This window comes from Chiloscyllium plagiosum, unplaced genomic scaffold (genome assembly GCF_037043375.1).
Source record: "Chiloscyllium plagiosum isolate Xiang-an unplaced genomic scaffold, Cpla_swu_hap1 HiC_scaffold_6, whole genome shotgun sequence".
NCBI lineage: Eukaryota > Metazoa > Chordata > Chondrichthyes > Orectolobiformes > Hemiscylliidae > Chiloscyllium > Chiloscyllium plagiosum.
The window spans coordinates 105,803,677-106,050,980 of record NW_028270144.1 but is presented as its reverse complement, the minus strand read 5'-3'; the positions used below and the strand labels follow the sequence as shown (position 1 = coordinate 106,050,980).

Genomic DNA, 247,304 nt, shown 5'->3' with positions numbered 1-247,304 from the left:
TTTGATGATGTTAGCTGCTTTCCAAGGCAGCAGGAAGTGTAGACAGAGTCAATGAAAGTAAGGCTGGTTTTCATGATGGACTGGGCTGGGCTCACAAATCCATAATTTCTTGTGGTCTTGAGCAGTGCAGTTGCCATTCAAAGCTGTGACACATCTGGATAGGATGCTTTCTATGGTGCATTTTAAAAATTGGTAAGAGTCATTGTGGACATGCTGAATTTCCTTAGCCTTTTGAGGAAATAGTGATGTTGGTGTGCTTTCTTGACTGTCATGTTGATGTGGCTGGACCAGGATAGATCATTGGTGATACTTACTCCAATGAATTTGAAGCTCTTGACCACTTACACCTCAGCACCATTGCTACAGAAGGGGCATGTCCTCCACACTGTTCCCTGAAGTCGATGACATTGATGGAGAGATTGTTGCCTTTACAGCAGGTCACTAAACTCTATCTCGTTCCTCTCCTCTGTCTTGTTGTTGTTTAAGATCCAGCCCACCACAGCGGTCTTATTGGCAAACTTGTAAATGGAGTTATAGCAGAATGTGGCCACACAGTCATGAGTATGGTAAAGGACTGAATACGCAGCCTGTGGGGCAATGGTGCTGAGGATTATTGTAGACCAGAAATGTCATTGTAACTGCAGGCATCTATGTTCAACTGGAGGATCTGTGTCTTCACTGTAGGCAGCTGATTCGTAAGATGTGATCTAACCATCTGTAAAGGGTATATAGACTGGCCGTTAGGCTCAGAGGCCCAATAATCCCCAGCGATAGAAATGCATTAGCTGCTCCAGTATATGTAAAGACGAGAAGCTTTTTTTATTGCATACATTCAGATAGCAAACTTTACAGTCTTACATAATCAATTCCTTTTGTCAGTACTTTATTTCTGAGTAAGGAATCAATGAATGCATCCCACCTGAACTCTCAGCTCCTGACCTATGAAACTAATTAGATAGAGAAAAATGGTTTGTGTTGGCAGAATGGGAGTTCCATGTTAAGGATTTCTTCTTCTGCGCAAGCTCCATCAGTGACAGAGCCAAACTGGTGTGGCTTCAGTGGATAGATTTCCATTAGATTTGTAGCAATAAATTGAGTTGAAATACCAATAAACTTTTAATGAGTCTTTACAACATTTTACTGTGTTGCCATAACCTATTGAAAAAGGCTTTGACTAAATAAAGTATCTCGCTGTGTAGCTGATAGACTTCACAAGCCTCCATCAATCAGAAAGGAAGAATAGCTCTCATCTTAGGGTGCAAGAGTGGATGTTTTTGGAAAACATCTTTCTCTCCCGGGTAAGCCTGCTCCTACTTCAGAAGAATATTCCATGTTCATCATGATTTCTCCAGCTGAATGAAGCTCTAGTTAGAGTGACTAAAACAATTTTGAACCTGTACTGCACATAACTAGTAGAATTTGATGTAACCATGTCATCTCAATTAGTGCATGATGTTAAATGGAGCCTGTATGGACAGTATTGCAGCAAGTCTCCTTTCCATATGGTTTCGCAGTCTGTACTTCTGTAACTTTATCCAAGTCTTGCAAACAAATGGCAACATTTGCTTTTCAGTTTCGGTTATGTAGCCCAACCCTTTCCTTTCTTCAGTCTTTGTTGATTGATCTACTAATTCACTTTTTCTGGGAGTTGGTTATGTGGGTTAAAGATCTCCTGTAATTCAGAGGGCACAGGGCTGCGCTAAGTCGCTAGAGTTCTCGAGGTACAGGGTGGTTGCTGCTGCTTACTCACAGGAGTTGCCGTCAGGGATGGAAGCAAGCTCCTCCAGTCCAGTCACATGACTGATGTTGGGAAAGGAGGGGAGGAGAGGGATGATGGCTCACTGCTTAGCACTGCTGCCTCACAGTGCCAGGGAGCTAAGTTCAATTCCACCCTTGAGTGACTGTCTGTACGGATTTTGCATATTCTCCTAGTGTCTGTGTGGGTTGGAGCTGTACTCCTACAGGAAGGTGAGGATGTGATTAAACTGCCAGTTGGTTACTTTTTGAAGAAGATCAACATCCACCTGAGGAAATACTCCACGATCAAAAAGGAACGATTCAGCTTGGTACTAGCCTTACAACATTTTAATGTCATGGACAATGTGTTGGAGACGGTTGTGTACACTGATCACAACCTGCTTACATTCTTAGAATTCTTTAAAGACAAGAATATGAGACTATTTCATTGGAGTCTTATGTTACAGACTTTTAACTTAAAAATCATACATGTTGCGGGTTGTAAGAATATAATCACAGATACATTATCATAGATTTAACTGATAGAGTTTGGATGAGATTTGTCTTTATTTAATGTTATACATATACAGGTATATGGGAAAATGTTAAGGTGAACTTATATTAAAGTTATCTATATGTTAGGGTAATGTGTTTAAAAGTAGGGAGAAAAAAGAAGCCATCTTTTCATTATGATGCTTTATTTTTTTCTTAAGGGGGGCAGTGTTATGAAGATGTTGGTGTACCGTACCTTTAAGAGAGCGAAGGACTTGGCAAGTACATCGAGTGCTGGAGAATTTATAAAGTAACATTTGATTCAGAGCTAACAGCATTCACTGAGTTGCTATGAGACAAAAACATAAATTTGAATTCGGCCAATCAGTTTAAATTATACCCCGAAAATATATCAAACTCCAAACCAATTTGAATTGAGTATATTGACGAACTTAAAAGCCAATAACACATTCCGATGCTTTGGGGGTATAAGACTGGGGAAAATGGAACATTTGAGAGGAGGACTGCCAAGCCCAGCATATAAAAAGACTGCTTGAAAAATAGCTCTCTTAAAAGTACCTTTTCGATCAGTAACCTGTGACACAGAAATTCCTAAGAAGAAGACAAGAAGACACAGGAAAATCTGATTGGAGCACGAAAGCTGCCTGGTTTTGAGATAAGAAGTGTGGTTTTGTAAATCTTAATTGGGAGTTTTATTTGACTAGTATTACAGAAGGGAAGGTGAAAGATAGGTTAGAGGAAGAAATTGTAAATAGTGGTTAGTTAACTATTCTCTGTTATACTTTTAGAAATAAAGTTGTTAATTTTTACTTTAAATAGCTCTTGGCCACTTAGATTTTTACAGATTACTGCACGTTGTTTCTGTGTTGTTGGTTTTACCCAGTGTTGTAACAACGGTTCACATCCTGACTATAACCTCCAGACCATAGCTGTGGCACTGTGATTCTTATCACCAGACACTCCTTTGTCTCTCCTTACTCTTCAGAGCATCTCTTCTTGTTCCAACCCTCTCATTTTAAACCTTTGCTCTGCACAAAGCAATATTACCGCAACATAAATATTTTCTTCTCAAGACATCTTCCGCTCTTCTCTCCCTCATGAGTGACTTCCAACTTTTGAGGTTCCAAACCTCATCTCAATTCACCCCTGTCTCTCACATCTGAGCTTCTATATTCCCTGAATCTCTTCGACCATAATAAAACCCATATTACCTGGCCTCACTCTCCCCATCAGCTCATTCACAGAAATGGCCATCAACTCTTTGTTTTACTCTTCAATATCCTGTTTTCCTCTGGGGGCAAAAATATCACTCCTGAATTAATGCAGTCTAGCCTTTGGCTGTCTATTCACCATGATATTTCTATGCCTACTGATCTGATTCACACGTTACCACTACCTTTCACTCACTAGTCTCCAATAAAACAATTTCTTTTTTCCTGCCTATATCCTCCATAAAGTCTAAATCTTCATGCCCTTAAGTTAAAAAAAAGGATGCTGAATTCAATGGATATATTGATTGACTGGCTTGGCCATTCATTGTGAAGTCTGGCAGGATCATATAATAGCAATTTGTAGTTAGTGTAATAAAACAACCCAAGATGCTGCACATAATATAACAAAGCAAAGCTGGGCACCAACTCAGCCAAGGCAACAGTAGGATCGATGTCTCAAAGCTCAGCCAAAGAGGTAGGCTATAGGAAAAGTCCCAACGGAAGGAAGAAAAGCCACAGGAGGTGAAGTTCAAGGAGAGATTAAGATATAGTCATCTGAAATTACAGCCAGCAATGTTGGACTGATGAAAGTCAGAATGGAGAGCACGTCAGCATTATAGCCAACTCCGATCATGGCTCGCCTGGACAATTCTGCTTTCTGGGAGAAAAACAAAAGATGTCTTTAAGAGGAGAGTTACATTCTCTAATCCCTTGCCTTGTAATAGTGGCCAGTCCTTTCTCCTTTTTACTTCTGCATTTGCCAGCCAACAATCTTTTGCCCATTCAGCAAATTGACAGAAATCTGTGGCCTATTAAACTGAATTTGTGCACCTAATTGAAATCAGCCAACATAGCCCAAACTGGAGGTTGCTTTGTGGCTCAAAGAAACCTCTATCTATTGAATCATTATGGAACCCTAGGAATTAACCCATCAAGGACCACTTCAGCAGGTAAGCTGCTCACTGGTGACAATTACCCACAGATATCATAAAATAACCATGAAAATTACATTCACCAGGCTTTGGCTATATCTGCCACAGCAAAATGGCCTCTTTAACCTTTACTATCACAATCTGGGAGTACATGAATGGTCAATACTAAAATTCTGGAAGAGGGGAAATAAGGTTTTGCAGTAAAGTTGTGGAAGAATTACATGCAGGTACCAAATATTCCTAATTAAGTTTGCGTTGTGCTAAATCTGTCAAGGGAGCAGCTTAATTGCTGACTCTTGATAGCCAGGTAAATGGCTGTGATGTTAAAATGTTAACATTGTCAGGTAACGTTCGTCTTGTGACTGAGATAATGGAAACAATAACTGAATATTGAAAATTGGATTGATCTAAGAGTCAAATGCTAAGTTTTTTTTAGGCCAAAGGTTATTTGTCGATTTCACCTCGAGTAAGAGTTTTGGAGGAGTTAACATAAGCATTTGATTTGGGCCTCAGTGAAACCCCAAAAAATAACTATTGTGATTAAATGAAGTATAAACTAACAGTCTGATATGACTAATTCAGAAGCAAAGTTTCTCTCTCCACAGATGCTGCCAGATATGCTGAGTTTCTCCAGCACTTTCTATTTCAATTCATTCCAGGCTCCTTAGTGTTTCAACATGATACCAGAAGCTGCTTAAAACTACACCACCTCACATTTTCAAGTTTAATTTGACATAGGTACCCTGTTATTACAAACATGTCTGCCAAAACAATCTGCAACATTTTTGCAAACTGTCAACCATGTGCAAATGCTTATGTTATAGTCATTAAGGTTTTTATTTGAATAGATCTGTTATAAAAAAGACTAAAATAAAGCAAAAAAACTATAGGTGCTGAACATCTGAAACAAAAACAGAAATAGCTGGAGAAACTCTGCTCCCCCCCAGCAGAATTTGTGGGAAGAAAGCAGACTCAATGTTTCAAGTTTGGTGACTCTTTATCCATTGGAAATGTAGAGTGCTTATCATAACTACCATTTAGTGGAAGATGTAGTTAGCACATATCAATCACAGTAAAATAAACAAACATAGCAATTATTTAAAGTTTGCCATCACATCAAAACTTCTTCTGTACAGAATTCCTGAATAGGGCATGAGGGGGCCAGACACACGCTTCATGCAATGACTAATATTGCCAAGCTGGAAAGGTGTCTGCACCTCATTAAAGGAGCCATGAAGCAGCTCAGGTATTTCTAACGGTAGAATAATTACCATCTCCTAAAAGCACTCGTGATCATAGCTTCGAAGCTTATCATGAAAAAGCATCCAGAAAATAGACAAACCCACCCAACATATAAATTCAGGAAGAGGGTATCATGAGGGAGGAGAGAGAGATGCACCTTTTTGGTTCTTGCTTATAATATTGAATGGTGCATTTTCCTCCTAAATTATTAGTTTGATTAAATTATAGCACAAATTTAAACTTCGTTATTTTCTTAGCAACACAACTAACTCATTCAGTCTAGACGTGAGATATGTGCAGACCTACATATCTCAAATGGTTATTCATCTATGCCCATTTCTGTCTAATTTAATCCTGCAACTATTTTGACACGATTGTCTTGCTCATCCCAGATGAAGGAAGATTATTGCTTGTTAAATGATTTGTTAATGCCTCAACTTGTCTTGTTAATGTTCAGTTTCCTATTTTACGAAACAAGCTAGTTATGAAAACACAACAGGGAGGTCAGAATAGGTGACTTTAGCTCGTTGCCTGCTGTGAAGAACCTCAATGGTACTCAGTACCAAACTGCAACTCAGGGCATATTCCCTGGGCACCAACCACATACATTCCACACCCATGAACCTTGACATTGGCATTGCCAGCCCCTGACAACTCTCATGGTCCATCTCCATTGCACTTGCAGGAGGCTCAGGAAGCATACACTCACAACAGAATGCGCATCAGCAACTAATATTAAAAGAGCTGTTGCAAGGAAACTTTGTGCTCAGGAACAGACCCAAAGCTCACATATCAGACCAAGCTGCACCTCAGGGCTGCTCTCTTAATGTTCATTCACTTATCAGTTATCTGCATGCTCGCACTATACCTACTTTGCTCTGTCTATTAATATGTTGGCATTTCAACCGGAGTCAAAAGCTATCAGTCCTGCCAGAATGACTTGCTATTTTATCCCAGACACACAGATTGTTATAGTGTTAGTAGTGACCTGTCCGAGTGGGTGATGGTGCACCATACCGTACACTGAAGCGTCATTCCAGCACCTACAGCATCTGTCATCTGCTTGTGCGGCAAACACACTGCAAGTGTATTCATAGCCATGTGGGTCAGTTCAGTCAAGGAGAGGCCGCTATGTCAGAGAGTCCTGGTACCTTCTGTCAGAGGCACAGCCTGTGCAGTCTCAGAGCTTGGCCACAATCAGTCATTCGATTGGGACACCCACGGTCAGTGCATCTGTCGGACTACAGACCATAGTGAGGTCAACAATGAATCCATCACAAGCTGTCAGGGGAATTCTACAAATACAGCACTCAGGGGGCTGGCCAGTCTGGTCTAGAGGCTGCTTGCTGAAAATAGTCACAGCTCTGGAGTGAATACAGTCCTGGGGGGATCCACCTGTCAGTCATTCAGGAGGGCACAAACTTGGCCTGAATGGGCAGCAGGGGTATCACTGCCAAAAGGGTGGGTGAAAACAGAGGCATTTGAGGAGGTGGGGACAGGGCCAATGTCAGGGATGGAGGGGGTATGTGGAATAGCATCGGAGGACATGATGGACCATGGAAGAGGTTTAGTGGCAGGGACCACTAATAAGAGGAGCAGGGTGGGCATCATTAAGGTGTAATACTGGCATTCAGATGCAGGGAGGACAGTGGAGGAAAATACAATGTGGTAACTGTATACATGAGGTGTGGGGTGGGTATGCGTGGAGAAGATGGGTTGAAATGGTTTCAAATTAAATTTAACTGGGGCTTGCAAATGGCTGCTTCATGTATTTGTTGCAATAATATCCCAGCATCCAGTTGATGTGGATCCCACACTTTCTCCAATTAAAATGATTCTGACTCCATCCACTCTGGTATAGTGCCTGTTGCTGGTGTGAGGTAAAAGGAGAAATGAAGTTTTGGGGTGGGGGGAACCTGGTGACCAGGCGGGGTCCAGTCCAGTGCTAATGGTGTTCACCAGGAGCTGTGGCCCCTGCCATCATTTTCCGTTCTCTCCATACAAATTGCCACTAGAAAACAATAGGCACAATAACCAGGGCAGGAGGAGTCAGTGCCACTTTGACAGGCAAAAGTGGAGCATCCATATCTGCTGGATGCTGGGACATTACTGGAACAAATACATGAAGCAGCCAGTTGCAAATCCCAGTTACATTTAATTTGAATTCATTGTTCATTTGCTATGCATAAAGAGTGAAGGTGCTAAGGGAGCAGATCCTGGTTAAAGGGAATTTGCTCCATGTTATTAGTACTTGCAAGTTGAACTTTAATTATTTCACTGATGGTGAAGTTAGTAGCATTGATTTAAAAACTGGTCAAAGACAAACCATTACTTATGCACCTTCCAAGGATGGGAGTCAGGCACCATCCCTTCTTCATCTGTCATATCAGTTTAGCAATTGTCTGTTCTGAATGCAATGCAAGGATGATTGATTGATGTGGGTCTGGGATGGAAAGGGGATTGGAGCATGACACTTTTTTTGCTATAATGTGCAGGTCACTCTGCCAGCATGGCACCTTCACTAAATTGCTGCACAGACTGAGATTGAAGCTGAACAAACATTGGAGACACACCCATCATCATAAGGTGCAGCATTTCTCACCGTCTGGAGCAGTTATGTGCAGCTCGCATCTGGAGGGTGTACCACCCCTGACTTTTCTGAGAGCTAAAATCCCTTTATTCTCACATGCCTGACATGGGTAATTTCCAGCAGCTGTTGGGATATTACTCCCCGTGGCTGCTTTCCTAAGGCAGTGAAAGCCGACATGGGTGAATCAGGACCGGTGGCAGGTCCAGGGTCACCAAAGCAGCCGTGCCTCATGGAGAATGTGGTACACCCACCTCAGTCACCTGTTGCTGATGCATGGCCCCTGAGGATACTTTGGCTCTGCAGGAGGCTGAGGGCTTTTTGATCCCAACCCCACTTCCTGTGGACGAGCAAGGGGCAGTATTGATACATCCACAGAAAGCATCATAGAAGTCTGCTGGTTGCTGGAGTGTGATCCAAGGACTGCAAGAGTGGGAGGCTATCCTTTCCTGATGGCTGCATTGAAGGTGGATCACAGGAACGACAATCTGCTTCTAGGGATCGATGGGTAACCTGTGTGAGATTTTTCAATGATGCACCCAGAAGTGCATTAGGGCAGTGACTAATGGTATCAGTGCAAAATCACACTGGTTCAAACTGATGAGATCAGTACTGCTGCCTGGGTAGTAGGATCTCGGAACTCGATTCCCCTAGGGGCAGGGTGCCATCAGCTGCACGTGTCACTGACAGTGCATATAACAACACTATGGCCTACACCAACAGTAAAGTTTGATTAATGTCCAAGTGACTCTCCATGTATCAGGGCTGTGGTAGTGCAAATGATGCGGCTGTTAAACATGTGATTCCATTGTTTGGCCCAGAGCCTCCAATTTAGTCTGGACAGAGTGTGCTGCATCACCTTGCTGTTCTGTGCACCATTAGAGCAGGCAATGAGGTAATGTGATAAATTCTGAGGAACTTGGGATATGGGGGCAGTCTTCTGAAGAGGAGGATGAACACACTGGGGAAGAGGAAGCTATCCTTGCCCATGAACCAAATTGAGCGACTACAAGCCAGATAGGACCTACTAGATATGGTGTTCCAATAGGAGTAGGGTACAGCAGTCAATTATTTAGTGGTGAAATATGATTTACATTAAGGGAGTAAACTTCGATTGGTTTTGATGGTGTTCCCTTTTGCTGTCTGTAAATAAAAGCTCATATTTGGATTTGTTCCAATGCTTGTCTATAGGTGAAGTTCCCTTGCTGGTCAATGGAACGCTGCAGGCCTATGGAGGACAGAGATGTGGTAACTTAAGAGTCCAAACTGGATGCAGCTACAGATGGGTAAAGTGTGTGCCTGGTGGTTTAATGGTGTTGAGGGTAAGAGAATGGGTTTTTATGTCAAAGAATGTTAGCCACAGTGACTAACTGCCATCTGCAGCATGACTGCTGTGCTATTACATTGCCAATGAGTGCCAATGCTGAACTGCCAATACTTATCCAGACACCTGTTATGAAGGTGTAGAGGTGTATTGTACTGTTAAGAGACTTGAAGGACTTAGCAAGCACACAGAGTGCTGGAATTTACAATGTAACATTTGGTCCAGCAACTAGCAGTACCTGGGTTGCTACGAGACAAAAACAAATTCAAATGCAGCCATCAGTTTAAATTATGGCCTGAGATACTAAACTCCAATCAAGGTCAAATTTAGTATTTTGACAATATTAAAACCAATGAAATGATCCGATGGTTTGGGATATAAAAGCGAAAAACAAATTGAACAGCTGGAGAACTGCCAAGCCACCAACATATGCAGACTGCCTGGAGAATAGCTCTCATAAAAGGTACCTTTATCTATCAATGACCTGGGAAACAGAAACCCTAAGAAGATGACTGAGGAAGATATAAAGAGAAGACTCAACAGCTGGCTCGTTTTGAAATTTGAAGTTTTTGGCAAATCTTAATCGGGGGTTTTATCAGACCAGTATTGTAGAAGGGAAAGTAAAAGATAGGTTAGAGAAAGGAATTGTAAATACTTGTTAGTTAATATTCTATGTTAGACTTAATGAATAAAGTTCCTAGTTTAAAAAAAAAATTAAATAGTGGCATTTGGGACAGTTCTTGGCTTCTCGAATTTTAATGGATTACAGCATGGGTTATATCATTTCTGTGTTGCAGGTTTAAATTAGCAGGAGGGATTTACCATGCATCATCACGCCTCTCAAAGTTGGTCTTTGGGTGGGTATCTGCTAGGTGGCAAATTGTTGGGAAATGGCTCATGATAAGATGGAACTGGCATCAGATGTGTGGGATGCCACAGGGGTGGGACAGGTAGTTAACGAGGTGAGTTTGGCAAGACATGAGAACACTCTCTAGGCTTCATAGCGAAACACCCTCCAAAAAACTATGAATTGTGCACTTGGTGCTCCTTTCTCTAGGGTGACTGCCTATCATTATTCATGCAATCTCTATCTCCTGCTGTCATTGAATGTTTCAGTAGTAACCTATGACATTGCATTGGGGATAGACCTGCAGAGTATTTCAAGCTGTCCTATTATTTCAAATTTTCATCAATGAGTTTTATTTCCAATGTCAAACACTGTCAATCTATTAAACACAGTGCAACATCGTACATATTGTGAATCAGACTGAAATGTGAATATTTCAGATAAAATGCAAAAAGAATTAAAGCTTGCATAAAGTTTCAAATTTTTATTTAACATTTGTACATAATAAATACAAATTTTAACAGCCAATACACTGCAGAAAACATTTTGCACATTTGCTTTCTCTGCTTGAAGTACTGACAACTGTACAATGTATAATATGGAAAATAAGCCTAATGTGTAGACAACTAAAAGGGAACATAGTTTGAAACCACTTGGTTCTTAATTTAGAGCAAAAATGCAATTTCAAAACACATGAGAAAAATATAAAATGGAGGCAAACTTTCAAATAATTCATAGGAAAATGAAGTAAGGGATATCAATGAAGGAAGGGGGTATCAATGAAGTTTGGATGAGTTGGCAACAGCAATATTATCAGGCTATAAAAATATGGTCTGTAAACATCATAAAAGTAAACAAAAGAACTTCAGAATACAAAAGAATTTAAAATAGGGTGATACAATACAAGAGTGCAGTTCTAGAGAAACAATAACCTTTCTTTGTTGTAAAACTTTACACTTTTATGTTTCTGGTTTGATTTCATTCCCATTACAATGACTACTTGTGCTTTCTTCCTGTAAATTCCATTAAAATGTCTCATGTTTCATAAAGGCTACAGTTTTTTTGGCTTGGTGATTAAACTCAGCCACTGAATATTATAACGCATGTTTGGACTGTAGGTCTTCACCAGGATTTGAATCTACAGCTCAAGAGGTATGTAGCAGGTAGTGTCACACCACCACACCACCAAAATGATGGAAGTCAGGATCGGTTGTTGGCAGTATATGTACATCCACTGTGTTCTGGAGCTACAAAACACAACTAAAACATGTGGCATCTAGTTCAAAAGGTTCTCAACAACAGTAGCTTCAAATAAGCCAAATGTATACACAGTCACATATTTCACAACCATTCTAGTTTTAAGCTTAACCTCTTTGAGCCAAACATTTAAAATATAGACATTTATGGGTACAGTATCTTTAAATGACCACCTATAAGAAATTTTCTGCAGGTAGTATACTATTTAGTGAGGGTTTTACAGAATTACTCAAAGAATGTGCACAGTTATTGTTTATACTAACCATTATTTGATCAGTGACTTGCTATGACTTTACTTAGTCTATACTAAAATGATTGAGAAACCAGATCCATATCTTTGAGGTGCTAATTTCTAAACTATTATACAGCTTCCAGAAGTTGTGCGATAGCAGCCTTAAAAATAATTACCAAGGTTTTATATAATCAAACATCAATGAAGGATCAAATCACACAGGAATAGTTGAGTTATTAACTCATTGTAAAAAGCTGCAGCACCCTCTCTCCCCAAAACAACTGTTTTTAATTAGGGGATCAGTGAAATTATTAACTTATATATTGGAAGGCTTCAACACTGTTTGCAACTTTAATAAACTGGTGTTTCCTAACTGTGGATAATCAATTAGAACATTGGACAATTAATATTTTGGAGTACTGTTACTTGTTCTCATTTACAATCCTTCCCAGCAGGGTGGACTGAACAAAGATCAGATTTCTCCAGTTGTATTTCTGTGTCTTCCCCTTCTTGGCAAACAGGAGATGTACCTTCCATGTCATGATGAAACAAAAGCACAAGATCTGACAAGATGGCTAAATGACCCAAGGCAGTGTATAGCAGTATTGATCAATGTGAAGGTCACCACACGGGTGAAATCAGAACATGCCCTAAATTAGTTACATAAACAGATGAATTTTCCAGATGAGGCATTGCGTAAGGACTCTACTGGAGTTTAATGTTTGCAATCACAAATCAATTTAAGATGATCAAACTGCTGCATATAAAATCTATGCTACCTTCAAAGCTTTCAAATGAAGCTTTTTTTCCGCTTAATTAACCATGACAAGCATTTAGAAATACTAACACATACCTGATGCAAGCATACAAATTGCACATACTATTTTCACAGACTCACTTTAAGCAGAAATTCTGATTCAGTCTTAATCCTCGATCAACTTGTGTAGTCAGTAAGACTGAACTTTAACAACAGTCAATAATACCTGCCCCTTTTTGATATTTCACAATTTTGTTCTACTACTTTCTTTGCTTTCCTGCTTTGATACAATTTTTTAGCAGGAAAGACACAACCCATCAGTAATGAATTTCTCCAAAGCTATCACCATCAATTTGCTTTGGTTAGCAGGAAGCATAACATAGCAAATATTTCTGAAATGATTCAATTATCACCATTGAAATGAATTGCGAATTTATCAGTGGGGTTTTAGCCAGAATCAGACATGTTTTGAGGTGGTGAAAAAGGGAATGGAGTTTAGTCTTTTAAATGGGAGTTCCCTGCTTGCAACAACAGGTCTGTCCTATAGATTTTAGCATTCAATGTTTCAATCACATATGCAATGATCACATGTAACATGAAACCTCTACATGTTGTATTTCTAAGCAAAGTGATATGATTGATTGTATTTCAGCATAATGTACGCTTTATTATGTTTATCTCAATGTATGCATTTAAATGTACCACAGAAATTAATCTGCATAAAAGGAAAACAAAATGGAATGGCTGCTAAATCAAAGCTTGGAGTTTATGCAATGATTAAAAGGGTAATTAAACTGAATTCCCATTAATTTATTGTTAAAATGATATAAACCCAGCTTGAAATTGGGAAAGTGAGATTTCTAGATTTGAAGAAAGAGAGAGTTGAATATCAAGATGGATCAGAAGTTTCGTTTTCATGCCTACATTACTGGGAAAAGGTTAATACAAAGCTCAGTAGAATTGCAGTGTCTGAACATATTGGTTTTGCTTTTGTCTTAATGGAACAAGTCAGTTGTGAGAAGGTGCAGGACTCAAAAGTTGATTCCCAATGGAGGTAATTTGAGGTTCTCCATAAGTTCTTACTATAAAAGGTACAGGAACCAAATGTTACAATTGAATTTAAAACCACAATTGCTAACCTTAATTTCTCTTCTGGCAGTATTGGTATGCAAGGGTTCACCGGCAAATCAAACTCTTATTGTGAAAGGCAAAAGTTTAAGAGAGAAAAGATCGTTTGAAAAGTGGCAGTTAACAGATTTGAGGTCTTTTGTCTCAAACTGAATCATTCAAGAATCGACTATGAAAAGTTAATCTTTGAATTACATCACCTCTGCTACTTTGTTACTTGAATCTAACAGTTGTATGAAAATACTTGGCAGTTATTAATTTAGTGTTTAGTTTCCAACAATTGACATGCTATCTTAGCTTCTAATCCTGTTTTCCAGTTTACTAAACTTTAGTACATTCAACACAGTGTAAATCTGAAACCCAGACTGTGAAATAAAATTTGAAGTGAGCATAAAGTTCAGAAGTTTGAAGTGTGCTCTAGCAAAATGCAATATAAACAGACATTCGTATTATCAGTGGAGATATGTTTCCTATGTTTTTAAACTTCAAGCCTGCCAATCCTATTTAAATATGGTAATTAAATATTTAATTTATTCACCCAAGAAAGTCAAATGGCTTACTGCAGTCATGAAATTGTGTTACTCAGCAATCAATAATGCCTCCCAGCGTAATACTGTCATATATTCAGGGAAGTATAATGTCAATTTTTTGGACGAAAAAATAATCAGGCTGGCGAGAATTAACTAACATATTATACCTAAGTTAAAAAGTTGTGATTTTAAGGATTTGTTTTAAACTAAGAAGAAAGACAACACATACTCAAGGAGAAAACCTCTTAGTTGAAAAGCATTCATTGCTCTACACCTTCACCGAAAATATCTTCATAAAGTTTTCCACTTTAACATGTCCACAATGTATTTTCTTTCTTGACTAGAAATATTGCATAAATATTAGTCATACACAACCATGGAAAACTATGACTCTTTGAGTTAAGATAGAGGCATTTATTTTTATTCATTCCCTCATTTGTCTGATTCTTTCTTTGCACTGGAGCTACTGAGAGGAACCAGCCCCTCTTAAAAAAAAATTTCACTGCTTACTCAAGCTTTTCCCCTCAATGCTTCTAGCCCATTCACACTACTGCACATTACAGCTGAATACATGTATACAGACTGGATTAATACTAAAGGGAGATATGTCTTACAAGTAGTTCAACTTTATGGCGACAGTAATGTGCTAATGAATGTACAATATAAATTGTAAGAACACAAACTGTGCCTTTAAAAAAAAACTTTACTTCTATCTACATTCCTCAGCATCAAACAACGATGAATGATTGGTATCTGGCACTACAGGCACTGGTGCAGAAATCTAAAGCTATGTATTGGAACTGTACCAGTGAATCATATGTTTCTTTTCCAAAACTGTGCCCTGCACAGCACAATAGGCATATAATTACAGAAGTACCAGACTCTGCAGCACTGGGGACAGATGAAGCAATGTGTTAAATGTCTTTTAAAGAGAGGATTGAAACAAGACTGGACCAGTTAAAATTTAGATTGGTCAAGCAGTATTCCTCGCGTTGAACTTAAAAAAAACACAAAAAACGGCCAGTTTAATTCACCAGAAATATAAAGTGGTGGCTATAAAGGCACATGATATTTGTAAATCAAAGAAGGAACGACAATTTTATTCAGGACCCACACTTCATAACTGCCTTTTTTCCCATTGCCATCCACTGCTCTTTAATTGTAGATTCCATTGCACTGGTGGTGGAGAACTTAAAGGAATCTGAAACAGAAAATGCTGAATAATCCAGTCTCAAGTCTAATTGCACAATGGTGATTTGTTGCTACACCAAAGTTATTTCGACTTCCTCTGTTTTTTCTGTTTTTCGGCGATGGTGCTGGGTAGGTGGAGGAGGAGCAGCCCGTACCTGCAACAAGAGAAATTTCTTCAGCATGTCACGAAATGAATTCTTTGTTTTACTGTTAAGGTGAATTCTCCATATGGCTAATATCTTAAGTTATCAGTTAATGTGTGATGCAGTCTTATAGTGTCCCTTTGACTAATTTGGTAATGGAATCAGGTTTGATCAAATCCCAGAACTTTGTTCAAATAGCATCAGAACCACACATATAAATGATGCTCTGGGGCAGACATAAAATACATTTCATGGGTTACTGCTACTAAGACAGTTATTAGTCATCCAACAATTACAATACTATATTTTTAAAGAGTTAGAAATGTATCTATTCCATCTTTCAATCAGCGCAAAATCTTCCGCCTCACCTGTGCTTCCACTGTGTTCTGTCAAATATAACTAACATGTGTCCCAGATATATCAACTCTTCTTCACATACATTTGTTAGCCCTGCCCAACTAAAATCAATGTGAACAGGGAAATGCAGATCACATAAGCCTTTCCAATTTCTATTTTAGTTATTTTATTTAACCCGTTCAGACATGTTATGATAAACCTCTGGAGCAGGTGGGACTTCAACTTGGATAGGGACATTGCACCTCAAAAGTCCTCAGATTTCTGTTCAATAGTTAGCGTTACATGGCAAATCTGGAACTGTTCTGATTAAAGAGTGCCAAAACTTTGACAGAGCATCTATCTTAAACTGCCCATTAACTCAATAAACAGGCCCTTCAGCCCATGATGTTGCTCCACATATGACACCAAATGAATCCCTTCCGCCTGCTCTTGATCCATATCCCTCCATTCCTTGAATATTCATGTGCTTATCTAAAAGTCCCTGACATACCACAATTGTATATGCCTCCACCACCACCCCTGGCAGCGTATTCCAGACTCCTACCACTGTGTAAAAAAGAAACTTGCCCCTCACATTTCCTTTGTACTTTCCCCCTCTCACCTTAACTGCATGCCGTCTAATATTAGACATTTCAATTCTGGGAAAGATTCTAACTGTCAACCCTATCTATGCATCTCATAATTTTATAGACTTCCACCAGTCTACTCAGTCTTCACTACTACAAGGAAAACCCGAATTTTTCTAGCCTCTCCTTATAACTCCTATCCTCTAATCCTGGTAAACCCCTTTGGAACCCTCTCCAAAGCCTCTATATCCTTTCTGTAATAGAGCGACAAGAATTTAACACAATGGCTAAACACACCATGTGCTATAGTACTCAACAGTTAAACATCAGATTTGATCCTGTTCTCTATAGTGTAAACTCCTGACTTTGGAGCTAAACTCAGATCCCCAAATAGTCTGAACTAACTCGTAAATACCTGAAGGCTTCTTTCTGTATTTTACACAGTAAAAATTACATTGCCACCTGTTAACAAATTACATGGGTTTCTTCAGTCACGTTGGTCTCCATCAAAGGCTTGACAATAAGTCTTTAATTATTCATGAACAAAAACAGAAATTTCTGGAAAAGCTCAGCAGGTCTGGCAGCATCTGTGAAGAGGAATCAGAGCGAATGTTTCGGGTCCACTGACCCTTCCTCAGAACAAAATCAGCCTGGCCAATTATGTTGCCTCTTGATAAATTTGGACATGGAGGACATTAAATTTATTTCTCTTGCTACAGCTTTACTGAATCAAATCTATATGAATGTGAATTGTACAGTACGGTTTAGGGACTGGGATCATTCTTGACCACCACATTATTGGCTTTGGGACTAGAAAAAAACATTTCCATCCCAGTCATGTCAAGTTGAAACCAGAATTTCCTCATTATTTGCTCTGGTACTTTTCAAGTATGAATGAATTATATAGGTTTAGTAATTTCCATTAGTGAAATAAGACTTCCCAGCCCGTAAATTAATTCCAGAAAATCTTATAGGGAGTGAATTCTTGCTCTTGATGGTTAATAACTTCTACTTCCTCAATGAAATGGAGGTCAATACATGGTGCGCTGCTTAACAGAGAAAATTTTTGATTATGTAAGATATACAATGTTTCCAGTGGTGGTCTTTCTTCGAATGGGGGTGGGAGTTGCTTGATCATTCACTTAACTTCTAATTAGATTCCACCAGGTCTGTACATTTGATTTTCTGCTGGTTGTAATCAATGCCTTGCTAATCACTCTGACTTGTCTGATAATACAGTTAAACTTACTTCGGTGTCTCAGTTGAAAGTAATTATATGTTCATTGACATTGATGTGTGTCTAATCCAGACAGTGTGACTGGCTCTTTGATTTCCCTAGGGCACATCATGGTTAGATCAGATACCTTAATGTCTTTGACAGGTTGGGCATATTGACTAAAAATGATCAATTTATTTGCATTGGATGAATATCTACTTTATAAGCAGAATACTAATCTCACATGTGAGGCTTTTACTACATCACAGTAGAGGCAGGGATTTCTTTCCCTCCAACATGCTGTGTTTCAATAATTGTAATGACGTTGGAAATGTCTGTATCATTGCTTTTACCCACATTTGAGGATTGCTCTGTTTTCCATTTGAACATCTGATTGTCTCACCAGTTGTGTTGTCTCGTTTTACACCATTATTACATTTTAATGGTTTAAAATGAAACAACACAACTGGTGAGATAATCAGATGCTCAAATGTAAAACAGAGCAATCCTCAAAGGTGAGCAAAAGCAATGATAATTACATTTCAATGTAATAATTCTGATAGAAAGCAATCAGCTATTGCAACAATACAGTTTCTGATTAATTCTCCTTTTAAATCTCTGTCGACACATTCCTCAATTACCCTGCAAAAATCATTGATAAAATTGATTCACCTGACTGCCGAATTCCTCTATTCTGGCTGTTTCCAAAATCGTAATTGCTCTGACATTGAAGTAACTAACAAAGGCTTTTAAAACATCAAGTTTGTCTGATTCCTTTTAAGTACATCACCTCTATCTCTTAAACAGAGCAAGTATCAACTTATTATGCTGCATATTGGTTGCCTAATCTTAATGCATATATATACAGTAGCTACAAAAGCAGGTCAGAGGCTCAGAATATTGCAGCATGTAGCTCACCTTATGATTCCCGAATGTCAACCCACCATCTACAAGTTAGAAATGTGTTGGAATATTCCACACTGTCTAGATGAGTGCAGCTCCAACAATACTCAAGGAATTTGATTAGCACCCCATCCACAAACATTTAGTCCCTCCACTACAGATGCAAGTAGCAGTGTGTATCATATACAAAATGCATGCCAAAAATTCACCAAAGCTCCTCAGACATCACCTTTAAACCACTCAAGCATTACCATCTAGAAGGACAATGGCAGCAGACATATGGGAACACCACCATCTGTAAGATCAACTCCAGTCCAGAAGTTTAATATATAACCTGAATAATGTGGTTCCCAACACTGATCCTATGGAACTCCACTAGTCACTGACTACCATCTACACAGTCTTCTGCCAGTTAGCCAATCCTCTATCCATTAGGAGAAAGTGAGGACTGCAGATGCTGGAGATCAGAGGGGAAAAATGTGTTGCTGGAAAAGCGCAGCAGGTCAGGCAGCATCCAATGAGCAGGAGAATCGATGTTTCGCATAAGCCTTTCTCCAGGAATGAGGAGGTGTGCCAAGCAGGCTAAGATAAAAGTAGGGAGGAGGGACTTGGGGGAGGGGCATTGGGATTGATATAGGCGGAAGGAGGTTAAGGTGAGAGTGATAGGCCGGAGAGGGGGTGTGGTCGGAGGTCAGGAAGATGATCGCAGGTCAAGAAGGCGGTGCTGAGTCTGAGGGTTGGGACTGTGATAAGGTGGGGGAGGGGAAATGAGAAAGCTGGAGAAATCTGCATTCATCCTAACCCTCCAACCACAAGGGATGAATGCAGATTTCTCCAGCGTTCTCATTTCCCCTCCCCCCACCTTATCTCAGTCCCAACCCTCGGACTCAGCACCGCCTTCTTGACCTGCGATCTTCTTCCCGACCTCTCCGCCCCCACCCCCTCTCCGGCCTATCACCCTCACCTTAGCCTCCTTCCACTTATCGCATTCCCAACGCCCTTCCCCCAAGTCCCTCCTCCCTACCTTTTATCTTAGCCTGCTTGGCACACCCTCCTCATTCCTGAAGAAGGGCTTATGCCCGAAATGTTGATTCCCCTGCTCCGTGGATGCTGCCTGACCTACTGCGCTTTTCCAGCAACACATTTTCAGCTCAATCCTCTACCCATGCCAGCAACTTGCCTCTAACAAATGGTCTGTTATTTTGTTTAGCATCCTCTTGTGTCGCACCTCATCAAAACCCTTCTAGAATCCAACAGATCAGGTTCACTGGCTCTCTGTTGTCTAACTTGCTTGTAACCACTTCAAAGATAACAGATTTGTCAGGCATGACCCCCTCCTTGATGAAACTGTGCTGACTGAGCCCTATTTTATCATTCACTTCCAAGAACTCTGCCATGTCATCCTTAATAATGGGCTCTAAAATCTTACCTAACCACCCTCCAGTTTCCTGCTTCCCTCCCTTCTTAAACAGGGATATTACATTAGCCATTTTCCAGTTCTCTGGGGACCCTCCCTGACTCCAGTGATTCCCAAAAGATCACCAATAATGCCTCTACAATCTCCTCAGCTATGTCCTTCAGAACCAGGGCAGCATGGTGGCTCAGTGATTAGCACTGCTGCCTCACAGTGCCAGGGACCCAGGTTCAATTCTCACCTTGGGCAACTGTTTGTGTGGAGTTTGCACATTCCCCCAGTGTCTGCGTGGGTTTCCTCCGGGTGCTCCAGTTTCCACCCACAATCCAAAGCTGTGCAGGTTAGGTGCATTGGCCATACTAAATTGCCCACAGTGTTAGGTACGTTAGTCAGAGGATTAATGACCTCTCAACTCCTATACTCAATACTCTGACCAATAAAAGAAAGCATACCAAACGCCTTCTTCACTATCCTATCTACCTGCGACTCCACTTTCAAGGAGCTATGAACCTGCACTCCAAGCTCTCTTTGTTCAGCAACACTCCCTAGGACCTTACCATTAAGTGTATAAATCCTGCTAAGATTTGCTTTCCCAAAATGTAGCAGCTCGCATTTATCTGAATTAAACTCCATCTGCCACTTCTCAGCCCATTAGCCCATCTGGTCCAGATCCTGTTGTAATCTGAGGTAACCCTCTTCGCTGTCCACTACACCTCCAATTTTGGTGTCATCTACAAATTCACTAACTACACCTCTTATGCTTGCATCCAAATCATTTATGTAAATGACAAAAAGTATAGGACCCAGCACTGATCCTTGTGGCACTCCACTGGTCACAGGCCTCCAGTCTGAAAAACAACCCTCCCCTACCACCCTCTGTCTTCTACCTTTGAGCCAGTCCTGTATCCAAATGGCTAGTTCGCCTTGTATTCCATGAGATCCAACCTTGCTAATCAGTCTCCCATGGGGAACCTTGTTGAACGCCTTACTGAAGTCCATATAGATCACATCTACTGCTCTGCTCTCAATCTTCTTTGTTACTTCTTAAAAAAACTCAACTCTGGACAGGTCCTCCCTCATGTCTCTGTAGTTACTTTTACTCAATTGTAATACCGTTACATCTGATTCCAGCTTCTCTCTCTCTCAAATTGCAGGGTGAATTCTTTCATATTGTGGTCACTGCCATCTAGGGATTCCTTCACCTTAAGTTCCCTAATTAAGTCTGCATCATCACACATCAAATCTAGAATTGCTTGCTCCATAATGGGGTCTACCAGAAATAGCTCCAAAAGGCCATCGTGTAGCCATTCCATGGATTCAGTTTCTTGAGATCTGCTACCACCCGATTTTCCCAGTCTACCTGCAAGTTGAAGTACCCCATGATTATTGCAAAAGTGCCTTTCTTACATGTCTTTTTGATCTCCTGATTTATTTTCTTCTCACATCCCGACTACTGCTTGGCTGCTACACAACACCCATCAGGATCGTTTTTCTTTGCGGTTCTTAACTTTACCCATTCAGATTCCACACCTTTCGATTCTATATCACTTGTTATTGATTTAATTTCATGTCATACTGACAAAGCAACCCCACTCCCTCTGTCCATATGCCTATCCTTTCGACATTTAGTTCCCAGCCCTGAGCCCCTTACAGCCATGTCTCTGTGATACCCACTTCGTAGTTGCCAATTTCAAATCTGCACTACAAGTTCATTTACTTTGTGTGTACTGCATGCATTTAAATACAAAACTCTCAGTCCTGTGTTGATTACCCAACTTCTGGATGTCAGCAAACGCAGCCTTTGTTTCTCCTGTGTTAGGAAGTTGAAGGCATGTACTGTACCCTTAAGAGACTGAATGCTGTTCTGAACTGAGAGCTTACAAGCACCTGTATATATGACTAGATGGCAGTCCCAGAGTGTACTGGAAAATTGAAAATACGTAACATTTAGCTGTGGAACGAATATTCGAGTTTCGGTTGCTGTTTTGACAACAATTTGAATTTAATAAGTTTAAATTCAGTTTATTAATGACTTGGATGAGGGGATTGAAGGATGGGTCAGCAAGTTTGAAGACGACAAAGGTTGGAGGTGTCATTGACAGTATCGAGGGCTGTTGGAGGCTGCAGCGGGACATTGACAGGATGCAGAGATGGGCTGAGAGGTGGCAGATGGAGTTCAACCTGGATAAATGCGAGGTGATGCATTTTGGAAGGTCGAATTTGAAAGCTGAGTGCAGGATTAAGGATAGGATTCTTGGCAGTGTGGAGGAACAGAGGGATTTTGGTGTGCAGGTACATAGATCCCTTAAAATGGCCATCCAAGTGGACAGGGTTGTTAAGAAAGCATATGGTGTTTTGGCTTTCATTAACAGGGAAATTGAGTTTAAGAGTCATGAGATCTTGTTGCAGCTCTATAAAACTTTGGTTAGACCGCACTTGGAATACTGCATCCAGTTCTGGTCGCCCTATTATAGGAAAGATGCGAATGCTTTGGAGAGGGTTCAGAGGAGGTTTACCAGGATGCTGCCTGGACTGGAGGGCTTATCTTATGAAGAGAGGTTGACTGAGCTCAGACTTTTTTCATTGGAGAAAAGGAGGAGGAGAGGGGACCTAATTGAGGTATACAAGATAATGAGAGGCATAGATAGAGTCGATAGCCAGAGACTATTTCCCAGGGCAGAAATGACTAACACGAGGAGTCATAGATTTAAGCTGGTTGGAGGAAAGTATAGAGGGGATGTCAGAGGCGGGTTCTTTACACAGAGAGTTGTGAGAGCATGGAATGCGTTGCCAGCAGCAATTGTGGAAGCAAGGTCATTGGGGACATTTAAGAGACTACTAACATGCATATGGTCACAGAAATTTGAGGGTGCATATATGAGAATCAGTGGTCGGCATAACATCATGGGCTGAAGGGCCTGTTCTGTGCTGTACTGTTCTATGTTCTAAATACTATCCCAGGATACCAAAACCCAATTGAGTTTGAATTTATTGTTTTGTCAACATAGAACCAATGAGACGATCCGATTTTGGGGGTATTAAAATGCAGACATTTTGAAAATTGGAGAGAGAGCCAAAATTGAGAGAGACCCAAGAAATTAAGAAACACTCTCTATCAAAGGTATCCTTTCATTGAAACATATTCAAAGTAAAAGGGAAAGACGACGACCCAGGGAATTCTGCACACGGAAGAGTGAAGTCACAGAAGATGACAGCGGTTGTGTGCTTTTGAAATTAAGTTGATGTAATTTTAATACGTGTCTAATTGGAATAGCATATTGTCATAGAGTTGGAGGCAGGTAATAAGCAGTTGAGAGAAAGGGGGGCTTGGAGTTGTGAATAGTTGTTATTTAATATTCACTTTTAGAGTTCAAAATAAATTGATACTATTTTCTTTAAATAGTGGAATTTGGGAATTATCTGCCACTCATAATTTAACAGATTATGATGAGAGGTGAGCTTTCCTGGGTGTTTGGTTTAATTAACAGAAGGGTTCACTGCCATATTAAAACAACTAGGACATTATTCTATCACAATCCTGTGACAAACAACATGGTCCTTCTTCACCCTTGCTATTTGCATGAATAAGTAACCTACCAGGATGCCAAATTGAACTGGACTTCGTTCCAACTGGTCAAGTTTCTCCTCCCGTTACGTACAGTCAGTTGTAGAGGGAGAGGATTTAAATGTTTCTTGATTGGCTAACTCAAATTTCCTAATAGTTTTCCAATTATAAAGACTGTAAGTGTACAGTTAAGGGACTAAGCACAAGGTCATTATCAGCTGAATTAGTTATGATGACTCTTGGTCAACCTGGTGAGTTTGATGGATTACTTCATTTTTGATGACGTCCTCCTGTCAACTCAAAATTAAGAAGCTTGTTTTTATATTTTTTGATTCCTCATCTAGCCTGTTCATTTCCCATGAAAGAGCAGCATCGGAGCCTAGTTCACTTGGAGTTTCCTGTTCAATTTCCGTCAGACTATTTGATGCATGGAGAATAAGTGTGGAATGAAAGTGGTGAGCAACATATTCTGCCGCTCCAGTATTTTTTAAAGAGGCAGCTTTGGTGTACTTGTAGTATCACTAGACATAGAACATAGTTCCAACCCCGCCATTCAATTCATGCACTCAATTAGAAACCTGGGAACTGAAATATTCCACACTCACTGGTTTTTCATTGTTTATGCTAGAAGTAAAATCTTCAAAATAATAACTCGAATAATATGGTATGTTTTGTCAAACCAGATTTCCTTTTCACAAATCCATATTGACTCCATTTAATTTCACCATTTTTTTCTAAATATCTAGTTATCACATCATTTATAATAGATGGCTAAATTTTCTGTACAGTGTGCATCAATGTATGCCAATTTGATTTTTGCTACATGGTTGCAGACATTAAACATCAGTCTGTCTGAAATTTCCATTTATAGATAATGGCACCAAACTATTATGGAGCTAGTTATTTAGATTAGATTACTTAGTGTGGAAACAGGCCCTTCAGCCCAACAAGTCCACACCGCCCCGCCGAAGCGCAACCCACCCATACCCCTACATTTACCCCTTACCTAACACTACGGGCAATTTAGCATGGCCAATTCACCTGACCTGCACATCTTTGGACTGTGGGAGGAAACCGGAGCACCCGGAGGAAACCCATGCAGACACAGGGAGAATGTGCAAACTCCACACAGAATGTGCAATCTCCAATTCTTGCACATTTTTCCATTTGACTTCGATAATTAGTAGCTTTAATGTGCCAATTTTTTTTCCATTGTCTTTTTGGAGGATAACTTTTCATTCTTAGAAACTGGTGTCATCAATTACATGCTGAAGGTAAATCGTTTAATCACTTTTAAGCACCGTGTAAATGCCAAAGACGCATGTTGAAACTATAAATCCAGCAATTTGCAGCAGGAGGCTAACAAGTGGGTATAACGTAATTATATTTCAAACAATATTGATCCAGAAGTGCCAAAAAGGCGGCATGTTGGCTCAGTGGTTAGCACTGCTGCCTCTCAGTGCCAGGGACCCTGTTCGATTCCAACCTCGGGCGACTGTCTGTGTGGAGTTTGCACATTATCCCAGTGTCTGCTTGGGTTTCCTCCGAGTGCTCCGGTTTCCTCCCACAGTCCAAAGATGTGCAGGTGAGGTGAATTGGTCATGCTAAATTGCCCATAGAGTTAGTTGCATTGGCCAGGGGTAAATGTGAGGTGGGGGGGTTACTCTTCGGAGGGTTGGTGTGGACTAGTTGGACCGAAGGGCCTGTTTCCATAGGGTAGGGAATCTAATCTCATTTAATCTAAATGGTTGACCCATCTCTGCATCCACTGGAGGTCTCCAGCATCGTGGATGCCAGTCTTCGGCCAATTCGATTCGCTGCTTGTGATATCAAGAAACAGCTCAAGGCAATGGATATTGCAAAAATTACAGGCCTACACAACATTCCAACAATAGCAGTGAAGACGGGTGTTCTAGAGTTTGCTGCACTCCAAGCCAAGCTGTTCCAGTACAGCTACATTTACCTGATAATGTGAAAAATTACATAAGAATGCCTTGTGAACAAAGGCAGGACAAATCTGACCTGGCCAATTGTTACTCCATTAGTCAACTTTCAATCATCAATAAAATGATGGAGAGTGCCATCAATAGGGCAGCACAGTGGCTAGCACTGCAGCCTCACAGCGCCAGGGACCCAGGTTCGATTCCAGCTTCAGCCAACTGTCTGTGTGGAGTTTGCACATTCTCTCCGTGCCTGCGTGGGTTTCCTCCGGGTGCTCCGGTTTCCTCCCATAGCCTAAAGATGTGTATGTCAGGTGGATTGGCCATGCTAAATTGCCCATAGTGTTAGGTGCATTACACAGAGGGAAATGGGTCTGGGTGGGTTACTCTTCAGAGGGTTGGTATGGACTTGTTGGGCCGAAGGGCCTGTTTCCACACTGTAGGGAATTTAATCTAATCAAATCAACACTGCTATCAATTAGCACATGCTTAACAATAATCTTCTCACTAACACTCAGGTTGGGTTCCGCCAACCTTGGTTCAAATGTGGATAATAAGCTGAATTCGAGAATTAAATGCTCCTAACATCATTCTAACATATTGTGTTTGACGTGTGGCACCAAAGAATCAGAACAAATCTAGAGTCAATGGGAATCAGAGGAATCTCTCCACTGGTTGAAGTCATATCTGGCACAAAGGAAAACAGTTATGGTTGTTGGATATCAACCATCTCATCTTCAGAACATCTCTGTAGGAGATTTGCAATAATGTATCCTAGGCCCAACTATCTTCAGCTGCTTCATCGTCCCATTTGAAGCTCAGAAGTTGAGATATTTCCTGATGATTGCACGAGTTTCAACAATTTGTGACTTCCCAGATATTGACGCAATCCATGTCCATATGCTGTAAGACCTGGATAATATGTAGGTTAACAATGAAAAGTGGAAAGTAATACTTGTGCCACATAAAGTGCCAGGCAATGGCCATCTCCAACAAGAGAGAATCTAACCATCATCCCTTCACATTCAATGTCTTACCATCACTCAATCCCCCATTGTCAACATACTTAGGATTACCATTAAGCTGACACTGAACTTTACCATCCTTATAAATGCAGTGGCTACAAGAGCTCATCAAAAGCTAGAGCACAGCAGCTTTGAACTGTCCTTCTGACTCCCCAAATCCTGTCCACTATCTAGAAGGTCAAAGTCAGGAGTGTGATTGAATACTTCCCTCTTGCCTGTGAAGGGCAGTTCCAACAACACTCAAGAAGCTTGACACTATCCAGGACAAGCAGCCCACTTGATTGGCATCACATGCACAAACATCCACTCCCTCAAGCACCGACAGTCAGTAGCAACACTGTACAATCTACATATTGCACTGCAGAAACTGACCAAGAACCTTCGACAGCATCTTCCAAAGCACTGGGCATTGCCACCCTGAAAGACCAGGGCAGCAGATACATGGGGACACTACCATACTCAATTTCCCCTTCAAACCACTCATCATCCAGACTTGAGTTACACGAAGTACTTGAAACATGTCTGTCTCCAAAGACTTAACAAGACATCCTTACCATGTGATCTCTAACATAATGATGTCACTTGCATTCTAATCCTTCAAACTTCATTTTACACTTTGTCACAGCTTGTGTATTTTATATTGGTACTTAAGTTATCTTTCGTGTCCCCAGGGTTGGATGGATAAAAATACATCAGTTGGAGTTCACATGCTTGAGATAACACATGCTGGTACATATATTTACAGTTGTCAAATAAGATGGTTTAATGTTCCACAGCGAACAAAACACACTAGCCCTAGGTACACCTGAAGAATGGTCACTGAACAGACATGCACACTTACAGAACTGTACATCAGTACCAGCTAATGTCTTTAAAAGTCACCTGTAGGTTGAAACAGAACCACTCTACAGCTTCATTACAATGTTAGTTGCAACACTTTATGACTGAAAAGCATTATGCAGAACATACCGGTCGGATTTTCCCAATTGATGTTTCTGGTGTGTATCTCTGTGGCTGTTGATTAGTGGATGCTTCCAAAAGTAAGCTTTCATGATCTGAAAATTGAATCCAAGAAGTACACTCTGATACAATGTCATCATAAGCACAGATGTTCATGACAGCTACAAGTGTTTTTGATTATTGGTTAGGCCAGTTTTAGAATAGTGTGCGCAATTCTGGTCTCCCTCCTATCGGAAAGACGTCATGAAACTTGAAAGGGTTCAGAAAAGATTTACAAGGACGTTGCCAGTGTTGGAAGATTTGAGATATAGAGGAAGGCTGAATAAGCTGGGGCTGTTTTGTCTGGAGTGTAAGTCATGAGGGGCATGGATAGGGTAAACAGATAAGGTCTTTTCCCTGGGGTGGGGGATTCCAGAAATAGAGGGGCATACATTTAGGGTGAGAGGGGAAGAATTTAAAAGGGATCTAAGGGGCAACTTTTTCACACAGGGGGTGGAACGTGTATAGAACGAGCTGCCAGAGGATGTGGAGGAGGCTGATACATTTACAGCATTTAAAAGACATCTGAATGGGTATATGAATAGGAAGTATTTAGAGGGATATGGGCCAAGTTCTGGCAAATGGAACTAGATTAGATTAGGCTATCTGGTCGGCATGGATGAGTTGGACCAAAGGGTCTGTTTCCGTGCTGTACATCTCTATGACTTTAAGTGTATCTTGCATTGACAGATTAAAATAACAGCTTTGGACTCCATTTGTACCCATTTTAATTCCAAGTAGAACTCAAAATATTGTCCCAGATCTTTCAATCATGATCAGAAAGCTCAATTCTGTTCCTAATCACACAAAGACATATACCAAAACCACAGAGAATGTTGGAGAAATTCAGCAGGTCTGGCAGCACCTTTAGAGAGGAGACAGAATTAATGTTTTGAGTTTGGTACATCTCTTCTTCAGAACTTTCTGAAGTTATACTGGACTCAAAACGTGAACAGTTTCTCTTTCTACAGACCTAGTGGGTTTCCAGAATTCTCTGTTTATTGTAGATTTCTAGCATCTGCGATATTATTTTATTAAAGAAATATACCAATTATCGTGGAGGAATTCTACTTGTGAACTTCTGAGCCATGAGACTTCCCAGCCAGAACAGTGTAGTCCATGCCAAAGATCCACAAAATCAGCAATGAAGTGAACTGGCACTGAAACTATATACCTTTTAAGTACATTAGGTATTGTATTTCAAGATTTAAAGGTCCTCCAGCCACTGTTGACAAGTGCTGAAAGAACACAAGTGTGTAAGTGGCAGGTGGAATTAGGGGGATGGTAGGAAGGAGTTAGGGTGAAGAGAAAGTGGGTGCATTAAGCTGAGGAGGGGAGGGTCAGATGGATACAAAGTCAGTTCAGGTTGGTACAGACAGTTCAGGAGGGGGGAGTTGAATCTGAGGTGGGAGTAGTGGATTTTATTAGGGGGTGCGGCCTCAGCTCGGATGCATGGGATGGGTGTCTATGGGGAATGTCAGTACACGAATGACTGGGAAGTCAGTTTCATAGTTAGCCAGATGTTAGAGCAGGTGTTGAATACTAACTATTCTTAGTGAACTATTCAGTAAGTCAGTTGGAATCATTCAAAATCTTCTACTTTAATTAACAGTTGGGGACCTTTTTTGGAGGGTTCTAGATAATGGGTAATTGCCCACTGAAAATTTCAACTGCTCCAGGTAAATCCCACATTGTCAGCACGTTTGGACTGTCACATGGTCCTGAACATGTCTTGGAAGTTCTGGGCAATTATACTTGTAGAACAGGTACATGATTATCACCAGAGAGCTGGATTTTAGAGACTCTGTCAACATGTTGGAAGATCTGATGGGGGGAATGGAGCAGGCTTGTAAAATACTGTGTGACCTTCCAACTGACTTCTTGTCTATTCTCAATGCGTCATTCACCCTGAGAGACACCTATTGAGACACTCATGTAGCCAACTAATGACCACTTAAATGCCTCATTTAACCTCTGTAGCTACTCTATCCAGAGCAGGTGGAAGCGCATGCTAAGTGGGTTGCCCAGCAGCTTGTACTGTGCATGTCAGCACCAGGTATGGGGGTGATATCCTTTTGAGTCCCAGTACAAATCAGAGGAATTGATCCCAGACTGTCACTCTCCACCTTTAAACCTTCACTCCTGGCCTCGTAAGCCTGTCCAATCCAACATTCTTGCTGTGCCTCGAGGCCACATCCTGACAATATTTAGCTCGAAGTTTGGCCTGATAACCACCTCTTTTTCAGGGACTGAACGTAGTTGCAGCAGTTGCCATAACATAAGCTTGCATTGCCTGGGTAAGACAGTCAGGTTAGCTGGTAGCTTTCCAGTGCAGAACTTATCCATACTCAGGTTAGCAGTTTCAACTACAGAAAAGCAAAACAGCCTCCAGTGTGAAATGGCTGCAAGGCAGCTGGCTTTCTGGTACTCAGGCTTCCAATTGATATTTTGAGAGGAAATGGCGCCTGAAAAAAATCTAACTCATAAGCTATGGTGATCCTGTGTGTAAATAGTTAATAAAATCAGTTATTATAACACATAACTCAGATGCTCTGGTACAGGGGTTTGGTTAGCTCAGCTGGTTAGATGGCTGGTTTGTGGTGCAGTGCGATGCCAACAGTGTGGGTTCAACTCCTGCACTGGCTGAGGTTTCCATGAAGGACTCTCCTCAACCATTCCCCTCATCTGAGGGTTGGTGACCCTCAAGGTTAAATCAATACTAGTCAGTTCTCTCTAATAAAGCGAGCATAACTTTATGGTTTAGTAGGACTATGGTGATTTTACCTTACGTTGTGGCAGAGTGTCCATACTTTACCTGTTACTGAAGGTGATCTGGGGAAGGATTGTGATCCTGTCTTGTCTGGACTGCTGAAAGGGCTGGAAGGTGGCTGATCATACAATGGTAATGAAGGAAGACTGGCCTGTGGTCTTGAGGATGGAGATACCTGCTTAAAAATAATTGAGGGGGGCTGATAATTCCTCATATTATTATGCATATCAGTCCAAACATTTTTGTAATGAATGTCTTTGTTTATTCCCCTGCCTTAATAAATTTATTAATCCAGATAAAGTTTCTATTGTAAGTTGTTTTCACCAACAAGAGCCTGCAATTTCATCATATCCTCAAGGACAGCACAAAAAGCAATAACTTATATATATTTACACAAGTTAATGAAAACCAGAATTTGATTCTGATAATTGTAAATACTATACTGATGCTGAAAGATTCACGGGCAAGCTGTGTCATGGTCAACTTATTTTGTAAATGCATAACTTACCTGTGAAATTGATCATCAGTCATCCTGTAAAAACAGAAAATAGGAGTAGGAAGCCATTCGGCCCTTTGAACTGCTGCCTCATTCAACATAATAATGATTGATCATCTAACTCAGTACCCTTTCGCCGCATTTTCCCCATTCCCTTTGATCCCTTTAATTTCAAAAACCATATCTAACTCCTCCTTGAAAACATTCAATGTTTGGCCTCAACCACTTTCTGTGGCAGAGAACTCCACAAGTTCACTATTGTCTGGATGAAGAAATTTCTCCTCATCTCAGTCATAAATGGCCTACCCCATATCCTTAAACTGTGATCACTGGTTCTGGAAACTCCAGAAATTGTGAACACTTGCTCTATTTATTTTGTCTAATCCTGTTAGAATTAACTAGGTTTCTATGTGATTCCCCCTCATTCTTCTAAACTCCAGTGAATATAATCCTAACTGATGTAGTCTCTCCTAACTCTGTCAGTCCTACCATCCAAGCAATCAGTCTGGTAAACCTTCACTGGACTCCCTCTATAGCCAGAAAATACTTCCTCAGATAAGGAGACTAAAACTGAACACAATACTCCAGATGTGGTCTCACCAAGTCCCTGTACAATTGCAGCAAGACATCCCTCCTCCTTTATTTGAATCCTTTTGCTATGAAGGCCAGCTATACCATTTACATTTATTGTATATACTTCCTGCTGCCTCAGGAAATTCGCCAACATAATCAAAGACCCTTCCCATCTGGTTGTACACTTTTCCACACTCTTCTAATCAGGCATAGAGGCCTGGTGGTCTACAGTTTCTTAAATGACGAAGATACAAAAGGTTGAAAACACATACCAAAAGATTCAAGAACAGCTACTTCCCTGCTGTTCTTAAGAATGGTTTTGTCATGTTAGAGTTGATCTTTCTCTGTAGCTGTAACATGATATTCTGCATTCTGTTCCATTACTCTGATGTACTTATGTAAGGTATGATTTATCTGGTTAGCAAAACAATACTCTTCACTGTATCTCAGTACTTGTGACGATAATAAATCAAACCAAAATTGCCTTCCTCACTGACTTCTGCATTTGAATGCCTACTTTCAACAACTGCTGTGCAAGAATATTCAGATCTTGTTTCATCTCCCTTTTTCCCAATCTATTGCCGTTCAGATAATGATTTGCCTTCCTGTGTTTATTACCAAAGTGGATAACCTCTCATTTATCCATGCTATATTTCATCTGCTATGCATTTTCCCACTCACTCAACTTGTCCAAATCACACTGAGGCATATCTGCACCCTCCACAGTTCACCTGCCCACCCAACTTTGTGACATTGGAAACTTGGAGATATTATATATTATTTTGATGAAGGAACTAGATATATGAAGAATAGCTGGGGTCTATGCACTGATCTCTGCATTACCCCACTAGTCACTGCCTGCTAGTTGGAAAACAACACATACTATTCAAAGCTTTTATGTTTTTAAATAACCTCTTGATGGATAAGTAAATTTATAAATTTTCTGGAAATAAGACTATGAGTAGTCATGACAAATGATAACACAAAAGGCTTGAGTATCGCTGAAAAAAGAAACATTTTGTTATAGGTTTTGGAATTTTGTGCACAGTTCCGGTCGCCACACTACCAAAAGGATGTGAAGGCTTTAGAGGTGGTACAGAAAAGATTTACCAGGAAATTCCTATTTTGGACAGTATTTGCTCGGAGGAGAGATTCGGCAAACTTTGTTTTCATGTGAATGTCGGAGGTCGAGGACGTGACTTGGTAGGAGTCACAAAATTATGAGAGGCATGGATTGAATGGATGGTCAGTCTTTTTCCCAGGGTAGAAATGTCAATTTCTAGTGGACATTAACTTAAGTTAAAAAGGGGGCAAGTTTAAAGGAGATGAGAGAAGCAAGTTTTTTTTTAAACACAGAGGATGGTAATTACCTGGAATGTGCTGCCAAAGGAGGTGGTAGAAACAGATACAATAGCAACATTTAAGAAGCATCTTGACAGATACATGAATAAGTGAGGAATAGAGGGATATGGACTGCATAGAGGCAAAATATATTTAGTTTAGAAAGGCATCATGCATTGACATAGGCTTGGTGGGTCAAAGGGCCTGTTCCTGTGCTGTACTGTTCTTCTGTCTTGTGCTCATCAGGATAATTCACAAAAAATATCAAAGTAGAGGGGAAACAATGTTTATACTGCATTAGAGACGCATGCTGATTGTTTGGTAAGTAAACTTTGATTGGTATGGCAATGCCATGGACAATGCACCAGTTTATGAACAGTAACAGTCAGGCTACAAATTTGAAATCATGCATATTCACTCTTATTAGTCAAGACACTGCTGTGAGAAATGAACCAGTGAATGGCTGTCATCTATTTTGCTGTATTGAAATAGGTGCATTGCATGTTCTTTTGTTTGCAAAGAACAGAGCCCTATGTTTTAATAGTTTCCAGTAAAGTGCTACACTGCGAGCCAGATTCTCAATCCTAAATTGTAAGCATAATTGTATGCACACTCAGAATTATATAGCAAATGTTGGACATTTGAAAGTTGTCAGTAGATTACATAGACTGAGTCAGAATTTTGCTTGTTGTGAACAAGCATATGCTGTTTGATATGACTGATATATGGTTTACAAACCTAGAATCACACCAGCACTGAAATTCTTGTACACATCACTCATGTGTGTGATGGACAGAACATCCTTTTGACTTAATGGCACCATGCTTTTGATGGTGAACGACAATCGTATTGCTCCTGCACAGCAGCATAAAACAGTATTTTTCAGATCGAAAAGCGACAGTCTTAGGTCTGTTCAAGAGATTCACACAAGAAATGCTTTGATCAGGGTAGTCATTATCCTGCAGGATGGCTTTCAGGTGCCCTATTACAACAACAAGTTTGCACAATGAACACATTGTTCAGGTTGTATTTAGGAGGTTGCCAAAAAGGCCAAACTTATTGGACATGAAGAATTCCAATGTATATATTTAAGAGTAAAAATATTTTCTCCAAGGGAATGCCTGTATCAGCATCCACTTGCACAATCTGCACTCTCAACGTATAAAAAAGTTGCTTTCTGTTTAGTTTGGTATTCCTTTCAATTGTCTTGAAAGCTTCAACAAAATGTCTTTTTACAGCAATAGAAATACCTTTGTTAGATTGTATCCCAGTATTCTTTATTTGAACAGAAGAACAATGTAAAGAGGGAAAATGTATGAACAGAGATAATTTAGAAACAAAGACAAATGCAGATAAAGACCCATGTCAAAAAGCTGGCACATATCAAGAAAAATGGGAGGTTGCTAAGAGACTGCTTGTGAAAATGCCTGCATTGCACTCAAGCTGCTCATTTAAAATATCATAGAGAGCGCTTGTGGAAGGCCAAAAGGTTAGAAATAGGGTAAAAAAATCTCAATCTGTCACCTCAGGAAATGCACAAATATGCATTCAGATGCAGCTCAACCTAGCCACAACTGCCAAGACTACTTCAGTCTTCCACACTGATTGCTAAAACCTTGATATTTTTGTCCAGCATTGCATGAAATACCTTTTGTTGTATTTTCTTTACCCTTTAATTCAAAAAGCACTGCTAAATGTGTGATAAATATATTTAACTTGCTCTCTTCAATTAACTCAGGTATTTCTTAAAACACGCTAATTTTATCTTGACTATGAATTTTAAGTTTTCCCATAAATGGTGCTCACTCTTTCCAAACAGAGGCGTTCCATGACTGTTGGCCAGATAATTTGTGCATCTAAACAGGATGGAAACAAAACCTTCGAGCCACTGCTGTCAACTCCCAAACTTCTTTCAAGAATTAAAGTTGGATGCGTTCAGGACTCAACAGTTAATTCACCTGAATTTCTGCTAATTACCCTCCTGTTCACAATAAACTTCTGTTCTGCACTTCTCTAACCTCTTCTCTTAGTACAGCTCACTTCCACGATAAATAGCTGAAAACTGACAAAGGTGAAACATCATTGATTTGAAATATAAACTTCCTCTCTGTAGGTGATGCTTGATCACTTGAAACTTTCCAGCATTTTCTGTTTTACAGTATTTTGCTTTTCTGCCGAAGCTAAGAGATTTGTCAAATGTGTTTAATGTTATGAAAGGTTTACAGTGAATGTATAAAGAGATGTTTTTAATGGCTGAAGGGTCAACACCAAAGGAGACAGAGGAATGCAGTTTCTGATAGTCTGTGGATACAATGGCCTTTGAAGGGCGATTTCATAAATATTTTAAGGAGATAAAAAAATTCTTGAACTGTGGGCAAAAGCAACGCAGTAGGACTAACCGGATTACTCTGCAAATGAATCAGCAGACTCAATGGGCTAAAGTCTGTTTTATCTTTCTATATTTTTCATTATTTTGAGGCCTGTGATGCATATAATTATACGATTTTCTTCATTACTTTTCAACACTATTCATATAAAGTCCATTTTTATGCAATTGGCGAAGGTTTAATGCTGTAGTGAAATCCTTTTGAAATACTGCCACCTACCCTCCCGTTTCCCCCTCCATATCCTTTTGAAGGTGTTGTAACCAGGATTAGCAAGGATGCAGACTTGTCAAATGGAACTATGAACTACAGATGAGTAAAGAGATTTAGTGGTTTGAGCATAGAAATTATCGAAAATAATTATGTAAACATTCTAATGGAATGTTGGCCTTTACTTCAACAGGGGGTGAAGTACAAAGAGATGTTATGTTATGTCGCAGCTGGATTAGTGCTTTCAGCTCTGGGCACTACAGCTCAGGAAGGAAATGCTGACCTAGGAAGGGTGGAATGTAGATTCACTAGAATGATATCAGAATTAAGAGGGTCAAATTAGGAGGACAGATTACATAGACTAGACTTACATCCCTTGGAGTATAGAAGATAAAAGAGTGATCAAATAAAAATGGTTATGATGAAAGAACTTGATAACATAGAATCTAATTTTCTCTGGTGGTAGGATCCAGAACAAGGTGGCAACATTGAAATGAAAACTAGGCCCTTAAGTGGTAATGTCAGAAAGTATTCACATCAGGTAGTAAAAGCCTAAAAATCCCTCCCTTGTTGACACTAGGTTAATTGAGAGTTTCAAAACTGAGATTGCTTGATCTTCAGGCAAGGATAGTATGGGTTACAAAATTAAAACAGATACAGATGATATAGATCAGCTGTGATCGAACTAAATGCCCTCCTCCCCTTCCTATTTTCCTATCTATTATATTATTAGATTCCTCCATATAATTACTAATACTTAACCCGACAATTTTACTTTAAATGCTTTACACCTTGACAGACCAACTATTTAATTTGGAGTTTCAATTATTTGGACTCATTCTTTTATACAGCTTTCTCAATGTTTTGGCACCACTGCACCTTCTATAGAAATATCAGAGTCAATACTTCAGTCTTTCCTTTCTTCTCCCCTCTTAAAAAATATTCTCCTCACTTTTTAACCCCTCCCCCTGTTTAGCCGTGTGCATCTATTCCAATAGATGTGTTGAATTTGATTTTCTCCAGCAGTAAGCCTCAACTTGCTCCATTCCTCATTAAGCAAGTCAAAAATCATAGAATAAACAGAATATAAAGCACAGAAACAGGCCACCAGTCCAACAACATTGCTTCACTGGAGCCCCCTTCCATTGTATCTTATCTAACCCATAACTGCTTTCTTTATCAAATGCACCTATACAACTTTATTCAACTACTGCTTGCAGCAATGAGTGCTAGATTCCCATCATTCTCCAAGTAAAAAAAAAAGTTTCTTCTGAACCTTGTTTCATTCATTCAGGATTGTAGACTTCACCAGCTGGGCCAACACTTATCACGCATCCCTAACTCGTATGGATATGGTGGTCAGCAGCTTCTTGAACTGCTGCAGTCTGTGTGGTTTGGGAGCTCCAGCAGTTTGACCATACAGCATAGAAACAGACCCATCAGTCCAACGTGTCCATGCCGACCATTTCCCAAACTAAACTAGTCCTGCATGCCTGCGCTTGTCCAAATCCCTCCAAACATTTTCTATTCATGAATTTATCCAAATATCTATTAAACGTTGTAACTGTACCTGCATCTACCAATTCCTCTGGCAGTTCATTCCACACGCAAACCACTCTGTATAAAAAAGTTGCCCCTCATGTCCTTGTTAAGTCTTTCTCCTCTCACCTTAAAAATATGACCCCTCGCCTTGAAAACCCCATCCTAGGGAAAAGACCTTTGCTATTCATCTTGTCCATGCTCCTCATGATTTTATCATCCTCTATAAGGTCACCTCTCAACATCCTATGCTCCAGTGAAAAAAGTCTCAGTCTTTCCAGTCCATTTTTAAATCTCAAACTCTCCATTCCTGGCAACATACTGGTAAATCCTTTCTGAGCACTCTCCAGTATAATAATACCCTTCCTGTAATAGGGAGACCAGAACTGTACACAGTACTCCAGAAGAGGCCTCACTAACATCCTGATGTCCCAATCCTTATACTTAATGGCCTGAGCAATGAAGGCAAGCATGCTTAATACTTTCTTAATCAGCTGGTCTGTGATGCAAATTTCATAGAATTATGTACCTGAACCGCTCGATCTCTCTATCCTAAGACACTCCCCAGGTAACATCATTAATTTTATAAGTCCTGTCCTTGGTTGTATTACCAAAATTCAATATCTCACATCTATCCAAATTAAACTCCATCTGCTACTTATCTCCAAGTCAGGAAGGTGTCTGGCTTGGAAGTGAACTTGTGTGTGATCATATTCACATGTATCTGCTGTCCTTATGTAGACATAATCATGGGTTACAATGCACAGTCTGAACAGGCTGGATGAATTGTTGCAGTGCATCTTGTAGATGGTATACACTACATCCACTGTAACTGGTGGAGGGAGTGAACATTGAAGGGGTTGGATGGAACACCAAATCAAGCTGGCTACATTTTCCTGGATCCTGTCGAACACATGACTTTAATTGGAGCTGAATACATCCAGCAAATAGAGAGTATTTAATCACACTCCCAACTTGTGCCTTGTAAAAGGTGGGCAAGCTTTGAGGTGTCAGAAGGGGAGTTACTCGTACAGAACCCCCAGTCTCTTATTTGCCCTTTCAGATACAGCATTTATCTGGTTGATCTATTTCAGTTTCTGGCCAATGATAACTCCCAGGATGTTGTGGTGGAGGATTTAGCAGTAGCAATTCCATTGACTCATGTTTTAGATGGAACTGGTTTTCATTTGTGTGGCACAAATGTTAGTTGACACTTTCAGCCCAAGCCTAAATTTTTTTTAGGCTGCTTCAATACCTGATAAACTACAAACATTTGTACATTGTGTATAGTGAACTTTATGATGGAGGGAAGGTAATTGATGAAGCAGAAGAGGTTTTGCCTAGGGCACTACTTTGGGGAACTCTTGGAATGTTGCCTTGTTGCTAAATTATTGCCCTCCAATGGAAAGCATCTTGCTTTTTGCTAGGTATGGCTTAACCATCTGAAAGTATTCCCCACCAATTTTCCTTGACTCCAGTTTTGATAGGGCTCTTTAGTGGCACATTTGGTTAAATGCTGACTTGATATCAAGTATAGTCACCCTCACTTCCCCACTTAAGTTGAGCTCTTTTCTTCATGCTTGGACCAAGGCTCCATTGAGGTCAGCAGTTGAGTGGACCTGGTAGATAACAATAATCTGCCCACTGCTCATTTTGATTGGTACTGCTTAATAGCACTGACAATGACAACTTGCATCACACTGCTGATGAGGTGAATAATTGGCCTGCTTGGATTTGTCTTGCTGTTTGTAGATAAGACATACTTGGTCAATTTCCCTTATTGCCAAGTAGATGTCAGTGTTGTCACTGTACTGCAACAGCTTGGCTAGGATCACAGCCTGTTCTGAGCAAATGTCTTAAATACTATTGCCAGCATGGTGTCAAGTCCCACAGCCTCTGCAGAATCCAGTCCCTTCAGCTGTTTCTTGATATTACTTGGATAGAATTAAATTGGCTAAAAAGACCATTTCTGATAATGGCAACCTCAGGAAGAGGCAGAGATGGATTAGCTAGAACTGCTGAATCGATAAACTAAAGATGTTTCCAAATGCAACATCCTTACTCTATGCTTATATTTGCTACCAGATGACTGTTAGTGATGACCAGCTTATAGTCAATAGATCTCACCATGTTGAAAGAGATCATTATGATCTCAACATTAATTGTAACCATCCCTAACAACCAAAAACTCCCATAATCAAACTACATGGTGTTATGTTTATCCTGGGATTACTGGAATTATTCTTTCCAGCTTTAGCTGACCATGTGTATACGTATGTAATGTGTGTGATACTATAATTGTGTGCGTGTGTGTCTGTATCTATATATGACACTAAAAGTAAAGTCACCATAGTCCTACTCCTTCATTAGAGAGAGATGACCTGGTGGTTTAACCTGAAGGTCACCAAGCCAGGCAAAGACTAAGTCTGAAAAGGTGAGACCCTTATTATGATCTCAGCCAATACAGGAACTGAACCCACACTGTTAGCGTCACTCTATCACAAACGAACCATCCAGCTAGCTATGCTAAGACACTAAGTGCTTCTGACTGACCACAACTGTTTCACGCAAAGGGTGGTACGTGTATGGAGTGAGCTGCCAGAGGGAGTGGTGGAGGCCAGTACAATTGCAACAGTTGAAAGGCATCTGGATGGGTATATGAATAGGAAGGGTTTGGAGGGATATGGGCCAGGTGCTGGCAGGTGGGACTAGATTGGGTTGGGATATCTGGTCGGCATGGACGAGTTCGACTGAAGGGTCTGTTTCTGTGCTGTACATCTCTATGACTACGACTGTATACTTATGAATCTGTTCCTTTATCTCCTCACATGTTGGTACAAATCAATATGGCATAATTTATCCTTATATATTTAATAATTCTTTTCTTTAACTTTCCAATTACATGAGCTAACTAGCTTGATTTCTTTCTCATTTCCAAGTAAACTATAAATTGACTAATTTATTTTTCTAGATTATCCTTTGATAATAGTTGCCACAGCTTACTGTATTTAAATATCTAAATGTTCAACTCAAGAGGGTTGCCAAACACACAGACACAGTCACTTAACATGCTTACAGTTCAAAACTTTGCCTGGACGCCCTCCTCAAGCTTGAAGATGGTGGAATTTTGCAACATTTACCTTGAACCACACAATGGCCTTGAGAAGATCCATGGGAGAATAATAAGAGCAAAATCCTAATTTAAAGAATTTTAGTCACCTAGATCTGGAGAACTACAGCATATGTTTAAACAACACAGAGGTAGAAAATGCTAAATGTTATGGAGCTCTTCATTTCCATAAGAACTGTGGAAGCAACAGACTTTAAGGACCACCTTAGTTGCTTTGAACAAAAAAAAAGCCTGTATGACCTTGCATCCAATTTTTCAGCATGATTAAACTCTGATTAGGACTCAGCTGATGTTTCAATAGAATCAGCTACATATGTCTGAACGCTGACTGTGAATACTGCATTGTTCCATAAACAAATTAATGGAGAGGAAGGAAGGAAATACCATGTTATTTCCTTCTATTCTGCATTTCCGCAGCTTTTTAGGCTTTTCTATGTGCAAAGCTCACCAAAAAAACAAATAATTAAAACTGTTGGGCTGTACCTTTGGGAGAGTTTGCAGCTTACGATGCAAGATTTTTATCACCATAATGAAATAAGGTGTTAATGTACATTTAGTTTAAGAATAGGCATGCAAAGTGGCACACCCATAATCCTAGCAAGACGTTTTAATTTTTTTTTCAAAAATGTAAAAGATATTGTTAGGGAGAAGAATCAAAAGAGTAAATAATCAAATATAACGAACCTGTATTTAAAACAAAACTGAAAATATAATTTGAAATTACTGGTGATAATATGCAAAATACTTTGTGATATGGAGAGGTATGATAATTGGAATACAAAATGTTTAAATTTTGGTGTTATACCACTTTCTATCCAAATAAAACTTTGTCACTGTCATAAACGCTAAGATTTTTGATTTTATATTTCAAACTGAATGGCTGAAAAAAAGTGTTAATTTTTGTAGAATATCAAAGCAGTACATAACATGCAGTTTTTCATAGATTCCTTGCATAAATGTTACTTCATTCTGATTAAATCTTGAAGGTTGACATGACTACTGCTTCAAACAACAATGCTTCAGTCTTAGAAATCTATGTAAAAAATTCTCCTCTCCCATATTTCAAACTTTTCAATTTCAGCTTTTTTGTTCCTTTATGAAGCTTCTTGGAATGTTTACCACATCAAAGATCTGTCCTTTCTGCACATAGGAAAATCAAATCTCTCCACAGAAAGATTAATTCTACTCACATGGATCAAACAGTTGCTTTATTCACAAAATTTCATGTTAGTTTCTTCTGGGTAATACAAATCACATGTGAAAACTTCTACCTTTGACAGAAAATTCTACAACGTAAAAATTTGGTCAGCTGTATCTGATGGTACCATGTTTGTTGAAAAGAGAAAAAGTTATAGTGAACTGAAAACAGACATGACAGATAGTATTGCATTAGAAATGACAATCACTCATTATGCTGTGGCTCCATGTATTTCAATTATGTTGATGCTTGGAAATTTCTCTACTTGTAACATCACTATTAAAACAACGTTTAGAAATTTTCCTGGGTGTTAAATTCGCACATACCTGCGTGTCTCCAGTCCACTGAGAGTCGCCATTCTCAGATCCTGCCAGCTCTTCCACTAACACAGAAGGAAAGACACCAACGCAGCCATTAAGCTCACCCTCCCAAAAGCCATCGTCCTCTTGGTTTTCTTTGTTTAGTATCCTAATGATAGCTCCCTCAGGGAATGAAAGTTCGTCTTCAGTCTGCCCCTCATAATCGTAAAGTGCCTTCACAAAACAAACTGAATGGGAAACAAATATTCTTGTTATTACTGAGAATCTTAACTAAGTTAAACCAAACTGAATACAGCTGCTAATTTCAATTTGTGTCCAATGGCAAGATGAAGAAAATAGTAACTGGTTGGCAGGCAAGCAACACCTCAACGATAAGGGAAACGACTTTGATTTTCAGGATGTGCCCATCGGTGTTTCGCCAGGATTTGTATTGGGGCTTCAGCTTTTCATTCATATATGGTAAGTTGTAGACTAAAATTTGTGGATTACATGAAGCTAGGAAACACTGCAATGACGAAACATAGAAAAATTAATTGAGAGAGCAAGTCTGTGTGAGATAAGGATCAAATCCATGGGAAGATATTAAATCCAAAGTAAACTGGAAATTTTCAGAATGGTAAGAGATTAAGAATTATACAGAAGGAAAGGTATTTGTGTGTCCATGCATACTAATCATTGAACATTAGTGCACTGCTACAATATATAAATCAAATAGAATGAGGTCACCAGCAAGACTAACGCATTGCCTATTTCTACTTGTATTGAGAAGATAAGGGCATATCTTAAACCACACTTAGTGGTTTTGTTTTAACTGGGTAAAATTCAATTGTGCTGGTCTGGGTCTAGCAAATTAAGTTGCTTTTAGCATTTTCTTTTGATAAGTGAACAGGTTGATCTAAAAGCTTCTCAGTGACTTTTAATTTCCAGATCCAAATTTTGAAATCACTGCAGTGGGACTTAAACTTTTATTCTTTGGACAATAAGCACTGTTCTTTGTGCGACATCAGTCACTTCACAACCATATCCACAACATTATTGGTCTTTTTCTCAAAAAGCTGAAATATAAAATAGTAGAAGTTAAGCATCAGTTCCAGATAGCCGCAATCAGACCTCATCTGGTGTACTGCATTTAGTTTGGGAAGTGCACTTCAGGAAGGATTTACTGGGTTGGAGGGGACATAAATTCATCAGAATAATGTTGGAGTGGGATTTCAAGTTGCATTTAATTGGCTTGCATTCTTTTGAGTTTTGGTAAATTCAGACATAATCTTACTAATTTTATCATTTAAAATGGTAAAGGGATTTGATATAGTAAAAACAAAAGAACTATTTCATCTTATGGGTAATCGAGAACAAGAAAAAAAGATTAGAATTTTAAATTTAGAACGAGCCATTCAGGAGTGAAATCACGAAGCATTTTTTTCCAAAGCAACCGTCGTGAAATACCTGTTCTCCGTTGCAACCCACTACCACCTGACCCTGTAATCCCTGAACCAAACCATCAAATGCTGCCCGAATTGAAATTATCAAGGTTGAGATTGAAAATCCTTCTCTACTCCTCCATGCTGAGGGGCAGCTCCATTTAAGTCAGTTGCTTGTGATGCTTGGCTTTTCATAAATAAGATTAGGTAGTGGAAGTCATAAGACTATCAAAGGAAACATCGAAACCTGTCATCTGTTAATGCCCATAAATACACATTTTTCAAAAAAGCCTTTAAGTAGGGCTGCCAAGTAGTAATTATGACTACAAAAATTTTCACAGAAAATACACTATCCATGCCAACTAATTCATGCTGACGTTACCCCTTACATGAACAGTTATCCTAATTCCATGTACTTGTCCCATTAGCATATCCCTTCACTTCTCTTCAACTCCTTCTCTAATTTGTTCATAAATAGGGCAATAATTTTGAAAAATGCTAACCCAGCACAGGCAAGATCAAACTTGGGATCTTCCTGGTACATATTTATGAGTACCACAAAGAGTCTTACCAATAAGTCTTGATTTTTGTTGTTGTTGTACCAATTTGATTGCTTGGTTGCTAAATGCAATCTTGCCTAACAAGGTGGATTGGGGGGGGGGGGGAAGAAGAGGGTGGGAAACAGGATTGTTGCTAGAATTTCAATAGTTCACTCAGAAAAGTTCAAGTGTTACTGAACAGCAGTTTAATTTGCTGGTCAAAGGCAGAGGAGAAGGTTGCTAGCTTTTGGGGGGTGGGATTGCTGTGAATAAGCCATGTCTCTTTAATAGTTCAGTGTAGCTGAGAACAAAGGTGAAGAAAGCTCAGAAGCAGTACGTACTCTATGCAGCTGAGCAAGATTAGAGTTCAGAAAAATACAGGGCAGTACCAGCATGGTAAAGTTAGCTGTCTGCAGATGAGCTGAAACTGGTGCCTGTGAGATGGTTCTGGAGTGAAGTTTCCAGAATCTAGGCAAGTGCAATTAGCACTGTGAACTTCAGAACATGAGCAGTTGTTGAGACTGTTAAATGATAGAGCAGCATTTGAGCAAGTTCCATGGCTTTGACAGAGAAGATATTGGAAAGTTTTGATTAGATTGGACAATCAAAGCATTACCAATGCCAGGAAGGAACTGAAGAATGGATTTAGGAAAGCTATATGGGGGCAGGATTAAGGAAAACCCCAAGGCATTCTACACTTGTGAGGAATAAAAGGATGGTCAGAGTGAGGTCAGTGGAGGAAATTTGTGCCTGGATCAGAGGAGATAGGGGAGGTCCTTAATGAATACTTTGCTTCAGTATTCACTGAATCTTGTCATTTGTGAGAATAGCATGAAACAGGTTGATATGCTCAAGCAGGTTGATTTTAAGGAAGATGTGCTGGAAATTTTGAAAAACATGAGAATAGATAAGTCCCCTGGGCCAGATAGGATTTACCCAAGGTTGCCATGGGAAGTGAGTGAAGAGATTGCTGCACCTTTGCATCCTCACTGTCCACTGGAGTCGTACCAGATGATTGGAGGGTGGCAAATGTTATTCCCTTGTTCAAGAAAGCAAATAGGTATAACCCTGGGAATTACAGACCGGTCAGTCTTACATCAGTGGTGGGCAAATTATTGGAGAGGATTCTGAGACACAGGATTTATGATTATTTGAAAAATCATAGCTTGATTAGAGATAGTCAGCATGGGCTTGTGAAGGGCAGGTCATGCCTCCCAAGCCTTATAGAATTTTTTGAGGATATGACAAAACACATTGACAAAGATAGAGCAGTGGATGTGGTGTATATGAATTTTAGCAAGGCGTTTGATAAGGTTCCCCATGGTAGGCTCATTCAGAAAGAAAGGAGGCATGGGATATAGGGAAATTTGGCTGGCCCATAGAAGACAGACAGTGGTAGTAGATAGAAAATATTCAGCCTGGAGTTCGGTGACAGTGGTGTTCCACAGGGATCTGTTCTGGGACCTCTGCTCTTTGTGAATTTTATAAATGACTTGGATGAGGAAGTAGACAGGTGGGTTAGTAAGTTTGCCGATGACACGAAGGTTGGAGGAGTTGTGGATAGTGTGGAGGGCCGTTGTAGGTTGCAACTGGACATTGACAGGACGCAGAGCTGGGCTGATAAATGGCAGATAGAGTTCAATCTGGTAAAGTGTGAAGTGATTCATTTTGGAAGGTTGAATTTGAATGCTGATTACAGGGTTGAAGGCAGGATTCTTGGCAATGTGGAGGAACAAATGGATCTTGGGGCCCACGTCCATAGATCCCTCAAAGTTGCCACCCCAGTTGATAGGTTGTAAGAAGGCGTATGAAGTGTTGGCTTTCATCAGCAGGGGAATTGCGTTTAAGAGCCGTGAGGTTATGCTGCAGCTCTATAAAGCCCTGGTCAGACCACATTTGGAATATTATCGTCAGTTCTGGTCGCCTCATTATAGCAAGGCTTTACAGAGGGTGCAGGTTTACCAGGATGTTGACTAGACTGGAGGGCATGTCTTATGAAGGAAGGTTGAGAGAACGAGGGCTTTTTTCATTGGAGCGAAGAAGAATGAGAAGTGACTTGATAGAGATGTATATGATGATGCAAGGCATAGATAGAATGAATAGCCAGAGATTTTTTTCCCAGGGCAGAAATAGCTATCATAAGGGGGCATAATTTTAAGGTGATTGAAAGAAGGTTTAAGGTCAGAGACAGCTTCTTTACACAGAGAGTGGTGGGTACATAGAATGTACTGTCAGCAGTAGTAGTAGAGTCAGATACATTAAGGACATTTAAGCAATTCTTGGAAACGGACATGGGTGATCGTAAGATGAAGGGTATGTAGATTAGTTTGACTTTAGAGTAGGATAAAAGGTTGGCACAACATTGAGGGCCGAAGGGCCTATACTGTTCTATGTCCAATGTATGGGGAATTCATGGGATCTGTTTTGAACATATTTAAAGGGAACTTTCCCACAATTTGCCACTTAGCTCACATTAATTCTGGATGTTACAATACAAATTGTATATGATAGATTGTTGCACTTTTCTATCTCTGTTTAATAAAATATATGTTTATTTGTTCAAAACTACAGAATCTTGTCACTTTATTGTACACTGTATGTACTTACAAAAAAAATCATAACATAAATTTGCATCACCTGGTGTGGTGTGAGAGAGGAAGCAATATATTACAATGATTTGGTTTATAAAAATTCAATTTTATTGTTTACTGCCCAAGACCTGAAATTCTAATTCAGCACTGCTGTAAAGTCTGCTGAACCAGCATATACTTTTGTAAATTTGATGCTCCAAAACCAAACAGATCTTCAAATTTGCTCTGGGAGGATTCTAACCAGGGACGACAAGGTGGCAACATCTTATTTTAAAAATTCCATTTTGCCAGATTTCTTCTGTATTTCATTACGTCAACATTAGAACCAAAATTAAATTTATACTTTTTTCAAAGACATTCATTTTGAACATTTTTCCACTAATTGGACAAATTTCGTACTGAAATCAGCTGGACAAACAACCAGAAAAATGGCCCATATATCTGTGAAAAAAAGTTACAATGAAATTGAAAAAAAGGCCTACCATTGGAATCTCCATTAATGCCACCAGTTACCAGATCAGGCTCTGTAGAGTTGCTGGAGGAATGAGATCGTGCATCCAAGGAACCCAGAGTTTGCAACATACTGATTAGACTGTTGGAAGTTGGAAACTGCAGGTACTTCTCTGGTACATATCCTACTTGAGCTGCCTTATTCCTTGCCTTTAAATGACAGAAAACATACAAATAATATACCAACAAGAGAAATAAATGCTATTGTTTGAGCATTTTCCCCTACAAAAATCAACAGTTGGGAAGGTTCTGAACCACATCCAAGCACATTCTCATGAAAAATAAATTAAAAACCTGTTTTAACCAAGATGTGATTTTAAAGTTTTAGTGAAATTAAGCAATGATGTCCAATGAACTTGAGTGACATTGACTTCAAAAGTGGTCATTTTCAACACTGAGAAGTCCCCTGCAGTACAATAATTAACACTAAAAAAAAAATGTGCTCACAAAGAAAAGGTCCAAATTCTAGCCATACCAGAGATGATAAATCTCTGAAATTACAAAATGTAGAGAAGAATGTGCTTAAAAGGAACATAAGCATTTGAACAGTTGAAGAATAAACACACCACTTTACGTCAGCATGGCTCCTGATGTCTGCCTATGGTAGAATCTAGATGGGCTGGAATTGAAATGGGGCTGGAAGAGGGGGGAGGACATAATAATGGAGAGTAGGATGTAGGGATTGGCATAAATTGCCAAATAAATTATAGAGGGCCAGTGGTATGTGGAGCCTAGGATGTAGTGAGGGCATGAGAGTCCATGTAGGTGGGTAGAGGATCACAGGGTGACATAGGTCATATAAGGGGCCATAGGATAGGTACAGGGACATAAGGTAGCATGGAGAATACGAGGTGGCATGGATAGGGCTTTAGCAGTGTGTAGGAGGGAGGGGCTGTGAAAGGTGTGGGCTGGGGACATGATTCCAGTTTTTTAAATTATTAAACTGTATTATATGACAATGAACTGAGACAGGTCATGCACCTAGCCTGTATTCACAATTAAGAAGCCCTGCTCTCACTTAACAGTTGCCCAGGCCATGACCCAAGAATCCTCGCCAATTGAAATGAAAATCCGACATCCCAGGGCAATTTTTCCAGGATCTGATCTGCGGAGCTAAAATGTTACTCGTGAACTATTCTAGCTTTCAATTATTTTCAAAGGGGAACAATGATAAGATTGTGATAAATTATTCGATTTATAAACTGTGAATTACTAGGTCTTTCAAAATATATTAAAATGTTTTAATTCAAAGGCCAAGCCAACAGGGATGATGCCCTTGCTCTTTTACAAATTAGTGCCAGATCGTTTATGCCTACCTGTGAGAAGGAGTGTGAGAGCCTGAGCCAAAGACAGCACGAGAGCCAGAGCCAGTGCACCTGAGCCAGAGAGCGCGCGCAAGACAGCGAGACACAGCCGGTGAAGTTCCTCAGTGCTATAATGCATTATCAGCCTGGTCTTTGGTACTCAAGTCTCGAGTGAAACTTGAAGCCACAAGTTCTGATTGATAGTTGACACTTGCGTTCAGTAATAGAAACTTGGAGAATAGCACAACATGAAATGCAATGCAAACCTTCACCCAGTCTTCCATGTCACCATCTTCAATTACTTCCAAGAATTCATGTTCTTCAATTGTGAGCTCATCTGGTTGATTAGCCTACAATAAGCAAACAGGATAAACAGTAACCATATATGTCAATTCACAAGTGGTGCAAATTAACAGCTAGAGGGACAGAATGGCCACTTTCGATGCTGTAAACCTCTATGACTCTATGAATCTGAATAAAAGCTTTTCCAATTATGGATACTTTGTGTTCTTGACATGTTTCAAATAAGTTGTGCTTAATTACTTAGCTGAAATCATTTCATTTTCTAGCCTGCTTTAGCTTGAAATGAATGTTTTAACACAAAAATTCATTATTCACTTTCACATTCATTTTAATACTTAAAATATACAGCACCAAACCCTGAAAATACAATGATTAAAAGTATGATTAATATGAATATATTTTCACTCAAAAAAGCTACTGAAATAAACTCAATAACTGAGGAATATAGATTGGATGTATGATGATAATAGACTAGTGTGAAGCAGCTTGCTTTGCAGTGATGCTGATGGAGGATCCCAGAATTAGGCCCAGCACAAAACACTGCACTTTGCAGTTAGAATGACCTTGTCCATGAATTTCTGTTTTGCAACTGTGCCAACGAAAACTGCTTCCTAAGAGTTCTGTAGTTGTAATGCAAATGATGCCAAAATAGACCAAAGACAGAAAAGTTCAACTATTTTCCACATAAATCCGAGGGCCAATTTCTGCACATTTTCAGCACAATTCTGTGCATAGAGCAAAGAAAAAATCAATATAATTTGGCTTTTGAAATACTTCATACTTCTTGGTTACAGCAAAGCAGAAAAAGCAAAGCTATGGCTCATATAAAACTAAAGATCAATGTGGCAAGATACCACAATGGTACCTGTTAGCTGTAGAATTTTATGTAGTTAATGACATTAGGAAAGGAGAGTGCAAAATTGGTGAGGATGTTTCTTAATCAGATCTTTAGACGAGAACACAAATTTTATATCATTAGTTTTTCTGTAAGTGTTCATCGCTAATTGATGTCAAATAATTAACCTTTCTTTTTCTGAATCATTCAGTTGAGATTCATTCAATAGCTTCTGTATCAATGGAACACTTTTATTATTTTAACCACTCATTACAGGACTTTTCTTTAATTATTATACCTAATTTTATTAAGCTTACTTCTGTGCTCGATTTGACAATGTTGTTGAAATTTAAACAATTGAAAGAATCCAGCAAATGTCATGACATTTTACCAATTCTGCTGCATTCCTCAGTTGAGCGTTCAAATATATTAACATCCAAGTATCTAATTCTATGCAGATTTGAGACACCCTTTGCTTGTTTATATTGAACTTAATGTTGTTTTGAGTCAATCCAGACAACAAATTTGATCACTTAGTTTTCCAAGAAGTTTGTTTTGAATTTATGCCCTTTCCGACTTTAAATGACTACAACTGTGAGAAACTTTGCAAGCCCTTAAAATACAATGTTTTTCATAGGTTCACTCTGCTTAATTAGAGGAATTAAAATACAGAAATAAATGTAATAGCTTGTACTGAGCTAGCGGTTTCTGGCCTGAGTTTTTGGCATCAGCAATCCAGGCAAGGGTGGTGGAAACATGAGTGGACAATCAAAGTTTCCTTTCCATTCCATATGTTTTGCTCAGTTGTAATAGTACGAAGTCGAGAGTGTGTAGTGCTGAAAAAGCACAGCAGGTCATGCAGCATCTGAGGAGCTGGAGAATCTACGTTTTGGGCAGGTGCCTTTCATCAGGAATGAGGCTGTATTGCCACGGGGGTGGAGAGATAAATGGGAGGAAGGTGTGGTTGGGGAGAAGTAGCCGGGAGTGCAATTGGTGGATGGAGGTGGGGGTGAAGGTGACAGGTCGGAGATGAGGGTGGAGCGCTTAGTGGGAAGGAAGACTGACAGGTGGGACAGGTCATGGGATGGTGCTGAGCTGGAAGGTTGGAACTGGGGTAAGGTGGGGGGAGGGGAAATGAGGAAACTGGTGAAGTCCACATGGATGCCCTGAGGTTGAAGGGTGCCGAGGCGGAAGATGAGGCATTCTTCCTCCAGGCGTTGGGTAGAGAGGGAGTGGCAATGGAGGCGGCCCAGGACCTGCATGTCCTCAGCAGAGTGGGAGGGGGAGTTGAAATGCTCGGCCATGTGGCAACGGGATTGATTGATGCGGGTGTTCTGGAGATGTTCCCTGAAGTGCTCTGCAAGAAGGCGTCCGAACCAACAAAACTTCATCACTTTCTTTGTCAGTATGGTGCCATTTTTGCTGAATCTAGGAGAGGGGATCAGCCATAAATCATTGGTAACAGCAACATATGTAGTAACATGGACACGGTCCTAAAAGCAGTAGTCAGGGGGTTAGGAAATCCAGAGCACTGTTCCCAAATTATACCCAGTGTCACATCAGTCAGCATAAGAACAGGAAAATCAATCAACTGAGCACATAGCTGGAGAACTGATATAGGAGGCCAGGTATCAGATTTCTGATGCATTGGAACCAGTTATGAGGCAGGTGGGATTACAGACTGCATGGGTTACACCTAAACAAAATTAGGACTGATATCCTTGCAGGGAGATTTGGTAATATTGTTGAGCTTGGTTTATAGTCGCTTGCCAGGGGATGGGAAACGGAGGGGAACACAAATTGGAAGGGAGTGAAAGATGGTAACAGGAAGTAGAAAAGCAGTGAGGGAAACTAGAACACAGGAGAAATAAAGCCAAGTATTGAATGTGCCTCAAATGTGGAATGATGCAAAAAGGCAAAGGGCACTCAACTTGAATTCATGTAGCATTTGCAACAAGTTAGATGCTCTAAAGTTACAAATAGAGGTGACTGGTCATGATATAATTGTCGTTACTGATACACAGATGCAGAGTGACCAGGACTGGAAACTAAGTATTCAAGAATATTTGACATTTGGAGAGAATAGATGAGAAGGGAAAAAAGGAAGAGTTGTGCTGAAGATAGAAGATGGGATCAGTACATTAGTAAGGGAGGATCTCATAGGAAGAAAAGTGAGAGTAACCGGTTTGCGCAGAAATGAGAAACAGCAAGGAGCAGGACATTGGGGAGACTGGGCGCCTCCTAGTAGAGCGCTTTAGGGAACATCTCCGAGACACCCGCACTAATCAACCAAACCGCCCCGTGGCTCAACATTTCAACTCCCCCTCCCACTCTGCCGAGGATATGGAGGTGCTGGGCCTCCTCCACCACCGCTCCCTCACCACCAGACGCATGGAAGAAGAACGCCTCATCTTCCGCCTCGGAACACTTCAACCCCAGGGCATCAATGTGGATTTCAACAGCTTCCTCATTTCCCCTTCCCCCACCTCACCCTAGTTTCTAACCTCCAGCAAAACTGTCCCCTTGACTTGTCCGGACTTGTCCGACCTGCCCAGCTCCTTTTCCACCTATCCACTCCACCCTCTCGTCCCTGACCTATCACCTTCATCTCCTCCCCCACTGACCTATTGTACTCTATGCTACTCTATCCCCACCCCCACCCTTCTCTAGCTTATCTCTCCACGCTTCAGGCTCTCTGCCTTTATTCCTGATGAAGGGCTTTTGCCCGAAACGTCGATTTCGAAGCTCCTCGGATGCTGCCTGAATTGCTGTGCTCTTCCAGCACCACTGATCCAGAATCTGGTTTCCAGCATCTGCAGTCATTGTTTTTACCTCTGGGGTTATTTACAGGCCATCAAGTAGGAGTGGTAATTTGGGCCGTGATATAAATCATGAACTGTGAGCTTATAGCATATGTAACACAGTAATCATTAGTGGCTTCAATCTGCTGATAGACTGAGTAAACTAATTCAGCAATAAAGCTATAGAGTACGTGTTTTTGGAGTGGTGGATGGTTTTCTAGAGCAGCATTTGAAGAGCTGACTAAGGACAGGTTATTTTGGATTTAATAACATACTATGAAACAGCTTAATTAATAATCTGTAAAAAAAGAACATTTAAGGATGAGTGACAACAATATGATAGAATTTTACATTCCGGTTGAAAGGGATGGAGTTCAACCTGAAACAAGGATGTTAAAACTTGAATGTAAAGAAAACTATGAGAGACAAGTTGGCTGAGCTGGACTGGGTAACTACATTAAAAGGCATGACTATACATAGATAATAGGCGAAAGTGAGGATTGCAGATGCTGGAGATTAGAATTGAGAGTGTGGAGCTGGAAAAATACAGCAGGTCAGACAGCACCACACTCTGCACATAGATAATGGATAGTCTTTAAAGAACTACTAAATGGCTTACAGCAACATTACATTCCTTCACGGTGAAACAACTCAAAATGGTCAGTCAATTGTGGCTGACAAAAGAACTTAAGGCTTGCATAAGACTCAAAGAAAAGGCTCATAAAATGGCCAGCAATTGTAATAAATCTGAGGATTGGGAAATTTTTAGAACTCTGCAAAGCAGGACCAAGAAACTGATAAGGAAAGGGCCAATAGAATACAAATGCAATCTAGCAAAGAAAACAAAAATGACTAAAACACTCAGCAAGTTTGCAAAAGACTAAATGTTTGGCTATGCAGAGTCCAGGAAAAATGATGTCAGGAGAATTTATAATGAAGGATGAATGAATAGTACTGAAACAGAATGATTGCTTTCTGTTATCACTAAAGATAGTATGGGAAATCTCGCAGAATTAAAGATCAAGGCAACAGGGGAGAATGAAGTATTGAAGAAAATTAGTACTGGTAGGAAAATCGTACTGGAGAAATTAATGGAGCTGAAAGCTAAAATACTTCCAAGAGCTGATAATCTGCATCCCAGAGTGTTGAAGGAGATAGCTGTAGAGATACTCGATGCATTTAGTAATTATCTTCCAAACTTCCATAGATTTGGGAATCTTTCCTGCAGACTTAAAACTTGCAAAAGTTAAGAAAGGAGCAAGGGGACAAAAAAAGGGAACTAGAGTCCATCTACCTTACATTGTCAGTTTCCCCGAGTAACATTCTATCAAAAAGGATGTGATAAAAGTACACTGGATAAAAAATGAATCTGATTCATCACAATCAGCATAGATGCGTGTTAGACAACATGTTAAGAGTTTTTTTTTTGTTAACGTTACTAACAAAATTGATAATGGGAAGTCAATGGACACTGCATACTTGGATTTCAGAGGCTTTTGATAAGGTGTCCCTGGGGAGATTGTTTAGCCAAATTAAAGGAGATGGAATGAGAGGTAATGTACTGGTATAGATTAGGGACTGGTTAACAGGCAGAATCAGAGAGTAGGAATAATGAGGTCATTCTCACTGTTGGAAGACTGTGACTTGCGGGATACCACAACCATCAGTACTGACTCCCAGCTGTTCACAAAAAAAATCAATGATTTGGATGTGGGGACTAAATGCAGCATTTTCAAATTTGCAGATGATACAAAGTAAAGCAGAAATATGTGTTATGATACATATATAAAATGCTTTCAGGAGGATCTGGACAGATTTAATAACTGGATAAAAACATAGCAGCTGGAATATTAAGTGAAAAAAATGGAAGGGTATCCACTTTGATAGAAAAAACAGATGTACACAGTATTTTTTAAAATGGTGAGAAATTGAAAAATTCCTGAAAAGATGTGGCAACAGCACCATTCAATATTTTGAACAGAGACAGAGAGGGAGGAAAGATTGGAGGTTACAATAAGATTGGTCATGATTCTACAGAATGACAGAACAGGCTTGTGGGACTGAACAGTTTACTCCTGCTTCCAATTTGCATTCATAATTCTGACATTGGCCTTTTTACAGGTTGGGTACTTGAAAATGGCAGTGGTGGGATATCATGCGTGATGTTCTTGGATGGGGCAAGATAATTAAACTTGTGTTTCTGGCACCCCAGTTGATGTAAGAATGGTAGAAGGAGCAGGAAAACATGAAACCCAGAGGATTGCAGTAATGTTCAGCAGGTAGCTTCACCAGGAGAGGTGCGTCCTGGTGAGGCAGGTAAACAAGCATGGAAATACATCTGAGGTCTCTTGCAAATGCGAGATTGAAGAGTTTACAGCTGGTAGGGCTGCTGCTGTGAAGGGTGTTTTTTGCCGCATAATTGGTTTTTGTTACTCTGCCAGCCTTTTGTCTTGGTGGTATCTCTATTTGTACATAAATCCTTCAGCTCTAATTGTCTTCTGTGGCAGGTTCTACTTGTGGCAGGGTCTCTTTCCAATGGCAAGAAAATTATAACTATATTGGAAACTAAATCTTTGCATGGTGGAACTGGCTGTCTGCTTAGTTGAGTTACCAACTTACTTCCTTGTCCTCCTCAGAAGTTATCCAAATAATAGAAATGTGTCAGAAAGGCATTCTAATGTGGCTTTCACCTCATCAACTTCCACTGACCTGGGAAATGGAGTCCTTTCACTGTCAGGGAGAACAAAATCACATTTCACACCATTCTCAAAATACATCTTTTAAATTTTACTGACCTTATATGAATACAGCACCTTGCAGGTAAGGGGATACATCCGCAATGTGCCAGAAGGACTTGAGCTGCTATCATCGAACACATCCATATTGTCCTCATATTCCTCACCATCATCCTTTTCAAGATTCAGAGTGCCCTGCATACAGCATTAAAAATCACAGGCGGTCAATTATTACACTAATCCACTGATAAATCATGTTTTGCAACATGTTGCAACTGAAGAGTGGCAGGAATGATAAAAAGATCGTCCTATTTTAATAATTACATACCCAGGAATTAAATCGGGTTTTCAATTCATTGGGCATGCTCCATTATTGTGTTAACATGGTAATTTTTATTGATTTCACTTCTGACTTTTCCCCAACTCTCCTAATGCTGCCATATCATCATTATATATTTATTTTAAAACAGCTCAATTATTTTATATCTGTGCCTTTCTCCAAAACTTCATTTCCTATATTTGTAACTAGCTGGGTGAACAAAAAACAAAACTCCTGGAGTCATTTTGAATTACCTTAGCTTGATCTGAAGATTAATCTTCCCTTGTTATGGATCTGTCTATGGTCTGAAGGGTTCTACCTTATTATATCTATTTTCAATCACTTATTAGGACCCTGGCAAAACCAACAGTACTATTCTCTAAATGCCAGAAAGGAGGTGTCTATCCTTTAATTGTCTGAAACAAACATCAGATCTTCCTTATCAATTTGGGTCAAGCGATTATAATCCAAGTTTACCCAGTGTTCCATCAAATCTCAGTTCTTTTGTTTTAGATTACTCACCTGCTAAATGTTTACCAAGTCTCATCTGTCTTTCTCAAGTTGACGCACTGAAAATTTATCACAATATTGCAAACATCAGTATCATCAATGACAGAGGAGCTGAGCACATCAGCGCAAAAGACCAGGCTGAAGCATTTGCACCAATCTTCTTTCAGTAGCAATGAGTGGATGATCCATCTTGGCCTCCTCCACAGGTTCCCAGCTACACAGATGCCAGACTTCAGCCAATTTGATTTATTTCATGAAATATCAAGAAATGGCTGAAGGCACTGGATACTGCAAAGACTATGGGCCTGAACAATATTCTGCCAATAATACTGAAGATTCGTGCTCCAGAATTTGCCGTGCCCTTAGCCAAGCTGTTCCAGAACAACAACACTGGCATCCAGTTGACAATATGGAAAACTACCAAGATATACCCTGCAGAGAAAAAAAAACAGGACTAATTCGACCCAGCTATCACTGTATCACCAGTCTACTCTTGATCTGCAGTAAAGTAATGGAAGGGATCATCAATAATGCTAGGAATCAGCAGTTACCTGGTAATAACCTGTTCTCTGACATATAGATTAGATCCTGCCAGGGCCTCTCAATTCCTGACATGATTACAGCTTGGTTCAGACAGAGACAAAAGAGCTGACCAGAGGTAAGATAAATGGTTCTTGATATCATGGCCATATTTGCTCATGTGGAATCAGGAACCCAAGTAAAGCTGGAGTCAATGGAAATTATGAAAATTCTATGCCGTTTGGAGCCATAACTAATTTAGTTGTGGTTGATGAATGTCAGTCATCTCAGCTCCAGGGCATCTCTGCAGGAGTTCCTCAGGGTAGTGTCCTAGGCCCAATCATCTTCAGTTGCTTTTTCAACGAACCTCCGTCCATCACAAGGCCAGAGTGGGAAGTTCACTGATGATTACACAATGATCAGGACCATGTGCAACTCCTTAGGTACTGAAGCAATACATGTCAGATTGCTGCAGATCTGAACAATGTCCAGGCTTGGACTGACAAGTGATAAGTGACACTCATGCCACACAAGTGCTAGGCAATGACAATCTCCAACAAGAAAGAATGCAACCATTGCCCATTGACATTTAACCATTGCCCATTGTCACTGCTGAATCCCACAGTGTCAACATCCTGGAGAGTTATCATTAACCAGAAGTTGAACTGGACTTGCCATATAAATACTGTGACTGCAACAATAGGTCAGAGGCTAGGAATCCTGTAGTGATTAATTCACTCTGACTCCCCACAGCTTGTCCAACCAGAAGCCACAAGTCAGAAGTGTGCTAGAATATTCCCCATTTGCCTGGATTAGTGCAGTTTCAACAACAGTTAAGCAGCTTGACACCGCTCAGGATAGCAGCCTTCTTGACTGGCACAACATTTGTAAACATTCACACCCTTCACCCCAAGGCTCCTTAGACAGTATCATCTAACCCACAAACATTATCAACAGAAAGGATAAGGTCCTTATCAGGAGAAAACATTGACACCATCCATGTACAGGGAGGCCTTGACCAGCAGGCCTCTGCTACCTGGAATAGTCACCCCTCTCAGGCTTGACAAAAGGTTCTATACAACGTACAGAGATAAGGCCGTAGATATGGGGGAATACCAGCACAACCACCAAGTTCCCTCGTGGGAAGTGCTCTCAAAAATGTGCTTTGGGGAGGGAATCTGCAATTGATTCTGAATGCTCCACAGCAGCATCAGTAGTGCAGTCGCGATCCATGGGTGGGAATCAAAGTTTTACGATCAGATGTGGAATCAGCCAGGGTGCCCACTTTCTCCTGCCTTATCTGTACATTGTATAGAACCTTTTGCCAAGCCTGAGAGGGGTGACTATTCCAGGTAGCAGAGGCCTGCTGGTCAAGGCCTCCCTGTACATGGATGGTGTCAATGTTTTCTGCTTGGATTCACTATCAGTATGCAGACTCATGAGCATGTGCGACTAGTTCAAATTGACCTCAGAAACAAAGGTAACTTGAGGCAAGAGTGAGGTCACGGTCTTTGGGAATTGGGCCAATTCTTTACCCTCTTCACTGTCAGGTCAGATTACCTGAAAGTGTTGGGAATATGGTTTGGACGGGCCAGGTTGTGCACCAAAATTTGGGAGCAGCGAATTGCCATGGTGAGGCTTAAATTTGGCAGGTGGGGGAACCATGCCCTTATCATTGTGGGTAAAACCTTGGTTATCAGGTGTGAGGTATTGTCAGAGTTATTGTATGCGATGCAGGTTTGGCCTATTCCAAGCCTGCACCACTGCAGTCACCCGAGCCACTGCATCTGGAGGTCAAAGGTGAATTGTGTTCACGGGGCCACCATGTAAAAAGCTCTAGATGGGGGGGGGGGGGATGAGGAAGCCAACGTATCCAACGCCACCCTCATCCTGATAGCTACCTTTGTGTGTGGTTGCATCAAGTTGTGTGTAGACCCCTTGGTACACAAACACCTAGCAACAGTACATTCGGAGTTTCTACCCATTTCCCCTGTTGTGAAGGGAGGGTCTAGCCTCATTGTCATGTATGACCCAGTTCCAATTAGGGAATACACAATAATTCCTATGCCAACTGGCAAATATCTAATCAGTATTAGCCATATTAGCCAACAAACCTTCTGAAAGGCAGAGCACTGAAAATATCTTAACAATGTATGAAAGCAAATGAAAATAAAGAACTGATCCATCTTGTCAACTGTTAAGTCTGATTACATTTTTGTGAAATCCTGGAGATATTTTTCTTGATTAAACTCACAATATAAATGTGAGTTAACTGAAGTGATTTATTTACAGTGTGTGGTAAATTTTGAGAGCATGATATTTTAAAGAATAGGATCCTACAGAAATTTTGACATTAACAACATTCAAATCTTCAATGCAAGGGTTTTCAATGGTTTCAGATGGAGATTACATTGAATGCAGAGTTGACCAGAACGCAAGTTCATGAAAATATGCATTGCTATTTTGAGGTGAAACATTAAACATTAAAAGACTTGCCTGTCAATTGAAGTGGATGTAAATGTCTCCTTGGCACTATTAAACCAAAACATGACACACCAGCCAAAATCCATACCTTAACTTGTAACATTCAAGGACTTTGTCCGAAATGTCGATTTCGAAGCTCCTTGGATGCTGCCTGAACTGCTGTGCTCTTCCAGCACCACTAATCTAGAATCTGGTAACATTCAAGGTCATTGCTATTTTTGGGATCTTGCAGCATGTTGCATTTGCCAACTAAAATGTGCTACACTAAAAGTAACTAATTACATTGTGAAGTACTTTAAGCGATGTCCTGAGATTGTGAAAGGTACAATGCAAATGGAAATTAGTTTGCTTTCTGACAACAAACGTTTAATTGTTTGAGTTGTCATGTCATTGACTTTCCTTTCCATTGCATTCTACCTTCAGAGATGATTTGGAAATCATAATGAATATTCATAGAATGTATTCACAAAAGACTAGAAGGTTTAATCATTTTAAAAGGCTTTTTGCATAATACCGGTGTATGATTAAAGTGTTTTAAATCATCTGCACTGCCCATGACACAAAACGTTAACATTACAATCAATCAAACTGATGAATCTTTCATGGCAGGTTGACAACAGAAATACTAAACAGATGCTTATGCTGAAACTCTTTGTGAAATCTATTTTTCTATTCAAGAAAGTGGGTCTCTTTCAGTTAGTTCTTCCATAAATATGGCTACAAGTTTAGGAAAAATCCAGGAGGCATGCACTTGTTTTGCCTTTATGATTACAGTGAATGAAAAAATAATTTATTTTTTAAAATTAATCACTATTAGAATTTTGTCTAAATTTATGATGGAATTACTAGCACTGAGAAATGCAATAGATATTCTGAAGGCAAAGAGAAAATGCAACGGCCTTGCAGATAATTAAAATATGCCTCCAGTTCAAAAACCTAGGAGATAACTGGATCTATTGAACTTCAATTTATATTTATTTTATATAACAACTTTTGCTGTCAATTTATTTTGCATCAATAACTTCTTGTATTTATAGGTGCTTTTCCTGTAATAGATCACCCTAAGGCTTCACTGGAGCTTTTTAAAGCAAAATTGGACACAATGTCACATAAGGCAGCATGAGGGAAAATGTCCAATATCTTAATCAAGGGATAGATATTGAGGAGCATCTCAAAAGAAGTAGAGGGATGGAGAGGTTTCCAGAAGAAATTCGAGAGCTTAGGACAAAAGCAGCTAAAGGCACAGCGCTAACAGTGAAGCGACTAACATTTGGGATAGTCAAGAGGGCAACATTAGATGAAAGGAGATATTTCAGTGGGTTGTGACGGCTTTTGTGGCACGGCAGAGTGATCCCACCTCTGAACCAGAAGGCCTGGATTCAAGTCCCACCTAATCCAGATGAGTGCAAGAACATCTCTGAACAGGTTGATTAGGAAGAGGATCAAAGCTTATTAGAGGAGCCGGAGAATGGGGATGAGAAACATATCAGCGATGATCAAATGGGCTGAATGAGCTAATTCTGCTCCGATACCTTACGATTAGAAAATAACTATATCAGAGGGTTGTAAGGCCAGTGAGGGTTGCAGACAGTGAAAAGGGTAAGACCATGGAAGGGATCATAGAATCCCTGCAGTGTGGGAAAGGCCATTTGGCCTATCAAGTTTGCGCTGACCTGCCAAACAGCACCTCACCCAAACTCAGGCTTCCAGCCTATCTCTGCATTTACCATGGCCAATCCACCTGACCTGCCCATCTTTGGACTGTGGGAGGAAGCCTGAGCACCTGGAGGAAACCCTTGCAGACACAGGAAGAATATGCAAACTCCATAGAGACAGTCACCCAAGGGTGGAATTGAGCCTGGGTCCCTGGTGCTATTTGATAGCAAAACTCACCACTGAGCCATCATGCCGCTCCAAGGACTTTTATACAGGCATGGCTCACAGTCAGAGTCATACAGCATGGAAACTGATCACACTCATCAAGCTTCCTTAATTGAATTAGTCCTATTTGCCTGCATTAATGTTGCAATTATACTCAGCTTTACCACTTCCTCTGACAGCTCATTCCAGAAACAGGTTACCTTCTGTCTGAAAAGGTTGCAGCTCAAGTTCCTTTTAAATCTTTCCCCTCTCAACATAAACCTATGCCCTCCAATTTTGGAGTCCTTTACCCTAGGTAAAAAACTTTAGCTATTCACCTTATCTATGTCCCTCATTATTTTATAAATCTCCATAAGGTCACCCCTCAGCTTTTGATGCTCCAAACCCTCCAGTCTTCGTTGCATCCTTGTAATTCTTTTTTGCACCCTTTCCAGTTTAATGACATCCTTCCTTTAACAGGGTGACCAGAATGTACACAGTATTCCAAAAGTGGCCTCACCAATGTCCTGTAGAGCTGCAACGTGATAGCCCAACTCCAATACTCAATGCTCTGACCAATGAAGGCAAACTTGTCAAACGTTTTCTTCACCGCTGTCCACTTGGAATTATGTACCTGCATCCCTAGGTGTCTCTGTTAGACAACACCCCCTCAGGTCCTACTCAGGCCAGAGTTTTATTAATTTTGTTATGATCTTGGTGGAGACTAGGAACTTTTTCTAAATGATTACAAAATCCCTGTTATTTACTACAAAAATGAAGCCACAAAATTCCATGATATAAAATAGAAGCATTTTTACTGTACATGACTTAAACAAATCAAATACCAATGCTACTTTAGATAACCTCCTATACGCAACATCCAGAATGAACACAGTTAAACAGGCAAACTGTAGTCAATTGAACTGTAAGTTATGTATTGAATGGCAGAAAAATTAACAGATCTTCCAGCATCTGCCATTAGTTGTTGTTTTTTTGTTTCATATCTTACAGATTAGTTTGACAATCCTTACAGCATATGGGTCCTCAGATTCAGATCTATCTTTTTAGACCTACGAATTAAGTCAATCTACCAAAAGATTGGACTGCCAAATATGTTTATTTTTCCTACAGAAACTGGAGCTTTGCTTTAGCTTTTGTTTCCCTATCCAGTTGTCCTGCTCGATTCAAGTTCTCAAAAACTTGAAACTTTACAAGTATAGATTCCCTTACAATTGGGAGACAAAATTTCAATTAGATATCAACTTGGTTTGCACATCTGAAAACTAACTGCTTCAGTACTATTCATCTAATTTGGCAGTCTGTATGTGTAAATTGAAGTGAGCTGTAATAGTTCACTGGGAGCTAAGTTCAACACGTGAATATAATTCATAAGCTTCAACATTACCTTTAACTGTATAGGAGAAAGTGAGGTCTGCAGATGCTGGATATCAGAGCTGGAAATGTGTTGCTGGAAAAGCGCAGCAGGTCAGGCAGCATCCAGGGAACAGGAGAATCGACGTTTCGGGCATAAGCTGAAGAAGGGCTTATGCCCGAAACGTCGATTCTCCTGTTCCCTGGATGCTGCCTGACCTGCTGTGCTTTTCCAGCAACACATTTCCAGCTTTAACTGTATAGACCCATATATTCAGAGTCATCGTTTCTTCATAGTACTAATATGTGCAAGAGAAACATTATAGAATATTTAATGGAGACAAATGGAGTCTTGCAATCAACTGATGAGTAGACGAAAGACTTTCACCTGTTTTCTGTATGGCATTTTGATCCCAAGCACAGGTGGGTAATGATGGCAAGCGGGTGGGGGTGGGGGTGGGGGTGATGGGGCGCGGAGAAGGGGGATGGCACGAAGGTCACAGGGAATTGTTGGGATCATCAACAGTAAAGATTTGGATCTGTGGGTTTTCCCTCCCCTCACCAATTAGATAGCGGGTGCATATGAATGAGGATCCCTTCTTGAAGCCTGCCAGAAAATATACAAGGGTTGCTGCAAATTAAGGGTATCAACTGATGCAGTAAAAGGCGGCCTCCACAAGCCTCTTGCCACAGACTTAATTAGGGTAATTGCAGGAAAGCAGTGGGGTCCCCACCTGCTACCCTTACACCTGATCAAACACTCCCTCCTGACATGGGTTACAAGAGCAGGTCAGAGGCTGGGAATTTGGGAACGAGAAACTTAGCAGCTGACTCACCAAAGGCTGATTACTGTCTACAAGCATTATAACTGAATACTCTCCACCATCCCAGGCAAAGCAACCTGCTTGACCAGTATTCAAACACCTTAAACAAGTATTGTCATTCCCTCCATGACAAATGCAGCATTTTGTACTGTCACCACAATGATTTACCAAGACAATAACAAACCAGAGACCATTAGTAACATAGGTTGAAAACCATTTCCAATTAAACAGATTTTAAAGAATATTTGCAGAAAATGAAAACTCTTGGGACCCACAATCCATAAACGTGTAATTTCTATATCAAATACTTGACAACTTGTTAAGCTTGCCTGATAAAAAATAGACAATTTTCATATCCAAATAAAATATATCTATTGAATCACTATCAATGGCAAAGAAAATGAAACTGAAATGGACAGAAATTGGAATCATCATTTTTCAATTTAATAAAACATAATCTTGTCAGTTAAGTCCGTGCTGAGATGATGATTCATTACTAGGTCTTAACCCAAAAGTCTTGTGTTCAGTTTTGTGTTGTAGGATAGCACTGCAGTGGAAAGAACAATGTTTTGTTTTGCTCGATCATTCTCAGTGCAGTAAGTTTTCTTCTACGATAATAAAATTTGTTCTGTACAATAAGTAGTTATTTTCTACTCCAAAACTACTTTCAATTAGATTTCTGCTGTGTTGCTAAACAAATCCAAGTGTCTGACATTAGCACTTCCTTTTGCTCCAGCCTCTCTGTTCCATTTCAGTGTGATGTTGTTAAAGATAAAATGGTAACAATTTTAAATAGCTGAAATTGGTTGATACATCTCCATTTGAATCAGAAAACTAGAAAATAGAATTTTTTTTTGCCAGATTAGAGATGAAAGTTTTGAAAGTTCTAGACAGAACAAACATGTCATTATCACTACAATTTGCAGACAGATATTTTCAGCTTGTCATTAAATATACATATATGTTTCAATGAAACAAGCATAAGCATCATATTAAATACAAGAGCAAACTCATTTAATAACACTGCACAATTATTCAACATGTCTGTGGGCCTTTTGAGCTCACTTGAGATCTCATTTCTGTGCGCTGCTAGAACATGTGAATCATGAAATTATTACAGCACAAAGGAAAACCATCTGCTCCATCATGCCAGTGTCAATACTCAGAGCGCAACTTTGCTAATTCCGTCCTTCACCTTTATCCCATCCTCCTGCAAATTTTAAGATTATTAAAACATTTGCTTTCATTATGCTTCACCAGACATTTCATTCCAGATTCTAAGCAATTTATTTGCAAATATGCTCTTGTCTATCTTTGTCATTAATTGTGGCCTACAGAATACACCTAGCAGAATAATGGCACCTCTGTTACCTTAGCTCTAACCAATTAGGTTATGCCCTTGGTTATTCTACTCCTCCAGCACTGTATTACCCTCCTTATTCAATACTTATATCTATCCAATTTTCCTTTCTCTATGTTACCCCAGCACCTTGTATCCTGAAAGATTTAGCACCCAGTTCTGCTTTTTTTTTTCCAAGCCAGGTGTCAGTTCTTGTCATATCTTCAAGATTGCGTACAGCTTATTAAACCTTACTGATTAACTACATTCACGTGTATGTGCTGTAAACCTAACTTAGACACTCTTGCATTCCTTCTTTCTCAGACTCCCATCTAACATCATAACCTTTTTTTTAATCCGAGTGCTATCAGTCTTTTCCAATTCTTTTGTACCTTGTTTTTCCTCCTTAATGTTACACCCTGGTTCCACCTCTCTGCTAACTTGATTTGAACCCTCTCCAATAGAGGTTGCAACAGACTGCATGGTCCCTGGCCTGTGTGCCTCCATCTGCCCCCACTTCAACTCTGGAAAACAATAGCTTATTAATGACACAAAAGACAATAGAAGAACAAACTTGCTTTGATATATTGCCTTTTGCAATGTCACGAAGCATTTTTGAACTGTGTTGAACTATTTTGGACATAGAAAACTTAGCAGCCATTTGGCACACGATCCCAAAAACAACATTTCCCAAATAACATACATTATTGCACCGAAAGTACTGCCATCAAATCTGGAGTAACAACACATTAGGAGGAGCACAAGATCATAAGACTATGGTGTTATTGATGTTATGAAGATAGAGAACAACAAGGTCACGAAGACTTCTGAAAGTAAAGGATGACAATTTTAAAATTAAGGCATTGACAAAGCAGATGCAAACATAGCTAGCGAGCACTGGAGTGATGGAAGTTTGGATTCAGATAGCAGGACTTTTGATAAGCTGAAGTGGAAGAGAGCAGGCTAGCCAAGATGATGTTGGAATAAGTCAAGTATAGAGGTGGCAAAGATGGGAGTTTCAGCTGAAGATGAGCTGACTGTGTTGGGATTATTACAATGGCAACTTTGGACAAATCATGGTGATGGTGGGATAATCATTTCAGGATGACACTAAGACTGCAAAGGTCAGGTTTCATCTCAGACAGTTACCAGGGAGAGTGATTGTGTCAATGGTCAGGGAACAGAATTTGCTGTGGATGGTAGACCTTAGAAATATTTACTTGGAGGAAATTGCTGCTCATCCAGTACCTCCAAATTATCCTCCAAGCCATCCTGACTTGGAAGTACATCCCTTGCAAACTGCAAAGGTTTGGTACATGGACCCCATGGACTGCAGTTGTTCAGCAAGACAGTACATCAATACCTTCAACAGCAATTAGTAATGGGCAACAAAGTTAGCTTTGCAGAAAAACTCATATCGTAGGAGTAAACACAAAACACCTGACAGCTTACAGACAGTGGTAATGAAACAGAGATGGATGTCATCAACATACACAATAAAATCTTACCAGGTGTACAGATTCACTGTTTGGGAGTGATGGGAGGCTTGCCCAGCGCTCATTTTCCAATTCCTCCATTACTTGATTCATGGCACTTTTCAACCATGTATCCACAGCAACTCCAATCTGTCTCAGTAGCTCCAGTCGTGCTTCAGCCTTTAGCTTAACTGTCTGAAAAATAAAATATTTTGTAATTTTTAATAAATTCTTGAATTTGAACAGAAGAAACATTGTGCAATCACAACACGTGGTAATATGGGGCTGGAATTGGTTGTGATGGATACTACAGGGCAGAATAGGTAATTCATAAGATGAGCTTGGTAAGATATTACTATAAAATCTACTTAGCCTCATGGTAAAAAAGCTCAAAATTCAACACAAATCTCATGCAGCCAAAGGTTCTGTAACTTGAAGTTTTGTAAAAAGAAAAACCTTCATGCAAGAAACTAACACCCACGCGCATTTGTTTTATATACAAATTGCAAAAACAATAAAAACCAGAAGAACTGCAGATGCTGAAAATCAGAAACAAAAACAGAAATTGCTGGATAATCTCAGGTGTGGCAGCATCTGTGCAGAGAAATTGAAATTAACGTTTTGAGTCCAGTGACCTTTCTTCAGAATGGATACTAACTAGTTTTTTTTGAAATCATACTAATATGTATTATTCATTATGTAATTTCATCACAAGGAAAGCCTTAGTCTTTTCAGTTTGCCATCTTGTGGCATACAGAAATCCGTATTTCATCAAATAGTTTCTTAGAATCACTATGGAAGCACCTAGGGATCAATGCTATTTTAGACCTGGATTGAGCGTGAAACAAGGTTAATTAATCATATAATAGTAAAAAGTATTCTGGGAAAAATCATAATACAAGCAAGAGCTACATATCAGAGTCCAGACAAGCAATTTTAATGTGAACATTATCAATTACACAGATATCAGAGTACAACTAGCTCAGGTTAATTGCGTAAAATACATGGCGATTAATACATAGCAGAAAAAACAAATTAGATGTTAGAGATAGAGGGTAACCTAGGCATTTGTGAGAGTGATGAACTTAGAAATTGATATTCACAGAGGAAATACATTAAGGAAATTTAAGGGTCGAAAAGTAGACAGATTGATCATGAAATACAAATAATGTCACTGGACTAATACTCCAGAAGCCATGACTAATGCAGTGGGAACAAAAGTTCAGATCATATCATTGTAAATACTGGAATCTAAATGTAATTAATAAATATGGAATATATAGCTAGTCTTGACAATGGTGACCACGGCAATCACCGATTGTTATTTGCAGAAGCCATTTGATGAGGTGCCACATTAAAGGTTATCGTTTAAAATATAGGGGGTAACATATGAGCATGGTTGAAGATTGGCTAGCTGGCTGGCTCACAACGTGAGAGTATGCATAAAGTATGTTTGATTGGCAGGATGTGATAAGTGAAATCCCGCAGGAGCCTTTGGTGAGGCCTTAACGTTTATAATTTATATCGATGACTTATGAAAGAAGTGACAGTCAACACCACGATATGAATGTTGTGAAGAAGACATAAAGAAGTTGCAGATGGATACAGATAGATTAAATGAGTGGGCAAATATCTGGTGGATAGAGTATAATGTGGGAAAATTGGAAGTTGTTCACTTTGGTAAGCAAGCCGAAAAGCAGAGTATTTATCAAATGGAGAATTTCTGTAGAATTCTGAGATAGAGTCATAGAGATGTACAGCACAGAAACAGGCCCTATGATCCAACTTGTCTATGTCAACCTAATCTAGTCCCATTTGCCAGCATTTGGCCCATATGCCTCGACACCCTTCCTACTCATATCTATCCAGATTCCTTTTAAAATATTGTAATTGTACCAGCCTCTACCACTTCAGGCAAATCATCCCATACATGCACCACTGTGTGTGAGAAAAAGTTTCCCCTTTGGTCCCTTTTATCTTTCCCTTCTCACCTTAAACCTATGCTCTCTAGTTTTGGACTCCCCCACACTAGGGAAAAGACCTGGTTTATTTACTTTATCCATGCCCTTCATGATTTTATAAACCTCTGTAAGGTCACCCCTCAGCCTATGACACTCCAGACAATATAGCACCAGTCTATTCAGCCTCTCCCTATAGCTCAAACCTTCCAACTCTGGCAACATCCTTGTAAAATCTTTTCTGAACCCTTTCAAGTTTCACAACATCCTTCCTATAGGAGGATGACCAGAACTGCACACAGTATTCCAAAGGTGGCCTAACTCATGTTGCAGCTGTACAGGACATGACCTCCCAACTTAGATACTCGACGCACTGACCAATAAAGGAAAGCATACCAAATGCTTTTCCATGATCCTATCTACCTGAAACTCCACTTTCAAGGAACTATGAACAAGGTCTCCTTATTTAGCAACATTCCCAGTACCTTACCATTAAATGTATAAGTGCTGCCTTGATTTGCCTTTGCAAAATGCAGCACCCCATATTAATCTAAATTAAACTCCAACTGCCACTCTATGGCCCATTGACTCATCTGATCAAGATCCCATTGTACTCTGAGGTAACCTTCTTCACTGTCCACTATCACTTTCTGTCTTCTACCTTCAAGACAGTTCTGTACCCAAATGGCCAGTTCTCCCTGTTTTCCACGTGACGCGGAGGAATTTAGGAGCTCTGGTGCATGAATCACAGAAGGCTAGTATGCAGGTACAGCATGTAATTGACAAAGCTAATAGAGTACTACCCTTTATTGGAAGAGGAATGGAAAATTAAAAGAAAGGATGTTATGTTTTGAGTTTTACAGTGCACTTGAGAGACCACATTGCAATACTGTACACTATTTTGTCTTCCATTTTTAAGGAAGGAATGGAAGTGGTGTTAGAGGAGCCAATGAGCATTTCGTCATGTGGGCAACTTGGACAGGCTGGGCTTATTAGAAAAGGAAGGCCAATTTTGACGGTATTAGGCAAGAACTTTTGAAAGCTGATTGGAGGCAGATGTTCGCAGGTAAAGGGACGGCTGGAAAATGGGAAGCCTTCAGAAATGAGATAACAAGAATCCAGAGAAAGTATATTCCTGTCAGGGTGAAAGGGAAGACTGATAGGTATAGAGAATGCTGGATGACTAAAGAAATTGAGGGCTTGGATTAAAAAAAAGGAAGCAAATGTCAGGTATAGACAGGATAGATCGAGTGAATCTGAAGAAGAGTATAAAGAAAGTAGGAGTATACTTAAGAGGGAAATCAGGAGGGCAAAACAGGGACATGAGATAGCTTTGGCAAATAGAATTAAGGAGAATCCAAAGTGTTTTTACAAATATATTAAGGACAAAAGGGTAACCAGGGAGAGAATAGGGCCCCTCAAAGATCAGCAAGGCGGCCTTTGTGTGGAGCCACAAAAAAATGGGGGAGATACTAAATGAATATTTTGCATCTGTATTTACTGTGGAAAAGGATATGGAAGATATAGACTGTAGGGAAATAGATGGTGACATCTTGCAAAACATCCAGATTACAGAGGAAGAAGTGCTGGATGTCTTGAAATGGTTAAAGGTGGATAAATCCCCAGGACCTGATCAGGTGTACCGGAGAACTCTGTGGGAAGCTAGAGAAGTGATTGCTGGGCCTCTTGCTGAGATATTTGTATCATCGATAGTCACAGGTGAGGTGCCGGAAGACTGGAGGTTGGCAAACGTGATGCCACTGTTTAAGGAGGGCGGTAAAGACAAGCCAGGGAACTATAGACCGGTGAGCCTGACCTCGGTGGTGGGCAAGTTGTTGGAGGGAATCCTGAGGGACAGGATGTACATGTATTTGGAAAGGCAAGGACTGCTTCGGGATAGTCAACATGGCTTTGTGCATGGGAAATCATGTCTGACAAACTTGATTGAGTTTTTTGAAGAAGTAACAAAGAAGATTGATGAGGGCAGAGCAGTAGATGTGATCTATGTGGACTTCAGTAAGGCGTTCGACAAGGTTCCCCATAGGAGACTGATTAGCAAGGTTAGATCTCATGCAATACAGGGAGAACTAGCCATTTGGATACAGAACTGGCTCAACAGGTAGAAGGCAGAGGGTGGTGGTGGAGGGTTGTTTTTCAGACTGGAGGCCTGTGACCAGTGGAGTGCCACAAGGATTGGTGCTGGGCCCTCTACCTTTTGTCATTTACATAAATGATTTGGATGTGAGCATAAGAGGTACAGTTAGTAAGCTTGCAGATGACACCAAAATTGGAGGTGTAGTGGACAGCGAAGATTACAACAGGATCTGGACCAGATGGGCCAATGGGCTGAGTAGTGGCAGATGGAGTTTAATTCAGATAAATGTGAGGTGCTGCATTTTGGGAAAGCAAATCTTAGCAGGACTTATACACTTAATGGTAAGGTCCTAGGGAGTGTTGCTGAACAAAGAGACCTTGGAGTGCAGGTTCATAGCTCATTGAAAGTGGAGTCGCAGGTAGATAGGATAGAGAAGGCGGCGTTTGGTATGCTTTCTTTTATTGTTCAGAGTATTGAATACAGGAGTTGGGAGGTCATGTTGTGTCTATACAGGACATTGCTAGGCCACTGTTGGAATATTGCATGCAATTCTGGTTTCCTTCCTATCGGAAAGCTGTTATGAAACTTGAAAGGGTTCAGAAAAGATTTACAAGGATGTTGCCAGGGTTGGAGGATCTGAGCTACAGGGAGAGACTGAACAGGCTGGGACTGTTTTCCCTGGAGCGTCGGAGGCTGAGGGGTGACTATACAGAGGTTTACAAAATTATGAGGGGCCTGGATAGGATAAATAGACAAAGTCTTTTCCTTGGGGTTGGGGAGTCCAGAACTAGAGGGTATAGATTTAGGGTGAGAGGGGAAAGATATAAAAGAGACTTAAGGGGCAACTTTTTCATGCAGAGGGTGGTATGTGTATGGAATAAGCTGCCAGAGGAAGTGGTGGAAGCTGGTACAATTGCAACATTTAAGAGGCATTTGGATGGGTATATGAATAGGAAGGGTTTGGAGGGATATGGGCTTGGTGCTGGCAGGTGGGACTAGATTGGGTTGGGATATCTGATCGACATGAAAGGGTTGATCCGAAGGGTCTGTTTCCATGCTGTACATCTCTGTGACTCTATGACTTGATTGATGTGCATAAGATCTTGACAAGATGAATATGGAAAGCAAGTTTTCTCTTGTGGGTCAGTCCAGGACCTGGGTGCACACAGTCTTAAAATTCAAAATTACCTTTTCAGCACAGAGATGAGGAATTTCTTTTTCTCTCTCATTTCTTTTGATCATGTTTACCAATGCATTGATGACTGTGTTGAGGAAGTTTCTTGCTTTCATCTGATAGAGAATGCAATGAATGATGCTTTAAAATTCCAACTACTCTGCAGTTTTGTCGTGTCCACTTGGAATTCTTCCCTTTCTGCAGTATTCTATCTGGGAAAGGGTTTATCTATTATAAACTTTCAACTTTCTGGATTATATTTCTTTCTTTTCTGCTTCCTCAAAAGGACCCCATTCCTTTCTCCCAATTTCATTGCCTCCAACAGATCTGGTCCAGAACACACCACCCACAACTGCTAAGATGTCCTCAAGTAAGGAGTCCCTTCCATCACTGTAGACGAGGTCCTCAATCATCATCCAACTGCAACATGATATCAAAGATATCACTTTGGTCTCTCTAACAATCAAAATTCCTCTTCAAATCACCACAAAATATCTGCCCTCTTTTGCTGAATATTTCATGCAAAACCACTGTCCCCTCTTTCAGGATGAGATAGTACTTAGTATGTATGGCCTTTCTAGTAGTATGTTGCATTTTTAGTTCACTCTGTGATCTACTCTACATTGATCAGATGCAGTTACCATTTTAAAAAAAAATTCTGTTTGAAAGTACAGTCTCACATTGCCAGCCACAATGCTCAGCAGGGAATTAAATGGCTGCAAGGGTGCTGACATCAGCATTTTCACTGACTTATTCATTAGCCTTTGTCCTCTAAATCTAAACTGAACTCCCTATTTTCTTTTCATCAGGAAAGGCCAGTGATGGGATGGATGTGTTGATATTTTTGGAAAGAACCGATTTGTGTTTAGGCTGGGGAACCTCCACTGTAAAACTGTGCAAAGGTGGTCTGCACTTTTGGCTTAAATCTGCCTTTTTCTTTTTGCAGGCTGCTGGAGTTTGTTCTGCTTTGCTTCTTTGTGCTTATACCCCCTCTGCCACTGCCCCTTCTCCCCAGCTATTCACACATACTCACTTCTTCCTACATACTCTTAATTTATTTCTGTCAGTATGTTTCCTATTATCTCATTAAAGGCTGTTGCTGCCATTTATCCATTCTGATTTTCAATTAAATATTTTATAGTCATTCCAGTTCTTCTCCTGCAATGTGTTCATTCCTCTTCTCTTCCTCTTCATTTGCAGCTCTCTGCAATATACTCCAGGGAATATCTAATAAGTAGTGTTTTCTGTTATTGTTGTTGATGTTCACTGACTTGCTAGGTGTTTATACAATTTTCAGTCTTTGCTTCAGAATCCCAGCATCAGCAGTTTTTCTTTTGCTTTTACTTCATTTTCCTTTCTTTCTGGTTTCATATTCACTGATCTAAAATCCAAGCTCGAGATCACAGTCATTACAAACATATTCAGCTCCTTTTATTCCTGATCTATATGAATGACTTGGATGAAGTGTACATAGCTAAATTTGGTGAAAACATGAAAATAGCTAGAAATCAAGTTCCGAGGAACGTTATTAAAACAAGTACAAAAGAGTTTAGGTAGGTTAAGTGATTGGGTAAACATTTCAGTTGATGAAGCAGGTAGGGAAGATTGGACCTGTACGAATAGGTCTGCGCTTGACCTAGAATGGGATCAATATCCTTTTTTAGATTAGATTACTTACAGTATGGAAACAGGCCCTTCGGCCCAACACGTCCACACCGACCCGCCGAAGCGCAACCCACCCATACCCCTACATTTACCCCTTACCTAACACTACGGGCAATTTAGCATGGCTAATTCACCTGACCTGCACATCTTTGTGACTGTGGGAGGAAACCGGAGCACCCGGAGGAAACCCACGCTGACACGGGGAGAACGTGCAAACTCCACACAGTCAGTCGCCTGAGTCGGGAATTGAACCCGGGTCTCTAGCGCTGTGAGGCAGCAGTGTGGGAGGGTTTGCCAGTGTTGAGGAATTGAAACACGTTCAGCAAGAAGAGGGGACAGAGAATGTTAATACATTAGGAAACAAAATATTTTAGTGAAGGAACTATGGCAGAGGGGGTTTAGCATGTTGCATCTCAAGTGAGTAAGGCAAGGCTGGAAATGCTAGGAGTATTACAATTAAGACTCCAAGTATTATTGGTATGGTTTGACAGATGGAACTGCGAGGCAGTTGCCATCACAGAGTCTTGGTTGAGGGAAGGACAGGACTAGCAACTCAAGATTCCAGGGTCTTGAAACTTCAGGCAGTACAGGGAAGGGTGTAAAAGAGCAGATGGTGTCATATTATTAATTCAGGAGGCTGTGACTGCAGCAAGGGGGCATAATATCTTAGAAGGGTCTTCAAATGAGGCTTTGTGGGTAGATATGAAGAATAAAAAGGCAACAGTTATACTGCTGAGAATGTATTATTGATCCCCAAATAGTAAACAGGGCAGATATGTAGACAATTCACTTAACTGTGTAAAAACAATTATTAGGGGATTTCAACTTCTCAAACATTAATTGGGATAGTCATCTTCTAAAAGATTTAGATGGGGTAGATTTCAGGAAATGTGTTCGGGAGACCTTTTTATATCAACATGTAGAAGATAGTACTGTGCTGGACTCAATTCTGTAGAACGAAGCCAGACAGGTCGAGGTGATAGTGGGAGAGCAGTTTAGTGATAGCAACCTCAACACCATACATTTTAAGTTTGTAAAAAATGATCTGCAAAAAGGGTTTTGGATTGGGGCTGTGGATTTTATTAAGATAAGGCATGATCTGGCCAGAGTACAGATAGCGTACAGGCCCTACGGCCTTTAGGGTGAAATGCAGGAATAAGCATAGAGAACCCTGAACATCTAAGAATTATTAAGACTGGATAAGAAGGAAAAGAGAGAGTTTTCGCAAGCACAAAGGGAGCAAAGTGGTGACCCTGGTGGAAGGGGGGGGAGACTTATGAATGATTAAGCACTGGTATGTAAGATTAGGCAGAAGCCTAAGATATTCCATAAGCATATCAAGAGAAAGAGGATATCCAGAGGAAGAGTAGGGTCCATTAGGGACGAAGGGGACAATCTGCGTGCAGGGCCAAAGGACAGAGGTAGGATGTTAAATGAGTACAGGTTGTTCTGATATAATGTGCGTTTCGCTAAAATGAATTCGCTGTAATGCAATTGGCAAATTGGGGACACTGTTTCCAAAGTGCGAACTTTTAATATGTGTATTGGCTATAATGCAATTCCGGCCCCATTAGTTTAAATGGCGTAGCTATTGCGCGATTTTCTTATAACTAGAGACCTCACGAGAATGGAACTGTTGCATTATAGCAGAACTGACTGTCCTTCAAATCTGTCTTTACCATGGAAGATAACTACATTGATATAGAACTCAGGAAGAAGGACTGTGAGGTTTTTGAGCAGTTTGACTTAGCGGGTGAGAAGATATTGGAGGTTTTGGTAGGCTTAAAAGTGGACAAATCCTCGAGTCTGGATGAGTTATATCCCAGGCTGCTGTGTGACACAAGGGAGGAAATTTCTAACCACACAGGTGCCCAAGGTCTGAAGGACATCTAATGTGGTTCCACTTCTCAAGAAGGACGGTAATGACAAACCAGGGAATTACAGACCAGCAAATTTCACATTAATAGTAGGAAAACTACTGGAGAAAATTCTGAAGGAGAGAGTGAATCTCCACTTGGAGAGACAAAGTGTGATCATGAATAGTCAGCATGGCTTTATCAGAGCGATGTCTTGCCTAACAGTTTTGATTGAATTTCGAGTGACCAAGTGTGTAGATGAAGGTAGTGCTGTCCATATAGTTTATATCGATTTCAGCACTCTTTGAAAATGTCCCACATGGGAGACAAGGTAAAAGGACATGGGATCTAGGGTAATTTGACAAGCTGGATTCAAAATTAACATAATGAAATGAGAGAGGGTGGTGGTGAAAGGCTGTTTTGTGACTGGAGGCTAGTGTTCAGTGGCATATCACAGGGATCTACAATGGGTCTCTTATTGATTGTGATTTACATAAATTATATAGAAGTAAATGTGGTGGGAGGGGATGATAAGAAAATTTATGGATGGCATGAAGACTCGCTGAGTGGTTGACAGGAAGGAGGTCTTAGGTTAAAGGAGGATATAGATGGATTGGTCCGATGAGCAGACCAGTAGCAGATGGAATTTAACCCTGATAAGTGTGAGGTGATGCACTTTGGAAGATATAACAAGGCAAGGGAGTACTCAATGAATGGCAGGAAACCAGAAAGCTCAGAGGGTCAAGAGGATCTTGGGGTACTTGTCCACAGATCTCTGAAGGCAGCAGGCCAGGTTAATATAGTAGTTAAGAAGTTATAAGGGCACTTATCTTTATTAGTCATGCCATAATTTATAACAACATGGAGGTTATGTTGGAGCTGTACAAAACTTTGGTGAGACTTCAGCTGAAATATTATGTGCAATTCTGGTCATGTACTGTAGGAAGGATGAGATTGTACTGGCGGGAATGCAGAGGAGATTCACCAGGATATTGTCTGAGATGGAGCAGTTTAGCTCTGAAGAGAGGCCTTCATGGATTTTTTTCCTTTGGAGCAGAGAAGGCGAAGAGGAGACCTAATTGAGATGTATAAGATTATGAGGAGTATGGACAAGGTGGACAGAAATCAACACTTGCCCTGAGAAGGGCCAGTTACAAGGGGGCACAATTTTAAGGTGAAAGGCAGGAGGTTTAGAGGGAATTTAAGGAAAATTTCTTCCTTCCGAGGATGGTGGAATCTGGAATGCACTGCCTCGAAAAGTAGTTAAGGCGAGAAACCTCACAGCCTTTAAGAACCACTTAAAATGTCATAACTGAGATGAGAAGGAATTTCTTCCGCTTGAGGGTGGTGAATCTGTGGAATTCACTGCTGTAGAAAGCTGTGGAGGCCAAGTCCTTGAGTGTATTTAAGACAGAGCTCGATAGATTCTTGATTAATTAGGGGATCAAGGTTACAGGGAGAAGGCAGGAGAATGGGGTTGAAATGTTTCAGTCATAATCAATGACAGAGCAGACTCAATGGTCCAAAGACCTCATTCTGCTCCTATTTCTTACAGTCTTGTAATGTTTAATGATATATGCCAATTGCTGGAAAGTGGGACTGGTGCAGTTTTAGATTAGCTTTTACGGATGGAGACTTGATGGGCCAAAGGCCATCTTTTGTACTCTGTGATTCTATGAATGTAGTCCACTTTGGCAGGAAGAACAGAGAAGTAGAACAACACTTAAATGGGTACAGATTGTTTCTGTACAGAGGGCGCTGGGTGTCCTTGTACATGACTCACTAAATGCCAAATGCAAGTATAACAAAAGGCACAAATATGAGGAAGAAAAATTGAATATTTACTTTTATATTGTGTTCCTTTTGCAATAAAAGTAGGAAAATCTTGCTAAAATTATACAGAGCATTAGTGAGACCATAGCGAGAATACTATTTAGATTTTTGGTCACCATATTTGAGGAGGGACTTACTTGCATTGGAAACAGTTTAGAGCAGGTTCACTGGGCTAATGCCTGTGATGAGGGTTTTGCTTTATGAGGAAAGATTGAGCAGGTTAGACCTATACTTGCTCGAGTTCAAAAGGATGAGGTGATTTTAACAAAGAATGAAATATTCTGATGGGGCTTGACAGACTAAAAGTTGAGAGAATGCTTTCTCCCATGGTGGAATTTAAAACCTGGGGCCACACTTTCAAAGTAAGGAGTTTTCCATTCAAAGTGATGAAGAGGATTCCTTCTATCAGTGGGTCTTAGGTATTTGGAATTATCTTTCCCAAACAGCATTGGAAACTGGATCATTAAATATATGCAAGGTTAAGTTAGACGTGCTTTTGTTTGACGAGTGAAGGTTGAGTGGGACAGGAAGGAAAGTGGAGTTAAGGCCACAATCAGATCAGCAATGATATTGTTAATTGGTGGAGTACGCTCAAGAAGCTCCTAATACTAATGCTGCTTTGGTACAAGATTAAACATCACTCTTACCCTTAATTTTTCAATTCAAATTCAAAAGCAAAACGCTCAGGAAAGACAGGACTTTAAGTTGATATATTGAAATTGTCAACAGCTTGTAAAAGACCTAACCTACTAAATACACCTTTTATGTTCATGATATACACATTTGCTTTCATGCACGTAATGAAACACAACTGTCCACTACTTTTCGTCATTTATATAAATGATTTGGATGTGAGCATAAGAAGGATAGTTAGTAAGTTTGCAGATGACACCAAAATTGGAGGTGCAGTGGACACCAAAGAGGATTACCTCAGATTACAACAGGATCTGGACCAGACGGGCCAATGAGCTGAGTAGTGGCTGATGGAGTTTAATGGAGATAAATGCCAGGTGCTGCATTTTGGGAAAGCAAATCTTAGCAGGACTTATACACATAATGGTAAGGTCCTAGGGACTGTTGCTGAACAAAGAGGCCTTGGAGCGCAGGTTCATAATTCCTTGAAAGTGGAGTCGCAGGTAGATAGGATAGTGAAGGCGGCGTTTGGTCTGCTTTCTTTTATCGGTCAGAGTATTGAGTACAGGAGTTGGGAGGTCATGTTGTGTCTGTACAGGACATCAGTTAGACCACTGTTGGAATACTGCATGCAATTCTGGTCTCCTTCCTACTGGAAAGATGTTGCGAAACTTGAAAGGATTCAGAAAAGATTTACAAGGATGTTGCCAGGGTTGGAGGATTTGAGCTATAGGGAGAGGCTGAACAGGTTGGGGCTATTTTCCCTGGAGCATTGGAGGCTGAGGAGTGACTGTATAGAGTTTTATAAAATCATGAGGGGCATGGATAGGATAAATAGGCAAAGTCTTTTTCCTGGGATTGGGGAGTCCAGAACTAGAGGGCATAGGTTCAGGGTGAGAGGGGAAAGATATAAAAGAGACTTAAGGGGCAACTTCTTCACGCAGAGGGTGGTAGGTGTATGGAATGAGCTGCCAGAGGAAGTGGTGGAGGCTAGCACAATTGCAACATTTAAAGGGCATTTGAATGGGTATATGAATAGGAAGGGTTTGAAGGGATGTGGGCCAGGTGCTGGCAGGTGGGACTAGATCGGGTTGGGATATCTAGTTGGCATGGACGGGTTGGACCGAAGGGTCTGTTTCCATGCTGTACAACTCTATGACTATTGCCAAATGCAAGAGCTATTTACAACAACCACCATTCATTACAACTAAAAGTTAAGCTGATGCAAGCTACAAAACAGCTGTAGAAATGGTGATAAAACAAACCAAGACAATATGGACAGAAGCAGAGATAAATGAAGTGTAAAACATTCAAATACATTATTAATTCATAAACATAGTTTTAGTACTGATGAAAGTAATTTACCAATTCAACTATTTTGTGACTAATTAACTGTTGCCAGCTAAATAATATCGGTGATTATAAATACACTTTTCTGCAACATTCTATTGGTCAATTAATTCATACAGTATAGCTGCAATGCTCAACCTGTTTATTCATGTTCTCAGATAATCAATTTACAAAAGAAACCACCTTTGTGTCATGAAATAGATTTTGCAATGCTTTAAACTAAAAGAGGATTAAATAGAAATGCTTTAAAGAACTTTCAGGAAATGAGTAATAGGTACATGAATGATACATCAAATTCCAAAATATTATTTAGACCGTTTCTCCTTCCTTAAGAGTTTTAAAACTTTTCTTTACCACCAAATGCGACCACCATCAAGCTACCACACAAACTGAAGAATATTAAAAACACAATATCAAAATGTGGTAAAGCTCTTGCAACTTTAAGACAGCAAATGTTTGCACTCTGTCTATTAGAGACAATTTTTTAGATTCTCATTAGTCTATTCACAGCTTGCTACTAACATTGCTCAGTAAAACATTACAATGCAAGCAAGATTGGTGTACAGCCATCTGTTGTTATTTTTTTAATAGTAAAGAAATCCTCCATCAACAGACTAAGTTTACGATCCATTACCATCAACCTTCTTACAGATTTCTTCAGCTTTGACTCAGAAGCAATTCCCCTCCTCAGAGGTCCAAAATCACAAGTCATTCTTTTCAATAAGCTTTAACTTGGCATTATCTGAGGCATCACCAAATTATAGAATCAGAAACTGAACTAAATAACATACTTTTCTCAGAAATGCATCCCAGGAGCAAGCTGGACCAACTCAACTGGGACTTAACATTGCTTAATGACTGCTGTGAGACAAATGGTTTGTGCTTAATGGAGCACTGACACCAGTACTAAGGAAAGTGGGAAGTGTACTATTGGGACAATACCAAGCTAATTGCACTGGAGCCAATGTTCTTGTGAGTGGCAAGTAGAGAGGATTTTAAACTAAATAGTGGGAGGCACAAGGGATAAAATTTGATCAGATGCAGTAAATCAAGAGCTGAGATGAAACAAAAGTGCAAGGTACAGAGAATGATAAGCAACCATGACAGGATAGGACAGAATGCATAAATTTAATAGTAAATTAATCAATATGGCTGGAGATTACAAAAAGACTGAAGGGATAATACTAAAGACTCTATCTGGATGATACATGTGGTTGAAACATGCATTCATGTGCTTTAATTGCAAGCACTGTGGTCCATCATTTTACGAAGAACTGCTGCATTGATTTCATTCACTTAGCAACTACTGATTATCCTCTGGGACTATCCAAAGCAACGTTTCCCCTGAAACCAATAAGCCAACTCCAGAAAATTCATAAAAGAGTGCAATTCCATAAGCAAAATAAACTCACATGCTGGATGTTTTGGGAATAAATTATGACAAGCCAAATCTAACCTACCTAGAGTATTCTTGATGGTACCTTCAAGTAAACAATATAAACGTATGCACATCAACATCAACAGAGATCATAAAAATAACATGGCTTATCCCCTTCACTCCTTGTGTTTATGGGATTTGGCAAAGCAACGAGGAAATAGGTGCACTAATTCATCTGTGTTTCTTTTCCAAAGTCCATACATTATCCTGCTTTCAGGTATTCCTTACCTCAGCCTTTCGGATAGTTTCTCTCGTCTCTTCTACTTTTTGTTCCAATTCAATTCGCCCTTGTTCTGAGGTCACAGTTCCATGAGCCTTTAGATCGTCCAATGTCTGTAAATTCAAAAATAAATCAAATGACTAACATAATAGTAATGAATTTGGTTAAATATTCAAATTTGCTTTGTCAAAGATTGGGAGAAAATCAAGTACAGTTCCAACATATGTGCCACTAAAATCATATGACTTACTCATTTAATTTGGGAAAAGGCTTCAGCAGAAGATGCAAGCTTTATTTACGTAACATGACCTTATTATTGAGGTTAATTTAACAGAACTCTGTACAGAGAAGCTAGTAATATAGATTAATCTCTTAAGTGAACCTAAATTTTGATCCTTTTCTCCCACAAGTTATGCCATGCTCAGTCAAGAACACAGTCAAGCCCATTTTATTCGAATACAATAGATTATAAACATTCTTCACTTACCCTTTGACTATGAATGATTGTTTTATGCTCTCGTGCAACACGTGTTGCCCATTTACGAGCCTCCTTGTTAAGGCTGTGTTCCTCAGTGGTCCCAGATTCATACTCCAATTGCCGACTCTGTAATGTTTAGTACTACTTATTAGTGGCGAAGAAAAAAATGCATTTGTCAGTTCTCTGTAGAAATTTGTTTTCATTCAATAAGCCTTTTAAAAAGCACTAGCTAACAGTCTGCTATTTTAATCTGTACCTTGCTTATCAAGGAACATTAGAATTTCATTTGCTAATATGAGAATTTGCAGATGAGCAGGAATGATTTCTAGAATTGTGGTGGTGACATGCATTCACAAGTACTGGATTAGGAAATGAGAAAACAATTGAAATTTGGTGTAATTTCATACTCGAATACATGGACAATCTGTGCACACCTGTGTAAAAGTTTATACTTGTATCAATGTTCAGAAACTTCTAAAATGCAGAAATGAATAACTTGAAATACAAAATGAGCTTGATAAGTTAAATGCAAAATCTTTTGCATTTTACTTGTGTTTATGGTTCTTGTGAAATGTACACAATATGGTATTTTACTTTCACATAAATCACCAACTATCACATGTATTGTAGAGGAAAGCATGAACACTGGGGGATGAGTAAAGTGGAAGGATGGAACATTTTATAATTGCAATCTCCATCTTAGGCAGTTTTTATATCAATTATAGACCTTGTAAAATGCTTTTTCATGTGTGCTGCAAACTTTGAATCTTGTTAGAAATTATCGGATAATATAAAACAAGAATGTAAACAAAGCCATTGCCACGCTTCTGTTTACTTTCCTGAATCTCAATCTTTAGCACACCAATTAAAACATATGGGAAAATAGCAAGACTGACTGTAACACCAGCAGTATGCGAAGTGACAGGCTCTGACACCCTTGATCTTCAACAATCAGGTTCAGAGTTGAGAGCAGATGACAAGCAGATTTTTTAGCAAGATTCATTCTTGATTCTACTTTGGTTCTTTGGGCTTTTAAATATTCTGGTTGTGTTGTCAAAGACTAACATCCAAGTTCCCAGTAGTATTCTGGCTACTTGTACATGGACTTACACTATATACATTTAAGAACAAGATTTTAGAATCTAATGTTATTCAATGACAGTCTTGCATCCAATGGGTATCTGCCAGTTCCAAAATACTGCACATTTACATTCTATTATGCCTACAAAGTCAATTGAAAAGAAACCTGCACATCTTCAAATCAGTTACTTGCTTAGAGTTCATGATTACCTTTATTCAAAGCAGATAACTGACTTGAGGATGGTACTAATTCTTTTAATTTACTATGAGAATCATCTTGTACTTTCAAAAGAAAAGTCAATTAATTTGGTATGTTTTCTTATTCACTCATGGAACATGGGCATAGCTGGCTGGCTAGCATTTATTGTCTGTTCCTAGTTGCCCTGAAGACAGGATGGTGGAGAGCTGCCCTCTTGTATTGATGTAGTTCATCCACCATGTTGTTAGATAAGGAGTTCCAGGATTTTGATCCAACAACACTAATATATTTCCAAGTCTGGATGATGAGTGGTTTGGAGGGGAACTTGCTCCCATGTATCTGCTGCCCATATCCTTCAGGGTGACAATGCCAGTGCTTTGAAAGGTGTTGTCTAAGGATTATTAGTCAAGTTCTGCAGTGTAATATGTAGATAGTGCACACTGTTGCTACTGAGTGTTGAAGGAATGGATGTTTGTGTGCGTGGTGCCAATCAAGTGCACTGCTTTGTCCGGATGGTTTTAAATTTCTTGAGTGTTTGTTGGAGCTGCTCCATGTACACAAGTGGGGAGTATTCCATCACACTCCTGAATTGGGTCTCAGATTGTGGATACGATTTGGAGACTCAAGGAGGCCGATTACTCGCTGCTATGCTTCTAGTGTCTGACTAGCTCTTGTGTGCACTGTATTTATATGGCTAGTCTAGTTTAGTTTCTGGTCAATGGTGATCCTCAGGATGGTGATAGTGGGATATTTGGTGTGGTAGCACATTCAATGTCAAGGGATAATGGCTAGAATCTCTCTTGTTGAAGGTGGCCTTTGCCTGGCATTTACATGATACAATATTACTTTTCCTATGTCAGCCCAAATGTGGACACTGTCCAGGTCTTGCAGCATATAGACATGGGTTGTTTTAGTGTCTGGGAAGTTCTGAATTGTTGAAACTTGTATAATCATCAGGAAATTTCCACACCTCTGATCTTCAGTTGGAGCGATGAAGCAGCTGAAGATAGTTGGGCCTAGGAAACTACCATGAAAAACTCCTACAGAGATGTCCTGAAGTTAAGATGGCTGATACCCAACAACCATAAGAGTTTTCCTTTGTGCTAGATATGACTTCAACCAGTGGAGAGATTCCCTTGATTCCCACTGACTCCAGATTTGCTGTGGTTCTTTGATGCCAGACTCAAACACAGCAGTGACATTTGGAACAGTCATTCTCTGGAATTCAGCTCATTGTTCACATTTGAACCAAGGTTGTAATAAAGTCAGAAGTTGAGCGGCTCTGCCAGAACCCAAACCAAGTGTTAGTGAGAAGGGTGACGTTAAGCAAATCACTTTACTGATGATCGAGAGTAGGCTGACGGAGTGACAACTGGCCAGGTCAGATCTGTCCTGCCTTTGCGCACAGGACATACTTGTGCAATTTTCCACATTGTCAGGTAAATGTACCTTTAGTAGAACAGGTTGGCTTGGAGTGTAGGAAGTTTCTGGAAAACCGGCCTTCAGTGCTATTGTTGGTATGTTTTGAGGGCCTATAGTACTTGCAGTATCCAGTGCCTCAAGCTGTTTCTTGATATTTCATGCAGCAAGTCAAATTGGCCAAAGACTGGCATCGATGATGCTGGAGACCTCCAGTGGAGGCAGAGATAGGTTAACCATTTGACACTTCTGGATCAATATTGTTTGAAATATAATTACGTTATACCCACTTGTTAGCCTCCTGCTGCAAATTGCTGGATTTATAGTTTCGACATGCATCTTTGGCATTTACACGGTGCTTAAAAGTGATTAAACGATTTGTCTTCAGCATGTAATTGATGACACCAGTTTCCAAGAAAGGGTGGCATCTGAATGAAAAGTTGTCCTCCAAAAAGACAATGGAAGAGAAGCTGGCAGATTAAAGCTACTAATTATCGAAGTCAAATGGAAAAATGTGCAAGAACTGGAGATAACTAGCTCATTTTGTTTGATGCCATTATCTATAAATGGAAATTTCAGACAGACTGATGTTTAATGTATGCAACCATGTAGCAAAAATCAAATTGGCAAACACTGATGCACACTGCATGGAAAATTTAACAATTATAAATGATGTGATAACTAGATATTTAGAAAAAGAATAGTGACATTAAGTGGAGTCAATATGAATTTATGAAAAGGAAATCATGTTTGACAAAACACACCATATTATTGGAGTTATTTTTTGAAGATGTTACTTCTAGCATAAACAAACAACAACCAGTGAGCGTGGAATATTTCAGTTTCCAGGTTTCTAATTGGGTGCATGAATTGAATGGCAGGGTTGGAACCATGTTCTATGTTACTAGTCTAGTGATACTACAAGTACACCAAAGCCGCCTCTTAAAAAATACTAGAGCAGCAGAATATGCTGTTCACCACTTTCATTCCACACTTATTCTCCATGCATCAAATGGTCTGACAAAAATTTAACAGGATGCTTCAAGTGAATTAGGCTCCAATGCTGCTATTTCATGGGAAATGAATAGGTTTAGATTAGATTAGATTACTTACAGTGTGGAAACAGGCCCTTCGGCCCAACAAGTCCACACCGCCCCGCCGAAGCGCAACCCACCCATACCCCTACATGTACCCCTTTTACCTAACACTACGGGCAATTTAGCATGGCCAATTCACCTGACCTGCACATCTTTGGACTGTGGGAGGAAACCGGAGCACCCGGAGGAAACCCACGCAGACACGGGGAGAACGTGCAAACTCCACACAGTCAGTCGCCTGAGGCGGGAATTGAACCCGGGTCTCTGGTGCTGTGAGGCAGCAGTGCTAACCACTGTGCCACCGTGCCGGTTAGATGAGGAATCAAAATATAAAAACAAGCTTCTTAATTTTGAGTTGACAGGAGGACATCAAAAATGAAGTAATCCATCAAACTCACCAGGTTGGCCAAGAAGCATTATAACTAAGTTAATAATGATCTTGTGCTTAATCCTTTAACTGTACACTTACAGTCTTTATAAATGGAAAATCATTAGGCAATTTGAGTTAGCCAATCAAGAAACATTTAAATGATGTCTTCCTATAACTGGGTGTACATTAGGAAAAAAAAATTTGACCAGTTGTTAAAAAATGTCTAGTTCAATTTAGCATCCTGCTAGATTACATGTGCATGCAAATAACAAGGTGAAAAAGAACCATGTTGTATGTCACAAGATTGTGATAGAATAACATTCCAGTACTAATAAAGGCTGCACTTCTTGATATCCAGAGGGTGGCTGGTCAACACAGGACTGAGGGTTTTGTATTTAAATGCATGCAGTATATGAAACAAGGTAAATGAACTTGTAGATTGAAATTGGCAAGTATGATGTTGTGATTATCACAGAGACCTGGATGCAAGGGGGTCAAGGCTAGAAACCAAATACCTGAGGATTTATGCCCAATCAAAAAAGCAGGCAGGCAGAGGGCGCCAGGGTTGCCTAGTCAGTAAGAAATTAAATTAAATCAACAACAATAAGTAATATAAAGACAGAAGGTGTAGAATCTGGGCGAGTAGAGTTGAGGAACTGTCAAGAAAAAAAATGGGTGTTGCGTAGCAGCCGAGCAGTAGTCAGGATACAAGAAGAAAATAAATCAGAGATCGAAAAGACATGTAAGAAAGGCACTTTTACAATAATCATAGGGGACTTCAAGATGCAGGTGTACTGGGAAAATTAGGTGGTACCAGATCAAGATGATGCATAGAATGTCAACAAGATGGTGTTTTGGAGCACCTTATGGTAGACTCACTACAGAACAGACAATTCTGGATGCAATGATATGTAATGAAGTATACTTGATCACGGGGCACAAGGTGAAGAAATCCCTTGGGGGACAGTGATCATAATATTGCAGAATAAACCCTACAGTTGGAGGGAGAGAAGCTGGAATCACAGGCAGTGTTGAGGAAGCAGGGAGGGATCGCAGAAGGACTTGGACAGGCTAGGAGAGTGGGCAAAGTGGCCAATGGAATGTAATGTGGGAAAATGTGATGTCATACACTTTTGCAGGAAGAATACAGTAGTAGACTATTTATAAGTGGGGAAAGACCTTGGAAATCTGAAGCACTAAGGTGCTTGGAGTCCTAGATCAGATTTCTCTTAAGGTTAATATGCAGGTCCAGTTGGCAGTACGGATGGCAAATACGATGTTGGCATTCACTTCAAGAGGGCTAGAATATAAAAGTAGAGATATATAATGAGGCTGTATAAGACTCTGATTAGAATGCATTTGGAATACAGTGTGTGTTTTGGGCCCTGTATCTAAGGAAGGATGTGCTGACATTAGGTAGGGTCCATAGCAGGTTTACAAAAATGACCCTGGGATGAAGGGCTGGTCATATGTCGAGCAGTTGAGGACTTTGGGTCTGCACCTGATAAGAGTTTAGAAGGATGATGGGGGATCTCATTTAAACTAACAGAATACTGAGAGGCCTGGATAGAGTGCATTAGGCAAAGATGCTTCCACAAGTAGGAGAGATCCAGACTGAAGGTACAGCTTCAGACTAATGGGAGGATCCTTTACCACTGAGATGAGGAGGAATTTGTTCAGCCAGTGAGTGAGACTCATTGCCACAGAGGGTTGTGGAGGCCAAGTTGTTGAGTGCATGTAAGGTATAAATAGTTCTTGATTGGCAAAGGTGCCAAAGATTATGGGGAAAAAGCTGGAGAATGGAGTTCAGAAACAAATCAACCATGATTGAATGCCAAAGCAGATTTAGATTAGATTAGATTAGATTACTTACAGTGTGGAAACAGGCCCTTCGGCCCAACAAGTCCACACCGACCCGCCGAAGCGCAACCCACCCATACCCCTACCTTTACCCCTTTAACCTAACACTACGGGCAATTTAGCATGGCCAATTCACCTGACCCGCACATCTTTGGACTGTGGGAGGAAACCGGAGCACCCGGAGGAAACCCACACAGACACGGGGAGAATGTGCAAACTCCACACAGTCAGTCGCATGAGTCGGGAATTGAACCCGGGTCTACAGGCGCTGTGAGGCAGCAGTGCTAACCACTGGGCCACCGTGCCGCCCACATTTGATGAGCCAAATGCCCTAATTCTGTTCCTATATCTAATGGTCTTATCCGCACAAACAGAAAACATATCTCAAATATATTTTAACAAGGAATGAGGAACGACTGATGACAATAATATACTCTTTCATTAAAAGTTGTATTAGGTAAGAAAAATAAAGCATTAAACAAAGTAGAACTTGTTTAATTTTTAGAAACTGGCTCAATATTTTGCACATTAGGAAAAAGTCAACAGTGAGCATGTGCAGTAAACAATCATGGGAAACATGATGTTGGTAAATACAAGGATAAATAAATTATAGCTAATTTTCAAAATTTAACATCCAACAATCTTGTGACATACTTAGATCCCAGACAATGCCAACTTTATTCAAGCAATTTATCAATTCAAGGATTCAAGACAGAAATGCTTTTCATTTGAATTTAAGAGGAGAAAGTGAGGACTGCAGATGCTGGAGATCAGAGCTGAAAATCTGTTGCTGGAAAAGCGTAGCAAGTCAGGCAGCATCCAAGGAACAGGAGAATCGACGTTTCGGGCATAAGCCCTTCTTCAGGAATGAGGAAAGTGTGTCCAGCAGGCTAAGATAAAAGGTAGGGAGGAGGGACTTGGGGAGGAGCGTTGGAAATGCGATAGGTGGAAGGAGGTCAAGGTGAGGGTGATAGGTCGGAGTGGGTGGGGGCGGAGAGGTCAGGAAGAAGATTGCAGGTTAGGAAGGCGGTGCTGAGTTCAAGGGATTTGACTGAGACAAGGTGGGGGGAGGGGAAATGAGGAAACTGGAGAAATCAGAGTTCATTCCTTGTGGTTGGAGGGTTCCTAGGCAGAAGATGAGGCACTCTTCCTCCAACCGTCGTGTTGCTATGGTCTGGCGATGGAGGAGTCCAAGGACCTGCATGTCCTTGGTGGAGTGGGAGGGGGAGTTGAAGTGTTGAGCCACGGGGTGGTTGGGTTGGTTGGTCTGGGTGTCCCAGAGGTGTTCTCTGAAACGTTCCGCAAGTAGGCCACATCGGGTGCAGCGGATGCAATAAATGATGTGTGGGGAGGTGCAGGTGAATTTGTGGCGGATATGAGAGTATCCCTTGGAGCCTTGGAGGGAAGTAAGGGGGGAGGTGTGGGCGCAAGTTTTACATTTCTTGCGGTTGCAGGGACCGAGACAAGGTGGGGGGAGTTAAATTTGAATTTAAGAGCCCTGATTTCATGCTGTAGAAGCAAAAGGATTTTAAGTGAGCCAAAAATCATAACATCAATTTATAAAGTCACCATGTATGCAATGGTGATTCGGTAATACAAAAAGAGCTGTTACTCATGCCTATTCAAAGATGCACCTTTTTTAAAAAAGCACATGCACACCAAACCACCACCAAAAAACACTAAGTACACAAAGATGCGTGTACCTCCGTTAAAGTCATTCGCAAAGTGCTGACTGGTGAGAGATCTATGTCCACAAGCTGCACTGTATTAAAACTCTGAGCAACAAAAACATTAATTTTCAAAATGAACATGTTAGCTTGGACATACAATGGTTAGAGAAAAAAGATGATCTACAAGTAGCTTATGGATTACTTAAATAGCATTTAACACTTATCAGCACACATGCACATCATACACAGAACAACATAATCACTAGTCAACAAAGGAAAAATAAGCTTTTAAAGCAAGAGGTCAGGAAAGTATCTACAATAAAAAAACATTTTAGCAACCGCGACAATAAAATTGAGTTTGCGTTAAAACAGCCATATACAAAGAGAACATACTTTCATACATTTCCAAGGATGAAAAGGGACTTAGCTAACTTTGGTTTAAATAATATTCTTAAGTTTTGCAAACCTGACGCACAAATATGGTATAGCCATAGCAAACAAACCCAAGCATCTGACAAAGAAATATACTTGCGTGTTAATAAATTTACCAAAAATACTTGATTGTTGAAGTATTTTCGAGCAATAGATTTAAAATTGATATGGAAAGAAGATTGCTAAGTTAAAAAAGAATTCTGAATTAGTGGTGCTGGAAGAGCACAGCAGTTCAGGCAGCATCTAAGGAGCAGTAAAATCAACGTTTCGGGCAAAAACCATCATCTCCCGACCATACAGAACCTCATCACCTGAGGAGATCTCCCACCCACAGCTTCCAACCTCATAGTCCGGGAACCCCGCACTGCCTGGTTCTACCTCCTTCCCAAGATCCACAAGCCTGACCACCCTGGCCGACCCATTGTCTCAGCATGCTCCTATCCCACTGAACTCATTTCTACCTACCTCAACACTGTCCTATCCCCCCTAGTCCAGGAATTCCCCACACACGTTTGAGACACCACCCACGCCCTCCACCTCCTCCAAGACTTCCGATTCCCCGGCCGCCAACGCCTCATCTTCACCATGGGTATACAATCCCTCTACACCTCCATCCGCCATGACCAGGGCCTCCAAGCCCTCCGTTTTTTCCTCTCCCGACGTCCCCAACAGTACCCTTCCACTGACACTCTCATTCATTTGGCCGAACTGGTCCTCACCCTTAACAATTTCTCCTTCGAATCCTCCCACTGCCTCCAGACCAAAGGGGTAGCCATGGGCACACGTATGGGCCCCAGCTATGCCTGTCTCTTTGTTGGCTATGTAGAACAGTCGATCTTCTGTAATCACACCGGCACCACTCCCCACCTCTTCCTCCGCTACATTGATGACTGCATTGGCGCCACCTCGTGCTCTCGCGAGGAGGTTGAGCAATTCATCAACTTCACCAACACATTCCACCCTGACCTTAAATTTACCTGGACCATCTCTGACACATCCCTCCCCTTCCTGGACCTCTCCATCTCCATTAATGATTACTGACTTTACACTGACATTTTTTACAAACCCACCGACTCCCACAGCTACCTGGATTAGACCTCTTCCTACCCTACCTCTTGCAAAAATGCCATCCCGTATTCCCAATTCCTCCGCCTCCGCCGTATCTGCTCCCAGGAGGACCGGTTCCACCACAGAACACATCAGATGGCCTCCCTCTTTAGAGACCGCAATTTCCCTTCCCACGTGGTTAAAAATGCTCTCCAACGCATCTCGTCCACATCCCGCACCTCCGCCCTCAGACCCCACCCCTCCAACCGTAACAAGGACAGAACGCCCCTGGTGCTCACCTTCCACCCTACCAACCTTCGCATAAACCAAATCATCTGCCGACATTTCCGCCACCTCCAAAAAGAACCCATCACCAGGGATATATTTCCCTTCCCAGCCCTTTCCGCATTCCGCAAAAACCGTTCCCTCCGTGACGACCTGGTCAGGTCCACGTCCCCCTACAACCCACCCTCCCATCCTGGCACCTTCCCCTGCCACCGCAGGAATTGCAAAACCTGCGCCCACACCTCCTCCCTCACCTCCATCCAAGGCCCTAAAGGAGCCTTCCACATCCATCAAAGTTTTACCTGCACATCTACCAATATCATTTATTGTATCCGTTGCTCCCGATGCGGTCTCCTAGCCTGTCCAAGAACTTCTGCGGTCTCCCCACTTCTGAACACTGTCTGTCCTCCACCTACCTTTGTGTTATCTGCAAACTTAACAACGTCCTCAGTTGTATAACATGAATTGTTGTGGCTAACACTGATTTCTGTGGACTTCCACTAGTCATCATGTGCCATCCCAAAAAAGGCACCTTTATCCCCAGTCTCTGCCTTTTGCCAGGTAGCCAATCCTCTAACCATGTCAATACCGTGACCCTAACACAATGGATGCTTATCTTATTTAGTAGCCTCCCACATGGCACCTCAAAGGCCTTTTGGAAATCCAATAGATTGCATTAACTGGCTCTATTTCGTTGAACTGGCTCTTAATTTCCTTTCGGAATTCTAACAGATTTCAAACGTGACCTCCCCTTGACAAAACCAGGCTGATTCAGCCCTATTTTACCACACACTTCCAAATACTCCACGCAATCTCATCCTTAATAATGGACTTGAAAATCTTACTAATGACCGAGGTCAGGCTAATCGGCCTTTAATTTCCTGTCTTCTGCCTCCCTCCCTTCTTAAACAGGAGTGTTAAGTAGCAATATTTTGAAAAGTGCATATAAGCAGGGAGACCATGTCGTTAATATACACAAATCATTAAAAGATGGCATGGCAAGTTGAACAAGTGGCTATAAATCATGGTATGCTGGGTTAGTAAGTCAAAGAATAGAACATAAAAGTGAAAAGATTATGTTTGAACTTAGAATATTCATGGTTAGGCCCAAGCGTGAACAACTGTGTGCATCACATCAGAGAAAAGACAATGCCACTTAGAAAGGGTTCAAAGGAGGTGGTGTTTATCAGATCTGAGGAATTTCAGGAAATGAGGGGTTAGGAAAGTGAACCCTGTTCATTTTGGGTCACGAAGAACAACAGCTGTCAAGGTGTTGAGTGAGATCTTAATGGAGCTGATACAGAAAACACTATGCCCTCTAGTAAGTGAGTCAATAATCAGAGCTCGGATTTAAAAATCATTGACAATCTAGAGGGGTGACCTGGTTTTAGTTGTAAGGATCTGAATCAATCCCTCTAAATTGGAGGCAGAAACTGGTTTATTAAGTAGCTAATCATGCAGATACATGAAGAGGAGGAGCCAAAGCATTTTTGACTGTTCTTTCAAAGGCCAAAGGAAAAATGGGAAATAAACTTAATATTTTGAGGTCAATATAACTAATCTTCCAAAGAATTTTAGTGAAATATGCTGTTTCTCTCCAGAGATGCTGCCAGACCGAGTGAGTTTTGCTAGAATTTTCTTTATTTCATCTCTCCAGCATCTGCAATATTTTGCTTTTACAACTTAATGTTATCTGGTAAAATGGCTCTTTTTTTTTAAATGAAGAAATTGACAAGCAGCTATCTCCAAGTCTCCCGAATGTTAAATGCCCATTGCATCAATTTAATTTTACTAGCTTCAAAAATGAAGTTTTGTAATTTGTGTTACCAGAGAGTTCACTTCAAAGGGCAGGATTTTCTTTGCCAGTTTCTGGGCTCTGCTACCAGCCTGAAATGCATGTCAGAAGCCAGCACAGTATAGATAATAGACTTTCTCCAGGGTGGAAGATTAATGGACAGAGGGAGATCATGCAATTAAGGATAATGGACAGGTTTTTAAGTTAAGGCCGACATGAAGCCTTCAATTTGAAATGAACAACCGGCTTCAATGAAAGACAAGCAAAGAACAGGGCACTCCAAAATGAAAAAACTGAAGAATTGTGGATGCTGGAAATCAGAAACAAAAACAGAACTTGCTGGAAAGATTCATCAGTTTAGCAGCATTGTGGAGAAAAAAAACCTCTACTTTCTCTCTACAGCTGCTGCCAGACCTGCTGAGTTTTTCTAGCCATTTCTTTTTTTGTTTCTCACTTCAAAATAAATATGACCTATCTCCATTCAGCCCTTTAATATGCATATTAAGAAATTATTTTTGCAGTCGTGCCACCATTGTGGGGAGGGTATCCCTTTACAGGGTGGCCTATGGTAGTTCAAGTACCATGCAGGATGAGCTTGACTGAAGAATTAGTCCTTCTGTTCTGTCGCCTACTAACTCTGGTAGAGAGGACCAGAAGATCAACAAGAATATTCCAGCTGGTCTCCTTTAATTGCCCTTAATAGGCCTATAAAGAGACATGTTGGATATGTGTCGCAGGTGACAAGTGTTTAGTCTTACTCTGGACATGATATAATAATTAACTTATCAATAATTTAAAGTTTGAAGCTAGCATTAGTTTCATCTTCAAAGCATCAGAAGTTCCACGACTGAAATTGTCCTAGATAGCTTTTCCAGAAATATATTTGCCCCTCTGTTTGAAAATAAGACAGAAATAGTAATTTTCATCACTGTGAAATGGGGAGGAAGAAGGGCATGCTGCAGTATATATTCTTGCCATTATAAATATATAATTGTCAAACATAATAGTCACATACCATATCATTATCGCTCGGCTGGAACTGGAATGGCTGGGGTTTTAGGAATACTGGATTTTCTTGCAGAAAAAGCTGTAGATTGTAATCTTGCAATCCCTAAAAATAAAGTCACAACAAAATCCAAAGAATTCAGCTATCAATATTATGCTATCTTTTAAAGAACATACAAGCACCATTTTCTCTATTGCAATACTCGTCTATTACATTAGATTATTTCATACGTCTATATTAGAACCACTTGTCACCAAAGATATATTACACGAATGTATGGCATATAATTTATTGCTGTCAAACTTGCATTTGTAGTTCTTTCTCCCTGGTAGTATATTTCGTTTTTAGCTCTACTTTCCCTTAAAGATTCAACCCAACTCATCAACCAAAATTGGCAACAAGTTATATTTGTACAGCACCTGAACTATCCCAATGCATTTCACAATAGTATTATAAAATCAAATATGATGAAATGTTAGGTCAGATGACCAAAAGCTTGGTCAAAGTAGTACACTTTAAGGATTGTCTTAATAGAGGAATTTTGGAGGGCTCGTATAGAGAAGTAAAGGGAGGGAATTCCAGAACTTGGGGTCTTGACAGTTGAAACCCCAGTCATCAATAGTTGACAAATTCAGGGTACTGAAGAGGTCAAAATTAGATGAGGACAGATATTTTAGTGTGTTGTGGGGTTAGGTGAGATGAATGAGAGAAATTCTGGGGCCCAATCTCAGTCAAACAACAAATGGTAAGAACTGAATAGGACTTGTCAAGAATGGATTGAGGTGAGAGCAGTCCCATCCAGCTGGACAAGAGTGGAGAGAAATTAGAGGAGGATGCTGTGGTTAATTCTACCAAATGCTGCAGAACAGGTTGAAAAAAATGTGTAATGATAATTTGGCTTTGTCATTGTCACATGGGATGTTACACACAACTTTGAGAGCTGTTTCAGTACTTCAGCAGAGGCAGAAACCTGATTTATGAGATTCAAATAGTGAATTCGCAGAAATAACTTGGAGGATGACAATATATTCAAGGACTCTGGGAGGAAAGTGGGATATAGGACTGCAGTTTGTAGGAAACTGGGGTCAAGAAGTGGAGCGATGATGGCAAACTTAAAGAATTGGGACAACACATGAAGATAGCAAACAGTTAACCATGTTGTTTAACAGTTGGATCAGCAGAGGAAAGTTGGTAGTCAGCAGTCTAATGGGAATAGCAGAGTGTGCAGGAAAAAGGCCTCAAGGACCGAGGGCTGGAAAGAGCAGATTCAGAGTTAAGAGAGAGTTCAGGGTTAGGGCAGTGGGGAACATTAGTTGAGGTTTGTCCCAGCTGGAAAGAAGGGACAAGACAGAGCCTGCTGATTGAATTATTTCAATTTTAGTGACATTGTAGCTCATGAAATCCACACACATTGTCAGAGCTGAAGGATGAGCAGAGAAGAGGGGTTTACGAATATGTCTTACTATAGAAAAAAGAAAGAAGGGGTTATCTTTGCATTCTAGGCGGTTTCTGGAACTGCCAGCCGCTGTAGCAGACAATAAGACTGCATAGTGCTCTAATTGGTCCAGCCAGGTCTGGCAGTAGATGGCTATGCTGGTTGTTTGCCATACCCATTTGGATTTAGTAAAGTACGAGGTATGTTTTATGAAATAAAACATTAAAATACTTATTTCACAAACTTGATCAAGTACAATTTAGATTAATTGCTTTCAGATCATTGTTGGTCATCAGGCAAGGCCAAATTGAAGTAGTTTAGATTCCAAAGATTGGATTTTCTTATCCTGATACCAGCAGTAGTGAAGCTCAATGTTGGCGTTACAAGCAGTCTCCAGACTATAAACATTGAAATCCAAATCAAGATAAGTATAGGAGGGCAGGGAGGAGGAAGGTGAGGCCTCATGAGGTCTTGGAGAGACCAGGGTGAAAATGTAGCATCCAGAGGGCAGACCTTTTGGAGCCAGTGGTGTGAGGCAACTTTGTGGAATGAATCAAAATCACAGCAATTGAACATTGAGGCTTTGCCTTCAACCTATTAGTGAAATCATCCATTAAATCATATCATGTGAAATACAATGGTCACTGTAAGAACAAGAACTTTACAGTAATGAATTTGGAGAAAATAAATCTTCAAAACTGCGAGTTCTCGAAAGGTCACTAGTTTGTTAATTGAAACTGCATTAGGAATTTTCATTTACCATGAAAATCATACCATTGAAGACATACAGGTATGACGCATTGCGACTCTTGAATTCCTTTATAACTGATTCACATTAAATTAAATAACAAGACTTTCTGTTCATTACTTCCTTTGATTCAGTAAAATACTCAAGATTTGTCATCTTCTGTTCTCCTCACACTCTCACATGATAAATTTTAGATATGGTACAGTGGTTAAGATATTGTACAGCTATTATCGTAAACAGGAAAGAGGACTGGTCACCTTACACAATCTAAGAGCTGATTCCAGTCACTCAAAACAGATGTGAATCAACATCTCCTGGAGTTAGCCTAGACAAAACCCACATTTACTTTGATTAGGCTGCTCAGAACCTGTGACTTTAAAAATTGCTGTGTGGTTATCTCCTTCCATGCCTATACTCCAATCGACCATTAGGAGGTATACAAATGCTCCTCAATGACCCTTCCTTATTTGAAACATCAAAAGTTAATCTTGTGAATTCTCTGAAAGAGATAATGATCACTTTCCATCATGATTCCAAGGCACAAATGTTAGCACTTGCAGGAGAAAAACCACACACACCTGCCTTTATTGAAGACTAAAGAATTTGAAATGTCCCCATAAGTGCTTCTTTGTTTACTACTTCCTTTTCCAATCCTACTATTGATAGAAACTTTGGCACAGTATGAAAACAAACTTAACCCAGTTTCTTGTTTACAGAAAATACAAAAGCTTATTTTTACCAAACAAAAATGCTGTCAGGTTTAGATAATTTATTAGATGCAGATCAAGGATTTTATCATTGAAGTTCCTGAATCCCAGCATCACTTGGAGCAGTGTATCAAATAATAAATGGGGTACATTTCCATGGAAAATGATAAACCCATCCTTGCAATGCCAGAGACTCACCTTGCTGGAAGCTTCTACCAGCAACTGGAATGTATTCTGAACAGACTGACAGGCCTCAAGCTCTGTTCTGTTGAAAACCATCAAGTATTCTTTAAGATGGTCATAGAAATTCCCATCCAGAGCCTGTAGGAGTATTAAAAAAATTCTTAATGGTATTCTAAAGACAAAACGTTTTTATAGGAGAAAAGCTTTAATGAAAGATTTGTTTCTGCATAAATCTAAATGTTGCTTCAGATTTCAAATTGTATTTCCTGCTTGATTTATGACATTATGTCAATTTATTTTGGCGAAAGAAAGAAAAAGATACTTACATTTATATAGCACTTTTCACAATCACTGGAAGTCTCAGAATATTGCAGCCAATGAAGTACTTTTGAAGTGTAACCACTGGTTTAATGTGGAAAACACTACAGCTAATTCTCACACGGCAGTGATTGTTGACACCAGCACATGAGCACTATGCAGTGTTTTAAACCAAGGATACAAGTACAAGTGGTTTTGGGGGACATGCCTATGACCTGGGAGGGGGTGGGTATCAAGACCCGGGGGAGGAGAAAGCAGGACTTGGAAAGGAGAGAGATCAGGGCCTAGTAGGGGTAAGGAGTGGGGTGGGAGTAGACACTGCCTTTGCACACAAGAACTCTCACAAACAGCAATGCGATAATGATCAGATATTCAATCTTTAGTGTTCAACATTTGTCAGCATAGTTCCACTACTCTTTTTCAAAACAATGCTGGGAGATGCACTACATACATTTAAACTGATAGAAGGGGGTCTCAATCTAATATCTTATTTGAAGGACAGCACTTCTGACTGGGCAGTACCTCTCTCAGTGCTACACTGGAATGTCAGCTTTAATATCCCTGCTTAACTCCTGGGGCAGGACAACCTGGAACTCAAAGATGAGAATGCTACCAAGTGGAGGAGAGACACAGATAGAAACTAATTACTAGTTTATAGAAGTTGCTAAGCAGTTGAAGCTATGTTCCAAACTTAATTTTTTACTTAATACCACTTTCTAAAAGCATGTTTTGAAGTCCAGTTCTAAACAACGTGCACAATTTATTCCTGCACAGATTGCAACTTGCTTTTGAATTATGCTTCCATTTGGCTGTTATTGCACCTTTTGACTATATGTAACGTAATAGTCTTAACTTTCAGTGAAGTACTCAGTTCACTAAGTTCAGTACTTTTGCCACTATCTTAAAATAACTTCTAAATAAGAACAGAGGTGAATTAGGAATAACAGAGAGAGAGAGAGATTCAAAGTATTTTTAGACAATGCAGAAAAGCACACGAGAATATTAAAAAGAGAAACAGAGAGAGTACAAGATCTGTAGATCCTCTGGACAATCCAGCTGGATGGTACCAAAGACATTCTCCTTGCCTGGACATTACAATTCTCACATTCAATCTTGTTCTGTAACATGTAGTTAGATCTGGATGTTAATCTATCACTTCTCTGTAAAAGCTTGTTTTACACTTCAAGTGGATACACTTCAAGAAAATACTTCAAGTAGTACTGCTGGCATAAAAGTACACTAGTTATGAGACAAATGTTGAGTAGTACTTAAAATGAAACAACTCAGACCAACGAAGAGTGGACACTACAAACAGTGCATGGATTTTCATGTCTGGAAGGACAACGTTATAAGTACTTGAATGGCACAAAAAGTAGGTGGAATTTAATGTTTGTTCTAAGTTTTTAAAAATTCATTCGAGGGAAGTAGGCGTCCCTGGCTGGCCAGCAATTTTTGCCAGTTCCTAGTTGCCCTTAAAGTGGTGGTGAGCTTCCTTCTTGAACTATTGTAGCCTATGTTTCCTCAGGGAGAGAATTCCAGGATTTTAGCCTAGTGACAGTGAAGAAATGCAATATATTTCAAAGACAGATGGCTATTGGCCAAGAAGGGAACTTACAGGTGATTATATTCCCATGTATCTACTGCCTTGCCCTCCTAGATCGATGTGGCCCTTGGTTTGCAAAGTGACTGCTGCTACTGAGCGTCAGTGGTGGAGGATGCGGTGCTTGTGCATGTGGTGCCAATCAAGCTGGCTGTTGTGTCCCAGATGGGGTCAAGTTTCTTCAGTATGGTTGGAGCTGCACCAATCCAGGCAGCTGGGGAATATTCCATCACTGTGCTGACTTAAACCTTGTAGACTGGTGGACAGGCTTTGTGGAGCCAGGAGGCGAATTATTCACCATAGTATTCCTAGCCTCTGTCTTGCTCTTGTAGCCAATTTATTTATTCGGTGAGTCCAGTTGAGTTTCTTGCCAATGGTAAGCCTAAGGATGTCGACAGCGGGGGATTCAGTGGTGCTAACATTATTGAATGACAAGGGTGGGTAGTTAGATTGTCTCTTATGAGGATGGCACGGTGGCCCAGTGGTTAGCACTGCTGCCTCACAGCGCCAGAGACCCGGGTTCAATTCTCGCCTCAGGCGACTGACTGTGTGGAGTTTGCACGTTCTCCCCGTGTCTGCGTGGGTTTCCTCCGGATGCTCCGGTTTCCTCCCACAATCACAAAGATGTGCAGGTCAGGTGAATTGGCCATGCTAAATTGCCCGTAGTGTTAGGTAAGGGGTAAATGTAGGGGTATGGGTGGGTTGCGGTTCGGCGGGTCGGTGTGGACTTGTTGGGCCGAAGGGCGTTTCCACACTGTAATGTAATCTAATTTTATTGGCGATATTCAGTGCCTGGCACTTCAGTCACGAATGTCATTTGCTATGTGTCGCCCAAGCCTGCATATTGTCCACATCTTTTTGCATTTGAACATTGACTGCTTCAGTGTCTGAGGAGTCCTGGACAGTGCTGAATTTTGTGCATTATCGGCAAACATCCTCACTTCAGATGTTAAGATGGAGGGAAGGTCATTGATGAAGCATTTGAAGCTGGTTAGAAACTTGGGCAGAAATGTCCTGGAGCTGAGATGACTTGACCTTCAACAACCACAACCATCTTCCATTCTGTATGACTCTGTCCAGCAGAGAGTTTCCCTTAGATTCCCACTGAATCCAGTTTTGCTAGGGCCCTTTGATGTCAAGGGCCAAAACTCAACTCATCTCTGGAATTCAGCCCTTTTATCCAGGTTTCAACCAAGGCTGTAATGAGGTCAGGAGCCAAGTCACCCTGGCAGAACCCAAGCTGGGCAGCACTGAGCAAGTGTTGCTTGATAGCACTGTTGATGACACCTTCTGTCACTTTACTGCTGCTCGAAAGTAGACCAAATTGGATTTGTCCTGCTTTTTGTGTACAGGATATACATGGGCAATTTTAGGTTGTCCATGACATTGTCGGGTAGAGATCATATTGTAACTGTACTGGAACAGCTTGGTTAGAGGAGCAGCAAGTTCTGGAGTACAAGTCTTCAGTTCTATTGCCAAAATGTTGTCAGTGCTCATTGCCTTTGCAGTATCCAATCACTTCTTGATATCACATGAAATGAATCAAATTGGCTGAACGTTGACATCTGTGATGCTGGGGATCACTGAAGGGGGCAGAGTTGGATCATCCATTTGATGCTTCTGGCTGAAGACCGCTGTGAATGCTTTACTCCTTATCCCTCAGATTGTGGTGTTTGGCTCTTCTCATCTTTGAGAAAGGGGATATTTCTGGTGCCTCCTCCTCCAGTGAGTTGTTTTAATTGTCCACCTCCATTCGCAATTGGACACAGGAGGACTGCGGAGCTTAGATATGATCCACTGGTTATGGAATCACTTAGCTCTATCACTTGCTGGTTATGCTGTTTGGCATGCAAGGTGTCCTGGTTGGTAGCTTCACCAGATTGACACCTCATTTTTAGGTATGCCTGGTGCTGTTTATGGCATGCCCTCATGCTCTCTCTATTGAACCCTGACATGATGGCAATGGTTGAGTGGGGGGATATGCTGGGATGTAAGACTTCAGATTGTGAAGAGAATTGAAGTACTGCTTTCGATAGTCCACAGCACCTCATGGATACAAGATGGGAGACAAATGTGTGGAAAAGTGTAAGGTGACAAGTCCAGCTTTCTGGCTCCCCTAGTTAAGTCAGCATTGGAAAAATCTAGAATGGCCTTTCTGCCTCGAGGCCAACTGAGGCCCTTAAGTGGGCACTTTAGGGTACCCTCTTGCCACTGCTAATCTTCAACCATCAGAAAGCAGGTGTCAAGCCATATGGGTGAGCCGCAAGGTAATTCCTGGCAGGCAAATTTAGCAGCCTCCTCTGCAAAGCTATGACTGATTTCTTAGTGATTCTATTCAGCTGTTGCATTTTCTGATATTTTTACAAGTGCTTTGGTCTTGTTATTATTCCCATAAGATGAGCATCTCTAAAATCAGAAAATTATAAGAGCAGCAGGCATTTATCTGCTAAGCGATAACAAAAAAATTAAATCACTGTCATCATCCATGTGATTGCAGTGATGAATGCAGCTTTTAGTTATTCGCGATGACTCAACAATATTTGAAAACGTGACCTGATGAGTTTCCCTTTCCTGGCTTTGTGGTCTAACAACTGATATTTCCTGCTTTTGTTTTGTCTCATGGCAATTCTGCAGTCACCATCAACTCAGTTTCGATCCATACTGGCCAGGAAGAATACATGAAATACAGAAATGCTTTTGTGGGAAGTCAGTTGGGAGTCATCAGTAGGCAGTTGCTTTAAAAACATATATTGGTAGTGCTGCTTTGCTTCATTTAAAGAAAAAAATGCCAAAAGAAATCCATAAGGATTGAGAGGCTGTAAACAGTGATTCGGTAACATGTCAGCAAAGTAGAAGCCATGCAGGTTGTGTAGCTGTAAAATGAAGGCAAGATTCTGAAGGTTCTGGAAATATTCAACAGGATAGTGACTCTATGATTAGCAGCATCTGTGGACAGAGAAACAGTTAACTTTTTGAGTTAAATATGATGACAATCATATTCAACTTGAAGCATTAAGTCTGTTCAACTCAACACAGATTGCCAGCAATTTCTGTTTCATTTCAGTTTGTGAAATCACAAATGATAAACAACTGCACATGCACATTCATTCCAGCTGGACTAACAATCAGAAAAGCAGCCTTAATTCAGAAAATAGTTCAAAAAGCCAGCAGTCTGAAGTTTTGGAATAGTATTTATACTTGGTCAACATCAACAAAATCCAATTTTTTACGCAAATACTTGTCATCTCTGGAAGCATTTTTTCTTCAGAATGGTGTCATAAAGTTGGGCTTTCACTGGGCAGCAGCCGGGCAAGTAAATGCATACGATCAGAAATATCAGCCACTGATTAAAATCTGTTAAATGAAAGCTGCATTTTGTTTTGTACAGGTTAAGACATTAATAGCAACCTGCTTCACAACCAAGCAATTGTTGGTTTTGCTATTTTGATGTTTGCCAATAAACGATGTTCCTTTCCAGTCGGGCTTCCTGAATTAATACATTGGTAATGAAAGTCAAGAAAAGTTTCAGACAGCCTTGCCTTTCAATGAAGCCAGTAAGACAAGGAAACATTAACAATGCTGCTGTTTGGGAAACCGGGCCTTTATGATGTGAGTGTGGAGGATTGACCCCAAAACGTCAGATCACTGACAAGTCATTTTCCTGACTGCTTTTGGGGCCCTGGCTTCAAATCATAAAGTATAACCTATCCAGCAATCCTGAAGTAAAAATCTTTTGACGAACTGACCGATAAGGTAGCAGACAAGTATGACCCCAAGCTCTCTCTTATATTGCAGTGTTATAGGTTTAGCATTGAAAATGGACTTCCTGGTGAACTAGTTATTGATTTATTGTCAAGACTGCAGAAAATGGCGGAAGCTGAGTGCATGAATCAGAATTTGAGGAAATGTTAAGGGATTGCTTAGTTTGGGGAATTAATAATATTGTAACCCAAAGGAAGCAACTGACTGAACCAGATCTAGATCTCACAAGAGGCACAGAACTGGCCCATTCTCATGAAAATGTCGAAAAGGGGTTTGGGAGCTTCAGGTCTCTCCTCAACTTTAGAAACATGGTCAATCTGGAGAGCCAAGTTCCCTGTGGATAATACTTATGGCTTTTGTTTGTTGCCAAGGAGAACAATTGGAGTCGGAAGCTGTAAAATTCCAGAACTGAACAGAAGGTTTCTCCACTGTGCAGTCGGAAGCAGGAATGTCCATGTTGCACTTATAGTCATAGAAATCACCCGAGCCAATGCTACTGAAGCAGGTGAAATACAAGCCACCCAGGTTTTGTTGAGGGGCTTTGTAAATAAATCAGCCCAAGGGTGAGGAATTGATACAGCTAAATTGCATCACCTCCCCCAAAGTGGCCCAAATTAACATGGCACTTCAGTTAAATGGCCACCCTCAGACATGGAGATAGGGTCATTGAGTCTGACAACATGGAAACAGACCCTTCAGTCCAATGGGTACAAGCCGACATGTCCCCAAACTAGACTAGTCCCACCTGCCTGCACTTGGCCCATATCCCTCCAAACTTTTCTATTCATTTGTCATCCAAATGTCTTTAAAATGTAACTGTATCTGCATCCACCACCTCCTATGGCAGTTCATTCCACACATGAAACACTAAAAAAACGTTGCCTCGCATGTCCTTTTTAAAATCATTTTCCTCTCACCTTAAAAATATGCCCCCTAGTTTGAGCTCCCCCACCCTCAGGAAAAAAAGACTGTTTATTCACCTTATCTATGCCCCTCATGATTTTATAATCACCCCTCAACTTCCAAAGCTCATTAGTGCCTTTCTATTACAGCTTTGCAGAACACCTATGTTCTGTGTCTCCGAACTGACTCTGGGCTTCTTGCTGCCTGCCACTTCAACACAACACTGTGTTCCCTGGTCAGCATCTCTGTGATAGGCTTGCTGCAGTGCTCCAACAAAGTTTGCTGCTACCACAACCATCCCATTGTCAGCTATTAATGGCCTTGATTAGCAGCTATTGATTCCCCAGACTGACCTTTAGCTATTCCTTTGTTTGTCCAACCACTGTTCTCTCTCTTTTTTGGGTTTCATCTCCACCTATCATTTATCCCTTGCTCCTTCCCTCTCTCCTCCCCACTCGTGGCACAAGGGCCAGGTCCCAACCTTTTAGGAAGGGACTGGCTGCAGAAAATTCACCTGCGCTGATCTTTAAAACGGGTACTGCAATCTATAAGGATTGGCCTCGGGATGATAAAAGATGCCAGGGCCAAGACCCAACTAAATACTTCAAGGCATGATAGATCTCCTATATGCCAAAGCAGAGGCTGAATTGGACATCGAGAGGAATTTGGCATTTTACACAGAGTACAATTTGCTGAAGTGCCAGTTGTCCCAGTTCTAAAACTTGACAATTTGATCCATCCCTGTGGGGAGTATAAGTTGATGGTCAACTGAGCTTTCTGTTGAGAGAGATACCCTGAGCCACGCATAAAAGACTTGTAGGCAAAGCTGGTTGGGGGTCACTTTTGTTACTGGTGTCCAGCTGAAAAAGAAAAAAATGTGTTCCATGGAAATGAGATAATGTACTCTGGTTGACAGGACAGAATACACCCTGTCGGAGGGAAGGCAGAGAGGCCATAAAAAGTGCTCCAATACCACAAAGTCCACAATAGAGTTGAAGTCTTTTCTAGGTCTCATAAATTACTATGGGGAATTCATGCCCAACCTGGCAGCTCTGCTGCCACCCCTCCACGTCCTGTTTAAAACAAAAATCAGAAATAGTTGTGACAAATGCTGCAAGAGAAAGCATTGGCAAATGTCAAACAACAACTACTGTTGACAAATATATTAGATTATAACCCTAGATCACTCATTGCATCCTGTGACACCTCCCCCTACGTGATGGGGTGGTATTATTGCACCATTGGGACGCGGAACAACACCCAATTATGTACGCATCACGATCTCTGGCAGAGGCAGAAAGAAAGTATGCCCAGACAGAGTAGAGAGGTTTGGCCATGGTATTCACGTCGCAAAAGTTCCAATGTGTCTACGATCTGCATTTCACCACAGGAACTGATAATAAACCACTACTCAAGGCTTCCTCAAGGAAGACGAGGCAATTCTAACCATCACACCAACTCAGAGCCAAAGCTGGACACTGCCATTAGATGTCTGTGAATATACCTGGGATCATCACCCAGGGAGACATACAGCCAATGCAGATGCCTTGAGCTGCTTGCTGTGAACCAACAGCTTACTTTCACCTCCAAAGATGAATGAAGTCATCACAACTTTGAATTTCAGTACCAGTATCAGCCAAGCAAATCCAGGATTGGATCCAAAAGGACCCCAACTAAATGGTGGGCCACAAGGACCTCCTATGAAAGAGATGAAGCCCTATATCTCAAAGTATAAAGAGTGAACATCGAAGGTGATATTATCTAATGGGGAGCCTGGGTGGTTCTCCTACATCCAGGCCATCAACTAACACTTCAAGATTTGTACAATGGCCACCAGGAATTTCTGAAATGAAAATGCTTGTAAGGAACTATGCTTGGTGGCCTGGCATAGACATGGATATTGAAAATCTGGTCAAGCAGAATGAACTTACTTGGAAATCCGAAGGCCCAGCAGCAGTCATGGTGCAGGCACGGGAATGGTCAGGGAGGACATAGGTGTCAGTACATGCAGGTATCACAGGGTCATTTATGAGCTCTATTTTCTTAAACCTTAACAGCACCCATTGAAAAATGGATCAAATGTGCTCTCAATGGACTCTACTACCTCTTAGAACACCAAAGAAAATCTCTGTCCATCTTTTACTACACATGATATATTAAAGTCCTTGTAACAGACAATGGGATCCCGTTTACTAGTGGGGAGTTTCAGACCTCTATGAAAACAACCAAGGTAAAGCACATCCACACAGCCCTCTACTACCCATTTTCAAACTGTCCAGTTGAGCGGGCTGACCAGATATTCAAATAGCACAAGAGGAAGCAAACTACAGGGTATTTGGAAACCAAGCTTGCACATTTCCTCTTCAACTATAGGACAAAACTGTATATAATTATAAAAATAGTTCCAGCAAAATTGTTGATGGGCTGACTTCCAAACAAGCTAAGGCACTGAAAGTGCAACTATCTTTTCACAAACTTTTCTCTCAGTACAAATGAAGATCTAAATTATGTGCGCATATTTCTTAAATCAGGACAGCACCTGTGTGTAATTTGTTACTTTGTGTCAAAAGCTGCGATTTTGCTATAGTTGTTGCCAGGATTTGAGTTATAAAAATAGGCTGGGACTTTCTTTTTCCACTGGAGGGTAGGAGGTTTACGGGTGACCTTATTGAGGTTTATAAAATCACGAGGTGCATGGATAAGGTGAATAGCAAGGGTCTTTACCCTAGGGTAGGGGAGTTCAAAACTAAGGGCACAATTTTAGGGTGAGGAGAAAGTTTTAAAAAGAACATGAGGAACAACTTTTCCTTTATACGAAGAATGTTTTGTGTGTGGGATGAACCGCCAGAGGAAGTGGAGAATGCAGGTACAGTTACAACATTTACAAGACATTTGGATAAGTACATGAATAGGAAATGTTTGGAGGGATATGGGCCAAATGCAGGCAAGTGGGTCGAGTTTAGTTTGGGAACATGATTGGTGTGGACCGGTTGGACTGATGGGTCCGTTTCTGTGCTGTATGAATCTATTATATTTTGCAGATAAATTTTATTATTTTGATCAATTTTAAGGGATTATTTTATTGCATCTTACAGCCGCTGTCACATCAAAGTATGAAAAAAGTGCTGACTAGAAAAGAGAGAATCGCTGTAGCTAGCCTGAAAAACTTAACAAAATGATAAGCTGTCTAGACTTAGAAAAAGGGATTATCAGGTATTGACAGGTAATTAGTCATTCGTAGACCATTAGGAATATCTACAAATAGCACAGCTAGTGTACATACAATACAATTTGCTGTTCGGTTCTAGATGCTGGCATAATATGGGTTCATTACGATAGAAGGTGGTGATAAATTAGGTAGAGGGCATAATACCTAGTAAACTAGACTGGTGTTGACAGCTAATGTGATGGCAAACTATTTGTTAAGAGGCTCTGCAGAGTGCTAACATCAATGTAGCAAACATTTCAATAAAAGAGTTAAACACTGTCATGATCGAGCAGTAACTGACATTACATCAAAAATACTGCAAATGCTGGAAATCAAAAATTGCTGCAAATAGTCAGCAGGACAGGTAACATCTGAGGAGAGAAACAGAACGTAATTGGTGCACACTTTTTCTGGTTACATTGTGCATTAGCATAGTAACCATTCCAGCTATGTTCATTTCTAGATTACTTCCATTCATGAAGGATAATTCCCCTCATGTTTGGGATTGTTTTATATTATGACTTTGCAGGCCATAACTAAAAAGGTCTTGCCAATTATTTAACAAAACATTAAACACTTTCAAAACACCTATTTTCCTTCCACAACAATGCCTTAGTGAATTGTCTTTTTTCCTTAGCATGAAGAGGAGAGAATACATCCACTATATAAAAATTAAAGGAAGACACCATGAAGTTGACCAACACTAGGTTTTCCTATGCTCACAGATATACAAGTACCATGAAGCTGACAGCAAAACAGCTTCTGCTCACAGCCCTTCATCTAGAAACTGTGAAAAACTTTTACCTAGACCTCAGATGTTAAGAAACAAAATTTAGTTCATCCAAGCCAACCTCTTTCAAACAGCATGCTACTATGTACTCCAGGTACACACAGTAAGAATAGCAAATTGCAAAAATATAAAAGCTGGTGTAAAATGGAGTGCAGAAAAAAAGAAAATGGCACACGGTGACTTGTGCCACAATGCACCAGGCTTAGATTTATACAGCACGGAAACAGACTCTTCAGTCAAACTCAACCATAGCGATAGCCTACATCCCTCTAAATCCTTCCCATTCCTATACCCATCCAGATGCCTCTTAAATGTTGTAATTTCATCAGCCTCTACCACTTCCTCTGGCAGCTCATTCCACATACACATGTGTGAAAAATCTGCCCCTTAAAATCTCTTCTCCCTCACCCTAAATCAATGCCCTCTAGTTCTGGACTCCCCACCCCAGGGCAAAGACCTTGTCTATTTACCTGGTCCATGTCCCTCATGATTTTATAAACCTCTATAAGGTCACCCCTCAGCGTCCGATATTCCAGGGAAAACAGCCCCAGCCTTTTCAGCATCTCCCTATAGCTCAAATCCTCAAATCCTGGCAACATCCTTTTGAATCTTTTCTGCACCCTTTCAAGTTTTACAACATCCTTCCTATAGGAGGGAGACCAGAATTACACATAATATTCCAACAGTGGCCTAACCAATGTCCTTTACAGCTGCAACATGACCTAACTCCTGTTCGCAATGCCTTGGCCAATAAAGGAGAAAGTGAGGTCTGCAGATGCTGGAGATCAAAGTTGAAACTTTATTGCTGGAACAGCACAGCAGGTCAGGCAGCATCCAGGGAACAGGAGATTCGACGTTTCGGGCACAGGCCCTTCTTCAGGAAGCATAAAGGAAAGCATACCAAAGGAAAGCATACCAAATGCCTTCTTCTCTATCCTATCTACCTGCAACTCCACTTTCAAGGAGCTATGAACCTGCACTCCAAGGTCTTTGATCAGCAACACTCCCCTAACAATGACAGGCGGGCTGGTTTTTCCCATTGTAAAAGCATAGCTTTTTGCTATTTTAAAGTGTCAATATAGTTTTACAGATGATTCCCAATACAAATATTAAAGTAGAATGCATAACAAAAAATTAAGCGAAAAGCAAATGTATTCTTCGTTCAATGCAAAACTTTTATAAATAAGTAGGAGACGTTTCTCATGCCTACACTGACCTAACAATTTTACAAATGTGCAGCATAAAACTTTTGCCAGCCACTTTCTTCACATAAGAAAACTGGTGGCTTCTTCACTGAAGAGAGTCCCTAGTCAGTAATCATCCTCATTGCTGGGTCACAGGTCAAGATGAGAAAAAAATGCAAGTTTGTAATGAAGACATTGTTTGACTATCTAAAACATTGCTGATAGCATTTGATCATCCTAATGTTGCCAACAGAACAATGAAAAGAAAACCAATGTTACTGACCAAATTTTTTCACGGCTGTGATGCAGCAACTCTAACCCGAATAAAGGTGATGCTGGCAAATAATTGTTTTGCCTCTGAAGTTCATCCAAGAAGCAATCTGTAGCCCTCCCTTCTTCCTCACCAACACGCTGTCCCTTGGTAAAATCATCCAAACATATCAGCTTCCACATACAAGCAAACAACATACAGCTCTAGTACCTCTCAAACCTTCCGCAGTTGCATGGTATCGGACTTGTCCACAATTTTCTCTACTCAAACCATAGCAAGAAAATGCAATTTTCTTCAGCATCCTCCCACAATATCTTTCCCCTACAAGTGATTCAATTTTGTTTCCCAGCTACCTCTTCAGGTTTATCAGATTGTTGGCAAACCTAGCAACTTATTCTAGACTAGGATGCCTTCTGTCAGAGACTGGCTGCTTTCACTCTGCAACTATCCTTTTCTGTATCTTGTCAGCCCAGTTGTGCACCTCATCTGCATACTGTCATTACTAGTCTAATCTATTTCAGTGCTCTCCAGGAAGGACTCTAATCCTCCACACATGATAGCCACTTTGAGCTGTTTGGAGTAATTGAAAGCCAAACTTAAAATTCTTTTCTGGTCATTAAATCCCTTGATGGACATGCCTGTTCCTAACATTCTCGAAGCTTGAAGTCTTTGATCCTTTATAGTTTGGCATCTTGCGCATCATCAGTCTTTTCATACCACCAGTGGGACACATGCCTTCAAAAGTTTTTGCATTGAACTCTGCATGTGTCTCCCTAAACGTCTTTACTCTAACACTTATACTATATTTTTGGTTACCTTTCCTAAAATTTTCCCCTTCCATTTGGTACCCATTTGTATGACTACCATTTGTGAATGCCTAGGGGCATTTTTATTAGTGACATGCGACATGTTGCAACAAGTTGCTACTTTTTGAGACACAATTCAAAATTCTGACAGCCCCTGAAACAAAATGAGATCAAAAGGTTATTGCAACATTATTGGTACAAAGACAAAAGGAGGAAATTTAAAGTAAAGCTAATGAGCAACTATAACCATTTTGGTATGAATAGTGTCTAATTCAGTCTCAAAATTAGTAAGCAATACCGTAAAAAATGACCTACATTTTATACATGATTTCAGCTACTTAGATTTAAAAAATGCTGATCCCCAAATATTAAACAGGCAGGTGGATTGTCACTATTGCTACTCAAGCCTACAGAAGGTACTATTGAACACCACAAAATCACTGGATGAGAATGAATTATTTTTAAATAGCTCATATTTATTGGCAAAGGATTAATTATTTAGCAGATTCAACTAGATTAGATTTCAACTAATCCCTTCGGACAAAACGCAATTATTTGTTTTTGGCTGCTGAAAAATTGGGTGTTGCATCATTTGTTGTGTTCAGAAGCATTACTTAAAATCACTAATTGATCAAAAAGCTTACGTTAACATTTTGAACTCCATTTTTAAAGTTTGGATTTCTGAATCCAAACTGTGGGCTGTAATTAATACATTTGCATAATACAATTTTGTTAGGAATTGGACTGTTAATAAAGGCTTTCTCACCAAAATAAAACTAAAGGAAAATGAATACATAATTGCTAAATACCCAGTAGAGTAACATAACTAACAATAATGTTATGAATGGCACAATTCTAAATGATTTGCATCTTATTAATTTTAAACAAAAGGACAGAAATAATAATTGATTAGTAGCTCATGGTGTTCCACCTGCACAATCACCAGCTGTCTACCTTCTCTACATTTATTTAATGAACAGGAAAATCATAGACTTCCAAGTGCAAGTGGAAAACTCCAGTCACAAGGTCAAAATGTTGAAAGCACAAATTGCTACTAATTGAGATTAATCTATTCATCTTATATACATTAAATGTTTAGCTAATGGCTTGAATAATAAAAACATTTTAGTCTTTGCTTTATCAGTTGTATTTTATATAAACCTAATCACCAGTACACAATACAATGCTATCCAAATCACCTATTTCATTCAACGACTTTAGTTTCTGTGGCAAAATCTGTGAACTGCTTTTGTTTTCCTAACTGTTAAACAAATAGGAGTAAATTCATTTTTTAAAAAGTAAAACTTGATGTAATTTAAATGACATCACATAACTGGTTCTGAAAGAATTTGAACCACTATAAGAACAAAGAAAATGATGATAACAAAGAAAATAATGGTAACAAGCATTTTTAAAAATAATTCAAGCACCGTTTTTATGTATATCAAGGGAAAGCATGAATTTTACACCATCTTAATAAAATCCTTCCCAGTCACAGTACCCTTCTGATGTCAATAAATCCAATATTAGCCAGGAGGACAAAAAACTATGACGGTGCCTTTATCTCTGCAGCTAATTGACCTGCTCGATTGGGGTGGCATGGTGGCTCAGTGGTTAGTGCTACTGCCACGCTACACCAGGGACCAGAGATCAATTCCATCCTCAGGTGATTGTCTGTCTGTGAGGAGTTTGCATACAATCCCAGTTTCTGTGTGGGTTTTCTCTGGTTTCCTCCCACAGTCCAAGGATGTACAGGTTAGGTGCATTGGCCATGCTAAATTGCCCCGTAGTGTCCGGGGATGTGCAGGATTATAGGGATAAGGTAGGGGGTGGATATGGGTGGGATGCTCTTTGGAGACTGGTGTGGACTGGATGGGCTGAATGCCCTGCCTTCACACTGTAGGGTTCTATGATTTAATGACTGCTGCAAAATTGTATGCTGCAAATGAACTGTTTTGAATAACAATCATTTTACTCATTATACACTGTAGATCAAAATAGGGACTTGGTCCATCTGCACTGAATTCCAGCTCACAACAGGATTGGACTTTAGAAAAGGCGAGCAGATCTATAAAATACAAATGCAGTGAGAATGAAAATTCTTCAGTTTAATGAGGAAAGAGTTGGAAAAAGAAAGAGACTTTGTCATGAAAAGGAAAGTAACGATTCTAGGGAAATGGAGGATGTAACATCAAACAAAACCAGTGTAATTTAGTTTTTTTTCCACTTCTCACTTTGCGCACACATTAACTCTTTGTTCAAACATAAGATCACCCTCCCAACACAATACCCAAGCAGCTGTTGAGAGTATAAAATGTGACTGATTTATTGCAGTGGGCATCACAGTCCAAAGCTTTCCTGTCCCCACCTGGCATCCACTTTCCAGGAGGAGTAGTTTGCAAAGTCAGGAATACAGATGCAGGCCAATTTTTCCCTTCAGAGGGCAGTGGTGCAGAAGCCAAGTGTGGCACTGCTACTCATGGCCTGGATATAAGTAACAAACTCAGCATAACTTACAGCCTAAACTTGAAACCTTTTTAGCATGTATTGTTAATTAACAGATACAATCACCGATCCACTAGAGTATTCCTCATTTGATTAGGGTGGGTTGAGTTATACGCAAATAAGAGATAGCAGGGAGAATTTTTTCAGAAATCTGCCTCAGGTTATTTAATTAAATGCCAAGAGTATTTATAGAGTTGATTAAAACGACTAAATTTGTGGAATGAATGAGTCACAATAGCCTCATTCAAACAATATTTGCACAGGTACAAGGTGTCATCAACAGTGCAATCAAGCAATACCTGCGCAGCAATCATCCTCTCAGTGATGCCCAGTTTGAGTTCTGCCAAGGCCAACCCATTCCTGACCTCATTACAGCCTTGGTTCATACATGGAAAAAAACGCTGAATTTCCAGAGCTGAGGTAATAGTGACAGCCCATGACATCCAGGCTACGTTCAACTGAGTGCGGCATTAAAGATCCCTAGGAAAACTGGAATCAATGAGTATCAAGGGACAAACTCTTTCCTGGTTGGTGCCATATCTGGCACACCGGAAGATGGCTGTGGTTGTTGGAGGTCAGTCATCCCAACTCCAGGACATCTTGAATGTCCTAGACCTAACCATCGTCAGAGGCTTTACCAATGATCTTCTCTCCATCATAGGGCTAGAAGTGGGGATGTTTGCTGATGATTGCACAATGTTCAGCACGATTCATGACTCCTCAGATATTGAAGTAGTCCACATTCAAATGCAACAAGATCTGGACAATATTCAGGCACTGGCTGACAAGTGGCAAATAACATTGTCTCTTACTGGAGATGGAGTTGCAATCAACCAGCATCCATTGATAATCAATGGTGTTACCATCACTGACTACCTGACTATTGACTTGCTTGGGTTACCACTCACCAGAAATTCAACTGGACTAGCCACTTAAATACAGTGGTTACAGGAGCAGGTCAGAGGCTAGGAATACTGCAGTGGAAAACTCATCTCTTGACTCCCCAGAACCTACCATCCACAAGGCACAAGTCAGGAGTGTGATGGAATACTTCCCACTTGCCTGGATGGGTGCAGCTTCAACAATACTGAAGAAGTTTGACAGATGTACATCTCTATAACTCTAATGGGAATCCAGGACAAAACAGTCTGCCTGATTGGCACCACATCCACAAGCTTCCACTCCCTCCACCACTGACATTCAGGAACAGCAGTGTGTACTATCTACAAGATGCACTGTAGACATTTCCCAAGATCTTTAGACAGCACCTTCTAGTCTCAAGACCATTTGCACCTAGAAGTACAAGGGCAGTGGATAGACAGGAACACAATCATTTGCAAGCCACTCACCACCCTGACTTGGAAATATATCACTGGTCCTTCACTGATGCCAAGTCAAAATTGCAGAATTCCTCCCTAACAACATTGTGGAGAGCGGGATGCTGGAAAAGCACCACAGGTCAGGCAGCATCCGAGGAACAAGAGAATTGACGTTTTGGGCATATGTCCTTCATCAGGAATGAGGCTTGTGGGCTGGGGGGCTGAGAGATAAATGGGAAGGGGGTGGGGCTGGGGGTGGAACATAGCTGGGAATACGATACAAAGATGAAGGTGATAGGTCCGATGAAGAGCTTATGCCCGAAATGTCGATTCTCCTGCTCCTTGGATACTGTCTGACCTGCTGCGCTTTTCCAGCACCACACTCTCGATTCCCCAGGTCCCCAGAATATTACCTAAATGTTTGGATGAATAGTCAATCTATCATACCACTAAGCCATTGTCTCCCTATTCAGTCACTCATGCAAGAATTTGCAGAATGGAAAAGTAGCAGTTTTTTTCATGGATCATGAGCCATGCAGCAATAGATGAATTATGTTATGATGCACTGTTACATGTTAACATGATCTTACCATCATGAAATAGCATACCCTTTAACTTACCATGCGCAGTTGCATGGGTGATTGAATAGGGAGACAATGGCTTAGTGGTATGATAGATTGACTATTTGTCCAAACATCTAGGTAATATTCTGGGGACCTGACTTTGAATCCCATCATAGATGGTGGAGAATTGAAATTCAACAAAAAGAACTAGAATTGAAAATCTAATGAGGAGATAGCTGTCAATTGTCATGAAAATCCATTTGGTTCACAATTGCAGTCTGCTTTCCCTACCTGGTCTGTGTCAAAATCTCAGCTCAGAGTTTAACTGCTAACTCAAACACACACAGACGCACACACACAAAATATGTGACCGTCAGATTGCAGCTTTTATTTTACTTGGATACAAGAGGAGATTGCTTAGTCAAAGGCTAGGCTAACAACTCCAATGGTCAGTTACAGCAGCATTTTTATACACTCACTTAAACAAGTTCCAGGTGACCACGTGTAATGCTTCTTCCCTAATGTGATTAAAGTGGCTTGTGTCATAGTTCAGAGTTCACCACCATTCAACTGCCTCCTCAATATTGTTATTCCTATCTGGTCAATAAGAGGAACAATGTTATCCAATTAACATTTGATTTGGGGTAACACCTTCTTATAGGGACTAACCTTTCCTTTCTCTTTTGCTATATTTCAGTGTCAGTATCACACCCTCATTGTGGTTACACTTTAAGCCAGAAACGCAGGTAGCCTTTGTTGCTGCAAGATATTGCAGTACATAGTTACAACTGCTGACAGCTTAAATTATGATAGATTGGGAAATGTTGATGCACAAGTATGTGCGTACCTTGGTGTCCTCATCAGTCAAAACACATATGCTGGTACAGCAAGATGTTAGGAAGGCAAACAATCTTTTTGCCTTTATCGCATCCTGATGTTTAGAAGACCGAAAGGGGATTTCACTGAAACAAAGGTCTGGATACAGTGGATTAGAGGGATGGTATTTCTTCTGGCTGGGATGCCCAGAAAAAGTCTTAGTCTCATCTTACAGAGAGGTCCTTTTAGACTGGGAGGAAGAGAAATTTCTTTACTTAGGGGACGGCAAACCTGTGGAATTCCCTACTTCAGAAGGCTATGGAAGCCAAATCACTGAATATACTTAAGACAGAAATAGAGACTAAAGGTGACAAGGGTTTGGGAGCTGGGGAGAGTGCAGTGGTAGTTTGGCGTTGAGAGAAAGGATAGCTATGAACTTGTTGAATGATGATGCAGGTTTGATTGGCTGAATGGCCTAATCGTGCTTCAATTTCAAATGTTTCCAAAATACCTTCAAGCTCGTCCCTAAATAGAACCACGTGAATTTAGGTGCCCACCCCACTACCAATGTGAAGTTGATGGCATTTATGCATTGAAAGATTTGGTATATTGCTCAGTGTGGCATCCCTTTATAACATTTTTGTTCAGTAAAGAAACAGGATAGAAATATGCAACCATAAGGTATGACTCCAACTCCTAGTTGGAGTCATACCTTGCATAAAGATGGTTGGATTGTTCAAATTCAATCACCTCAGCTCCAGGACATTACTGCAGGAGCTCCTCAGTTGTGCCCAATCATCTTCAGTTGCTTTATCAACAATCTTCTTTCCATTATAATGTCAGAAATGGAGATACTTGTTGATGACTATACAATGTTCAGCAACATTTGTGATTCCTCAGATACCAAAGCAGTCCATGCCCAAATGTAACAAGATCTGGGCAATATCCAAATTTGGGCTGACAAATGAAAAGTAATACTTGTGCCACACGATGCTGGGCAATAACTATAAAAACATAGGAATCAGAAGCAGGAGTTGGCAATTCAGCCCCCAGGCTTGTTCCGCCATAAGAAAGGATCATGGCAATTCACATCTCCGCCTCAATTCCACTTTCTTGCCTGCACCTCATAACACTTCAATCCATTATTAATTAAAAATCTGTCTAATTCCTCCATAAGTGGGAATGTTTGCTGATGATTGCACATCGCCCAGCACCAATCTTGGCTCCTCAGATACTGAAACAATACTTGCCTCTATACAGTAAGAGTTGGGCAACATCCAGAGTTTAGATCAGAGTGGTGCTGGAAAAGCACAGCAGGCCAGGCAGCATCTGAGGAGCAGTAAAGTCTATGTTTCGGGCAAAAGCCCTTCATCAGGAATAGAGGCAGGGAGCCTGCAGGGTGGAGAGATAAATGAGAGGGGGGTGGGGGTGGGGAGAAAGTAGCATAGAGTACAGTGGGTGAATGGGGGTGGGGATGAAGGCGATAGGTCAGAGAGGAGGATGGAGTGGATAGGTGGAAAGAAAGATAGGCAGGTAGGACAGGTCATGAGGGCAGTGCCGAACTGGAAGGCTGGAGCTGGGGTGAGGTGGGGGAAGGGGAAATGAGGAAACTGGTGAAATCCACATTGATGCCCTGGGGTTGAAGTGTTCTGAGGCGGAAGATGAGGCGTTCTTCCTCTCGGCATCAGGTAGTGAGGGAGTGGCGGTGGAGGAGGCCCAGGACCTGCATGTCCTCGGCAGAGTGGGAAGGCGACTTGAAATGTTGGACCACAGGGCGGTGGGGTTGACTGGTGCAGGTGTTCTGGAGATGTTCCCTGAAGCGCTCTGCTAGGAGGCGTCCAGTCTCCCCAATGTAGAGGAGATTGCATCGGGAGCAACGGATACAATAAATGACATTTGTGAATGTGCAGGTGAAACTTTGGTGGATGTGGAAGGCTCCTTTAGGGCCTTGGATGGTGGTGAGGGAGGTGGTGTGGGCACAAGTTTTGTAATTCCTGTGGTGGCAGGGGAGGGTGGTTTATTTGGGGGCATGGACCTGACCAGGTAGTCACGGAGGGAATGGTCTTTGCGGAAAGCAGAAAGGGGTGGAGAGGAAAATAGATCTCTGGTGGTGGGGTCCGTTTGGAGGTGGCGGAAATGTCAGCAAATGATATGGTTAATGCGAAGGTTGGTAGGGTGCAAAGTGAGGACCACAGAGGTTCTGTCCTTGTTACGATCGGAGGGGTGGGGTTTGAGGGCGGAGGTGCGGGATGTGGATGAGATGCTTTGGAGTGCATCTTCAACCACATGAGAAGGAGGCCATCTGGTGTGTTCAGTGGTGGAACTGGTCCTCCTGGGAGCAGATACGGTGGAGGCGGAGGAATTGGGAAAACTGGATGGCATTTTTGCAGGAGGTAGGATGGGAAGGGGTATAATCCAGGTAGCTGTGGGAGTCGGTGGGTTTGTAAAAAATGCCAGTATCAAGTTGGTCATCATGAATGGAGATGGAGAGGTCCAGGTGAATTTAAGGTCGGTGGAATGTGTTGGTGAAGTTGATGAACTGCTCAATCTCCTCGTGGGAGCACAAGGTGGCGCCGATGCAGTCATCAATGTAGCGGAGGAAGAGGTGGGGAGTGGTGCCGGTGTAACTACGGAAGATGGACTGTTGTTGTGGTTCTGTTCGCCGAGCTGGAAATATTTGTTGCAAACGTTTCGTCCCCTGTCTAGGTGACATCCTCAGTGCTTGGGAGCCTCCTGTGAAGCGCTTCTGTGGTGTTTCCTCCGGCATTTATAGCGGCCTGTCCCTGCCGCTTCCGGTTGTCAGTTTCAGCTGTCCACTGTAGTGGCCGGTATATTGGGTCCAGGTCGATGTGTTTGTTGATGGAGTTTGTGGATGAGTGCCATGCTTCTAGGAATTCCCTGGCTGTTCTTTGTTTGGCTTGCCCTATAATGGGTAGTGTTGTCCCAGTCGAATTCATGTTGCTTGTCGTCTGCGTGTGTGGCTACTAAGGATAGCTGGTCGTGTCGTTTCGTGGCTAGTTGATGTTCATGGATGCGAATCGTTAGCTGTCTTCCTGTTTGTCCTATATAGTGTTTTGTGCAGTCCTTGCATGGGATTTTGTACACTACATTAGTTTTGCTCATGCTGGGTATCGGGTCCTTCGTTCTGGTGAGTTGTTGTCTGAGGGTGGCTGTTGGTTTGTGTGCTGTTATAAGTCCTAGTGGTCGCAGTAGTCTGGCTGTCAGTTCGGAAATGCTCCTGATGTACGGTAGTGTGGCTAGTCCTTTGGGTTGCGGCATGTCCTCGTTCCGTTGTCTTTCTCTTAGGCATCTGTTGATGAAATTGCGCGGGTATCCGTTTTTGGCGAATACCTTGTACAGGTGTTCCTCTTCCTCTTTTTGCAGTTCTGGTGTGCTGCAGTGTGTTGTGGCCCTTTTGAATAGTGTCTTGATGCAACTTCGTTTGTGTGTGTTGGGGTGGTTGCTTTCATAGTTCAGGACTTGGTCTGTGTGTGTGGCTTTCCTGTATACCTTTGTGGTGAATTCTCCGTTCGGTGTTCTCTGTACCATCACGTCTAGGAATGGGAGTTGGTTGTCCTTTTCTTCTTCTCTCGTGAATCGGATTCCTGAGAGTGTGGCGTTGATGATCCGGTGTGTTTTCTCTATTTCTGTGTTTTTAATGATTACAAAAGGTGTCATCAACATATCGGACCCAGGGTTTGGTTGAATTTGTGGTAAGAAACAGAACCACAACAACGAACACCCGAGCTACAAATCTTCTCCCAAACTTTGAAGATGGACTGTTCTATGTAACCAACAAAGAGACAGGCATAGCTGGGGCCCATACGGGTGTCCATGGCTACCTCTTTGGTCTGGAGGAAGTGGGAGGATTCGAAGGAGACCTTCCCCCACCCTCTTCTCTGACCTATCACCTCCATCCCCACCCCCATTCACCTACTGTACTCTTTGCTACCTTCTTCCCAGTCCCAACTCCCCCATTTATCTCTTCACCCTGGAGGCTTCCTGTCTCTATTCCTGATGAAGTGCTCTTGCCCGAAACGTTGATTTCCCTGCTCCTCGGATGCTGTCTGACCTGCTGTACTTTTCCAGCACCACTCTGATCTAAACAGTTGGGCAACATCCAGGTTAGGCGCAGCAGGTCAGGCAGCATCCAAGGAACAGGATAATCGACGTTTCGGGCATTAGCCCTTCTTCCCGAATCATCGATTCTCCTGTTTCTTGGATGCTGCCTGACCTGCTGCGCTTTTCCAGCAACACATTTTCAGCTCTGACCTCCAACATCTGCAGTCCTCACTTTCTCCTCCAACATCCAGGTTAGCATTTATAAGCAATAAGTAACATATGTAGTATTAGGTGCCAGGCAATAACCATCTCAAACATGAGAGAATTTAACAATCTTCCCTTGACATTCAACATCATTACCAGCATCATGGTGTACTTACATGCCAAGGACTGCAGTGATTCAAGAAGGAAGCTCACCATTAACTTCTCAAGGACAATTAAGAATAAGCAAAATTACATTCAATGGAAAACTTTTCATTGAAAAAACAAGCAGAGGACAGAAGGAGGTTTTTTTAAAAAAATGCATTTACAGGATGTGGATGTTACTGGCTAGGCCTGCATTTATTTTATTGACAGTAAATTAAAGGAATATTTCTGAATTTGAACTTGCTACCATTTGAAAATGAAATACAAGAATCGTGGCTCCTTGGCTTATAAATGGAAAGCCTTGGTAACAGGAATGTTCTCATTTGCAATGTTTGAAGAACTGGATGAAGTATTGTTTTGATACTCAGTCGGTTACGGTTTCTCATGTTTGTTGAAAATATTGCTGATCCTATTCCTGTAAACAAGGGAACTTCCAAGTTCAGCAATTCTGATGGGAAAAGCATTAGCAGTGACTGAACTGTGAAGACTTCACTTTTGCCATGCTTATTTCTGACTTTGTTCAAAGGTTACTTTGAAAGATCAAGGGAGAAAAGCAGTGCAAGAACATTCAAGGCAACATAAACAGAATAAAAAACAGAAATTGCTGGAGAAACTCAGCAGGTCTGGCAACATCTGCAGAGAGAAAGCAGAGTGAAGTTTTTAGGGCCAGTGATCCTTCTTCAGGACCGACAGTAACCAGGCAAAGTTGGTATTTGTGCTGATGACAGTGGATTGGGAGTGGGAGGTGGGAAGGAATGAGTGGATAGTTGGAAGCACAGCCCAATGATAGGGACAGCGAGAGGGCGGGGGACAGCGCGAGGGCGAGTCAGGCAGACAAAGGGATGGCTAACAGTAAACCAGGGAAGCAGTAAAGCTGATAAATAATGGGGATAACAAGTAGATGAAATTCAGGTTGGTTGCGTTGAAAGCAGCCCATGTCTTGACAGGGCTTGCGGCATAGGGGTGGGTAAAGGACATGGAAGAAGGTGTTCAGATTCTAAAATTATGGGAATTTGATATAGGCTGCAGGGTCCCCAAGGGAAGATGAGAGGCTGTGCTACCCTTCAATGGAGCACTGCAGCAGGTCCTAGTCAGAAATACTGGCTTGGGAACACAGTGGTGTGTTGAAGTGGCAGATAACTGGACCTTGGGCTCATTCTTACATACAGAATGCAGATATCCTGCAAAACAGACAACCAATCTGCATATCGTCTCCCCAGCATATTGTAGAGGAGAAGGCTTAATTGAATGAAGTGCAGGTAAATCGCTGCTTCACTTGGAAGGTGTAGACAGGCAGGAGGCTGGAAGAATACAGCAAGCCAGGCAGCATCAGGAGGTGGAGAAATCGATGTTTCGGGTGTAACCCTTCTTCAGGACTGATGTAGCTCAGATGGAGAAATTGGGAGAATGCAATGGAGTACAGGAAGTAGAATGTCAGGATGCATAGTCCAGGTAACTTGAACGTCAGTAGGTTTGTAGTGGATATTGGTGGTCAGCCTATCCCCAAAAATGGAAACTGATGTTGAGGAAGAGAAGGGAAGTGTCAGAGATGCACCAGATGAAGTCGACAGCGGCGTGGAAATTGGAAGCAAAACTTATCAACAAATGAGACAGGCAGGCAGCACTGATGATGTCTTCGATATACTGGAGAAAAAATTATGGGTGGGGGTTGGAGTAAGACTGGATCAAGCAATGTTCCATGTAACTTTCAAAGAGACAGGCATAACTGGGGTCCATGGGGGTATCCAAAGCTACACCTTTGATCTGGGAAAAATGAGATGATCAAAAGGAGAAGTTGTTGTTTAAACGGAGGATGAGTGTAGCCAGATGGGGGAGCGTGATGCCTTCATTTCAGGAAGGAGCAGAGAGCTGAGAGACCTTCCTAATTGGGGATGGATTGTAAAAGGGATTGCATGCCCATGATAAAAAGAGATGGCTGGTGCCCACAAACTGGAAAATTTGAAACTGAAGTAAAGTTTCAGAAGAATCACAGACATAAGTGGGAAGGGATCGGACAGGGGAGAAAAAACAAAATAGAGAAAAATAAGTTCCGTGGGGCAGGAACAGCCAGGAACAATGGGTCTGCCTGAGGAGTCTTAATTGTGGATTCTGGGAAGTAGTAGAAGTGGGTAGTAGGGGGTCTCTGAGCTTGCAGGCTGTTGCAGGGATATCCTCAGGTAAGATGAGATTCGTTACCATTGTTGACACTACAGCAAATCTATGTAAACTACATCAACTGCAGGAGCCTCATCTATACACTTGATCACCTCTTCTAAAACTTCAGTTCTAATCTAGAGATCACTATATTGAGGCCCTGTTCACCAATTTTCTACTTAGTTCAACTGGTCATCAAAGAAAATGTATAAAGGGATTAGTTGTTAAAAATTTTAAACGAGGTCCTGGCTCACCAATCAGTTTTCTGTTTTGGAACCTGGCAAGGGTGCTGGTTCCTCAAGGGAACCAGGCAGTGTCATGTTTGTAGCAGCATGAATGGCTCAGGGAGGGGAAGAAGGAGAAAGGAGGAGCAATGGTGAGAGGTGATTTGTTAGTTAGCAGAATAGACAGGTCTTCCTTTAGCTGCAGGTGTGACTCCAGAATGGTATGTTGCCCCCCTGGTACCGAGGTCATGATGTCACAAAGCACACAGAGGATATTCTTCTATGTCAAGATAATCCACATTGGTTTCAATGACTTGGATAGGAAGGGAGCTGTGCATTAGTGTAGAAAGGTAATGGGTTTTTTCTCTGTGCAAATTCGATGGTCCAAAGGGCGTCTTCAGTATTGTAGGACTCTGACTCTACTGATTATGTTTACTGCTGACAGATTGTGGTCAAGATAGGGCATTCCTGCAACAGGGTGATACAATACCCCTTCCCCCACCTCACCCTAGTTCCAAACTTCCAGCCCCCTTCCCCCACCTCACCCTAGTTCCAAACTTCCAGCTCAGCACCGTCCCCATGACTTGTCCAGACTTGTCCTACCTTTCTATCTCCTTTTCCACCTATCCACTCCACCCTCTCCTCCCTGACCTATCACCTTCATCCCCTCCCCCACTCGCCCATTGTACTCTATGCTACTTTCTCCCCACCCTCCTCTAGCTTATCTCTCCACGCTTCAGGCTCACTGCCTTTATTCCTGATGAAGTGCTTTTGCCCGAAACGTTGATTTCGAAGCTCCTTGGATGCTGCCTGAACTGCTGAGCTCTTCCAGCACCAATAATCCAGAATCTGGTTTCCAGCATCTGCAGTCATTGTTTTTACCTACCTGATACAATACTTTGTTTCACTTTGTGCCAATCAAAAACCAAAGTTCTTGCATGCATTGGAGTGTGCTGGATGTATACATTATACATCCAGCTCTGAACCAGTTGGGGATAGTGGTGTGCCTCAGGTTTCTGAGTAATCTGAAGTACAGATTGATGGACTGCTGACAGTCTCTGAAAGCTCCAATGAGCAATTATCAAAATCATGATGCCTGTTTCTAAGCTGGCATGGCACCAATCAGGGGTTAATTAACAATATCATGGATCTCATGGCCAGATCTCGGTTCTTACTACAGTACATAAGACAGTGGATAGATTTTATTACTTTTTAAGCAATAGGAGTGGAGATGGAGTTTGCATGATGACAAAGTCTCAAGAATTCTCAGGCGGTTGGCTCCCACTTCCAAACAGAGAAAGACCAGCTCTGCAAGAGGACCCCTGCTGTGACAAAACCGGATTGGCTGCTGTCAATCACCTACTCACACCGAGTCATCGGCATTAACTCTATGACTAATCTGCACATATGATCCTACTCCTAGCAGTTCCACTCTCAATGTCATTCCCTGTCTGCCTGCTGCTGTCCTCGGCTCCTGGACCTTGGCACGCTTTTGCATTGCTCCACTTTGGCCTCTGCTCCTGCCATTTGTTCATACCTTCAGCCCTGAACTTTATTTTGCTTCTTGGCTTCTTGAACACAGGATTTGTTCCAGAGAATTAGACGATTGCAGATGTAACATCATTTTTCAAGAAAGAGGCAAAGATTAACCCAGGAAACTGCAGACATGTCAATTTGACCCCAACAGTGGGAAAATTGATGGAGGCCATAATGTGGGATAAGATAAATATGCATTTTGAGAAAAATAAGTTCATACTAGACAGTCAACTTGGCTCTGTAAAAGGCAGGTCATGACAAATTTAATTGAGTTCTTTGATAAGGTGACACAGGCAGTGGATGAGGGTGGTGCTATGGATGTTATATATTTGGATTTCAGAAAGCATTTGATACAGAGCTACATAACACATTTGTCAGCAAATTGGAAATGTTTGGGATGGATAGTTCCTTGACAACATGGATTAGAAGTTGGCTAAGAGATAGAAAATTGAGGGGTTAGTATGAATGGACATTTCTTAGACTGGAGACAAGTTGAATGTGGTGTTCCCCAGGGATTGGTACTGGCACCCTTGCTTTTTCTGATTTACATAAACAATTTAGAGATGGGTGTTGAGGGCAAAAATCTCTAAATTTGTGATGATATTAAGCTAGGGAGAGTAGTGAATTGTGACGGTGACACGAGTGACTTCAGAGGGGCACTGACAAGTTGGCCAAATGGGCAGACCCCTGGCAGATAAATTCCAATGCACAGAAATGTGAAGTAATGCATTTTGGTGGACAAAACATGGACAGACATATTCAATGGTACAACTCTGAGGAGAGTTCAGGGCGAGGGACCTTGGGGTTCAAGTACATAATTTTCTGATGCTGTCAGTTAACTTGAAAATGTATTAAGGCAGCTTATGGGATTCTTGAGTTTATAAATTAGTGGCTTAGAGTTCAAAAACAAATGATGGAGTATTGTGTTCAGTTCTCGACTCCTTTAAGGAAGGTTGCTAAAGCCCTGCAGAGAGCATAACGGAGGCTTTCTAGAATAATACCAGAAATGATGGATTTTAGATGCAAGGAAAGTTTAGAGAAACTGCTTTTTCTCCTTGGAGCAGAGAAGATTAAGAAGTGACTTTATTGGGGTGTCCAAAATTATGACCAATTTTGGAGAGGTAATAAAGGATATTCAGTTTTCAGTAGTTAGTATATCAGTAAGTCGGGGTCACAATTTCAAGATTGTCAGCAAGAGAGCTAGAAGTGAGAGAAGGAGAATTTTTTTTTAACTCCAAGTTGTTCGGACTTGGAATATATTGCCTGGGAGAGTGGTGGGGGTGGATTCTATTGGAGGTCCCAAAAGAGAGCTGTATTATATATTTGCAAGTGATGGATTTAGAGGGCTTGGGAGCTCGAAGTTGGAGAATGGGACTAGCTGGGTAGCTCTTTCTGGAAACAATAGGCCAAATGGCCTCCTGTACTATACACTGTAAGTCTGCGGACTTAGCTCATTGCTCCCATTCTGAACCAACACTGAAGTCTTAGGTTCACTCCATCTAGTGGCCGTAGTGGCAAATGCAGGTAACTTTGGGACTTAAGCTCCTGCACTGACAAACTTCTGACACTAGATGGAGTTTGGTCAAGTACAATATGTTAAGTGTTGTTTTATAATATTACATGTGGTACTTACATTTAATAACATTAATTGGCAAATTATTTATTTCAGCTAGGAATGAACAGTGCAGTATTTCAGCTGGTTTTATCCAAAACAGAAGTTGTTCAAAGCCAACTGACTCTAGCATTAACATAAGTCCATTATCGATTTTGAAGGGAACCTAAACCTTGTTTCATTTAAAATTGCGATTTTCAGGAAAGCAAGCACAACTTTAACTGAGGATTTAGCGGATTCATTAGGATTTAGGGGCTTACACAGTAATGAAAATTGCTTGCTTATTGCTTTACTTAAAGGGGCGATGTAATCTGGCAGTGGTAGGAACTGGAACTGAAGGGAGGAGGGGGAACTGTTGAGGGGGAAGCCACAGATATATCGCAACAGTATAGAGTTTGTAACCCAAGGTTTCTGAATGCTAAGCTGACGGGACTGAGCAACAGGTTAGCATGAGGAACCTCTGTCAGGTGGGCCCAGAAACCTCCTTACATGTACAATGGAGTTCATCCAGACCCAAGTTTTGCCTGAACTCTTGTGTCCACTTTGAGCTCCTCCCTGTACTCTGGCAGTGACAGCAGGCTGTCTACAGGCATGTGACATCATCATCTGGGGAGTTAGCATGAACACAAACCTTTTGCACTGGTTCAAACAGACCACACATGCCTAGTGACTAACTAAGTACAGGTTTTTCCTTCTAAGTTACCTTTTAAAATCTGCAGAGCGCCAAAGCCAGTGGCTAAAATGTCAGGTCAGGACTTCAGCCTCATATGCTGCTGACTGGCCACATGTGTCAGTTTTTGAGAACCAAAAAAACATTTAGGCATCGGGGCATTGTTGGGGTGAGACACTAAGACTCCAACACTAATTGTTCTGAGCAGCATTTCCAGGCAAGGAAGTCAGGATATATGGCCATGTCTGTTCCCATCAGTTAAATGCTGTTGTACCCAATTATGGGCCACTTTATCCTCCAAAAGAAAATTCAAATGAGTGTGTTGCAATGTGTTTAGGGGCAGGGATGTAGGTGACAGGATATGGCAATCAAGATCCATTTACTGAATCCACATGAAAGATTATTAAAGCTTCAGCTTCATATCCAGGTACTCAGGGATTTACCACTCATATGGATTGCTAGGACTACCTGCTCCTTTTATCTTTTCAGTACATATCTGAAAGTAAGAGAAGATCACCCCTCATGCCTAACTCATCCACCACAGCATCCAAGAACCTTGATGCGCATGCTCTGGCCTGTTGCAATATTTCTGTAACTTTCTCCTCCTTTCCTCAGTTCTGGATCCTGCTGCAGTCAAAGTACATCTCGCCAAAAGGTGTGGGCTAGCTTTAAGCAAAGGTAGTGCAAGTGCTCAGCAGCATGCTCACTGCTAGGTTGCATAACACAATCATTTAAAGGCAGGATGGTGGTTTATGATACTTTCCTCATTTTGAAATAACACAAGATAATCATAAACCACCGTCCTCGCATTTCACAACGACAGCTCCTTTCGTTATCATCTTTCAACTTGCTGAAATGATTGGTCAATTTCTTTTCTCTTGACTTTCCATTTGCACTTTTGTTTGAGCTATTTTCTTGTACTTCAAGCTAGGTCTACACAAAGGTTACCAATTACAAGGACAAATTCAACTAAACATAGGAACCACAAAACCACACCTCAAAAATTTAAGTCCAAGTATATATTTGTTTGAACTTGCATCAACGTGTTGTAATTACTGCGCCAAAGACAGGATCTGTCTAAATAGTCGTGCTCCTTGATTTCAAAACAAACAAATATCAAAAACCTGATGGCAGTGAACTTTCTGAAGCTCAAGGTATGAAGATCCTACCCTAGAAATGACTGAGTGTAATAATGAAATAAAAACACAGCTTATTGGTACATTCATCCATTTATTCTTTTCACTCAAATGGATTAATGCCATCATAATAAGAGGAATGGAATATAAATGCTTTAGCTTATATAATCTGGTAAAACAAGCAGTAATTTCTGGGATAAAATCTTCATACTCTGAGCTTCAGAAGTTGACTAAGACCATGTTTATGATGTTTCTGTTTACTGACTGCTATTTCAAGCTCACATTCCCCAGTCACAAATATCACTTGCCCAACCTTAAATCTGCTTGCACAATTGTTCAACATACATAGATGCCTTTAACCATCCATGCTTTCTCTAAAACGATACATCTTAGGAGGTGGTCCCATAGCGCCATTTCCACACCTGATATTTCACCCTGCCTTCTACTGGGGATCTCATTGTGTAAAATGTTGCACAAGTCTTCATTAGTAACCATGTTTACACACATAAAGAACAAAGGGTTGTTCATTGCTAGATAGATCATACAAGTTTGAAGTTGTTTAGCAAATGAACAAGGCCAAAACTGGTATTATTCATATAGGATGTGAAATAATTTTGATTTTAAGTAGAAAAACATCTTACAAAACATGTACCGGTGATGGAAATATAAAATCTGTGGAAATATAAAATCTGTGGAAAAATGAATGACAATCTAGTTTTCTTCTGAATACCCACACAGATCTGTTAATTAATTACCTATAAATTCTAACATGATGGAAGCAATCATCTACCTTTGGGTAAAACAAAAAGTGATGCTCTACTATTATTAATTTAAACCATTTCAAAATATTAGCTCTAAGTCTGCAGACATCCCTAAAATGAGGATGTACACCTGAAAGCCTTAACCTAGAAAGAGCAATAATTGTATTCCACCATTACATTAATCTTAAGAAAACTATGATTTATAATTGCAGAATATGTTTCACAATTCATGTAGAAAATATCACTCTAAATGCCCATAGTATTAACTTATCCTAATCCACCTGGGGAGATGGTAGTTTTGGCAATGTGGCTGAATGAGAAATCCAGAAGCCTAATTGAATGGTCTAGGAACACCATATCTTTGTCATGGAGATAGTGGAATGTGAACTCAAGAAAATCTATAATAAAAAAGCTAGCCCAATGGTGACCATTGCTGTCAAAATTCATCAGGTCCTTTAGGGAAGGAAATTTGCCATCTTTACATGATCTGGTCTACACGTGACTCTAGACTCTCAGTAATATGGCTGACACTTAACTGTCCTGTGGACAATTAAGGATGGGTAATAAATGACGACCAAGCCAGTGATGCCTACATCCCATATGGTGAATGGTGGTGGACAATTAAATTAATTGAGCATTTATGTAGCCTCCTCCTTGAATGATGGAAGAGCCCAACACACCAGTGGAAAAGAAAAGGTTGAAGCAGTCGCAGAGACCTTCAGCCAGAAACACCGAGTGGATTCCCCAGTATCACAGATACTAGTCTTTAGTCAGTCAATTTGATTCACTCAGCATGATATCAGGAAATGGTTGGAGGCACTAGATACTGCAAAGGCTATGGGTCCCAACAACATTCCAGCAATAGTACTGAAGATATGCTCCCAAATTTGTTGCTCCATTAGCCAAGCTTGTCAGTACAGTCACAACACTGGCATCAGCCCAACAATTTGGAAAATTGTTCAGGTATGTCCTGTCCATGAAAAGTAAGACAAAAGTAGGACAATTGCCACTGCATCAGTCTACTCTCGATTATCAGTGAAGTGATGGTAGGAGTCATCAACAGTACTAACCAGCAGTACCTGCTCAACAATAACATGTTCAGTGTCACCCAGTTTGGATTCCATCACGGTCACTCAGTTCCTGGCCTCATTACAGCCCTTGATTCAAATATGGACAGAAGAGCTGAATTCCAGAAGTGAGGGGAAAATGCCACATTCAACTGAGTGCGGCTTCAAGGAGATCTTGCAAAACTGGAATCAATTAGTATCAAGGGGTAAACTCTCTGCTGGTTGGAATCATACCTGACATACAGGAAGATGTTTGTATGTCATTGGAGGTCAGTCATCCCAGCTCCAGCACATCTCTCAGGAGTTCCTCAGTGTAGTGTCCTGGGCCCAACCATTTTCAGCTGATTCATCAATGACCTGCTCTCTATCATAAGGTCAGAAGTGGAGATGTTTGCCAACGATTGCTCAATGTTCAAATGCTGAAAATGTGTTGCTGGAACAGCGCAGCAGGTCAGGCAGCATCCAGGGAACAGGAGAATCGACGTTTCGGGCATAAGCCCTTCTTCAGGAATTTGGAAGAAGAACGGCTTATGCCCGAAACGTCGATTCTCCTGTTCCCTGGATGCTGCCTGACCTGCTGCGCTGTTCCAGCAACACATTTTCAGCTCTGTTCTCCAGCATCTGCAGACCTCACTTTCTCCTCAATGTTAAAATGCAACAAGATATGGACAATATCCAGGCTTGGGCTGACAACTGGCAAATAGCATTTGCACCACACATATGCCAAGCAATGACCATCTCCAACAAGAGATGCTTCTTGATTTTAAATGGTGGTACCATCACTGAATCCCCCACTAACAGCATCCTTGACGTTACCATAAACCAGAAGCTCAACTGGACTTGTCACATGAACAGTGTCTACAAGAGCAGGCCAAAGAGCAGTAATACTACAGTGATTAACTCACCTCTGCAAGCAACCACCCTCTCCACAACCAATGCTCAATAGCAGTAGCATGTACTATTTACAAAATGCATTACAGAAATTCAAAGATCCGCAAACATCACCACCTAAACCCATGCCTGCTTCCAACTAGAAGGACAAGGGCAGCTGATACCTGCAAATACCACCACCTGCAAGATCCCCTCCAAGCCTGAGACCATCCTGAATTGGAAATAAATTGTCGTTCTTTCATTGTCGCTGGGTCAAAATCCTAGAATTGCCTAAGGACTTTATTGGTCAATCTACAACATGTGGACTGTAGTGGTTCAAGAAGGCAGCTCACCACCACCATCAGATTCTCAAGAAAAGCTAGGGACAGGAAATAAATGCTGGCCAGTCAGCGATGCCCACATCCCTCAAATGGATACAAAAAGCATTTTCCTTTCATTGGTGGATTTGGCCGATCTGTGCCAAAAATATGAAGAGAAATTTCCAAAGCACAAAACAATCAGATGATGAGGGACAGACAATTGAGGTTCTATGGTATTATAGTCAGTTAAAAAGTTACTCCCACTATCTTCCATTCAAGTTCTGTTGTTACATGTTATTTTATTTCATACGATGCCTCAAAGATGTTACTTGCATCTCAGCCAATAAACTGCTAACCTTCTCCCTTTGCACAAGTCCCCACTCAAACCTTCTGTACGCACTGCACACATTTTCTAATTGTGTGCACACGCATCCTTGTGCACGGTGTTCTGAATTATGAATTTTAATTGCAATGGAAGCCTCGAGGCAGATTTGATGTTCTGACATTACAGAAATGGTCTTGTCTCAAACAGAATGGGAAAACTGGGGTCAAAGATAAAATGTTGTCAAGGACAGTAGGAGCAGGAATGCAGAAATTTAACAGTAATGCAATACTGGGCCATGAGGGGGATATTGGTCTCTTGTTACCATACAGAAATAATATTTTCACTAATTAAGCACAGATAACTCACATAGAAATTTTACTTAGTGAATGACTGAACCGAATAGTTAAGTAAGTAACCATTAGATTAACAGTATGAACTAACAAAAAAAAGCATTAGTTTTCATTATACATGTTCTGAGGACTTGATTGCAATACAGTGAGAAAACAATGGCAAATTTCAACTCCACTGGCAAACATTTAAATGATTACTTTCTACTAAACTTCAAATTTGGTTGAATCAGGAAGATCTGATCAGATCCATTCGCAGCTGACTAGTACATTCAAAGATTAGGCTGACAGGAAAACGGATTTGGAGTACTTAAAATCCGACTACTTTGAAGAGGAGCTGATGGACACAGCAGAGTTCAGAGCAGCCAAAATGTCATTTAAAGAGGTAAACATGAGCCAACCATTACATTTAGAAGTTACAGTAGTACAATCGGACACACAATTTTTAATACTCCAGAAGGCTTTTTTGGTGGGAGACTTCAAATTAGACCTGAACTAATCTTCACTGAATTTCTACTATAAACACATTAAAGATGTGTCCCAAAATCAAGGCGACTCCTAGAAAGAAATGATGTAATTCTATTACAACTGGTTTGGGAATAAGTAAGGTGAGTCCCCTTTCTGAAAATTGCTTAAATCATAATAAGTGGATAACCAAGTATTTCAATGTTATTATCAACTGAAGAGTATAAAGCAATTCATTCAAAAATAACAAGAATATAATTGAAAGGAAGTCTAAAACTCCATAATTTTGAAACCAATTTCAATTTCAAGATTTGTGTGACCTGTCTTCTGCCTTATGTGGATGCAAAGAAATGTCACAAACATACATACGTGACATACTAAATCCAACATGATTTTTATTCCTGGAGTATTCCTTAAAAGTTATCGTTAGGTAGAGATGAGAGTGTAAACATTACTGGTCTTAATTTATCCAGGAGAAAACAATCACAATCTTAAACATAAAAACACAAGTGTCAAAAACTTACTTACCAGCATCATGTTTACCAGATCTATCTGATAATAGCGATCTTGATGTGCATTTGCAGCTGCCAGTGTAAGAAGATAGTCATTTCTAGCATGGTTAGCTTTTGTGTTGCACTCACTGCGTCGTGCTTTTAACTGGAATTCAAACAAAATGTTTGATATTAGACATCAAAGAGTTGCACCGATTTTTATTTCTTAAAAGACTTTTTAACATTTTTCTCCTTGTAATTATATTTTACAAGAATATACTCAGTATGATGGCTATATTATTGACTTATTTGCATCTCTCCATTATTTATGATATATTCTATAACTTAAGATTCTCAAACTTTACACACTATTTGCCTTGTAACATAAGCATGTGAATAACCTTCTTCTGATGTCTTTGCCATCGGAACTCGAGACATCCATGAAGAGGCACAAACAGTTACACAGTGAATTTGAGTCAATGTCCCCTCTTGCATGTGAAGAAACTATAGACTGACAGCACAAGGAGAAGGATCAGCAATTCAAGCCTGCACTTACTCTAGAATCTACTACTTAACAATTCAGTTTCACCATTTGATGATCAAAAGCACTTAAAAAGTTCTTGTTATTGCCAGTTTGTTTTTTAAAATAGGTATATGTAAATAAAGATAATTACCAATAGTTGATGAAGGTCCACAGGCATCTCACTCCATTACAGAGAGGTTTGAGGGATACCACTTCACAATCAACATAAACCCAAGCAACAGCAACTATAAGAAGCAGGAGCAGGTTGTATAGGCTGCCAGAACTGCTCTGCCATTCAATTTGAACTTGGCTGACCTTGAGCTTCAACTCCACGCTCTCACCCACTCTCTCTCTATCTTTTGATTCAGAGATGCCAAGAATCTATTTTTCCCAGCCTCAAATGTAATTGATGATGGAGATCCTCAACCCTCAGGAGTAGAGAATTCTAATGATTAATAACATTTCGAATCTTCATCTCAGTTCTAACCCATTGGTTGCTTATCAGAGATTGCATCTAATGTTTTAGATTTCCTGATCACCAAAACCATTTTGCAGCATCCCTATGATTTGAGGCCTGGATTTTCTGAATATTCCTGGCCAGGATAGGAGTCACTGCTATGAAAAATGGGTCACGCAGCATATCACAACAGCGCTTCATCCTAAGGTTGCACAGCACTGAAGGTATCATCCAGTAGGGAGAGTACATGTTGCTCAAAGAGAAAAAAAAATCAACCGGCTCAGCGAACCGACCAACAACTCCAGCAAATTGCTGTTATGAAAACACTGGATGCAGAAACTGTGACAAAAAAAGGGCACAACAAAGGGAGGTGTTAGTGGAAGAAACATAACATACAGCAAATGAACATAACTGAAGAGTAGAAAGGAAGTCTACAAGGTGCAAAAAGGGCATGAAAAAAGCCCAGATGCACAGTCTGAAGAAGAGCCGTTACTAAACATACTGGCCATTGTTGGCAACACCAACCAATACTCTTGTCACTCTTGTACTGAATAGCAAACCGGTAAAAACAAGTAGCAGTGTCATTGATACCTCTGTGTGTCAGCAGCAGTTGAGTCACACTGGCTGCAACCCTCAAAGATTGTACAAAGAACTTTCACAAATGAAGTGGTGTCTTTAAGGGGTTGTCTCAATGTGAATGTTCAGTAACAGTCAGTCTGCAGATTTATTTTTGCATATTACCAAAGGAAATTTTATTGGAAAGAACATGGTTGGACAGAATCTTGTCAGATTCTGATACTGATCTGTCACAAATTCTAAACAAAACATGCCACTGGTTTCAATGGGGATCTGGAAACATAGAAAAGAACTTTGTAAAATGAAAATAAAGGATAAGAATCAAGCAAAATATTGCAAGGCTAAAATTAGTGCCTTGTAAAATCAGACTAAAGATCAAGCCAGAATGAGAGAGGTTGGTCAAGACAAGAGTTCTTGAACCTGTAAATGTGAGTGACTGGGCCACACCTATCACCCTAGTAACGAGGAAAGATGCATCGGTATGTATCCACAGTGATTTTAAGGTCACCATTAATCCAGTATGGGGAGCTAAGCAGTATCTTTTGTCTTTAATCGATTACCTATTTGCTGGATTACCTGGAGATCAGCTTTTCAATAAAACTGGCCACAGTCAAGCCTACCTCCAGATCAATATAGATTATAAATCACAGAAATATGTAATGACTATAACACAAAAGACTATTCAATTATAAAAGTCTGCCATTTGGAATTATATGTACATCTGAGTTATTCCAAAATGCCATAGATCAAATCTTAAGTGGTTTGGGAAAAGTTCAGTGTTATCTAAATGATATTTTATTCACGGAGGAAACTAAAAGGAGCATCTTTACAATTTAGATGCTACACAGCTGAGACTTGAAGATTATAACCTAAGGGTGAGGAAAGACAAATGTGATTGGTTAAAATCTTCCATCAAATATTTCGGCCATGTCATTGATGCTTAGAGACTACACAAGTCACTCTTCAAAAGGAAAAGCCATAACTGAGGCACCAGCACCAAAAAATATAAATCAAGTACAATCATTTTTGGGCATGCTAAAGTGGCAGTTTTTCCCCAAATCTTGCAAATATTCTCAAAACTGTTGCACAATTTATTATGGCAAAACAAGAATTGGAAATCGGAAGACCAATGCAAAAGAGCCTTTACACAAGCCAGAGGCTTTATTAAAGTCAGAAGTCCTGACCCATTTTGACCCAAAGTTACCGGTACAACTGACATACAACATACGATCAACATATCACTGTTTGGAAATGCAGAGGGGGTGGGGGAGGGGAGTTATTTCCAATTGGTGACAAGAAGCCAATAGCTTTTTCATCAAAATTGTTAAAAAAAACAGAAACAAACTTTGCGCAGGTAGAGAAGGAAGCTCTAGAAATGATTGGCATTAGTTGATTCCACCAATACATGCATGATCAGGAATTTACCCTATTAACAGACCACAGACGATTGACCACAATGCTCTGGCCTCATACAGGGACATCCTTTCTAGCAGCCGGCCGTATGCAGAGTGGGCATTGTTGCTATTAGCTCACACTTACAGAATTAAGTATCGGCAATCCAACTTGTGTGGAAAAGCTGCTGGGCTGTCCAGATTTCCTTTGTCAAATGAGGTGACAACAAACAGTCCTCATGTAGACTGTTCTTTACTTGAACAAGTAGAGAACACTCCGGTAATGGCAGGGTAAGTTAATAAGTACACTACAAATTATCCACTACGATCAAAAGTGACAGACATGGTACTTTATGGCAGGATCACAGGAACAATTCCAGAAATGAAGTCATAAGTCATACAGAAGCTAGAACTAACTGTACAAGCAGGATATCTCCTGTGGGGAATGAGTTCTTTCCTTCCACCAGAGTTAAGGAAATGTGTTAAATTAACTACACGAAAGTCACTGTGGCATTCACAGAAGGGAGGAGAGAACCAGTGCTTGACTTTGAAAATAAGATGGCGAGAATTTGTGCAGCTTTGGCAAGTTTGCAACCTACCTCCATTAGTGTTATATGGCACAGGAGTAGGCCATTCAGCTCATCAAGCCTGTTCACCAGCTAATGAGATTGTGATTTATCTGTGGCCTAACTGCATATACCTGTCTTTGGGTCAGATCCCTTCACAACTTTAACAAACATTTACCTACCTCAGATTTAAAATTAATAACTGATCTACTGTCAACTGTCATTTGTGCAAGACAGTTCCAAACCTCTACCACCCTTTATGTGTAGAAATGCTCCCTAACATCTCTCCCATACAATCTAGCCCTAAATCTTAGACTGTTCCCCTAGTTCTAGGATCTCCAACTAGTGCAAAGAGTTTTTAATCTTTGTCTACTCTATCTTTTCCTTTTAATACCATGAAAACTTCCTATGGCGATGAGATCTGCTCTCAGTATTCCAAGTGGGGTCTAACCAGAGATTTATATATTACACTCATGGGAATAGCCAGAAAGCCCCATGGCAAAGAATCTATATAAACTATGCCAGATCGTTTGAAGGGCAAATGGTTTTCGTAGTGGTTGACACTATGGCCTGAATTGCGATGATGAAGATGACATCTTCAGAGGAAACCATCGAAAAACTGGGGAAGATCGTTCTGAGGCTTGGTTATCTGGAAGAACCTGTCAGTGATAATAGCTCACAGTTTATATCATAAGAGTTTATGGATTATCTAAAGCAGAACGGAATTCAAATGTCCGATCAGCTCCTTATCATCTAGCCACAAATAGTTTGGCAGAAAAGATTGTTCAGACAATGAAACATTCCTTACAGGGAACAGCAAAACAAGATCACTATCCAAACGAATCGGGCAACTTTTGTGAACATACCGGAACACAACCTAGCTAATACCTCAAAGTGCTCAGGAATTGCTCATGGTGATAAATGTCTATCGCGCACAGCATTTGATTTGCTGAACACATGACAAACGACATTGTTGACAGGAAACAATAGAATCAGGTTTTCCAATGATAGAACAAAGCCAGATATCCTGTTTTCTGAAAAGGTCAACAAGTGTTGGTAAGGAGTTGGTACCAGCCATCATCATAGGGCAGACTGAACTGGATTCCTATATCATGCAGGGGAGATACAATAGAAGATGGAAACATCAGATCAAATCTTGGCAACAAGAACGATCGTGCCAGAGACAATATTAACTGAAGATCCACAAATAACTGTGCCAAAAAAAGACTTGGATATACCGGAGAAAGTAATTGAAGCATCTGAGGAAGACAATACCTTAGCGGAGCAAACCACGACATCCTTCAGATGTTCGCACTTTCAGTCATCTTAGAAACAGACGACAACTGATGTTGTTCCTAGTACACCTAAAACACCAGAGGTTAAAGCCAATGAGAAAATAAACACCTAAGGTGCACTGACAGCCACACAGGAATCAACGTTCTCCAGAACGTCTTATCTGTTTACTGACTGTCATATACCTGACTGTAAATATTGTGAATGTTGTCATTGCAAGAACCTCTGGTGTAAAGGGGGAGGGATGATATGTATCTAAGTATGTATGGTGGACTGTCACTTTAACAGTCCAATCGCATGACATATTGATGATATCATCAGCCACTTTGGGTAGGAAATAGCTTTGTCTATTGAGTGAACATCTCCTTAATAAAACTCCTGCTTTTTACACATTGGCCTCCTGGCACTTCTTGGAACTTGACAGTTATAGATTATGGTTGAATATAATTCTGTTGCTGCTGATGGGTCACAGAACTTCATGGATGCCCAGTTTTGAGTTGCTAGATCTGTTCAAAATCAGTCCCATTCAGTATGGTGCCTTTGCCACACCAGGTGATGGAGGGTATCTCCGATGTGAAGAACAAACTTCATCTCTACAAGAATTGAGTGGTGGTTACTCCTGGCCAGGACAGATGGATCTGCAAATGATAGCTCAGCATGGACAAGGTGAAGTATATTTTCCGCTCTGGTTGGGTCCTTCTCCATCTGCTGCCATTCGATTAGCTTTAGAATTCGGCTAACTCATCAATAGTGCAAGTGCTAATGAGCCATTCATTATGGACACTGACACCCCTCATCAGGAGGACATTATTATCTGCACTCGTCATCCTCAAAATGTTATTAGACATGGAAGAAAAACTGATTAATGAGCTGAGGGGTTTAGGTGGTAATCAACAGGAGGTACCCATTCCTATATTTGACCTGATGGCAAGAGACTTCACAGGATCTGGAGTCTCTGTTGAGGTCCCTGTAGTAACACCCTCCTGTATAATACTGTGTTGCTACTTCTGGTATGGCAGAACATACCAAGGAAAGGTGCTGCAGGTCTGTCCAGTTTTACTCCTTTTTTAAGATATTTCTGTGGTTGGGTTAGATACAACAAAGTGGCTTGTTAGTCTATTTCAGAGGGCATTGAGTTAACCACATTGTACTCGGCCTCATCTGGTAAAGATGGCAGAATTTCCTTCTTTGACAATGTTCATGAACTTTATGACTATTCACACTGGTTTCAGGCTCACAGTTAGACTAGGTTTAATTCCAGCATGATGGGATTTGAACCCATATTCCCCACACATTAGTTGGGGTCTCTGGTGTAACAACATGACCTCAATGCCACCACCTCTCTTATATAAACCAGAGTAATTAAGCTTACACAATATTGTCCCCAATTTACTTATCTCATGATATCTGAATGGTATTAGGTGGGCTTCTGTTTTAATTTCCAATTTCAGTCTTGTCACTGTTTCAGGGGTTTCTGGCAGAGTATTACTACAATTACTAGGAAAACACACTGTTCTCATCTGGTCACAAACTGGTTTCATTTGATCAAGTAATGTCTTGGCATAAAATTGTTCCAATACCACCCATTTGGCTGAACAAAGCAAGGGACAAATTAGAGAAATCATCTACAAAGTTGAATTGCTCAAGAATAAGATCAACAGGAAATACTCATTAAAATTCTCTCATAACTCACCTTTACACTTGCTTTCTGTAAACTTATTCTTGACTGAAACAGACTAAGTTTTGACCTGAAAAATACAGGAAAACAAAAGTTTAAACAGTGCACTTGATAGTTGCATTTGATTTTGGAAAACTAGCACAAACATTCTGGAAGCTTCAGATATCAAAAGGAACAAAGGGTACAAGAAGAAAGCGGGATACAGAGTCGGATGATCAATTGAATGGCAGAGCAAGATTGAGGAGCCAAATAGCCTATTCCAAATTTCCATAACTATCATTCTATGTCAAGCAGAAATCATTCACTGTTACTATTTTGTCATCTAACAAAATTGAACATTTGTTGAGATTTTAAATATATACTTACGTATTTTTGTATAAATAGGATCTAGCCACACAAAGGCCAATTGGAAACAAACCCAGCAGACGAAAGAGGGTGATTAAAATGGCTTCAAGTTATACTTTCTGTTTACCACTTTGCTTCTCCAGGCAACTGAGCAAATTGTCTGTGACAGGATCTTGAGGTCATGCTTTATTGCCAATCTCATTTCTTTTCCATCATTGGCTTCTTTCAGACGACAGGGAACATCACCTACCTGGACCAGCCTGCAGTTTACAGTTACACTAAGTGTGTGACCAATGCCTTGCTCATCAGGGTTAACCAGTTTATCAACTTCTCCATTAGTCTCAACAGTACACAAGAGCATGCTTGAGGATTTTCTGCAATGGTTGGCTTTCCCCTCATGCAGAGTATCATGGACATTAGGACACCAGTCAACAACATCACTAATTTTAAAAATCTGCTCTATTATTGCATAGCTCATGGTTGATCAGATAAACAAATTATGTATATTTTCCCAGAATATTTGGCCATCTCAAAAGTATAGCAGATAACTCCTATGGGATATATATGACTCACAGCATCCTTCCACAAATCCACAGCTTCTCAGCAACAAAATTTAATCAAAGTCAGATTCTACCAGAATTATTACATATATCAAAAAGATGCTGAAAGAGTAGTTCAGACATCCCGATGGGTCGCAAAGCAGAATGGTGTGTGAAGCGTCTCCCACACCATTGTAGTGTCCTGCATAGTTTATCACCTAACCATACAGAAGTCCTTAATTTAATGGAGGCAGGGTAGCAGCTGTCATCGTGGTTTAGGAAGGAGCAGACGGAATGCCACCTCAGCACGTTACTCAAAATGACATTCGAAATTCCATTGAAAATTGCATTCAACAGGGAGCAGTATGTCAGGTTCCCATCAAGAACCAGTCACTTCAAATGAAATTGAAGCACAGAAACTAAAATTACTGTGTGATGGAATGAAGGCTTAGATTATTGGTGGAATTACCCTCTTTTTCACCTGGCAAGAGTAATGGCAAGACTAGTGACAAAATATAATGAAGGTGAAAAAAAAAAATTAGGTTCTTGACTTTGAGAAAAAATGTTCCCAATTTGCACCTCGAGTCTTATTGGTGATTTCATAGTTGCACTTTGAGGGGCAACTATCATATTGCAATGCAACTGCGTCTCATTAAAGCTCCAACTCACCCTATTTGCATGCCACTTCAAATTCTTCTTTCCTCAACTGAGAAACATTCACTATAAACCGACCGACTCCCACAGCTACCTAGATTACACCTCCTCCCACCCTGCCACCTGTAAAAACGCCATCCCATATTCTCAATTCCTTCGCCTCTGCCACATCTGCACCCAAGAGGACCAATTCCAATACCGAACAACCCAGATGGCCTCCTTCTTCAAAGACCGCAATATCCCCTCAGACGTGGTTGACGATGCTCTCCACCGCATCTCCTCCACTTCCCGCTCCTCTGCCCTTGTACCCCACCCATCCAATCACCACCAGGACAGAACCCCACTGGTCCTCACCTACCACCCCACCAACCTCCAGATACATCGTATCATCCTTCGTCATATCTGCCACCTCCAAACAGACCCCACCACCAAGGATATATTTCCCTCCCCTATCAGCGTTCCGGAAAGACCACTCCCTCAGCGACTCCCTCATCAGGTCCACACCCCCCACCAACCCAACCTCCACTCCCGGCACCTTCCCCTGCAACCGCAAGAAATGCAAAACTTGCGCCCACAACTCCCCCCTCACTTCCCTCCAAGGCCCCAAGGAATCCTTCCATATCCGCCACAAATGCACCTGCACCTCCACACAAACCATTTACTGCATCCGCTGCACCCGATGTGGCCTCCTCTATATTGGGGAGGCAGGCCGCCTACTTGCGGAACGATTCAGAGAACACCTCTGGGACACCCGCACCAACCAACCCATCTGCCCTGTGGCTGAACACTTTAACTCCCCTTCCCATTCTGCCAAGGACATGCAGGTCCTTGGCCTCCTCCACTGCCAGACCATGGCAACATGACGCCTGGAGGAAGAGCGCCTCATCTTCTGCCTAGGAACCCTCCAACCACAAGGGATGAATGCAGATTTCTCCAGCTTCCTCATTTCTCCTCGCCCCACCTTATCTCAGTGCCAACCCTCTGACTCAGCACCGCGTTCTTGACCTGCAATCTTCTTCCCGACCTCTCCGCCTCCACCCCCTCTCCGGCCTATCACCCTCACCTTAACCTCCTTCCACCTATTGCATTCCCAACACCCCTCCCCCAAGTCCCTCCTCCCTATCTTTTATCTTAGCCTGCTTGGCACACCCTCCTCATTCCTGAAGGGCTTATGCCCGAAATGTCGATTCTCCTGCTCCTTGGATGCTGCCTGACCTACTGCGCTTTTCCAGCAACACATTTTTCAGCTCTGATCTCCAGCATCTGCAGTCCTCACTTTCTCCTAAACAAAATTCCTGACAAATAAAACAACAGCAAGTATCCAATGGCTGTAGCACTCCAAATGCCTGTCCTGGCCACCATGCCGCTGCTTCTTCTACACAGCATCTATTCCCATCATCCTCCTCTTCAGCTACTCAGCTTTGCAACAGCAATCCACCAGCTTGACCACATCATTATACCTGCCCCTGGACCAATTTTCTTTTTAATTCATTTGTGGGAAGTGGGCATTGCTGGCTCGGCCAGCATGTATTACCTGTCGCTAGCTGTCCTTGAGAAGGTAGCAATAGCTTGCTAGGCCTTTTCAGAGGGCAGTTAAGAGTTAACCATATTGCAGTGGATCTGCAGCCGCATGTAGGCCAGACTAGGTAAGGATGACAGACTTCCTTCCTTTAAAGCACATGAATCAACAAATGGATTTTTCCATAAATTGACAATAGATTTATACAGTTTTAACTCCAGAACTTTTTGTGAATGATGGGATTCAAGCCCAGGTCCCAAAAATATTACATGGATCACTGAATTAGTAGTCTAGCAATAATGGCACAAAGTTATCACCTATCCTGACTCAGACACCACAAGCTTTCAACATTTTGAAGTGGATACTATGGCTACTAATTGCATGTTTTTGCCAGGTCACTTTGAATGTCAGACAGGAATGCATCTCATGGATCTGAACAGAAGGCGTTGTGCTGACACATGCATCTTATTGCTCTTAGCTTGCTTTTTTAGCGCTCACTCTGGCGCTTGCTCAGAGGCTGCCAGTCTGTCTGCTTCACATTGCTTTCTTAGCATTAGCTGACTTTAGCATTTAGTTACAGTCTATGGTTTAGCTTGCTTTTTACTGCAGTGTGAAAGCCAGGCAGCTTCTGATAGTGGAGAGCATTGAATAGCCAATCAATCAGCTCTCACACATCATTTTATGGCACTATAATACATTAACATCAGAGCTGCATCATGTGTCAGCAGCTTTTGCAGTGAACTGTTCTGAAGGAGGCCAATGGACTCAAAACATAAAATCTGCTTTCTCTCCACAGATGCTGCCAAGCCTGCTGAATTTCTCCAGTAATTTCTGTTTTTATTCAAGATAAGCAATGATTTTAAGTATATTCGTACAAGGCAACTGCTGATTTCTAACTGTTCAGGGTAGAAACGCCAAGAAAACACCACATGTGTGTTGGGGACGATGAAGAATGTATCGAAATTATTCAAAGAAATAAACAATGTGGATAAAGAATGGCATTTGCCTTAAAATCAAGACAGATAAACATGACAACAAATAAATTACCAATGGCGAACTTCAGTGCCCAATTTCACTGCCTATTAAAAGTGATCAGTTTGCTTTGGTCTTTCGACATTTCAAACTAGGATCAATCAATGCCTAAATTAGCAAAGGACAGAGCATAAGAGCTAGAAAATGGCTCAAATCTAATGGACATGGATGAACCAAATGATTTTCTAAAGTAGACTGCATGAGAAGATTTAAAATATATTTTTGTTCTATAATGGCAAATGATATTTTTCCCTTTACTAATAATTACTTCTTCTCTTAACTTCGTACAGAAAAGAGGAACGCCCCATTTTGATTTAGAAGTCTTAAAGGCACATAGGTAATTTGGCTTGCCAGTTTGGCAATTTTCATGATATGGGGACAAAATTACAGTTAGGTGAATTGGCTGTGCTAAATTGCCCATAGTGGAGGTGAATTAGACAGAGGGAAATGGGTGGGTTACTTTTCGGAGGGTCGGTGTGGACTTGTTGGGCCAAAGGGCCTGTTTCCACACTGTAGGGAATCTGATCTAATCAGACATCTCTCCAAGAATATACTGCACCTTACCATTTCCAGGACCCACAAACCCTAGTAAAATTATCAAACTATGTCACAGGCTACATTACAAAGAGCAAATCTCTACAGTAAAACTTCTGTGCACACATTCTCAATGTTAAATAATTTTATCAAAAAGTTTTTACAAATTTGGATTTACTGCAGATCCCTTCTTTGGTTTAGTGATGTTAGTTGCTTAACATAAACTGAGCTTTTGTTTAATCTAACTTGACTTGCAGTACCTGAAACCTATTTGTATGATACCCAAGACCATAATTGTAGCAGCGCCTTGTCATTTGCACTGAATCCTGAAGATCAGTTTTGACATCTTTGAAGTTAGACTGAGTAAACAGCAAATGAGACAAGGTTTGTTCCAAATTATTAGAGTGGTATATTTTAATGTCAGTTGAACGAGAGGAATAGTTATAAACTGATTCATTTAATTTAATATTTCTAATTTATCTTCACTCAAGAATAAAATATGTGAATATTTGGGCTGCCTTACTTCTGAGATTTATTGATTAAAACAAGTAACAACTCTACATTATATTTATTGATTCTACCTATTTTGGATCTTTTGCTTCTTCAGTATCAATTTTGTTGCAAAAGCTAGATAGCCTTCAGGTGTCTATAATTCTATTTTAGTTATGCCTTAAATTCATAACAGGCTTCTAACACAATGCATCAGAATATTTTCAGAGTTATGGAGTTAAGCCACCAATGTGCATCTTATTTATAGCTGTAATAAAACATCAAAACAAGTGTATTAGTACTAACTACTCACTGCCTTTAATCCCCAGTTACTTGTAGGGTAAAAAGGTAAAGTCAGCATAGTACTACTATATGGCAGCTTGGAGAAAGCGAGGACTAGTGAAGAGCTTATGCTCGAAATGTCGATTCTCCTGCTCCTCAGAAGCTGCCTGATGGGTTGTGCCAGCACCACACTTTGCTCGCCCATTAGAGAAACACACACACACACACACATCCAGTTGGTGATGCTTTAACCTGAGGGTCATCATGCCTCATCTTGAGGGGTGAGGCTGAGAAGGTGCGACCTTCATGGTAATTTCAGCCAGTGCAGGGAAACACTCTTAAAATACATTTAATCTGACTTCTAAATCCTATTTATAGGGAAAGGGTCAAAAGATCTTAAACCTTGACTGCAAGTTTAGGGTTATTTTTTCCAATATAGTGTCATATTGTGCTTTTTTTAAAAACCAATGTTACTTTTAAATTATTTACATTGACCTAAATGAGGTCTGATCTTTCGCATTTCTGCTACTTAATCACTGGTGCTTCTTGGCACAAAACCTTTTCCTGAATTTCGGTAGGCATTTGATAAGCATCAGAATATTTACAGAAGATGAAGAAACATGTTTTGGGAAACCACTTCAGGGAAGCAGTTTACTTTTTTTTTTACTAAGTAAAATGCTATCAGAATTATTTGAAATGTAAAACTTAAAACCAAGTTTCAAAACTTTGTTACCTTTCAACTCAGATCACCATCTGTTCAATATTGCTTCTGATGCAAACAATTGTAGAACTAAGCTAGATAACTCTTCATGACTAAGCGTTATAGTAGTGAATGCAATTCTATATCTAAGTAAAACATGATAGAAGATGCTGTCAGCATTACCGTAATGGGGTCCTTTACCTATTCCACAAACGTTTAAATATCAGCAAAGTTCAAGTAGAATGATCTTCAACCATCACTTTTCCACTACACCTCTCCACTCATTTGAAAAATTTAGAATAGATCAGACAAGCTAATATATTTTGTTTGTGTATGCTACGTAAGAATAGGATCTTAAAATTGGCATATATAATTGAAGCATAAAAATTCAAAGAACAAATTAAAACATGTTAAACATTTTGCCTTGAAATAGCAGATGGCAAAGTATCATCCGTCAATATACACAGATCAAAAACATAAAACACACTTGGCCTCTATATCGGCTTTCTCCCGCGCTGCGTGAGCCATCTGTTCCAGCTCAAAATACTTCTTTTTAGACTTTGCCAGATCCTTCACAGTCTCTTGGAATTCAGCTTGTATCCTTGTCAGCTGATCAATACACTATGGAAACAAGATAACACTGCACATGAAATACAACACAAAGAAAAAAGTTTTTCTCATTCATATTAATAACTGATAATTATGATGACAAAATGATGGAAGATGATGGTGGCAACAGAGAAGAAATTATTACTTGTATTATACAGCACAATTTAATTTACATATTCCTTAAATGTTGTCCAAAACAGTTAATCTATTCCACTATTTCGACATGCAGTGGACAAATAGAAGACACCATTCGGAGTTTGCTGCCTAAGAAATAATTACAAATCTCTAAGTTTGCTGAAATGATAATATACTCATTTACACACTCCTCTTCCTTTAATGCATGAAGATAGCTCTCAAATATGCACCTTTGCATTATTTATTTAATCCATCTCATTGTCCAATGAAATAGTGTCTCACAAACTTGACTGAGCTTTTTTGAAGAAGTAACAAAAGAGGATTAATGAGGGCAGAGAGATAGACATGATCTTATATGGACTTTAGTAAAGCATTCGACAAGGTTCCTCATGGTAGACTGATTAGTAAGGTTAGATCACAGAATAGAGGGAGAACTAGCTATTTGGATACAGAAGACGGTGGTGGTGAAGGGTTGCTTTACAGCCTGGACGCCTGTGATCAGTGGCGTGCCACAAGGATCAATGCTGGGACCACTCCACTTCGTCATTTATATAAATGATTTGGATGTGAACATAGGAGGCATGTTTAGTAAGTTTGCAGATGACACCAAAATTGGAGGTGCAGTAGGCAGCGAAGGAGGTTAACTCAGGGTATTTGATCAGATGGCCCAATGGGCCGAGGAGTGACAAATGGAGTTTAATTTAAATAAATGTGGTACACCGCATTTTGGAAAGGCAAATCAGGGCAGGACTTATACGCTTAATAGTAAAGTCCTAGGGAGTGTTGCTGTACAAAGAGGCATTGGAGTGCAGGTCCATAGTTCCTTGAAAGTGGAGTCGCAGGTAGACAGGATAGTGAAGAAAGAGTTTGGTATGCTTGCCTTTACTGGTCAGTGCAATGAATATAGTAATTGGGAGGTCATGTTGCGGCTGTACAGGACATTGGTTACGCCATATTGGAATACTCCATGCAATTCTGGTCTCCCAGCTATAGGAAGGATATTGCCAGGGTTGGAGGGTTTGAGCTACAGGGAGAGGCTGAATAGACCAGGGCTATTTTCCCTGGAGCATCAAAGGTTGAAGGGTGACCTTACAGAGGTTTATAAAATCATGAGGGTATGGATAGGGTAAGAAGAGAAGGTCTTTTCCCCAGGGTGGGGTGGGTAGGGGGGGATAATCCAAAAGTAGAGGGCATGGGTTTAAAGTGAAAGAGGAAAGATTTAAAAGGGACCTAAGGGACGTTTCCATGCAGAGGGCGGAGCATGAAATGAGCTGCCAGAGGTGGTGGTGGGAGGCTGGTACAATTACAACATTTAAAAGGCATTTAGATGGTTATATGAGTAGAAGGGTTTAGAGGGATAAGGGCCAAATGCTGGCAAATGGGACTAGACTTATTTAGGGTATCTGGTTGGCATGGATGAGTTTGATCAAAGGATCGGTTTCCCTGCTATACATTCTCTATGACCTTATGACACAGTAGCAAAGAAGAATACAACATTTACAATAAATTTCCAGGCAATGATAAACTTGTGTTCAGGTCAGAATAATCTCCAATGAATACCAAATTTCCAAGGATAGGCAAAAATATAAAACATGTAGGCAAATGTAGAAAGTAACTACTTATAAATATATATCTGAAAAGCAATACTTAAAATCTTAACTTAACTTGAACAAAATAAGTCTTATTTAATGCCTTTTACCGTGTTAAGCATCTATTTTGGTATAGCATAAGTAATCTTGCTCACTGGTCAGTTTAAAAGAGTGTTGTGGCAATTAGAAGTAATTAAAGTTACTATAATTGACTTCAGCACCCTGTCCCGTTGCAAGAGGGTGGGGTAAATTAACCAGGGTTCTCACTCCTAAATACTGGTTAGTGACATCTGCTAGAAAATACATGCACAAAAATGCTACTCAAAGACTGAATCAAGTTCAACAGATGTGAATCATTGCTAAATCAAAGAATGTTTACAGTTCACAAAGAAGCCATTTAGACTGTCCTTCCTGTATCAGTTGAGAAATGAGGCACAGTCCAATCCCACTTTCCAAAATTTATTCATAGCCCTGCACATTCTGGCACTCAATGTATATATACAGACACCCTTCAAATGAATTGAGAGCTTCTGCCTCTATTACCCTTATAAGCAGAGTGTTCCAGAACCCAACCACCCGCTGCATAAAAAGCTCTTCTCACCTCCCCACAGATTAAAATAAACATTAATGTCCCTGAGACCCTGGCTTCTCTGCCAAGGTAAATAAGCCCTTCACATGGTCTATTCTGTCCAGGCTCCTCTCAAATTTCCCCTCAGCTTCCTTTGTTCCAAGGAGAAGAAATGCAGTCTATCCAATCTTTTCTCATAGCTGCATTTTTTCAATATAAGCCACATTCTCCCAAGTCTCCATTGTACCCTCTCAACTACTATTACTATTTCTGTAATTAGGTGATCAGAATTGTACACTGTACTCAAGGTGTGATCTAATCAATGATTTACAGTGTTCCAGTATAAATCTCCCTGTTGATATATTCTACACCTGAGCTGTGAAAAAAAAGTTCTATTTAGCTTTTTAACCACCTTATCAACTTGTCTCAGTGCCTTCAGGAATCTATGGACAAGACACTCCAATGTCCCTGACTTGTTCCACACCTAACTGTATTCTCCCATTCCTTTGCCTTGTCTGACTTTCCTAAATTCATCATCTCACACTCCCCGAAGCTCAATCCCATTTGCCACTTGGCTGCCAATCTGACCAGTCTATTGATATTTTACTCTGGTGAATGCTATCCTCCTCACCATCGAACACAATATTTGTATTGTCTGCAAATTTCTTGATCATGCCCCTATTAGTAACCAAATTCATATACATCCCAAATAGCAGAGGACCCGTAGTAGCAAGCCCTATAGAACTCTACTGAAAACAGCCTTGAGTCACAAAAACACCCAATCATAAGACTGTAATACATAAGAACAGAAAGTAGGCCATTCAGTCTACGGTGTTTGCTCCATCATTCAATGGGATCATGGCTGATCTGTTAATTCTCTGCTCTACTTTCCTGCTTTATCCCTTTACTGATTCAAAAATCTGTCAACCTCAATTTTGAATATATTCAACAACTTTGCCTTAACAGCCTTCTGAGGTAAAAAAAAACTCCACAGATTCACCATCCTCAGAGAAGCAATTCCTCATTTCTGTCTCATTTCTGTGACCCCTGACTCTGAGATCATGCCTTCATGGTCCTAGACTCTCCCACAAGGGGAAACAATGTTTCCTCACTTACCCTTTCAAATCCTTTCAGAAACTTGTACATTTAAATAAGGTCACCTCTTATGCTTTTAAACTTCAGAGTACAGGCCTAATCTACTCAACCCCTCCTTGAAAGACACTGCCTTCACACCCAAGATTAACCTCTTCTGGACTGACTTGGATGCCAGCACAACCTTCCTCAGATAAGGGGCCAAAACGGTTTACAGCATTCCACGTGTGGTCTAAATAATGTCTTATATGGTAAATGATTACAAAAATGCTTAGACCTTGTATTTCTTCCCTGGCTTATTTTAAAAGTCTGGGATACATTTCATCTGGTCCTAGTGATTTATCCACATTCATGGGTGCTGATCCCATTCATACTTTTTCTTTCCCTATCTTTGTCACATCCAACACTTCACACTTGGCCTTAACCAAAATATAAGCATTCTCCTTTTTGTGAAGGCAAACTTGAAATAAAACATTGTAAGTTTTCATCATCAGTACTAACAGCAGCGTCAGATATTTTCATCATTCTTAATCCTTCCCTGCCTCTCATTCCAGGTGAAAACAGCTTAGTGATAGATCATGTTACTCAACATTATCAACGTTTGTGATAGGCTGCCCAACATTCATTTTGTCACCATTACTTATAAGACCCTTGCTGCCCTGAGTACTTGATTGACAATGTCTAAGTCCCTTGGCTAATATTGGAGTGTGCACTTGTCTGTGCTGGGAACCCCTGACTGAAGGCTGTTTTTCCTTTAACTTGATGGAGGACTGCTGACAACCATGACTAACTTCCTAACATTATGTCTGTGTTCAATGGTACCATTCCCATAAAAAGTAGGGAGTTTGCCAATGATTGCATGACGTTCAGCACCATTCACATTTCTTCAGGTACTGAAGCAGTCCCATGTTCAAATGCTGCAATATCTGGATAATATTCAGGCTTGGACTGATAAGTGGCAAGTAATATTCGCACCACATAAATGTCTGGCTATGATTATCACCAATAAGAGAAAATATAACCACCACCCCTTGATACTCAATGATGTTACCAACCCTGAACCTCCACTATCAACATTCTAGGAATTACTATTGATCAGAAACTCAACTAGAATTGCCACATTACACAGTGGCAGCAAGAGCAGGTCAGAGGCTAGGAATAATGAAGCAAATAACTGACCTGCTGAATCCCCAACGCCTGCCCATCATCGACAAGACACAAATCAGGAATGTGATGGAATACTCCCTTACTTGCCTGATGGGTGCAGTCCCAACACCACACAAGAAGCTTGACACCATTCACGACAAAGCAGCCCGCTTGATTGGCATTACAGCCACAAGCATTCACTCCCTCCACCGACGCTTGGTAGCAACAGTGTGGACTATCTAGAAGATGCACTGCAGAAATTCACAAAAGATCCTCAGACAGCAACTTCCAAACCCACAACCAATTCCATCCAGAAGGACAAGAGCAGCAGATACATGGGGACACTAGCACCTTCAAGTTCCCCTTCAAGCCTCTTACCAACCTGACTTAGAAAAATATCACCATTTCTTCACTGACGCTGGGTCAAAGTCCTGGAATTTCTTCCAGGTGCACTGTAGCTTTCATGAAGGCAAGTCACCACCATCTTCTCAAGGGCAATTCAGGACAGGCAATAAATGCTGGCTCGCTGGTGATGCCCACATCCCACAAATGAATAAAAAAAACGCCCTCCTTAAACTTTGGGATGTCTCTCTATTCCCAATGGCTGCAGCGGTACAAGGAAGCAGACTACCACGTGAAGGACAATTAGTGATGTGCAATAAATGATGGCCAGCTAGTGATGCCCACATCACATGAATTAATAAAATAAAAATATTAATTCACCTTTAAACTTTGCTCTAGTGGAAAAGTATTAATTCCTCAATTAGGTTTTTACTACTATAATCCATGGTTATGTTCCAATGAATCTAGATAGCACTTCAATTTATTTTATATCCCTCCTTCAATTCACTGGTCAAAACTTATTCTAAATACAGCCTCACGATGGAGATAAAGTTTTGAAATTAGGAGCATAAAACCTTGGAGAGGTGTTTTAAGATTAAAGGTTATGAGAAATTGGAATGCACAGACTCTTGAGACAATAGTGCAGGACTAGCAGGAGTCAGAGTCGTAGAGATGTACAGCATGGAAACAGACACTTCGGTCCAATCTGTCCAGGCCGACCAGATATCCCAATCCAATCTAGTCCCACCTGCCAGCACCCAGCCCATATCCCTCCAAACCCTTCCTATTCATATACTCATACAAATGCCTCTTAAAATGTTGCAATTGTACCAGCCTCCACCACATCCTCTGGCAGTTCATTCCATACACGTACACCACCCTTTGCGTGAAAAGGTTGCCTCTTAGGTGCCTTTTATATCTTTCCCCTCTCACCCTAAACCTATGTCCTCTAGTTCTGGACTCCTCGACCCCAGGGAAATGACTTTGTCTATTTATCCTATCCATGCCCCTCATAATTTTCTAAACCTCTATAAGGTCACCCCTCAGCCTCTGACGCTCCAGGAAAAACAGCCCCAGCCTGTTCAGCCTCTCCCTATAGCTCAAATCCTCCAACCCTGGCAACATCCTTGTAAATCTTTTCTGAACCCTTTCAAGTTTCACAACATCTTTCCGATAGGAAAGAGACCAGAATTGCACGCAATATTCCAAACAGTGGCCTAACCAATGTCCTGTACAGCCCCAACATGACCTTCTAATTCCTGTACTCAATACTCTGACCAATAAAGGAAAGCATACCAAACGCCGCCTTCACTATCCTATCTACCTGCGACTCCACTTTCAATGAGCTATGAACCTGCACTCCAAGGTCTCTTTGTTCAGCAACACTCCCTAGGACCTTACCATTAAGTGTATAAGTCCTGCTAAGATTTGCTTTACCAAAATGCAGCACCTTGCATTTATCTGAATTAAACTCCATCTGCCACTTCTGAGCCCATTGGCCCATATGGTCGAGATCCTGTTGTAATCTGAGGTAACCCTCTTCGCTATCCACTACACCTCCAATTTTGGTGTCATCTGCAAACTTACTAACTGTACCTCTTATGCTCGCATCCAAATCATTTATGTAAATGACAAAAAGTAGAGGGACCAGCAGCGATCCTTGTGGCACTCCACTGGTCACAGGCCTCCAGTCTGAAAAACAACCCTCCACCACCACCCTCTGTCTTCTACCTTTGAGCCAGTCCTGTATCCAAATGGCTAGTTCTCCCTTTATTCCATGAGATCTAACCTTGCTAATCAGTCTCCCAGGGGGAACCTTGTCGAATGCTTTACTGAAGTCCATATAGATCACATCTACAGGAGTGGTTAAAAAATGAAATACATTGGAAAGTAATGAAAAGAAATGAAGGAAAAACTGGAATTTAAAGATAAAGAGCTGTGATGAACAAAATTTGTACAAAAACATGACTTATTGTACTCATGCTGAATTTCAGAACACATTATCCAATTTGTTTTGATCAGTATTTCACAAGAAAACTACAATACTGTTCAGAGTGTAACAAAACAGGCTTTAAAAAGCCTCAACATTTTATGATTGAGTTAAGTTTTAAAAGCATCCATGAGAAAAAACAGAAACCAAACAAATAAATGTTATGGTTTATTTTACTTTTAAAATCCACGACCAGGTTTATTTAGGAAAAGCACAGGTAATACTGCAGAAGGAATGATTCATTATGAGGCCACAAAACTGAATGACACTAAATAGTTTTGCTTTTATTGTTTCTAAGTGGATGAAGATCAGCCAAGGTTCAATAAAAATGCACATAGGTTTAAAATTTTCATTTTCCCAATTATAAAATGGATAAGAGCAGCTATAAGGTAATGACAAGCAGTTTGCTCAGAAATACATTTTCAAAGTACTTTTTAAGAATCATGCAAAACCCCTCATGAATTAATTTAATTGTAATTTGTTATTGCTTGTGTTCTGCTTGTAATGAATTCATGTGTCAACATTTTGAAAATCTTGATTTCAATTTCCTCAATCTATTCTCTTAAGAAAACAAAGTTAATACAGGCTAATGACTGAACATATACATAAAGATGGTAACCACTTAAAATGCAACTTGTGCATTTATTATTCAACAGATTTCCTAACAAAAGTTCATTGACATATAATCAAATTATACAGAAAATATTCTATATTTTCACCAGGGATGAAAAACGTTGTTTCAACCTTTTACTAGGTTCTGGGAAATGATCATTGAACAAGAGGTCAAAAAGCAAATAAAATTTTATATAGCACTTTTCATCCATCAAGATACTAAAAGATATTTCACTAAATTAGCCACTGTTAATTAGGCATGTGGAAGCCAATTTCAAATAGCAAACTGTCATTTAAAAAAAAGTGAGGTCAGTAAGTTAATGAATTTAGCGATTTCCATCAAGAAGTAAATGCAATCAATCAGATCACATACACGACAACAACCCTGCTGTTCTGCAAGAAAGAGAGCCATGAGGTCTTTTATAACCTTCTAATTAAGCTGATATGATTTAAAATATGGTACAGTACTTCCAAGAAAAAAATGTGGGAACAAGAATATACCATTCAGCTCCATGAGTATTAGATGCTGGCTGAGCTGAATATCTCAACTTCATTTACTCATTTTTTTCTCATATTTTGAAGCACTTGCATAACAACACAAAAAATTCAATTTTGAAAACTTTAATTCACCCAGGCATTTTGGGTGAATTCTAGATTTTGATTTCAATGTGAAGTGCTTCTTTATTTCACTATTAAATGATTGAGCCCTAATTTTAATACTCCATCACAGAACATTGTCTCTCCATATCTACCCTAATGAATCTAGATTGTTTCAAGCTCCACTGAGAACAAACATTTTCTCATTGAGGCAAATATGCCACCTCCAATAGCGAATAATTACAATCATGGTCATAGCAGGGCTCAAAATAATTTTTCATTTTAGGGCTCCTTTTGAGTTTTTCTCAAGGTCTTCTTTATAATTTCCAAGGCCTACATTCTCACTAACTCATTTATTAGGTGATGCCATTATGTATTAAGGATACCTTCTATACTTGTGTTGACAAATCGGATATTTGGACTCAAAAGAAAGTGGATAATTAATCAATATCCTCAAAACTTATAACACACAAGGAAAGCATTAATTTTCTACATACCATGATATTTAAATTGTTATGAAATAAATGAACAGAGTCTAGATTAGAGTGGTGAACGTCCTCCAGACCAAAGGGGTAGCCATAGGCACCCGTATGGGCCCCAGCTATGCCTGTCTCTTTGCCAGATGCCAGTCCATCTTCCGTAGTTACACTGGCACCACTCCCCACCTCTTCCTCCGCTACATTGATGACTGCATCAGCGCCACCTCGTGCTCCTGCGAGGAAGTTGAGCAGTTCATCAACTTCACCAACACATTCCATTCCAACCTTAAATTCACCTGGACCATCTCTGACATCTCTGGACCTCTCCATCTCCATCAATAACAACCGACTTAACACTGACATTTTTTTACAAGCCAACAGACTCCCACAGCTACTTGGATTACACCTCTTCCCATCCTACCTCCTGCATAAATGCTATCCCATATTCCCAATTCCTCCGCCGTATCTGCTCCCAGGATGACCAGTTCCACCACAGAACACACCAGATGGCCTCCTTCTTTAAAGACCGCAATTTCCCTTACCAAGTGGTTGAGGATGCCCTCCAATGCATCTCATCCACATCCTGCACCTCCGCCCTCAAACCCCATCCCTCCAACCGTAACAAGGACAGAATCCCCCCCCGGTTCTCACTTTCTACCCTACCAACCTCCGCAGAAACTACATCATCTGCCGACATTTCTGCCACCTCCAAACGGACCCGATCACCAGGGATATATTTCCCTCCCCACTCCTTTCCGTGAAGACCGTTCCCTCCATGACTGCCTGGTCAGGTCCACGTGCCCCCAACAACCTCCCCTCCCAGCACCTGCACCCACACCTCCCCCCTCACTTCCATCCAAGTCCCCAAAGGAGCCTTCCACATCCAAAGTTTCACATGCATATCCACCGACGTCATTTACTGTATCCGTTGCTCCCAATGCAGTCTCCTCTACATTGAGGAGACTGGACGTCTTCTTGCAGAGCGCTTTAAGGAACATCTCCGGGACACATGCACCAATTAACCCGACCTCCCCGTGGCCCAACATTTCAACTCCCCCTCCCACTCTGCCAAGGACATGCAGGTCTTGGGCCTCCTCCACCACCACTCTCTCATCACCCGACGCCTGGAGGAAGAACGCCTCATCTTCCTCCTCGGAACACTTCAACCCCAGGGCATCAATGTGGACTTTACCAGTTTCCTAATTTCCCCTCCCCCCCCATCTCACCGCAGTTCCAGCCTTCCAGCTCAGCACTGTCCCCATGACCTGTCCTACCTGCCTACCTTCCTTCTCACTTATCCACTCCTTTCTCCTCCCTGACCTATCACCTTCATCCCCACCCCCATCCACCCATTGTACTCTTTGCTACCTTCTCCCCAGCCCCATCCCCCCTCCCATTATCTCTCCACCCTCGAGACTCCCTGCCTTCATTCCTGATGAAGGGCTTTTGCCTGAAACATCGATTGTCCTGCTCCTTGGATGCGGCCTGACTTGTGCTTTTCCAGCACTACTCTAATCTAGACTCTGATTTCCAGCATCTGCAGACCTCACTTTTGCCTATGAAATAATGGGCATATTCACAAATGTATTTTTCAAAAATAGATACTCTGACACATGAAAATCCCTAAACACACCTTTCACAGACTGGTGAGATCACAGCTGATACATTTCCATTACATATTCACAATGCTTGAACATTTTAATTAAACAGTTAATACCCTATTCACTGCATCACAGATCTCAATCTTGGATTTAAATTAAGAATTGATTGTGTTCATTTCAGTACCATTGACTATACTTCTTTTTCCAAACATGCAGTGGCAAACTAGATAGTCAACTTTCATTATAAGGAATTAATTACTTCAGCGATTTGATGTTTACTTAGATTACCGCTAGTTGAATATTCTTTTGTTGACCAATTAAAATTGTTGACTTCAGTGAGCCTTACGTGATTCGAACACGCAGCCTTCTGATCTGGAGTCAGACACGCTGCCGTTGCGCCACAAGCTCACTTTTCTCTTACATTCTTCCTCTTCCCATAAAGCCCTCGCAACCTCTGTTTCCCCCATCTCCCTCATACCCCTCTTGCAATCTCCTTCTCACCCTGACACTTCTTGTAGTTTCCTTTTCTACCCACTTCCTTCTCACAGCCTCCTTTTCCCCAGACCCCAAAAACTATTTGCTCCACACCTCAATGCCTGCTCCTCCCAATTTGCCCTCTTCCAGTTAACACCTCAATCTGAAAGATTTACGCACTTGTTTTTCTTCACTATGTCCTACACATGACATGGGTGCTGGGGATAAATAAGCACTATTGCTGTTAGGCGGTGGCATGGGGGGGAAAAAAAAGTGTCAGAGGTTCTGTTCACTCTTAAAAAAAAAGATAAGAAAAAAACATTAAACTGAGACTCAGCAGACAGAACTCTTAGACTGGGCAAAAGGCCCCACATCCCAGCCAAAGTTGGCTCTCAGTTTGTGGCAAGGCCTACATAATCTAACGGGCTACAAAATGAAGCAGAGCAGACTAACAAACAAAAATATATCCCTCCCCATTGTGCTCAATGCATTTTATGCTTGCTTCGAACATAAGGTCCATGAAGTGGTGTCGCCTGCCCCAACAGCGCCGGATGTACCTGCTCCCTCAGTCACCACTGCAGATATCAGATCTGCTTCTTGAGGATGGATCAACGGAAAACAAGTAGCCCAGACAGACTCCCTAGCCGTGCACTCAGATCCTGCACGCACCAGCTGGTAGGAGCATTCGCTGACATTTTTAACCTCTCCTTACTACGATCTGAAGTCCTCACCTGCTTTAAGAAGGCCATCATCATTCAAGTAGCAAAGAAAACTCATACAGAGCGCTTCAGTGACTACCGCCCTGTGGCTCTGACTTATGAAGCACTTTGAGAGGTTAGTCATATCAACTCTAGCCTCCCAGCCTGTCTTGATCCCTTGCAATTTGTCTTCTGTCACAACAGGTTCACTGCAGATGTGATCTCCCTGGTGCTACATTCATTCCTGGAACATCTAGATATTAAAGATACCTACATCAGGCTCTTACTCATTGAAGGCGAGCTGTAGTCAACACTGTAACCCCCACCAAAATAACCTCCAAACTCCAAGACCTAGGTCTGTGCTTCACTCTCTGAAACTGAATCCTCGACCTCCTGACCCACAGGCTGCAATCAGCGAGAATAGGCAACAGCAACTCCTCCATGACAATCCCCAACTCTGGCACCCTGCGAGGCTGCATACTCAGCACCTTACTATACACCCTGTACACTCATGACTGTGTTGCCAAATATTGTTCTGACTCTATCTCAAAGGTAGTCAACGTTGCCACCTTTGTAGGCCATATCTCGAACAGTGATGAGATGGAATACAGGAAAGAGAGAGCGCTTGGTGGTGTGGTGTAAAGATTACAATCTCTCCCTCAATGTCTGCAAAATGAAAGAGCTGGTCATTGACATCAGAAAGTAAGGTGGAGGGCACACCCCTATCTACATCAATGGATCTGATGTGGAGATGGTCGAGAGCATCAAATTTGTTTGCGTGACGATCAGCAACAATCTGTCCTGCTCAACCCACGTTGATGCGATGGTCAAGAAAGTGCAACAACATTTTAGCTTCTTCAGGAGGCTAAGGAAATTTGCTATGTCTGTAAAGACGGTTACCAATTTTTATAGATGCATCATAGGAAGCATTCCATCTAAATGCATCACAGCTTGGTATGGCAACTGCTTTGCCTAGGACCATAAGAAACTACAGAGTGGTGAACACAGCCCTGGTCCATCATGCAAGCCAACCTTCTATCCACTGACTCCATCAATACTTCCTGCAGTCTTCGAAAGGCAGCCTACATTATCAAAGACCCCTCCTACCCCAGTTATAATCCCTTCCAACCTCTTCCATTGGGCAGTAGATACAGAAGCTTAAACAGATTCAAGACCAACTTCTTCCCAATTGTGATTAGACTTCTGATTGGACATTTCAAATTTAATGTTGACCTTGCTCTTTGTACACCTTCTCTGCAACTGTAACATTGTCTTCCTCGCTCAGTTCTACTACCCTTATGCATTTTGTCTGGCGTGATTTGCCTGTACTGCATGCAAAACAAAAATTTTCACTGTACCTAGGTACATGTGACAAAGTAAATCAAATCAAATCTTATCAATAATGCTTTATCAGTAGCAAGCACAGGAGAAAATCAGACAATGACTGGAGGATCATCTCCTCAGCCTTCCCTTCCATTTCATTCATGGGATTGCTTTTCCTTGATTGATTCCATCATGAGTGAAATTTCCCAGGTGATTTGAGGACTTTGCAGGTGAATTTGTCAACTACTCTTGTGTAATTTGAACGCTGATCATAGGCAACATGAACTGCAGAAACTAAATACAGAAACAATAAGATAGTTTCCTGCCATTCTTGATTATTTACCTTATTTATTCCCTTTTGCTTGCTTGATCTGATTGCTCTATTGCAATTGCTTTTTATGTTTTTGTCTTTCCCCTGCCATTTGACATTTTTCTTGGTTCCACTGACCAAACTCTTTGGTTTCTTTGTCTCTCTCCGATGACTGCAATACAGTCTGTGCTAGTCCAGGTCTAAGATAAAGTACAGCTCGCACTATATTAAATTGATCACAAGCAACATATGCTGCTAGGCTATTACAAAATAAAATATTTTTAAAATTGCTTGGATCACTGATCATTTAGAGTAGAAAATAACACGTGTAGCTATCACACCAACTTGAGTGAAAGGAAAACAATTCAAATACTATTTCTGATATAATTGTTTAGTGAAACATTACACTGTGGAAAAATGGAATTTCAAAAAAGATTGTAATAACCTGGGAAGTTATCCATTGCTTCAACTAGCCCTGAATATGAAGGCATTTCTCAATTAGATTTATTTCTAAATACCTTTTTTAGCTGCTGCTCTTTAATACTTTTTATAATTTTAGCAGGCTCCAAGATCTGATTCCTATAGTTTTCAGATGCAATAATTCGAGACTGGGCCAAATGTAAGGTTCCTTCAAGGTAGGACTTCCATACTGCAAGCATGCTCCTATAGGAAGAAACACAATATTCAGAATTTTTGGGTACTTTGCCAACAGAAACATTGGGCTATGATAGTTTCTCATCACACTCCATAGTGAGAAATTATGGGGTTAGGAAGAAAGTTAATTGCTTGGAGATGCCAAATTCTACAAGACATTCAAACATTGTTCTTTCAAATCTGCATTGGACTAAATTTCAGCCAAACGAAACAAAAATCCCAAATACACTTTTCCTTATGTTCATTCATGGTATGAGGGATGTTGGCTATGCCAGCATTTATCGGCTATCCCTAACTAACCTAGAACTGTTTAGTCACTAGACCATTTCAGAGGGCAGCTGAGTAAGCTACACTGAAGAAGATCTGAAGTTGCGTGCAAGTTAGAAAAGGTAAGAACAGAAGACACCCTTCTTTAAAGGACATAAGTGAAGCAGATGAGTTTTCATGACAATCAACAGTGGATATATGGTTGCTGTCAGGTTAGCTTTCAATTCCATATTTCTGTTGAATTCAAATTTCACAATCTACAATGCTGGGACTTGAATCTATATTCCCAAAACACTAGAGCCCAGGGTTCTGGATTAGAAGTCCAGTCTCATTACGATCATGTCACTGCATCCCCTTAATTGTTATACAGTGCTTTTATAAATACTGAGTTAGACTCTGATTCACTGATCTTAAGAAATCACAGAACAGAGATTTAGAATTTTTCCACAATTAAAATAACACATGTGTGCTTCAATCTGTAAAGACTTTACAACATTCAATATGACCGATGGTGATAACAGAGCAAAGTTCAAAAACAGGTCTGAAAAATAGCGACCAAAGACAGAAAAATCTAAAAATATTTAATATTATTATTTATAGTAAATGCTTCCCAGCCATTTCTTAAGGGTGGAATTATTGGACTTTAAGTAGGTAGTTTTCCCATTGTTTCCTCCTAACATCATCAATACAGCGGACTGGTGCACTTGCATCAAATTACCAATGTGACCTCAGTACTTCAACCTTCAATGCAGTCAGAATATTCAATGCAGGATGAAGTCTAAATCAGCAACAGAATGTTATCTTGTTGGATTGCATACATGTGAAGTGAAGCAAAGGACATTGGCAGTGTGCCAGTAAGTGAGTAGGGGATAATAACTGAATGGGGCATGGTGTGAGCAAACTTTTGATTTAGTTTAATTTTTAATAACCAGCCACCAAAAATGAGCATGTAAATATCTGTTTTGTCTCTTTCCTTCCTGTCAAGCATGCTTTTTGCCTCTACCGGTTAACATGATGGCACTGCTGAAACTAGTAATGCTGTTATAAATGAATAATGTTAATTTGCACTGCAGCACAGAAAATCAATGGAACACCAACTACATTTGCACTGTTAAAAAATGTTATTAATCAATTAAATCTCATTGTGAGCATTAAAAATTCGTATTGGCAGGAACGACACTAATACTTTCGCATATATGACTAATGCATAGAACAAACAGCAGAAATTCATTGGTACAGTTGGAATCTTCCATTGCATAAACAGCATAACTTAGATAATGGCATTCCAAAATATTACTTAAAGTCTATAATCTTTCCAAACAGCTTTGATGTTTACATTATATACATACTGTTATTTGCCAGTTATATAAACAAACAATTTGGAAGAGAATATAGGAGGCATGCCGAGGAAATTTGCAGATGACACCAAACTCGGTGGTATAATGGAGAGTGAAGATTAACTAAGAGTACAATGGGATCTTGATCAACTGGGGCAGTGGGCTGAGAAACGGCAGATAGCGTTTAATTCAGATAAATGCAAGGTGTTGGGGCAAACCAGGGTAGGACTTACAGTTAATAGTAGGGCCCTGAGGAGAATGAGGGGTGCAGGTAGATGGTTCCTTGAAGGTGGCACTATAGGTAGAGTGGGATGTGAAGGCAGCATTTGGTATGCTTGCCTTCATTGGTCAAAGCAATCATGACAGGAGCTGGGATGGCGTGTTAAGACTACAAGATAGGATGGATGCTATTACATTGGAAAGGGTGCAAAGCTCAATTACAAGCATGTAACTGAGCCTGGAAGGATTGAGTTGGGAGGAGAGGCTGGACAGGGTGGGCTTTTCTTTCCCCTGGAGAAGAGGAGACTGACAGTGACCTTACAGAAGTTTGATAAAATCATGAGGTGCACCGGTAAGGTGAATAGCCAAGGTCATTTCTCCAGAGTAGGGGAGTACAAAACTATATGGCATAGGTTTAAGGTAAGAGGGGAAAGATTTAAAAGGGACATGAGGAACAACTTTTTCTCACAGATGGTGCTGCATACGTGGAACAAATTGCTACAGGAAGTGGTAGAGGACAGTACAATTACAACATCTAAAAGACATTTGGACAGGTACTTGGATAGGAAAGGTTTAGAGGGATATCAACCAAACGTAGGCAAACTGACAAATTCAATGTAGGTGCGACATGGTGGCTCAGTGGTTAGCACTGCAGCCTCACAGCACCAGGATCCCAGGTTCGATTCCAGCCTCGGGTGCCTGTCCGTGTGGAGTTTGCACATTCTCCCCGTGACTGCGTGGGTTTCCTCCAGGTGCTCTGGTTTCCTCCTACAGTCCAAAGATGTGCAGGTCAGGTGGATTGGCCATGCTAAATTGCCCACAGTTAGTTGCATTAGTCAGAGGGAAACGGGTCTGAGTGGGTTACTCTTCAGAGGGTTGGTGTGGACTGGTTGGGCCGAAGGGCCGGTTTCCATACTGTAGGGAATCTAATCTAATAAAAAATCTGGCCAGCATGGATGAGCCATGCTGCATGATTCTGAATCATGCAATGCCTGGCCTGCCTGCTTCCCCTTGCTTTTACCACAATGTTACCAGCAGTGGGGATGGCCAGGCATCCCACATGATGGCCTCAATTCACCCAATGGTAATCTTCAAAGCACCTTTTATTAAGGCTATTGCTGGTTTCTACCCCAACAGGCCAGCCCAGCAGGATTGCTTGCACGAGCTGGGCTGCCCAGTTTTAAAGAGTCCCTCCAGCCCAGATCAACACCCTCCCTAAGATTTTACTCCCACCACTCACTGCTCCAAGATGTAACAGATGTCCCCAAAGGACTCGCAAATTACAGAATCCTATCTCTCTCCCTGGGGCCTGCTAGCTTGACACAATGTGAGATGCCCCAATGAACTCATCTCTGCATACCTCGACACAGTCCTGTCCCCCTTAGTCCAAGAACTCCCCACCTACGTTTGGGACACCACCCATGCCCTCCACCTCCTCCATGATTTTCGCTTCCCCAGTCCCCAACGCCTCATCTTTACCATGGGCATCCAGGCCCTGTACACCTCCATCCCCCCATCACGAAGGACTCAATGCCCTCCGCTTCTTCCTTTCCTGCCGTACCAACCAGTACCCTTCCACTGACACCCTCCTTCGACTGACTGAACTGGTCCTCACTCTGAACAACTTCTCTTTCCAATCCTCCCACTTCCTCCAAACCAAAAGGAGTAGCCATGGGCATCCGCATGGGCCCCAGCTATGCCTGCCTCTTCGTAGGATATGTGAAACAGTCCATCTTCCGCAGCTACACTGGCACCACCCCCACCTTTTCCTCCGCTACATCGACGACTGTATCGGCGCTGCCTCGTGCTCCCACGAGGAGGTTGAACAGTTTATCCACTTTACTTACACCTTCCACCCCGACCTCAAATTTACCTGGACCATCTCAGACTCCTCCCTCCCCTTCCTAGACCTGTCCATTTCTATCTCGGGCGACCGAATCAACACGGACATTTACTATAAACCGACTGACTCCCACAGCTACCTAGCCTACACTTCCTCCCACCCTGCCCCCTGTAAAAACGCCATCCCATATTCCCAATTCCTTCGTCTCTGCTGCATCTGCTCCCAGGAGGACCAGTTCCAATACCGTACAACCCAGATGGCCTCTTTCTTCAAAGACCGTAATTTCCCCACAGATGTGATCGACGGTGCTCCCCACCGCATCTCCTCCACTTCCCACTCCTCCGCCCTTGAGCCCTGCCCCTCCAATCGCCACCAGGACAGAACCCCACTAGTCCTCACCTACCACCCCATCAACCTCTAGATACATCGTATCATCCATCTTCATTTCCGCCACCTCCAAACGGACCCCACCACCAGGGATATATTTCCCTCCCCTCCCCTATCAACGTTCCAAAAAGACCACTCCCTCCGTGACTCCCTCGTCAGGTCCACACCCCCCACCAACCCAACCTCCACTCCCGGCACCTTCCCCTGCAACCGCAAGAAATGCAAAACTTGCGCCCACACCTCCCCCTTTACTTCCCTCCAAGGCCCCAAGGGATCCTTCCATATCCGCCACAAATTCACCTGCACCTCCACACACACCATTTACTGCATCCGCTGCACCCAATGTGGCCTCCTCTATATTGGGGAGACAGGCCGCCTACTTGTGGAACGTTTCAGAGAACGCCTCTGGGACACCCGGACCAATCAACCCAACCACCCCCTGGCTCAACACTTCAACTCCCCCTCCCACTCCACCAAGGACATGCAGGTCCTTGGACTCCTCCATCTCCAGACCATAGCAACAGGACAGCTGGAGGAAGAGCGCCTCATCTTCCGCATAGGAACCCTCCAACCACAAGGGATGAACTCAGATTTCTCCAGTTTCCTCATTTCCCCCCCCCACCTTGTTCCAGTCCCAACCCTCGAACTCAGCACCACCTTCCTAATCTGCAATCTTCTTCCTGACCTCTCCGCCCCCACTCCTACTCCAGCCTATCATCCTCACCTTAACCTCCTTCCACCTATCGCATTTCCAACGCCCCTCCCCCAAGTCCCTCCTCACTACTTTTTATCTTAGCCTGCTTGGCACACTTTCCTCATTCCTGAAGAAGGGCTCACGCCAGAAACGTCGATGTTCCTGCTCCTTTTGTGCTGCCTGACCTGCTGCGCTTTTCCAGCAACACATTTTCAACAATGTGAGATGCTCAAATCTTGATCTGTTACTGCACCCCTCAATGCCAAAGTGCTGGAGGACTGCTGACCTCCAACTGACCAACAGTCTGAAGCAGGTCATCCTGATCCAGAGGGTGGAAATCCCATCTCCATTCTAGTAATGGCAAATTGGCCACTTCTGTACAGCGTGCTACCTTCCTGACTTTTTTTTTTGCCAGAGTACAGACAATCTGGCACCTGAGATAATCCAAACCTTTTTTCCCCAAGTCTAGGTTAGGAATGGAGCATTTTGATACCCTTTGAATCCAACAATTAGTGAAGAAAGCAGCTATTTGTGCTGACTCAATCCTCTGGTGAATCAATCTTTTCCCACCAAATCTTAAAACATTATGCCCAAATTTTAACTCTCAGTTGTAGGAATCCCCCAGTAGAAGTGGGATACAACAAAAAAAGTGCAAATATGTTCATTCAGCTGCTACCAGTATAAGATATTAAATGTTATGAAGACAGTTTGTAGAAATTGGGAATTTTTAGCACCAAGGGTGACAGAAAGAAGATCCTTGTGTCTTTGGCTTCCAGAGGATAAAGAAATGCAAAAGGCTGGAACAGTTTAACTGCAGCTGGAGTTCAGGGTTAGGGCAGTTCATTATTGAAGTTAAATCGGACAAAACTGTATCTTTTTTACTGACTGTTCACTCTTTAATAAGAACTTGCTGTCAATGGGAGCAAGGCTTATGATACATATACTTAAGTTAATGCATTTTAGCACTGAATCAAATAAGACACAGACAGCTCTCAGATTCCAGGGGTCAAATGGCCTACCTTCTATGTTTCTAAGTAAATTATATCGCAAATAGTACACTGGCCTTCACCTCAAGAGAAATGGAGTATAGGAGTAGGAAGGTCTTGCTGAAATTGTACAAGAACTTGGTCAGACCACACCTGGACTTGGTGAGATGGAGTATTGTGTGCAGATTTGATCTCCTTATCTAAGGAAGGATGTTCAGAAAGGAGTGCGACAAAAATTTACCAGACTGATGCCTGGGATGATAGGACTGATATAAGGAGAGAGACTGGGTCAGTTAGAACTATATTCACTGGAATTTAGAAGAACAAGGGAGAGGGATCTCATAGAAACCTATCAAATTCTAACAGGACAGGGTAAACGCAGTATGTTCCCAATGAGCAGGGAGCCCTGAACCAGGGTCGCAGTTTAACAATGTGTGTTATGGGGAAAACGTAGGGACTAGGTACTGAGCTTGAATTATCAGCCATGATCTTACTGAATGGTGGAGTTGGCTCGTCGGGCCTACTAGCCTATTCCTGCTCTTATTTTCTATGTTTCTACATAGAAAAATTACAGGAAATTTAAAAGCATCAGATACTCAAATGAATAACAAGACCATAAGGATTGCAAACTCTGGAAAATTATGAAAATTAATATTTAACCAATGCAGAGGGGAAATTTTAAATTAATACAGGTGGGATTGGGGCAAGTCTAAGTTTGAGATGGCATTTCACAGGATATATATGTAAGTAGAGACCTATGGCTTCAAACATTATTACCCTTGAAAGTAGAGGTGCATAGAGCCCAAAAAAAACTTTTCACAGATATTCAAAAGATTTTAAAATATTTGAGGACAAATAGTAGTTGAGGCAAAGGTGAGCATCCCATTTGAAGAAAACTTGAATGAAATAGTGAAAGAAGCAAGTTGTCTGGGTAATGAGTTGGCCAGCACTCTGCAGGTATCATCACCTTTAAGCTGTAAACATTTATAGGTCCACATTTCCAAAGGATTATGCTGGACTACATATTGGTGAAATGTTTCTAGTAGTTGGCAAGAGGACTAGAGGTGACATGGTTAAAAGGAACACAAAGTGACAAACAAGTTAGAAAGTTTTCTTACGAGACCAAGGGTAGTTACAATGTAGGAAAGTAGTGGTAATGCCATTGGGCAAGTAATTCAGAAGCCCAAGCTCAGACCTGTAGGTTCAATTCCTACAGCAACAGTTGGTGGAATTTAAAAATTGATTAATGAAATCTAGAATTGAAAGCTAGTCTCTCTAATGGTGACCATGAAATATGAAAAAAAAACATTGGTTCACCAATACTCTTTGTGGAAGGAAATCGGCCATACTTATCTGCGCTAGCGTACGTGTAACTCCAGACAACAGCAATGTTGTTGACTCTTAACTGCCCTCTGAAATGACCATAACAAGCTACTCTGTTAGAGGGCACTTGGGGAGGGACAACATATATGTTAGCTTTTGCGAGCAACATCCATGTCCCATGAAAGAATAAGAATAAATGGTTGTTAAAGTAGGCTCTTCAAATACATAATCAGATAATTGCTTGAAAAGAGATAAATGTAGAATATACCTCGCATTCTGCTTTCGGATAGTTGGTCCATGTGGAGAAAAGCCACCAGTATTGATTTGATGGGGCAAGCAATGTTTCTCTCCTGTACAGTTCTAGGAGTCTATGACATGGAAGTCTATGAAACACGCTCATCACCAGTGTATCTCTCTGACCATTTTTTAAAAATGCGAAAGAGAGAATGCTTGGACTAAAGAATAAATACCAAGATAAAACTATTTCACTTCCAGGCTTTTGTACATTTAAAATAAACCTTTCCCTTAATTAAAAAAAAGCCTGCACTCATTTGAGTGATTAGCTATTGAAATGGCTAAGAATAAGCCATTGTATAACTCAGCCCGAGGTATTCCTTTAATAAGCCAAGCCAATTCAATGAAACATAATGAAACAACTGCTCATAATACAGACAAGTCATCAACAGTAAAATAACTTTTCAAAGCTGAACATTTAACAAAACTAAATTCATTTAAGAGCACTGAATCAAATACCTACAGTAAATTGAGTATTCAGGTAGCCTTTAAAATTTGACATAAAATAACAAATGGTCATTTTTGAATCATTATAAATTTTAGGGACTTCTTGACAGAATAGTCAAAAGTATTGTGATAAATTACATTTACATAAAAATAAAATGCACTGAGTGGGATTTGTTCCATGCAAGATTGTTAGATTAATAAATAACTGCACATGCACCGACAATTTCTATCATCTCCTGCAAGTACAAAGTGAATAGTAGAGGTTACTTGATTTCAGGATCTATCAATCTGATGTTGCCTACACGTAATACTCTCTCTCATACACATAACACACTTACCTGTTATGTTCACTTTTTTCATCAAGTTTTAATCCAACCCATTCTCTCTTAAGATATTGGGTGGCTAGTTTCTGCAGAGCCTGAAAACAAGATAAATAATTTCAGTAGCATAATAGTAAAAGGTAACTTGTTATAATAGTCAAAAACACTGCATTTACAGACTAATAATTTAATATAAAGCTTTTATGAAATCAATGGCATAGGAAAGTACTATATCACACAGTTTAACTGATTAAAAAAAATCAGAGTGGAGAGCAGAATATCATAAATTTCAATTGTTTTCACATTCTCCCCCTTCACCACACCACACCTATTTGGCTCTGTCTCATTTCATTATGGTCAAATGGAAATTTTGGAACATTGTGAATGACATTTCAACAATGGTGAAAATGAAAATATTACAGCTGCTGCAACATAAAAACGGCATTAATGAAAGTTTATGGTTCTTTGTTTGAAGAACTGGTGCATACAGAAGCACACTATCAGAGTGAGCATTTTTGAGATGCTAGATGTAAAGACCATTCAAGGTCCCTTGGCCCCGCTGCATTAAAACCAAAGTTCTACTTCCAAATTGTGGTTTTAAATGCCAAAATATTTTGTTTCATGTTTTTCTGCAATCTGATGAACTTGCTCAGAGATCCTATATTTGCACAAGGTATTGCCAATGGGGCCTAATATTTTGTGGTGACCACCTGATAGTCCCAAATGAATGAAGGCTGTGAGTGGTAATTAACTTATTTACTTAAACACATACGCAGTTTATCAACTCGCCATTTGGATACGGAACTGGTTCGAAGGTGGAAGACAGAGGGTGATGGTGGAGGGTTGCTTTTCAGACTGGAGGCCTGTGACCAATGGTGTGCCACAAGGATTGGTCCTGGGTCCACTGTTTTTGGTCAGTGAATACAGAAGGTACAGTTAATAAGTTTGCAGATGACACCAAAATTTGAGATGTAGTGGAGAGCAAAGGTTACCTCAGAGTACAATGGGATCTTGATTAGATGGGCCAATGGGCTGAGGAGTGGCAGATGGAGTTTAATTTAGATAAGTGCGAGGTGCAACATTTTGGAAAGGCAAATCAGGGCAGGACTTATACACTTAACGGTAAGGTCCTGGGGAGTGTTGCTGAACAAAGAGACCTTGGAGCGCAGGTTCATAGCTCCTTGAAAGGAGAGTCACAGGTAGATAGGATAGTGGAGGTGGTGTTTGGTATGCTTTTCTTAATTGGTCAGAGTACTGAGTATTGGAGTTGGGAGGCCATGTTGTGGCTTTACAGGATGTTGGTTAGGCCAGTTTTGGAATATTACGTGCCATCCTATTGCAAGGATATTGTCAAACTTGAAAGGGTTCAGAAAAGGTTTACAAGGATGTTGCCAGAGAATACATGATGGGCTATAGGGAGAGGCTAAATAGGCTGGGGATTTGAGCTATAGGGATAGTCTAAATAGACTGGGGCTGTTTTTCCTGGAGCATCGGCGGTTGAGGGGAGACCTTATAGAGATTTATAAAATCATGAGAGGCATGGATAGGATAAATAGACAAGGCCTTTTACCTGGAATGGAGGAGTCCAGAACTAGTGGTCATATGTTTAGGGTGAGAGGGGAAAGGTATAAAAAAGTGATCTAAGTGGCAACTTTTTCACACAGAGGGTGGTGCGTGTATGGAATGAGCTGCCGAAGGAAGTAGTGGAGGCTGGTACAATTACAACAAGTAAAAGGCATCTGGATGGGTATATGAAAAGGAAGTACTGGGAGAGATATAGGCCAAGTGCTGGAAAATGGGACTAGATTAGGTTAGGATATCTGGGTTGGCATGGACGAGTTGGACTGAAGGGTCTGTTTCCGTGCTGTACATATCTATGACTCCAATCATAGGCCACAAAAGGACTACAACAATTCTCTCCATGAGAGAGAAGCGACAAGTGCGAAAAAGAAAAGAAAAAAACACAGAGAAATGAGAAGAAACTAAAAGATATAGATGGTATGATCAGTAGCAAATTGATTTCAATGTGGATAAATGTGAGGTGGTGCACTTGGGAGGACAAACAAGGCAAGAGAATACATGATGAATGGGTAGGACCCTGGGAAGTACTGAAGATCAGAGGTATTTTGACGTGCACGTATGCCAGTCCCTTAAGATATCAGGACATGTGGATAAAGCGGTAAGGCAGAATATGGCATACTTGCCTTTATTCGTTGAGACAGAGTTGGAGAGCAAGTGATTATGCTTGAATTGAACAAAACTTTGCTTAGGCCACAGCTAGAATATTGTATGCAGTTCTGAAATCCACATGATGGGAATGATTTGATGGGACTGGCGAGGGCACAGAGGAGAATTACCAGGATTGTTGCCTGGGCTGGAGAGTTTCAGTCATGGAGAGAGATTGGACACACTAAGGATGTTTTCCATAGAACAGAGGAGATTAAAAGGAGACATGATCAAGATGTATAAAATTATGAGGGCATAGATAGGGTAGACAGGAAGAAACCTTCCCTTGATGGCGGGAACAACAATAAGTGGCATGGATTTAAGGTAAGAGACAGAAGTTTAAAGGAATTGTTGTTGAAAAACCTTTTCACCCAGAGGGTGATGGGAATCTGGAACACTCCGCCTGTAAAAGGTGGAAGGGGCATAAACCCTCATTACATTTAAGCAGCATTCAAGGCTATCAGCCAATTACAGGAAAATGGATTAGAATAGTGAGGTGCTTGCTTTTGACTAGTGAGGATTTGATAGTCCCATGGGCCTTTTTCTGTGCTTCTAGGTCTCTCTAAGTCTGAGGAATCAAGAGGGAAGAAACATGAGCACCACTCCATTTATAACTAAAGCACTTTTTACTGCACGTGAAAATTGTTCACAACTATGAAATATATCAGCCTTAATGGCACAATACACACACATTTTTGGAGTATAAAATTTAATAGTGCGTAACTGAGTAAACTATACACACTGTTCAAGTACAATTTCACTTCATTTTATGGTTTAATCCATAGATTATAAGGATTACAATTTAAAAGAAATCCTGAAGTCTTAATCGAGAGAAAATGTAAAAAAAAAGTCCATAAAAACCTATATAGGAAAGAATGTGTGGAATCTTAAACACATTCCATGCTCACAATACTTTGCAATCTCCATACAATTACTCTGCTGGTGATATTATAAAATCAGATGAATACCAAACACAAAATAATATAAACAGAGTCCAAATAATGCAAGTCATTGTACCCTAGCTTCAGAGCATAATTTCATTTAAAGATTGTTTCAGTACAAAGATTTCAATCTTCATGCTTCAGCATTTTTATATATTTCCACTCAATTAACATTGCCACATGCCTTGTTTGGCAGAGATCAGTGAGCTCTTGATCTTTGCAAGTACATCCAGTACATCATTTACACAAAAAATTGACATTTTAAAAAGAGAAATATTTTTGTGCTAAAAATGTAAATGAGAAATTGTTTCTTGTGTGATGGATGCCTTTCTCCCCATTCTAAGCAACTAAATCAAGCGACTTTGAAACAAAAAAGTCAGTTCATTCCCAATTACAATGCACTGGCATAAAGTTAAAAATGTGTTGCTGGAAAAGCGCAGCAGGTCAGACAGCATCCAAGGAGCAGGAGAATCGACGTTTCAGGCATGAGCCTTTCTTCAGGAATGAAGAAGGGCTCATGCCTGAAACGTCGATTCTCCCTTCCTGAAGGAGGGCTCATGCCCGAAACGTCGATTCTCCTGCTCCTTCGATGCTGCCTGACCTGCTGTGCTTTTCCAGCAACACATTTGCAGCTCTGATCTCCAGCATCCGCAGTCCTCACTTTCTCCTGGCATAATGTTCATGCTAGTTAGATCTGGTAATCAATTCTACAGAACCGGAAGGCCTTAAAACTGATAATTGAACTGTCCTGTTTTCGTATAGGGAAGCAGAAAGTAACATGACACAGATTAGATTAGATTCCCTACAGTGTGGAAACAGACCCTTCGGCCCAACCAGTCCATACTGACCCTCTGAAGAGTAACCCACCCAGACCCATTTCCCTCTGCCTAATGCACCTAACACTATGGGCAATTTAGCATGGCCAATTCACCTGACCCGCACATCTTTGGACTGTGGGAGGAAACCAGAGCACCCAGAAGAAACCCACGCAGACACTAGGAGATTGTGCAAACTCCACACAGTCACTCGAGGCTGGAATCGAATCTGGGACCCTGGTGCTGTGAGGCAGCAGTGCTAACCACAGAGCCACCGTGCCGCTCTAAACTTTAAAGGGTTGGCTATAAAGTGGAACAATCGAATGCCAACAGTATAGAATATTTGATTAGATACCAGTTAAAGCATCTTGCTCAGACAGAAACAAATGCATCAGATGGAATTTTCTGCTTCCAAAGATGATAAGCTTCACAGGATGGTTATTCACAAAAGGAGGTTATTCGGTCAGTCAGCCAGTCAGTCTTGTCTGGTAGGAGGAATGAATTGCTGGGGTTCTACCATACTTGAACATTGCTATCTGCCTGCCTCCAACACAGAACTTAGAAAAAGTAGCAATAGGCTTTTTGCATTCAAACCTTCCCCACTATTCAATAAGATTGCAAGCTGATCAGATCATGGTTTTAGCTCCACTTTCCGTCCCCATAACCCTTAACTCACTTGTCTATTGGTATAGACCAGACCAGAAGCCCTCAAAATACTTTAAGGTGGTAGCCTAGACCTTTTCTTTTTCTTATTTTAAAGGCTAATGTAAAATGTCCGTTCCCAATGCAATGGAACTGGTCAAACTACAGAATGTTAAGCAAAATACAATTTATATAAACACTTCAGTTAACATACAACCAAACTGAGGAATCGAGAATAACTATTGGAAATTTAACAGAATAATAGATACCCTGCCTCTTACTAATTAACCATTCCAATATAGTAACATCCCACAAACACACCCCTTGGCAAAAAGAGGAAAATTCAGACAGATTCTCACACGCAGTTCTCTAATCCTGGAATAAAAAACATCAAGAGAAGATTTAGAGAGAGAGAAGCTGCCAAAAGTCATTCACTGAGGTCCAACTTTTTTGAGATCCAAATAGCTTCTGCTTAAAGCTAAAACAACTAGAAAGCTTGGCCTGAGAGAGCTGGTCATACCTATTGTTTCAAACCTCTTAAGAAAACAACAACCAACACTTCAAAAGCGGTTTACTGAAGTGGTCTTCAGTAGCCAGCACTGCATCTCTGCCGTACAATACCTCGTCAAAAAAAAGACAAAATAATGTCTTGAAAGCCACAGCATCGTGACACTATCAAAAATATACCAGGTTCAGCATTCAATAACAAAGACCCAGATTTCACTACCTTCTGAATTAGAGAATTCCACAAGTTGACAACTGTTAGCGAAAAATATATCCTCAGTTCTGTCTTAAAAGGGACACTTCTTATTCCAAACCCATGTCTCTTATACCCCACATGAAGGAACAAACTTTGGGAATCCATCCCACTCAAGACATGCATATACATACAAACATATGAAGTGGAAGAAGATATAGTTTTATTCATTCATTCAACAAGATCATGGCTGAACTGACTGTAACCTCAAAAATACATTCTTGCCTACCTCCTTAAAAACAAAGAAGCTGCGTTCACCACCTTTTCAGGAAGGTAGTTCCAAGGACTCTCAACCAGATCATAGAATCCCTACAACATGGAAGCAGGCCATTCGGCCTGAGTCTACACCAACCCTCCAAAGAGCATCCCAGCCAGACCCATTCCCTATCCTTTTCCTGTTAGCCTGCATTTCCCATGGCTAACCCACCTAACTACAAATCCCAGGACACTATGGGCAATTTAACATGGCCAATCCTCTTAACCTATACATCTTCATATTGTGGGAGGAAACCAGAGTACCCAGAGGAAACCCATATAGACGTGGGGAGAACATACAAAGTCCACACAGCCACCCAAGGTGAGAACTGAACCCAGGTCTTTGGCACTTTGAGGCAGCAGTGCTAACCACTAAACCACTCTGAGGAACTTTTTTGTCTTCTCTACTTTAAATTCGTTACCTCGGATTTTAATAGGTGGTCCCTACTTCTAGTTTATCACAAAGGAAAGCATCCTGTTCACATCTACTCTGGCAAGATCTCTGAAAATGTTGCCTATTTCAATCAAGTCACTTTTTACTCTTCTAAACTCCAGCAGATACAAGCCTGTTCAACATTTCCACACAAATTAACCACATCCCATCTCTCCATTCCAAGTAGTAGTCTGGCATGGACAAGTTGGACAGAAGGGTCTGTTTCCGTGCTGTACACCTCTACAACTCTACTAAACCTGCTGAGAGCTGCCTCCAATGCACTTATGCCTTCTTTATATAAGATGACTATTACAACACAGTACGTTAGATGCAGTCTCACCAGTTGCCTATATAACTGAAGCATAGCCTTCCTCCTTCTGTACTTAATTCCCCTTGTGATAAATCATAATACTCTATTGGCTTCGCCAATTATTTGCTGCATCTGCATACTAATTTTTCATGATTCAGATATGAAGTCACCCTCGCCCTCTATATCTCCGAACGCTAGCAAATTTCAGCATTTAGATAATATACTTATTTCTGTTCTTTATACTCAGTGGACAATTTCACTTTTTCCCACATTATACTCTCTCATATCCTTATCCACTCACCTAACCTATTTTTGCAGCCTCCTTACATCCTCTTCACAACTTACATTTCTAAATATCTTTATGGTGCCCACACATTTGGCAACCAGATCTTCTGCCCCATTGTCAATCTATTTTGAATCATGCTGTTCGAGCATGAGTGAAGAATACATTTGGTATGCTTTCCTTTATTGGTCAGAGTATTGAATTCAGGAGATGGGAGTTGAAGGGCTTTTGCCCGAAACTTCAATTTTACTGCTCCTCGGATGCTACCTGAACTGCTGTGCTTTTCTAGCATCTCTAATCCAGAATCCGGTTTCCAGCATCTGCAGTCATTGTTTTTACCTACAGGAGTTGGGACGTCATGTTGCGGCTGTACAGGACATTGGTTAGGCCACTGTTGGAATATTGTGTGCAATTCTGGTCTCCTTCCTATCGGAAAGATGTTTTGAAACTTGAAAGGGTTCAGAAAAGATTTACAAGGATGTTGCCAGGGTTGGAGGACCTGAGCTACAGGGAGAGGCTGAACAGGCTGGGGCTATTTTCCCTGCAGCGTCGGAGGCTGAGGGATGACCTTATAGAGGTTTACAAAATTATGAGGGGCATGGATAGGATAAATAGACAAAGTCTTCTCCCTGGGGTCGAGGAGTCCAGAACTAGAGGGCATAGGTTTAGGGTGAAAGGGGAAAGATATAAAAGAGACCTAAGGGGCATCTTTTTCATGCAGAGGGTGGTACGTGTATGGAATGAGCTGCCAGAAGATGTGGTGGAGGCTGGTACAATTGCAACATTTAAGAGGCATTTGGATGGATATATGAATAGGAAGGGTTTGGAGAGATATGGGCCGGGTGCTGGCAGGTGGGACTAGATTGGATTGGGATAGGATATCTGCATAGGCGGGTTGGATGGAAGGGTCTGTTTCCATGCTGTACATCTCTATGACTCTATGTAATGAAAAGTCTCCAGGGCAGGTTTGACTTGAACCTGGATCTTCTGACCTGAAGGCTTGGATACTACCACTATGCCACAACAGTCCTGCATCCCTTCATCCAAATCATTTCTATAAGTTGTAAACAGTTGAGGAAGCAGAACTGATCCCTGGTACACATACACACTTGTTACATCTTGCCAAATTAGAAAACATCAACTCTATGCCTACTTGCTGCTTCCTGTTAGCAAGTTAACCTTTTATCCATGACAAAATACTACCCTCTACATTAACTTTTACTTTCTGCAATAGTCTTTGAAGTGGCATCTCAGCAAATACCTCTGTAAATCTAAGCATAGTACATCTGCTTGTAATCCTTTATCCACAGCAAGTGTTGACCTCCTCAAAGAGCTCCAATAGATTGTCAAATATATTTTCTCTTAACATTACGTTGACTCTGCCTGTTGACCTTGAACATATCAAAGTGTCTGCTACAGCCTATTTAATAATAGTTTCTAATATTTTCCATACATCACATGTAAGAACTTAAATGTTTCAACAAATTCATATCTCATTCTTCTGAACTCCAACTGGTACAGGCTTTACCTGTTCAACCTTTCCTCTTAAGATAAACTTTTTATCCCATGAACAAGTCAATAGACCTCCTCTGAATTTCTAAAACAATAATATATTTTCTTCAGATGAAAAGACTAAAACTTCACAGAATATTCCAGATGTGGTCTCACTAATGCCTGCACAGCTGCAATAAAACCTCCTTTCTTTTTATATTCCATTCATCAGAATTAAGTTCTGGGCACGTTAGCCTATGGTCAACTTTCTGACCCCACTTAAAATTAGGGGACTCAACCCACTGACACAAGACTAACACAACTGCAAGTCAGGCTGTTGCCATATGGCATAGCTTTCATGTATGCAGGCAGTTCAACCTTAGGGCTGGGGTGGAGTTGTCCCACAATCAAAGATCCCTATTGGTCAGGGTGTGCCCTGTAGGAGCATCCACCTCCCTTCCTTGCATACAGGCTGCAATCGCAGTGCAAGGGATAGAGAACTTCTGCAGCAGGACCTGCAGACTGCACAGGTTTTACTATAAACAGAAAGCAGTCAGATGAACCTTTTAAACATTAGGCTTTATCAAAAGAACTCATCCATGTTCAATAAGCAGTTTAGTCTCAAAATACCTTCACAAACCTAAATCTAATTCTACTGTGCTTTTAAAACTACAAGGTACTATAGTCATACAGCACTGGTACAGACCCTTTGCTCCAACCCGACCATGCCAACCAGGTTTTCCAAACTAAAATAGTCCCATTTGCCTGTGTTTGGCCCATATCCCTCTAAACTTCTCTTATTCATAGAGTTGTAGAGACGTACAGCACGTAAACAGACCCTTCGGTCCAAATCATCCATTGCAACCAGATATCCTAACTTGATCGAGTCCCCTTTGCCAGCTCTTGGCCCATATCCCTCTAAACTCTTCCTAATCATATACCCATCCAAATGCCTTTTAAAAGTTATATCAGCCTCCACCACTTCCTCTGGCAGCTCACTCCCTACATGCACCATCCTTTGCATGAAAATGGTGCCCCTTAGGTCCCTTGTAAATCTTTCCCCTCTCACTCTAAACCTGGTTCTGGACACCCCCAGCCTGGGGAAAAGACCCTGTCTATTCCCTCTATCCACTCCCTTCATGACTTTATAAACTCTAGAAGATCATCCCTCAGCCTCCAATGCTCCAGGGAAAACAGTCCCAGCCTATTCAGCCTCTCCTTATAGCTCAAACCCTCCAATTCTGGCAACATACCTGCAAATCCTTTCTGAATCCTTTCAACTTTCACAACATCTTTCCTATAGGAGGGTGACCAGAATTCCAGAGGTGGCCTAACCAGTGTCCTATACAGCCGCAACATGATCGCCCAAGTCCTATACTTGATTTTCTGACCAATAAAGGAAAGCATATTCTATCCATCTGCTAATCCAATTTCAAGGAGCTATGAACCGGCACCCCATGGTCTCTTTGTTCAGCAACACTCCCTAGGACCTTACCATTAAGTGTACATCCTGCTAAGATTTGCTTTCCCAAAATGCAGAACCTCACATTTCTCTAAATTAAACTCTATCTGCCAATCCTCAGCCCACTGGATCATCTAATCAAGTTGTATTCTGAGGTAACCTTCTGCGCTGTCCACCACACCTCCAATTTTGGTGTAATCTGTAAACTTACTAACCATACCTCCTATGTTCACATCCAAACAATTTACATAAATGACAAAAAGCAGTGGACCCAGCACTGATCTTGTGGCACACCACCTGTCACAATCCTCCAGTCTGAAAGGCAACCTGCCACCATAAACCTCTGCCTTCTATTTTCGAGCCAGTTCTGTATTCAAATGGCTAGTTCTCCCTTTATTCCACATGATCTATCCTTGCTAACTAGTCTACCATGAGGAATCATGTTGAACCCCTTACTGAAGTCCATATAGATCATGTCCACTGCTCTGCCCTCATCAACGTCTTCGTTGGCGAAAGTGAGGACGCGCAGATGTTGGAGATTAGAGTCGAGGGTGTGGTGCTGGCAAAGTACAGCAGGGCAGGCAGCACTATTGTTGACAGGGCTCTCAGACAGGTCCAAGCCATCTCCCGCACTTCAGCCCTCACTCCCTCTCTTCCCTCCCGCAATAGTGATAGGGTCCCTCTTGTTCTTACTTCCCATCCCACCAGCATCCACATCCAGATGATCATTAGCCACCACTTCTGCCACCGCCAGTGAGATGCCACCATCCCTCCCCTCCCCTGTCAGCCTTCCACAGGGACTCTGGGATACCCCAGTCCACTTTTCCTTTGCTTCCAACATCCCTACCTCCAATCTCAGAAGGTGTAACATCTGTCCATTTACTTAGTTTTTGGTTTTTTAATCTTTACTAACAATGGGTCTCTGATATTTCTCTTTATCTACTAAAATAAAACAAAGAACTGAGGATGCTGGAAATCTGAATCAAAAACAGAAATTGCTGGAGAAACTCTGCAGGTCAGACAGCATCTATAGACAGAAACCACAGTTAATGTTTTGAGTCAATGACCCTTCTTCAGAACTCCATCTACCATGGTGTATTTCCTGCCCTTTGTCCATAACCAATTTACTTTCAAATAATTATTAACTTCACATTTGAAAGCCATTTGGAATCTGTTTCTACCACTGCTTCTGGTAGACCATTTCATCTAACGATACCCTTGCATAAGATCATCCGCAAAAGAATTAAAGGAATTTTCTTAAGTTAAACTCTTCAGCTACTGACTCAATCACCTGTTTCTTCCTACACACTTCATCAAAATGCTTCCATAAGTTTGAACACTTCTATTAGTTCTCCTCTTCACATTCTTTATTGCAATGAACACTACCCCAATTTCAACAGTCTCCTCTTGTATCTATAGCCACTCATTGAATATATTTCTCAGTGAATCATTTTAGCACTTGTTCCATGTTTTACAACTTTATTTATCCAAAGGGCCCCAAACCAGATATAACAGTTTAAATGTAGTCTAGTACCTGGGATTAACTCTTCAGTAATATAAGCAAATCTTACAATCTATTTTTCTTTAGTGTTATTAATTTGTCCTTTCACATTCAGCAGGCATACAAGATAGAAAATGACATTCAAGACTGCCTAGTGGTTGGTTTAAATCTTATAACTGCTGCTTTTAAAAAAAAGGTGTTGCTGCTACTTATTTAAACGATTTATTAAATACATTTTTCAGCAGTGTCAGTACTCTGCACAACAACGTCACTTATCTACAATTTAGAACTTAACTCATTTATCAAGTTGATGAAAAATACTAACTAGCATTAGCTGCTTGCACGCAATATTAAAAAATCCCCTTTTTAAAAACAAATCTTTTGCTCCAATTATTTTTGCTTCATAAACTTTTATCAAACATTAATCCCTTCATATTTGCTGATCAAATATCTGGCTTTCTCCCTGTATTTTACCAAACCTGCTTCTTTACCTATCTGTATACCACTATGGCATACCACTCATCCAATTCTAGTCCATTCTATCATTCACTGTACTCAGAATAACTCACCATTGCTACAATGTCCAAGAATGGACCAACAACGACATTGATGGCATCTTTGAGAGTTCATTGCGCATCTAGACAAGCACTGTTAGTCTGCAGCTGCCTGCAGATTTGCCTACATTTGCAACAGATAATGCAGACAAAGGAAGATTGGCACCATCTTTCTGGGTAGATTTAGAGGTCCTGGAAGCTGGGGCAGTCCAGATGTGTGACAACTTCCCAGGGCCAGAAATGGAGGCTATGCACCAATCACATCAGTTTTTGAGGTTGCCACCTGGGTGATTGTTAACAACCATTTGAAGGAATATGCAGAATTACAGTAAGGTGGTTTACGGCCTTCTTTACTCGTTAGCATAGTTGATACAATTTTCTCTCCAAATACCTCACATTCACTATCTTTTCTAATGTATTTATTGCCTACCAAGACACAGGCTCTATCACTCTCACTATTTTCTGTACCATCTTCCTTCACTATCATTCTCGCAACCCATGACATCATTAACCTTTCATGCCTTGTGTTGCCACTCTTTGCTCAACGCAACTCCCACCGGCACCAAAAATTAATGGATGTGCCTCCGTTTTCATCTCCCTTAATACATCCCCCTCTCTCTCCCATTCTAGGAAGAAAGTAACTCACAACAGGGCAGGAAGAATGAGGAAGGGTGGTGGCTTCCCGCCCCTTACATGGAGAGTATTCTGACTGATCATCCCAAGCAGCTGACAGAATGTGTCTTGGTGTCTGGGTGGTAGGATATTAATAAGAATGAGATGTCCAGTTTATAAGATAGTTAACAGACAGTAAACCTTTTAGTAGGCAACATGCTGCTTTCTAACAAGAATATCACCTCGAATTTTGTTTTCCTGTTCATGTAAAAAATAAAACTGTGACCCATCATTTATGCTGTCCAAACCACTACTGTGGTTTACAATGCTGTGCAAACAATAATTCATCTGTTTTCCAGACAACTGTCCATTTTGACCTCATACACTTATACTCCTGCTACAATTAATTCCAAACAGTAAGATTCTCTCAGTAAACTGATGCTTTTCTTGTTCCGTCCATTTACAGTGTATTCTCCTCCTATCCCAACTTAAACATACTCAATAGATTTGTTGCATCCATGAATATAATTATTCTTACTCCAACAAACATTCCCTTAATCTTCTCCACTTGGAAAATTATTACTACCTAGAATACTAAATTTTAGTCCGACTGTGGAGGCAGGTATCTTTATAGGTGGGTAACTCTACAACCAGCAAAAAGTCTGCCCAATCAGGCTCCAATAAGCCACTTAAGAGTTGACCAGCGTGATTTTCAGTGAATCGTGAGATTTGATTTTGAAATCCTGCCTGCCAGAATCAGAGATTGGGATTTTCTGGGTTCTTGAGATCATTGCTGGAGATTCAGGTTTAGAGGCTTAAAGAAGGTAAGTGCTTTTCTTTCAGACCACAAGGGGCGGGGCGAGCAGAGCAAGGGTGGTCAAGGATTGGAGTCAGAGATAGGAGTGGCTTTCAACAGCTGTCTAGCCTAATGTACTCCTCTTTACTTATGATTGTTCCTCGACTGGAGGAAGCAAATGGGTCTCCACCCGAACCAGACAGCTGGTTTCCTACTTGTGAAGACAGCCACTTTTTTCACATGCCCTGAAGCCAGACAATCAGGACAGTGGTGAGTTGAGAACCTTAAGATGCTGTAATTACTGGTGATCGATCAAGAGGGCTGCTCTTTGGCCTTCTTGTTCAATGCTTAATTGCTAACATGTTCAGAAATAGGCAAGTATTTCTCTGGGACAACTTTACACTTTTCACCATCTTCAAGAGAGGAGATAATCATGCCCATTGTCCTACTATTTCATTCTAAAAAGGTCCACTCATTTTAGTATTTCCTTTCTGCAACTTTTAGAGCTCAGTGTCAACCTTACTTCACCGGCCGTTCTAAAACTACTAATAACAGTCCAACTGTAGTTCAACCACTGCCCTGCACACTACAGAGATAACATTCTTCATGCTACACTTTATTGGGAGGGGTAATAAATGATTGAATACTCCATGTGACACAGGTGAACCTATGCTGCTGTTTCTGGGACATGGTAAGACAGTGTTGAATACTGGAAACACAAAAACACCTTTGACACATACTACATAAATATTAACTCTTCGCCAATGGCTAAGAGGAAGTCAGGTTGGGCAACAAGTGATATATTGTAAGAAAAGGAAATGTGACCACAACTGCAGCATACCCAACTGCTGCCATTTTTATGACAGTGTACCAATTTGAAGAGTCACAAGACTTTAACATCATATTTATATTTGGCTCCCAAATTGGGGGTCTAATTCATACTTAAAAGTGAATACACAGATTTTTAAGCCTCATGAAACCTGTCAGTAAAAGGAAAGTGAAAGTTGCAGTCACAGTAAGTTACGTACATCTTTAAGTAGTCCCTATGGGTCAGTAAGAGCTTCCCACAACTTCTTAAGGATTTCTTCAGGTTCTTTCTGATCATTGCAAATTCTCTCTCAACTTCTTCATGATTGCAGATCCTTTCCCTTCACTCATGTCTCAAAGTCTGCCTCTGCAAGTCATGACTATGCACAGATCAGGCTTTTTCTATACTGCCCCAAACATTGCGGCTATATTCACTAATTTTCTTCTGATTCAGAATTATATAACGGTTACAGCACAAGAGGCCATTTAGGCCATTTTGCCCATGTCAGTTCTGCAAGATCATTTCCCATCCACCTGTTCTCCAAAGCCATATATTTTGTTTTCTCTTCAGAAAACGACACAGTTCCATTTTGAAAACCACAATTGAAAACTGCCCCCATCACAGTCAAGTAATACATTCCAGATCTCAACAACCTGACATTGTTTCATGCAGCAGTGTTACTTCTTCTATCAATCACATTAAATCATTTTTCTCTGGCTGTTGACTTTGCCACATATGGAATAGGGCGGCACGGTGGCTCAGTGGTTAGCACTGCTGCCTCACAGCGCTAAGGACCGGAGTTCAATTCCCGCCTCAGGTGACTGTGTGGAGTTTACACATTCTGTGTGGGTTTCCTCCGGGTGCTCCGGTTTCTTCCCACAATCCAAAAGATGTGTAGGTTCGGTGAACTGGCCATACTAAATTGTCCACAGTGTTCAGAAATGTGTGGGTTAGGTACATTTGCCAGGGGTAAATATAGGGTAGAGGGATGGGTCACTCTTCAGAGGGTCAGTGTGGACTTGTCAGGCCAAAGGGCCTGTTTCCACACTATAGGGATTCTAATTCAATTTCTTCTAATCCAATCCGATTAAATCCCTTATGAATTTTAACACTTCAATCAAATGGCTTCTCAACCTCAAGGTTGAGGTTCTGGATGTAGGTTTGCTCGCTGAACTGGAAGGTTCATTTTCAGACACTTCGTCACCATACTAGGTAACATCTTCAGTGAGCCTCCAGACAAAGCACTGCTGATGCTTCCTGCTTTCTATTTATATGTTTGGGCTTCTTTGGGTTGGTGATGTTATTTCCTATGGTGATGTCATTTCCTGTTCTTTTTCTCATGGGGTGGTAAATGGGGTCCAAGTCAATGTGTTTGTTGATAGAGTTCCGGATGGAATACCATGCTTCTAGGAATTCTCGCGCACGTCTCTGTTTGGCTTGTCCTAGGATGGATGTGTTGTCCCAATCAAAGTGGTGTCCTTCCTTATCTGTATGTAATTAAATTACAACTTCCAGGATGCGGACAAGAAAGATTTCTTATCAGCATTAGAAACAACACTGAAAGACAACCAATTCACAGAAGAAATCCAGCAAACTATCAGACAAGTAGTTACACCAACATTAAGCAGGAGAAAGGAAGGAAACACGCAACACACAAAGGAAAGCATTAGAAAGACTAAAAATAGATAAAAAATTGTTATCCTACCTGCAGAAAAAGAACACTTGATATTCATTTTAAATCAAAGAGACTACGTTGAAAAAGCGAATGTACTACTTGCAGATATCAACACTTACCAACAAGTGGCGGTAGGCCAGACCCCACAACTAGAGAACCGAATCACAGCCGTACTCAAAAAAACTTCAGAAATCTGGAGAAATAAATAAGACTGACTTCCAAAAAATGAAACCAGACAGATCCAACACACCATGCTTCTATGGATCACCCAAAATTCACAAACCAGGAGTCTCCTTCAGACCTACAGTCTCGCTACCAAGAACACCAACTTACAGACTGGCAAAGGAGCTACACCAAAGACTAAAATACTAAGTAGAAGACTCACACCACTTCATCTACTCCACCCAAGAATTCCCGAGGACCAAAGACACTAAGATAGAAGAGGATGAAATAATGGTCTCCTGTGATGTAACAGCCCTGTTCACATCAATCAACATCAACCTGGCCAAGGAAACACTGACTACACCATTAGAAGACCCAAAGACACATACATCAGACACCACCAAATTCATCAGCAAGGACAGTATTGTCAAGCTAGTGGACCTATGCCTTACCAACCACTTCACCTTCGATAACAAAACCTACTGACAAACCAATGGAACACCCATGGAATCTCAGATTTCTGGGTTCTTAGCAGAGGCAGTAATGCAGAGACTCGAACAAACAGCTCTGCCAACCATCCGACCCAAACTTTGGATCCACTACGTGATTGACACTTTTGTCATCACTAAACAAAACAAATTACAGGAAACCTTTAAGACCATCAATAATACCCTTACTGGCATAAAATTCACTAAAGAGGAGGGAAACAACAACAAACAGCCATCCCTAAGTGTCACAGTAGAGCAAACAGCCAATGGGGAACTTCAAACCAGCGTCTACAGGAAAACAACACGTACGGATCAAATATTGAACTGCAGAAGCAATCATCCCAACGTCCACAAATGAAGCTGCATCAAAACATTATTTCAACGAGCCACCATACACTGCAGCACAGAGGAAAATCAGCTATACAGTGCATTCGAAAAGAATGAGTACCCAATGAACACAGTCCGCCGATTTCACAGCAACAAACCCAAGCAAGCAGACAAAACACATCCAGAAACCCTAGCCACTCTCCCCTATGTCAAAGACGTCTCAGAAATGACTGCCAGACTACTCAGACTCCTTGGCATCATGGTAGCCCACAAACCCACCAACACACTAAAACAGCAGCTAATGAACTTGAAAGACCCTATACAGACAACAATCAAAACTAATGTCATTTACAAAGTACTGTGCAATAACTGTAACAAATACTACATTGGACAAACAGGCAGAAAACTAGCCACCAGGATGCATGAACATCAACTAGCCACAAAACAACATGACCCTTCCTCACTAGTACCCTTACATACAGATAAGGAAGGACACCACTTTGACTGGGGCAACACATCCATCCTAGGACAAGCCAAACAAAGAATCGCATAAGAATTTCTAGAAGCATGGTATTCCAACCAGACCTCTAACAACAAACACATGGACTTGGATCCCATTTACCACCCCCTGAGAAAGAGAACAGGAAATTACATCACCACAGGACATGACGTCACCAACTCAAAGAACCCCAAACATATAAATAGAAAGCAGGAAACATCAGCAGTACTTCATCCGGAGGTTCACTGTAAACGTTAACTAGTATGGTGATGAAACGTCTGAAAATAAACCTTCCAGCTCAGTGAGCAAACCTCTATCCACATCTTTGCTCAACTTTCTTTATTCACCTATATTTGTCCAAGTGACTATTAATTTTATCCCAGATACTCATTTCTGAAAGCTTTTCCATAACCAAAGTTAAACTAACTGATCTGTAGTTGCTGAATATGCAGTTAAACCCTTTTGAACAAGGTATAACTTAGGTACTTCCTTATTGATTTGCCACTCAGACCTCATGTTCAGGTAAAGTGATGGATACGGTTCTCTGCATCTATAAGCATTAATCATGAAGGCTGTCTTGCTTGTCTGATGCTACAAATAAGGATTTTGTCATTCAACTGGAGTGGGAGGAAAGGGATTCAGTTCTCGTTGTCTATGTTGGTACAAACAGCATTGATTCGAAAACCAAGTTCTGCTTGATGACTTTGAACAATTAGGAGCTCAACAAAAAAGCAGAACTTGCAAGGTAGTAAACAAATTTAGGATTATACCTGAGCAATGTGGAAACTGGCTCAGAGTAAATAAAGTCAAGGAGTTCACAGAATTCCAGAGTGTGGAAGCAGGCCATTTGGCCTATTGAGTCCACACCAACCCCCTGAAGATCATCCCATCCAGACTTAGCCCCCATTCTATCCCTGTAATCCTGCATTTCTCATGGCTAATCCACCTAGCCTGAACATCCCTGGGCATTCTGGACAATTTAGTATGGCCAATCCCTGTAACCCTGTATTTCCCCTGGCAAATCCACTTAACCTGCACATCCCTGGATGCTATGGGCAATCTACATCTTTGGACTGTGATAGGAATCTGAAGCAGCCAGAGGAAATTCACAGAGACACTGGGAGAATGCCTGTGTGGAGTTTGCATAGTCACCCAAGGCTGGAATGGAACTCGAGTTCCTAGCAGTGTGAGGCAACAGTGTTAACCACCGTGCTACCATGTCACCATATCTTATCACACAAAGTCAACCTATGAGCTACTTCTCACATTCTCTTTGTCCTTCCAGAAGCCTCTCATTTTTCCATCCATCCTCTCATTTCAACTCCTTATTTTTAAGATTTATTCCAAACTCAGAACTTTTCTTTTACCATCCAGGTAACATTAACAGTCTCCTCAATTAAAAAAACCCTTGAACCCCTTCATCCTATCAAACTAGTGCATCTGTAACCTCCCTTTCCCCTCAAAAGTCCTTAAATATGTTTGCGCCTCCCAAATCTGATCTCAAATTTTCCTGGGACTCCATGTTGGAATCCCAAATAGGTTGCGGTCCCTATCACAATTCTCCTTAGGGCTTATCTTCACCTTAATCAGCAGCTCCCTCCTATAACCTTTTCCTCTCTAACCCAAATTCATCCCAGCACTGCTGCATAGCTATCACCTACTTTACCCTCACTCCCAAAAATTCTATTATTCTTTAACCTGTACAATTTCTCCTCATTTTAAAAACTGTATTCTACATTCATCTCAGAGGGTCAACAGGAGCATAAATGATGATATGGACTGGTTGGGGAAAAAGGCGGTTGTGTACTATGCGTCCTATATAATCTTCAGTTAAGTTCTAGGTTCCCCACCATTGTTAGTTTACCATCTGCTCATCAATTAATTTATGCTTTCACCTATGAACTGACTAAAGCTATTTTTTGGAACAAAGGAGCTATAAAACTAAAATCAATTAATGCAAATAAGACAGAAAAAAACATTAGAATAATAACAAAAAAAGAACACTATGTCTGGTCCGAGCTCGGCAGTTTTGAAAATGTTCTGAAGTCGCCGAAGGGTTTGGACCCCTACAGGAAATCTATAAGTTACATTAAAGATTTAATTTCTAGGCAAACACTCCAACTAATTTTAGTTTTATTTTATACACTCTGGCACTAATTCAACATAGCATGAGTGCTAAAACTGTACAAAGAAGTCAAGCAAGAGGAGACTGTAACTCAAAGAATTTGAAGAAAGCAGTAAATGGTATTCTTTTCATTCCTTTTCCAACTCCTATTTAATATTCATGAGAAAAATTCACAAAGACCAACTTTAAAACTTATTGCACTAGAGAAAGATGTTGCCATGTGGCATGCTGAAATGGAAATTGGTCCCTGAAAGCTTTTAGACACTATGCAAACATTAAGAGAATCATACATTTTCTAATATTAAATCAAGTTATTCATTATACATAGGGGCTGCTGTGAAAAGATAATGTTACACAAAGGCTAAGTTCATTAGTTCTGGACAGGTGGCCATTCCAACATTAAATGTGACACTCCATATTGGCATCTAAAGCCCGCCCATAATAGCATTAAAGACATTATGCAAATACTGAGTTTCCCACAATTTTCTCAGGAACAGAGAGAAGTGTTCCATGTGGAAGACTGGATTGTTCCTCAGTCATGTGGAAAAACAAACCCAAAGAGAGGCTTTGTCGAGGTTGCTTTGCTACCCTTCCAGTCCACTGCTGTCTCATGACTAGAAAGGTAATCTATTCTTAAAAAATAAATAAATTAAACAAAACTAAAAGTCCAGTTCTGATTGGTGATATTACTATTGATAAGTCGTGTCCAAATCTCCCAAGTCTCTTGATTAAAAGCTCCTGAGAACTGTGTTGGTACAAAAGCAATGAAGTAAAAATTATTCTATTGGCATAAAACTATATTTTGTATTTTCTTTCCCAAGTACACTGCTAGCATTTATTGTTGGCTTCATTTACTAATGCTGCAATATTGTCAAAATTGACCTAACATTATTCAAACCTCTACAGACATTTTCAGCTGTCAGTTACACAGCTTGGAGGGAGATTGTATGGACCTTGCAAGAACAGGAAATGCGGCTTATGGAGTGAATGACAGACTGGAACTGAAATTCTGATTTTAAGGACAGGTTGCGATTTAGAGATTAAGTAAATGTAACATTTAGGGCATGTTAGCCCTCACCTTCCTGTGGGATCGCACTCGTAAGACACTTGCATGCTATGGTTACTTAAAACACTACAACATTTTGTAATTGTGTGTTTTACACCATCAAATAAAGTCATTGCACATGAGAATCTTGTAGTATCTGGTTCATGTGCATTTCACGGTGAGCTGCAACAGTTGCAATTTAATTTTAAATTCAAAAAATATCTCTGTCACCTTTATGGTCTCATCAAAACTTATCTAAAGAGCAATAGAGTTGGGTATAAAAGTTGAAGCTGCAATGAAAAATCTCTCTGCTTGTCCAGGAGACTGTTTTATAGCCCACACGCATTTGATATACTGTCAACTGATGGTGGTCTGACCATTGAAATGCTCCACGATCGCACATATATCTCTATTGCACATCACTGACACTCTGCAATAGAATTTAAATGTGTGGGAGCCAGCAAAAGATGATAATTGATGTAACACCCACTTCTTGTTCCCTCACCTGGAATGACATGCTATGGTTAAAACTTCACTCTCATAGGTCACACAAACAGAAACACTTGTGGAGAAATTTGCATTTTGAAAATCTTTAAATATCCTCTCCATAACTAATACTGCCAAATGCAGCCCCATGACATCGCCAGTTCATTTTGTCATTCTGTTAATATTTTGGCATGGGATGGCTGGAATGGCCTGACTGAGAATTGGGTGACATGGCTCAAGAGGTGTTGGAGGGAAAAGATGGCATAGGAGAGATAAAATCACATGGGATAAAATGGGTAGGGTGGCATTATAAAGATGAAATGGCAAGGGAGAGAGGGGTGCGAATGGTAATTTGAGGAATGAAATGGCATTAAATTTATATGCCATGGCATGGAAAAATAGCAGATGTAAGCAGTCATTGAAATAAGTTAGGTAAATCTTTTCAGGTTCAAAAACTCAACGAGTTGAGTACCACACGGATCTATCCTGGGGCCTCAATTATTTACTATCTATAGTAATGACTTGTAGAAGGGGGCAGAGTGCAATGTATCCAAATTTGCTGATGATCCAAAAATAAGGTGGTAAGTCATGTTGTGAAGAGGACAAAGACTGTGCAGGGGGAAGAGATATGTTGAGAGAGTGGACAAAAACTTGGCAAATAGAATTCAATGCAGAACAATCTCGATTATCTGAACAAGACGGGCGGTGAGTATTTTGTTCACATAACTAAATGTTCAGATAACTGATCTGATAAGAAAAGGAAGCCATACTGAACATAATTACATTAAAAAGTGTGTTTACAGAGCTTTTATTTCATTCAATTAAATGTGTACAAACACTGGATATTGCCCAAAAATTCATATTTTACAAATAAAAATCACTTTTTGTGTTATTATTTTTCAAATATAATATCCAGTCATTGCTGTTTGAGGTACTTGTATTTCTTTGCTTCACTGTTCCAATCACAGCTTCATGTACACTTCAAATGAGACATATATTAAATGTATATTGTTGGCGCCAATTTTATCAATCTTGGATGAATACATCTTTAGACGCAACGTCATGTTTCACAGCAGGTATAAGAGTCAAAATAATTATATCTAATATGAAGTAATTTTTAACTTTAAATACTTACTCTCTTAAAATTAGTGACAACTTCGTAAAATGGATAGTTTTGGCAATTTTGCTTGGTCATAATTTCTTGCAATTAAAACACTGGAAATGCCAAAACCAGTCTTTTCATCACCCAGTACAAACTCCTCACTCATCCTGATTTCATTTCATTCGCCAGCTTTCAAAGTGAAACAGATCCTTCAAACTTCTCATCGCAATTCTGACAATACTCTCACCATTTCAGACCAGGTGAAATCCTATCCATTCATTTGCAATCTTATTTGATTACGGAAATGCTCTTCAAACCGTCCTTCTAAGCACACCTCCCGCCCCACTCCACAAGCATTAGACTGCAGAATATCCCATACACTGTTGCAGTCAACTCATTACCCTCCTTGCTTATGCACTCAGATTTTCTGATCATGATGGCTGCACCAGTATCAGTAACACCTCTTTCATGTAACATTTTTACAGGACCTTGAGACATTGTTCGGATAATCCGAAATTTTGATAAACTAATGTTTGGATAATAGAGATCACTCTGTACATGAAAGTGAGAGGTTACACACTTTGGTAGGAAACGTCAAAAGTCAAACTATTATTTAAATTGAGCACAGCTCCAAAAAGGTGTAACACAGAGGGATCTGGATGTTCTTGTGCATGCTTCACAAGGTAGCATGCGGCTGCAGCAAGTAATAATGAAGGCAAATGGAATTTTGGCTTTTATTGTTCCAGGGGTGGAATTTCAAAACAGGCAGGTGTTGCTACACTGCACAGAGTATTAGTGAGGCTATACCTGGAGTATTCTGTACAGATGTGGTCTCCATAAGATATACTGGCACTGAAAGCAATTCAAAACAGATTCACTTGGCTGCTTCCTGGAATGAAGGATTGACTCATCAAGATTTGCTAAACAAGTTAGGCAGTTCTTCTAAACTCTAATAAATAATTGGTGGTGATCTTATCGCATCTAAGTTTCCTTATCAATGAAGACTAACATGCAGCTGCAGCAAGCTATTAGGAAAGATAACGGAAAGTTAGGCTTATTGTAAGAGGACTTCAGACTGCTTCTGGGGTGCCAAATGCAGTTTTGGTCTCTTTACTTTAGGAAAGATATTATTGCCATAAAGGGAGTGCATCAAAAGTTCACCAGATTTTTTTCCCATCACTGCCCTATGAAAACCAATTGGGTAACCTGGGCCTGCATTAAGAATGAGAGGTGATTGCCTTGAAACCTACAAAACAATTCAAGGAAAAAAAATAAGAGCAGGTAAGATGTCTTTCTGGTTAGGGAGTGTAGAATCAGCAGGCACAACTTAAAATAAGGGGAATACCATTTACGTCTGAGGTGATGCAGGTTTTATTTTGCATGGAAGATTGTGTATCTTTGGAATTCTCTACCATATAGGGACGAGAAAACTAAGTCTTTGAGTGTGTTTATGGTAGAAATCAATAGATTTCAGTATTCTGTTTAGTAGAGTCTTCTGGGGATTGGGTAGAGACAGGTCAAGGAAGAGTTTAAACAACCGTACGGAATGCTGTGGTAGGCTCGACTGACCTATTTCTGATCATATGCTCCAAGAAACACAAAATTATGAGGGGCTTGACAAGGTAGATGTTGTGAAGAGGAGTTGGGACATTTCAAACTGGGGAACATAGTTCATGAATAAGGAGATCATTTAAAACTGAGAAATGAAGGAATTACTTCTCCCACAGGTTAGGTGATGTCTAGAATTCTCTACTTAAGAAAGTTGCAAAGGCTAAATCACTGAAGTATTGAGAGAAGACAGATTGATTTTTGAAAAAAAAAATCAAGAAACTGAGGGCTATGAGGAGCTAGCACAAAGGAGGGGGAAGGCCTGGGCAAGATCAGCCAGGATAGTTTGGAATGATGGGGCAGACCTTTGGAGCTGAATAGCCGAATGCAGTTCCTATTTCTTAGGATTTACTATGACCACAAATATTATGTAAGCTTATGATAGCTTAAACTTTAACATTACATTAACAGATTTATTTTTTATTTAAGACATCTACATACTGTGTGGTTGAGTTTCTATTTTTGTTGAATTAGCAATCTGAACACAAATTTCCAGAATAGTTCACATATTTCTGCTCAAACTATTTTGGCCACAATTGCAAATGTAACATCTTCTGAAATATTGCATTCAAGTTATAGTTAGTGATCATTTTTCTTTGTATTTTGGAGTAGTAACCAAGTGTAGTTTATTTTAAAACCACTGAAAATGCATTTTCCCAAAAAATTTGTTAACACCAACATCTATTCTATCACTTAGAATAACCTGATGTGAAATGACTAAGATGATTTGAAAATATCTATACCTTTTTAGTTTTATTGGAATGGATTAGTCAACTTTAGCATGTTACATATTTTTTACTATTATTAAAACAGATTTATTATTGCATTTCTGTATAAAAATCAAAAGCTAAATTTAAACAGCTTCCTAAATTGGTTGCAAGTCAGCACAAATCACTGAAAACTTGTCATGCTCATTACAGCAATCTGGGGATAAGGCCAATTACAAGCACAGAGTTTTTAAATCCTGTACGTAAATATTGCAGAAGACTTGATTTATACTAGTCTTTAGCTGGTTTGAAAAGTTCTCAAAATTTTTATGCTGGCTTTGTGAATTCGGCTTTCGAAACTCGTGCAAACTTGCTTAAACAGGTTGATCAGACTGATCATGAGGATGGTGGGACTGACAGGCAAGGAGAGGTTGAAACAGTTAAGATTATATTTGCTGGAGCTCAGAAGAATGAGGAGGATCTCATAGAACCTATAAAATTCTAACAGGACTAGACAAGGTAGATGTGGGAAAGATAACGCCAATGAGGAGCGAGTCTAGAATCAGGCATTACAGTCTAAGGATGCAGGGTACAACATTTAGGATAGATAAGGACAAATTTCTTCACCCAAAGAGTGGTGAGCCTGTGGAATTCACTATCACAGAAAGCAGTTGAGGCCAAAAAACACTATGATTTCAATGTAGAGGTGGAGATAGTACTTGGGGTGAAAGAGATCAAAGGTTAGGAGGGAAAAGCAGGAACATGCTATTGACTTGGATGATCAGCCATGATCATAATGTATGATGAAGGTCAGCCTAAAGGTGGCTCAAATGACAAAAAGGAGGAAGGTGGGGTCAAGAAAGATTGTGAAGCTGTGAGGAGTTTTCTTATAACTAAAACACTTTCAGACCAGCAGCCAATGTAGACCAGCAAGCATGAGAGCGCTGGGTGGTTGGGAACTTGTTGAAGGAGACAGTCACATACTGGCATTGTCACTGGACTAGTAATCCAGAGGCTCAGGCTCTGGGGAATAAGAGTGCCCTAAGGCAGCTGGTGCAGTTCAAATTCAAACATTGAATCAGGAATGAAAAAACTAATCTAAATGCTGAGCATGGAATCACTGTTGATTGTCAAAAGAAATCTGATCCACTAATGTCCTTTGGGAAAGAAATCTTCCATCTTTACCTGGTCGGGCCTACATGTGTAGGCGATGCTAAATCAGCTGTGTTCACGGTCAAGTGGCCTTCGAAATGGATTAGCAAGCCACCCAATTGTATCAAATTGCTACAAAGTTTAAAAGGAAGGAAATAAAACTGTATCGACCTTGCACTGACAAATGATTACAGCAAACCCAACTCTGTCAAAACGGCTTCTCACGAACACCTGGCGGATTGTGCCAAAATTGAGCGCGCTGTCCCATACACTTGCAGTTACGCAAGATCTGGACAGCATCCAGAAGTGGTAACTGACATTTGCACCACACAAGGGCTGGGCAATAATCATCTCCAACAAGGACGGATTTATGCATCTGCCTTCACATTCATGGCATTATTTTATTATTTATATTGCTGCCTGGACCAGCAATATAAATAATGTAGCTACAAGAGCAAGCCAGAGCCTGGGTTTTCTGCAGTAAACATTTTATGTCCAGACTTGAATGTCTGTCCACCATCTATAGTATAAGTTAGGAGTGTTATGCAATACACTCCGCTTGCCGAGATAAGCGGAGCACCAACAAGATTCTGGAACTCAGTTCTGACCAGCACTGTAGGTTTCAGTGTTTCAAGGAAGCAACTCACTGTCACCTTCTCAAGGACAGTTAGTGATGGGTAATAACACTGGGCTCACCAACAAAGCCCACATCCCATGAATAAATTTGAAAACATGTAGGAGATAAGGAGCAGAGGTTTTCTTGTTCTCAAGTTTATACTGGGTGGGCTCTGGCAAAGCATTGGAACAGCGAAGTCTAGAATTAACAAAAGCAAGAGAGGCTTTCAGAGGTAGATCGGCTGAGGAAGAGGTGGGCAGACAATGCAGAGAAAATGAAAGTGGCTGGTCTTGGTGAAGTTATTATTGGTCAGGAGCTCATCTCAGAGTCAAAGACATCAGCCAGGCTTAAAACAGTCTAGTCTAGTCTCAGCTGATTCCCAGAAAGTGAGGAGCCACTTCGAGGAAATAGATTTTGTGGCTGGGACAAGGTAACAGTTTTGGTCCACTGAATATGTATTTGGAGAAAATAGTTGTCCATCTAACAGTGGACTTTTGGCAAGATAAATCAGATACAGAGGAGGGTTTCAGAGAAGTAGTGGGGAGAAAGAGATGATTGTTATCACCATACATGAGAATAAGATACCAGACATTAGGCTACATAAAAAGGAAGCGCCTATGGTGCTGGTTGCAGAAGAGGAGTATTGATAGAGGATTTGTTAACCAACATAAGTCAGAGTTAGGATAAGGCAGTGCATTTTCAGCTTGGTAACTTATAACTAGTGGAGTGCCACAGGGAACCGTGATGGGGCCACAATTATTCACAATATATATCAATGGCATTGAGGATGAAGCTGAATGTATTATAGTCAAGTTTGCACATGACAAAAATAGGTGGGAAGGCATGTGTGGAGAAAGACACAGTATGCAGAGGGATGTAGACAAGTTAATCAAGTTAGCAAAAACTTGACGGATGTAATATTAAAGTACGAAAGTGTGAGGGTCATGCACTTTGGTAGGAAGAATAACTGAAATCGATTTAAATGGAGAACGATTTCAGAAAGCTAAAGAACAGGGGGATTTGGGAGTCATATCTGTGAATCACAAAAAGTTAGCATCCAAGTTTAGCTGGTAATGGGAAAGACAAATCAAATGATGGGTTTTATTACAAAGGAAATGGAGAATGGAAATGGGGTAACCTTGCTAAAACGATCAAGTCACTAGTCAGCTAGAATACTGTGACCATGTCATTACTTAGCTGAGACCAGGTGTTGAGAGACTGTTTTCTGAGGAGAGGTTAAGTAGGTTGGGCATGGACTTGTTGAAATTTAGTAAAATGAGAGGTGACCTTATTGGAACGTATAAGATTCTAAGCAGACTTGGCAGGGTAGATGCAGAAAGATTGTTCACCCTTGGGTACCAGTCTAAGACCAGAGGGCATAATCTCAAAATACGGGATTCCACGTTTAGAACATGGAACATACGACAGTACAGGCCCTTCAACCCTCAGTGTTGTGCTGACCTTTTACCCTGTTCTAAGATCAAACGAACCTAGATTACCCTATTCAAGGTTTGCAGTACAGGTGCTGGCTGTCATAGTTGTGGGTATGTTCACCGGGCTGCGAAGTTGATTTGCTGATGTTTCGTCTCCTGTCTGGATGACATTTTCAGTGCTTTGGAGCCTCCTGTGAAGTGCTGCTGCACTGTCACTTCTGGAAATTATTTGGTTCCGGATACAAGTTCCTGTTGTTCGTTTAGTGGCTGGTATATTGGGTCTAGGTCTATGCACTTGTTAATGGAGTCTGTGGCGGAGTGCTATGCTTCTAGAAATCCTCTGGCTGCCTTCCATTTGGCTTGTCCTATGATCATTGTGTTGTCCAGTCAAATTTGTGGTCCTTGTCACCTGTGTGTGGGGCTGCTGCAGACAGCCGGTCGTGGAATTTAGTGGCTAGTTGGAGCTCGTGGATGAAGATTACTAGTTGTCTACCTGTTTTTCCTATGTAGTCTTTCACGCAGTCTTTGCAGGGAATCTTGTAAATTACATTTAGCTTTACATAAGTGTAGAATGCTTTGGGATTTTCCTTAATCCTACCTGCCAAGGCTTTCTCTTCCACCCTTCCAGCTCTCCTCAGTCCATTCGACAGTTCATTCCTGGCTACCTTGTAACCCTCTCGAGCCCTGGTTGATCCTCATTTCCGTAAGGTTTCTTCCTCTGGACTAGATGTTTCACATCTCTTGTCATCAAAGGTTCCTTCACCCTACTAACCCTTCCTTGACTCAGTTGGACAAACTTATCTAGCACATGAACAACCTCCACATTTCTATCGTGCATTTCCCTGAGATTATCTGTTCCCAAATTAAGCTCCACAGGTCCTACCTAATAGCACTGTAATTCCCCCTCCCAATTAAATACTTTCTCATACCGTCAGCTCCGAACCCTTTCTAGCTCTATAGCAAAGGTCAGGGAATTGTGATCCCTATCACTGAAATGCTTTCCCAACGAGAGATCTGACACGTGACCTGGCTCATGGCCAAGCACCAAATCCAATATGGCCTCCCCTCTAATCAGCCTATCTACATATGGAGTCAGGAATTCTTCCTGGACACACCTGACCAAGTCTGCTCCATCTGCACGAAGGAGGTTCCAATCAATATTAAGGAAGTTGCAGTCTCCCATGACAACAATCCTCTTACTTCTGCACCTTTCCAAAATCTGCCTCCCAATCTGCTCTTCCATGTCTCTGTTGCTATTGGGAAATCTATAGAAAACTCCCAATAAAGTGACTGCTCCTTTCCTGTTTCTGACTTCCACCAATAATGACTTTGTAGGCAACCCTCCTCAACTACCTCCTTTTCTGCAGCTCTTATATTGTCCCTGAGTGGCAATGCCACTCCCCCACCTCTTACTTCCCTCCCAATTCCTTCTGAAGCACCTAAACCCCAGAACATCCAACAACCATTCCTGTCCCTGTGATATCTAAGTCTTCGTAATGGCCACAACATTGTAGCTCCAAGTACTGACACATACTGTAAGTTCATTACCTTTATTCTTGACATTTGTGTTAAAATAAATACACTTCAACCCATAACACTGATTGCAACTTTGCCCTATCAACTGCTTGTCCTTCTTAGAGAGTTGTGGAGGAATTTCTTCTCTCGAAGTGTAATGAATCTGTGCAATTCTTTACTTCAGTGAGCCGAGCCTTAGTCATGAAGTATATACAAGGCTGAGATAGTCAGATTTTTTAATTAAGAGGCAGTTAATAACTATAGGGAAAAGGCAGGAAAGTGGAGTTGAGGATCTTCAGATCTACAATAATCTAACTGAGTGGTGGAGTAGACCTGATGGGTTGAATGGCCCACTTCTGCTCCCACATCTTATGGCCTTAAAGAAGTTGTAAGACAATTTAAAATGAGCAGAAACCCACTAAAATTAGTTTTGATCATTTTCTTCATTACCCTTTCACCCAAGGAAATGGATACTCACTTTGGAAAAGTCCTTCTGGCCTTTGCCAACATTTTTGTCATACTTGGGCCAAAATTCGAGAATTTCCTCCCTAATGGCATTGTGCTTCAACCCACAGCAGGTGGACTGCAGCAGTTGAAGAAGGAAGCTTAGCACCATCTTCTCAAGGGTATCTAGGGATGGACAATAAATGCTGGCCGGCCAGTGTGCCCACATCCCACAAATTGGGGTGTGGGCCGAAGGGCTTGTTTCTACACTGTAAGTAAGTGGGCCACACGGTGGCACAATGGTTAGCACTGTTGCCTCACAGCGCCAGAGACCCGGGTTCAATTCCCGCCTCAGGCAACTGACTGTATGGAGTTTGCACATTCTCCCAGTGTCTGCGTGGGTTTCCTCTGGGTGCTCTGGTTTCCTCCCACAATCCAAAAAATGTGCAGGTTAGGCAAATTGGCCATGTTAAATTGCCCATAGTGTTAGGTGAAGGGGTAAATGTAGGGGAATGGGTTGGGTGGGTCACGCTTCAGCGGGTCGGTGTGGACTTGTTGGGCCGAAGGGCCTGTTTCCACACTGTAAGTAATCTAATCTAATGTAAGTAATCTAAAATTAAAGAATAAAAAAAGGACTATGATTTCTACATGCCATTAGAAGAGCACTTGACTGATTAAATAACACCTGGAAAGTGTGTTCATGTTAACCCTTTCAGGTATTACAATGTCGATTTAGCTGTCAGTTACCATCTTCAATATAGGTGAGGAGACAGAAGCAATGTAATTAATCCAGTTTTATCATGTCCTGTTTATTGAATGCTATGAACACAGTCAATACCTTCAGGCGCAATTAAGGCAAGTTAGAAATGTTTCTATTTTTATCAATGAGTTGTGATGTTTTTCAAGATATGACTCAATGTTGAACTTTTTTCTCACTGTGTACCACAGAATGCTTTTCTTTCTAAATTGAAAATCGAGAACTTTTCTCATATTCGTGCACAGATATTCTCGCCAAATTTCAACATTTCCTATGCAAAGTAAAACAATTCTGAAATACAAACATTGAAATTCACAATCTCACTATAACCCTCACTAATTTTAATTAATCACACTTACAAAGACAATCAAAACTCTAAGTCACAAAAAGCAGCATAGTATTAAACATCAGGACATCACAAACTCTGGAAATACCAATTCAGTTTACCCATCTCAAGCAAACAACCTGGAAGCATTTATTCCTCAGCGTTGAAAAGATACAAGTTCTAAGTATCACATTAATTGGGTAAGGGTAATACGTATAGCTGTATTGGGAAGAACATTCTCCCTCTTTCCCCAGCACCAGCACCAATACAAAACAAAGAGCTTGGGAAATGGGATTAGTGGTTCCATTGTATTGCATTCTGTGACTTATTTTTAAATAACCCACAACAGATAATAAACTGTTGTTTTAAACTCCGAGAATTTATCGTAGTCAGGATAAAATACACACCAAGTCCACATTTAGCACTGGCTGAATAACTTAGTGGCAAACTGGCAGATTACTGGGGCCTGAAATTTCATCAAATGTCATGAGATAGGTTTTGATGTAGTTTAATGCACTTGATCCAATTGGCACCATTTTCACGCGACCTGTCCCTTCCTCTAACCTCAGGCCACTCCCTGTATCCAGCCTTCTGATTTGTGGCCTCTGTGCAGCACTAATTACTGACGATAGGACTGGGGATCCCTCATCCAATCAGCCTCAGACCACTTGCTAGAAACAAACCTACCTTTGGGACCTATCCGAACACAACAGAGCCACCCATCCTAGTTCAGCTAGCTATAGGGAGCCTGCACTCCCATCCATTCCCTCTTCTCCATCTGGCCAACTAGGGGCCAGGCATAACCGAACCTTGAAGCCACACAGTGAGGCAGAAACCAGAACTGTAAGGCTCTCGCTGCAAACCACAGCTTGCAGAACATATGGAAACCAGCAAATTCCATCGAGATGAGATAGGTCATCATCCTCTGCTCCCCAAGCCCAGCCAAAACCTTTGTCCTGCCCCACTAACTGCAAGCCACAATCTACCAGAGCAGAATGTGAACACCCTGTCAGCTAGTGGTGGATCAGGAAGGCCAAAGTCCAATAGCCAGCCTAGAAGCGTGGGCTCGTTGGCAGAGTAAGGAAGGTAATGCAGCCCTCCAAAAGATGCTACATGGCAATTGCCAAGAACAATTGACAGACCCAATAGACAGTTCTGACTTTGATGAGCAAAACACCACCATCACCACTAACACCCTCCACTCCCAACCACAACACTAATAGCATTTAATTTTCAAGAATGGCTGTACTTCAAGCTTTGGTAATGATGAAACATATTATTTAAAATCACTGGAATTATAGAATGAACAGGTGCTTCAGCTCATCAACTCTGCACCAAAAATTCTACTCTAAATCGACACTAATCTTAACTTTCCAGTACTTGGCCTATAGCCTTGATTCTAGCAATATTTCAAGTGCTCTTCCAAGTACTATTAAACATTGAGGTTTCCCACCTCAATTACCCTCCCAGGTCACATGTTCTAGATTCCCACAACCCTCTGGGTGAAAACTTTTGTCCTCATATCCCCTCAAAACTCCTACTTTCACCTTAAAGGTGTGCCCCCTTGTTATTGATCCTACGACTAAGGTGAAAAGCTGCCCTCTATTAACCCTGTCCATGCCCCTCAATCTCCACTCCTTAATCAGGTCCTGTCCTAGGCTCCTCTCTGCTCCAAAGAAAACAATCCAAGTTTATCCAGCCTCTCTTCATGATAAACTATTCTTATCCCACACGACATCCTGGTGAATTTTGTCTGCACTCTATCTAGTGCAATAACATCCTTCTCATAGAGCCTTGACCAGAAATGCAGGCAATACTACAACTGTGGCCTAACCAAAATCTTGTTCAGCTCCAAAATAATATTCTTATTCTTATAATCAATGCCATGACTAATAAGTTGGCAAAGGTAGCCTGGAGGCAGGATTTGTTGAATGTATTAGAGACGGTTTCTTGGAGCAGTATGTCATGGAACCAACCAGGTAGCAAGCTGCTCTGGATTCGGTACTGTGTAACGAGCAGAGATTAACTGACAAAATCATAGTTAAGCATCTTCTATGGAGTAGTGACCACAGCATGATTGAATTTTAAATTCAGTTTAGGGGTAAGAATGTAGAGTCCCACAATAGTATTCTAGAATTAAACAAAGGAAATTATATAGCATGAGGCCAGATTTGGCCTGAGTAGATTGGGCAGGAAGGCTAAATGGTAAGACAGCAGATGAGCAGTGACAGGTGTTTAAGGTGCTACTCAATTCCCCAGCAATTAAAATATATCCCAGTGTGAAAGAAAGATGCTAGGGGGGGGGGGGGGGGGGGGGGGGGGGGGTAAAAAAAAACATCCATTGCTAAACAAAGAGGTCAACGACAATATAGAGTCAAAAACTAAGGTATGCCATATTGCAAAGGCAAGATGGAAGATTAAAACTTTCAAACGTAAAAAATTAATAAAAGGAGCTAAAGTAAATTACGAAAGAAAACTAGTACAAAATATCAAAAAGAATAGCAAAAGCTTCTATAGGTATATAGAAGGAAAGAGAGTCGCTAATGTGAATGTTGGTCCTTGGAAGATGAAACCAGAGAGCTAATAGTGGGGAACACTGAGATGGCAGAGATACTGAATCAATACTTTGCCTCAGTTTTCAAGGTGGTGGACAATAGTACCATTCATGTTCGAATGGGCAAGTCAGAGGCACTGGATAAGATAGAACTTAGAACAAACAACATCGATAGGGAAAAGGTACTAAGTAAACTATTAGGATTGAGGACAGAAAAGTCCCCTGGCCCTGATGGGCTAAATACTAGGATATTAAAAGGAAGGGACAGTGGAGATAGTAAATCCATTGGTTACAATATTCCAAACCTTCCTGGACACAGGAAAGGTTCCAGTGGATTGGAAAATGGCCAGTATAATGCCCTTATTCAAAATGGGAAGGAGGCAAAATGTGGGAAATTACAGAGCATTTAGTTTAACATCTGTTGTTTGGAAAAATGTTAGAATCAATTATCAAGGAAGCAATATCAGGACATTTGGAAAATCCAAATGCTATCCATCAGCATGAAGGGCAAATCATGTTTGACTAATTTGCTAGAGTTCTTTGAAGATGTAACAAGCAAAATGGATCATCGGAATGCAGCGCATGTAATTTATCTGGACTTCTAGAAGGTATTTGATAAGATACCGCAAAAAAGGGTAATTCACAAGGTTGGATCATATGGAATCAGGGGTAATTTATTAGCCTGGATAGATGATGGACAGAAGACAGAGTCAAGATAATTTTTTTTTCCCCCGATTGGCAAAAGTAACTAGTGGGGTGCCACAGCATTCAGTCCTTGGATTCCAACTATTTACAATCTACATTAATGGCTTGGATACAGGGATAGAAGGCTCTATAGCCAAATTTGCAGACAACACAAAAATAGGAGGGATAGTAAATATGCAATGAGGAAATAAGAACCTTACAAATGGATATAGATAGGTTAGGAGAGTGGGCCAAAGTGTGGCAGATGGTGTTTAATGTGGGTAAGTGAGGGGTCATGTTTTCGGGTCAAAGAAATGGGAAGGTGACCTATTATTTTAATGGGGAGAGTCTACAGGTGCAGAGGGATCCAGGTGTACTGAAAACTAGCAGGCAGTTACAGCAGATAATAAAGAAAGCAAATGGAATATTGGTTTTTATAACTAAAGGAATAGATTATAGAAGTTAGGAGCTGTTGTTGCAACTATACTGTGTATTGGCAAGAACATGCCTGGAATATTATTGCAGTTTTGGTCCCCTTATTTGAGAAAAGATGTAGTGGCATTGCAGGCAGTTCAGAAGAGGTTCACTAGGTTGATCCCAGAAATAAGGGGTTTGTCATATGAAGACAGATTGAACAGTTTAGGCCTATACTCTCGGGAATGGAGAAGAATGAGGGGAGATCAAATTGAAGTATTCCAGGTGATAAAAGGTGTGGATAAAATAGATGTGAAATGGGGCATTTTAGGATGAAAGGTCATAGTCATAAGGGACAGCAAATTTAAAACAGTTGAGGAGGACCTATACTTCCCCCATCTATGGAATTCACTGTGGATGCTAGGACAGTTAGTACATTTAAAGAGGCGTTAGACAGATTTTTAATTACTAATGAGTTGAAGGGATATGGAAAGAAGGCAGGAAAATGGGCATGAGTAGCATATCAGCCACGATGGAATGGCAGATCAGACTCAACGTGCCGAATGGCTCAATTCTGCTCCTATATCTTATCAATCTACTGAATCTTATGAATAAAGGCAAGTGTCCCATATGCCTTCTTAAGCACCCCAAGATTCTTCTGAACTTCCTAGTGTCTTGCCATTCATTGAATACTCCCTTGTCTTGTTACATCTTCCAAAGTGCATCACCTGATGCTTATCAGGATTAAATTCCATCTGCCCGATCTGTGCTGAATTGACATCAACTGCAACAACAGAAAGATCATTAAAGGTTGGCTGTATGACCTAGTGTGTTTTTGTTTTGGTGGTGGGGGTGGGCAAAGGGGATTTTAAACTGAGAAATGCTTAAATGGATGCTGTAGAGGTGAAATATTCCTTGACTAATATCCTATTGTCAGATCGTTCAGGGTCTACTGAAACTCCCATCCTATCGGTACAGATGCACCTGGGAGCTTCAAATTTCAGGCTCATCCCTAAATTTAGTGGAAAATGGATACTGAAAATATTATACAACTCTCACTAGCTCATAATTCCCTTACTTACTCCTGGAAATATAAATTTTATCATGTATGTGTTAAAAAGTCACATTTTTGAAAATAAATGATTATATAAATAAATTCTTACTTCATTGGACAAGACTTGTTTAAAAGAAACCTTTTTCTAAGCAAAAAAAATTAAAGACTCCTAACCTTTAGAGTTGCTCATATTTAAAACAATACAACTAGTTGAGGTGCTGAAATTCTATGCCACATGCAAGTTCTACATACTCAAGATATACTGTTATGAAGGTGTAAAAGTGTACTATATCTTTAAGAAAGTTAAAAGCTAGCAGAACGACCTGACAGCATTAAGTGCTCTGAACAAGATATAATGTAACCTTTTGATCCAGCAGCTAGTGTAGCTAGTTGCCTGGAGACAAAAACAAATCTGAATTAGGTCAATCAGTTTAAACTAGACCCCATATATAAAAAAAACAAACTCCAAACAAGTCTGAATTTATTATATTGACAATATTAAAACCAATGACACAATCCAATGCTTTGAGGCATAAAACCGAAACAAAAACCGAACAGTTGAGAGAGAACTGCCAAGCCACCAACATCTGCAGACTGCCCAGAAAATTAGCTCTCTTAAAAAGGTGCATTTACCTAGCAACTACCTGCAAAAGAGAAACCCTAAGAAGAAGAAAATCTACAGAGGAAGATTTGACAGCTGCCTGGTTTTGAAATTTGAATTTTGGTAAATCTTAATCGGGGGGTTTTATCAGACTAGTATTATAGGAGGAAAAGTAAATGATAGGCTAGAAGAAGGAGTTGCAAATAGTTAATTATTCTTGGTTATACTTTAAGAAATAAAGTTGTTAATTTTTGCTTTAACTAGCTTTTGGCTTCTTGAATTTTCACAGATTACCGCACGGGATAAATCTTTTTTGTGTTGCTGGTTCTAAATTAACAGAGGGGACTTACCCCGTGTCGCAACATTTTATCAATTTATACCATTGTGTATTGTTATGAAAACTTCTATGTACATGAATTTCTCTTCAATACAAAAGGTGAATCAAACACCAGTCAACTTGGCTCAGTAAATAGCATATATGCCGGTATTAGAAGACTGCCAAAATTTAAAGTAGACTGGCATTCGCTAGCAGTAACGAGGCAGTGGTGTACTGTGAAGATAAATGGTATTCCTTTGTAACAAGGTGTTAAACAATGATTCTGTTTACCTGTTTGACTTGATGTTAAGATTCCAGGGGTTTTCTTTTGAAAGATCAAGGTATCTCAGAATCTGATGTGCAATTCTCCAAGTAGTAAACACTGGCAGATGGTTCAATAGAGTGGCATTTGTATTCTCACAATAGATTATCTATACTTCAAAAAGTAAGTGGTTGTGAAACATCAGGACAGTTTATCATTTTCAACAAGGTGCATTTTAAATGCAAATAATCTCAATCTTAATATAGAAATCCACAATTATTCACAGAAATCGGGTCAGGTGCAGTAAACTACATCAGAATGAATCACGTGACACTCAACGGGATTTCAGGCCCCAATAACCTGTCAACATTCAAACAAAATAAATGCTAAATAGAGCAATGTTAACTGAGGACTTCCTGTATATTTTATCCTGGCCATAACAAATGCTACCACATACTTCATGTGAACATAACCAAGTCATTCAAACAGCTCAGCAGCAAACACCAATTAAATTAGAATGGCTCAAGCACAGAATAAGAGATCCAATTGCCAAAATTACAAAACAGCTTCACAAGATTGAATTTGTTACCCAGATTCTTTGAACTCTGAAACATATTTTGCTAGGGTGTTACATTACAAAAATTAAATTTTCAGCACATTAACAAAAAGTAGTTGGCTCAACTACAGCAGTGAAGGCCAGTGGTGTCAGAAATGCAGTAAATCCAAGCTGTTGTCTTGTGACTTGTTTCATCAGCTCTGGATCTCTGACAGTTTCCACAATCATGAACAAAAATATAAATGAACATCAGCACTATATGTAAGATACATCTACACAAGCACCAGTGCCTTTTACAAACAGATTAACCTTTTAGAAGCACTCTGTTACTTATCTCCCTAGGTATAAAATAATCATTGAAGGCTTTAGTAAATTATGACCAAAGATCTGTGAATGTTCTTTCACCTTAAATGCTCTCAACCAGAGGCTAATCATGCAACAACAAAGCCAAGAGTAGCAGATGCCAGGGTCACTTCAATTCTATTGATGCACACATGAATAATGAGGTTAACTTGGGAATATGTGCCTCAAAAGCACTTCTACAATTCTGGGAACTGTCCTATTGTATACTAGATTTATTTTACAGTACTGCTATCAATGTAGCTCCAAGTTAAAAATCATGGACCAGGACTGTGGAACAGAGGTCCTGAAGAAGGGCTTATGCCCAAAACGTCGATTCTCCTGTTCCTTGGATGCTGCCTGACCTGCTGCCCTTTTCCAGCAACATATTTTCAGCAGAAAATCAGCCATGTTCTGGATAGAGATCAAGGGCAGTTCTGGAAGTTTTCTGATCAACGTAACATCTGGAGAATTATTCATTTTCAAAGTATCACTCAGACTGTCAACTGAATCTTAGAACTAGCATTAAAGTGTGCCTTACTAATCAATATAATGCCAGAGTTTCAAGTGTTAAAAATGATTGTTTGTTTCAGTAAATATATACATGAACTACAATGAGCTTATTAAATGTAGCTAAATGGCTCATCATACCAAAGTCTGTATCTAATAAATGATTTGCAGTGATAACATATGTTCTAATCCACAAAGAATTATGAACTTGCTTTGAAAAAAAATTCATTCATGGAATGCAAGTGTCACTGTTTAGGCCAGCATTTATTATCCATTTCTAATTGCCTAGAAGGCAGTTAAGTGTCAACCACATTGCAATGGAGTTGTATTAGGTAAGGAAGGCATATTTTCTTTCCTATAAAGCATTTGTGAACCAGATGTGATTTTACAACACCATTAGGTCAGCTTTTTCTTCCAGATTCTATCACTCTGCGATTCAAGCCCAGTGTCCCAGAACATTAGCCTGAGGTTTTAGAATACTTGTCCAGTGACATTACAACTTTGCCATCACTTCCTCTGATTTTAAAAAAACTCTCACACAGATTCTGGACCAAATAATTCCAACTTCTGTAAATCAGTTATAATATTTTCTAAAAATATAAAATAGATGCATAATTTTCATGAGGTTATTTTGCTACTGTGCTACCGTTCAGATGCTGAGCCGTATTCACTGAATGCAGCCTTTTCTGACCTTCTCAAATTTGAAGCAGGATTTACTTCAGACTAGTGTTTTCCTGGTTAAACCCACAGACGGAAGTTATAAAAACACTGTGTACCAGCACCACAGCCCTTATTTCTCCAAACATTAATGGCATTTTATTATCCATTATGCAAGAATGCTATTCTGGGCCATGCGCCAACTGACAAAGTATACACAATCTTTCCCTTACCAAAGTGCAACTTAGTTACTGCTGTATCGCAGCCATTAAAAATGTATCATCTGACATATGAAACTAGGAATGCAAAATTACAATCTGCACATTTTCTAGAAAGAAAGCAGTTTTTTTAAAGACAAGGAATGAAATAAAATAGAGCACTAAAAAATTGAACACCCTCCCCCCCCCCATCCATGAATCTTATAAGCTATTATCCCAAGCTTTCTCCCAGGGCCACATCATTTGCTCTGGTATGTGAAAGTCAGTATAGCAAAACATCATAGATTTAGAAACAACAGATATAGAATCATTGCAAGGTGTTCCAGTTTAACGCAACAGCAAAGGACGACATCAGTGACTTACATTCAAGTTATAATAAAACACAAGTACATATTTGCAAAAGACCAGATTCTTAGTTTTCTGAAACTGTAAAGTGAATAAATCAAAACCTCAAAAGCTGTTTTCAACACAAGTTATTTTACCTGAGTGTACTATACAATCTTCCAAAGCTTTCTTTGGAGGAAAGGGGAATAGAATAGGTTGAGAAGAAGGATGATACGCAAGAAGCAGAATGCTCACAATTGTACAACTGTTTAATCAGTTTTCTACTAGCACAATGCAAACTTAAATATTTTTGAAGGATGAACTTTATTTTAAAATTGATTTTCTAGTTAGTACATTTTCAGCTTATTGGGAAATTATTAAAAAAGGGGAAATATGTTAGGTTGCTAAGAGCAACAGTTAAGTCATACTTAATTGAGCAGCAAACACAAGATGGGAAAATATTTCCTGTTATAACCACTGATACTTTCCAAATAACTCAAATGTGATGAATGGTCATTTAGGAAGTTCCCACTGTTTGTAAAATTGAACCCCAGCTTGTGGAAAGAGTAAACAAGCAGCGAAAATTGATGCAATTCTCTCCTCAGCATACTAAACAACACATAACTGCCTTCTTTTGACTTTCAGTAATCAGATCAACAGTTTTTAAAAAACAAACTGGAGCCTTATGGATGTAAACATGGGTATCTGCACAAACCTGTAAGGAATAGCTTCCACAATGTTGGCAATGCCGTACAAAGATAAAAAACTAGAGAGATTAGGTAAAATTCTTATTCAGTATCTATTTGATCATCTGTTTGTTGCTTCCAGGAGCACAAAAGAAAGACAGGTGGGAAACTTAATCGAGTGACAGGCCAAAATTCAGAATCCCAACAGCAGGATGAATGTTTGAAATAAGTTCGCCAAACTTTAAAAGTGGACTAAGCTTCCAGATGGCAAGAAGTGCGAAGTCTTTTCTGCATGTATTTGCATCTTATGAATGCTCATTAAAATGCCAGCTCACCAGAATTAAAGTCATCGCTCCATTAAGTTCACAATAATTAATTGAGAGATTGAGGCTGGAACATCGTGGGCATAAATGTACAGGAATAGGCCAAGGCTAAAAGTCCATCTGTCTGGAGGAGAGGTGCCTGATGAGAAAGGAAAGGAAGTGACCAGAATGTTTAGCTGTAGGCATCCAGTTCAAGGACTTGAGTAATGCTCTGTTCTTCAGGCAATGAAGAACTGTCTATAAATTCTTTAGACATGATGACATGATCTTTGATTTGAGAGTAAGCATCAGAGCTAAACAACTTCCTGCAGCCCAGCTTCTAGATTTGCTATTTTATCTACATGTATATAATTACCAAACTAATCTCACCATGGTGAGAAAGTCCTTCTGCCTAAAGTAGACTACAAAGTGGAAGATTCTGCCCATAGTGTACAATGAGCATGAGCATGTAAGAGAATGTGCAAGAGCATGTAAAACAAGGGTCAAACAAAAAATTACGAGGATCAAATCAAAATCTCTCACCTTTTCGAGATGTTATTACACACCTCTACAGCAGGTGAGCCTCCCAGTTCAGGGTAGGGACACTACCACTGCACCACAGGAGGCCCCCCCTACTATTAGGCTAGCCCATTGACATTACCACTACATGGTTATCACCAACCACTCTCGTACCTTATGACAAATTGAATTTAATAATGTAACATGGCTTCCCAATGTAAACTGCTATTGATACATTTTAGTTGGCATTAAATTACATAAATGGAAATAGTCGTTTTTGACATACAAGGCAACTTTAATTTATATGCTCCGAACCTTCACCATTTTAGTCATCAAAGACAAGGAAAAACAAATGTTTTTTCTACAGGTGGCAAAGATGATTAGCCAGGGCACTGTCAAGTTGACCAGTCTATGATCTGATAGCTTGTAGACATACCATATACCAGGTTGCAACACTAATTATCTAATAGATATCCAAAAATAATTCTCTCCTTTTCTAATCGCAATTTGTGCTGATTTCTAACAATTCCAGACCTATTCAATCCCTTCCTATTTAATTATACTTTTCCCTGACACTTGCCAGCAGGAATTATTAAGCACTACAACTGCTTTTCTCCTTAAGACCAAGGTTTTACAATTATAGAAAATTACCTTTAAATAAATGTCAATTTAATTTCTATGCTTGTTTGATCATATTTGCCTCTTTTGCATCATTTATGTCTCATTTTACTACTTCACCTCCATTTGAATTGTGATAGGAGTCATTGCATTATGAGGGAAGAGCTATAAGGCAGCAGAATTCATTACCCCCAAAGTAATCCAAATGGTTTCCTTCTCTGTACAACCCCCAGCTTAAGAAGCAGGAAAAATCGACGTTTCGGGCAAAAGCCCTTCATCAGGAATATTCCTGATGAAGGGTTTTTGCCTGAAACATCGATTTTCTGCTCCTCAGTTGCTGCCTGACCTGCTGTGCTTTTCCAGCACCACTCTAATCTAGATTCTGGTTACCAGCATCTGCAGTCCTTGTTTTTACCCCGGCTTAAGAATCCTATTCGGGGAAAAAGTGATTCTTTGTTCAATAACAATTCGACAAGTATATAGAACATTACAGTGCAGTGCAGGCTCTTTGGCCCTCGATGTTGCGCCACCCTGTGAAAGCCCATCTAACCTACACTATTCCATTCTCGTCCATATGCCTATCAAATAACCATTTAAATGCCCGTAAATTTGGCGAGTCTACAACTGTTACAGGCAATGTGTTCTACGCCCCTACTACTCTGAGTAAAGAAACTTACCTCTGATATCTGTCCTATATGTATCACTTCTCAATTTTAAGCTATGTCCCCTCTTGCTATCCATCACCACAGTCGGAGAAAGGCTCTCATTGTCCACTAATCTAACCTTCTATCTTATATGTCTCAATTAAGTCAGGCTCAACCTTCTCTCCAACAAGAACAGCCTCAAGTTGCCTCAGCCTTTCCTCGTAAGACCTTCCCTCCATACCAGGCAACATTCTACTAAATCTCCTCTGAATCCTTTCCAAAGTTTCCACATCCTTCCTATAATGCGGTGACCAGAACTGCACAAAACACTCCAAATGCGGTCGCACCAGAGATTTGTACAGCTGCAGCATGACCTCATGGTTCCGAAACTCAACCCCTCGACTAATAAAAGCTAACACACTATGTGTTCTTGACAGCCCTATCAACCTGGGTGGCAACTTTGAGGGATCTATGTACATGGACACAGAGATCTCTCTGCTCATCTACACTACTAAGAATCTTACCTTTTGGTTATGTTGGTGTTGGACTGGCGTGTACAAAGTTAAAAATCTCACAATACCAGGTTAAAGTCCAAAAGATTTATTTGGAAACACTAGCTTTCAGAGCGCTGCTCCTTCATCAGGTGGACAACCACTCTGCATTTCTGTTACTCCTTTCAAAGTGAATTACCTCACACTTTTCTGCATTAAACTCCATTTGCCACCTCTCATCCCAGCTCTGCAGCCTATCTATGTCGCTCTGTAACCATTAGCATCTTTTGGCATTATCCAGAACTCCACTGACCCCAGTGTCATCCGCAAATTTACTGACCCATCCTTCTATGCCCTCATTCAGTCATTAATAAAAAAGAAACAGCAGTGGACCTAAAACAGTTCCTTGCAGTACACCACTAGTAACTGAAATCCAGGATGAACATTTCCCATCAACCACCTCCCACTGTCTTCTTTCAGCTAGCCAATTTCTGATCCAAACTACTAAACTGCCCTCAATCCCATGCCTCCGTATTTTGTGTGGTAGCCTACCATGGGGAACCTTATCCATATACACATCAACCACTTTACCCTTATCCACCTGTTTGGTCATCTTCTCAAAAGAACTCAATAAGATTTGTGAGGCATGACCTACCCTTCACGAAACCATGAACATATAGTGGTATATAGTGATAGAAAATAAAAAATTCCATATTTTCTCATGTCACAATAAATCAACAGCATTAAATTCACCTCAATTTTAGATCTTGTAAATAATGGGTGTGAGTGAATATATACAGTAATGGAATACTACCAAAAATATAGTACAACCTTGATGTTAAGTGTACAGAGCAAACTGATTACCAAAGACAATTTGAGGCAGAAGGAATGAAAATGAATAATTACAGTACTACAATAAATGCTTTAGATCAAAACTACTAGTCAGTACATATAAAATTATTAGAGACAAAAATTCTTGTAGATGTAAGCCTTAAATATCATTTAAGATAAAATTTGGATGGATAAAGAAATACTATTAAGAAACTTATTACAACTGACAATAGCTTCTATTGTTAGAGTACCTTTGATGTCAAACAAATCTCAAGTCTTGACTTAGTTGTGTCATCAAGGTTAGATTTAAGGCACATCTTAAAATTGGAGTGAGGTTGATAAATGGTGTGGGAAGGGTATTCCACAGCGGGAACTTCAAGGTTATTATACATCAGTTCTGGGCCATTTTACAGCAGCAATGATAGTTTATAGAGAACTTCAAAAGACAGTTTCCTCTATTACAACACAAATTAATAGCCGACAACAACTACTCAGTTAAATGTTTGAATTTAGAACATACTGAAGAACTCTACTGCCTTGCAATAATTATGTTAACTTTTTATTCATAAATTTTGTACAATCACTTCTGCAGTCCTGCCGGTGTTACTCGAACTACCCAGTGAGATCATTGCCTACAAACTCTTCCTGCTCCTAATCAGGTCTGTGCAGCCATATAACATTTCTTTGTATATCTGCTCTTACCATAATGTTTCACACTATTGCAGCATGGTATAACAACACACAAAAATAAAAAGCACACATTCACCCTGAATCTCTGCATTTAATACTCAGGTTAAAGTTAATGTTCAGTTATGGTTAAGCTGATCTCTGCAATTAAATCTATTCTAACATGTCATTTCAGGGGTTTTGTGATACATAATGAATATTTTGTATAGAGACTTCTCAAGATTCAAATTCTCCTGAATATCTTTTTAAGAAATACTTACTTGCAAATACCATTAACATTACTTTATTTACATAGTATTTTTCTTCTTTACTGATTGGTGCTACGACTGCCATGTGATCCCCCACAGTATCCCCTTCAGATAACAAAGTTGAATGGAAACAAAATATATGACACACCTTTATTGGTTAAGGTGACAAGGTTATGTTTTTGAACTATAATGGGAGGTGACAAGGTTATGCTTTTGAACTATAATGGGAGTTACAAAGTGGTAAGCAGGTTTTCAGCCTGCTTTAATGTGCCACAAGTCTCAATTGTGAGACTATGAAGACAGTTTATACACTGTACTGATAAAGGGTTTAAATAACACTGGAAACACCGATTCATTAATTCTGCATGAAGTTCATTTGTCATGAATACATATAACATAATCATTACAAACCATATTAAAAAAGGAGAGACAAGTTAGTCTATCATTTGTAGTTGACAGTAACTCCCTACAGTCATAAACATATAGCCCTAAGTATGCACTTACATTAAAATGGATTATCAATTGGGGAAAAAAACCGCAGAAGGTACTAGGAGGTTTCAACACAATATTGAAAATGTCCCTTGTTACAAACACATAAATCTATAACATTTGTGAAGTAAAAACAATTTATGTTCCCTTACAAAACTTTTCCCTCAAGAACTAAATAATTATATCTGGGCTAGAATTCTCTGAAATATTATTTTGTCACCTTGACACACAAAGGTCACTCAGCACACATCTTATGGTGGCTCAGTGGTTAGCACTGCTACCTCACAGGAAAGGGACCTAGCCTGCATGGGTTTCCTCAGAGTGCTCTGTTTTCCTCCCACAGTCCAAAGATGTGTAAATTAGGTGGATTAGAAATGGGAAATGCAGGATTACAAGATTGGGTAGGTATGTGGGTCTTTGTGGGATGCTTCGAGGTTTAGTGTGGACTCGAAGGGCCTAGTGGCCTGCTTCAACATGGGTGGGATTCTGCATATTTGTAAAGAAATAGACATGTGCCCCATTTCAACATGTCTGGCTACGGTGACATGAAAAGCAGGGTTAGCACAAACAAAATTGGCTGGCATGCTGATAATTTCATGCTCAAGCTACCAGTGCCAAAAGAAAGATCCAAGGATCAGAAGGTATGAAAACTTGAAGCTTTAACATTCAGAACTAGTATTTTGGTAAAATAAGAATATTCAGAAGTTGTTCATCTCTGCAACATTTCTTTCTGAAACAAAAATGAACTTTGAAGGAAGCACTTATGAGGAGGCAGGGGGTGGGATTTAAGTGTGAGGAGATTGTCTGCAGAGTTAAATAAGTCCTGCAGGAGTATAGGCTTCCCTTTAAATAATCTGAAATTTATTTTTTATAATGTACCTTAAGTCACACAGACCCCTTTTATTGAAAGATTTCATATAAACACTTGTTCAACATTAATGAAGTGCTCTTACTGTAAGCCATTTGTACTATTTCTAATACTATCCATTATTTTTAACTGATTGATTCAACAGAATCTTAAATTGAAGCAGCTTATGTGTGATGTAGACATTATAGAATAATTACTGCGGTCAACTACATTTGAACTTAAAATATTGTAACAGCAAAACATGGGCACAATTTCTAACACTGATGCACTACTTTATAAACAATTACCTTGAACACTGTTACCAGTACTCTATTACTTGGTGACGTGTCACATCTGCTGCATCGTGCTGGTTTAGGTTACTGATAATAGCTTATTGCCAAGCAAAGTCATAAAACAGAGAAACTTCAGATCCTTGTAAAATTAATAGGCACTCCAAATATTACTTGGCAGTTACAGCAGTAGTCCATATCAAGCTTCCCTCATAATAGGCAAATGCAACATAACCAAACTGAGCAAATCAGGGCATAAGTTAAAATTGGGGTGGACATTTTAGATTTAGAATCTTCACCCTACTCATCACCTGCTTTGGAGTCCAACACTGGTTACGATTGCACTTGCGGTCGCTGCAAGTAAACTATAATCCCTACAATCCACAACTTTGCTTAGTCAAAGTTTATTTCTGCTGATCCAGCTAAATAAATCCTGACAGTTCTCCACTTTCTAGTAACTGTCAATAATTGAAATAAAGCTCGTGTAAAATTCTGCTCATAGTTGAACATTTACTTGCAATTCAATGGCGTTACTATCACTGAATCCTCACTAACATCCTGAGGATTACCACTGACCAGAAATTGAACTGGACCAGCCAAAAAAACCCTCTCTCCAAGAGCAGGTCAGAGGCTACGAATATTGTAGTGACTAACCTATTTCCAGAGTCTCCAAATCCTGTCCATAAGCTACAGAGCTTAAGTCAGGAGTGTGATGGAATATTCCCCATTTGCCTGGACGACTGCAGCTCCAACAACACAAAGCAGCCCACCTCACTGGCACCACATCTCGTCCCTCTACCAACAATGCTCAGTAATACCAGTATGTACAATCTGTGCACTGCAGAAATTCAGCAAGACTCCACCACTTCCATCAAGAACAACAAGGGAAGCAAATGAATGGGAATACCACCACTTGTAATTTCTTCTCCAAGCATGAACCACCTTCACTTGGAAATATATTGCCATTCACTCAGAGTTGATGGATCAAAATCCTGGAATTCCCTCCCTAATAGAATTGTACATCTACCTACAACTGCAGTGGCTGCTGTAGTGTAGCACAATACTGTATTACTGTATTACTGTATTATAGCACTTCCTGACAACTTCTGTTCAATTATGGGCACAGCCAATTCATGCTAAATGCATAGACTATAGATTTGCCAGTTAAAAGTATGACATTAACTCACTCAGCTAATCTTCCAAGCTGATGAATCTCTAAATAAAACAAGAGGTTTTTGCTGTCATAATCTAGATGGGGTAAACTACAATAAAAACTTGCTAATAAGATGACTTGGCTACAAATTGCCCCCCTATTATTTTGGGAGATTACACTTGCTTGAAGGTATACAACATATTGAATTTTATGTCTTTATCATATCAACTTAGCAACACAGTCAATCTCAGTTAAATGCATTTAAAGTAAGCTCTATTTTTCATTATTTCTGCCCCATTAAAAAGACAATCTTATCAAGATATATTGACTACATATTTACAGAAAGAGAATAGCTTCATAGAAGTGCTAATTGAAATCATTATGCAGGATACTGGATAAGTAAACTTCTCAAGAATGTAAACATTTGATAAAAACAGCTAACTTTTAAGCTTTTTCTTGGATTGAAGAAGAATGCAGTCACCAACACAGGCACTGTCTACTGATCCCTAGGATGACAGAGATTTGTTCCACAATGCAAGGCTGCATAATTGGACACACATTTGAGAGTTTAAGAGAATGAGAGGCAATCTCATTAAGGCATCCAATATTTAATGCTTTCCTCTGGTTGGGGAACATAAAACACTGGGACATAATCTCAGGACAAGAGGCTGACCTATTAGGACTGAGGGGCAGTGACATTTCTTTGCTTGAACGATTGTGAATTTTTGAAATTCTCCACCCCAAAGGACTATATAGTTTGTGGATGCTTTATTGTTATGTTCACTCTTAATAGTGAAAATAAATTCCTATGGTGAATACTTGTACCATTAGGACTAGTTTTATATTAGATACTTTATGTTTGCTAAGGGAAATTTACTAAATTGTGGTAAATGCATTTAACCCATATTGAGAAATTATTAAATGCCAAGAGGGTATGGCTTTATTAGTTAGCCCGTTCTGATTAAGAGTCACTAAACTCAAAACATTAACTCTGTCCTCTCCCAACAGCTGGTGCCAGACCTGCTGAATTTCACCAATTTCCGTTTTTATTTTAAAGTAATAACTTAATTCATTTTCATTTCCCTCAAGGGCCCCTTCCAAAGGGAGTTAGTTCAATAATGGATTCTGCTGTTTCACAATAATTGAGCCTTAAAGAGAGGAATTCACTCACACCTTACCTGAGCATAGTCCTTCTCAATTGCAATCCTCTTCTGACTGAAGGTCCTAGAAGACAAGAAACAAAGGTAAGTCAATTGGGAAAAGTACTAACACATAAACAATATATTTACAACGATATACAAAGATGTAAATAAAGTATCTGAGATATAGTGGAATCAAAATGTTAACTGTTCCTCTCCACAAATGCTGTCAGACCTGCTGAGTTCCTTCAGCACTTTTATTTTCTTAAATAAAAACACTCTATTGATCATTAACAATGCCTAATTGAATGACTATGTTACAATGAAATACACAAAGCCGAGATGATTGTAAAAATAGTAGATCTTAAAAGTATTATTTGAAACTCAAGATTAATATGGAGTTTCATAGAGTACGGAATCAGATCTTTCAGTCCAACTCACGCATGCTGACCAGACATCCCAATCTGACTGATCCCATTTGCCAGCACTTGCCCATATCCCTCTAAATCCTTCCTAATCATATACCCATCCAGATACCTTTTCAATGTTGTAATTGTACATCCTCCACCACTTCCTCTGGCAGCTCATTCCATACACGCTCTGCAAGAAAAAGTTTTCCCTCAGGTTGCTTTTAAATCTTTCCCCTCTCACCTTAAACCTATACCCTCTTGTTTTGGACTCCCCAACCTGGCAAAAAGACCTTGGCTATTCACCCATCCATGCTCCTCAATTTTATAGACCTCTACAAAGGTCACCCCTCCACCTCCAATGCTCCAGGGAAAAAGATCCCAGCCTTTCCAGCCTCTCCCTATAATCAAACCTACCAGAATGTTGTCAGGACTGGAAAATATTTCCTACACCCTCTCAAGTTTAACAAAATCCTTCCTACAGAAGGGAAACTTTTAGAATACAGAATTGTATTCTAAAAGTGGCCTTCTCACGCAAAAAGCCTGATCAGTCCTAGCCTTTCCAAAACATGTAAATCCTATCCCTCAGAATCCCCTCCAACAACTCACCCACTATTGATGTAAAATGCACTGGCCTATGGTTCCCTATCTTTCCTTATAGCCTTTCTTTGAAAATGGAACATTAGCCAACCTTCCGGCACTTTACCTGTGGCTGTTGATGATATAAGTATCTCAGCAAAGGGCCCGGCAATCTTTTCCCTAGATTCCCACAATATTCTAAATGAGAGACATATGACAAGGAGGAAACAGATGTCTCTCGGGCTGGAGGCTACAACATCATTTAAATGATCCGTAGATTAAACCTTCAATAGGATTCAATCATCAACAGGATTTTCTTAAACCTGATTGACAAGTTAAACCTTTGATTCTCATCACTTAAGTTACACCGAGCATTTATCGCATTCTGTTTTCCTTTGTGGAAATAATTTAATGCGTCTAAGGATACAGCAAGCTATAAGAGAAATAAGCATTTCTGTGGTTAGTGATACTTTTGGCAGACCTGTGAAGATAGTTCTTTGAAAGTGGAGTTGCAGGTGGACAGGATAGTTAATGTGGTATTAAGTATGCTTGCCTTTACTGGCCAGTGCATTGAGTATAGGTGTTGGGAGGACATGTTATAACTGTACAGGACATTGGTTAGATCACTATTGGAATACAGCATGCAATTCAGGTCTTCCTGCTAGCGGAAGGACATGCAAAACATGAAAGGGTTCAGAGAAGATTTACAAGGATGTTGCCAGGATTGGAGGGTTTGAGCTATAGGGAGAGGCTTAATGGTTGGGGGTATTTTCCTTGGAGTATCGGAGGCTGAGGGATGGCCTTATAGAGATTTATAAAATCATGACGGGCGTGAATCAAGTAAATAGACAAAGTATTTGCCCCAGGTTGGGAGGAGTCATCCCAAACTAGGCATAGGTTTAAGGTGAGAGGGGAAAAGTTTCAAAGGGACATTAGAGACAAACATTTTCACACAAAGTGGTGCATGTATGGAATGAGCTGCCAGAGGTGGTGATGGGAGTTGTGGCACAACTGCAACATTTCAAGGAGGATATATCAACAGGAAGGGTTCAAAGGGATATGGGCCAAATGGAACTAGCTATCTGGTGGCATTTAAAGCTCTACTAAAAAGACGATCTTATCAAGATATTTTGACTACATATTACAGAATTGGACCGAAGGGCCTGTACAGCTACTCTGTACAGCACTATGACTCAGTGTAGCAAAGAATCGTACAATGGTAGCACGGTTTCTCATGCATTTGCCAAATTGTGGAGGAGCTGAAGATGTTTCATAGATAACCACATTACTCATTTTTATGACAGGCAAAACATCTTTTAGCTCAATGGCACTGTCCAATTAGGGGCAACACGTGTGCATAAAAAGCTGGCTTCACCTGCTACTCAAACTTTTAGGGGACCTTACTTTTGTGGGGCAATCGGAGGTATAGTGGACACATTATTTCTACCATAAAATGGATAATGTGGTATAAAATTTCAGTGCTGTGTGGTGGTGTCAGATATGCAGGCTGCACATGCCAAATACTATCAGATCGTAATTAGCTGCATTTTCCTTCCGTTCTTTGCGAATCCTGCATCAAAAGTCCAATATTACATGCAATTTTTGCACTTGCACAATGTTTGTGGGATAATCTTGAATGTATGAAGAATTACGCTGAACAACAATTTAGAATCATCAGTTGAGTACATCGTGTGGTACACTGGCATGTAATGGTAGCTACATATATTACTGCATAGCCTGTTCTTTGCAGACAGAAAGTGTTGCACCTGTTTCAAATCAATAAAATAGGTCTCAGACACTTATTAGTTTGTTTTAAACAGTTAGCTGGTAGTACAAGTTGTACAACTTTAAGCTAATCTTGCGATATTGTGATCATTACCTCCTCAAGGACCCTGAACCACAGGACCCTCGTATCAATCCTTCCTTATTACACATTACTAAAATAACCTGTTTCTGGGTAGGTTCTGCACCATACTATTTTATGCACTCGACAAACTCAACTCCAGTGCTACGCTTGTTGATCTTTATTAACAGTGCTACTTTCTGCTGTACTCTTCTGCCACTTCCTGTCATACTTTGACTTTTTAACCGCTTCACCACCCTGCATTTATACTTTCTCATTTCTTTTCTTTTTTTAAAACATCCCTTCAATGGAATTCTTCATTTCTCTAATTAATTTAACACTGCATACACAATCCCAGCATGGTTCAAATAAAGCCTGTTCCAACAAAACAACGCTTTCTCCACCCTCCCACCTCCAGTTCTGGTGCTAGTACCCCTGAATTGGAACCCATTTCTTCCACACCAATCTTTGAGCAACATATTTACATCTCTCATGTAATTCACCAATGCCAATTTGCATTTGATTCAGGTAGTAATCTGACCAGATAATAACAATGAAAAAGATTCTGCATTTCAAATTTAGCTGGATTAGTGGTGCTGGAAGAGCACAGCAATTCAGGCAGCATCCGAGGACAGGCAAAATCGACGTTTCGGGCAAAAGCCCTTCATCAGGAATTAAGCTTTATTCCTGATGAAGGGCTTTTGCCCGAAACGTCGATTTTGCCTGTCCTCGGATGCTGCCTGAATTGCTGTGCTCTTCCAGCACCACTAATCCAGAATCTGGTTTCCAGCATCTGCAGTCATTGTTTTTACCTCATTTCAAATTTAGCTCCAAGCTGCTTGTAATCCTTAAGCCCCACCTTGTCACTGGAACCTACAGGGACCACAACAATGAGATCCTTTCCATCTCACTTCCAAGTCCTTCTTCTGCCCAGAAGAGATCTCCTTAACTTTAGCACCAGGTGGTCAATGCAACTTTCGAGACCCTTTCTCTTTGCAGAGAACAGCATCTGAACAGTATCCATTTCCCTAATTATGCGATACCCTGTAAATACAACATTTTGTTTTTGTCTCCCACTTGAATGGCACTCTCGACCATGGTGCATTGGTTGGTTCATAAATCTTCCTGTAGTCTCTGCCCTTGTCAACACATGAACCAGGAATCTTCTCCTTATTGGGCATTGACTCAACCTACCATCACAACTGAAATAGTTTCTGATTACTTTAAAAAGACACTGTACCAACAACCAGCAGAATGAACATCATATACAAAATATCTGCAAGGAGTCCTTGCAACAAACACTACATTGGAAAGATGGGCAGGAAACTAGCTACCAGGATACATGAGCACCAACTAGCTACCAAAAGACATGACCAACTATCACTAGTATCCATACACGCACACGAACAGAGACACCAGTTCAACAGGGACAATACATCCATCCTGGGAAAGACATGCACTGGAATTTCTCGAGGCCTGGCATTCAAACCAGAACTCCATTAACATATTGATTTGGACTCCATTTACCAAACTCTCATAAAAAGAACTGGAAATGATACGATCCGCCTCAACAGACCAAGGCATATAAATAGCAAGCAGGACAGAACACCAGTACTTCATTGAAGGCTCACTGATGATGTTTCCTAGTATGGTGACAAAATATCTGAGAACAATTCTAACAGCTCAGCCAGCAAACTTACAACCTGACCCATAAGTGAGAGACAAAGATAGGTATAGTGTAGAGATAGAATAAACACGAGTTATGCAAAAGAACATGTAGCACTTATCCTGGTGAAGTGGAGAGTTATTGAACTTCTTCCTAGAATGCTTTGCATTCATTCAGATGGCTGAGACTGCAGAGAGAGGTAGCAACCCCAGACAAGCTGGCATGATCTGGTGTCACAACTTCCACTTTCTGTCCTGAGGGAAAGAGGACATCCTGTCTTTGTACAAACACATTCAGGACCTCCCACAAAGTGGGACATCAAATTCCCCTTGTTTGCTAAGTATCAGCCAAATACCAGGAACTGTGCAGGGCAGCTTTGGACTGAGTGCTTGTACAGGTCCATAGCAGACTTTTAATGATGATTCTAGCACTGGGGATGCCGGGCAATTCCAAATTTGCATCCTATCCTTTGTCTTGATCTTACTGCCCTAATATCTTTCAGCATAATGCAAGGACTGGTCTGTTCTGCCATGAAAAGAATCTAATTGCTGATTGATGACATATCGATTGTTTTCTCATCTCTTAGAGCAATACAGTGCAGAACAGGCCCTTTGGCCCTCAATGTTGCACCGACCTGTGAACTATCCAAGGATTGTTTAAATCTCCCTGATGTAACTGAGTTAACTACATTGACAGGTAGGGCACTCCACGCCCTTACCACTCTCCCTTACCTGCTTCTGACATCTGTCTTAAATCTATCACCCCTCAATTTGTAGTTATGCCCCCTTGTACAAGCTGACGTCATCATCCTAGGAAAAAAACTTTCACTGTTTACCTTATCTAATCCTTTGATCATCTTGTATCTCTCTATCAAATCTCCTCTTAGCCTTCTTCTTTCCAATGAATACAGATCTAAGTCTCTCAGCCTTTCCCCCATAAGGCCTCCCCTCCAGTCCAGGCAACATCCTGGTAAATCTCCTCTGCACGTTTTCCAATGCTTCCACATCCTTCCCACGAGGGGGCGACCAATATTGCAAGTGAGGCCGCACCAGCGTTTTGTACAGTTGCAGCACGATATTGCGGCTCCAGAACTCAATCCCTCTACCAATGAAACCTAACACACTGTATGCCTTCTTAACAGCACTATCAACCTGGGTCACAACTTTCAGGGATCTATGTACATGGACTCCAAGATCCCTCTGCACATCCACCCTACCAAGAATTTGACTTTCCATTGACCCAGTACTCTGCCTGTGTGTTATTCTTCCCAAAGTGCATCATCTCACATTTAGCTGCATTGAACTCCATTTGCCACCTCTCAGCCCAATTCTGCAGTTTATCCAAGTCCCCTGTAACATTCTTCCACACTGTTCACTACTCCACCGTCTTAATGCTGTCTGCAAATTTACTAATCCATCCACCTATGCCTGCGTCTAAGTCACTTATAAAAATGACAAACAGCAGTGATCCCAAAACAGATCCTTGTGGCACACCACTAGTAACCGGACTCCAGGCTCAATATTTTCCATCAACCACCACTCGCTGCCTTCTTTCAGAATGCCAGTTTCTAATCCAAACTGCTAAATCACCCTTAATTCCATGCATCTGCATTTTCTCCAACAGACTATCATGCGGAAGCTTATTAAAGGCTTTTCTGAAATCCATGTATACCACTTCAACTGTCCTACCCTCATCTACATGCTTAGTCACCTTCTCAAAATACTCACTGAGGTTTGTGCAACACGACCTGCCCTTGACAAAACCATGTTGACTATCTGAAATCAAATTGTTGCTTGCTAGATTATAAATCTTATCTCTTATAATCCTTTCCAAAACCTTTCCTACAACAGAAGTAAGGCTCACTGGTCTATAATTACCTGGGTCATCTCTACTGCCCTCCTTGAACAAGGGCACAACATTTGCAATCCTCCAGTCCTCTGGTACTAAACCTGTAGACAACTCAAATGTCAAAGCCAAAGGCTCTACTGCCTCCTCCCTAGCTTCCCAGAGAATCCTCCGATAAATCCAATCCAGCCCGGGGACTTGTCTACTTTCACTCCTCCTAGGATTGATAACACCTGCTCATAATTAACCTCGATCCTTACTAGTCTAATATCTCGTATCCCTTTCTTCTCCTCTACAATATTCTCCTTTTACTGAGTGAAAACTGATGAGAAATGTTTGTTTAGCACCTCGCAGATCTCCACAGGGTCCACACTCAACTTCCCACTTCTGTCTTTGACTGACCCTAGTCATCCTTTTATTTCTCATATACCTATACAAAGCTTTAGGGTTCTCCTTTATTCTATTTACTAAAGACTGCTCGTGTCCTCTCTTTGCTCTTCTTAACTCTTTCTTTAAATCCTTCCTCGCTAATCTGTAATTCTCCATCACCTCATCAACACATAAGCCACCTTCTTCTGCTTAACAAGAGATGCAATTTCTGTAGTAAACCCTGGTTCTCTTACCTTATCACTTCCTCCCTGCCTGACAGGGACATACCTATCAAGGTCACACAATATCTGTTCCTTAAACGAGCTCCACATTTCCATTGTCTGTATCCCCTGCATTTTGCTACCCCAGTCTATGCATCCTAATTCTTGCCTGATCGCATTACCCTTGCCCCATCGATAGGTACATGCCGCAGGTCAAGAGTAATCACTTTGTATTGCTAAACTAAATGTAACTGAATTATGGTCACTCTCTCCAAAGTGCTCACCTGCAACTAAATCAAACACCTGGCCTGGTTCATTACCAAGCACCAGATCTAGTGTGGCATCCCCTCTTGTTGGCCCTTCGACATACTGTCAGGAAACCCTCCTGTACACACTGGACAAAAACTGATCCATTCAGCATACTAGAGTTATAGCATTTCCAGTCAATTTTAGGGCAGTTAAAGTCCCCCATAATGACCACCCTGTTCCTTTCACTCCTACCCAGAATAATTTTGCCATTCCTTTCTTCCACCTCCCTGGAACTCTGCGGAGACCTATAAAAAGCTCCAAGCAGTGTGACCTCTCCTCTCTGGTTTCTAACCTCAGCCCACACTACCTCAGTAGACGAGTCCTCATCAAAATTTCTTTCAGCCACAATTATACTATCCTTGGCTAACAAGGCCACACCTCCCCTTCTTTTACCACCTTGCCTGTTCTTAATGAAAAAGAGCTAAACCCTGCAACATCCATTCCTCACCCTGCTCTATCCATGTCTCCGAAATGGCCACAACATTGAAGTCCCAGGTACCTATCCATGCTGCAAGCTCACCTTATTTCAGATACGTCTGGCACTGAGGTAGACACACTTCAAACCCACTTGCTGGCTGCCAGTACATTCCTGTGGCCATGAAATCCTGTCCCTGTCCTCCCTACTCTCATCCTGCTGTGCACTGCAACTACACCTCAGATTCCCATCCCCCTGCTGAGCTAGTTTAAATCCACCTGAATAGCACCAGCAAATTTCCCACCCAGGATAATAGTACCCCTCTGGTTCAAAGTACCCCTCTTATTAGACATGTTCTCACTAAGGGATCTGTTATTCCTAATACAATCCTGTCTTTAATTAGATCATTCATAGTTGCACAAATACACAAAATTCTCAAACCACTGTTACTCATCAATGGGCTCTTTTTCATCTTGAGCCCTAATACTAAATACATACTGTTTACAACTTATCTTAATTTGAGATGCAATACGTGCATTGCTCTCCATACACATAACCCTAACTTTCTACTCCTATATCACAATGCGATAAGGATTACACGTTACCACATAACTGTGGTACCTTTTAAATTTGAATTTGATATGATGTTTAAAAACAAAGAATGGTTAACAGCTGTAAGAATGGGCACAGAAATGAGGTTGTGTAGCTCCAGCTGAACAAGCATTGACATTAAGGCATAGTTGGTCAAGTTGACTCATCCTGTGTTACAAGTCTCATGGTTCTTTCATTAAGTTGTGCATTGCAGGAAACCAGGATATTGCCATGACTGAAAGGTATAGTTATAAGGACACTTTTCCCTGGAGCATCAGAAGTTGTGAGGTGATCTTATACAGAGGAACCTCGATTATCTGAATATCGGATTATCCAAAGGAGATCAGAGTCCCGATAGAAACATTACATTAAAGACGTGTTTCCAACACTGATCATGTCTTTTGTTTACAATGATTAAAAACAAACCTGGCTTACTGAAATGCTGCTGAGAACAGCCCTGGGGAGCCCAGGCGCTGGCTCCAAATGACTGACCTACTGCCCTCTCTCTCTCCGCCCACACTTTCCCTAGAGTTCTACACAGACATGCACCCTAAACCCCCCCTTCCCCAAATAATCTCTCCAACATTGCCCTGTACAGGGCAAAAGTGGAAGCTGTCAAAAAGTTGCAGTAAAGTGTGTGTGTGTCTGGGTGGGTGGCGGCGTGTTTGTGGGTGTAGGTGTAGGTGGGGGGGCTTGGGTGTGTGCACACTCTATTTGGAGCCTCACCCCCAAAAGGTGGCTGGCTGTTGCTGTCTTGTTGTTGGTGTCCAGTCTGGGTACCCCAGAGAGGGGAAGGGGGCGGACAGGGGCGGTGTTGGACGGGGTTGGGGGCAGGGGTGGATGCATGGGTAGGGCAATGTTGGACGAGGGTGGGGATGGTATTGGACAGGGTTGTGGGTAGGCAGGGATGTTGGACAGGGTTGGGATGCTGGCAGGGGACAGTGTTGGACGAGGTGGGACGGGCAGGGAGGGCTGTATTGGACCCGGAGGGCGGCTCATGTGCAGTGTGCTGCTGCCTCATCTCCTGAATGGGGAATGGACTTAACAGAAAACTCTGAGCCCCAGAGGAATGGCATTGAATCAATTAAGCGAATAATTCTCCGCACTAAATAGTGCCTGCCCATCTCATTTGAATAATCGAGGTTCCTCTGTATAGAGATTTACAAAATCACGAGGGGCATAGGTAAGGTAAATAGCAAAGGTCTTTTACCTAGGGTGGAGCAATTCAAAACTAGGGAGCATATTTTTAAAGGTGAGAGTCAGAAGATTTAAGAGGGAGCAACTTTTTCACAAGAGGGTAGTTCATAAATGGAAGGAACGGCCAGAGGGAGTGGTATATGCAGGTAAAATTATAATATTTAAAATATATTTGTAGGTACGTAAATAGGAAAGGTTTAGAGGGGTATGGGCTAAATTAGGCAAATGGGTACAGTTTAGTTTGGGAAACTTGGCCACCATAGGTTAGTTGGACCGAAGGCTGTGTCCACGTTGTATCACTATGACTTTGAATATCAGCACCAGGTCAATTTAAACTTTCAAAACTGGAATTATTTCATCAAGTACATAGAAAACAAAAACAAAATCCAGGTCACAGTTACCAGCTATGCATGTTAAAAGACTATTTGTCTTTACTTTTTTAAAAAATTCATTCATGGGCTAGTGTTATTACTGTCAGCCAGCATTTATCTTCCATCCCCAATTGCCCAGAGCGTAGTTAAAAGTCAACCGCATTGCTATGGGTCTAGACTCACATGTGGGCCAGACCAGGGAAGGAAACTGCTATTGTTACCCAAGGAATATTAATGAACCAGATGGATTTTCCCAACAGTCACCAATAGTTTCATGGTCATCGTTAGACTCTTGAGATAGCCGCTCTGTGTATATATATAGAAAGAATAATAAAAAGAAATGGTGATCAACATTATCCTGCCTAAGGATCAAAGTATATTACCTGAAGTGCAAAGCTACCAAAGTGGCCCTGCATAGAGCCAGAAATTATTAAGCAAATACTCTTCATCAGATTACATTTCCATGATGTCAACTACCTCTAAAGTAAGTTTCAGATCATTACACAATTCAAACACTGGGAACATCAATGCCCAAATGTTGTCATCCAACATTCAAATTCATATACTTGGGGTTGGAAACACTTGGCAACTCGGGATTGGAAACCTTCTTCAATCATTTTTGCCTAAAGACCACTTTGCTTAATACTATGGATTATGCTGACAGCACTAGGGTCCCAGGTTCAATTCTAGCCTAGAGCGACTGTCTGTATGGAGTTTGCACATTCTCCCAGCGTCTGTATGGGTTTCCTCTGGGTGCTCCAGTTTCCTCCCACAGTACACCAAAGATGTGCAGGTCAGGTAAATTGGCCAAGCTAAATTGCCCATCGTGAAAAGTGCTCTAGTCGGAGGGAAATGTGTCTGAGTGGGTTACTCTTCAGAGGGTCGGTATGGACTGGTTGGGCTGAAGGGCCTGTTTCCACATTGTGAGGAATCTAATCTAATCATTGTTTGTCACTGTGGTGACGATGAGCCAAATGGCCTCCTTCCTGTTAATTTTGTTAATTCTCTGCAGTATATGGTAATCTGCAGCATTCTCTTTTGTAAAATCTCAAAGTGGATTGTAACCTTCAATACATTTATTCTCTGTGAACACTTCTCTCTTTCACTTAAAGGAGTGGATTTTTCATCAGATTACATTTCCATGATGTCAACTACCTCTAATGTATCTTTCAGGTCATTACACAATTCAAACACTGCTAACATCAATGCCCAAATGTTGTCACCCAACATTCAAATGCATATACTTGGGTTTGGAAACACTAGAACATAGAACATAGAAGAATACAGCGCAGTACAGGCCCTTGGGCCCTCGATGTTGCGCCGATCCAAGCCCACCTAAACTACACTAACCCACTATCCTCCATATACCTATCCAATGCCCTCTTAAATGCCCATAAAGAGGGAGAGTCCACCACTGTTACTGGCAGGGCATTCCATGAACTAACGACTCGCTGAGTGAAGAACCTACCCCTAACATCAGTCCTATATCTACTCCCCCTTAATTTAAAGCTATGCCCCCTTGTAATACCCGACTCAATACGCGGGAAAAGGTTCATACTGTCGACCCTATCTAACCCCCTAATCATCTTGTACACCTCAATCAAGTCACCCCTAAACCTTCTTTTCTCTAGTGAAAACAGCCCCAAGTGCCTCAGTCTTTCCTCATACGATTTTCCTTCCATACCAGGCAACATCCTGGTAAACCTCCTCTGCACCCGTTCCAATGCCTCCACATCCTTCCTATAGTATGGCGACCAAAACTGCACACAATATTCCAGATGCGGCCGTACCAGAGTCTTATACAACTGCATCATGACCTCAGGACTCCGGAACTCAATTCCTCTACCAATAAAAGCCAGTACGCCATATGCCTTCCTCACCGCACTATTTACCTGGGTGGCAACTTTCAGAGATCTGTGTACATGGACACCAAGATCCCTCTGCTCATCCACACTACCAAGTATCCGACCATTAGCCCAGTACCCCATCTTTTTGTTATTCTTCCCAAAGTGAATCACCTCGCACTTAGCTACATTGAATTCCATCTGCCACCTTTCTGCCCAGCTCTGCAGCTTCTCTATATCCTGCTGTAACCTGCCACATGCTTCCTCACTGTCAACAACTCCTCCGACTTTCGTGTCATCCGCAAACTTGCTCACCCAACCTTCTAACCCCTCTTCCAGGTCATTTATAAAAATGACAAACAGCAATGGTCCCAAAACAGATCCTTGCGGAACACCGCTAGTGACGGCACTCCATGAAGAAACTTTGCCATCAACTACTACCCTCTGTCTTCTTCCATCCAGCCAATTCCTAATCCAAACCTCCAACTCACCCTCAATGCCATATCTCCGTATTTTCTGCAGTAGCCTACCATGGGGAACCTTATCAAACGCCTTACTAAAATCCATATATACCACATCTACCGCTTTCCCCTCATCAACCTCCTTCGTCACCTTTTCAAAGAATTCAATAAGGTTTGTGAGGCACGACTTGCCCTTCACAAAACCATGCTGACTATCCTTGATCACATTATTCCTATCTAGATGTGCATAAATCCTATCCCTTACAATTCTCTCTAAGACTTTGCCCACAACAGAAGTGAGACTCACCGGCCTATAGTTACTAGGGCTATCCCTACTCCCCTTTTTGAACAAGGGAACCACATTTGCTATCCTCCAGTCTTCTGGGACTACTCCTGTAGACAAAGAGGACATAAAAATCAAGGCCAATGGCTCTGCAATCTCCTCCCTTGCTTCCCAGAGAATCCTAGGATAAATGCCATCAGGCCCAGGGGACTTATCTATTTTCACCTTTTCCAGGATTTCCAACACCTCTTCTCTACATACCTCAAAGCCATCCATTCTACTTATTTGTGCCTCAGTATTCTCATCGACAACAATGCCCTGTTCCTGAGTGAATACTGAAGAAAAGTATTCATTCAGTGTCTCCCCAATCTCTTCCGCCTCCACACGCAACTTCCCCCTACTATCCTTGACTGGACCTATTCCTACCCTAGTCATTCTTTTATTCCTAACATACCTATAGAAAGCCTTAGGGTTTTCCCTAATCCTATCTACTAAGGACCTTTCATGTCCCCTCCTTGCTGCTTTTAGCTCTCTCTTCAGGTCCTTCCTGGCTACCCTATAACTCTCAATCGCCCCAATTGAACCTTCACGTCTCATCTTGAGATAGGCCGCCCTCTTCCATTTAACAAGGGATTCCAATTCCTTATTAAACCACGGCTCCCTCGCACGACCCTTTCCTACCTGCCTGACCGGTACATAATTATCAAGGACACTCAATAGTTGCCCCTTGAACAAGTTCCACATATCATTTACACTCTTGCCTTGGAGTCTACTTTTCCAAGCCACACATCCTAAGTCATGCCTCACCGCATCATAATTTCCCTTACCCCAGCTATAATTCTTGCCCTGTAGTACACACTTATCCCTCTCCATCACGAGTGTAAAAATCACCGAATTATGGTCACTATCCCCAAAGTGCTCACCTACCTCTAATTCTAACACCTGGCAACTCGAGATTGGAAACCTTCTTCAATCATTTTTGCCCAAAGACTGCTTTGCTTAATACTAGTGCAACACAGTTGACCCTGTAGACCATAATTTTTAAAAAATATTAATGCACTAAGCAATGGTATATAAATAAAATTTTATTATTCAAAATTTAAGTTCAGTACTAGTGCAATGTATTTCAGGCTGTCAGCGTCCAACAGCCCAGCAATATTGTTCAATTGAAACCCAATCGCATTAAAAGGTGTACAGAGAAAATTAATGACAGAAGAAGCTAGGTAAATAAACTACAATGTATAATCACATTACAAAAAATATTTTTTTGTAGTTTGCACAATATAACAGTGATGTATACCAAGGCATTTATACTTCTTGAAGGATGAGAGTTTACAAAAGACAAGACACTTTCTTCATTGTAGGTAGTTGAAGGAGCTCCCACAGTACGGTTTGATATAAAATTTCAGGATGTTGACAACAAAGAAAAACAGACAGACATCCCAAGATTGGTGAAAGGATTGATGACAAAGAAAAATGTGAAGCATTTAAAGCAGAAAATGTACAAGAAACCAGAATTAAAGGTGAGCAGAAATCTGGAGGTGATGTTGTAAAGAACAAGACCATGGAGAAATTTGAAAATAAAGGATGAGATTTTAAAAATCAAGGTATTGCTCAAACAAATCCAAATCAGACGAAGGCTGGAATACTGTGAATACCGTTGAGCCCTTTATCTAAGGGAAGATATTTTGGCATCGGAGCCCTCCTGATTTCCCTCTTAAGTATACTCCTACTGCCTTTATACTTGTCTAAGGATTCACTCGATCTCTCCTGTCTATACTTTACATATGCTGCCTTCTTCTTAACCAAACCCTCAATTTCTTTAGTCATCCAGCATTCCCCATACCTACCAGCCTTTCCTTTCACCCTGACAGGAATATACGTTCTCTGGATTCTCGTTATCTCATTTCTGAAGGCTTCCCATTTTCCAGCCGTTCCTTTACCTGCGAACATCTGCCCCCAATCAGCTTTCGAAAGTTCTTGCCTAATAGCGTCAAAATTGGCCTTTCACCAATTGAGAACTTCAACTTTTAGATCTGGTCTATCCTTTTCCATCACTATTTTAAAACGAATGGAATTATGGTTGTTGGCCCCAAAGTGCTCCCCCACCGACACCTCAGTCACCTGCCCTGCCTTATTTCCCAAGAGTAGGTCAAGTTTTGCACCGTCTCTAGTAGGTACATCCACATACTGAATCAGAAAATTGTCTTGTATACACTTAACAAATTCCTCTCCATCTAAACCTTTAACACTATGGCAGTCCCAATCTATGTTTGGAAAGTTAAAATCCCCTACCATAACTACCCTATTATTCTTAGAGATAGTTGAGATCTCCTTACAAGTTTGTTTCTCAATTTCCTTCTGACTATTGGGGGGGGGGGGGGGGGGGTCTACAATACAATCCCAAATCGGTGATCATCCTTTTCTTATTTCTCAGTCCCACCCAAATAACTTCCCCGAATGTATTTCTGGGAGTATCCTCCCTCAGTACAGTTGTAATGCTATCCCTTATCAAAAATGCCACTCCCCCACCTCTCAAGCCAGGGAACTATAGACCAGTGAGCCTGATGTCGGTGGTAGGCAAGTTGTTGGAGGGAATCCTGAGGGACGAGGTGTACATGTATTTAGAAAGGCAAGGACTGATTAGGGATAGCCAACATGGCTTTGTGTGTGGGAAATCATATCTCACAAACTTGATTGAGTTTTTTGAAGAAGAAACAGAGAAGATTGAGGGCAGAGCGGTAGATGTGATCTATATGGACTTCAGTAAGGTGTTCGACAAGGTTCTCCCATGGGAGATTGATTAGCAAGGTTAGATCTCATGGAATACAGGGAGAACTAGCCATTTGGATACAGAACTGGCTCAAAGGTAGAAGACAGAAGGGAGTGGTGGATGTTAGGTTTTCTGACTGGAGGCCTGTGACCAGTGGAGTGCCACAAGGATCGGTGCTGGGTCCCCTACTTTTTGTCATTTTATATAAATGATTTGGATGCGAGCATAAGAGGTACAGTTAGTAAGTTTGTAGGTGACACCAAAATTGGAGGTGTAGTGGACAGCGAAGAAGGTTACCTTAGATTACAATAGGATCTTGATCAGATGGGCCAATGGGCAGAGAGGTAGCAGATGGAGTTTAATTCAGATAAATGCGAGGTGCTGCATTTTGGGAAAGCAAATCTTAGCAGGACTTATACACTTAATGGTAAAGTCCTAGAGAGTGTCGCTGAACAAAGAGACCTTGGAGTGCAGGTTCATAGCTCTTGAAAGTGGAGTCGCAGGTAGATAGGATAGTGAAGAAGGTGTTTGGTATGCATTCCTTTATTGGTCAGAATATTGACTACAGGAGATGGGAGGTCATGTTGCAGCTGTACAGGACATTGGTTCGGCCACTGTTGGAATACTGCGTGCAATTCTAGTCTCCTTCCTATCGGAAAGATGTTGTGAAACTTGAAAGGGTTCAGAAAAGATTTACAAGGATGTTGCCAGGGTTGGAGGATTTGAGCTATAGGGAGAGGCTGAACAGGCTGGGGCTGTCTTCCCTGGAGCGTCACAGGCTGAGGGGTGACTTTATAGAAGTTTACAAAATTATGAGGAGCATGGATAGGATAAATAGACAAATTTAGACTTGCCTGGAGTTGGGGAGTCCAGAACTAGAGGGCATAGGTTTAGGATGAGAGGGAAAAGATATAAAAGACACCTAAAGGGCAACTTTTTCACGCAGAGGGTGGTACGTATATGGAATGAGCTGCCAGAGGAAGTGGTGGAGGCTGGTACAATTGCAACATTTATGAGACATTTGGATAGGTATATGAATAGGAAGGGCTTGGAAGGATATGGGCCGGGTGCTGGAAGGTGGGACTAGATCGGGTTGGGATATCTGGTCGGCATGGACGTGTTGGACCGAAGGGTCTGTTTCCATGCTGTACATCTCTATAACTCTATAAAGCAGTTTTATGATCCCAGGTGATATTATTACTGAATGGATTAGATTTAAAATTGAAATCTATAGATGTGATCAAAATGGGAATATTTGAATTCAGAATATTTGAGCCTTGACAGATTTCTTTTCAACTAGGTGGTCTTCCACTGAAACACAAGCATGGATATAGTAGATTCCATTCTAACAATAAAAACAGAGATAAAATAGGCTATTTACATAAAATTCAAAGACCCTGAAACATATGGCAAAAATACAATCCCACCTATTTCGAACACCATCACTTCTTAGTACGCAAATATTCTCAGAGTTCCCTTTTCGATCACATCTATAGATTTGACAGATCCATTTCTTCCAATTTTCAGTCATGAGAGTTTGACAGCATTTTCTTTGGCAATTCACACAACTGAACGTGGATGTTCTCAGCTTCAAATAACTGTTTCAGGTTTTAACTAAACACTTCTGGTCTGGAACTTTCAAACTAAAACCCTTACACTGAGGTAACATGTTTGATTGATTGTTTGTTTGGTTTACATTCGTTTAGTCCAAAATAAGTCTTAATCAGAATTCAGGAGAAAACTTTCAAATCAGAGACGAGTTAGAAGACATAACAGATGACCGCAAGTAATTGAAACAACTGGGAAAGGTGAAATTAAGGGAAACTAAATAAACATGAGAATCAAACAGAAGAACATGTTGGTGGGGCTACAGGCATGGGGAGAAAGCTCACACAGTTCTATTGGCTGAATAACTTGTTGCTGCCCTATAACATCGGACGGTAGTTACACTAGTCATTGCTTGATTTAAATAGATCAATATTTTCCATTTTTAAAACTAGGTCCAATATCACTTGATGTTAATTCCAGCTTTGTTGTTGAGAATGTAGCCATACTACTGCTAGCAAACCTCCTGACTACAATTTCAGTATTTCCTTAAAAGCAATCAGATTTTTTGTGATGACATCATATATTTAACATTTGAAATTATCCTTTCACTCATCAACTCCAGTAACAAATTTGAACAAGTTACTGGTGCACAGAAGTGATATGATGTCTCCCAAGTACTGAAGTCTATTATTCATCCTTTCCCTATAGCTCAAATCCTCCAACCCTGACAACATCCTTGTAAATATTTTCTGAACCCTTTCAAGTTTCACAACATCTTTCTTAAAGCAGGGAGACCAGAACTGAATGCAGTATTCCAAATATGGCCAAACCAATGTGCTCCAGACCCCAATTGCAACAGAAGATGGGATCTTATTTAAGTAATTTCTTTAATCATTATTGTACTTCAAAATGGCACTGGATTGTGGCAACAGAACACTTTTCACTGCATCTTCAAGACATATGTGACAATAAATCATTTATTCATTCATTCAGATACTGTTAGATTAAATGAATATTTCAATATTCAGCATTCACAGTAATTTGTTCTTATATGTAAATTGGTAATTATATCCACCAAGACAGGAACTCTTACAACCCTGCCTCAAAGTAACAGGAAAAACATACCAAGATCATATTGGAAAATCTAAACCTATTTCAATCCAGGAAACTCTCACCCACAAAAAGCCACACTTGTATAAACTCATGGACTTATTTCTTAAATTATGTGATAAGATTAAAAATGCCCAAAATGCATTAAATTTCTCCAAAGTATATTAAGACTTCAATGTAACGTCATAACAACTTTCAATAATAACTGCAGACCACAGATAATGGTCCCTTGGCTCTACTCAGTAAAATCATCTGGCTATATTTTTAACTTTTAATATAGATATCCAGCTTCTTTTTAAATTAGATAGGTTAGCTGAGTATTAATTTCAAAAACCTGTGATATTTAAGTCCTATCGCTGACCGTTTAACTTGATCTGTTCTTTTAATGTCCCTGCTTAGGCATATTCCAACAGCAGAGGCTAAGTGACAAGGAGAGTTTTGATAGATTGACAACTGCTTGCAAATTCCTGGGATCTGTGCTTGAGAAAAGGTTACATTATCAAGGTCAGGAAAGAAAAGCACAAGTGATTGCTTTTTAATCAACATTTTTTCTAGTACCATTAAGAACACAATTTTTTCTTGAATAATATGTCTTTCACAAGAACATTATAGAAAACTGATTGCATTGCAGGCATAAAATGTCAAAGTATAATGTTTACACAATAGAAATTTTGCTGGGTTGCAATCTAGATATTCCTGTTAGTGCCTCTTGAAACATTTGAAAGACTATCAATAATATGCGCACCAGTAAATGCAGAATCAAAAGATATGGAAGATTCCAGGGAAGGGGGATATTATTTACAGGGTTAGGAGTGGAGAATCTTGGTCTGAATTCTTTGAGGCAAAGAGGATTGAGGCGACATTTGATAAAGGTGGACAAGATTATAAACAGGTTAAATAGGGGGATGAAGAAAATCAGTTACCATTAGTAACAATATAAAAACTAGGAGACACAGATTTAATGTTTTGGACAAAAGATGCAGAGGAATGTGACAATGCACTGAGAGGTAATGACATGCTACGAGGGTCGCGGCAGCAGATAATTAAATAATTTCAAAAGGAGGTTGGATGGGCTGAAGGGAAATAAGCCTGCAGAGCAATAAGGATATAGCAGGGGATTGGAATTGATTGGACTGCTGCATAAAAAAAAAGTATGAAGATGATTCAACGTGTATTACTATTGCTCTTTGCAAACTGGAGTTCGAAAGTCAAGAACCATGCATGGCTTCAAGTTTGACTTACGTTTTTACATTGTGTGTTAAGAAAGAGTGACATGGGTTTAGTTTCATTTTAAATTTATTATGGGAGCAATGCAGGCATCTGTGGTTGTTGATATACCTGTGTACTGATTTAATGAGGTTTACAGCCTAACAGTAGAGCATAAAGAGAAGAGTTCCATGCGTGAGAAACAAGGTGAAAAGGAAAAGAAAAAGCTGTTGTATAATCCAGTATTATACAAAGACTGCATTACCCAAAAGGTTAGTAGTGTGCAGATTAAGTCTGAATAAAAATGCTGCCAGTCTAGCAAAATTCAAAACTCAAGGGCTGGGGAAGAAGTCCCGAGTGGCTTAGAAAAAATAAAACTGCTGGAAGTTGGAGGTATGAGAAACCCATGTGCTTGTTGTGCAAGTGTTTAAAAGTAAGAAGAAAGCTCCAGATATTAAACACAACCATGATAACTGAAGAAGGAACTTCAGGGTGAAGACAGTATGACCAGAGGTTTAAGTATTTGAGAGGTTGCTGTTTCACGTAAAAGGATAGAATCTTTATTTCTTATATGAAACAAGACCATTTCAAAAGCTCTGATAAACTGTGATACAAGTAGTTTTCTTTTCTTTTTTGTGTAAAAACTTCTTTGCTTTTTTGTTTAAAGTATCCTCTTGGGAATATGTTCAATGACTGCCCATCATGGTAAACGTGTGGCAAAAATAAAACTTATGGTCTATCAAGGCAGATTTCATTTTAATATCTGTCAACTGGGATCATAATAAATGAGCCACTTTGGACTTAACGGACCAAGTGGCCTCCTGTGAGCTGTCATGTCTTTATGCCTTCTGAAACAAAATTATTGTAGGTAAATTAATCACAATTACAACTTTAGCCATGAATTGAAATCTTGCTATTAATTAAATGGGAGACCTATTAGATAGAAAAAGGCAGCAAATGCAGGTGAACACCACCAGTTGCAGGTTTCTCTCCATGATAAGCATCCGAACCATATTGCTATTTCTAACTAAATGCCGATAAATAAACAAAGTTATAATCATACATCAGAGAACTCTCTTCCTAACAGTACTAGGGGTGTACCACACAAACTTCAGCAGTTCAAGAAAGTAGCTCATCACAAACTCATCAAAAGGCAAATAAAGGACAGACAACAGATACTGACAATACCCACACACAGCGAAAGAATTTGAAAAAAAAATTCTTATTACATATAAATTGACATCATCTGGCAAGCACCTTCACAACTGCATTGCAACACCAATAAGCATTCATTTAATACATTGCATATTCGCATCCCAATCAGAATTAATACAAGAATATGGCTTTCGGAGAATCTCAATTTATTTTTTCTTACCCCTTTGGTGAAGAAATCGAAATCCACTTGGTTCTTCGATCGATAACACACTGACCAGGAATCTGACCACAATTATCTGCTCTCTATACCAATTGCGTTGGATGTAGGTTTGCTCGCTGAGCTGGAAGGTTCATTTCCAGACATTTTGTTACCCTACTAGGTAACATCTTCAGTGGGCCTCAGGCGAAACAATGCTAAAAATTCCTGCTTTGTATTTATATGTTTGGGTTTCTTTGGGATGGTGATGGCATTTCCTGTGGTGATGTTATTTCCTGTGGTGAAGTCACTTCCTGTTCCTTTTCTCAGGGGGCTGGAAGAAGGGGTCTAACTCAATGTGTTTGTTGATAGAGTTCCAGTTGGAATGCCATGCTTCTAGGAACGCTCATGCACGTCTTTATTTGGCTTGTCCTAGGATAGATGTGTTGTCCCAGTCAAAGTGGTGTCCTTCCTCATCCGTATGGGAGGATACTAGTGAGATAGAGTCATGTCTTTTTGTGGCTAGTTGGTGTTCATGTATCCTGGTTGTTAGTTTTCTGCCTGTTTGTCCAATAGCGTTTGTTATGGTATTTTGTAAATGACGTTAGTTTTGCTCATTGTCTGTATAGGGTCTTTCAAGTTCATTAGCTGCTGTTTTAGTGTGTTGGTGAGTTGTGGGCTACCATGATGCCAAGGAGTCTGAGTAGTCTGGCAGTCATTTCAGAGATGTCTTTGGTGTAGGGGAGAGTGGCTAGGATTTCTGGATGAGTTTTGTCTGCTTGTTTGGGTTTTTGCAACTGAAGCAACGAAACTGCATCAGAACATTATATCAACGAGCCAACACACACTGCAGCACAGAGGAACTACACAGAGCAGAGGAAAATCACCTATACTGTGTATTCAAAAAGAATGAGTACCCAATGAACACAGTCCGCCAATTTCTCAGCAACAAACCCAAACAAGCAGACAAAACACATCCAGAAACCCCAGCCACTCTCCCCTACATCAAAGACATCTCGGAAATGACTGCCAGACTACTCAGATCCCTTGGCATCATGGTAGCACACAAACCCACCAACACACTAAAACAGCAGCCAATGAACATGAAAGACCCTACAAAGACAATGAGCAAAACTAACGTCATTAACAAAATACTGTGCAAGTAACACTACATTGGACAAACAGGCAGAAAACTAACAACCAGGACACATGAACACCAACTAGCCACAAAAAGACATGACCCTCTCTCACTGGTATCCTCACATATAGATGAGGAAGGACACCACTTCGACTGGGACAACACATCTATCCTAGGACAAGCCAAACAAAGACATGCATGTGGATTCCTAGAAGCATGGTATTCCAACCGGAACTCTATCAACAAACACATCGAGTTAGACCCCATCTACCACCTCCTGAGAAAAGGAACAGAAAGTTACTTCACCACAGGAAATAACATCACCACTGGCAATGCCATCACCAACCCAATGAAACTCAAACATATATATCGAAAGCATGAATTTGCAGCATTGCTTCGCTTGAGGCCCACTGAAGATGTTACCTAGTAGGTCTAGAAATGAACCTTCCGGCTCAGTGAGCAAACCTACATCCAAAACCTCAACCTGAGCTACAAATCTTCTCAAAACTCGCTAATACCAATTATGTTTTAGAACAAATCTTACGCCGTTTAACACTAAGAGTTTAGAGTGATAACCATCCTTTCAATTGTCCACACTTAGTCAATACATGCTCAATAGTTTTACATTCCTAAACACAGCACTGAATCAGCCTCACTGAAAAGGCAGTATTTGCAGAGCTTTTCCCTTAATCATGAGATTAAACATAGAGTGCACTGACAAATCGATGTTCACTTTCATTATCAACTTCTCTGAAAATTAAGCAATCCACGCCAACCACAGGAGAACTTGGATAAGATCCAAGCTTGGCTGAAAATATTTGTCACCCAAGTGATGATCTTGAACAAGAGATCCTCCTCCTAATTATATATACATGACATGTTCCATGTAGATCAATTAAATGCATCACAAACAAAATATACAAAATCAGCAAAAGTGTGGATGCTGAAAATCTGGGAAACCCCCCCCCCCCAGAAAATGCTTGGAATATTCAGCAGCTCAAGGAGCATCCACATTCAGAGCAACAAAATTAACAATTAAGATTGGTGTTCTTTTCCAAGAATGTATATTAAAAATGTATATCGCTGTTTATGTTGCAACTTATTGAGCAAGTTGTAATACCAAATATAAATGACACCTCCTCCTCCTTTGAAAAAGATCTCAAGAATCTTGCATTGATATTTATATACTGATTTGCTTTCAAAAATTAACCAATAGTGTAGTCACGCTGTACAATGATTTTCAAATTTTCATTCTGTTGAACAGACTTTTGAAGAGGAAGGAAGGCAAAAAAGGATAGTGGTTCCATGTACAAATTTTCCCATAAACCGAATTCAAAGTATTGTATAGATAATGGGGAACACTAAATAACAGACTCATATTTTCCCCACAGGAAAGGAGAAAACTTTCAGGTTGGGAAAATTATTTCAATGGTCTGAAAAATTCAATCATTTAAATAACACAAAATGTTCATCAAGATTTGATTTTGTCAATATACAAACGTTTATTTTTATCAACAAAAATTACAAAGAAATAAGCCATTTAGGCCAACAGTCAATGCCAGCATTAATTTCTATACAAGGAAATATTTCTAATCCCATTTGTCCAACTATATCTCTCATTCCTTCAGACACCTAGCGAATCCAGTCTTAGATGACGACCTATTTCCTGCCTCAATCACTAGCCCTGGAAGTGAATTCCACAGTTTCACAAATGACACTGCCCTTACTTTTTGGTCCAAATGTCTTACAGTCAATTACATACCTTTGATACATCTTGTTACTTCAATTATGGTCTGCTTCTTACTCCCTGCATACCTTCTTTCATAATTTTAAAACTATTACATTGTTTCAATGTTAGGGGCATTCTATCAAAGAAAATACAGCTTTTTCAGTCTTTCTTCATATTTGCATTCTATGCCAGCAGATATTATGAAACACAATATTACACAAAGTACACTTACTGAGTTCTTAAAATTTTATATGAGCTCATCATCTTTGGGCTATTATAATATATGCATCAAGACTGGCAATTTAACTGATTTTTAGATTTTAATAGATGAACAACCTGAGGTGTTAAACACCAGAGGGTAAAAACTGGCTAGACAGTTAATGCATGTATCTTTTCAGGTAGTTTTATTTCTGTTTATACATCACAAAACTAACTCCACTTATCACTTGTCCCCAATATATACACAGACTCATTCAAGTTCTCACCCAACTGTCCCATCATTAAGATGTAACCATCTCTTGTTCCATATGGTCTCAGTCATATTAAAAATAAAATGCTGTGGATGCTGGAAATCTGAAACAAACACAAAGTGCTGACAAAACTTAGCAGGTCTGGCCAGAGGCCACAGGAACTCAAAAATCTGGAGGTGCAATGCACATAAAGGCTGAGTCTCAAAGCAGACTGAAGGGAAAATAAGGTTACCCCCACTATGTCAATTATTTTTAAAAGTTGGCCATACAAAAAAAACAGAGTCATGACCAAGCATTTGGATAAAGATGACTTAGATTGATCCATGCCATCAAGATTGTCTTTAGGTAAGATGAAGATATGATAAATATAATTTTGGTGAAGATTGTGTTTGTTGAAACTGGGTCACTTGGGAGTGGCTGTTGGAATAGAATTTGTAGTTAAATCCTCAAAGTGAAGGAGCTGGAATTCTCTGATGAAGTTGAAAATCTTTCAACAATTTTTATGGCTGAAATTAGTGCCACATATGTTTTGTGGGCTGGTGAGAAGTTGGAGAGATCTAGCTTTGCTGCAACTGCTATATTATGTTATTTATAGAATATATTATGACAATTTTTCTGATAAGTCATATTTAAACTCTTGACTTTGGTTTAATTGTTAAAGAGCAAGTTAGAAAAAATAAAATCTTCTGCATGATTTTCTCACAGAGGTTAAGTAAATTTAGTTATTTCTTTGTTAATCTCTACAAGGATTACTACAATATGCATAGCGAATATAATTCAACAGCTTCTCAGACCACTATGAAGGATCCCAAAAGCAGTAGCCTAACAACAGTACATCAAGTGGGGGTTCCACAAAAGACACACTGATAGTTATTTATTGTCACAAAAGCAGGTGGAATTTAATTCTATTCTCATCTTACTCTTTTACTCCAAAACAAAAACTTGTCCCCTGTAAAGCGAATGGAAGAGGTTCCAAATATTTCTCATGATAACTAACTAAAGTAGAAAAGCCATTACTCATAGCTTCAACAAGCCTGTTAGTTTAGATGAAGAATGTGCAGAGTTGGGAAATGGGGAATGGCACTAGGAGAATTGCTCATTGACAAGCACGATTGACTGAACTGCCTCACTTCCATCTTGTTGTAACTATTCTGAAAATCTAAACATTATTGAAAAGAAAAAGGGAAACTGTAGCTTTAAAATGACAGTGAATTATGACAGGTTCTATGACAACATGTGAAAAGCATGGAGATGCCATTCTGAACGCCAGATATAATCTGTTCCTACATTAATAAAAGCACTTTACAGTGAAGCTCAATAAATCCACTAAAATTGATTAAAACATTCTTTTCCCTTTCAAAAAATAAGGGAAAAAAATGAGAATAAAAAGGGACTAAAATCAGGATTCCTGCAAAGAGGGTACTACTTTGAAAACTGAACTTTATTTTAAAAAAAATTATGTAGCCTCAATGTGAGCACACTATAATTACAAACAGATATTTATGTTATAGGTCTGAAAATATAATTTCAGAACTGTTGATAAGCCAACTCAAAAACAAAAAGCAAAGAACCTACTCCTGAAGAAGGGCTTATGCCCGAAACGTCGGTTCTCCTGCTCCTTGAATGCTGCCTGACCTGCTGCGCTTTTCCAGCAACACATTTTTCAACTCTGATCTCCAGCATCTGCAGTCCTCGCTTTCTCCTTCTACATTACAACATGACTAAACTTCAAAAGTACTTAAACCCAGGGTCATGAAAAGCATGATATGAATACATAATGCATTTTTTTAAATGAAAAGAAAATCTATTTATTGGACATGTGTCACTGAAAACTAAAATCTATATCTGAAATATAAATGTTAGTTCTTTAAATACACTCCAAATACTTTAAATTAGTTACCAGCTTTCAGGTACAGTATCTCAAATCCTCTGCTCTTTAGTACTGAGACTGTGCCAGATTTCGAATATTTCCAGATTTCAGGTGAGGTGACTGAGGTCATTTAAGTCAACCCAGGTTCCTGATTTGGGTTGCTTGGAGCATTGGATGGAATGGTGAGCAAAGCAAGTAATTAGTCTGGGATCAGGCCAATGTAGGGCCTAAACAAAATGGTACATTATTTTACTCAATCAGAATTGTTGCATGGAAGTTTTAAAACAAAAGACCTTTCCACAAGTCAAAACTGCACCAAAATCAATGGTGAGCTGAAAATGTGTTGCTGGAACAGCGCAGCAGGTCAGGCAGCATCCAGGGAACAGGAGAATCGACGTTTCGGGCATAAGCCCTTCTTCAGGCTTATGCCCAAAACGTCGATTCTCCTGTTCCCTGGATGCTGCCTGACCTGCTGCGCTGTTCCAGCAACACATTTTCAGCTCTGATCTCCAGCATCTGCAGACCTCACTTTCTCCCCAAAATCAATGGTGCCTTGCATCAAGAAAAATTACACTGATAATAAAAAAGACATAATAAGGAAGTGTTCAAAGGTGTTCCAACAGCTTCCTCCAAACCCATGACTTCTACCACAAAGAGGAGGAGGACAGCAGATGCATTGGAACAGCAACATTTGCAAGGTCCTCTCCCAGTCACCATCCTGGCTTGAAAATATATCGTTGCATCTTCACAAGGTCAAAATCCTGTACGTCCTTTCCTAACAGTGGTGTCCCCTGTAAGGACTGCAGCATTCCAAGGCAGCAGTTTACCATCCCTTTCTCAATTGCAATTAGGGACAGGCACTTCGCCAGTGGCAGGCACATTGCCACGGACATCTACATCCCATGAATAAATCAAAGAAAGGAAGAGCATCTAGTTCCTTTTCAAGAAAAGATGTTGTTGTTTACTCAGTGAGGTGGGAGAAAAAAAATAAAGTACTATATTTGCATTTTAAAACACTGTGGTTTGCTGAAAGGAATACTCGAAATTTGCAAAGTGTGAGAACTCCAATCTCTAGTTTCTGTCATAATGAACACAATAAATTGGTTTTACCCAAATTTCATCTACCTTTTAATTCGCTTGAATGCAAGATTTAGAATTGTTCATTTTCATTATATAATCTGGTGAATGTATTATTTCCAGTTTACCCAAATGATTGTAAACAACTATTGACTCAAACCAACTCAATAATCACAACATTAAGTTATAGTACAACATGAAGTGTTTTTAAGACATCTGTCATTTCATAATACATATGCAGATTTCATCAAGTAATTTATCGTGCAGCTCAAACTACATTATGATTAAAACAAGCATACATTGACAAATAAATGCAAAATAACTCAATGCCCTACAGTTAAATGCAGAGTAATAATTTAAAATAAAAGGGACCAAAAATGTTTAAAATGATCATTGATTCATTACATTGAGTTTTAAAGAAAGAGTACAGATTTTTTTGGAGCAAATGCAAATGTGCTATGCAACAAGGACAGTGAACTATCGTTTTAATACTGCCACCCACATGCAGGGCAAAACTAGAACTGCAGTATTTGCTTTCCTGCTTATGTTTACGCAGTGCACATATTAGTAACAGTCATAGTGTCACAAAAGGAAACTTAAAACTCACTGATTAATTCTTTTCCAGGCCATAATGTAAAGTAATAGTCTATACAATAGTCAAAAGTCATCTCAAGGTACAATTGATACAGGAACTCCAAAGTAAATGGAATTGTCAACACCTGTGAATTTTCTCACATGTTTAATGCAATTCAACACAAGTACTCTCTTTCAGGTGAGGAGGAAATGAATACATTTCAGAGAAGTAGTACATTTACAAACATGTTTTTTAATCTTATAATGAGAATAACATACTTGTGGTATTTTCAGTCTGGCACATCTTTATTATTCAGTTTGGCCAAAACAAGGAGGAAATTATTTAATACTTCCACAATTCAGGATCTTCTTGTTCTGTTCCAGTCAGACAAAAAATTTGGAAATCCTACCTCAAATCTTCCAGTAAATCACACTCTCCCTGATGCTTCGCCTGAAGTTTAGTCATTTGGTCAGCATGGATGTTTTTCAGTTCTTGAGTAACTTTCACCTTTGATTAAAAAGAAATATACAGTTGGCTGAAAAAATAATGAATGTATACAGACAAAATGATTTCCAACTAAGCCCACCAGTTTACTCAAGATAATGCAAAATAAGTACAAGAAAGTCGGAATGTTTTCAGTGTCATTTTGAGCTAATTTCCCCAGAAGCAGCACAAACTCAACATCTGTGACAGGCAAAATATGTCATAAATCATGTAAATAGCGCGAAACATTTCATGTAGAACATTTAAAGCAGCAACAATTGCCAATTTAATCAACTTCAGACAATTCGTGCAATTTTAGCCAAAAAAGTCACTGATTTAAAGATAATTATTCTACCCACTTCCCCTAAAGCGTCATTCCTTGAAATGTCGACTCCGATTTCAAGCAATTAAAAGGAGCAAAATCGTGTACAGTTTGGTCTTTACTTCAGTGCACTTCATGTAAACGTCGAAGAGAAACATATTTTCACATAAAAATAAACCACTCTAGGAGGAGAAAAAAACAACAACATCTCTCCCACCTTTCACATGTAAATATCTCAACAATCCCACTGATTCCGAACCCAATCGTACTACTGCATACTTGCCATTCCGGCACAAACACCAGAGAGAGAGAAATCATGTTCACGAAAAAGGATTCATAAAGCAACTCAAAGCAAATTGGCACGTCGTTAAATTCAAAACATAAATTGGGGAGGGAGAAATTCCGTTTTTAAATCTGAACACTGGAAACATTGTATTTCCAACACCTCCTCCCCACCCCCCCCGATCGAATACGACATTTCAACACACAGCGAATAAAGATGTCGTTTTGGGAGCTCACCTTTCTCGGAGGAGGCTGCATGTCGAAGAGCTGACGGGAATCATAAATCCAACGTTGGGAGGATGGAAAGGGGGGGGGGGGAGAATGCCAAGAAAGCTGCCTTGCCACCCGCCGATGTAAAGGAGGAATGAGTGGTTAGAGAAGGGAAGAGAGAAAGGGAAACAAAAAAAAGGAAACTGCGGTACGATGGGGGGTCCTGGTCTTTTTACTCAGAGACGGGGGGGGGGCACGGTGAGAGAAAGACACTGATCTTGAGTCTTTGCTGAGAGTCACTGGAGCACCGCCATGATATCTATCCCCCCCTCCCTCTCTCAAACACACACCAACAGACTCAATGTGTGTGTGTGTGAGAGAGAGAGACACACAGAGGCAAAAAAAAACCGGAGGAGGTGGGGAGGGAAGGAGGCGGTGGAACATTAACCAGCAAACAGACGCCGCTTCATGGATCCGCCGCCCAACAGCGACTTACAGCGGCTGCTACCGGCACCGAAGCGGCGAGAACAAGACCAAGGAGGAGGAAGAAAATGTCTTCGTGTCATTGGCGTCAAAGCGCTCGAGCGGTATGGGGGGGGGGGGGGGGGGAGGGGCCCTATCAGTGACGCCAGGCCTCGGCCGTCGCCAGGGGCAACCCCGGGGAGGTGGGAAGCAATCGAGCTGGGTCGTATCGATGTCTCGATCGGTTCGACGCTCGCAGTGAGAGGGAGCCCGCCCCTGAAATAACACGGGCCCGCTGAGGTAAAGCCAGTGAAATTACCGCCTCAGTGTCACACCAGAATAAATGTGTGAACGCCGGTTTAGGGAAAACAGAATGTATTGGCATAGCCCCTTTCATCAGGTACCCGCTACCTGTCTTCACCTGTCCCCACTTCACATACCTGTTCCCGCCACCCTCTTTACCTGCAACCCCCCACACCTACCCTGAAGAAGGGTTACACCTGAAACGTTAAAAATCACACAACATCAGGTTATAGTCCAACAGGTTTAATTGGAAGCACAAGCTTTCGGAGCGCTGCTCCTTCATCAGATGGTTGTCAACTCCAAATCATGACCTGAAACGTTGACTTCTTCACCTACTGATGCTTGCCTGGCTTGCAGTTTCTTCCAGCCTCCTTCCTGTCTACTTTGGATTCCAGCATCTGCAGTTTGTTTTGCCAGCAAATATCTCTAAGCACATTAGGGAATCGCCAGTGTCCTGTAGGAGGAAACAGGGCAGCCAATTTGCACACAGGAAACTTCCGCAGTTAGCGAATAGTGATATTGTAATTTTTAAAAGTAGCTGGGAAAAGCTCAGCAGGACTGGCAGCATCTGTCAAGTGAAACCAGGGTTAGTGTTGTGATTCCTCTGGAAGAGCACAGCAGTTCAGGCAGCATCTGAGGAGCAGTAAAATCGACGTTTCGGGCAAAAGCCCTTCATCAGGAATACAGGCAGAGAGCCTGAAGGGTCTGCAAGTCTTCAATCCCTTGATTGAAGAATGACTAATAAGGGTTGAAACTTTCAGCTAGGGTCTTCGAGTGACTGAACTGGTGGATTGTTGACCACAGGTCTCCCAACAGATTGGGCAGGATATCACATGAGATAATATGTCCCAAACTACAGGATTTACTTACCTCTGTGTTCCAAATCTGCAGCAACTTTTCCTCATCATTAAGATATTTGAACTCAAAAGTTGGTGCTGTTTGACAAACAAGTAACAATTTAAAATGGTTTGTAGTAAGCTCCTCTCTGATTAATGTGAATGATGTCAAGCTTCAAGAACAGCTTCAGAGTGCTCCCTTGGAATGCTGGACATTTGAGAATTAAGGAAATGGAAACTGATGAAGGCGATGCTTTTTCAGCCATTGGACATCGTGTCCAGTCTGTCACGGTTAGTTTTGAAGTCTTGCTGAATGCTTATAAGGCTGGCTTCAAGAAGGACACTGGTATTTGCTCAGAAACAGAAACAACCTGACTCAAAATGTTAACTCTGTTTGACTGTCTACAACTGCTGCCAGACCTATTGAATTTCTCCAACACTTTCTGTTTTTGTTTCAGGTTTCCAACATCCGTAGTTCTTTGCTTATATATTAGCATTTGTTAAACTGACCTCCCATGGAATCAGGGGATTGTGGAGAGTCACTGCTGGTGAAATTTCTCTTCTGTGTTGCTAATACTGCAGTACAGGGGCATGGTGACAGCAACTGCTTGGTACATTGGGACTTTTGTTGAGTTGTGGAGATCTTTATTATTATATCCTCATTTACATGGTTGTAGAATGTTGAGCCAGTGTTAGATTTGCTTGTGATCTACTGTTGAGAGAGGTGCCTGCTAAAGTAGGGAAGTGCTGAACCTATTCCAGACTATCATCTTCAACGTATACTGGAGGTGGCATGTTTAACTAATCAGGTCTGAATTGCCAATATTCAACCCAGGCCAAGTCTCTTGTATGCAGTATTGAAGAGATTAAAATTGATTTGTAAATCTAGTGCAGCGTGACAGCAACAATGCAATCATCTGCACACTAGGTTATATATGTCTATGGAACACCATTTAGTGTTTGTATTTAGGCAATATATTATATTCACACCAGAGGACAATTGTTCTTTGGCGAGATGAATAACGGCTGTCAGATAGATTGTAAATAGAATACATGTTACCACATAGTCTTGCCCGACACTGGTCACGATTTAGAAAAGATCTGTTTCCGATTTCCATTCAACATTTGCAGTCATCATGAAGCAATTACAGGATTATGATACATTCCATGGATTTCTAAATCTTTGTAGAACAGTCCACAGACCCTCACAATTTACTGAATCGAACACTTTGGTCAGGTTGGTGAGTGCAATAAAGAATTCCTGGTGCTGTTTTCAACATTTTTCTTATATTTATGTGGCAACAAAGACCTTGTCAGAAATTATTCTGGAAGATCTGAAGCTACTTTGTGTCACTGACAGTATTTCCAAAGCTACCCTAAATAAGCAATTCAGTAGAATTTCATGTCAGGACTTTTCCTGCTATGATCAACAGAGAAATACCTTGATAGCTTCCATCATTTCCCTTCTTGAAGGTAGTTACAGTTGTCACATTCCTGAAAGTGCGAAGTTGGTTTTCCTCCAAATCTGCATATTGAAAGCCTGGAGTCTTGATACGAGCAAACGTCCACTGACCTCAGCTGGAATACCTTTGATGCTGCAGGCTTAGTTATTTATTGAAGTGTTTGATTGTTTCTTGCAGTTCTCCCATCGATGGTGGACTCTTCATGGATTCTACCACACGGTAATAGGGCATAACCTGGAGAGTATCAGTCACTATTTGAGATATTGTTGGAAATATTCATTCTGGCATTGATGAATGGCAATGTCACACTTAAGAAGATGGACATCATCCTGTGAGTGAGAGTAATTTAACTAGGTCTATTGATGTCCCTGGTTACTTAAAAAAAAGTGTTATGATCGTCAGTATTTTGTTTGATTTTTCAGGCTTTCTGATGTCTCTACTTGTTTTTCTTTTACATTCTGGGTTTGTCCTTGGGCATGAGCACCTTCAGCTTTTCAAATGCTGTCTTAACTTGAGGTCTTGGATTGCTCTGCTCAAGAAGACTGCTCATTTTAGTTGCAAGAGGTTATATATTTCTGCAATTCCTTCGCAATTATGTTGGAACTTCAAACTTGATTTTTTTTAACCTTAAGGCTTGGCGTGCTCAGGACCCAAAGACTTAGAAGCAAAAGTGCTACCAGCAGAACCACAGTTATTACTACTCAGGTGTTGAAATGGGACATTTTCTATCAGAGGAATAAACAATGAAATGTTCCTCATCAAGCATGAATCTAAATGAGGTGAAGGAACAAAATCAAAGATCACTAAAAGCAAATAATCGGTTAACATAGCCAGGAAAAATTAAAATACAGCACTGTGATTCATTCTATAGTGGAATAGAATTCAAAAACAGGCATTATTTTAAACTTACATACAGCATTGGTAAGACCCCACTTAAGCACATAATTCTAGTCTGTATATTGCAAAGCATTCAGGAGCACTGGACCCAGTTTATGTAGTGATGGCAGAATTGAGAAAGAGTCCAACTGTTAGTAAAGACCAAATCATCATGGGGGCTCAGAAGACTAAGAGATGATCTGACAGATGTTTTTGAAATTTATAAAGGTATTCAATAGTGAAGATATTTCTTGCATCTGCACCGATTCCAAAACTATGGGAAATAAATATAAGATAGTCACTAATAAATTAAAGAAATAATTCCAAAGAAAATTATACTATATGGGGGTGGTTGAGTCTAGTAGGGTAAATACACTGAAGAATCTAGCTCCATACCTGAAGTGAAAAGGAATATAAGAGAGTGAAATAAAGAAAAGGTGAGGTTTTCACAGAGTTAGGATGAGTTAATATCTTTTCCAACAGATGGGAAAGGCATGGCTCTCACAGATGGGAAACCCAAACTCCAGCTTCTAAAATGACTGGAGTGAAGTTCAACAGAACCTAGGAGAGTTTCTAACTTCTTTCTGGATTAGTGGTGCTGGAAGAGCACAGCAGTTCAGGCAGCATCCAAGGAGCTTCGAAATCAACGTTTCGGGGAAGGGCTTTTGCCCGAAACGTCGATTTCGAAGCTCCTTGGATGCTGCCTGAACCACTGTGCTCTTCCAGCACCACTAATCCAGAATCTGGTTTCCAGCATCTGCAGTCATTGTTTTTACCTCGTAGAGATTTCTAACTACCTTGCCTTGGAACTCACCCTCCAATGAGGCCACCTAAGACCTGTGGTCCATGAACACTATTCCTGGGCAAAAATTGAATCTAATAGGGCCCATTAAACCCAGTTACGACTGACAAATTGTATCAGTAACAAAATGCAACCCCTCACATTTATATTGCAGTGTTCACACATCTGGGGAAGTACCAAGGGAGTAGCCTCATGTAGAACATAGACATCACCATAAATCTGTGTAGCTGAATGGCCTCTTACAAAACTGCAAATTCTTTGTAAAATCCAGACGTTTCTTCAGTGTTCAATGTACATTTTGGATGAAAACCTTAAGTGAAAATAAGTAATCTTACAAATTGGTAATATTAACAATTTTTTAAATTCAAGAATCAAAATATCAAGGTAGCATATTAAGTGCTCTGTCAATACGATTGATAAATCTTTCATTTTTGACTCAAACTGTGAGATGCTTTAGAGTCTTGATCTGGGATTTTGTTTAACAAAAGCTTTTTATTAACTTTCACTGATGAGGCTCCTATCTCTTAGTATCTGCTTCCGAGTATCTACAATCGTCAATGATTAAAATTAAACAGAAGCATTGCCAAGCTATTTGACTGTAGTGGGAATGAGCCATTACTCTGAAGTCTTAATTCACACTTTAGGCAGCAAGTAATTTTGTGCATTTTCTGTTTGTTGGATAACATTCAGAAATATCACCACTAGCAGATTATTGAAGTTGCTGAAAGTGAAACCAATTCTAGTGCATTCATTAGAATCTAGGCAGCAAACCTAACACAAATGAACAATGAACCCTGATTTTTTTTGTGCTGGTCAATATTAATCATAGATAGACATACAGCATGGATGCAGACACTTTGATCCAATGATGCCGAACATGTACCCAAACTAAACTAGAACCACCTGCCTGCGCTTGACTCATATCCCACCAAACTTTTCCTATTCATGTACTTATCCAGATGTCTTTTAGACATTGTAACTGTACCTGCATCCACTACTTCCTCTGACAGTTCATTCCACACACTAATCATTCTCTGTGTAAAAAAAAAGTTGCCCCTCGTGTCCTTTTTAAATTTTTCTCCCCTCATGTTAAAAATATGCCCCCTAGTTTTGAACTTACCCATTTTAGGGAGAAGACCTTTGCTATTCATCTTATGTATTCCTCTCACGATTTTATAAACCTCTATAAAAGGTTACCCCTCAACCTCCTACGTTTTAGTGAAAAAAATCCCAGCCTATACAGCCTACTTTTAGAACTCAAACCCTCTATTCCCAGCAACATCCTGGTAAATCTTTTCTGAACTCCCTCCAGTTTAATAGTCTCCTTTCTATATCAGGGAGACGAGAAATGCACACAGTACTCTAGAATAGGCCTCAACAATGTCCTGTACAACCTCAACATAATGTCCCAACCCCTGTACTCAATGGTCTGAGCAATGAAGGCAAGCATGCTAAATGTCTCCTTAAAAAGCCTGTCCACCTGCAAATTTCAAAAATTATGTACCTGAAGCTGTTTGA

At 40.5% G+C, this 247,304-nt stretch overlaps 1 protein-coding gene, 1 non-coding gene and 1 pseudogene across 8 annotated transcripts; all 3 read right to left on the bottom strand.

Moving 5' to 3' along the window:
• Positions 1–951: 951 nt before the first annotated feature.
• LOC148149834 (G1/S-specific cyclin-E1-like) lies at positions 952–5,667 on the bottom strand (annotated as a pseudogene).
• Positions 5,668–10,862: 5,195 nt separating this feature from the next.
• Positions 10,863–241,582, bottom strand: LOC122550843 (F-BAR and double SH3 domains protein 2-like). Of its 7 annotated transcripts, none has more exons than XM_043692169.2 (21): positions 241,072–241,581; positions 240,157–240,254; positions 212,540–212,585; positions 164,734–164,813; positions 156,463–156,607; positions 142,867–143,000; positions 136,301–136,355; positions 129,839–129,967; positions 95,366–95,488; positions 92,287–92,382; positions 87,746–87,817; positions 80,027–80,143; positions 79,548–79,652; positions 65,351–65,512; positions 54,677–54,811; positions 48,209–48,292; positions 46,611–46,788; positions 41,584–41,804; positions 30,432–30,564; positions 27,587–27,672; positions 10,863–15,643 (listed from the first exon to the last, which is right to left on the bottom strand). In XM_043692169.2, the coding sequence occupies exons 1-21, from the start codon at positions 241,090–241,092 to the stop codon at positions 15,560–15,562; spliced, it is 2,304 nt and encodes a 767-aa protein (XP_043548104.1). In that variant the 5' UTR covers positions 241,093–241,581; the 3' UTR covers positions 10,863–15,559. The 7 variants fall into 7 exon arrangements, with proteins under 7 accessions (XP_043548104.1, XP_043548105.1, XP_043548106.1 ...); XM_043692170.2 differs by having other exon boundaries at positions 30,432–30,561; positions 241,072–241,579; XM_043692171.2 differs by lacking the exon at positions 241,072–241,581 and adding an exon at positions 240,770–240,942.
• Positions 153,476–153,547, bottom strand: trnaw-cca (transfer RNA tryptophan (anticodon CCA)). The gene has a single exon. It is a non-coding gene; the product is annotated as a tRNA-Trp (tRNA).
• Positions 241,583–247,304: the final 5,722 nt, after the last annotated feature.

Bases quoted from the DNA above. Each gene is read 5' to 3' on its own strand.
- LOC122550843 (XM_043692169.2), bottom strand. From the start codon at position 241,092: ATGCAGCCTCCTCCGAGAAAG. The intron at 65,513-79,547 runs GTAAGGAATACC...TTTATTTTTCAG, and splicing joins AAACTATCCGAAAGGCTGAG to ACAGTTAAGCTAAAGGCTGA. The intron at 46,789-48,208 runs GTTTGCATTGCA...TGTCATTTAAAG, and splicing joins ACATGGAAGACTGGGTGAAG to GCAAGGAATAAGGCAGCTCA.